The following is a 288,358-nucleotide window of genomic DNA, read 5'->3' on the forward strand; positions in this document are numbered from 1 at the left end:
AACCACACACCATCAGGCTCAGAGTTAGGGTTGAGAGAGGAGAAGAGCCTCCAGCTCCAGGAACACTGGGATGGAAAACACATGCCAAGAGGATCATGGCAGAGCCACATTTCTGCCTCAACACCTTTTAGCTTAGGGCCATGCACGGGGATGGGCACCTCAGCTGCAGCCCCAAGCTTGTTAAAAGGTTTGTGTGAAAAAAAAAAGAAAAAAGAAAAAAAAGAAAATTCTGAAACAAAGTAATAACAAATAAATAGAATACAATGAAATGAAGTGCAAATGAGCCAGAACATAATTAAATGATATTGCTTGAAATCTTGAGATCTCATTTCCTTTCATGAAATGAAGGATTTTCATCTCATGAAAAGAAATTAAATGAGAAATCAAGGAATGATGGGAAATTAAAAGACAGGAAAGGAAATCTAATGACATGAAATGGAATTGAAAAAACAAAAAATTCTGAAATTAGGTGAGAACAATTAACTGGAATGGAAAGAAAGGAAGTGCAATGAAATAGGCTGAAACTTGTCACAATGATTTTCATTGAAATCTTGAGATTTCATTTCCTTTCATGAAATTAAGAAGTCATGACTGTTTTAAGGTCTTAAAATAAATTCCAAGTCAAAATAAATTTTGTTAGACAAAATCAGGGCTGCCTGTTGTGGCCTTTTGAATGCCAAGTTGAGTATATTCAGGCTTCCATAAAACCCCTCAAGACAGAATGAGTGTAAATTACCATGTGATTATAACTGTTTCTCCCCCACTCTTCTGAAATCACTTCCATGTAGTTCAACTACATTCAAAATATTAATTATAACAATACCAGACTAAGGAAGAGTGGCTGGAATAGCCTAGGATACCTCTTTCAATGATATGAATTTGACTTAGTAAGCCATAAAGATTTCCGTGGATGTTTATAGCTAAAGGAAAACATTGGGATAAGAACATTAAGGGACCCTTTTTTCTCCTTTCAAAATATTTTTTGGTTAACTGGTGTCCGTGGCAAGGTGTAGAAGTCACCAAGCCACCAAGACTCTGGGCACTTGGGGAGATAAACTGTCTGGGGCTTTTCTAATGAGTAAGTAAATTATTGTGAAGTGATGTGTAAATGAAGGTGAGGAAGTGACTGAACAGAGCAGATATAAGGTTCTTTTTGCATGTTACCTTTAAATGTTTGACTGTAAGGCATGTGCAAATAGCTCCTTCTCAAAAAAGCAAAACCAAGTGCAAGCATTATGGTTATACTGTGAATCTGACTAATTAAGATAACATATGGATTCACAAGCACATTAAGTACATATATTTTTTCAGATATATTTCGTTGTTTCTGGAAGGTGGAATTTTATTGCTCTATTTTAGTGAACTATAATTTTTTTAATTGAGGTATTGCTATAGTTAAGGAAAAGTAAGAATAGTATGGAATTTGTAAACACTCCTTTCTCTTCCTATTGACATTTGTATAGTACACAGGTGTTGGGAACTCTCCATGTGTAGAGACACAAGGCTTGACTCCATGTTTCTCAGAAGGCTGGTCTATTATATTATGATATATATTATATTAAAATACTACATTAAAACTATACTAAAAGAACAGAGAGAAAAGATCAGAAGGCTTGAAAGAACAAGAATAGAATGCATAACAAAATCTTGTGGCTGCTCACAGCCTTAACACAGGTGGCTGTGATTGGTCATCAATGGAAAACAATCCACATGGACCAATGGAAGATGCGCCTGTTGCATTCCACAGCAGCAGATAGTTATTGTTTACATTTCTCTCCTGAGGCTCCTCAGGAGAAAAATCCTAGCAAAAAGATTTTTCAGAAAATATCATAACTACACACAGGAAATTGTGGCTGCAGTTTAAATGGTTGCAGCTTTTACTACTAACCTGATTTGGAAATCTCTATTTGAAAACCATGACAATTTTATTATACCACATTGGTAAAAACAGCCAGACTACCTTGTGTCTCCTTTTTTCCATCTACTGATGAGTACACATCTATAGTGTATAGTCACATAATTTCTAACATATATTTCACTCCCTTTTCATGCTTTATTTATAAAGTTATTGGTTTGGTGTAAGTTGGTTCCTTTTTTAAACACTTGTGTCTTAACACTTGCTCTTGAATCCTAAATATACTTCAAAGAATTGTTCTTTGGACAGTCAAGATGATTAGGCTTTAAGAATTCCACACTGCTACTCTAATGCCTTCATCATGTTCCTGCACTGCCTGACTTCCTGCTTTTTCTAGAAGTAGATGTCCTTCCCCTATCATCTGTATTTTCTGAATTTCAGAGGTTAAAATCTGCATTTAGCTCAATGCCCTACACCCACAAGTCTGCTTCAGATAGAGGTGGACTGAGAAAGCTGGGAACTTGTGTCTTCTCAAGGTCCTTGAACAAGCTCAGAGACAGGAAGAAAGGGACAGATCTTTGTTTTACTTCAAGTGGTACAACAAGACAGAGGAACTTAAAATATTCTGCAATAGACAAAGTAACCCCCAAGCAACACATTCATGCCTGTTGTAGAATTATTTTGTTCTTGAATATCACGCTTGATATTGCTTTTTCCAAACAACAGTTATGCCACACACTAGCTGAAGTAACTACTGACCTTATAAGATGGTCTGGACTTTTTCAGTGCTAGAGTTCTATTCATGAAACAAATAATTCTGAGAAACCATGCACTAGTTGTACTACTGGTCGAAGCACACGAACCAAGCCAAGCAGCTAAAAATCTGGTGGGAGAGCAAACCACAGTCTGGTGCTGCAGATGAGGGACATCCACAGTCTTTGCTAGAAGAAGGCATGCCTGAGGAAGGAAACATTTGACTTCACACCTCTCAGAAGAAAGTTGCCCCCTTTATAATGAAAGCTGTTGCTCTGTAAGAAGTTGTCCTGGAAGGAGTGTAACAAGGCCTCTCTTCACTCAGATTTGTCTCCCATATGTGCCTCGGTGAATGCTTTTTGTGCCCTGTCTGTCCGCAGGTACTCCACTGCTGCACCGCAGTGCCCGGACAGCCCTTCCTGGCCTGGATCAGCCCTGGTGTGGCAGCAGGAGCAGGGCGGTGACCGTCCCCCTGTACTCAGCACTGCTGAGGCCACGTCTCGAGTGCTGTGTCAAGTTTTGGGCCTCTCAGTTCAGGAATTACACTGAGAAGCTGAAACTAGTCCAGAGAAGAGCAACGGAGCTGGAGAAAGGTCTGGAGAACAAGTCTTGTGAGGTGTGGCTGAGGGAGCTGGGGTTGTTTATCCTGGAGGAAAGGAGTCTTGGGAGAAACCTCATCACTCCCTGCAAGTGCCTGAAAGGAGGGTGCAGCCAGGTTGGGGTTGGCCTGGGGCCAGGTTGGGGTTGGCCTCTTCTCCCAGGCAACAGGTCATAGGACAAGAGGACATGGCCTTGAGCTGCATCAGGGCAGGTTTAGGTTGGACATCAGGAAAAATCTCTTCACAGAAAGGGTAATTAGACATTGGAATGGGCTGCCCAGCATGGTGATGGTATTTTTTTCCCTGGAGGTATTTGAGGAAAGACTGGACGTGGCACTCAGTGCCGTGGTCTGGGTGACATGGCGGCGTTCAGCCACAGGTTGGACTCGATGACCACAAGAGGTGTTTTCCAACCTGATGGATTATGTGGTTCTGTGGCTCCCTCAGCTGTCCCCGCTGCCACCGCCTCAGCGTCTCTTATGTCACGCCTGCCTCCCTTTCCCTCCCGCAGCGACCAGACATCCCCAGGGCATCCCGCCCGGCCGCCTTTCCCTCGGGAGAGACCCCAGCGAGGGGCTCCTTTGCCTGGGGACGGGCTGAGGAGACCACTGCTCTAACAAAACACAGGGCAGCCGCGAACACACATCTGTCTCTAGTGGGGGAAAGACGGCTCTCCGTGGGCCCGGGGCAGGTCCGACCGTGCACCGGAGCTGAGGGGGAGCGACGGCGGAGGCGCGGCCGTGAGGGGGAGCGCGGGGCCGGGGCGGGGCTTCCCGCGGGGACGGCTCAACTCGCCGGGGTTGGCGGCGGCGCCATTTTGAATTGGCTGAGGGTCGGAGGCGGCGGCTGCCGAGCAGGGTTCCGCGTCCCCCGAGGGAGAACCCGCGAGGAAGGAGCGGATATGGCCGCGAATAGGAACTTGAAGCAAGTGCGGATCGAAAACAGCTCCCCAGCGGTGCCGATGGGCATGGTGGGGGGCGGCGGCGGCGGCAACCTGAAAGGTTTGCGCGGCCTGGAAGCGGAGAGTGAGGCGGCGGCGGCCATGGCTCTGGTGCCGAGCAAAGAAGGTGGCGGAGATGAGGAACGGGAGGTTGGGTTCACCATCGATATCAAGAGCTTTCTCAAACCTGGCGAGAAGAGCTACACGCAGCGTTGTCGGCTGTTCGTGGGGAATCTGCCTACTGATATCACCGAGGAGGATTTCAAGCGCCTTTTCGAGCGCTACGGGGAGCCCAGCGAGGTCTTCATCAATCGGGACCGTGGCTTCGGCTTCATCCGCCTGGTGAGGATCCGGGCGGGCCCCTGGGGCTGCCCCGTCACCCTGGGGATGGCTCTGAAAGCGAGAGGCTTCGGTCCCTTGCCCCCCACCCCCTTCACCTCCATTTCGGCGGGTGTAAAAATAAGCAGCATCTGCCTCTTCCTCCTCGCTGGTAGCGCAGGTCCCCCCGCCTCTTCTTCCTTCTCTCCCCTCCCCGTTCGCCTGTACACATCAAAGCCAGACCCCTGCATTCAGAGTAGTCCTCCCAGCCCCTGGCGTTTCGGTCCCCGCCTCACCCCATGGCACTTATTACGGTTCATTTTAAAGAATGGGCAGGATTGTTTCGAAATACAGCTGCTCGCACGTCGTGAACGCGGAACGTAAAATCACGGAGTTGAAAAGGTTGCGGACCGCGGGTTGTTTAAATTACTTTTGCCCAGATAAGGCTAGATTTTTAGGGGTAATGCAGTATTTGATTAAACATACTCGAGTTAAGCATGCAAAAACCGAATAATTCGAAAAGTTTATGGTACTGTATTTAAATGGTAATTTAGTATGCGAGATTAGTTTTCACGATTGCTGTGCTTAAAAATGCACAGATTTGTATCATTCTGGGAATAGCTTTAGAGTGCTTTAGGTGTCTAATCTTATTTTTTCCATATATTTTACTGCTTAGGGTTTTGGTTTTGGGGTTTTTTTTCTTTTTCTTTTTTTTTTTTTTTTTTTTTTTTTTTTTTTTTTTTTTTTTTTTTTGGTTGTCATCTTAAAATACTTGTGGCATTCTGCCATGCATCTTTTACCCTGAGAATTTCCCGGCCTGAAATAGCAATTTTATGGAGGAAGTGAGATATTCTTACATCTCGTTACTCATTTTTGTGTGTAATAGAAATTAGATAGAGCTTTCTATGTGAACTTCCCTTTCCCATTACGTTTAGGGAATATATATATATATATTTTAAGAGCTTTCCTAGCCAGTTGAACTGTGTAGAAATATATAAAGAATTTCTTTAAATGTCAGGGATTGCAGGTATCTAACCTGGTGAAGATTTTTGCAGTGAGAAAAAAGGTAGTTGTTGATTTACACTCTCTCACGAATGTGGGTGCAGAAAGCCCAATAATGTGAGACGAATGAATAGAAGAGCAAAGAAGGTAATTTCACCATTTGTTGATGAAACTTGAATTGGACGTCCATTGAGAGCAAATGCGATATTTTTACTTATTTAAAAGCAAAACAAAAACCCAACCCAAAATACCTTAGATCCACCGTTTCCTGCTGCGGGGTGCCAGAGATGCAGAATATAAACATTTGAGTAGGTAAACGTGAAAAGTATCAACTTTCCAACTCTACTCAAAACCTTTATAGAGCAGTGGCATCATAATGGAAATCTGTTAAATCCTCTAATGTGCAAGAAAAAATTTGCATCTGTGTTGTTTTTAGAATAAACAGTAAGGGGTAATGAATGCCTTTTTTTCAGTCAGAGGACAGAGACTTTGTTGGTTTGTTTGCTGGGTTTTTTGTTGTTGGTTTGGTTTTTTGATTGGAGGAAACAAGTTGAATGATCCTGGTGCCAATATGCTCAAGTGAAGGAAAACAACTTGGCTACTTTTCGGCGGGGGGTGGGGGGGGCACACAAAAGTGGTACTTGCTGTCTTTGAAAATAAAAGCTATAAAATATTTAATATCTTTGTAAAGGAATCTAGGACCTTGGCTGAAATAGCAAAGGCAGAACTTGATGGTACTATTTTGAAGAGCAGACCACTTCGAATTCGATTTGCTACCCATGGAGCTGCCTTAACTGTGAAGAATCTGTCGCCTGTGGTTTCCAATGAGCTGCTGGAACAAGCGTTCTCGCAATTCGGGCCAGTGGAAAGAGCGGTTGTTGTAGTAGATGATCGCGGCAGAGCCACAGGGAAAGGTTTTGTAGAGTTTGCAGCAAAACCTCCAGCACGGAAAGCTCTGGAAAGATGCAATGATGGGGCATTCTTGCTTACAACGTAAGTTCACAGGTTTTTGTTTGAAGTTGTCAGTATATCTTCCCAATGTGAGCAAAAATTGCATTCATGGTATTCCCTAGTTCTTATTTAGTTTGAAATTCTGAAAGCCACAAGGTTAGAAATTTAAGTGTTTTGCATGAATACCACAAATGCTCTTGGTTTTTTTTAAAGAAAACCATATTTCTCTGCTTACTGTTTATAAGACTTCTTATTACCATATGAGAGTCTAAGAGCAAAATTCTAGTTTTTTCCTTGTTCATATGTAATACTAGTTTTCCTTCTCTATATAAGGCATTTTCTGTTGAGACTTTATTCATTGGTTGCACTCTTGCTGATCCCAGTTAACAAAGTGACAAAATAATATTCCTTTGTTTCTTAACAAATCAGTGCACGACATTGCTGATGTTTCTGTAGACTAAAGAAAGTGTTTATACCCCAAAAATTATCTGTGGCTTGTAAGGCCAGGATATTCTCACTGTTTTAAAATGAAGACAGATTCTGAAGAGATTTATACTAGTGATGTTTGGAAAACAATCTATTTCAAGGACAAGCAAGCTTGCAAATAGCAGCACTTCTCTTGCATCTCCTATTTCTGTACTTGCCAAAGAGAGTTGTTAATTGCTGCACTTTACACAGTCGCAAGTGACATTTTTAAATGCTTTCTTAAAAACGGTGTGAAATGATACATATTTATGATTTCTTTTTATTTCTGTGATTCTCATTGGGAAAATAAGGCTGTGATTTCACAGCGTGAAAACTTGCTGCTGTTGAATTGGGCTTGGAGTTCTTTTCCTGCCCTGGCTGTGCTATTCTTGAACTTCATGACACTTCCATAAGCCACTTGTGCTTGCTAAAACAACAGAAAAGCATTCATTTGTATCAGGGTCCATTGCAGTTTGTTCAAGCACGGGAAGGTGCTTGCTGATGTCAAGTCCAGCAGAGAATAAGGCAGGACAAAATGTTGCCAGGAGGAGCTGGCAGGTGAGTAAGGGGTCTGGAACTCCCAAATCTTGTGTGCTACTGAACTGATTTGATGGTTACATAGTAAATTTAATCTGAATACATCTTTACTGTTAGCGGGAGGTGCCAGCAATTTGTTCTTATTCCCTGGGTTTTCTTGGCATTAGTAACTGAATGGAAGCGTGGTGAGCCAAACAAGGGAAGTAATGTAGTTCAGTGTTACATTAGTGCTATTCTTGGCATGAGAGATGAGCAGGGAAAAAGAAGGTGAGATATGAGGGGAGGGTATTCTTGTTTTGCCAGCTGGATAGATCAGTTGAATTGAAATGACCATTTAACCATATCCTGAGTGAATAAAAAGCACTTGATCGTTTTCTTGTTTACGTGACATGTTCCCTTATGCACAGTTGCAAAGACAATTAGCATGAATCTGCTGCCATCTACTTTGATGTTTTGCTTCAAAGTCTAAAGTTTTACTTTTTCTTAACTGAAAACTCTTTGCCTAATCAGAACATGTTTCAGTTCCTGTGTAAATGTATCAAAACTAGTCATTCAAAACATTAGTGTTTTAACATTGTTGTTTTACATCATAACTTGTTAGCACCACAGTTTAGTTGCGTTTGAGTAGCAGAACTGTCAGCAATTTTTCTGATGCAGATGGCATCAGAAAAAACAGTTGCTGAGTTGTGGCCTTTGATTCCAGACTTCATCTTTTTAATGCGAACTTGATGCACAGAGTAAAATATATTGGGGTTCATTGGTTTTGGTTGGTGGGGTTTTTTTTTTCCTGGTGAGGGACTGGGGCAGTAGGGGAAGATCTGCAAAGTGAAATAAAGGCATGGAATACAATAAACGAGTGCTGCTGTTTTGAAAATCATGTCTTTAGTGCTATGTGTTTGGTAAGCTCTGCTCCCAACACTGATGCAAAGAGCTTTTTATGCAATTCAGAGTTTTTACACTGCTCTCTTTGGCTCATGCTTGCCTCTCGTTACTACATATCAAGGAAGCTGTTTTCAGCTTTTCAGTTAGGATTCTAATTTGTGAATGTGTAGTTGTTCAAAGAATGGATTTTAAATAACTTAAACAGAAATGTTTTTCTAATTATTGCTGTAATATTAATACCAAATTATCGAGCTGTTTTCAGTTCTAGAGTCACTTGTAGAATTAAGTTGTAAATGTCAGTAGAAATATGAATAGGTTGTGCTGCTCTGTTTTGGGTTTGTTGCTTTCCCAGTGCCGTCACGGCCTCTGTGGTGCCTCACTGATAAGAACAGAAAGGTAGTTCCTTCCTAAATATGTTGTAATTAGTGGTAGATGGTTATAGTATTTTAAAAAAGCAAACACAACTGTGTCAAGTACATTGTTTCTAGGCAGAATAGCTGGATTTGGGCATAAAACCAATTATTTTCTGAAGGTGATTCTTGAGATTGGGATTCATTGGAATTCTGTGATTTAAGACAAGACACGGGAATTACATGTTAGCTTTCTGGAGTGTTTTTTCAAAATGCTGAAATAAGTTGTAACTGCTTCTTTAATGATTCACTTATTAAATTGAAAATGTTTTCCAGAACACCTCGACCTGTTGTTGTAGAACCAATGGAGCAATTTGATGATGAGGATGGACTCCCTGAGAAGCTAATGCAAAAAACACAACAGTACCACAAGTAAGTTGTGGTTAGCCTTTCTTTATAAAACATTATTGCATACTTAGTTACCTTTGTAAATATGCACTAATTTTTACTTTCGAGTTTGTGTGGCAGGAAGTAGTGCTTTTGTATGTTGTGCAGTTTTGTGTCAAAGGATTAAACAGGACCTTCCCAAATTTCCTAATCATGGTAAAATTGAGACTTGGCTTGTTTAGTTTAACATTCTATGCATTTAGTGTAGTAGAGAGATTCTTGGCCCGCACTGCAGTCAGTAGGAGCTTGTTGCCAGCAAACTATAGTCTTTTATGGATTAGGGATGTGGTCTAAACCTATAGAGATTTTGAATACCCACAGATCTTTGTGCTCTCTGAATAGCCCCTTAACTGTTTGCAGTCTCCCTGGCATGTAAATCTGTGTAGTTTCCACAGCTGAGGTAAAACTTTGAGCATGGCATGAGAAAGTGAATAATGAAATAAAAGTCCCCTAATCTGAAAATACTACTTTTTAATATTGTAATTTGCCATTCATGTTGCTTGAATCGGAAATGTTTATTTTTATAAGACTGTAGAATACCACTTCTTAGAAATTTGTCACTGTTAGGTACAATATTAGTGTTAGAATGGGAAATGTGGGCTCATTTTAATGGTTACAGATTCTGGCTAATATTCTGGGCTGTCTAGTAAGCATTGATACTTATTTAAATAACTGGTTTAGTGAATTGACTGCTTGATGTAGAAGGCTGAATACTGTTAATCTAGTGTTGCACCTTAGTATTTTGTACTGATGTCAATACAAATTTTTATCTTAAATACATTGAATCTTTATTTGGGCAATTTTTGGAAAATTGTCTTTTTACTTATCTTAATTTCTGATTTAAGCTTTGCCTGGTTTATAATGCAACTATCTCACAGGTTGATAGAAAGTGAGATCTACATTTGAAGTGATTGTGTATACGTTCTGTGGCTGTTACAGCTGTTGATCTAAATGTGTCTTTCTGTACATTTTTACTGCAAAATTTTCATTAGGGAAAGAGAACAGCCTCCCCGCTTTGCTCAGCCTGGAACATTTGAGTTTGAATATGCTTCACGGTGGAAAGCTCTTGATGAGATGGAAAAGCAGCAGCGTGAGCAGGTTGACAGGAACATTAGAGAAGCCAAAGAGAAACTTGAGGCAGAAATGGAAGCAGCTAGACATGAGCATCAGCTAATGCTGATGAGGCAAGGTAAAAGCAGATCATCTACCAGTATTAAATTTGTTTTGTCACAGATTTGGGGTTTTTTTTGTGTAGCATATTGAGCTATATACTTGGACATTTTTCTGGTCGCCATTTAATTAAATGCATTTAACTGAGAAAAAGGAAGGAATACTTCTCTGTGCACATATTCCTTGATGATTTGTAGAAATTCATTAGTAATCTGATAAAGAGGTGATTATCTAAGTCTGTTTTCTTTGCTTCCTAAATTTATCTTTAGAAAAAAGTTTACTTAGCCTGTTTTTCCTGAATAGGCACATGTGCTCCCAGTGTGGAGCCATGCTGTTTTTATAAGGTCTTGTACAGAGCAGAAGGTTTTATGCAGAAGATAATAACATAAAAGCATACCTATATAATAAGATGAAAAGCATAAGGTCTTATACAGAGTGTAATAATGTAGAAGATGTTTTGAAATGCCAGATAGTTGCTGCAGCACCTGAAATGGCAACTGTTTCTTGGTTACTTTTCCAAGAATGACTGTTGAAGCAAGTTTCCTTGTAAGCACAGGTGTATATTAGAGGTGAGGAATGCACATGTTAATATGATCCAAGAATGCTGCTGACAATACACAGTACAGCCCTCCCTCGGACACACATTGTAATTTTGTGGGTATGCGTGACTGAGATTTGTAAAGATGGTTCAGTGCTTAAGATACAGGCTGGATAAATCTACTGTTGACTTATCTAATTGTTAATATTTAACAGTACTAATAGTCCAGTTCCAGGACTCATGCTCTTTAATTTCCTTTGAATTTATTCACCTGTTGCCTGGACTTGAGGGCAAGATTAGAGATTACTTTGTCTTAAATTCATGTCTTAATTATGTGTTAAACTGAGACAAGATTACGGTGGCCTCTTCATTAAGATAGAAAAAATGGTAAAACATGGTAAAACATATTTGGTGTGTTTTTGGCTATTAGGGTTTCTTTTAAGGACAACATGAAGGAAAAGATATTTTGCTTTTTGAATATTTGTTAAATACCTGTTTTATATTAAAAAAGAGAGAATTATTCCTTCCGTTAGAGAGCCACTAAAACATGAAAGCATGTGGTGCTACTATTCCAGTGAGAAAATATGTTTGTTTTATTGTAGGAGGCGGGCTTTTCCCCCTCACAGGTTGGTTAGCAGAGTACCTCTTTGGTACCAGGTAACTCAGAATTTTGTTAAGATAGTTAGGTTTCTTCTTAGTTACCTGCCAACACTTAATTTTCAGAGCTCTAGAGATTAGTATGTATTCCTTCTGTTTAATCTTCTCGATTCTTCAGCTTCAGTATGCATGAAAATAAGGTGTTTTTTCACTTGTATTTATTTTCAAAGATATCTTCTTCTTGTTGCTCTGAACAGTGTGGGTCTAAGTCCATGTTCTGCCAAGAATATTGATTATATTAATTGCATCACAGGATTGCAATCCTGTAATTGCATCACAGAAAGATGTAATGACGTTTCTGAGGCACCAGAACCTAGAATTAGTAGTTTTGTATCCCTGGTGCATGAAGTCAAATTTAAAGATGTGTTGAAGTCGTTATGAAATATTAAATAAAATAGAAAATGTCATGTTTTAGTTGTGTAGGAGTTAAAAAGATGACAGGAAGGATGAGCTTACTGGTCCATATACTCTAGCAGGTGAAGGTTGTGTTGAAACTGCTCCACAAGAGCTAGCAGGACTGGAACTCTAGAACATGTTGGTTTGTGTACTCAGGTTTTGGTGGTGTGGTGTTAATTCTGAAGGTAGATTTAATTCTTTTGATATGTGTAATTTTTCACTTTGAAGTGTCATATTTTGACAGACTGAGTCAGAAGTAATTTGTAAAGCAGAATACGTGTTTCCATGTGTAAGTAAATTGCATGGTATTTCTAATCTATATACTGGTGGTGCATCAAACATTTGTAAATATTCTCTCGTAATGATGGTTATTTAACCATCATTATGAAAATACTGGAAAACGTGACTGAATTTAACCAGAAGCTGAATTTTTATATGAATTATATGGAAGCTTGGCATTTATTTTCCATCTTGAGTATTTTCCATCTATAGAAATATCAGCAGCTAAAATCGCTTAAAGTCTTTGTGGAGTTGATATTCCAGCTTGTAGGATTAACTTCTGATGTGAGAGAACCTTCATCTTCTGCTTTTTGCTGTGTAGAAGGTTGAAGGTAAAATGAAGCCCTTGCTCTTTCATAAGCACAAGAAAGTGCAGAGGCTAATAATAATGCTCTCTGTTTGTTTTCTTTTTTACCCACAGCTGCTTTAGTGCAGATTTTTTTCTGCTCAGAGAAAGGGCCTGTCAATCAAGAATTACCATCATTACAGGTCTTTTAATATCAATGGCTCTTGTGCAGAGTTTGAACCTCCAGATCTGTGTTTTCATCCGGCTTAGTAAGGCTTTCTGCCAAGATTTGGCAGTTGTCAAATGATACTGAATCATAATTTGCTATGTTAAACTAAGAATTTCAGGAAAGGCAATAAACTATGCTATGGAGAAAAATTAGGAGAACAATGAGAAAAGTAGAGTGCACAAAGGACGCTAAATGATAGTGGTAGAGAGAAAGTAGGAAATCCTGGTCCTGTGTGCACAAGAAATAGGGAACACTGTATAAATTTGGAAGACCAAAGAACTGAAAAGGAAGCATATTTTCCCATAGTGGACAGTGTTGTGTACAAGTTTGAGGAAACTGATTTGCATAACTAAAAAGATATTTTAATTAGTATAGTGAAGAAATGCATAGAGAAAATGTGCAGAACAGTTGAACTAAAGCATGAAAGGCATGTAATGGATAGGATGGGAAAATGTAACTTGTGGTTTCTGTAAATAGTATCATGTGGCCAATATCCTATGTTAAAAAATAAAAAAAACCCTGCTTTCTAACAAATGGTAAAATTATTATTCATTGAAGACAGCATAGATTTCCTGGCAGAAATCAATAATGTGACTGGTCAGCAAAAGTAATTACTGTGAGTTATGCTGTACTTCTTAAGGGCATTTTAAGTGCTTCATAGGAGGCTATGGCTGTGCCTTTTTTGTGGGGTTAAAAGACTAGTAATTTGTAAGCTGCGGTAAGCAGAGTCATGATAGGTCTTCATGGAGGTTCAGACTTCCTTCATGCACCTAAAGTTCTTATGACTTCTCTTGTTCTGATGTGTGCCATGCAGGGGCCTGCAGTAGGTAGTGGAGAGCATAAAAGTCCATACATTTTGTGATGGTTTTCTTAGTGGTGTGACTTCAGCAGTATGCAGCATTGTGAGAAAATTGATGCCTTGTCCTAGATGTAAAACCAGGATGTGATTTAAGGGATTGAGAGAGTTTTTTTTCCTTTGAGAACTCAAAGCTTCTGTTTCCACAGCCCGCTCTGGGGGCTTTGCCCATTTTGTATCTTTCTATGTCCGTATGCCACGGATCCAGTGTTTTTTTCAAGTACTAGACTTAGCTTTATGGAAAGAGATGAGTTAAATGCATTGAAAATTTGTTTTAAAAACTTGGATGTTAGCACTATAATCTGATGGTAATAACAATTTTTGTGTTGTCACATGGTTGATTGACAGCTTTTCTATTTAAATGCACTTTTAATCCTGCTAGATCTCATGCGTCGTCAGGAAGAATTGAGGCGTTTGGAAGAGCTTCGAAACCAAGAACTTCAAAAACGCAAGCAGATACAATTGAGGTATTTTGTCTTCTACTGTGCAGAGGTGTGGCGTGCAGCCTTGTAGGCTTGCATGAATTTAGATATGTTAGCTAAACTTGCTTCTCACAAGCATCACGTGTGATGTTTCTGATAATATCATGCAATATAAAATATTGTTTTTGAGTGTTGCTTGATTTTTTTTCACTTATTTCAACTCTGCTAATTTTGTTGTAAATTTCTGAGATTCCTAATTAGCATAAAAATGTCTTGGCCTATTTTTTTGTTTCGTATTTATTTTAACATGACCAAAGCATTGCTGTAATAGATAGGAACTTGCTTCTGAATTTTATGGGCAGGTAATCTGCATGTAGAATCATAGCATTGCAATCTTATAGTCTGACATGGGATTTTGGAAGTTTTTCACTTGATATTCTAGTATGCTGAAAACAATTTTTCTTTTAGGATTTGATTAATGCAAATAATTGTTTTAATGCCTCTTCCAAAGCTTAAGAAAATAGACATGGTCTCATCATATTGATTTATACTTTTTGTTAAATATCACAATAAATGTCAATAAGATAAAAAGAACAGAACAAACACATCTCAGAATTAAAAGTTGTGTCTTTTGGCACTGTTGAAATGTTTTAATCCATAGTGGCTTCTTAAAAACTGGTATATTTTAACCTGCTTACTGATCTATAGCTGGAAGAGCAGGTATAGAATGTATTGGTATTGAAATTACTTGTATTCCAGTAAAAAAAATAAAACTTCAAAAGTACTCAAACTCATCAAGCTGAGTAGATTAGTGCCTTGCACTGTGTAAAAAATAAATAATGGCCAGTTTTGTTTATGTGCTTGATCTTATCTCTGAGGCTGAGTGCAAGCCTGAACAGGTCAAGAGACTAAGCTGACATAATTTTGAAAAATATCCTAGGCATGAAGAAGAGCACAGACGTCGGGAAGAAGAGATGCTACGCCAGAGGGAACAGGAGGAGTTGCGACGACAGCAGGAGGGAGGATTTAAGCCAAATTTCATGGACAATGTAAGTACAATTCTATGATGAAAGTCCAAATCACAAAAGAATTTTTTCATTACATTATTTTTATACTAGTTATTGAATTGCCATCTTCTTTTTGGCTGTTTTTGCTTCAGTATTTCACTGTTCCCCTGAGTGAATTGCTACATATTCAGTAGTGTAGTTACTCTTTTGTAGGATGACATCACTCTTATTTTTCCAACAAGCTAGTGATGTAACACCTCCATCAAATGAAGGTGTTCAGATACTTGGGAATTGAAATGTTTCAGTGAAATAGTTTTTCTAAGTGGAAGGTGATAGGAATCACCCATCCTGATGTGCCTTACTCTGCCTGAAGGTATAAATTTTAAACCAGTTCATGCTGCTAAGCTTGTTTGAATTACTGGTTTTGATTTATGCTTAACTTACTAAGCAAGTTTTCAGAAACAAAAAGGGCAATATTAATTTCATATGGAGCTTAAAATCACTCCCCCTATTGACCCTGTGTAAAACTAGATGAGAACATCCAAGTCATTACTAAAGGAGACTGAAAGATTTTAATGGTGAGGGAACATTTGTCCTTGCTGTAATCTGTACATTATTTATATTAGTAATTTAGGTGTGCTCTGCCTCTGAAGACTCATCCTGCAGGACTAACAAAATGGTGCTATCAGAGGAGTCAGATTCTAAATTTTTTTGGTCAAAGGGTATGACTTTTTTTCTACCAACCAGATCAGTTCAGTGAATGCAAACTGTGTTGCAAATGCTTCAGTTTCTCTTGAATCGGATGCGTTTTACTATTACAGCTATTCCTAGTGAGGAAATAATGAATAAGCAATTCACACAATTGCTCTTTTACATTATTAAAACAACTGTAGTCTGCAGAAGGGGATTTTGCTCCCCTTGATAGGTGCAACTTCATACATCAATCAGAAATGAACTGCTGGTTTCTCAGCTACTTTCTGTGAAAGAAAAACCTGGTTTACATTCTATACCATGAAATTTTCTGTAGGGTTGCAAAGAATTTATTATGTATGTTCTGAGACATCCTGAGAGATGTTAGAAAATAAATTATTTCCTGTTCTCAGCAGGACATTTTCCCCCTCGTCTGCTCCTTAGTGTTTTTAGTAAAGATGGGGAGGAAGCAAAATAGTTCCTTTTGATTTTATTAAGAGGTGTAATTTGTTTTTGCTCACTGTGTTTTGAGGGACTCACATCCAAAAGCAGATGCTAATTTATTTCCATATGTTCTCACTGTAAAAGAAAACTGCTTTCAGTACCTCTTTTCTTCAGAGAAATGAAGACCAAGGATTCAGAACTCATACTGTCCTTTAGCGTGTTCCAAATATTATAAAACATAATTGGGGAAATAGCATGTAATAGTCGTCTCATGTAATTTAGAAATAGCACTTACTGATGACTTGTGTAGTGCCAAATGTAAAATGTCATATCACTGTAATATCCTAATGTAGCATCTTTTGGGGTTGCCTGACTTTCTGACCCTGTAAGCTACTTGTCAAAACCTCCTGGCTCCTCTGTGAGACCCATGCTTCTTGCTGCAGAGAGCTGCAGTAACAGCAAGCTGGGGAGCCAACCCACAGCCATGGGATGGCAGTAGCTCCCTCAGATTCCATTGCTGTTTGGAAGTTGTGGCCTGTATTCTGCAGCTTGGCGTGGGGAAAACTAGATAATGTTGGCCACCACAGCATTTACTGGTTTATTCTTACATCTGTCTTGAGATAAGAGTATTTAGTCTCTGTGCTTAAATTGCTTACCACAGTTTGTCCATCCTTGTTGCCTATCTACATTTTTAGATTCAAAACACTATATGAATAGAAACTGTTAAAGTTCTTGTGCTGGACTTGGCAAAAATGTAGGATAAAAAGGGAAGAAGAGTGGTTCAAATGGAAACCACTTCAATCACTATGCATAATTTTTATGGCTTTTATACATCAGATTTTTTGGAGGTGAAGGGTGGAAGACTGCTTTGGAAGACTGTAGCTTTCCCACTCTCATGCATTACTGAAATTGTTTGTTCATCTGGACCTAATTAATACACTGCAAGAATATATAGATGTAGTTTTGCAGTAACAGCCATACCAAAAGATTTTTAACTTGTATATAACTCATATGAAATCAAAGTGTTGTACAATGATACATGAAAAAATGTGTTCTCAAGAATAGTCTTTCGTATTCTGGTTATGTCTTGACTTAGGTCTTACTTCTAATGCTCTTTAAACTTTGAAAGAGGAAAAATTGAAACAAAATAGCAAGTGATGTGTTTGCTTTCTTTAGCAACAGTTTCTCATCAGGGCAGCTGTGTGACTAAGCATGCCTATCATTTTATAGATGCTTGTTTTAAGATGTTTTTAGATAACTAGTTGTATAGTGTGAATGGGAATTGAAAAAGCCTTGCATTTTCAAGCAGAGGAAAACTGTAAGCCTTTTCTGGAGATTGCAAAATAACACATGAAATCCGATTTCAACTTAGAATTTCTTATACAACTAATTAGTTTTTATTTGTTCTTACTAATGCTCATTTACTGTGAACAGATTCCATCTTGCACTTACTTCTACTCTCAGATTACTACTGTACATGTACTGAGAAAGTTATTATCTATTTTCAGAGGTTAAAGTTGACTCTTGATGAGAATTGCATTTTTTGATACTGTTGGATAGTTTTTTACCATATCAGCTCTTGATAAACTCTTCTGGCATTATACTTACAACATACTAAAGTCTTCTGCCAACAAGGTATTTAGCAGGACAATAATAATTGTTTCTAATCATTGTTTTTGTTTCTTAAAAGCTTTGAAAAGTAAGCTTCCTTGACTTATATCCTATCACTTTTTACTGGTCAGTCTAAAACAGGAAGATAAACGGTAAGTGCAATGGCATCCAGAATTGGACCCTCTCATGTACGGCTGCAGTATTAGATTTTCCTGTTGAAAATTTCTATCTGTGTCTTTTCCCTAACTCATTAAACTAGGATTTTTAAAAAATAGAACTATTTCTGAAAAATATCTTGTTATCAAGTTTAATGCAGCTAGCAGTTACTTGATTTTGTTACAGATGATAAAAATATTTTCTGTAAGAGGATTTCTTTTCCTGAAGCATTCTTGTTGCTGGTGATGATGAACATGAGAAATTTGATTGCATGATTGTTAGTCTAATGGCAGCCTGATGATGCCTAGACAATCTGTTAATCTAGTTGTGTGATCTCTACTCGATAAATTATGAATAAACACTTTCATATTGGTTAGGGTTTTCCCCTTCCTTTCTAAAAGTCAGTTAGTTGAAATGTGTTGTTATAGCTCAATAATTTATATACATTCTGGTTTCACAGTAGCTTAATTGGGAAACTAATTTTCCAGTAGTATTCTGCTAATTTTTATTTTGCATACATTCTTCTGGCTGAAAGAAGAACTTGATGATGGTGATTTATTTTGCAACAGCACAAATAATTTTTTAAATAGAAAATACTTCTGAGTGCCAGTAATACATTAATTACTCAAACATGCAGTAGTTATTATCCAGTTATGGATGGCTCGCTTCAATTTACATTGTTGAATCTCAGTCAGAGGCATTCTACAAAATAATTCCTGTTCCGAGACCTGCTTTTATTTGTGTCACCAACTCAGTGTTTACGATTTACTGTATTAAAATAGTTTCTATGTGTCTAAAACAGAGACCAAAAATATGTAGGAGTTGTAGTCCAAGTTTTGTGTGGACAGATTTACTTCTGTAGTAACACTGTGAAGTAGTGTTGGGTGGGTATTGTACTTAGTGAAACAATAGCTGCAATACCAGCCTTAAACTTACCTCTCTTCTTACTGGTAGTTTAAAGAGGAATTGAGATTTTTGAACATCTTGCCCACTTCCCTTCAAGGAAAACCCCTTTTTGAATGTGTATGGGACTGTTTCCTGAGAATTCATCAGTTTCAATTTCTGAATGCTTGCTGTTTTTTTCATGTAAGACTTCGTATATAAATAGTTTCATTTTGTATCTCATAGTATTTTCAGGAATTATTTCTAGATGTTGTTTTGCTTTCCTTTAATTTTTTTGCAGAAGCGCTGTTGTCAAGAATGTTGAGTAATTATCAGCATAAAGTGTCAGCTGCTAAAGCAATGGAGATGCTTCAACAGCAGGGATTGTAGTGGACTTGGATCAAAAGCTGTAAGACAGATGAGAACAAGAAAGTAAAAAGGCACATTGCAAAACAGCGATGACATTCATAGCTTCAGGAATGCCATCGCAACATAGTTTTTGTTCTAAGAGTTTGGTCCTTCAGAGCAGTTTATAAATATAGTTTTCCATTTCTTACTGTATGGAGGCGTGTCTTATCCCTCACTTCTAAGTTTACTTGCAAATTAAGCATTAGGCGTGTTTTAAACAAGACTGTCAGTTAGATTTCCTTGAACTTCAGTAATTCAGGACTAGATTTTTGCAATTCATGCCTGTTTAAGTGAATAGAACTGTATTTTGATCCTGTCTTCTCATTGCATTGTGCTCAAAAGCTCCAGTAATGTTAGCAGTTAGAATTTTCACTGAATGGTGAATTGTTTCTTACCTCATGCAAAACTAAACTAAGGCAGATGCCCAATAATAAAATAATGAAACACTTCTAAGAATCTTTTCAAATTTGATAAGTTTTTTAACAATTAATGTTGTTTATTTTATCGTGACAGCCTTGTATACTTAATGAAGCTAATGGTAATGAAGTAGTGTGAGTTCATATGAATAAAATCTCAGTTTCTTGCTGCTTCATAAAAATTTTCATGTAGAGCAGGATTGGGCGAGATGAATTGCATCCTTACTGCAGTCCAGCATACACAGTTCATGTGTGACACCTTAAAGGCTTTTTAAGGGAAAACTAGCTTGGAAAAAGACAAATCATTTAAATGTAGAACTAAAACACACCAACCCGACAAAACACTGCTTTTCTTTTGGTGGTTTTACTTTAGTGATCAAGTTTCTTCCTATGCATAAGTCAACATAGGATAGGCCTTTAAGCAAGCATTTTATAAATACACAGTTTGAGATTTTGTGGGCAGTCCTAGTTTTGGCAGTAGCACTAAATGATATTTATTTTTTCATGAGTGCTATACATCAGTAGACAGATTCTTAAATCATGCATTTCTTCCATTCCTTGGTGTTTCAGATACTAAATTTATTGCTTTAGGCAAAAATAATACTTCCTTAACAAGCCTTAAAATATTCAATTTGTATTGTTTTCAGCAACTAAATCAATTAATTTCAGCCTTTAATTGCATTGTCAGGTAGAAAAAACTATTTAGCTATCGTATCTGCTTTTAGTATGAAAAGACATTACATGAAAATCAATGCAGGTCTTCAGGTATCTTTTTGTAACGTATTGTGTGCTTATATGCATTAAATGAAGGTGTTTGTGGAATAAGTTCTATTGGTTGTAAGTATTTCATGACCATTTTAGGGTGGTTCATAATTGATTTTCTAGGTCGTGTTTTTATGTATGTCAAGGATGCTACTTAAAGTAATTTTTCAGTAACAGAGCAAATAATTGTTACAATCATATATTTCATTTATATCTATATTTCTGTATGTGTGAACTGTGAGTGTTTAGGCAATGTGATATTTTTGTATTGTATTTAGGAGACTAATCTTTTGCTCTGTTGCAGTTGTCTTCTAATATTTGCACAAAGTGCTTTGGAAAATACTAATGTACTTTATGTGTACTCTCAAATAGAACAAGTGACTATTCACAAGTAATTTTTATAGTTTATTGTGCTGTCAAATGTGCAGTAATCTCCAATATGAATTTAGGTGTTGTGGTACTGCTTTTAAGCCTTCCCAAATTTGTTCTTTTCTACAGTAATTGATAGAGAATTTTCTGTCCATATTCTTTAGATTATCTGCTTTTGTTTATAACCTTACATTCTCTTAGTAAGGCTGATGATTAGGATGCTAAAATAACACTGTCCAGATGCTGCTTATGTAATGGCAAAATGACATTAGTTGTCATCAGTCTCGGTGTTTCATGAGGCCTCAGCTGTAGCAGATGCCATTTTTATTCAATTATTGTTAGAAAGACCTCAAATGCATCTGTACTTGTTTACAGAATACTCCATTTGCGTACTTAACTTTTGCTGTTTGATGGATAAAAATGAAAAAATCTAATCAAGAGCAGATTTTATACATCTATAATCTATATTTTACTATTATTTCTGAAAGTTGTTGCTGCTCACAATTTGAAATAAATGATAAATGAAATCATCTTATTCAACTTATGTTACTTCAACAGAGTTCTTCAGTTTTTCATATTCTGACAAGAGTCCTTAGAAATTATATATATATCTTAAAAAAATTATTTATTGATGTGTTTGATAAATGCCGTATATATTTGAAGAAGCTAAAATTTATGTTTGACTTAATAATTTTCATTTTTTCTTCCTCAGCTACTGGAGTTAAGTTTGACTTGGAGTTTGTACACGTATTTACCCAGACTAAGAAGAAACTAACTTTCAGTTTCAGTTGTCTGCTTGGTACCTATTTCAGACTCATCCACCTCTCTAAATCCTGAGATCTTGCTTGGTGGCACTGAGACTTGCAACTAAAATAACTTCCTCTGCTTAGAACAGTTTGTCTTTGCTCAAGGATCCATGTTAAAAGAAAGAATAAAACGCCCAAGAAGCAATAAACGAGATTTCTGTAGAAATAGTATTTTTGCATGTGAGGAAGCCTGTTAATAGGTCTTTTGCATAGTGTGAAGGAAGACTGTTTAGTGACCTGGTTTCTGTCTCTCAAGCCAGTGCCTTCCACATAGTTTTTTTTTTATTTAAATGTGACCTTTTGATTAGCCTCCAGCATTTTGCTTCAGTAGCTCTCACAGAGCAGAAAATGTTAATACTGGTAATGCAGTAAACTGATAGAAATAAATGTAAATTAACTTAATGCTGTTACCTGTCTATTGAAACCAGGATGTTATTTTTAAAATTAAAATATTCATTATTTTTCTCATTAATATTTCACAAGCATCCTTGTCAAAGTATTTTTTTCTTATTACTGGAGGTAGTGCTTGTTTTGGGTTATTAGATCATCATGAGGAAAATGGAGTTTAAATCTGATACTTCTGTCTTCCATCAAGTACACTTTAATTGTGCAAAGATTGGGTATTACTTTTCCAATTAATTAGCACTTTTAATAAATAGTGGGTTTTTGTAAGAAGATGAGTTTCAGTAGAGCTGTTTTGTTCAGATGAGGAGTTCAGTAGAAACTGAAGCCTAAAGAGTCAATTAAATGTATTTGAGGTTTGCTATTCAAAGATGTTTTTACCTGAACATAGTGTTAAAATCATAGCATGGTTTGGTTTGGAAGGAGCCATTAAAGGCCATCTAGTTCATTGTCTCCTGCAACGAGCAGGGGCACCTTAAACTACTTAGGTTGCTCAGAGCCTCACACCATCCTTCATGTTTCCAGGGATGGGGCATCCACCATCTGTCTGGGCAACTTGTTCCAGCATTTGTTTGCTCTCTTTGTAAATTTTTTTTTTTTTAAATTCCTTTCACCTAGTTGGCATACCCACTCTTAGTTTAAGGCTATCACCCCATGTCATGTCACAACAGGCCCTACTAAAACATTTGTCACTGTTATGATTTCCTACAGTGGCTAATGGCTCGTTAGTTAAGGCCTAGAATTGTGTAGGATGTAAGAGTGCATTACTTTTGTTCTGTACGTGACACGAAGCCCTTGCTACAGGTCTCAAATGCAGTTTGGGTTATCTGCTTGTGACAGGATAGCTAGTAGTTGTCTGTTCTAAGAAAAAGACAATATGATGTTGAAATTAGGCTTTGTTTATCTTCAGGTTTTGTTTATCTTCCTACATGCTTCTGGGTTTTATAATACTTTAAAAATGTTATTTACTTATGGAGTCTTCCTGTTTGTTTCCCCCACCATTTCTGAATTATTAAACATTTGTTTTAACTATAGGGGAACTTCTGAGTTTAGGTAAGATCCAGCTATTTGTGTTTGTCTCTATTGATTGGGTGGTCCCCATTGAGTCCCTGTCATAATTCTGACCTTTGGGTGTATTGTACATAAATAAAATTCTAGTTTTTGTTGGATGTTTTTGATGAAACCAGCCAGTGTAGCTTAAGAGTGTGTGAGCTTGGGTTAGGGTGTTTAGCTAGAAAACAATGTCTCTCAGTCTGTTTGGATTTATTCAGATGATCATTTTTTTACACTTTTGATGGAAATACTAGAATTGCCTGATAGAATGTATTATTTTCATCAGTCAGAACTTTGTGCAAATGACAAGCATCTTCCTCATTCATGTCAGCCTCATTGCTCCAGTTTTACAGAAAATGGGCTACAAGTTGTGTAAAGTAACTGTGAAGCTTGGCTGAAACTGCAGAAAGTTTCACTGATGCTTCTCTGTTTATATTTTCTTATGTTTTAGTGTGCTGTGTGTGTGGGCAGGCCATAAGTTAATTCAAGAAATCTTAAACATTGAACTATTCTGGTTATAAGCAACATCCCTACTATCTGTAAAAGACACTATATGGGAGCTAAAAGTTTATCCTACAGGACCTCTTTGTAGGATTGAAAGACTTCAGCTTTCAGCTTCCTTTTAACAAATACTTGCATATTCTATTTACTTGGTAACTCAAATTAATTATGAATTAACAACTACAATTGGACTGGTTTTTATGTTATAGTTTATTTGGCATATATACTATCTACTTGGTGAGGAAAAGTTGATAATAGAGAAGTCTGGCAGAGTCATATTTAGTGTACTGTAGCTATAACTAGTGGTGTTCTTAAGTTGATTTTGCAGTCTTATAGTTGGTACTTCTACTAAGAAGTAGATTTTCACATAAACATTCCATGATAATGGGTATTCTTGGCTGATTAATTTCTAAGTAAACATTGATGACTTTCACTACATCTTATCATTGAATCTTGCATTTGGGGAAAAGTCTTTTTTTTTGACTCTTTTAAATATTTGTATAGATTTGGGATCTGTGCAGAGAAAACATAACAATTTGGGAAATCTAAAATGCAGCATTGTTCTATAACACCTGATTTTCAGTTTAGTATTTTAGTGCATTTCTGTATGAAGGTAGAGTTAGCCCAGTCTTTCTTACCAGTTAAGCAGTCCTTCAAGTCCACCCCCACCATGGTAAATAGTGGAGTGCATCTTAAATAATTTGCGGCCTGCCAGGTTGTCTGTTTTGATACTTATCCACTCTTTTGACATTTCTTCAACTCATATAAAACCAGAATAATTCTAATACTAAATTCTCTAATATGCCTCTGAAGATGTGAATATATTGTGAATGTAGTGTAATTGTTACATGTCTCAGTCATGAACTTGGTGATATGCTGTATATTTCTTCTAGAAAGTACTTTTGTGGGTAAGTAAACAGTAAAGTGCCTTTGAAAAAATATTTGTACTATGTTCAGCTGTTGATCTGTATTTAATTTATATTTTTAATTTTTCTACTGTTACTGAAAAAAGCTAATAGAAATGGGAGAATTTTTTTATATTTTGGCTCCATTAATCTAAGGCTCTGCTAAGGTTCTGCTCCTGATTCCAGCAGAACCAGGTTAATTGATAGAATTGAAAAAGTTGGTGTTAAGGGAATTGATATAATGGGATCTCATTTTTCAAAGGATTTCCAAATCTGTTGAAGGTGGTTATCTTCTCTAAGCACCTTTGTCTTGTGAAAATTATTTCTGAATTTTAGCTTAGAATATTTGACAAGCAGATTTTTACCTCTCTTGTGAGTCTTAGTTGTTAAATCAAGGGGAAAATTTGCCAGAATACCTCTGTGCTTGTTTTCTCTCAAATCATCAACAACAAAGGCATTTTGGAAAAAGTATGCTTCTTTGCAGTTACATCCTCAGAGAGTGCTTCATATACAATAGTGAAGGGATATGGTAGGATTTCTCTTTACCTGAACAGATGATGTAATGATGATTGGATGCATGGAATTAAAATATTTTGATTTTGGTCCTAGCTACTATATATATATACAGTTTGTTTAGGGCCTGATTTTGCCCTCTGTGTACCTTTTTTTCTTTTTGATTATGAATAACTTTTATCTCAGGTTATGAGAAAACGGAACAAATTTTTTGTCAGTTTTGTAGATCTTGTATATACGTTTTACTGTATTTTAACAAATGGAAATAAGAGAGATGGGAGAAAAGCTCACAAATTATGTTAAAGCAGTGGTTTAAATGCAATATTAAAATTCAGTGAAGGAGCAAGTAACTACAAGACAAAACAATGAAGCAGAAAAGGTATAAATTGCAATATGGAACCAAGTTCTGCTATCAACAGAATAGGTTCCATGGTATATCTTGGCTTCTTTTAGACCATTTTTTCTTTCTTGTTAACAAGTTAGGTTGTAATTTGAATTTTGAACTGTAATACATTCTGAAAGTATGAGTTCTTGTGTAAAATAAAGCTGTTACTTTGGTGTGTATTAAATAGTATTGTCTTTACCCTTTAGAATTAACCTTTTCTTTAATCTTTAGGACTATTAAATGTTGCTGGTTAATGATGTATCCCCTAAAGATCTTTGTATTGAGAGTCATGTTAGTGCAATTAAACTGCTTTCTTTTCCAAAACTGTCAGTTTAGACCTGGTTTAAACATCCTGTGAGGATTGATATATTGAAAGGAAGCTAACTTTAGTTCAGACTGCGTTTTGCATCCAGCTGTAAGAGAATGACAAAACCAAAACATTCTGGGAGGTTCACAGCTGTTTAACAGTTTACTGTAAAAGTATTTTAAATAATAGCTTTTATTTACAATGCTAAATAGTTTTGAGGAGTTTTAATTGCATTTGTTCAGTTGGGTTTTTTTTCTCTGTGGGCTTTAGCTGTCAAGGACTGTCCTTAGCAGCTGATGAAGAAGGAAAATGAGATCCCATAGGAGTTGAAGACTTTTTGTTCTCAGAACTAAAAGAAGAGAACAAATATGTAGTGCATAGAGGTTTTTCACAAATACATCCCTACACTTTTGCTGTTATTTTTGAAAGAAATTCCCTTCTTCAAATAAAATTGATACTTCCTTTGTAATCTTATTGAAATGACAGGAATACTTAAAAAATATGCAGGACTAGTGATAATTTTTTTTTTCTGTAATTGTAGTTTTTACTACCATTAGGAGTGTTTTTCCAGTTCGTAGCATTTACTGGTATATGTCTATCTGATTGTATTTCATGCAGTATGTATTCCTGATTTTACCTGTGTGATACTTTTTTAATGTTGAGGGTTTTTAGTGTTGGAACTTAATGAGTCATCTCCATCAGCTTTATTCATGACTCCAGTAAGAAAACAGTAAATTGCCTTTATCTCCTCCAGCCTTCTTAGTATGTTTTTTTGAAGATTGAGTCCTGGTGACAGCTATTAAACCTAATGAAAATTATTTTCCTTAGAATTCCTGTTTGAAAACAGGACTCTATAGTTTACTGCATGCTATATGTTTTATAGCTACAGTTACTATAGTATTTGTGCACTACAGTACTACTACTACAGTACTACAGTTACTATAGTATTTGTGTAGATTTGTGTGAAGTAAGAGAGATTATATTTTTTTAGACTCTTAGGTGAGCACTGTCACTCAGTTCCTAGAGTTTTGAATAGTTTAGGCTGGAAGATATTTTTGGACTCATCTAGTATGATGCCCAGCTTGGAGTAGGGATCAGCTCTGAATTTAGACTTCAGTGCTCAACACATACAAATCTTGGATTTTGAAATATCAATACTTTTCATGTAAAATTACTTACTACTATTGTATATGAACTGTGTGGAGATATTGTAACTTTTGGATCTTACATAGAGATCTTAATTGAGGAACAAACCAAAGAGGGAAGGGTGACAAGAAGGTGTGGATGGAAGAGAAATCTTTTATTACTTTAACTTCTTACTGCCACTTCCAGTGCACTTGTCAGTGGAGTGAAATAGTGGACTATTCTGAGGAAAAGACAAATCACGCATAATCAAAAGTATCCCCCAGATTCTAGTTTTGATTGCTAACTAGCAGCTTTAATAACTTGCATGATTTATGCCATTAAAATATAGGTGTCTTTCAGTAAGTTACAATTTAAATAAGGTTTAAGGGCCTTATGCCTCATTAAGAGGTCTTTGGAAATAATTTTTCTTTTCCGGAAGGAACTTAATGAAATAAACCACACTAGAAGGGAGTAATGAATTCTAGTAAGAGGTACAGAAATGTCATACCTGTTTTGACAAATATATAGTCTGTTAGAGAATAAAATTCAGTTTTCATGTTAATGAAAAAAAAATGAGAACCAGCAGCACTGTTAATTACATTTTGCTCTGCATACACAACTTAGATAAAGTGCTAACTATTAGTTTTCACATTTATGGGGAAAGTGTTCTTTTCTTGTTAAGGCATTTTTTGGATGCCATGTCTTAACACTATTGTGGTTACTGTACTATGAAAGGTAAGTAAATAGTTGCATGTTCTTCTGGCCACAAACCATTGAAATCTGTATGTTCTGCCATCATAACGTTTCTGAGATGTCTTGCTTTTTTGCTGTTCTGAAATTTCCCCAGCCATATTTTGTTCATACCATAATTTCTGACAGTTTTGTTACCATGAATATTGCATCACTTGGAGACAAGATTAATTTTTGCTGGGTTGCTGCAATTGCAAGGTCTATTTTTAAGGAAAAAAAGTAGCACTGGTTTGTCAGTTAAAAAAGTCATGTTTATGACTTTATGACTTTGTATTTTTACTTGCAGTTTGACCTGTATCAATTCTTAGATGTTTTTCCAAAGTTTCATGGTTTTGTAGAACACTTAAAAATAGTGTAATACATTTAACAAATTCAGAAGAATTATCTTGGCTGTTCTCTGTATGTTTAGACTGCTGTATCAGTGGTGATAAGAGGTGTAAGAACCTAGCACATGATATACCTCAGATACTTTGGAAAACTGGTTTCAAGTACTTGGTAAAAAGGAGAGATTCCATACTATATTAAATGTTAAATACATATTCTGAAAACTGAGTATATCAATACTTTGGTGTAGATCTACTTTTTACATTTGATGTTAAAATTAGTTGGCATTGTGAGAAATACAGTTTTTAATGCTTCTGTCTAAAGTAATTAGTAAGTATAATCCTATAGTTGCCATCATAGCAGTTTTTCTAAAAGATTAATCAGATGAATTGGACTTTATTGAAGGTTGTCTGCATTAGTGAGTTCTGAAGTATTTTACAAAAATTCTGGCAACAAATAATTTGAAAAGGTTTGAGTTGTGTAAACAGTGCTTTTAGAATAGGACATTTTTTGTTTGCTGACGTAATCTTTTTGATAATGTTTTTTTCTGATTTTCACAAAGTTTAACTTTTGCTTTCCTGCACATTTTTTGTCTTATGGCTTTCTTTTCTCCCTGTAACAGCATATCATCCATTTTTCTTATTCTTTTCCTGTTAAGATCGATTTCCCAGGTACGGGTGAGTTCAGAGGTTCTTAATCACCCCAAGTATTTCTCTCTTGAGAGTTTAGTCCTGTTCTCGTGCTGCTCAGCTTTAACTCCCTGTTGTGGGTGACTTTGGGGAAGGGGCTGAAGCAGGCTGCTACTGAACAGAAGAATGGGAAGTCACATAGTGAGGAAAAGAAGCTTTGAGAAGGTAACACTATCATTGTTAAGCTCTGCATATTGAGTATCTGAAAATGAACCTCTCAGGTGGGCTGGAATTACCAACTAGCAGTGGTTCAGCTATTGTGTCAAACTGCCTGTTGGTATTGCTTTCTGTTACATTTTGGGCAAAACCCATGGACTAGTTGACTTAACTTACCTGTAGTAACATGTTTGTGCTCACATAGTGAAGAGCTGTCTGGGACCTGATTTGTATGTGACAGGACTGAATTTTTGTTCCATCCAGGACTCCTCCAGACAGAATTTTTGAATACATCAAACATCTAATGACATAAATTATATATACTGCTTGTTAATGTTTGAAATTGAGTATTTTTTTCTGACAGTAGTTGTAAAGTTGCTAATTCTATGTTACAAGTATGGAAGAATTTTTCCTGTGCTGAAAAGTCAAGGGAACATGATATGTTTTGTACATGCAACAGTAGGAATAATTATAAGCAGCAGCAGCATCTTGTGTTCATAAAGTAATAGGCAGCAGAGACCTTAAGGCACATTTATTTATTATCGGGGGTCTTGATTCTATACCTGAAATGTTGTTTATGCTGTAATAATTCAACACTGAAGTTAAAGCTTAAAAAATGGCAAATAATTACTTCATGGTTTTTCTTACAAATGTTAAACTAGACGAAACAAAAGTAGGTTCTACCCATCTTTGCTGTACTTCAGTTAGCCAAAGACTGGTAGCTTTTTAAGACAGGGAAAAAATGGTTGATTGCTAGGAGGAAGACTAATGTGTTTTTTAAAGAAAGTGTACATCAGAGCTTGCATATGCTTCTGTCCTTTATAAAGAAAGCAAGTTCTAGTAACTAGTGCAGCTTTACAACTCTGTACTGAACATCCTTATCTAGCCAGTATTGTACTTAGCCGTGCCTCATGGCACTTGTCACATTAAAAAAAAACAAATACCAGCCAGCTTGCAGTATAACCTGAGATGAATTAAGGTTTGTGCCTACTGTAAAGTCTGGTGCTTTGGCTTGCAGTGAAAGTTTGTCACAACTGTTCATGGTGTGTCTGGTTTTCACACAAGCGTATAGGCATGCACGGGTGCACACAATCTGACTAGTGTGAACTGATAGCCACGGTGTTTCCCTATCCTTTTGGGCTAGGGGTGATACACCACTTTCCCTTCTGCTTCCTGATGTCAAGACTGAGGTGTACAAGCAGACTAATAATCGACATGGTTGTATGCTAACAACATATTTGTGACTAACTGATGTCAGTTTATTGATATGGTTGATCCCCATGGGGCTGCTGATTTTACTTAAAATGTCAATTGATGTTACTGTGGAAGGTCTGTCAGAGTAGCTGCATGTTCTCTGATAGATTTTTAACATGAGTTCTTAGGGTCAGAAGAAGAGATCCTCCTTAGTGTTCCATCAATGGCCTTTTGTAGGTGGACTTGAAAACCTGCCTGTCTTTTACTTAACAGACCTTATTTTTCCACTCCACATTAAGCCATAATCTTTTGAAAACAATGTGTACTCTTCTTATGTTAAGTACTTTTTCTAGGTTAATATGAGTTACTACAAACAAAGTTGTTGACTTGAGAGCTCTTTATCATATATCTCATGGCAGTTTCCTATAGCAGGATATTTTATAAAACTGTTCGTTCTGTTCTGTCACATAGTGGTATCTGCTGCTTCAAGTGGCTGAAGATAGAAGACTCATGTTTGGCATCCCAAATACAATTGACCAAACCAGACTTTGTGAACCTGTACAAATACGATGAATGTATTTTGATTTATTAATATTTCCATGTAAAAGTCCCTTACAGACTGATTTAGTCGCCCAGTATGTGGATTTCTTTTCAAAGTATATCTGAACTTAGGCTCTTAAATCATAAATGGAATGTTTTTTCAGAATGAGGTAATTTTAAAAAAAAAATTCTTATTCTCAGCATGTGTGTGTTTGTTTACTCAGGAGCAGAATACTTGTTAATATTCCTGTAGAAAATTAAGGAGAATTTTTTTAGAAATTTCATTTGGTTTTGTTTTGAACTGTGAATTAGTTCTTTTTGATGTAAACAGTAATCCTAAAATGCCTTGGAATTGTCTCTGATAGAGTATTTTGTTTTCCCATAAGTGATGATTTTTTTTGCCACTCTGGGTACTACCTTTTGAGTATTGTTTCACAGCAGGCGGGGTTCATGTTTAGTAATGTTGGAAATCTTTTGCTGTCGCGTGACTGACCATCAATTGAATCTGGATCAATTTGATATGTTACTTGACTGTTTAGTGTAAATGTATGTTACAGTTTCTGGTGACACTACAGTTTTATGCTGGTTTTGAAAGGATGGTCAGTATCTGAACTAGCATCAATAGCAAAGTATAATGAATTAAAAAAAATACCACCACCAAGTTAAGTCAAAACTATTTGAACAATGATGAATTGGTACGTTGAATTTATATACCATAATATAATACATCAGAACTTGGTTTTCAATCAACACAAGTATTTTTGAGTCGTGAAATCAGTTTGAGTATTATTGAACCATGGCCTTTAGGCGAGTATTTTAATAAGACCTGTTTGTTTACAGGTAAAATAGAAATATTTATTAATTAAAAGCACTCTGTAAAGATGGATTCATTTGTGGGTGATCACATAACTGTTGGGAGCTTTAGATTGCTGCGTCTGATAAATGAAACTCTTGGGATATTTAATCTTTATTATGCAAAAATGTACAGCATTGTTACATTGAACTTACTAATTCTTTGATGTTATAAAAAACAGGAGTGTAATTAATGTCTTGCCTTGCACTGTTTTTGATCAATGGAAACTTTTGAAACTTTAACATTTTTATTTTCATGGAGTAAATGGGAATGTTTTAAGTTCTGAGAATGATAGGTTGACCGTGAAAACTATGTTTACTTTCAGAGAGAACAGGAAATGAGAATGGGTGATATGGGTCCTCGTGGAGCAATAAACATGGGAGGTAGGGATCTGAAGGAAAAAGGCTTCTGTTTATAATTTTTTTTTTTTCTTTGGGACTGTACATATTACTCAAGCACTATTAATTAGTGACAACTGGTAAAAAAGGAGTAAGCAATATTAGGAAATAAAAAAGCCCCAACATATATATTGCTTTCGAGCAGCTTTTCCCACCTATTCCAGGTGTATCTTTATTTTACTGCTTTGACATGGCAAAAAAATGATGTGCAAGTTAAGAGAAACAAAAATTAGGGACAAGTGATGCTCTGGGAGTTATCTGATACAAAAGAGGAATTTTATGTTAAAAAATATTTGGCATTGTTTTGGAGGGACTACCTATTCAAAGAAATTATGACTGTAATTGCATGCAGTGAAATGATGTAGAGGTTAAAATTGGCAAGTTCTTCTTGATGTACTTGGTGTGGTAAATGAATAATGTGCTTGGTGTTCTACCAATTTCCTCCGAGTCTCTTATTTTCAAATATTTTCTGTTAGGTCCTGCAACTTAAAATACTGTCACTGCTAAAATCTATTACTGTGTAATCTACTACTAAAAACTAGTACTGTGTAATAGAAAAGTATAATAATTAGTGCTTGCTCCATGTATGCAGACTGATACAGTTTGGAATCTTACCCAGAATATCTGCTTTTAAACAAGAATGAAACTTAAATTATTTGTTCTAAACCACCAAATCTAACTAAACTGTGTGAACTGTTAATCTACTGGAAGCTTCCTAGTAGTAGTTCAAAATAAATTAAGGTGGTAATTAAAGGAAAAGTAATAAACCTATTTTCCCATGTATTTTGAAATTGGAAGTGCATACAAAACTCAGTAATTTCATTTGACCTTTTGAGTAATGTGAATTTATAGAGTAAGAAATCTGCTTCAGATTTTGAAACACATTATTCATGATTTCCTTGCATTTATTGAGACATATTTATAGCTGAAAAATAGAAATAGGCTTGGGCTTTCAGGGATGATGAAAATTGTTAACAGATAAATCTGAAGAAGGACATTGTAAAGTTATCTACAAATAATAAACTAAAGCATAAACTGAGGCTTAATTTCTTTATTTTATAGTTGTACTTTTGCATATGATTGCATCATACTTGAAAATTTCATTTAATTAGAAGACTTTGTAAATATTGATACTCTGCCAGTTGTCCAGATCCACAAAATACACTTTCTACATGCAGACATAAAATGTGTATTTACTGCCGTTCTTAACAGTGATTATTGGTCTTCCTTTCTATGTTTTATGTTACAACTTGATTTGAAACTTAATACTTTTAGAAAAAAAGTTATAGTAACACTGAACTGCTACTTTAAATATCCATAGCAAATAAGTGTAGCATTTATTTCTGCAGAGGCTGGATTTTAAGTTCACTCTATAGAGATTTTGGGATTTTTTCCCCAGCATATTAACTCTGTTAGTACAACCAAAATAATTGATCCCACAACCTTACAGTAGACCTTTAAATAGTAGAACTTTAGTTGTTGACTGTAGAATCCTTTCTTAATATTTCTGTTGGAATTGTAATTTTATTTTTAACTTATCTTTACCTGTGCCATTTGCGACTTTTTATAATGTGGGACAGAGGGAGCTGGAATATCTACAATAACTGAAATACCTGAATGATAATTTTCTTAGAAAGCAAAGTAACTCTATGACAGTTTTCATAAGTGCTGACTTGTGCAGAACTGCTCATTTTTACAGCTTTCTGTGACAAACAGTTTCTGAGAGAATATGTATACCTCATCAAAGCATTTAATTGGATGTGTAGTGCTAAGTGCAGATTATAAACTTAAATGTGGAAAAAGGGGTTTTTTTGGGGAGCCATCTCTGCATTGATGAAGATTATGGACTTTGTTGCTGGGTGCATTTCAGACATTTAGAGTGGACTTTTTCAGCCCTTCAGTTTGCAGAAAAGGACTTTTTGTTTAGTGTCTGCATTGTAGCATGAACATTAATGACTGCTTTCCATCTGTTGCTGAACACGGTCCTGTAAATGAACTCCTCACATCAGTGTCCCACCAAAAAGAGTGGACAATTAAGTGGTTAGCTCTTAGGGTCTGCTTTGGAGATAGGAAGATTTTGGAGAACCTCTGGGTTACAGCTAATTTTTTGTAGTGGCCTCTTGCTGAAAGTAGGCAGGGCCCACTCTCTCCTTGCATTATACTTCGCAGTTTTGCTCCTTTCAGATCTGACTCTGCCTGAAACAGCATCAGAATTGTAGAGGTTGGATAGTAGGAGTTGCTGTCTGCCACCCTGGGTATGTTTATGTGATGCAGAGCATGAGAACTTTGTGGCAGTTGACAGATAAGTGACAGTACCTGTGAGTGGCCACCTGGCTCAGTTTAATTAGGCTGATAAGCAAACCAATAGCAAGTAATTAAGCATTTAGTTAATGGCACTACTGCATGCGCTAAGTGCTGTTACCATCATGATGGTCCTGCAGAGTGCCTCTACCCTCTGAGAATAAAGGTTTCTCCATATATTGGCTGTCTAGACTTCTTTTCCTTCTGTATCTAACTGAATGGGTGGCAGTAAAAAAACATTCTAGAGCATATGCTACTGTAATTTTCTTGAATTGTAGCCCAGTCTTCTACCTGCTGCATGAACTGACCATATGTATGGGTAGGTAAGAAGCAGCCAACATGAGGGTACCTTTGCTTTGACTTAAATGTTATAGGGAGAGGTCTAGGAGTTATTTTATTACTAAGCTCAAAGACTTCTGCTTTTCAAAATTACAGGATTCTCTCACTTGTAGTCAAATTGTTTAGCACTTCTTACGTGCCACTGTGTAGCATGCATTGTGTTTGCTAAGGAGTTTGTGATTGGCCTAATGATCAAACCCAGGTCTTCGATTTTAGCAGCAATATCTTGAATGCCATGGTTTCACTGGCTGCTGTGACATGATGTTCTCAAGGCAAATAGACATGCAATTGTGCCCACCTGCAGATGGTCACAGTACTGTATCTGTGTGAAGTGGCCTCCTTTGAATGATGTGTATTTATAGATTTGTTACTAAAAAAGTGCAGTTGTGGTGAGAAGTGAGAGAGTTTATTTTTAAGATATGAACAACAGGCTTATTAGTTTAGCAACATATCAGATTTCTTTATATTATGAAAATGTATACTTAAAGTATACACTAAATGCCAAAGGTATAGTTCCTTCCATTATCAAATTTTGGATGCATACTTTGGGCTGAAGAGGATGGATTTTTGTGGGGAATGGGAGGAATGCATCACCACCAGCCTTGAAGTTGATATTTCATAAAGTGGGAGGTTGATAATCAGACTGTTTTCTTATAGCAACACATGAAAATACAATGCAGGCATTTTTACCTATGTGTTCAGTATATTAGTGAGTACTGGCGGAGTGATACTTCTTAGTGTAATATTACAGCTAAGTGATCTCCTCAGAATATGTTTTCAAGATTTTCATCTACCTTTTTTATTCAGACTTTTGAAGGAGATTGTTCTGTCCTTTCAAGTTCTAACAAAACTACTTATTTTTCTGGTACTTATACTGTAAAAAATTACAACTAAACGTAAGATTTTATTTATTCCATGTTGCAAATAATTTATTGTGAAGTTGAGTACCATCTCTGTTATTGCTGTTAGACCATAGACTAATCTATTGTGCACTATATTAATTAACATACTACTGGTAGAAGACTTCTTGCAAATGTACATTTCATCTGTTAAGATCCCTAAAGAGCCAAGTTGCCTTATAGCTGCCAATATTTGTAAAATCACTTGAGATTTTTACAAATTTGTGATATGCATACTCCATATAGATGCAATATGAACGTTTTGGTTCCCGTACAGAAACTGTACAGCTATATTTAGCTGTAAAGGTTGAGATTTTCAATACATGAGGCAAATTATGTAATGCGGAATAATAGAGATTATATAAAATCTGTTTAAAAGCAGATGATTGAGATAAATGTACAGTCTCAAAGAATATATTTTTTTCCAAGTATTTGAAGTCTTGTACATTTGGCTTTTTAAATATTGTAAATTGTTTGTTTGTTTTTGTAAAATTAAGATAGGACAGCTCTAAGTATAGATTGTTTTGCATAGATGCGTTTAGCCCAGCACCTGCTGGTAACCAAGGCCCTCCTCCAATGATGGGTATGAATATGAACAACAGAGGAACTTTACCTGGCCCTGCAATGGGTCCTGGTCCTTCCATGGGACCAGAAGGAGCTGCAAATATGGGAACACCAATGATGCCAGATAATGGAACAGTGGTAATGTATCACAAATTTAATTCCTTTGAATAGCTGTCATGTCTCATGGCCCATTTTTCTTACCAAAGGTATTTTCACGCTGATTAAGAATTTGTTACATTTTGGATCTGTTAAAAGTAATTGGTAAAACCTTTTCATGCAAATAATTTACAACCGGAAAGATAAATATTTTTTTTAATATTGCTGTGAAAATCCTACTTCCCTTAGGAACAAAAATCTGTAAGTTTAGACTTTTGCTGTTCTTTTCTTTAGTAAAACTAAATTCTGTGAATTAGCTTGTTGGGGTTTTTGATGAATAGTTAAATGTTGGAGAGTGCAAAGTGTGAAGATATCTTTGTGTAAACTATTTAATTTTTTAAAGAGACTTTAGTGTTCTTTGTATTTCTGCTCTAACACTGTTAAACGCACAAGATTGACAGTAATTGTGCCGCTTAGAAAATCGGTAGCCAACAGCTGTTGATAACTGTTATATCAATACAGGAGAAATAATATTGCCCAATCACCTTGGGTAATAGGAATGTCTTTTATATGCCTGGGATTTTTAATCAAGAGCAGATAGGCCATTGTGATGCAGTTAAAGCACTAGCCATTCTTGCTTTGTGCTCATAGCCAGTCACTTTTCCTAGCTGTAATGTCTTATGTAGAGAAACAACTATATAATTTGAAATCTGACTTTTACATATTTTTCTGTGCTGTTCTGTTACTAGGTTAGTGATGGTGTGATATAAAGGAATACATAGTATTAACAGTTATTCTGTTACAGGTATATTGGAACACAGAAGCATTTTGTAGCTGTGTTTTTTTAGATATACCTTCTCAACAGTATCTCCCTGTGATTGAGCAATCTGTATAATGAAGTTAGAACAAAATCCTTTGTTCTACAGAAGAAAATGAGATTTTGATTTTGCACAAAATACATTGTAGGTCTGGTCTTTACCAAATAAAAAGGAGAGGGTCTTATTTCACATCATAGGAGCCAGCTCATTTTATCAGTTCTGTCGTTTCTAACAAAATGAAGAGGATGCTATTCACAAAATACTGGATTTGGAAATGCTTTTGCTGGAGGCCGCTGTGTTACTGGTCACCTTGAGAACTATCTCTTGTGATTATGTAGACACTGAAAAAGAGGTGTGTGGAAAAGAATGTAGTATCATAAATCACAGTGTCTAACTTAAACTGTTGTTTTTCTACAAAAAGTCATTCCAGGCATGGAAATGTAGGAAATATACTGACACTTCAAAATGCATGTTTAAAACAAATCTTTTTCCTTTCATTTTCTTATGCATGCTTCTGAAGGACAAATTACTTTTTTTTTTTCTTCGTTTTGGTGTTTGAAAGTTTTTAACTTGGGGTGTCAGGCCCCTACAGAAAGGTGTAGCCTTATTGTATTATTGCCGTTGTTAGAAAGACACTTAAAGATCCTTTGAGGGCTATCTACTAAAACACTGTAACAGTTATATTCCACTGAGGGAAACAAAGAATATGCTTTATAAATTACAAATTTAATGTTTTTAATTGGATGTTTGTCTGAAGCCTTGAAGGGAAAGTTGTAGCAATATCCCTTTTGTTTCACTGCAGTCTTTTGAAACCTGGATTGTCTTTAAATGTAACATTTTAAAAGTAGCTTCCCCCACTTACTAATGTAGGTAGTTAATTACAGCAGTTTTCTTGTTAGCTGGGAAGAGGGGGTCCTTATTGGAAAGAGGACTTTTTGTCCAAAAGTCAGGTGGTAAAAGGGATCAGGAGTATGTGATAACTTACTTCTTGAAATTCATATCCATTGCTAACAAGCTTGCATGCATTAAGACAATTTTAAAACAGTTTTTACCTAGTGCTACAGATTTAAAGGTGCTTTAGCTCAGTAGTAGATCTTTATGCAGGTGTTGTGTATCTCATACACAATGTTACACTTGAAATAATGCACATACATACAACCATGATCTAGGCTGCATGTACTTTTATCTATCTAGATAAAATGCTGGGGTTTTAGTTATGTATGCATATATATATATATGAATTAGCAGACTTCAGAGCTGCTGAGCTCTACTACTGTTACTGGAGTTAGGCTTTCAGAAGAATTCTATTCTGATTCAGGCATACAAATAAAGTGCTGGTCTTAAATGTCCTTATTGAACTCTGAATACCTGGGGAGTTGATGTAGGTCTCTGTACAGAAGGAATTTCTTCTGAAAGCATAACTGTCCTTAGCTGGTGAATGATGAGTTATTTCCACATCTGATTGTACCATGTATCTATGCTTTTAATAGTTTGAATTTAAATTTCTCCATGTGGGGTTCTATTTTTAAAGACTTAAATACTGAACTGTAAGTGCTCCAATGGATGTTTTTTTACTTAGAAATTAAGCAAATAATCCATATAAGGATATATAGCCTTAGTAATATTAAGCATAAAGCCAAGTAAAGTAAATATGGAATATTAATTGGATTTTTATCTCACACTGATATTTCAGAATTAGCCTTAGTTACATACAGAGTTTTTAATAAACTAAGAATAATCCAAAATTACACATTTTGTCACTAATGTAGTTTTGTTTGGACAGAATTTCAGAATTTTAAAAGCCTTAACCAAAGATATCCTAAGTGCCATACAAAAGGCTAACTCCAGCTAGCATGGACTTGAAATATCCATATGTATGTGGGTATAGAAGTCTTAAGGCTATTAAAAGAATAAGTGCAGTGTCTAGAAGTACAAAAGCTGATGTTCTCCCCTCCTAGTTTAATAATGTTTTTCTGTCTTATTTATTTAAGGGAGAAGCTTTGTAGTTGGTATGTAAGGCACAGTAGGGCTCAGATATAAAACTGTTTGCTTTCTCCTCTGTTACACAGAGAATGTGTATTGCTTCAGATGTGCCTGTAAGGATGAAGTTACATTCAGCACCACAGTCGATCTTAAGGATTGTTTTTAATTTTTAATTTACTTTACAAAGTTGGAGCATAACATTAGCACTCTTTAATTTCCAGCTCTTTTTCCATAATAACTAATTGAATTGCTCCTTTCTTCCTTCTATGTGTGATCCTGATTCTGCTGGACTATCTGCTGAACTCCATGACAACATCACTTGTGGTTTTTGTTGTAACTCACATTTGGCATGTTCCAAATGGACTTGTGCTAGCATAATGAGAGATTCCCTCAAGGAGGCCCCTCCCAGATGGGTTCACCTCTGGTTAGTAGAACGGGCTCTGAAACTCCTCAGCCTCCAATGAGTGGTGTAGGTGCCGTGAGTGGTGGACCTGGTGGCTTTGGTAGAGGAAACCCAGGGGGCAACTTTGAAGGACCTAACAAGCGTCGCAGATACTAAACCTCAATTCATTCCTTACTGTTTTAGAAATTCCAGTAAAATTATACAGTGATATGCCTTTATAATTTTAGCTGTTATCTGGAAACTGTTCTATTGTTATTGTAGTCTTTGAAACGGTTTCTTTTGTAAAACTTTTTTTGTATTCAGTCATAGGCTTTGTAGTATAGAGCAGAAACGATGCGGATCATTATGTAAGGCAATGTGTTTGTGATTCTAGCAAAATGCAATGTGTGACTATGCTGTAAAACGTGCAGTTATCTGATTACAATAAAACAAAAAATCACTGGAAAGGATTTTGGGAATGTTATTACTAATACTGAGTAAGAATAATTTTATGCTTAATTTTAAGTGGTTTCATTTTCATTTTTACATAGTCTCTACTGTGTGTCAAGAGAGTTCCATTCTTAATAGTGTTTAGCTGAACTGCATGGTGCAGTACATACTGTGAAAAACTTAAAACACAACTGCTTTTGTTTTGACTTTCAAGGAGCATAAAATTTTATACAAAGTGTTCTCAAAGATGCTGTGTCCTTGCATCTCAATCCACCATTGCAAACTTAGTCACGGTAGGCTTATCAACAGAGGTTATCTTTCAGACAAATTATTAGAAAATTTAATTTGGGGAGGGGAAAAAAACAACTTTGGAAAGGAATCTCTGTGTATGCTTTATTCATAACAGTATGAGTGAATTTACCTAAACATATTTATAGAGGAGAAAATTGGTTGTGACATCTGTATGTTCTGCTGATGGTTAAAGTATCTCCCATTGCAAGGAAGGAGACATTTCTGCACACCGGTCGAAAGCTTTCCTCTGTGTTATTAGGAAGCTTATTATGGTTTTGTTTTGTCAGTCTTGGAAGATGATGGAAAAGACCTATTGGTTCTATTCCTGTAATGACAAGTAAGTAGGGATATTGGTTGGTTACTATTACTCTTTCCTGTGCAAAATATTTGTAAAATAGTAGTGTTCTTTTTTATTAGTTCATGTACATTTTCAGAGGTAAACATAACTAAATTTTATCTGCATGAATTGTGATGCTATATTGGTTAAAAACTGAAATAACCTGGTGCCCTAATAGAACCCAGATGATATATGCATAGCTCAGCATGGGATGCAAACAGCAGAGAGGGCTTGTGTGTTACTTGTTAATGTGGCAGTGATTGGCTTGGTGGATTCAATTTTGAGCTTAATAACAAAAGCAATATTGCTGGCAGTGTGGAAATACACTGTTACTTAAATTGCTCATGTTATATGGCTTAAGATACTGTTTTCATACAATTCAGGAGTTACCTTAGTGTAACTAAGTATGTAGGTCCTCACTTGTGACATCTGTACCTGCTAAGCATTTTCCTTTAGATTGTCTTTAATGTTGCCATTTTTTTGCTTGACTTAATACATGCCACACTTTGTAATACAATACTGAGTTACCTTTAGTCTGGAATACTCTTTCCCCTTGGTATATGTATCACATTATAGCACTCATTTTTAAAGTAAACCTCAACCAAACTGCAAATGGTTTTCCTGGTCCTAAACCTAAAGATCTAGGAAAATTACTGTTTTTTCACTGCTATAAACTAGTGCTTGCATGTGGCAACTAGTTAAGCTCTCTGCTCTAGTGTCCTTTATGCAGTTGAAAATGCAGTTTACATTGGTATCTAGGAAGGTGTCTAAATATGAGATTACTTTTTTTCTAATATTTTCTGCCCTTGTATGTAACTTTTTTTAGGGGATTGAGGAAGTATTGGTGTGTGTTGGTAGTTCTCAACTGTACACGGAACATGTTTAAGTACTAATTAAACTGGATTCAAAAGGTTGGTTAATTTTCTTTAAAGGAAAAGTCTGTGTTGTTCAGGCCTTTTAGCTAGCTCCTGTGTATTTGTTTAGCTATGTAAACCCTCCTCCTTATAATATCTGGATATGTTTCTGAAGAACTTTAAATATACTGAATCTACAGAAGTCGTTCATAATTTCTGTGCCAGCTTCATGCTATTTTAAGTGCATGTTTGTTGCACTGTGGTTTTTGGTAGCAAGTGGAGGTATGCATGTATTTGAAAGTTATTGTAGATTTTATTTAACATTAGTGATTGTCATTCTACAGTTGTGACCTGCCCTTCCTGTAAACCTCTGACTTAGATGGCTCTGCTGCATGGTAGCAGTGGATTTGTTAGCTGTCCTTACTGCAGAAAATAATTTAATCTATTTTTTAATGTCTGTGAACCAAGTCCTAACAAAAAAATACTGAAAAGTATTTTTGGGCAGATTGTAAGGAGTTAACGAAGAATGCCTTTTATGATGCTGATGACATGCTGCCATGTTCAGCTCTTTAAAGTTTTCTTTGGGCTGATTAGCTTGACTCTAAAGGCAGTGCTTCTCATTTTGCCAAATGTGGTAGTAACTGATCCTAGCTATACAATAAACACCTAATTTTATTGAAAAAGGAATGGTCCCAAATTGTTTCTTAAAAATGTGTAGATGTGGCCAACCAGTGTTTTTGCATGAAGGTTCTGCCCTTCTGCTAAAGTGGTTAATTTTTTTTGATCCTCATCTGGTGGAGCAGTTTATCATTTTTTCTGTATACACAGGTACTCAAGTTTTTAACTACATTTGTGCTGTTTGACTGGAAAGTACAGTGAATTCCTGACACTCTGCTATATGCTATGCTAAAACAAGTAGCTTGGAATATATGTGAATCTGCCCACTACAGTGCACTTACTTTTATAATGTACTTACTGAGCTTTTACACTATTCCTGAAGTTTCATATTCCTAAACTACCTAATTTTCCAGTGAGACACAATTTTGGTACTTAAAGATAACAAAGCTTTACTATTCCTTTTAAGTTATACACTGTTCTGACCAATGTGTTCATTAGATAAAGCACATTGATATCTTGGGAAACTTCGTGGCAATCCTAATGTACTTTACTGTATTAATTTCCTAAGAGAATCACGAACTACTGTGGATTACCTAGAAAGAAAATTCCTGACATGCAGTTGTTTTATTTGTTGGTCACATTTTTTTAATGCAATTGTACATAAAGATATAATAAGCTGGAGATTTTTACCAGAATAAAATTTAAAATAGATGGCAAGAAGACAGTATGAACTAAATAAATAATTTAATTTTAAGCATAAGCCAGTAGGATTTTGTAGTATAGCTCCATTCTTTGAGGAGCATTCTGATATAAAGTATGCTGCCACATTCACCAAATTAATTTCCCTCTTTTCCACTCTTGATTTCAGATACAGAGTAACTTGTAATTGCAAATACTTTGAAAGGTAGTAAACACAAACACAGTGACATTTATGAACTGTGTCTTGCTAAACAGTTGCAATCTACCTTGAGATAACTTGGCTCAAAAATGCTAAAATAACCAATCTAAAGGTAGATTCTCAAATTAAAACCAAAACCCCGTAGGCCTTTTTGAAGGGAGAAAATATGATCGGAGGTGAGATGTTCAGCAATTGTCTGGTGTGCTCTGGTGGCATGAAGTTCATTTTACTTAAGTATGTTGCAGAAACAAATTTTTTGTGTACTTCCTAATTTATCTATTTTTTATAAGAAGTTGGATCATGATTTTTCCCTTCCTAAGTCAAACTAAAGCATAATTGAACAACTAAATTAGTACAGAATGCAGGGTAGCAACTAGAGTCAGTTTGTGTTGGACTATAGATGCGAAGGGGTTCTAAATCCCACTCCTGAGACTTGAAGTGTTGCATATCCACGGGTAGTTTGAGTCTGCACGCAGCATCTTTTCTTAGCTTGTGCTTGTGGCCAGGAGTGGGGGACTTCAGAGAGTGCATACTTCCAATGCAATCTTAATTGTCTTCTCAGGAGCCCTCAAATTATTAATATGGGCACCGTGCTGTTATTAAGATGGAGTTTGGTGCTTTCCATGGGCTGTTAGTTCACTCCTGCCATGAGGGAATATCAGCTCAAACTTTCCTGACTCATCAGGGGTAAGGAGGGAGTGAGTATGTCCTATGAGAAATGCAGAGGCTAGACATTACTACTTTAGATTATTGGCATTCAGTGCTAATTTGGTGGCAAATGTTGAACTGTAGTAACCTGAAAGCATTTGCTTTCTTAAAAATTCACTTACTGAAATGTAAGAACTTAGTAACAATAAAAGGATTGACTAAAAATTTGGAATAACTAGTGTCAGATATCATTTTTCCCATTCCGTTGGTTTTATGTTACCTTTTGTTACCTTTCCAAATATACTGTAAAGTAGTTTTAGCAATCTCACCCGTTTAGTGTTTTGTTGATAGTTTTGGGTGCTTCCCCATGAAGTATTTTAAAAATCTTAGCTGTAGGCATTTCAGGTGTGTTTTCACAGTAATCCATGAAATACTGAAGCTAGTTATAAAATTGTCTAAAATATTACTTGTAGAATAAATAAACTGAACATGAAATTTTCATGAAAACAGTACTTTTGATGTTTTTAAATGCATGGAAACAAACCCTCAATGTGTTCATATTCAGTGGGATAGATTTTAATAGGTCTTTTCCATCTTGAACTTCCTTAAGATATTCTGAAAGTTAATGTAAGTGAAATTTGGAGGCATCCTTATTAATGACCTCAGCCTGACTTTTAAAAGCAGTGTGAGAAGTTTCTTCTGGTTGGAATGGCAGCGCTTTTTTACTAATTGAAGGAGCTATTCGGACAACTATTCAGAGATAAGCACAGCATACTTACAGGTAAAACTATTAAAAAAACCTTCTGCTCTAATGTAAAGATTATTATACACCCAAATCACATTGAAAGAAAAAAAGCAACTTTGTAAACGTGGGTAAAAATTCAAGTGATTTGTATGTGATCCCTTGGGTGGAGAATAAAATGCTCATAACAAGAGGTATGGGATTCAAAAGGAACTGGACTGTGTTACTACATACACATTTGGATAAAGTTTTTCCATTTGTTTGGGTGAATGATTTGTCTAGAGCTTCCATTGTTCCTAGATTTACTAGTGTGCTTTTATGTCTCAATTTCTGTAGAGTACAGCATAGCTGTATAATTTGATTGAATTACATGCTAATTGTATGCGGGACGTTAAGTGCTTGACTTGAAAGAATGGCAGTGAGAATAAAGATACTGTTCTTGACTTTAAGTAAAAACTGCGTAGATCCTTGAACAGGAATAAGTGTGGAGGGTCCTGTATGTAAATTGAAAAATAAAATGGGAGAGAGGGAATAAAGTAACGTAATAAAATAAAACGTAAAGAAAAGTGTGGTTTAATTTTATATCTACAGCAGATTCACAGAAATAACTTTTAAGTCTTGTTCTACATGAAAACCACAAACCAACTAATTTTTAATAGAAGAGGTGGAAATATCAGTTACATTCATGTCTTGGATTTTTTGAACTGAATTTAGTTTTGTGCAGATGGCCAAAGAATAGCAGAAAAACCAAAATGAATTAATGTTTTAAAAATATTTTTAAATTCTTGGGTTGTAGGGTGGGATCACTGCAGTTGGATATATCTCTTCTGTGTTGTTTTTATGAAGTTGATGTGTAGGACTTCATTTTGTGGCTGAATACAGCAACTGTATACAGTGTACACACACCATGTAAGTATGTAACAGCTGATTTCAAGGTTGTTAGCCTCTCATCAAGCCAGTGAGAATCCAGTCTTAAACCTGAGTGCATCATAGACAGAGAAGCACCAAACAGAAGACCATGGTAAAGGAAAATGAAATACTGCATATCTATTAGTAGTGATGGGATGGGATTTAGGTATTTTCATTAATATTTTTGCCTTAATTCACTGTAATGAACTTTTTTCTGTGACAGGGAAACAAATTTTATTATCAGCTAAAGAAAGAAAGAAAAAAATACAAATATCCTACAAAACAAAACACCTCTCCCAAAGAAATCCCCAAACCCTAAATACCTCGGTGTACAGCCCAACCCCAAGCACAATGTGTTTTCCCACTTTAAATAACCACATATACTTAATCAAGGTGGAAAAGAAAATAAATACAAAAAGATGTAAAAACCAAAACAGTTTTCTGTAATTTTTTTGCCTGTTGGCACTTGATGTTCTGGTCATTTTAAAGTGTTGCTCTTTTTAAAGAAAAAGTTCCATTACTATTCGTTATTTGTTATAAAAGGATTTATTCTACTAAATTTATTTATTGTTACTGAGTTGTCAATATTTTTATATAGTGTAAAATTACATGAAAAAAACAGCTATTGCAGTAGTGTAGAACGCAGTCTTTGACCTGCCAGCTGAATTGATCTTCCAGGCTGCTTACAAATGTTTAAAATATTTGTATGCTAGTGGGAATTTGAGATATTTGTGTGCATATTTAAAATAATCCAGTAGATGCCTTTTGCCCTCCTTACTGCTTGGTCCTGCTCCCTCTGTGTCCCCAGGCTGTGAGCAGGAGACCCAGGTAAAGGAGACTCAGTGAGAATTATCGGTTCTGCTCATTTCAGTGTGGAAGGAAAGAAAAGCAAGAAGGAGCAGTAGAGCAAGACTCTTCATACCTGTGCATACATAGGGTAATTTGTGCTGCAGACACAGAAAGTAGTTCAATAAATACTCTCATTAAGTGAGTTTGGAAGAAATACATAGCCTAGAACAAACGGGTAAGAAGTGTGTTGAGGGCTTTAGATGTCTGAATAACATGGTTATGGTTACATTCTTTATGATAGTTGGGCCAAGAGGGTGAGTGTTTCAAGCTGTGAAGAAAAAAAATGTCCACTAAAATGCTAAAACAAATTTTATGTGAGCTTGATCTGTCTGTTCACTTTCTGCAGTTACCAAGAAGGTTACATGCAAGCCAGTAAAAAAATGGAAAATAGTGTTCTCCATGATTTCTCCAGGAGAGATGATATACACAGTTGCTTTAAAAAGAAGGAAGACTATTCATATGTACTTTCTCTTGGAAGAAAATATAAAAACTGCCATTACAAAGATGGGAGAAATGGTCTTTTAAAATGCTAACATTCTTCATCCTTTGACATGATAGCCCTGTGTTGTTCCCTATATTATGTTCTGCTTTTAAGGGAGAGAGCATGTGAAAGGTAAGCCACAGCTGCAGTTTTAATCAACTTCAAATAAAAAGCTTTTCCCAGAAGACACACCTGTAATAATGAAACAATAGTTCATCTTCAGTTTTGTTTCAGTGTGGAACATTGTGCTTCTAGAACTTAGCATTGCACCAGTACCAGTTCCACATCTGACATTTTCAGAACCAGAGCTGTGCCAAATCATACAAATAAAGTTTTTGCCTTGGTGTGTGAAGAGTGCAATTACTGCAATTCAAAAACTGAATGTTCAAGAGTTTTGAAAGAAAATGTATGGAAGAATTGTCATCTATTGAATTGCTGGTTTGAAAGTGAAAATTGTCAACTTGGCAGCAGGGATGGCTGTACGTCTGAAATTATTTTAGGCTGTGTGTCAGTTTATTATTGCCATGTTTTTGTTTAGTTTTTGTAATACCACTTAATCCATGTTTGACATTTTTCGTGCATCACACTTGTGTAGTTTTATATATTATTCACACTGATGAATAGAACTGTCTATAGATGGGGAGTACCAGAGCATTTGTTTAGTATTATGTAATTTGTTTAGGAAGGTTTTTCATTGATAAGCTTGTTTTCTGACTTGTATTTACTCTGGATGTTCTGGAAGTTTTCCCACTTTTTTCTGCTTTTTGTGGGGGAAAAGTAGCAAGTTATGAAAAAGTGGTTATTAAGAAAGTAAATTGAAGTCCTGGATGCTTCTTACTGTTTCTAAAATGACAGCTGACGCAGGAGAATAAAATCACTTGGTATACTTTCTGCATGATTATTCTAGACTTTTCCCTGCTTACAGCACACTTAAGGATCATTATTCAAGGTTAAAAACAAAACCTTGAATAATGTTTAATTTAGTTTAATTTCTGTCTGGTTTTAATCCTAAGTGTGTTTACAAGACAGTAAGTTAAACACAAATGTCTCGATGTTTGCTCTGAACAGTACTCTTAACTCCCCAAGTTGTATTACACATAAGGAAAAATAATTTGTTTGAGTTTCCTACTTTTTAAGTACTGAGTTAGCCAGTCCCCTGGGGGTGCGGTGGGGATGGAGGAAACACAGATTTGTGAAGCAATCATACTCTTGTTTTCAGTTCCATTATGTTCCTGGACATGCATTTTTTACTCTTTACATTGGGCCCATTTGTTACAAAGATTTAAAAAGAAATATAATTTATCATATTTCATCCAGTTTTAAGTTCAATGCTAAATTGTAAAAATAGAATTGGTTTGTTTCGGCACATTTTCTTTGCTGAAGATCATGGCATGTAGTATAAATAGCAGAAATAGGGTGCTTCAAGTGTTGGTGTTTACTGGTGATATGTTGCTGTGCCTTTAAGACTGGTTGGATAAAAGCTGATACATATTGAGCATAACAATGTCTTAAAACTCGGTGCCAAGAACCTTGATGCTGAACTTGCATTTCTGCTTTATTGCTGTGGTAATCACAGAAATACTGGTTTGAAAGTTTTAATCTAGATATATATGGAGGAGGGTAAAGGATTGATTATTTGTATGTTGCTTGGTTTTGAGGTCATGTGTGGGAAAACTGGTATTGTAGAATCTACTTTATATGATTGCTTAAAAATCTACTGTTTTTTTTAAACTGTCATGTATATTTAAAACTGTCCAGTGTGAAGGAAGCCAAATGATGTACCTTTAAAGCATGTGGGAAAACGATTTCACTAGAGGTCTTACTTGAGCTCTAAATCATTTACTGGTTAGACACTGAGGACATGGTGTCTTAACTCTAACCTTAAACTACAATATATTGAAAATTGTGCAAGCTTCTGTCAAGCTTTAGAAGTGATGTGAGGATGTAAGGTGACATACTGACTGTAGGATCGGGCCAAATTTTTGATATTTGATACTTGTCACCGGCCCGCTCTGATTATCCTAATACATTCCTTTTAGAATTTTGTTTCCTTTTCTTTACTTTAGGTTTTCTTTTGTTGTAAAAGGCTTTATGTTTTCCTGATGATGTGGAAGATATGAGCTGTATGAAACTTTATTTGGGGGTTCTAACACTAAACTTGATGGAAATGGTTTAAAGCAAGGGAAAGATGTCAGATGCACAGTAAAAACCAGTTCTTTCTGTGATTTGACAAGTTGTTACATACCTCTTCATATGTGTTTTCTAAGTGTATATCATGTATGTATTCTTAAACTGTTGTGCTTTTAAAAAGGATTTATGTCTCTTTCTAACGGGGGCAAAAATTTTTGTTCTGGATTAATTTCATTTCATAATTTCTCTTTTGTGTAATTACACAATAATGAAGTGGCAGAGAGTACATGAGAACTTAATAGATAGTTACTCTTTCTGAACTCACAGATGTGTGCAAATACTAATACAGAAAATTAAAAGTAGATAAGTGCTCTGCTCTTCATGGTTTTACAGATGGGGGAGATACTATTGTGGAAGAGCAGGAAAATGTGGCTTTTCTCATCTTTCACTTTGCAGCTTTTAATAATTTGGGAACTACCATAGAATTAAAAACCCAAAATACGACTCTTATAAACTTAATCTAAAATTCTTAAATGTTGTTTCAGAGTTCTGCTATAAAGAAAACTAATTCAGTGTAAACATTCAAATAAAATACATGCTTTAATTTAAAAAAGTAATTCTGTAAGCCTGTGTTTTATTAAGTTGAGAAGAGTAAGGTTATTGGGGAGTTAGGTGTATTTTCTTGTATCTTTACTTCTTGACTACATAACCTTCAAGGAATAGAGGTGAAATTAATGGCATGCAGGGAAATGCTAAATATACAGGACAAAATTTCCTGGGAAAGGACTGAAGTTCAAATATGTATAACTTAAGTACCAGTGCTCCCAGTAGAGGACTTCTGTCACAAGTTTAGAGAGCTCCTGCTTGGAAACAGGTACTGCCAAATCTGGTCCTGCTCTTATGGCAGGAAAATGTCATCCTTAATTGTGACAAACCAAGAACAGGATTATCAGGATTTAAGTTTTTGAAGAACTAGTTATCTTGCCACAGTGATAAATCTGAATGGCTGAAGAGTCAGCATCTTAGGCAAGTTTGTCTTCTGAGTTGGTATATGTACATCTGTATGATTGTCACAGCCTTCCCAGGACTTGGAATATGGTAGTGCCTTTGGTTGTTTCAGCAGTTGCTTCATGTGCCTCAGTTAATGAAGTTCATTTATGGCTGCCCAGATGCTTTTCAAAGTCATCTTTTCTGCTTAGCAAATTCTCTCAGGTAGTGACAGCCATCGCAGTTGTGGGGCTGCCCAGATGCTTTTCAAAGTCATCTTTTCTGCTTAGCAAATTCTGCTTAGCCATCGCAGTTGTGTGTTGAGAGTGGTGCCATCATGAGGTGCTTAAATCACCATTTGCTCCTGTCAGCTGCAGTCAGCTTAGTTTATACCTGTTCAGTCATTACAGTGCACTTCCACGTATTACTTTTCATTAATGAAAGTTGTGTTCTCAATAAGGTATTGATCTGAGCAAGTTTGAGTAGACACTTAAGAAAATACAGAAAATACAAACTAGTTACATTTGTACTGTCAATGAGACAAATTCCTTTAGTAATTGCAGGTGTGTTTCAGAAAATTAATCTTTTGGATTTTGTTCTAATTCCCTAAGTTGGTAATAAAGATACTTGGATTTTGTTCTACCTCCATTTTCTGAGGTTCATCTTTAAACTGTTTGGACATATGCATTTATTTTAGCTTTCACAGCTGATGTAAACTAGAGTCCTTCAAACTTTAGGCATAAATATACGCTGTCAGGGCATACTCATCAGTCAGGTGCTGATCAGATACAAGATTTTGCAGAGTCCAGAATGAAAGAAAGTGTAAAAGTTTTTAAATAAGATGGAAGTAAAGTTATGAGAAGACCAGAACAATATTGAGCAGAATAGGAAAGCAAACTGCTTTGAAGGTGGTCTGTAAAAAGTAGTGTGAATGAATCTGATAACAAGTACATGTTCTGTTAATCTTTCGAAGAAATGGATGCATCAGGATGCAGAACTTCAGTTTGAAATGCAGACTTCTTTGGAGAAGCTGCTGCTTGCTTAAGTGGAGTTTCTTTTTCAAGACATTGCAAGTAATGTTTGTAGTGTATTAGAATGGATGTTTTTTACTTGAGTACATCAAAAGTCACAAACAGGTAACTGAAGTAACAGCTTTTGCGTTTTAGTCTCTGTGTATAACCATTTTCTCATTAATGTGTTGATATTTACAAACTTGGCACCCAAGATAATTCTGATAGCTTGTTTGTAAATTAGTATTTTTAATGTGAGAATTATAGTGCAAGCTTGCATCTTGAAGTCTGAATGAGTTATGATGAAAAACAGTACCAGCAATCAGTCTCTTTGATTAAAAATATTTAGTTTTGAATATGATGCCAATTTACTGCCTTTGTATATAAGATGATATCAAAAGGGAGTTCCTCACTTCTCACACTGTGGTCTTGGCCTAGTCCTGTGCAAAGGAATGTCATCACTGAGGCCTTTACTTTGCTCTCAGTTGGAGGAAATGGTAACCAACTGGAGTGACTTTATGGGGGATATATGGTGGAATGGTTAATAGTATTCCTAACACTCACGAAGATGCCTAATCTGTTATTCAGACTTGAAATTATTTTAATATAGTGCTTTTCAGTCCTCTTTGTCACAAGTTAGTAGGTGTTCACTTTGCTCTACATATGACAGCTGAGCTTAAAGCTTTTTAAAAGTGTTTGATATTAACTTAGAAAGCTATTTCATTTTGGGTAGGAAGAATAGCTTTTTTCTTGCAAGTAGTAGTGACTTCTCCTAAAATAAGGAATGCTGTACATAGAATTTACAGCATTCTATGGTACTATAAAGCTGAAATAAATCCTGACAGTGCAGCATCAGCAATATGTCCAGTTGTGCAAGGAAAGGACAAAGAGCCAAGTTTGAGTCCCAGCTTGCCAGGCAGAGAGTAGCAAATAGAGAAATGGTTCCTTTATTCAACATTGCTTTGTGGGTGTTATCAGAAACAGGTAAGTCTATGTCAGTATAACCAATACGGGGTGGAACATTTGCAGGATACCCTGCAGTTTATTAATGCTGTTTGTTGTCTTTGTCTTGAAATACAGATTCCATTTCCTGTGTATTTAAAATCTAATGTAAGATTTTCTGTTTCCTACCAAATATGATTTTATTATGGTGGGAACCAGAAGTTGATATTCTGCATTTGTTATAGAGTAATCTGTGACGGAAGTTGTCACCAGTAGAGTTAGTGCAGGAAGGAAATTACTCAATTGCACAAAGAATCACAGATCTTGTGACAGGACCAGAGGTAATGGGTACACACAGAAACACAGGGGGTTATTTCTGATCATCAGGAAACATTTTTACTGTGAGGGGTGACCAAACACTGGCACAAGCTGCCCAGAGAGGTTGTGGAGTCTCCAATCTTGGAGATGCCACAAGTCATCTGGATGTAGTCCTAGGCACTGGCTCTAGGTGGCCCTGCCTAAGCTGAGGAGTTGGACCAGATGATCTCTAGAGATCCCTTCTGATATTAACATGTCCATGATTCTGTCATCTCAGCAAAACTTGAAATTATTAGACTTTATATGAATAAATTAACAGTGAAACCCTACTACATGCTTAGATATTTGAATCTTTCCTTACTAGGATTCATTTCAGTTTAGATGTATGTACTGGGTAGTGTTGTTAAATTTTATGTTTTCAAATGAAGCGTGTCAAAGATGAAAGCTGTTGGAGTGAATGAGTTGTTGTTAATAAAGACTGTGTGACCACGTCTTGCCCTGCCCTTCCCCCAGCACAGTCTTACGGCTTCAGAGATTTTAGCCCCACAAAGATAATCAGTTCTGCTGTCATTATTTTGGAAGAGGAGGTTAGGAGACTGGCCTAACTTGGCACCTGCTGCAAAAATGACAGGTAAGGAACCTTACAGGAGGGAATGGGGAGCATTGTGCGAAGTTCTGTAAAGCAGAATTGCAAACACTTCAGAAGCTGTGTATTAGTGAGTTTGACAATTCCTTAGGAATACTTTTGGTTTTTATTTTTTAGTTAAAGAAAATTGGACTATGCACAGTATAGGAAGTTTTGTGTGAAACTAGATTCCCCCTTAGGTTTTGCAAGATAGAAAACATCCTCAAATTAGTGAGGTTATTACTATTATATATAAGAATTTTTATGTAATACAAAGCTTATGCTGATTTTCTGTAATCTTAAAACTAAGATATGAGAACTTAAGAGTAGATATGAGAAAGTCTCTTAGGCTTTGCATATGAACATTTTTGCGACTTTAAAACAATTTTAAGTATTTTTGAAATAAAAAATGAGTCTTAAGAGAAGTATGCCTATTTAAACATCTCTAAAATCTTAGTGGTTCTCTTAACTCCTTGCATAAGTTTATATTTGCATTGTATGTAGCACAATGGTATCCTGACTTATGTTAAAGTAGTAGAGCTGTACTGATCCTACTTAACTCTGTGCTAGCTGTGCTGGTTTAATGATATCTTGTTTACAGCAGACTTTTCTAAATCTGTTTCTCTGATAGGTGACCTCAGAGTTTCCAGAACCTGGCAGAACTATCTAGTGGAATTTTAACTCTAGCTTCCAGTGCCAAGTGCAGCATTTTCAGATGCTTTTCATCTGTCAGGTTTCTTAAGTTTTCTTTGTGAAGTCACAACTATACATCATTATTTCTAGGTGAAAGAGATAATGAGGGTTAAAGGTTATTCTCTTGTTCCTTCAACAATTTTGTACTTTTTAGCTGTTCATGACAAAATGCTCAGGACTTCACATCTGTGTAACCTGTCATGTGAGTTCTGAATGGAGAAAACAACACCATTACTTGGACATTTTTTCAAGTTGCTCAGCATGAACACAGTCATTGAAAGTAAAAATCTAAACATTGAAAGATATTTCTGTTGCTTCAATGACAACATTTGTAAAATGGGTAATTATGAAAATCAGTGATGAGCCAGCTATTCTGGTGCTGCAGGTTTCTCAACTTGAAATGGGAGTGTCATAGAGAGGAAGGGGCTGTATTAAAAAATACAGGACTTAATTGCTATTTCATACAGGATTATCGTAATGACTTGGACTACTGTCTCACAATGCACGAAATTTTGGAAAAAATATAATGTGTGTGTATATACATACATACATATATATATATATATATAAACCCCACTTGATGCTATTGTGTCTTGTATCTAGGAATGTAATAGCTTGCAAATGAACAATTTTATTAGTTTTACAAAGTGTTTACAAATTTTAGTATCTTTGAATTCAGACCTTGCTGAAGCTGTACAGATGAAAACTTTTGTGTCTTCTGTTTAAATGCTTTCAGACATGCTCATCATTCCCTAAATATTGAAGAAATCATCTAATTTCTATATGGTGAAGATCTGCAATCCAAGCAAAACAGAAACAAATGTCCCTTGATCGCAGATTGTCACTGGCATGTGTTCATTGCCTGGCCACTAGTAACTGCCACCATTTGTTCTTTTTTGAAATCTGATCCCAGAAGAGGAATATTACTGCATTCACATTCCTCATTCTGTGTAAGATGCTAACTTCAGGTACCCTACACCTTGTAACTTGAAAGTTGTGAAATGGATGTAAAATATTTTTCATGAACTTGCAAAGGAAATTGAATGCCTTGTTGGCTTAGCTCAAGTAGTATTTTCCTTTTTGTTTCTAGGAACTTAATTTTTCCTTTTAGCTCCAATTTGGTAAATTTTTCCCCTTAAATGCTTGCTTGCTTGCTTCTACTCCTCTGCCAGTATATGCACTTATTAAGAGAATTTGACAAATACAAGATTTGGAAAAATTGTGTTGCAGTGTGTCTCCTATAATCCCTGGCAGCTATGCAGTGATGCCAGGTAACAATTACTTTAGTCTCTAATGGTTTTATTGTCCTCAGCAGGGACTACTCATAATTAAGATGAGCAGGTTTGGCCAGACTAGTTAGAATTAAGAGAATAGGGAGGATAAGATTGCCTGACCATTTAAGAATGTCTAGCACTGTATCTTCTGTTAGTATGTCAGCAGCCAACATTGTTATCTGTTACCTTTTGATAGGTAAGCGTGAACAAATGCAAACATGAACACAGCTCTGCGGATCATCTCGGGTTCCCTTTGGAAACCCCAAATAAGTGGCCACACGGGGTTGTGTGTTTTCCTGAGAACAGCTCGGCATTGGAATTCTTCTTTCTGTGTGCTGGATAGTGGTTCTGCTACTCTCAAAATGATACCTGTGCCTGCTGGTGCAAAATACCATATGGTCACTTCAGTGGAAGTCAAAATTTACCTGTGCTGCTGTTGTGTGTTGCTAGGTAATTTTTCAAGTAGACCTAAAATAAAGGGGGAAACTTAGGGGGGTTTTGTTACTCTTTGTTACAGCAGCCACCAAAAATCCTATTAATTAAAAAAAATTGAAAACCAAAAAAAACCCTGAACCAAACCACAAAACCTGTTCTGTCAGTCAAGCCAGCAAAGCTGCCACGCATCTGTGTGTGTGCAAGGTAAATGTGCAGTGTCCTTTGGTGTTGTAGTGTCACAGCTGTTCCTGCTCTGAATTGGCGTCGGCAGCCTGGAGCTCCTCCCGCACAGCCGGCCTCTGCTGGAGGTATCCTGCTGAGCTGACTATGAGATAGGTGCGCTTAGGAGTTGGGTTTCAGTTTTCCTTCATAATGGCACAATTTATGCGCAGTATCACTCTGTGTGATGCCTCTCTTCTCTCCAGAACAGGCATGTTTATCATGCTCTTAGCCTTTTAGACTAGTTCAGATTCATTTTCCTTACCATACTGCTTTGAGCTTTAATTTAAAGAAGAGCTTTATCATATGAATGAAAATTCAGTCTCTTACTTGGAAAACAACTTTCTCTTGTGTTCCAGCTCACTCTTAGAAATCACTTTTTTCATCACTGGCTGCTTGGATGCATTCAGCCCTATTAATTACAAAGTAATTACTGCTAATCATAAACAGTAGAGTTTATATAGGGTAGAGAGGTTGGAATGATCTTAGAAGAGGGAGAATTGTGAATAAATCGTGCAGAGGCACATTCCTAGTAAAAACTATAGACATTTTAACACTCCCAGCAATCTTACTAGGTGGTTTTAGAGCCTGTAATCAAAAACAGGCAATATTTATTTGGCTACAGCTTTGTCACTAATATCACTACTGGTTGCCAAGAATATGGCTCACTGCTTTCTCTTAAGTAAATCTGGGTGGCCAAGGAAGAGAAAGTAATATTCAATGTCAGTTACAGAAACTGGAGAGACTCTGTTAGGCCTTGATGCTTTAGCTTTCTTGATGGGGGGGAAAGGGAGAAAGTAATTATTGGAGTTTTTAATAATAAAATACAGACTGAAAACTGTGCAATCCGTAATGTTAGCCTTCCTGTTAGATGGGTACATACCTATCAATAGCTACATTAATTGCACCATGTTGAGGTAATGTCTCAGGACACTAACACTTGTCCAGAGATGGTTCCAGCCAGCTCCCTATGACTGACTGTTCATCACTACAGCTATTACTGCATTTGACTTGCTAAATGATTGTAGTATCAACACAGAAAGGGTTAGTGGGCTGTGCTCTGTCATTTGCTCTTTAGAAAGAAAGTATCTATCTTGCTGAATGTCTGGTACAGAATAGATAACTGAACTTCTGAAATCTGATAGACAGCAAGTTTCACCATGGCATGGGAGGGGACATAAAAAGGAACCAAATGGGAGAATTGATTTAATAGGACTCAGACATTAAATCATGCCAACTTTAAAATTGTATTTATTCTGAGCTGCAAGTCTCAGCCTGTTTTCACCTGTGTCTGATAAGGTAAATGTTACCTTTATTGTAAATATATGTGGTTGTGTGTTGTAATTTACACGTATGTCACTTCTTGAGTTGCTTTTTGGGACTGCTCCTAAAGTGAAGCTAGCCTGAAAGGTGTAACCTGTGTGTGGCTTTCCAAAGGAATTCTTTCCATGATAAATACTTTGCAGGGTGTGCTAAGTTTTATGGTCATCAAAACAGGACCTCAAGATGTTGGAAAATAATTTTAACAAGTCTTTACGTGAGAGTATGGGGAGTTCTGCACCCCTTTGTGCTGTTGTAATGAGACCTTTCCAGGCAGTCTTCTCCCTAGATATTTCATTAGAGCTGTCAGGTTCTGCAACACATTTCTGTGCCTGAGTAAGGGATTATGCTAAGCCTGTCAAACATTGCAGTGCTCAGGTCTTACTTTAAGTCTGAGGCATTTACGGAGGAGAGGCGATTTTAATTCTGGGAGGAGGGAATGTGTCTACAGGTGAGAGCTCTTTTTAAGCCTGAATGGCTGGGGCATGGAGCTGTTGAATTTTAAACACTTTGGATAGTTGTTCTGCATGTGTACTCTATGAGAAGACGCTGTGCAAGGTGGATACCACTTACTGCAAATACAAGCAAATCGATTGCAGAAGTTGTAAAGTAAAATTACAGTCCTAAACTTTTGCATCAATTTCTAATGCTTGCAGTATTACACTGTATTTTAATGATACATTATGCAGTTCTGTTGTGAGATGGTTTTTTACTCCAGCTCAGTTCAGGTATATTATTTTGATAGATAACTTTGCCCCTAATTAATAATGTCTGTACAACTACACGCTGCAGAAAGAGGAGGAGAATGCAGTGAGAGCTGTTAGTTCTCAAGTGTCACTAATGACTCAGTGTTGTGTGCAGGGATCCTGATCATTTTAGTGGCACTAATATTAGAAGGATGAAATGCCACTTTCGCCATGTGCCTTGGCAGGCCTAGAATGTCTTCTGTCACGTGAAATACGTATGTTTTAGAAAACCTCCAAAGGGAAATGTCTTGGGGCTCTTTGGAGAAGAACTGCAGTTAATCTACTCCAAGCAGAAATATGAAAATCTAGGAACTTGTTAATGTTCTTGGAACAGCTGTTGTTTAACTGCTGAGGTAGTAAAAATTTAAATATAATCTGTGGAGAAACAACTAAGTGGTAAGAATGGGTGGAGAATAAATGAATTTTTTTCTGGTAATCGGAAGTTTTATTATGATTTATTACTCCATATATAATGGGTTTTTGAAAAGAGAAGCTACTGTGTTTTCCCTTTTGCTTGAAATGTCAGTTATTTACTGTCTCTTTATTTTTTTAGGTTACTATTAAAATCTTAAAAATGCAGATGAAGACTGGCTTGTGCAGAATCCTTCTGCTATCTTATGCAGACAAAAGGGAATCCTAAACCAGGTTTTAGTACAAGGTACGTATTAAGGTATATGGCTATATCCAGCAGTTACTGAAATCAGTACCCCACTTTTTGTTCAGATTTGTGATTTGATGTAGTTGTGCTTCTACACTTCAACTAATACTTGATTTCAGATAATGTAATTCCTGGCATAATTCCTGCCATGTGTTATGTTTTTAAAGGACTTCAAGCATATGCACGCAGCCTCTGGCAGTCAGCTCAAGCTCTGGTCAGCCATCCATAGTGCCATCATAGTGCCACATTAATATGATGCCATGTCTGAGCTGCTGGATGTTACTGATACATTGCATTCAGACTCCTGATTGTTTGTACAACCAACACAGTAGTTACTGATTCTGAACAGTCTTTGGCATTAATCAGAGGGCTGTGGTCTGGAAGGAGATGTCCATGCACTCTGGGAAGCCTGGGCCACACAGCTGTGTAGTGCCATCTGCCCTGACTGTGGACAGCATCTCAATGGGGCTGACAGATAACAAGGTTTTAAAGGGAGTTCTATGCAGCGAAGTTCGATAGTTCTGGTAGTTCCAAAATACCAGTTATGTTTAAAAAGTAAAAGTAAATTTAAACACTGGTGGATTTGACCAAGATGTGCAAGTTCTACTGGTAAAGCAAGAAAAACTTGTGTTAATTCTTCTGCGTTTGTTTGGCTTACCAAAAGGACTCAGAGCTGTCTCTGTAGTTGTGTTAAAAGTAAGAGAACTGGAAATATAAAGGACCAGAACAATTTATCTGTTTTGTAATCACATGTAAAAGGTGTCCCTGTCTATAGCAGGGGTTCAGACCAGATGATCATCTCTCTCCATGTGTTGGCATCTTTCCAGGATGCCATTTGGATGCCTTTGTGGTCAGGTTGCACTCTTTGCTCCAGGTTCTTGGACTTGGTGTTCACTAGGGCCACCATGTCCTTACCTGCAAAGGGGCACTCCAGCCAGCTGGCCTCCAGCCTGTCCTGGTGTCTGGGATTATTTCTCCCCAGGTGCAGGATTTGGCATTTCCTTCTGTTGAATTTCATGAGATCCTGGAAGCCCATTTCTCCAGCCTGTCGAGGGATCACAGGATGGTGGCATGACACTATGGCCTTAGCAGCCACTCCTCTCAGCTTTGTGTCACCTGGAGACTTGCTGAGGACATGCTGTCCTATCAATCAGGGTAGAAATTAACATCCTACAAAGGACTGGCCTCAGTACAGGGGTACTCTGCTATTCACTCAAGTCCAAGAGGACTTCATGTCACTGACAACCTTCTAAGCCCGTGTCTTCAGCTGGTTTTTAGTCCACCTCAAGGTCCACTGAGTAGTCTGTCAGTATCATGACTTGGAGATACTATGGCAGTGTCAAAAGATTTCCTAAGCCAAGGCAGACAATATCCACTGAACTGGTCACCTCACCAGAGAGGCTCTCCAATTGGGATCCTTAAGAATTTGCAAATGACCTCATTGTAAATCCATGCTGACTGCTGCCACTTACCTTCTTGGTCTGGAAATTGTTTTTTTGGAGTAGTTGTTCCATCACCTTCTGTGGGCTTGTAGTTCCCCGGGTCCTCTTTCCTGCCATTCTTGAAGATTGAGTGACTTTTGCTTTCCCCTGTTCCTTGCACAGCTCTCCCTAGTTGCCACACTGTCAGCAATGCAGAGTGGTTTTGCAAGGCCAGCAGCCAGTTCCTTCAGCGCTCATGGGAGCATCCCATCAAGCTCAGCACGTGTGACTTGTCCAGTTTGTGTTCCCCAGCCTGGACCCTGTCATGTTCTTTGCACTGGAAGGGGCACTGACGAGGTGGGAAAGTTGTTGCACACCTCTTTTTGTGGTTCTGCTTTTGACCTTAACCAAGGAGTCCCATTATTTTGTAAATAGTTTAAAAGTTTTAGTAAAAAACTTTTAAAAATATACTATATAAAAATTATCACACAACAATTTGCAATATAAACCAGACTACTGAAATAAGCAAGCTACAAGCACTTGCTCACAAAATCTAAAAAAGACAAGCAGCTACTAAAGCTCTTTGTCAGAAAAGTAGTAGTAAAACAGAAAATGCCTAATTTTTTCAGAGTTTGATTCAGATTTTTTTTTAAATCCAGAGGACATTTTGTATTGACCATGTAGCCATTGGAATTCAGTCTTGCTTGTCATTACATACGAGAGTACTGCTGTGCACGAGAGCCATTTGGGAACCTCAGTGTTTGGCAGGTTTCCCAGGCATCTCCAAATTTTTCTGTCAGTGTAGAATTTCCTTCCTGTGAAGGGAAAAAGGGGTGGTCAAGGTTCCTTGGAGATACAAGTGTTCCTTCCTTTTACTGGCTAAATAACAACTCCTTGTCTCAGTGAAGTGATAAGAACCTTTCTTCCTCTTCCCCATTCATGTGTGTGGACCTCAGATTGTGAATCTGGCTGACCAAGTATAATGGCCTAAGGAATTTCTGTTAAGTATTGTGCCAGGCTGCCTGCTCCTGGGCTTCCTGAACAGAGGGAGATCCAGCTGCCTCAGCCGGAGCATGGCATTTCTCAGCTCTTTATCCGACTATATTTGCTGATGTGTTGCTCTGTTATTTGCCATTTGAGTCTTAAGTGCTCTAGTTTGATGACAAATGCACACTTGCAAGGAAGATATCACTCAAGTGTCTCTTGTAACTCCTCAGCCTGAATCATACTAACTTCTCTGAAATGTTCCTCTCCATTGAATGCATTAGGTTTCAAGGGAAGCTGCTGGTGGCCGCCCACCCTCAGAACTGAGGCTGTTACATTGTCATGACATGCAAAATGCTGCTCTACACCTTGGAGTTACAAGGATCATCAGGGTGAGAATATAATCGTGTTGTCACTTGTTAAAACTCCTGTAATGGTACACTTTGTACTCAGTTTTCAGTTTGTTAGTATTGTATTTGTGCTTGATGCATGATTTTTTTTTTTCCCTCCTCGTAGCTCTCAGTGCTCTTGGGCAAACAAATAATGCTGTTATCTAATAAAATAGTAACTAAATCTATCACACATGGCTGAAGGTAGGAGGACAAACTGATCATTCTCAGTTAAGCTGTTTTCTCTCTGCTTGCAGACAAGCTGGATGGACCTGTGAGACCTGAGGGAAAAGGGCTGTTTGAAATGACAAAAAAGAACCCAGCCTGGAGGTGGCGTGTCCCCCATCAATACCTCAACTCGGAAAAGACATAAGAAGGTGAATACATCTGCTTGTGAGCTCCAAGTCCTCTTCCTGTATGAGGAGACAAGTTACAGCTTTTGTGATGTTACTGTGTTCAGCCTTTGGCACAGAAGGTGGTACCCGCCCAGCATTTCATAGTAAAGATGGTGTTGGCCTACTTTGACGTGCAACTGAGGTACTGATGCCCTTTTCAGAGAGACTGCACTCTAGCAGATTTTCTTTCTAGAAACAGCAGTGTTAAGGGAAATGGGTGTAACTAAAAGGATTAAAGTTTGTATGTTCTACAAGAATAATAAGAGTAAATGATATATTAAATGACTGCTCCTTGGTTTAACTGATTGGTGTTGGATTTTAAAAAAGCCTTTTAAAAAGTAAGAAAAAATTTTCAAGCCCTATAATATATGACAAAAAATAGGAAAGTGGTAGGGTTTAAAGAAAAAGCAGTAATGTGGATTGTTTATGCTGTGGTAGTTTAGAAGAATATGAAAGTATTAATTACCAAGAGAAAAATGGTATGAGCCAGTGACAGCTGAAAAGAACTGGAAGGAAATGCTTGCTAATCATAGGGGAGTAAGTCATCTGTGATGTTGAGTAGGGAGTTGTACTACAAATGCCTGCTGTCTTAAAGTAGCTCAATAATAAGATGAAAAAACATGAAGAAAGAAATATTAATTTTATGTGATGTGATTTGAACACTGGCCTGTAACATACCACGAGGGTTTTCTTCAAATTTCTATAGCTATTCTAAAACTGTTTCAAATTAAATGAGTAACAGGATGTTTATTTTTTATTTCCTGAAATCAGCAATTCAGTGGACATGAATTGAAGACTTGACAGGAACCTCACGCAGTTAAATCCTGCAGTGGGAACTGAACTAAGCTGATGCAGTTGTAGATCCTGGTGGCGAAGCAGCTTTGCAGAGGCTGATCTGGGGTCCTGAGGGACAAGAGAAGATGAAGGTGTCCACCCCCACGCTGGGCTCCATTAGAAGATCATGGCTGAGCAGGGGCCAGAAGAGCAATCTCTCCGTTCAGCACTTCTGAGAACGCAGCTGAAATACTGTACCCAGTTCTGGGCTCTTGAAGACAAGAAGATGTGGGAGCAAACCCCATGGAAGCCATTGGGCAGTCAGAAGGCTGTGGAGCACAGGAGCCATGGGGCCAGGCAGCAGGGGTTTTTCCAGCTGGAGAACAGGAGGTGAGGGTGGTTAAGAGATCCTGTTAATCTGGCTGTGTAAGACAAGTGCGTAGAGAAGATGGAGCCAGGCTCATGGCAGTGGTGCACAGTACGGTGGCAGTTTTGTACCATTGTTTCAGTGCATGGAAGTATTGCACCATACCACTAATAAAAACAGTGCAAAGCAGTACTGTGTGGCTGTACTTACCTGCACTCTCCCCAATGTGGAACCATTGGGGGCTTCCTGCTAATCATTTGGTTTCAGGAAGGGTGGATGCAGGGGACCTGGTTTGGAGGTTCACCTGTGGTTTTAGGGATCTTAATCCTGCTATTCACTGAAAGAACTACTCTGATACTGACACAGCAGAGCTGGCAGATGTAGAAAGGTGAGGGAACATCCAAAGCCTTTAAATCTCCTGTGCAAGCTTTTCCATCTGGGTTGTCTCACGTGACCTCATAAAGCCTTTTTGAGAAAAATTCTGTCAGCACAACCTTTACAGGTGGGAGGGGCCAGGACAGCACCTTCCCCCCTCCCCCTGGAGTGCTGTATTCAGTGTAAGGCATGCAGCTGCTGTAACAGGCCTAACAGGGCTTTCTTCCCAAATTCATCAAACTGTTCTTGGCTAGGAAAGGTCCATACAAGTAACAGCTTCACGGTGCAAGACTTCTCATCAGGAAGTAGGAGTCTGTGCTACAAATTGAGATGTCACCAGATGGGTAATCCTGTCCCCTCAAGCTCTGCTGGCCCATGCCCACACAGCTGCAGTGAGTCCAGTTTTGGAACAGGCCCTCGTCTCCCTGGGTGTGTCACAATGTCTTCAGTTCCCATACACATGGTTTGGGTGTCTCAGCAGCACAGCAGTGCCTTCCCTTAAGAGCAAGAGACACAGCAGCAGAGGAAGACAATGGGAAGGTCTGACTCCTCTACTATAACTCCACCAGTGCCACCAGTAACTGATCAGAGGAGTTCCTTACACTTTGGATCATGTAGGAAGTATTACAGACAGACATTCTGGAAAAAAGATTCATTTGTAGCTACCACACATGATTGGTTTGCTGTGGAAAAACAGGTGACCTAAAATCAGAAAGAACCATTTTCTGCCTGGTCCCTTACTGCTGGCTGCTATACTTGAGGTATCTGAAATTTGAGAAACCCTTTTAAAGCTTAATTTTTCCTGCTGCCTCAGTTCCGCTCAGATTTGTAGTGTGTGGTGTCTTTTTCAGGTAGTTTTTTTTCCAAACTTGTCTTTGTCCCTCCCTCAAACATTTTAAGACATGTTCAGAAGGTGAAAAGTACACAGCTTTCTTAAATTCAGACTGATCAAAACCCATCTTGTTTTTGCACATGGGTGCAGAAAGCACAGAAGACCTGTGACATGGTCAGCTCCATCACCCACCAACCTTCAGCACCGGTGAAAGAAGCCAGGAAGAGCAGTTCTGGTGCTGGAGCACTGAAGGTAAGAACCCTGAGCCTTCAGAACCATCTGCTACCACTGCACATCATGGGAACTGCAGCTGCAGCCCTTGCTGGTGGCAGCAAGAAGAAACTGAGCAAGTACTTCACAGGTATTTCTCCACAGTGCCTAAATAATTGTTTTTTATTGTAGCTACTTTCTCTTCATCCTTTGTCAACCAAAACCTTTTTCAGCAATCGGACAAAACCCATACAATAAAAACGGACAAAACCCAGCTTCAAACAGCTTTTCATACACTTCTTATGCATCTTCAACAGGGATTCTGAATTTATACTGCCAACTAAAAGAGAAAGATGGCTGCAAAATATCCATCCCTAATAAAAGCATTATGAAACCCAGATTTCATTCCCATATTCTATAGAACTCCTCCCTCTCTTCCAAGTGCCTCAAGATAAAAAAACAACTCCCCAAATCAACAGCCTTTGACAAACTACTTGCTCTATCAACTCTTGGAGCATTACTAGACATTTTTAGGTTAGACTGTACAACAGTTTCTAAATAGCATCTCTATCATTTGGACATTTGTTCAAAACACCTTTTATCCCCGCCTGGAGCAGCTCCAGCATTTCCCACTGGCAGGTGCTGTACAGAGCTTGTCGCACACACACTGTGCTGCCACACGTCCTGCGCCGCAGTGACTGCGAGGGGCAGCCATGTAGATGAAACCTGGCACTCCAGCATAAGGAAACACGAGCATCCCTTTCCTTATGCATCATCCAGGGTTATGCACAGTGACTAAAATTTCAGCTACACAAAGTCCCAAGTGTTGGCAGTGACGTACCTGATTCTCAGCCAGTGCTTTTCATGCATCTCAGGTGTTCACACTTAGCAAAGTGAGGTATCTAACATATTTCAGAGAGGTGGAGGTATAAAGTCTGTTCAAAACCCAAATTTGTTAAGATTTCATCAATACTGTGCAAAAACATAAGCAACTATTCTAAATCAAAACAGAAATGAGTATTCCTATGTCATGCTGCTGTTCTAGTTTTATATAGCTTAATGTGACATTCCGCAAAAATTGTGTCCTTTGTTACTCATTTGGCATCTCTTAAATATGAAAGATTTAAAACTTTAAGAACCAAAAATTAAAAACTGGTTAACTGAACTTTATATTAAAAAAATCACAGTTCTTAAAAGGATACTTCATACAGCTGCACCATTTTGATGGCGAGCAGTCAAAATCATCAAGAATTTATGCACAATAGTTTTGCTAATAATATAGGCACATAGTGGCATGTAAACTACACATGACAACTAGAACAGCAAAGGCACGATCTGGTTTGGTTCTTCCTACCTTTCAAGATGTTGGTTAATTTACAAAGAAAAATATTCTATACTCCATGCAGAAGTATTACATTTATATTTTACAGCACAGGACCATTACAAAACTGCTGTCATCTGATAAAATGGGTCATTTAAATAAAACAATAATATAATAATAATAAAATAAAAAGATAGCAGCTTTTTGCACTGAGGAACTGAATTTCTGAAGTAAAAGACAACATGTGTTCTGTCATCTGTCAGGCTGAGCACATCTGAAATTCTCTATGTATCTTCTTGTCTACAAAAAGCAGTGCCTGGACAGTGAAGGTAGCCACAAGTTTTCTGGTTTGCTATTTTCAGCTTGTGGTTGTTGTTCCCGATGTCAACTAAGACCTGAAAAGTTAAGATGTCTGTAAAACTACCAGTTGCTTCTCTAACACCAAAGCAGGTTTAAGCAGAGATTTAACTGGGAACCTGACTGTGACCCTTCTGTGAATGGAGCCTGTTCAGGTGTCTGTTCATGCCTGCAGACTGAACTCTGTTAGTTCAAAGGGAATCACTCTAAGCATAACTGATGTCTCATTGAGAGACAGGAACAGGAGCAGTTTTAACACAGAACACAGCCCTCAGCAACTTAAAAGTTAAACCTAATGCAGTCATTTTAAAGTGTAATTTCTGCCCATGGCTCCAATAATATGACAGTTCTGCATTTCACATAGAAACGTTAGAGTAAGTAGAAAACTTTAGTTTACAAATGAAGATCTTTAAAAAAGACATTTCATGTAATTACCTTAAATAGTTCTTATATGCACCATTCCACATTGTGGAAAAGCGGAAATATGCAGTCTGGACTCCACAAGTTAAAGAAAAACAGAGTTATATGTATTGGCACAAATACTTACATCTACATCTGTACAAAGTAAAAAAAGCTGACAACCCTGTCCCACCAGTGCAGCGTATTCAACTGCTCTCCAACACACACTTGCTGTGACTGCCAACAAGCGGGCGAGCTGGGAACTGAGTCTTCAGAGTGTGGTGCCAAAAAGTTCCAAACTGCTTTGTCAGTCTCTGAAGAGAGGAATCAGAAGTATATCCAAAAAAGTGTCAGTCCACTCGGCATGCTCAGAGGTCACTGCACTGCACTCTGTAAGCTCCTATGAGCAGCTTTACCTGTAAAAGAAAACAAAGGTTTCCATATCAGTGCTGGCCACAGGTGATTACTGTGTTAAGCACTCCCAACGTGGCACAAGAAAAGGCACACAATTGCTACGGACTAAGAAAGGAAAAAAGAGCAATTACAAAGTCCTTAATAAAATCAGTTTATAGTAGCCCTACTGAGATATGGATGGCTTGTTAAAGGACTCCAGTAGAATACTGCAGCGTCAGGTGGTGTTTGAACAAGTTAGCCCCAAATCTGAACCAGACAAACATATACTTCCATCTGAATACGCTTTTTTCCACTTAAAAAAGAAATTAAAAGAAAGTACAATAAAACATTTAAGAGTATAACTTCAGTGCAACTTTTAAATCTAAAGATCTGGAAAATATACTACTATGTCTTTCTAGGATAAAATAAATGCTACCAGAACAGGATTCATCTTGCAACATGTAGTGGGGAATATTGCCCCAAACCACCCGTAAAATGCAACAGACTATTTAAAAGCAGAGTGCATACCCCAGTAAATATTTCCAACACACAAGCAAAAACATCTGTATGCAAAAAAAAAAAAAAAGGTGGCCACTCCATGTATCTTTCAGTCATCAAATACACAATATAGATGGAGAAGATGTTTAGCTGGAACACTAGTTTATCCTAGTGTATGAATTATTCTGACAGCAACATAAAAATGTTTAATTATAACAGAACTAACACATGGCAATGTTCCCAAGTTCTGACTATGTCACAGGATGTAACTGTAACTGATAGAAACTGGGATGAGGAGACAGAGGACAATCTTTAAGTTTTGCATTTGCAATATACAGCTAGAAGCATTCAGGCTATGGAAGAGTACAACAAATGAACACACACATTTAATTTTGAGAACATTTTGTACCTTGGCAGTAGGAGATTCTGCCAACCGTATGAAAAGCTTGTTAAGGCCTGCAGTAGGGCTGAAGGAATAAATAAAGTGACTATCCTATAAGGAAAAAGAAAATGGACAAAGTTAATGGTAGGTTATGGCTGAAAGAGCTGTGTGAGAGGACTAACAATATAACATTTTCACTATGCTTTTTTTGAAAGAACATTGTGTATGAACCTTTGATGCAACAACTGAGAAAGCAAGAGGACTTCAACATTGTGCAGAGTGATGCATTTAATGGATTAAAGAAAACAAACTAGAAATTAATTATAAGAACTTTGAGGTAGGTTGTTAAGAAAATATTTAAGAATTTACTTGGGTCAAAAATATGAGACGCTTCTCAAAAATTAGAGATGAAGCCTCAGTTGCAGAATCACAGAAGGTTGGAGGCTGGAGAAGTTCTCTCCAGGGCATCTAATCCAACTCCCTGCTCAAGCAGGGCCACCTAGAATCAGGTTCTCCAGCACTATGTCCCTAACTTTTAAGTCATAAATTTTTATGGAACTTAGTACAATCAAACTTTATAGTTCTCTCCATATCCAAAGAAAATTAAGGTTCATTTTAGAAAAACATCATCATTATAAAAAGTATGTTTCATCACAAATACAAATTACGGCACTGAGATATCCCAGGCTGCTCTATAACGACTTTATGAAGTAGTTTTACAGTCAATTGGCTATATGAAAAGATTTACCAAAAATACAGGGAGCTGGAATTTGTCATTTAAAACCACAGCTTGTACACTGCATGGTCCACAGAGCCGAGCAACAACATCTTTACCGATGAAATTTGAATGGAAAATAAAGAGAAGAATTCCAGATCCTGAAAGGGAAGACAATTCAGTTACATGAATTTGAAATTAGATCCATTATCTAGAACTGTGTACACTGGACCTTTGAAGACAGGTGCAAATACATATAAATAAAAACCATTATATGGTGTGTGTATATACATACATACATATATATATATATATACATTTATATATATATAAACAAACCAACATGCAAAAATCCCATTTCCCAAACCAGTGGATCCAGAAAACAACTGGCTTGGTCACCAAGTTAAGGACTTTTCACAGCAGAAAAAAATTTTATGTGGCTAATAGAAAGGAATGTAAAATGGAAACAGCAATCCTCAGCACAGTTCACTTCTGTGGTTTCAGGTTTACCCAAAGAGTGTTATGGAATTTAGTGTGGTTTGGGTCTAGTCAAGAGAACAGACAACTGAGCCCAGACATTATGGATCTTTATGAACCACACTGGAATTCAATAAGCAGCAACTTGAACTACCCACAGATGTTTCATTTTAATACACAAACTTACATTAAGTTTCTTAATTCTAAAAGATGGGATATCTATAATAAGAACTGGAAGACTTATCCAACAACTCTGAAAACTGAGCAGACATACCCACTTTCAACCTCAGTTTAAATGGATTCTAATAGTCACACTGATTTATCACTTTAAGAAAAGTCAGTATCAGTAGCTATTTCCCTGATATACTCATAAAAAATTACATAGATAAGCCAAGCAGCAGAGAATAGCATCTGAATTCCTGGAAGAATAACGAAACATTCCCAAATACCTTGGGAATTTGATTCCCATATTTTTCAAAGGGTTTGTGGGCAAAACAAAGTTGACTGCAGCTGCTTCCTTTTCCTAGTATTTCTAGACTGCAATTGTCTCAGGGCACTGCTGGGAATACATTCCAAGCCTTCAGCACATGACCTACTGTCCATGAAACAAAAGGATCCACTACAAGATCTTCTCTGGTAATCTAGTAAGCCTAGATCTTCCTGAATCATTAATTCTAAGGTAAAGGTAAACCACTCCTTTCCTATAATGCCCGTCACTGAGCTAATGTAACCCGTGAACAGAAAGAAGATGACACTCTGCACGTGGCAATTAAAAAGTCTCAAAAAAATAATACACACAAACCCTACCCATAATACATCAAAATATAATTGCTCTCCCTATGTTCCACAATCAGAGCATTCTTAATGTGATGTACTGCAAAATCATACAAAAATAATTTTGCATAAAGATAATTTAAGACATGCTTTAAACATTTTTTTTTTACCTTTTTTAAACAAACAAAACCCCCACCACAACAACAAACCCCTCCCTACCTTCTGGCACATTTTGTGGAGGTTTATAGTTAAAATCCAATGAAAAGTCTGGCCCTTCGCAGAGACAATGACACGCAATTGGGAACACTGGCTCCAGCAAAGCAAGGCGAGTTTCAAAATAATTCCTGATGGTATCTTCTGCTACTTTTGAAAGCCTGAAAGACCAAACAAGTGAGGCCTGTGCTTCACACAGTGAATTATTTTACCAGACATAAGCTTGGTGAGAGCCTTCCTCACTAGCATTTATGCATAGATGAACCAATACTTTGTTAATAAAATATTTTATCAGCAATCTGTTTGTGCAATTCAACTACTGGGTCCACAAAAAAAAAAAAAAGTTAATAAAAATGCACTGCAGTAGATGAAAAAAAAAGGATCTTACTAGCCACATATTTTGAAGGTTTTATATACAGTAAGATATCCCACAGACATGAATGTATACCTGGTGGCTAAACAGACATCCCCACTTTCCCAGCCTGACTGAATTATCAATCTGCCTGCAAGTAAAAATAAAGAAGTACATCCCTGTGTAATTTTACTGACAATACTACTAGAAAAATGCAGTTCCAAGTTAAACTCTGTGAATAAAACATTGCAAAGGTAGCCATTCCACCACTAAAAGGCAGGCAAAGTGGGGGTTTTGTTTGTTTTTTTGGGAGGTTAGGGAAGCAGGTGGAGTGGCAGCCCAGCCTTCCAAGAGAGACCACATAACTGAGTGGTGCCTAGCACCTTTGCAGGCAGATTGCTCAGTAATCCCCTTCAGAAAGCTGCTTGGTCAGAAATGGGTTTTAAGTGCTTTAGCACAGCAGAGGTCCCGCCTCTGGCAGCTCTGTGGCTTTTCAGTTATTATTCAGAACACATTTCCCCATCCTGCTAACTGAGACTATCATCTGCAGAATCTAAAACTTCAGTGTTTCACTGGAAAGAAACCACAAGAACTACCATGCCTAAGCAAGCCCCAAAGCCCATGTAGCCTATTTTCCAGATGCTTGACAAAGCCATATTAAATATGAGAAATTAAACAGTAGTTCTTTTTTGATACACTGTCCTATTTTCTAGCAATCTGATTAAGAGCCATCCAAAACTAGAAACTGCAGCCAAATCCCATCTCCTTAGATCTACTTAATCCCTTCTAAAATCCCATGTATTTGTGACCACAGAATTCTGCAACAATGAGATCCGTGGTTCAGTTTTGCTGTGCAAAAATATTCTCCCAATTCAAACCTATCACTAGATCATTTAGTAGGATGGCCTGCAGAACCTGTCTCATGGCTTTGGGTTATTTTCTGTTGTTGTTTCATAATTTCACATTTTGACCTTTTAATAATTTTATTTTCAGCTTCACTACTACTATACTGTTCTCCTTTCTGACTGACAAAAATCACTGAACTGGTATTTTCAGGTAGTGAGTCTAAAGGCTTCCCAAATTATCAAGAACTGTGTTACTCCCTGTACAGTTCACATCGGCACAGTGATACCCCCAGACATCACTTTGCAATCATCAATATTTACTTTCAACTGCTACTTCACTGGCAAAACTTCATGGTCAAGATCTTCCAAAACTCATTATTTAGATTAGCCAAAACTGAAGGTGGCAGATGTCAAAGAGGAAACAAACTGGAAAGGCATCAAATAGTGAGACTGCTGGTTATAATTTTCTGCCCATATACATTTTCCTTGACTTAAACCAGAACTATGACATGCCTAGCACTGCAAACTTCAGCAGAACAAACTTCCAAGTACATTTTACTCACGTTTCCAAGTGGCTCCTGAGCTGCTCATACACCAGTACATTATTGCACTGTTTAGCAAAATGCATGGCGCTGTTCTGATGCTTGGACAAAATGTTGCAGTCTGCTCCACTTTCAATCATGAGCCGCACTATATCAGAGTTCCCTCTTTTACAAGCCTGGGTGGGAAGGGAGAAGATGGAAGGACAGAAAACAATGACAAACCCATCAGAACAGAGCATGACAGTAAGCAGAACTGCACAAGTGAATTAAAATCCAAAATTAGTTACAACTCAGAACTTTCATTATTTGCTCTGTGAATGGTAACACAGCTTGAAACTCAGGAACACACTCCATAAATATTTTATCTTTATCCGGGGAATACTACAGACCCAATCCTACAGAAGCAGCAACAGTCAGGATTACCAAGCAGACATCATTAGAAAAGAAAAAACAGAGAAAGCAAATCCCAGAAGTTCTGTGAAAACATCTGATCTGCTGGAGTTCAGTAACTGCAAATTTTCTTGCAATTGTTTACCTGAGTAAATACGTTTCTGTAGAACTATTTAGAAATTATTGAAGTAAAATTTTCAAGTGCCTGTTTTTCTATGCGTCTCAGTTTAAAATGGTACTTTGGGTATGCAGTAAATTTACAAAATTTGTCTCAGACTGGTATGTAGCTATGTTAGAAAGCCACTGTTGTCCTCAGCACAAATGTTCAAGGCTTGTTCACTCTTACTTATAGCAAGAATTTCAGGGCATATCAACCATAAACTTAACAAAAGCACAGGAAAATCTAAAAAAAGTTTTACTTTGAAAAAAGCAAACACATGCTCTTGGTCACTTGTTTTCAAACACTTCACTCAGATAAATTAGGAAAAGACACAAGAGATACAACATTTTTATCACTGTAAAACCTTTCAGAAGACAGCTTCTGAAACTTTGCTCTGCTCTGAACTTGGATCTGTGCATCCAATTCATCATCTTCCATAAAGAGAACAACCCACCTGCCTTCCTCAAACCAAAAAACCCAGAAAAATCTCACACAACCTGACAGAAAGGAATTGAGTGCTAAGATCTTTCTTCTCTCCTAGAAAAAGTATGATCAAACTCCTAAGGTTAAATAAGAGTGACTTATCAAGTCAGTAACTGCTAATTGCTAACTGGTTTGTACAGCTGTGCATCAAAGACTAATAAAAACTTTAAAAAAGGTCAAGACTGAGGTTCATGGAAGTAGCCAAATTTTGAAGAGATTTTGGACTGAAGTGGCTGAGCAAACCACAAGTGAGTTGTTGTCTTCAGAGAAAATGCAAAATCCCCACTTGTTAAGCCTCACAGAGTGCAGAACAGAAACAATACCACATTGTCTGGGCAGGAAAGCTTCTGTAACCTCTTTGGCAAACAAACTACACAAACAGCCCACACATAAATACAGCAACTTCATCCAAAGGGGAACTTTGGTGAAATTCATCCACATTAAAAAAAAAAACATATAAAAAGCACAGACTTCTTTAAGAGTATTAGAATTTTCCCATTACAAAAAAAAATGTTTAAAAAAATCAAGATTTCCTTTGTGACTGAGGGAATAATGGTGCAGAAGAGGCACTGGGAATGAGACTGTAAATTGGATATTTTATTTCTGGCCTTCAATAAAGCAGCAAGTGCCAATCACAGCAGCACCCAAGTGAAAGATTTTCCTTTCTGGATTTTTTCTCTTCCTGCTGACAATCTGATTATCTCAGCTGGAAGACCACATCTGCATTTCTTTGAACCAAACAACAGAAGAGGATGAGCCTCATTTAGTGCTGCATGCTGAAGGCATCTGTTTTCTTGTTTGGATATTACAGTACATTAAAGAAATGGATTAGAACTCTGCTTAGACTAACTATGAATGCTATTTTTATTTCAAATATGGGATGTGTTCCTGAAATGAATTCTACAAATAGGTTTTTATGTTTTACTAGTTTGACAAAACTATTCCTATTATATCATCTAAGACAAACACAGAATTTACCTTCATTAAGGCAGTCTCACCACTGCTCTGCTGCATGTTCACATATGCTCCAGCTTCCAGAAGAATAGCTACTGTTGTCAGAAAATTCTAGGGGAAAAAACCAAATCAAACCCACAACACAAGTAAGTAAAAAATATTCTGGTTTTGTTCCAGAATATAAAATGACATTTACTTAAAATTCATCCACAGAATTCAAAACATGAGTCATTGCACAATAATTAACACTGTTCTCTCCCATGGCTAATAAAGAGCATTTCAGACTTAGGCAAGTGGATAGTCTTAATTATTTACAGTTCCTACTTTTTTTTTTTTTTTTTTTTTTTTTTTTTTTTTTTTTTTTTTTTTTTTTTTTTCTAAATCCTGCAATAATAAACATCGCAGGAAGGAAGCAGTGTATTTGCATCTGCCACCAAACTGGAATGAGGCTCCCTGCTGGCTTTCTATCTACTGTACATGGGAAAGCACACGGACCCACCTGAACAGAAGAGTGCACCCATAAAACCCTGACTTGCTCTAACTTGCTGCTTTAGCTGGTCTTAGTTTGGGAAGAGCTTGCCACTGTGTCCATTGCCCAATTGCTTTAAAATACCAAATCCTGTTTAATCAAGGATTTTTTTTAAGTGTCTCCAGTTTAGATCCTGTGTAGCCAGCTATCATAACAAGCAATTCTACCACAAGAACGTCAGCTCTCAGACAAAAAAATTCAGAGATACCCTCTGCCTCCACTTTTCCTCCTATGATATTCTCTGCTCAGGGCAGGGTTTGTGATCAGAACTTATTTATACAATAACCACAGCTGCTGAAATTATTATTAGTCACCCTGCTGTATCTCGCTAAATACTTTTGAGGCATCATTCAAAGATAAAAAATTGTGTACCACCTTTAAACATTAGTTAAAGAGCTCAGAACCACAAACAGAATAATAACCAAGCCAACCTTTTCAGCTGCATGTATCAATGCAGTTGTTCCATTTTTCTGTCTACCATTAACTTTAGCTCCTTTCCTGATCAGCACCCGCAGGAGGTCGTCGTGCCCTCCAGCAGCAGCAAGCATTACCAAGGTCATTCCACTTGGGTCCTGGAAAAAAAATCATTGCCATTACAGAAAAATAACAATTAAAAAAAAAAAAAAAACAAAAAAAAAAACCAACCCAAAAACCTTCAAGATAAATCAAAGCTGCAAGACAAAAATTTCAAGTGCATCAACATGTTTCACAAAGATTTCCCTCCCTGGCAGAAGAATTCACACATACATGGTTGCCAGATACCAGCAAACTATCACCTCCCACTTCTCTGGTCTGCAGGTCTCACACTGTGAGCTCCACAATCTGCAAAATCCACAACATTCTGAGGATCAGAACAAGAAGCAGAAAAACCAGAATGAACCAGGAAGAAAGGCTGTAAGGTATTTGAGGGTGGGGAAGACAGCAAAACTGTCAGCACCCATGGAGAAAAACCACGATGGCTCAAGTCAGCTGCTCCTACAACACTGCTTTTTGATTTTATCAGAGTGTAAGTACAAGGACACTACAACCAGCCAGTCTCCTCATTCATTCCTGCATTTTTCACCAAAACTCACAACTCACAGAACACATGCTGGCCTCAGTAGTTCAGTTCTCATCTTCCCTATGACACCTCAGAAGTCTTAGCATAATGTGGAGATCTCAAAATGCTACATAACACAACTATACAAGATCACCAGTAAAAATATCAATACTGGAGATTTTAAAACTCAAAAACGGAACAACAATCCTATTCAACAAGAAGATAGATCCTTGAAAGTAAACCCAGTAAGAACACAGCTGATGACAAACTGGCAGGAAACTAATTATGAAGTGAAGTGGTTCCAGTGTGTCAAACAACTTGCAGGTTTTTGGGGCTTTTCAGAGTTTTGTTTCCCATGTACAATGTTTTACACAGTTCAGTCACTTGTACTGATGGTTATTGTTCCTAGTAGCATGCAAAGTTCCACATGCAGTCAGTTAAATATACTGGGCAAGTTGGCTTGAAAGCTACCGGGATGGTTCTATCAAACTTCATTTTTTCTTGGAAGAAATGGATAACAAATACTGAAACTTCCAAGCCTGTACTCCTTTTTGACACCCTGTGCTTTTTTACTTAGGTGAGATGGAAATCTGCTACAACATAGGAGGGGGAAGCTTCTCAAACAAATCAAAATTTGTATTCTTCCCTGCTACTGTCTTCCAATACTTCTACTGCACAAAAATTACCTCTTGATCCAAATTATATTCCTCATTTGAAGAAAGCGCCATTTTCACTGTCATATAGTCTCCACTTTTAACAGCATCTCTCAGGAGAGCTAGAAAATAAATTCAGTGTTGTTATAGGATATTTCCCTTTGAAATGTCAGCTAAGAAATACCCCTTCTTGCCAGAAAATACTCACCACTGGATATTGGTTCTGTTGACACATGATTCTCATCTTCTCCATCAAGATGCTTCTGGAATTCTTCTAGTGTCAGCCATTCTAACTGCATGTCCATACCCAAACTCAGGACTTGCTGCTTGCCATCTATCACGTGTTTAATTTTGTGGAATGAAAAAAAAAAAGTAAAATAAGTAACAAATTGTAAATTTTCAAGCTAATGAATGTTTGGCCTTGCTTCAGTGATCATCAGCTTAACAAACGACTACTGCTACTTTTCATTCAAATAAACCTTGGCAGTCAGCATGGAATGGCTCTCAGCAGCAAAGGCTACATTACAAACAAACATAAAAAGCTTTTACTTGAAATAAACTAATTTGTTGTAATAAATAAGACTGAAGTGATTACAGGAAGGTGAACACTCCATCACCGTAGCAGCAGAAGCACTGGAAACACACTGAAAAGGTATCAGTGAGTTTCAAAAGAAAACTTCATTTCAGCCCCCTGCAGAGACACGAACTGGAGCACTAGAGATGCAAGCAGGAATGCAGAAAATCTCAGCTACCAGTGGTCTCCATTGGACACACATCCACTACTTCTCAATCACCTTCTGCAGCAATGCAAGTCCATCTCTTTGCTTCATCTCTTATATTTCTCCTTTCCTTGTACACCTTGCTCTTTTAATTCTCATATACATTTCTATCCTAGCAAAGATTCTTCTCTTTTGCAGTTATTCTCAAAATATTCACTTTTTTTCCTTCTGAAGCTACATTAAACAACTAAAATGCACTTTTGATGACCTTAAAGCCTAGAATATTAAGACAATTACCAGGAGTGACTACTTGAGCCAGTAAAGACTATTACATAACAAAATTTAAGTACATGACCAGCACCAATTTAGAAAAGATCTGCTCTCTTTCTGAGCACAGGAGCAAGCTTAACATCAGACAGGGAAGCCAGTCCACCTCCACCTACCCTGCCAGCTCTGAGTTCTGACTGCTTTCAACATGGTACCATCTTCCTTTTAAGAAATGCAGTTTAGAATTGTGCATAAATTACTACTTCTGAAGTACGGTTCAGTATCTGTGATGACGAGACAAAGGACAAGTGCTGCACAGAAACAATCATTAATCATTCTGCTTCTTACTGCTTTTCTTAAGCACTGTGAGCATCTGTGCTACTTTCAGAAAAAAGTGCTTCTCCAGTGAAGGAATTTATCCTGAAAAAAGTAATCCAGAGCTGTTCTGAGATGAAGAGCAATAATACTAATAATCCATTATACTATTAGGAACAGGAACTGAACCTAGACATTTTTTGTTGTGTATCTAATCATCCAGGGTTGTATAACACAACTTGTCTCTGTGGCTAAAGCAGGAGGCAAGATATTTGTCTGATGGGACCCCCTACTAATTTTTCTAACTATAAAAAGTATATGTGCATAATATCATCAGAACACTTCTGAAAACAGCCAATAGTTGGATGAATTCCTCTAAAAAAAAGTTACTATTACATGCCAGAGAAGCACAGTTGTCAATCTTATATTAAAAATAGCAAAATCTTGACTTGTCTAAAAACTGTCAGACTTCCATATAGTTCTATGCTTCATACATGAAGCATACATTAACATTCTCATGAAGCATGGATTAGCAAAGCCATAAACCACAAGACTTTTGCTTCCTAAAATAAACACAGAATTCCTTACTTCTTCTTGTGTGTGTGTGTGTGTGTGTTACAAAACTACACAATATCTGCCCTTGTAGAAATACAAAGAGAATGTCCTGAAGGGTCAGTCATTCCCTTTCTCCGTTTCAAGAAGTTAGCACTTACTTTTTATGACCTTCTGTTCTTTTCTGGTTTTTTCTTCTTTTTCAGGCTCCTTTTTTTGAGATTTTTCTTTAATTTCAGTTTTCTTTATTTCTTTTTCCTAAAATTCAAAACAAAGATCAAATTTTAGTGGTGGAGAAAAAAATAGAAAATAACCTCCTTTCACCACTCCAACAATAATGTATATTTACAATTAATACTACTGAAACCTATATGCAACAGATTTTTAGACTTTCCTAAGAATTAAAGGGGTGAGTCAGGAGTTAAGTCTGTGGAGGCTTCTTCCCTAACAGTGGAGGTATTATTTCCTGAACATAGTAACTTCAATTCATGATTTTACTGCATCCCAGCCATCCAAGCTGCCTTATGGAAGAGCTGCAGATAGGACAAAACCAGCCTTCTGAAGGAAATTCAAAATTAGGAACTTTTTATTTGTTCCAAATCCATTAAGCCTGAATAGAATGTAATTATTTCAGAGTATTTAACAATTTTGTAGCACCGTATTTGAAGCATTATGATATCACTGAGTTGAACTTCAACTGAGAAAACTTGACAGCTGGACACAAAAGGTTCCAAGCTTTGCAATTTACACAGACAGTGTTATGGCAACAGTTATTTGTGAAAAACAGACACTCAGCAAAATCCACCCAAATTCATGATATCCCTGCAGAAGTCCGAGCTTAGCAGTATCTATATCACAGAAAAAACTTACTGTAGATGTAGATATATAATCATATTTGCCAAAATGGAATTAAGCTTTCTTTACCAAAGTTTGCCTTTCTTCTCTGGTAATCCTCTCTCTCCACTCACCAAATTAACTGCAGAGAGTTGGACAAGGATCCTTGGCATGGCCTTGTATCAGTCTCTGACACTTACCTGGCACAGGCAGTAGCACTGTCTTTCTGAAAAACTGCCCCAAAATAAGTCCTCACAAAAATTTATAGATATGCTACCATGTGACAGAGCAAAAACCTTAATTAAACCAGATTAATTTGGTGTATCATTATGTATTAGCAGAGCTGAGAGATTTAATTGCTTTCCTCACCACCCCCCTTCCCTCCACAAACCTTGGCTTTTGATCACTGATGTGATTAATGCCAGCACAGGCAGCTGTTCATCCTGCCAGATGTTTGGTATTTAAGAGGAAATCCTTAACTTACTAAAGGGACTACCAGATACGTGCTACAGTGGGGCTGTTAAACTCAGTAACCCTGAATTCTGTGCCGGATTTCTAATGCTGATCGGATGCAGAAAATACCCTTTTTGTTTTGGAGGCAAATGAAATGGAAGGAATGGGTCAGCATGCAAACTGACCCCAATCAGAAAATACTGTATTGTCAATAAATTGACATGGCTGGTGCTCCATAAGCAGAGTTACTTAAGGAAAGGCAGGTACCTCAAATACACATGATGACTTTCTTTGAAAAGTATCATCTGTTTGGGCCAACAATTCAGTGAACAGAAGAACCTCTGCAGAACTCTCCACCAAAACCACCCATGCAAGTCCACAGCTGCTCCAGAGAATAACTAACCAGTTACAGGAAACACTGTTTGAGGCTTCTACACTCAAAAGAAGCAAAGAGCAGAACGCCTTCCATACTTTGCTGGTACCTCACAGCACGACAAAAGCATAGAGACAACTCACTGAGGATGCTGACTGAAGAGCCACAAGCAAACCCACTGTCCTCTACTGCTCATTTATTCATGGTCAAGGTGACAGGATTTTTATACTACTGGTAAATAGAACAGAATTCCAAAGATTTTTTCTCTTCTTGTCTCTCTCACACAAACACTATAGCCTTGAACTCCACGTAAAATATTTGGGTAATAAAGGACCGTATCACTTCAACTAATTAAACAGCCTTCTGAAACTGGCCTATGCCTCACAGTAATTCCTTCTTTTCCAGAACTTCCAGCACTAAGATTCTGCAAACATACTCTGCTGCGTAGCTTTACTCTGAGATTATGCCACATAATTCTCTATCCCCAGAATATGGGGGATAGAGAGTAGGTCACCCTTATTTAAGGTGACCTACTCCATACACAGAACAATCACAATCTTCTGCTTAACCTGCAGAAGAAACTTTCCACCATGGAATTATGGTCACAGAAGTGGGATATAGTCCAGTAAGTATCAATGTGTTTTGGCTGAAATTCTGTAAAATCAGAACGTGGCTGCTCTGAGCAGACAATGTTTTATGAACTGCAAACTGTATCAGAACAGGCTGAAGCAGATGAAAGAAATTATATTCCCAGAAACATTACAAAAAATATTTTTGTCATAATTTTCTTCTTTTGCCTTTACAATACTGCTTTTCTTAAAGCACTGCTGTATTAAATAAGGAAAAATAAATATCCTGGTATTTGCTTAGCTCATTTCTCACAACAGGTACAGCATTTCTATTTAATATGAAACCATGTCAGGAAACTATGCATTTGCTGTAAGCACTGCAGGAATTCTAACAAGACAAGCCTGCTACACAATTATCTGGAAGACCTGGGATTCAGAAGTGATTTCAGCATTCCAGTTCCCAGGTAGGTGCCACCACATGTAAGCCCTGATGGAATGGCCAGTGTTTGAGAGAGCAAGTGTTGCTCAACCCTGTTCTGCCTTACTACACAAGCAGAAAAAAGTCAGATGAGGAAACTCTTGAAGGTGGGCACAAACAAAGCTAAAAACAATAGCATGCCTTGCAAGAACAGGAAATGTCATTCTAAGAAGACATAGTAAAAGGGATAAATTTATCTTTTCACATTTGTGCTCTCCCCTCCTAAAGCATTCCCCCCTTTAGAGTGTTCAGAATCCAGAAATTTCCCAGTCTGTTATACATTGTGCAGTGCGTGTTTCTTTAACTTCATGCAGCTCAGTACCTTTCCAATTTGTACTTTTCTCTTTGCCATCATGAACAGTCATGGTGTGAGGTATCTGTACGTTGAAGATGAGTGATTTTACCCCCAGCCCCCACCCCAACCCTGCTTACCTCCCCAGGGGAATCCATGGGCTTGCACACCCTTTCATCAGCGCTCAATTTCAAACCCTTCTGCACTGGTGAAGGAGCAGGTGACACTTTCTCCAACTCTCCTGGTACTTTTTCTTGACCTGTTTGCTTTTTGTGTATGCTCTTCTTCTCTACATGAGTATCCTCAATTTCTACTCTTCCAACTTCTTCTCTTCCAACTTCTTCTCTACAGTCTTCTGCTTTCTGAATTTTCTTCTTCTTTCTTTTAGCCCTAGTATCAATACCATCATCTTCATTACTTGTTGATCCATCAAGACATTTATCAGTAATGGCATCTTTTTCATCAATTTCTTGTTCCAATCTCTCTTCTTCACTTATTATCTTTTGTTTCTCATCTTTATTTTCAGAATTTATGTCTGAATTTTCATAATCAGTTCCTTGAGAAATTGAATCATCCACAGTGCTTGAGTCCAACTGAACATCTCCATGCTTCTCCTTCTGTGATTTTTTATTTTCTTTAGAATCTTCTTTAGATTTTACTTTTAAATCTTCTCCCTTCTTTTTCTTGATTTCTTTAGAATCTTCTTTCCTTTGCTTCTTTGGGTCCTTTGAATCCTCCTTAGTTTCTAAAGTCCTTTTTTTTGGCTTTGAATCTAAAACCAAAGTATCTGAGGAATTTTCACATTCTGTTCTGGGTTTTTCCTTGAGTTTTGCAGACTTAGATTTCTTCTTCTTCAGGTCATCAGAACTTTTATCCTCTCCCTCTTTTGATTTCTTCTTTTTCTTCTTTGGTGAAACATCATCTTTTGTTTCACTTTGCCAGTCGCTGTCAGACTCTGCTTCAAATATATCATCATTTAGAGGTGGTTTCTAAAAGGTAAAGAAAAAAAAAATTTAAGTTTTTCCTTCTCCAATAAACTATCACTTTGGTACCAAGTATACAAAAATGGTAGTGATTGTGCTTGGGATAAAAAAATTTAAGCACTTTAATCTTTTGATCCCTGCCAAGATCATTCCTCATTGCCAAACTGCAAAATGTGATAATACAATTCTAGCTTACTTACCTAAATTACATTACTAACTGCTTGGATGAGAATCAATACACAAACAATTCAAGTAAACCAATTACACACCCGACAACCACATTCTAGAACACAACTAAATCTGAGCTATTTTACATCAAAAACAATTGATTTGATGTTGTAAGATTTACCTACAGGTTTCAAAGAAGCAGGGTACCAGATTTCAAAAAGGATCCTTACACTGCTTTTTCAGGCTAACTGAGCTGTTAAAAAGAAGAAAATAAAAAGCTATATTCTGCCCTCTGGCATCTAATCTTTCTGTATTCCTCTCTTACCAAACTTATTGATTCCATAAAACTCACTGATCTCCTACAGAAAGCAGAAGGATGACTGGAACACTGTGCCTCGCTTCAGTGACAAGACAATATGCATGTGGACAGGGAAATAGGGCTATTTATGTCACCAAAACAAACCTAAAATGACCATACATTACCTACACAGTCCCATTAGAAATGAAATTGAAGTTTAGATGGATTCAGTCTACAAGCAAACTTGTCAACAAAAAAAAATCCCTACCAGAGAACAACAATGATATTAAGTTTCACAAGGAACAAAAGTTTTGGATGAGATTTTTTAATTCCACATTCCAAATGCCTTCCCTTCTTCCCTCCTCTCATTAGCAGAGTCTAAATAGGGATTATGTCTCCAGTGTAACATACTGGAAGTTTAAACACACCTGTATGTCTTTTTTAACAGGTTTAGGCTTATTATCCACAATCTTTTTTCTGAATTCAAGAAGCACTTCTTTGCAATCTTCCAAGTGAGCCTCTGGTTCCCAGGTATCATCATCAGAGGTGTATCCTTTCCACCGGACTTTATAGAGAGTTTTACCCTGTAAGAAAAACCCACAACATTTAATACAATATAGCACAGTATTGCATCAGCTAGTTCTTGAGGATGTCAGTGGATATACAACTCCGTGTATATAAAAATCAGCATTTCTGTAGTTGGAATAGCTTTATCCAAAATACTTCCAGTATCTAACATTTTTTCAGAACCACAACTACAATGTACATATCATAAATTCCCAGTCAGTTTATCAAAATGGGTTTTCTGACACTTATGAAACGATTTTTTAAAAACTTTTAGTTTTTTTTCCATAAAAATTTCAAGCTTGACAGTCTTCTCTTTGCTGAATAACTTGATATAAACCCTTAAGACTTCTAATGAATTAACACCATTCACCAAATTTCATATTGGAATTTATAATTTATGCTATATTTATAATAAATTTTATTTTTTATAAACTGAAATGTCAACAATTAAGAAAAAAACTTCAGCAATGAAATCAAGTTAAACTTAGACAAAAATCTGAGTGTGTGCATCTCAGTGGAGTTAGTTACAAAGATTTTGGTAGATTACATACAAGAATCTGAGACCAATTGTTTCAACAGTATTGAACTTCACTGAGGGATAAAATTGCACCTTGGAGTCTCTAGCTGGTTTTTTCTACTAAATTACAAAGTTCTTTACCATTAAAAAAATGATTTTTTGGCAAATGTACTTAGGAAAGCATCTATGGAGAGGCAAAACAGTACCTCTCACTTTCAAACATGGACTGATAATGCTCTGAAACACCTTAGAGTGCTAACCAAGCCTGGAGAAAGAAATCTTCAAAAGTAATTGCCAATTGGTACTTACTGTTAAATGTCTATGATAAATTTTTGCCTGAGCATAATTAACCTGTGACCAAGTGCCTAAACATGCCACTAAACTTCAGCAACCAACTAACCAACTCTACTTACAATCTTCCGTATTTTACTTCACAGAAGCAAAATGTCTGCTTCACAGACAACTAAATAAATAAATACCCTATATTCAAAAATCTTAGTTTAACATTTCTCTTAGAATTTGGCTTAACCCATCTCTCTTGATTTAGGAGTTAAGTTTCCAAAATCATATTCCCCTCTCCTCTTTCTTCTCTTGGGGTTACTTACAAAACAAGCAACCAGTGACTTCCTCGTTACAGAGCGTGTTAGGTTATAAAAGACCTCCAGAGCTAACAAGTAAAATGTCCTCTCAGAGCAGGACTGCCTACATCAGGCTGCTCAGGTACCTGCCCAGTCAGTGTATCCATGCAGGTTTCCCTGTCTTCCAGCTTGTGTCCTCTGTCTGTCTCATCCCTTCCCTGTGCACCCCCAAGAAACATCTGATTCTGTCTTCTCTACATCCCCCTGTCAGACACAGATATTACTTTGATCTCCCCTGATTCTTCTTTTCTTATGGCAAAGCAAATCCAGCTCTCAGCTTCCTGCTTTCATTGCCCTTCTCTCTGGTATGTACACGTCCTTCTGTCCTGGGGAGCTCAGAACCTAACCTAACACCGCACTCGGGATGCTTCTCAGCAGTCTGAGAAGAGAGCACGAGTATCTCTTGATCTTCTGGCTACACTCTTGGATGCTGCTGGCCTTCTCTGCTGCAAGAACTGCTGACTCATGTTCACCTTACTTGCCTGTGGGGACTCCAAGCTCCTTTCCTGCAAATCTGTGTCCTAGCCAGCTGGACTCTCACCTGCCTGGTGGCACAAGGTTTTACCCTTTCAGATGCAGGACTTCCGCTAGCTCCAGAGTTAGGAACATCCTTGTAACTCAGGTACTAAATAAACTATATGTCTTTTTTCCATTAATTGAGAAAGTTACATGAAGTCTAATGCAAACACAAAACCATCTGGCTGCTGAACGACTCCATCCTGTACATGGAGAGTGACAGAAAAATGCAGCTTGGGATAGTTTTACAAAATTCAGCTTAAGTGAAGGCAGAAGATTGATTCTCACAGAGACACAGTCTCACACTTACCTATCAACACTCTCTCACTCAATATTGGTTTTTCCCCCCCTCTGTTCTCACTTAGAGAAAACAGAATGCTTCCAAGCATTTTTATACTGCTCTTGCTTCTGTGAGAACTAGTGATGAGCTAGAACCAACTTATATGGAAAAGGGTACCACCATGTCATTAAACAGCAGTTAAAATTTCCCACTTCCACTGGGGAGCACCAGAATTTGCACCAGAGCCTGTTTTAGTATAACTGAGGTGCAGTATAAAAAGCTTTATTGATACACTGAGAGACTACATTTCCAAACTTTCACTGCTTGTCCTCTTAAGTAGGTCACGTTAATGTTTTATTTATCCAACTCCCCAGCCCAATCCCAAGCTAGGAGTGCTGTCTTTCATCCCATCACTACTGCCAGGCCCAGCAACAGCAGTACTGCGTGTGGGAAGAGCATCTCGGCGCAGGGCTCTCCAGCTGTGACACTTCCGTGGCACACAGCACGCGAGCCGCCTCACGCCACGCTGCCCAGTGGCCGGCTCCCTCTGCGGTGACACATGGCCCTCCCCAGCCCTGCTGGAAGTCACAGCTGAGTGTGAGCTCCTGCCTCGCCCCGCACTTGTGGAGCCCAGGCACCGCAGCAGAGCAACTGAGAGGGCACCTGGGGCTCAGGGCACAAAGCCGCAACCAGCGAGCGCTGGCTACACGCACCGCTGGAGCTCAGAGCTGCAGAACTCAGGCACACGCAGCTCAGAGCTGCGGAACGGTGGCAGAGAGACACCCTGGACCAGCAGGGCCAAGCACATTTTTAAGAGATGTTACCTGATGTATCCCAGTACTCTTTAATGTCTCACCACCACGACCACCGATTTCAGGTTCCATCACTGGGGATGGGTGGGAAGAATTAAAAAAAAAAATAAAGAAAATAAATCCTCTTGTTTTCCAGCCTGACTTATGTTGACCAACACTTCATACGGGCAAAGCCATAAATACTGCATTACCCTGAAAGTGTAAGATAATCTTAAGACGTCGACATGTTTCAGCTAAGGTGCAATTTAATAACATAACAAATACTGAAGAAAATGCTGATCTTTCCAGCCTAAGGGTTTCAAGACTCTGATCTTTTACATGGAATTGACAGAATTTTATAATGTCATGTAGCTGACTGAAGCCTAAAATAAAAAACATCAATTAGTTAAAGTAAAAATCTTTCCGGTACAAAATAATTTTTAAAACCTCTGTGTTAATTATTTTTTCTATTTGAGGTTTAGGAAAATTTTTAAAGAACTTCAATACACATCAAGGTCTGCTATTTCAGTTTAAACAATGCAAGACGACTATTATGTTTATTATTTTAATTAGAAGAAGACTCTTTTATTTCAGGAGGTCTTCCCCCGTTTTGTCTGAACGTGGTCCCTGGCAACACACCTTGAAAACACCTCTAAGTGTTCAACCCTGCCCATCCCTGCACTAAAACATTTCCCACCAAAACAGTACCGCAGTTCAACGCCAAGAGCAGTTTAACAATGCAGACAAAAACCAACAACTTACTGAAGACTTATCTTTGGCTGCGGAGACTGAATGCGGAACAAGGCACAAAAAGCCTCCTTGCACAGCGCGGTTCACACTGCAATTTAACGGGATTCCTCTTTTCCCGTGCCCCTCGCCCGCTGTAAGAGACCCGCGCACTCACCCCCTCGTTCTTCACGTCAAGGATCTTCTCCACCTCGAACACGTCCTCCCCGTCCTCCCCCTCCTCCTCGTCCTCCTCGCTCTCGCCGCCGCCAGCCTTCCCGCCGGCTGCTGCCGCAGCGCCCGTCGCTTTGCCCGCCCTGCAGCCGTCTTCCTCCCCGTCCTCCTCATCCTCCGCCGCCGCGGCCGCCGCCGTCTCCTCCTCTCCCTGCGCCCCCTCCAGCCTGGCCGCCGCCGCCGCCGCCGCCTCGGCCCCGCTCCCGGCCGCCGCCGCCATCTTGGGCCGAGTTTCGAACGACAAGGGCGCAGAGCCGCTGCGACATCCGCGGCAGGGCGCGGGGGGCGGGGCAGCGGCCGCCCCAGCCAATGGCCGCGTGCGCAGCCCGTGACGCACGGGGCCGCGTGCCCTCCGCGCGGCCGCTGCTGGGCGGGGCTTGGGAGGCGCCTCAGGGACCGTCCCGGCGCAGCCTCGCCCGTGGACGGGGACAGCTCCGCCCGGGAATGGGGACAGCTCCCGCCGGAACGGCGGGCTCGGAGCCACGGCCGACCTGACCCTGGGCACCTCCAGGCATGGGGCAGCCACGGCTTCTCTGTGGCCTTGGACGCTTCCAGTCGTGGGGCATCCACAGCTTCTCTGAGCAACCTGTGCTAGCGCCTCACCGCCCTCACAGGGAAGAATTCCTTCCTAGCATCTAATCTAAATTTCTTCTCTGTAGTTTAAAAGCATCCCCCCTCTTGCCCTATCGCTATCTGCCCGTCACTCTTCCTCTTTTTTGTAATCCCTCTCTAGGTATGGAAGGTGCTGTGAGCTCTCCCGGGAGCCTTCTCCAGGCTGAACAATCCCAACCCCCTCAGCCTGTCGTCCTCCATCCCTCTGACCGTCCCGGCGTCCCTCCTCTGTCCCAACTCCAGCAGGTCCCTGTCCTCCCTGTGCTGGGACCCCAGAGCTGAAGCAGCCCTGCAGGTGGGGTCTGAGCAGAGCAGAGGGGCAGAATCCCCTCCCTGGCCCTGCTGCCCACCGCTGGGTGCAGCCCAGGACACGTTTGGCTCTCTGGCTGTGAGAGCACACTGACAGCTCACGGCCAGCCTCGCATCCATCAGCATCACCCAATCCTTCTCAGCAGGGCTGCTCTCAGTGTGTTCTTCTCCCATGCTTGGGATCCCAATCCCATGCTGCCCCAATCCAAATGCAGCATCTTTCACATGGACTTGTTGGATCAAAGGTATTCTTTGCCCTCAGCTGGATGAGGTTTTGGAGAAATGCACAAGAAAGACGTGCATGGATATCTCAGGACAAGGTCCTGTTGTGGCATTGATAGGGTTTCTTACTAAGGAAAAATATTTTCATTTCATAGTATTTTGCATGTTAAAGTACTTGGCAAGTGCAGCTTTTTTATGTAACATGTAGAAGGAAGAAAAAAGTGTTGTAAAATAAAGCAAATAAATCACACCCTATATGCCCATTCCACTGCCTTTTGCTAGAGCCAGTGTTAGTATGTTGGATCTCAGAAAGAGATCCTTAGGGAACACACATCACTGAACCAGAACTCGGGTTTTAGCGTGAATGTGTATCTTCCAAACACACATACCCATGTGGGATGTATGGCTGCAAGAGTGACAGATGTACTGAAGAAAAAAACAATTGTTCCTATTTTTGCCAGCACTTGCTTTCTAAGGTAACTCTAGTAATGGAGCAATTCACCACGCAAAGACTGAAGAGCAGATTTGGAAGCTAGTTTATCATTGTCTCTTTTAAGGAGTCCTTCTAGTTTTTAAGAAACCCATACCCTAGCTCTTCTCATAGTGTAGTAAAACTATTTCCTTTGTATTTTTAATAAAAAGAGCCAGTGTCTTCCACCTTGAGAACTAGGATTCAGAGCACCTTAGAAACGGAAGGACATTGGGATATCCCTCCTGGCAAGGTCCTCTACATAGTCAAGAGTATCTACTCCACCCTTAGCCTCTCTGCTTAAATTCTCAGGAAAACCTCTATGGAAAAGATTCTGCAGTTTTCCTTAGTAACCTCTTAGTTCTGTATAACTGCTGGGGAGCATCCTTCATTTGCAAGGGCAGTATCAGGCATTACCTATGGTACTGTTGAATCCCCTGCTTCTGAATATTTTCAAAGGATGGACAAAAAAGTATGGCATATGCTCCATGCCCACTTGATCCCTCAGTGCAAGCTATTGTGCTGTCTTCGACCACATTTCATCAGATCACAAAGTACCAAAGCATTGTTCTGTGCAGCTCCTTAATTTGGAAGATGTAGTGTGTTCATTACACACCTGTGAAAGGCCCATTAAATTAAAATAAATGTTAGTCTGGTTTTGTTATTAGGCTACAGTGTTTGGTCTGGAATAACATAAAATTAATTAATCAGCATAAAATCAGAATACAGATAACAACAGGAAAGAAAGAGAGAACTCTTTCCTCCTAACAAAACTGACCTATGCATTCACAAATAAACCTATGATCAGTAAGAAAAGCAGTGCAGTAGAAAAATATCTATTCTGCTGTTTGCATTTCGAGGCACACTGTAGGAATTACAAACCCACCCCGTTAGGAACACTGATATATTATAGAGCTATTTATTAGTTCCTTGTTAATCACACTCTTGTATCTGCCAAAACATCTCCTGCCATACTTCACTGAATTGCTAAATTATGCTTTCTTTACTGTGCCATCTAAGTACATGAGATTTTAGCAGAAATCAATACAAAGATATTATAAAAGTACTTTACAATGTGCAGTAAACCAGAAATTAACATGAAAAATTAAATATTAAGGTATTTTAAACAGTTACAGGTAAGCAAAATATGACATATATGTAAAAACAACATTTAATAACTGTAAGACCCTTTGTTTCCATACCTTAAAGTGTGTGACTTTGAAAGTTAATATTTAGTAACAATATAAGATCAAATGTCCTCAACTTAAACATTGTATGTAAAACTGCAAGGAAAGCTAACTCTGTTATTATCTTAAAGAATGATGGCATTAAATATTTTATGCAGAAGGATAATTCATATTAGATAAAGTTGATATCCATTATCTCCTTCAATCCCAGTCTTTCCCAAGTTCAGCTTGATAGTAAATAGATGGAAATTGCCTTCTTACCAACTCTATTGCTTTCTTCATCAACACAAAAGCCCAGTGAACATCACTGTGAGTAGAAATGAGGTTTCATTATAATAAAATCTTATAAGTTCACCAAAGGAGCAAGAAAAAATCATTTCTTCTAAGGATAACTATTTTAAAGACAAAATTTTCTATAGTATGATGATCCAGCGTGTATAAAATATCATCTGGTGCAGAATGAGTAATATAATTCCTCAAAAGAGGAAGGAAGGTTTCCAGTGCTCTCCTGACTGTTTCTGTATCCTTTTCCTACATGCCCAGTAAAGTATGAAGTGTATACATCTTCCTCTTTTGGCACATGGAATCTATTATATATTGGTTATAAAATTCTTTAATACAGCCATTGAATCTCCATGAGGATATTAGTCTTTGTCTGTTGAGAGGATTTATAGACAAGATGTTTTTTAAATGCACACCTTCAATTAGATGAATCTTCCAATTTCATTAGTGTTTTGAAAACGATCCCTTTCAATTCCTTTGTGCATCCTATGAACTGTGGCACAAGAACAGTAGCAATCAATGGCAGTAGCTTTTCTTTTCCATTTGGAACCAAGGAAGAAGAAAAGGGAAGCAACATTACTGTTTAAATGATTACTTGACAACAATAAAGGCACTTTCTGCCAAGGCCTTTAAACAGCATTTGCCTAATGCCAGTAAATTGTTTCACCATGCAATCACTACTAGGGAGAGAATTCACATTAGGGGTTTGTTAAGCACGCTCCTGGGTTTCACACTAACCTTGATAATGGGTGGTTGGGAATTCTGCCGTTTGTGTTTGCTTAGGTTCTAATCTACTTCTGGCACAGACAAAATACAGCACTAACCAAAACCTCGTGCCCTAAGTAGTCCACGTCTGATCCTTTGGTGGCAAAAGCATTTTCCTTTTCACCAAATGTTCTTTGGTCTAACTGCAGCCTTCATTTACAAATTACAGATTTCAGGAAAAAAGCAAGGAATTTCTGCTATGAGCAAGCAATGAGAGGTATAAGACTCCAAAATATATATTTAGGTGGAAATAATAATCAGATGTGACTGTACTTGTTATTAGGGCAAATTTACTTCAAATAGACTAAATTGCAGAAAAATCTTAAAATCTGGCCTAAAGAAAAAAAGAAAAGTTGTGTGTTAGAGTCTTGCAATGGAAAAGCATTCCATACAAAAAGCATTCTTTAGAATATAACAAAAATGATTTACTTACTTTGGGGTAGTAAACCCCTTCAGTAATGCCAAATCATGTATGATGTCCACGGAAAATGAAGAAAATTCTGTGAAATCTGTGAGTAAAGATTGATTTTAAGACCATTAAAATATTAAGCATGGAGCAACAATATGGAAACACAAGATTAGGATTTATGACTGGAATATCAGAATAGAAGTATTACAAACTGCCACACATTCCTGGTCATGGTTCAGTGTGTTTTGCTGGTTTGATAATGACAATGTGCATAAAATTAAGCCATGACAAGAAAGTAACAGCTGGCTCTTGGGTAAAAAGGAAATAGAGGAACTCTGTTTCAAGAGGAACTTCTATTTCAAGCCAAATTTGACTGTATTCATTCTTTCTCTGGAAAAAAAAAATTCCAAAACATGTAAAGCAATTGGCTTTGCTTGGTGTAGAGCTGAACCTGCCATAGAATTTGAGCAATATATTAAAATAATAATTGGACAGCTTTTCAAATGCTTTTTCAAACTCTGGTTGAAACAGAAGCATGCAAGCTTACAGAAGGAGAAGAAAAATCATCAGGGCAGTGGACAAACATTATTTCATTACAAGTGTACCTAAACATCTTCATTATTATTTTGGAATAAGAGCAGAATACAGCTATATTTTAGAGTTTTAACAAATATATGTATCATTTACTTCTAATGCCTGAAAAGTGAATATTCCCTGTCCTTTACCTATATGTCAGGTATCACATGAAAAACTGAAAAAGGGATTTTGTGGTTTCATATTCTTATCCAATTTACTCTTCTGCAAAGAGCACTGATTCTAAATCTTAAAAAAAATCACAGATATAATCTTTTAGTCATCACTGCCACCATCAGTTTTTGAGAAGTACTAGAATTAAAAAGAATGTGTAAACCAGAAGTGCATACTGTCCTTGCTAAGAACTGAGATGCTATAAAAAACAAAGGTTTTCAAAAATGGAACAATGAAACACCTGAAGAATGAAAGTGTTTCCACTAGGTAAGGAAAGATTTGCATAAATAGGAATCACTTTCTTTCTCCTTTCCTTGAGGGAATCGCTGTATTATTGCAGCCATCACAAAGAAATCCCAAAACTGATATGTTTAAACTAAGCAACACTGATGAAAAGGAAGAATAAGAAAAGATATCATGGTTGGAAAGAAAATATCTTACTTATTTTAATCAATTTCAACAGTGGATCGATAGATTAGTCATGTGAAAACTTTGCCTTTTACCTCTGCAGCATTTTATCTTATGTAAGGAAAAAAATATATAAAAATGAGCTGAAAATAACTAAAAGTGTCAGGGACTTCATAAATGTGTGGGACAATAATAACCTGGAATCACATATTTTAAGATATTCTCTTGAGTTTTAAGTGTATTTCTCAGGCAAGGAATTTTTGTGAGTGAAAGTAAGAGGGGTTGAATTGATTTCTCCTTTCCTACCTAACCTTTTATTAATGTTTTCCGGTGGTGATAATGAGCTTTTCTGTGACACAGCCATACCAGGATTCTGTTTGTGGGTGCTTCAGAGTGCTAGCAGTGCCACTTATGTCCTTTTCACTTTTTAGTGAAAAAAATTCAAATACCTTTGAGAAAAATCACTGCAGCAGCAAAAACTAGAGCAGAATGCAAAATCTAGGAAGGCCAGATGCCCTAGAATAAAATACTGGCAGATTCTATAAATATTTGCATGTAAATTGTAAACACAGTCCTAAAAATGTAATGGCTTAATAATTTGTTTATATTTAATTAGTACAGCAATTACATGACTCATAGATGCCACTTAGTTCCAGGCTCAGCAGTGACTTGTTTGTTCACATCCACTGCTCCAAATGCAACATCTGTATCAAACACTGTAGTCACATTTCTAGGAAATACAAACAGCAGCACAACAGTTGGGAAAAGACTGTGATTTAACAGAAATGATTGGACACTGTGTTGAAACATTTTACTTGTATGAGGCAAAAGATAAAAAAACTGCAAAAGATTCTGTGAGACTGAAAAGAAAATTAATTTCTGGAGAATGCTCAGCTTAGGAAAATGAATGAAAACGCATTCTCTTCCATGGTGTGAAATAGTCATCAAAACAAAGCTGTTCGTGTTTATGATGTTTTGGCATATTTATTATTACATCATGAACAGTAAAAGTTATGCATTATGTCTCATTTGTTGGGATGCTTCTCTACCCGCTTTTGAGGCAGGTACACCTGAGAAATCTAGATATTTAGAACAAAACCTTATTAACAAATTTAATTACAGCCTAGCAGTTTGTCTTCTAGAAGAGGAAAAAAACCCCACTTAAATATTTATTTAACAACAAGACAGCGAATATTAATTATTTTGTAAGGACAGAGAATGACAACAATAGATTTAACAGAGGTAGCTCCCAAGGCCTGTTCCCAAAGAGGTTATAGAAACTCTACAAGGTACAGTTTCCATTTACATGTTATGTTCTTTAAATATCATTCACTTTCCCTAATGTGTTTTTAGATAAGAAGATAAACCAGAAAGGCTTCAAGCACAACAGAAATTTTCAGCTGAGAAGAACAGAGAACCAAGCTGCTTGCAGAATGAACAGTAAAGCCAAAGAGATGAGACACAAGTGTTTTCTAGGATAAAACTTCCATTTTAAATATACTACAGGACTTCCAAGGCAGAAGCCTGGCTACAGTGAAATTAATTTACCTTTATCTGTACAGCTATGTATGTTTTTAATATTGGATAGTGTGTCAATATCCATATCCATGGAAAATCCACTCGATAAAGAGAAAAGGAAAAAAAAAAAAAACATAAATGGCACTCCAGGGAAGTTGATGTTTAATGTGCATGCCATGACATATCCATGAGAATGAGCTATGTTTTCTGTCCTTTTTAACTCTTTAAACGAAAGTGGGGAATACCAAACTTGTTAGACAAATTTTTCTCCCTAGGCTACCCAAAGAATAACCACATCAATTCATTATGGATACTTATAGCTTAAAAGGCTAGAAAGGATCAAGAGGTCATTTGATCTCCTCTACAACACATCACATTTATTTTCTAAAGCAAAGCTTTAGAACAGCCAGCCAGACTGGATTTCAGAGAAGGCGAGTTCCTAATTTTCCCTGGCCAACTGTTCCAAACCTCACCGGTAAAACTGCATGTATTTTTTTTCTTTTTTAGCTTTAATTTGCAGACCTTGCTTCTTAGTTTACTTCTGCAACAGCATAAAAAAAGCAATTTGCTATGTTCAATAATACAATCACAATAAAAAAAGACTCAAGATACCACATGATGTAGAATCAACTCCCATTTTGCAGACAGAGGTCAATATGTGCAGGCCAAAGGAAAAGCAGCAGCACAGACATAGCAGATATCTCAAAAAGGAGATGTGCCAACAGAAGTCAACTTTCCAAGTCCTACAGGAGCAAATACATCCTCAGAGATAGCTACAAGGCCTTCTACCAATCACAGCAAGCCTAAGTTTATGGTTTAGGTGCTTTATGACAAGAATGACTCCAATTATCCTCTAACAAAAGAGGAGAAATTGAAAGGAAAACAATCATAAGCTTATTTAAGTCTCTTGTGTAACTACATCCCTCCAGGCATGGAACTTTTGCTTCTTAACAAGAGGTTATTTTAAGACTGTGTTTTTTTGATCTCCTCTACAACACATCACATTTATTTTCTAAAGCAAAGCTTTAGAACAGCCAGCCAGACTGGATTTCAGAGAAGGCAAGTTCCTAATTTTCCCTGGCCAACTGTTCCAAACCTCACCGGTAAAACTGCATGTATTTTTTTTCTTTTTTAGCTTTAATTTGCAGACCTTGCTTCTTAGTTTACTTCTGCAACAGCATAAAAAAAGCAATTTGCTATGTTCAATAATACAATCACAATAAAAAAAGACTCAAGATACCACATGATGTAGAATCAACTCCCATTTTGCAGACAGAGGTCAATATGTGCAGGCCAAAGGAAAAGCAGCAGCACAGACATAGCAGATATCTCAAAAAGGAGATGTGCCAACAGAAGTCAACTTTCCAAGTCCTACAGGAGCAAATACATCCTCAGAGATAGCTACGAGGCCTTCTACCAATCACAGCAAGCCTAAGTTTATGGTTTAGGTGCTTTATGACAAGAATGATTCCAAACAATTGTCCTCTAACAAAAGAGGAGAAATTGAAAGGAAAACAATCATAAGCTTATTTAAGTCTCTTGTGTAACTACATCCCTCCAGGCATGGAACTTTTGCTTCTTAACAAGAGGTTATTTTAAGACTGTGTTTTAATAAACCTGTGTGCTTTCTTTCAATGCTTTGTCCTGTTGCCATAGTGACACAGAAGCTGGCACATGGAAGGAGCTACAGCCATTCTGAAAATTCAGTGCAGTGACATAGGTGATTAGATCACAACTGTAGAACATGAAGATTAACTTCCAACACTTATTACAAAAATATCATAAGAAAACCCCAAAACAAAAACCAGAAACAAGATTTAATGATCTCATTAAAGCTCATGTTTTCCAAAACAATAATCTAATTAGTGTTTAGAGGCACTGAAACTAAAAGCTAAACCAGAAATTACTATTTGTTTTTGATGAAGTATTGAATTGATAATGAATTGATAATAATAATATGAAATGTCAAACTTTTCATAATTCCTTCATTTCTGGCAAAACCCGATGAATGGTATCAAATGTGTGGTCTAAATAAGTCCTCTTCCCATGAAGACATGACTCAGCAAGAAATCTGTAACTGGACAATTGCAAATTTTTTGGAAGGCACTAAGCTACAATATTGAACATACTGGTGCATCTTGGTCCATTTGCTAAGCTCCATCTAATAGATTTTTGATATTTTGATACCTATTCTTTTGATTCACCACTCTTCTTTAACCTATGAGAGATTTTTCCAAAATAAAAAGTTTAATCTCTATAGACAGAAAACTTAGCCAATATTCTCTTAAATGACATGACTACATTGAAATACTGCTAAGTGGCAACAACAAAAGATATGAGAGAATCTAAGATTAGCATTGTACATCTTCATTACTATTTAAATGGTTTCAGATCTTGAGATTGAAGGAACTACATCGAAGGCAAAGTACAATAATATTTTATCTCTCCAGCCATGAGTTTTCCATTGATAAAAGCGTCAAATCCACAAACAGCAGCTTTATCATCCAAAGGAAAGATATATTTATCTTCAATTGATTTACGGTTTTAATTGGTGTAAGGCTGTAACATCACTACCTGAAATGAATATTTTTTTGTGCAATATTTGAATTGTGTTTAAAACATCAACACTTTCAGTGTAATGCTGCTTTTCTCTACAAAATGTCAATCAGCATGCCACAATTAGAACTTTTATTTATACTTTAGAAATGAAGATATAATATTCATCAGTGCTTGAAAAATAGACATCTCCAGAAATATATAAGGAGCTGTAGAATTTTAATCTCTAAATCATCAGTCAAATCTCTTCCAGAAGAAGAGGAAAACATGGCCTTCTAAAGGTCATTTGATACACTGGCGGAGCTGGAGGTGTCAAGCTATTGCCTGCAAAAGAAATCACTACTGCACTATGTCTGCCATAGTACAAAAACCATTATGTGCTTTTATGAGGCTGCTTTGGCACTGAAACCCCTTGAACAGAGATCCTATGCAGAGACACATGTGACAGATTTGGTGAAGCCACAGCTCCAGCATGATGAGACTGCTTGGGGCAGGATGTAGCTGAAAGAGGAGGAGATTGTGGAATTATGTCACAGGACTGGAAAAGACTTGTGACTTGACAGAATGTGTTCTTAGGGAATATGTACTAAAAACCAAGTTAGCCTGCTTGGCTAACTTTTATTTGCTTATTTTCAGGTTAGAATAGCAACTTCTTCTGGAGTGATTGATATTTTACTTGTAACAGCTAACTTAGGTTGTCTAACCAAAGCCAAAACCAAAACACAAATACATTTCCAGAAACCTTTTATCATCCTAGGTATTCCTCATGGTTTACAGTTCAGCCAAGGAGGTCTTTTAAAGAGGACAGAATGTGTATGCTACAATACAGAAAGCTTCTCAACAACAGTCACTTGATTACACACAGGCAGAAGACAGACTTAAAAATAGAGCCAAGCCTTTCACAGACCAAAGAGTTATTTGTTTGACTATACATCTCTAAAAATAAAAACTAGTTCTACTCAGATTGTCTTCATTTAGAGACTGACTTGCATCCCCCTTTTTAAAAAAAAAAAATATTTAACTGAATACTAAATAGCATTTTTACTAAAAAATAGCTTAACAAATAGATTATTTTTTCAGGGTTGGGTTATGGAAAAGGACAATAAATAGCATACTCTACCTGGGCTACAAAGCCTATTATCCTTGCCATAAAATAAACACTTTCCAGAGGGAATGCATTTCCCAATCTGTCCTGAATACCAGTTTTTACAGGATTTGAAAGATTTGCATTTGGTAATGCATAGGCTAGATAAAGAGTTTATGAAAGATTAAAAAGCTATTTTTTGAAATATACACTTGGGAAGAATGATTGAAATGAATCCTTTATCAATGGCCTACATTCATTTAGGAGGTTCAGAACACAAAGGTAACACTGTTCCTGCAATGAAAACCTGTGTTGTGCCCTGCTGAGCTGTAGGCTGTCTATCTGTGTGATCATGAGCTCAGGATAGCTCTTTAAGCTTTGCAAGGTCTTTGTTTAGAACCTCATATTTGAATTATTTAAAGACCATTTGATGATTTATGTAGAAGTACTTCCTTTGCTTCTCTTGAAACGTACTGTGGCAGGATTGCAACTGCTGTTGGTAATTGTGCCTGCAGGAAATCTGTTCATCAGATGCTACACAGATGTCACATGGTAACCACTAATTTGGTAACATCTGCAAACAAATGACAAATTACTTTTTATTATGTCAGCTTCAAACAAATACTTAAAAAGGGTTCTGATAAGCATTTATGAAACTCAAGGGGCAAGTCAATATGCAAACAGGAAAAAAATGTCTTACTTGCATACTATAAATTACATTGTAAATGTAAAATGACAGTGACTCTGTGTCATTGCTCTCTTGCACTCTTGCACCAGTTTCATTCCAATTGTAGGCTGAAATGGTTTTATTTGATTGTCAGCAAGGCAAGACTTCTGGATATCCTTTACCAAAAATAAATCCTCTGGCAGGATCTATGGAATTTATATTATAATTGCATTAAAAGAGGGAAACTTCTGTTTGCTCTGTACTTACAAGAACGATGTAGCTGTCACCTCTCCAGAGGGCCTGGTGGCTTGGGCTCAGTGCCAGCTTTGTCAGCACAGCTGTGGAGCCTTGAAAGATTGCTGTGAGAAGACTGAAAATCCCTGCCTCTCCTTTGCTCACATGCCTTTGAGCTTAGGTTCTCACCCATGGTCTTTCAGCTGAACTATGCTGCCAGTTTATCTGCATCCAGCCTTGCACCTCTCTGGTTCCATCCCATATCCTCATGGACTCAAGCTCCTGGTTTGATCTGGACCTGCAGACGAGCCACCATGAGGAGGCCAAAGAGACTGACCGTGGCTACTATCAGCAGCAGTGACAGCCTCCTGCTCTGACCTTCCTGTCTGGGTCCTGCCCGACCAGAGCTGCTGCCAGGCCCCCCCAGCAGGCTGAGCACTTCCCTGCTGGTTTCTGCAAAGAGGAGGCAATGACTGACTTGCAGCACAGCAACTGATCTGACTGACTGAACTCCTACCCAGCTTCAAAATGAAGGAACTGACACAGGAGCTTAGGGGGAGTTCCTTGGAGACTGCCCTAGGCAGACCAGGTGTGCTTCAGCTAGGTGTTACCTGTCTAGCTGCGCTGGCTGACTTCTTGCCCTGACAATCCAGGCAGTCCAAGGAACTCCCCTGAGCAGTTTATGCTGTAGGTGAAGGAGGAGACCAAGCTGTACATAGATTGGTAATTTTAAATAATCTCTGGAAATGTTCTGGCGTATGCAGGAAAGGAAAAAGTACACAGGACAGTCTATGCTTGTAGTTACAACAGCTCAGATATATTTTTCTATATGGGTGAAGATAATAAAGAGAAATTTATTATGTATATGCTGGAGTATTTGTTAGGGTCGGCTGGAGGATGATTATAACAGTTCCCTGATTCTCCTTTGATCCAGCTGAAGATGTCCTCACAATGATTACAATGTCACCATTTAGAGAGCAACTGGTCTTCCTGATGAAAGCACTGAATTCCCCCCATGAGTGTTACTCGAATAATAAGATTCCAATAAATTAATTTGTTTTAAACATGCAGCCTGTGACTTTGCCAGTTACAGAAAGTATCCTATCAATTTATCTACTAAGTATGTTCAGAACTGGTGTGTAGCACAGTGTTTACAAGCAATACGGAGAAGTTATCTGCCACAGGTCCTATTTTCTAGACAACAACTTTTTGGAAACTATGTACTCTATTTCAGTTTGGTGATGTCTAACTTGATAGAACTCCATCAGCATTTTTATAGTGCCTCATCACCAGTTCATTCATCCAGGTGCATTTTTAACTTGGAGTAAAATACCTTCTGCTTTGCTCCCCTTTAAAAGAAGATACTGTTAAACTGAAAGCTATTACAAAATTGCAGAAAGAGCAGCCAATATGAAAACTGGATCATTTAATTCCACACTGAAATAAAACTTTAACTCTTGTTAGTGCAATATCCATGAAATGTATTATTGCAGCTAGAATAGGAAAACAGTATTTAACAGCTGGATATGATTCTGCCCTCATCCTGGGCTGCTTGCGAAGTACCTCAAGCAGAGTTAAGAGACAGTAAAATAACCTCCCTGAAATAAAATGGAATATAAATCAGATTGAAAGAGACCAACATTGTGTTGATGCATATTGCCAGCTTTAATATATTGATGAAATAACATAAAGTAGATAATAAATTTCTTATTAAATATTTAAGTGCATCACATTGTCCTAAAGCACACAGTAGAAATCTTATAAAGTGCAACCTACAGATGAAATTACAGTGATGAATGTTCTATTATTTTGTCCTCTCAAGGCAAGAGGAAAAAGGCAAAATGCTCTTTAATTTACATGAACTAGGGGCAATAGGTAGTAAAATGTTGACATAAGAGGCTGCATAGCAATGTCTTACTGCAGTTCAATATTGATCCAAGAACTAGTCCCTGTCTCTCAAATGCCTTTGGGACAAAATGAAAGGTTAATCTAACTGATCAACGTCCCACTTCTTGATTATTGTGTGAATTTTTTTTACTGAGATTTTTTCCCTTCAATACAAATGCTATTTCTCTTGTAAATTAATCACAAGTCGGAGGAGTTAATGAAAACTGTTTTATTGTATTCTTACAGATAGATGCATTGAGATTCAGAATCTGTTATGTCTCTGTGGTTCAGTTCCTATAAAAGCTACCAATGACTGAACATTATTTACCAAATACTTATAAATTTCACCTACCTGAAATATGTCAGGAATCCTAATATCCAAACAATTGCATATCATAAAAAGCATTCACCACAAATAGCATTTCCTCATGTCTTTGTTGATTTATGCAATATAGTCATTATGGTTTCTTAGTGCATTTATACAATATTGCTAATGTACTCCTTACTCACCAGAACCAATATAAATATGCATTATTTCCACATCTAAAAGTGAGAGGAATACTCTTCTGCCATATAAAAATTGAGGAAGAGCATCAAAAGTGAGTTTCATGTAACAAGATTTAAGCAAAGTCATTCCAGAATTGGAGAACTGGCAAAGCTCTTAAAATGTAACATAATTTTGCCTTCAGTTATAACAGAGATTAACAAAATTCTTGCCTTAAACAGTGATTTCTTTCTTGTTCTTAAGTCATAGTTTTTTGCTAGGTCATAGGAACTCAAATTACATGAATGAAGATTATCCTCTTCAACATTTAGACAACAAAGTAAAAGAATTGAGGTATGTGGGAAAGTGAGATTAAATGAGCCATAGGCTTAACAAAAGGGTGGATAGGCACTTACTCTTAATAAGAGCTGTAATATCCAAAGGCCTTCAGCAGTAGCTGTGCATTAATTACATGTCACCTGATAATGCAACAAGGACTATAATTACAACTCTTTTTCCATTACAAGAGAATGGCTGACTGAAGGATGGTTGAAAACTGCTACATGCTCTGCCTTCTGTGACTATTTTCTTACATGACTTATCTCATGAAATGGATCCTAAGAATTGTGTAAATTGCTATAAAATAGAAAAGTCATCTGTCCTGGGGAAGTACAGCAGGGTTTTAGTGTTCTGACTCTAAAGCAGAATTTGAGATAAAAGTCTCTGAAGCAAGGATTGGAACAGACTGCATAGGAACTGGTTGAGTCACCATTCCTGGAAGTATTTAGATATGCAGATGTGACACTTAGGGACATGGTTTAGTGGCAGACTTGTCAGAGTTAGGATGGTGGGACTTGATGAGCTTAAAGGTCTCCTCCAAACAATTTTATAAATCTATGGATTTGCTGAAGTACAGAAGTGCCAAAAGTGTAATTACCAATCCCAATCTGAAACAGAAGATACATGTTTGCTGGCAAAAAACTACTTCTAACAGCCTTTACATATTGACCCTCACAGAGTAACAAGAATTAACTTACATCATTTAGGCTTATGTTGTTTACTGATTCAATTAGTAAATCATCCAGGCCTTTTATAGAATTATCAGCTACATGGACATAACAGTCTGCAGTCCCAAATTCTTACATTAACAATAACATAACAAAAACCCAATTCAGTGATGTGTTTTTTATTCAGTTTCCCCTCTCCAACAATGAGAGAAGAACAATAGCGTGGCAATTTTAGCCAGGGGAAAAAACCCTCCCTGGTTCTTTTGTGGAGAAAGAATATTGCTCTTCATTTCTCTATATAACATTTCACTACTACAGCGTCACATGCATTAAAAATATAAGTGGAATATTTTAATTTAAATATTGAATCAAGATACAATCTCTACAGTTTTTGTTTCTGTACATGAAGGCAAAACTCTACAACACTTGCACCACTTGGTATTTTCCTTCTGAAATCTCAGAAATAAGTATGGCACTTGTTATTCAGCACAAAATTAACGACACTACTGTTTTCCTTTATGGATGCTTTCAACTTGCTCTTCTGCTGAATAGGCAAGAATTTCAGTTTAATAAAGAGCACACAGTTTGCAAAGATTGCCATTGCTGTTCTGTTAAAAGAGAAAAGATTTTTTTTTTTTGGCTGAGAAAACTTCTGTTCCCAATATCCATCTAAATAATCTCTCATATTCTTGCAATTCCAGGGAGTTCCAAAACAAATCCCATTTTATCAGCATGCTATTCAAAGCTACTTGGAACATATCTTAATCAGTTTTATTCATTTTGTTTAATTATGTGGAAAATTTAGTGTGACCTACATTTTCAGTAAAAGCATGGCTTTAACTAAGTGCAAACACTTTTCTTAATCCCTTGCTGCTAATACATGCTATTAGTAATGTGGAATTACCTTAATTTGGACTGGAACAACCTCGCCTTCAGTTCTCCTTTCACACAGAACCATTATAAAATAACTTTTTTTCAAGAATGTAAATTGCATTTCATGTTTCCACTCACTGATTTATAATCTGAAAATATTAAAAAAAAAAAAAAACCAAACCAGAAAAAAACAAAACCAAAACAAAAACTCCACTGCACAACACCTAAAAAAAATAAAAAACTTTGGAAAACTGATCCAGACTAAACCCAGTGCAGAAGACACACACCTCAACTACAACAAAACCCCCAGACCAAGAGGACAGTATTAATCCAGACCTGTTTTCAGATAGAATTCACCTATGGCAGTGGAAGTGAGGCTGAGGCAGGGGAGAGATGGAAGTAGGAGTGCTGCCCTTCCCAGCAGTCTCAATCTAAATAATCTGTAAAACAACTTGAGTGAAAATCGGCTGCATGTTATTTGTGACAAACTATGTTAAGATATGAGAGACTGGGAAAGTTTCATTTAAACAGTAGAGTTTATGACAACAAAATATTAGTATTTGGCTGAAGTGATTAAAATATATCATCAGTGTATATTTGTTTTCCTGGACACCTATGAGTGTAAAGTTATTTTAAAAGCTGATTTTAAAAGAATGATAAACGCTGTGTAAATGAGCACACTGCACAGAGCACTGACCTCTTTATATAGCATATGAGCTCCTCAGCATGTCATGGGGCTTTCTAGGGTTTCAGAGCCCATCAGTGGTAAATAAGTCTTAAGTGCAAGCTAGCTGGTCTCATGACTGGGTGGGTTCAGACAGAACAAAGCCAAAAACAATGCCCCCATTAAGCTTATTTGAAGCACAGGGCACAGTTTAATTTTCTCTGAAAGGCATTCAGAGGGTATGCTTCAAAACTACTCTGAGAACTTAATCAACCTTAGGCAGCTCTTGATTTGGCTGAAAACTGCATTAGTGCTCCAAGCCAAGCTAATGCAGACACCCTGCTAATGCTTCAGTAACTAGTATGAAGAGAACACATGCTTGTAAAACAAAACATTCAAGTCCCAAAATTTTTCACCAAGGAATGTTTGGATCCCAGTGCACCGTGTCCATGCCTCATCCAGAGGATTTGTATCAGTGTCACTGAGAAAGACTTTTACTCTATTTATATTTCTGAAAAGGCTACTTGATGATGCAAATTTTCCACAGTGACCTAAGGCCAAGTAATTTTATTTGTGAGATAATTGGACAGAGCTGACACTCTAGAATACTTGGCCCCTCTAAATTCATCCTACATTTGCAGGAAGAGGCAGAAGAAATCACAAACTTCTTGTTCAAAGGTAAAGTGAAAGGAACACAGTTCTTGTGCTTTGCAAAGACATCTAATGTTAAACTTCCCTCTTTCTTGGAGAGGCCCTTTAGAACAAAAATGCCTTTTCTCTATCTTAAATGAGAGATCCACATAGACTGCAAATTCTGATTAAGCTTCTATCCTTCTATAAATAAACCTACGCTAAGGACTGAAAAAAAAAAGGAAAGCAGATGCTATTTGAAGTACTTGTGTTCATTTCTTAATTCACATTTTTCTGCGCTATGTATACACAAATGGGGAAACATTTATTAGAAAATTTTCTTTAGACTAAACCCAAATAACTTAATTACCCAATAAGTCCTTTTGGCGTTAAAATTATTGGTCAAATTGTGCCAAAGCCTTTCCAAGGTCAATAAAACCTTTGCACCATCCCTCAGAAAGATTCTGCTTTAGTGCAGAGAAAGAACAAATCAAGAGACAGTGACAATGCAGAGGAAATGTTTAAATGGCACTGACATCAGCACTTGACAATCTGATATAAGATTAAGGTTTGATTAATTTATCAAGGGCCAAGTTGAGAGGAGATGATTAGGATAAAGTTTCAGATTAGAAAAACTCCAACAAAACACATTGCCCTGAGATAATTTTAGGCTGAGACTGAGAGCATGTTACCTACACTACATTTAAGGAATACATTTATTTTCTTACTCTCTGACCTACTTGATTTTCAATGTATGCATTGTTTCTGCAGCACAGTAAAAAGGAAATCAGATGGACATCTACTGTGGAATACTATGAATTATTAGCTAAAAAATAAGTAGTTAGTCAAGGAGAGAGAGCATCATAATCCATTTGAATTTGGGTTTTTTATTAAAACATGGAAAATCAACACTATGAGATGCAATTTTACCCACGTCTGTATACACTATACACCTGATGGAACTGGCTACTCTATAATGCTAGTGGGTGCATTTAGGCCAGGTAGATAACAGATCAAAGGGCACATGAGGCCAATATATACCTAAATATTGTGGTTCTTGTTTTTGGCTTGTTGTTTTTGCATTAGCAGTGGTTTTGGCATAAAAGTACTCTCTGCTCACACACACACCCACCCCCACAAAATGGGACAAGGCAGTCATCAATCACAGCCAGCTCAGGCACATGAGGAAAAAGTCCTGCTTGGCAAACTTAATTTCTTTTTATGACAAGGTAACTCACCTAGCTGATCAAGGGAAGCCAGCTGATGTAATTTTTTTGGATTTCAGTAAAGCTTTCAAAACTGTCTCTCTCAGTGTTGTCTGGCTGAGGGGGGATTGTGCTGCTCTGCTTTGAGCTGGTGTGGCCTCACCCTGAGTCCCATGTGCGGTTCTGGGTGCCACCATACAAGAAAGACAATAAACTGTTAGAGAGCATCCAAGGAGGGCCACAGGGATGGGGAAGGAACCTGAGGGGAAGCATGATGAGGAGCAGCTGAGGTTACTTGGTGTGCTCAGCCTGGAGAGGAGGAGACTGAGGAGAGACCTCACTGCAGTCTGCAGCTCCCTTGTGAGGGGATGAGGAGGGGCAGGCACTGATCTCTGCTCTGGTGAGCAGTGACAGACCTGAGGGAATGGCCTGAAGCTGTGTCGGGGGAGGTTCAGGTTGGCTATCAGGGACAGGTTCTTCACCCAGAGGGTGTTTGGGCGCTGGAACAGGTTCCCCAGGGAAGCGGTCACAGCACCAGCCTGGCAGAGCTCAAGGAGCATTTGGACAATGCTGCCAGGCACATGGTGTGACTCTTGGTCCTGTTGAAACACAGGCCTCAATTGACACAAGTGACATAAGCACTTTAGCACAGGTATGAATTAGCAAAAGATTTAAGTGTAACTGCTGTGTCTGACTGTAACCACTTTTGCGAGCAGAGGCCTAGCCCTAGCAGGCTGAGGTGGTAAGAAGGGAGAGGCATGTTGGCTGTCACAGAAGCCTGGAAAAATGCCAAGTCATAGGGTTTGTTTTCATAGACAGAAGAATGTAATCAATAAAGCACAGTTATAGGAAAGCGTAACAGCAGTAAGGTGAATGTGATGAATATGTTAGATAGGAACTATGTACTGTGTTTGTAGTCCTAGGATAAAGAAACCACACGTTATGTAAGACCCCAACCCTTAAAACTGCAGCTCTTAGATAAACAAACAAACAAGGCTGGATGCCAGAACTGTGAAGTATAAAAGCCTGTGCAAAACGAACCCCAGTCAGACGTGCACATGGAGTGCTAACCCCTGCATGATCTCTTGGCTCCAATAAAAATGTGCTTTACTTTAGAGTACCTGCTGTGGAGTAGATTCCTTTGAATCACTGTGCAGGGCCAGGAGCTGGACTTCACAGTCCTTGTAGGTCCCTTCCAAGTCAGGATATTCTATGAGTCTATGAACTTTGGAATACCTGACAGAGATCAAAAATTTGAATTAAAACCTGTTCAAAGCATGTACTCAGCATCTTTTCTCTCCCTTGAGTGAGGGAGATTCTCCCTGATCTCTCTCATTATTGATTAATGCTATCACTGGATTGTTGGCCCTTTTCTCCTATTCCCTAGAGAATGAAACTTCTTAAAAATTTTAGCAGTGTTTGGCTGTACTAGTTTTGAATGGCAAAATTTACAAAATTCAAAATCAGAATTTGTATTTATATTTATTGTATTGCATTTAATCTGTGTGTTCAGGATTGATTAGCTGATAATAAAAACTTCTATAACTGGAATACTGTGTCGTTGCAGCATCTAATAAGGAAGTCATGCAAAGTCTAACTGCTGACAATTTTCCCTGTTTTAATTTTTACAGTTTTATATTGGTGGAGATCCTTAAGGTCCTCACAGCCTCAAAAGTATTTCACACAAGCACTCAAGCTTGTAGCTCATGATCAAACCACAAACTCAACACCGCTGTCAGTAATGGATTATATTTTTAGCGCACAGAAGGAGCCAAAAATAAATTTCCATCATCCAACAATAGACCACCATAAATCTGTAGTCCTGTAAGACCATAAATGTACAGGTAAACTGGAAAAAAACCCCAAACCCCTCTAATGGTATTTTCCTACTAAAGATGTCAAAGGGGCTGAATGTGATGCTGTGGTTTAGAAAGGCACAAGTACAGATCCTTCTATATTCTAGCACATTAGCTTGTCAGTGTTAATGAAGACTCGAGCTTGAGGGAGCTCTACCGCTTTCTGCAGTTTAGAGGAAAACGCTAATTTCGCTCAGTAAGACAGAACATGCCTAAAGCACGAAATGGCAGAAAGCCTGGGCGTGCGTCTCGCCCATTTATCTTCGCGTTCCTCCCGTCCCGCTGCTGTTTAAAGTTTAAAAGGCTGTGAGTAGCCGCAGCTAAAGCACGCTGAAGCCCACAGCCTCGCCCCAGCAGCAGAGCGACGCTGCCCCAAGAGGCCTCCGCAACGGGAGCACCCGGGAGCCACCCCGAGCTGCGGGGCGCCTTCGGGAGCCGGGACAGCGCCGGCTCCGAGCGGGCCCCGCCGCCGCTTCCCGCCCGCACAGCCCCGGCACGAACCGGGGCACGGCCGCCTCTGTGGACGCCCATCAACCGCCTGCCCGCCGCGGAGGCTCTTGGGAGCTGTAGTCCCAGTCCACCGCGTTCCCGGCCAGCTGCGAGGAGGCTCTGCTGCTGTCGAACTACAGCTCCCAGCATGCGGGGCGGTGGGGCGGTGCCCGCCTGTGGCGCCGGGAGGCTGTGCGATGGCGGCAGGTTTGTAATAGAAGGAGAAGGCTGTGGCAGTCGGAGCTGGGCGCGGTTGCGGTGACGGCCTGAGAAGCGGAGCCGGGGCAGCTGCCTCAATATATGCGAGGTGCCGCGGTCGGAGCTGTCGTGAAGCGGGTACTTGGGGGCCGGGGGTGCGCTTGGGGCGTGCTCTGTGCGGGCGGTGTCGGCGGGGGAAGGAGGGCGCTGGGCCCGACGCCTCGGCTCGGCTGAGGAGCGGGGCTGTGCTCATCTCCCCACTGCCGACCGATGTGGCGATCCCTTTGTCCCTCCTCCTCTTCGCGGGACGAATCAGCCTGATCCCTGCCGCTTGGCTGCTCCGCTTGGCACGGAGGTGTTGCTGCCGTAAATTTCATGGGGAGGTTTAGACTGGCAGGCGGCGTCCAGAGGGTCTCCCCAAGGGGACGGGGAAAACAGACCGTGAGCCTTGCAGGCTTCAATTTGCCACTGCGGGAATCTGCCCCTCGCTGGGAAACAGAAGGCAGTGGTTTCTGTAGGAAACATTTGTATGTTTCTCCCAGTCACGGTTTCAAACTCTTGTTGGAAACATAAGTATTTTGTCTGCGGGAAAATGAAGGGAGAGCTGGCATGGGCTGATCTCTTGGGAATGAGGAAGATTTATGAAGTTATTTCCTGATTAGCAGAACTCTTGAACCAGGGCTGCTGTGGTTGTCTGTCCTTGGTGCTCTGGCCCCTTTTCTCCTCTGTATTCCCCCTGACACGCCCCATGCACTGGCAGAGAATCGTTTGCCCTGGGATTACTTTGAGGAAGCAGGATTGAGCAGCCTGGCTCCTTTTGCCACACTGTCACCGGCAGCAGTTTTGTCTTTTTCTTCCTAAGTGAGGAAATCACTTTGGGTCTCCTTCCTACATGAATTTATTCATGTTTTATGGCACTTGTTGGATTTGTTGCTGTATCTAAAATTTCCTCTGGATGGATTTTAAAGAAGTTTTTTGGGAGAAGAGAACAGGCAGCATAGTTGCCGCCTTTCCTTAAGAAACTAAAGAAGATGTGAAAATGATAAGTGTTGCATTGAAATATGTGCAGTAAAGTGTTTGTATTTAGATGGACATATCTGAAACTTTGCATTAATACGAAGTTCACGTGGTGGAGATCTCTCAGCTCATCAAATCACTTCTTTTGTTGCAGGTGTTTAAAAAATATTCGGAATCCCTCTCAGTACTACTGAAGAAAATATTATGTACATCTTTATGGCATTTGAGATTATATTGTCTGCACTCAAATAATGCAATTAAGAGTTGGATTATGTTGATTTTCTGCACCAGAAGTGTTTGTTACTTATTATCCAAATTGTTTCTATTGACTATGACTTATTTTTATAAATACATTAGGTTGGTTGTAAGAGAGTAATTTTCTTTTACTGAGAATGTTATTGTAAATTTCTTATTTTATTTATCTGCTTAATTTCTAGGTGCTAGAATTAGATAGATAACTGTCCATACCAACCACCTGGAACTTTGAAAGTTATATTGTCTTAATTGTACAGAACGTAATATTATTGTGTTAATGCTGATCAGCAAAGAAATTGCAATACAATTTGCAAGATGCCAACTGTTGAAAATCTGAGTGGTGAGCAAAACTTCAGTGCTCATTGGATGTTCAATAGTGCCCGTGCTGGAGTCTTATTAGGTCCTAGTTTTACTGGTTTGAACTTCAAGAAAGAAAATTTGTTACCTGGACCTGAAAACATCACAGCTGTACCTGAAGAAGTGCTGCATCTTTCAGACAGCTGCTCTGTAAGTGATGACTCCCTGTGTGAAGAGTCTGCCAGCTCTCAGACTCTTCAGCAATGTACCACTGGAACACCTTTTCCAGCAGCAGCTGGAAACATGGAAAGCTCTAAACCAGATTTAGTCCATGGTGAAGTGGATGGTCAGAAGAAATCCAGTCACAGTGATCCACTCTTACAAAAGCTTGAACAGGTAATAAATATACCTAGAATTCCTTGACATACTTACAGTAAGATTTATTCTGTTCCTGCATACGATTTGTCATGCCTGCAAGTAGGAAAACACCTTGCAACGAATTTATAGGCCACAGCAAGCTTAAAGAGCAAATCCTAAATTCCAGTTATGCTCACAGGGAAGTTGATGTCCTCCTCATGATGTGCATTTACTGAGAGTGTAACTACTATTGTTTCCAGGTGGCACAAGTACCAGTTTAAAATGAAATCGTTCTTAAAATCATTTTACTTGGAAAGGTGCACACAGTTCTACATTGTTTCTTCACTTGAGGCTGTGGAAAGGGGGCGCTGGTCATTGCAGTGGTAGTGCTTGATCACAGGTACTCACAACACAGCGCAGTTGAATGTTCTTGTATCTATAGCAACGTCATTTGTTAGTTCTCAAAGTAGGTGTGACATTGTGACATATCTGGCTCTGTTTAGATGAGGAGATATGTTAGTGTTGAATGTGATAAAGTATCCGAGACATCAGGGTAAAAAAAGGCCTGGAATTGTAATGCTGTTACGTTACCTACTTTTTTTTTTCTTTTCCTAATGCGAGTGTGTCAGTCAATCCACTGTAAGTGGCTGTTCACTTAATGCTCTTCCCAAGTACTGGATACAAATTGTGTTGGCTGGAAGTCTTCAGCAGCACTTTAGTAGATCTTGCAGTTAAGGACTAAGAAGTCCTTGTCCACTCTGCCAGCAGCTACATCAGCATAAATCCCTATGTCTGTTCACTGGACTGGAGAGAGGGAGATGATGTGTGTGTCTCCAGAGTAGAATTCCATAAGTTACCAGGTGCTATAAAAGTTTTCTCCTGTATTTTACATGATAGGAGAATACTTGCTCACTTTTTAAATATTGTCAGTAGTATCGATCAGTGGCTAAATAAATATTGGCTGATTTATTGGTATCTTAACAGGAATGATTAAGTGTCCTTAGAAAGTTATTGACAATCTATAACAAAATAATTCTTTGGTACATTCTAAATAAACCTAGCCTCTAATACATTTATTTGTTTGAAAAGCTGAAGGAATTGCAACAGCAGAAACAGGAACAGCTAAAGAAACAACAGATGGAACAACTTCAGAGGTTAATGGAAGAGCAGCAGAAACTACTTAGCATGGTGTCTGGCCAGCCAGCAGCTTTTGGTAAGTTGAGAAAGAAAGCACATGATGTACTTTGTATAATCTGAAAAATCTAGTCTCATTTTCCAGTTAAAATCTGAAAGTGTCTTCTGGGTTCTTCATTTTAAGATTACTTGATTAGTCAAAGATAAATGCTGCATTGCTTCAGTGCCTGAAAGTTGAGTGCTACTGAAGAAGGAGTATTGTCCTATTTTTATGAAATGCCAGCTGTAATTGTGGCTTGATCAATATGTGCTATGATGGGAGCCCTTGCTTCAAAGTACATGTTTTGAAGTGTAAAACAAGTACTTTCATTTCTGATTAGCTGCTTCTCACAGTACTTTTGATTGCTTTAAGCTTTCAGTGTAGCCAAATGAAGTGGTCCCTCCTTGTTTGTGCTCACACATATCACATTCAGGTGATGAGCTGAACCAGGATAGTGAGCTGATCTGTATTTAAAAACAGACTTGTAACCTGTATCAGTTTTCCAGTCTTGTTTGCTGGGTGCAAGGAGAGGGGACAGCTCATGGCTGGGAAAAGCTTTTAGAGCTGAGAAGGGGTACTTTCTGCTCTTGGCAGTGTCAGTCCAACCTGACTTAGTCTTTCACTCTGCCTACCTGAGAAGATTAAATTAGGGCTTATTTTAGGAGAAGAAAATCAAGATTGCCCAATCACTTATTGTTGGTCAGTGACATACAGGTGGAGGCTGGGTGATCAATCCTGCCCTTCAGTGCTATTTCTTTTCTCCTGTGGAGCAGTAGTTCTGTGATACAAATAGAATGACACAGCCGTTTTGTTCCTTCTCCTTTCAAGGTTATACTGTAATGGCTGAAAGTCAAAAGCTGAGACCTGGGCATTCCACAGGCTTAGCACCTTCACCTCAGTTGCCATTGTCTGGATATCAGAATATCTTTGAAGACAGAGCTCGTGCTCTGGTTGTTCCTTCCCATACACAAGAAAACGATTCTTTACAAAAGCTGAACAACAGAGAATGCACCTTATCTTTGAAGAGCAATCTTTCAGAAGTGTCTGCCTGTGAAAAGCAAGGTCTGTATGTGCCTCTGAAAAGGCCAAATTGTTTGAAAAACAAGGAAGACAAATACATTACTGCTTAGTCATTTATAGTAAGATAACTTGATGTGTGGTGCTTTTTTTCACCTTGTCACTGAGAGTAATTTTCTGCTACTTATTTTGAAGGTTTTATAATTTCAGTTGGTTTACTTGGTGTGTTGGTTTGTTTACTGACAGCTTACAGACCTCAGAATGTTCCTATTGTTGTCTGTTTGAGTTTGCCTAAAAGCAGCATGAGCCAAAATCCAAATTATTCTCAATTTATGTATGTATATGTGGGAAATGAGAAGCTTGATGAGAGAGCTCATCAGTACAGCAGACATCAACATTTGTTCAGTTATGTTTTTAAGCCATACGTTAACAATAACAAAGCAGATGAACAATCAGAATGGATTATTTGAGTTCTGTGGAAAATTTTTAATGCATAATTGCTTGTTCCATTAAAAAGAAAGAAAGTGCAAATTCAAATAAGAATTAATTTGGGGAAATCTTAGAACTGTTTTGTGTAGGAATTCAGATCACATGGCCATGAAGCTCCCTTCTGGTTTGCACCTGACCTGAATGCTGTTTAAAGTATGTGCTGAAAACTGATTTGTTGTTGGGATGAAAAAAAAAAAAGCCCACTCTATTGCTTTCACAGGAAAGAACATGTGGTGTCCAGACAAAAAGATGGAATTATTAATGGAGAGCGAAGATAATCACATTGATCACATATTAGGTGTGGGAAGCACAGATGTCTCTGAAAATTCCCGTGGAGGTGAACAGGTGTTGACTAATGCAGAGGAAAGGTAATTCAGACTATGATTATGCATTTTTTTATCAAATTACACAAGTTTGGTTGAATTCTGAGTCCTGAGTGAAAGAGTCTGATGCTCTGAATTTGTGCAATTTCTTAACAAAGGATTTGATTTTTCTAGGTACTGTGGAGAACTGTGGTAAGAGATGCTCTTGCTTGGAATTGGTTGTGCTGTAAAAGATGAAGTGTTGTGTGTTGGATGAGGAGGTGTGTGAGCAGCCTGGGGTAGTGACAGCATAGAAGTGCCTTTCAGTGTAGCTGGGTATATAAGCAGTTATGGTTGCTGTTCCCAGTTGGATTTATTACAACCTCCTATCCACTGTTATGCTCTGAAAGTAGTAATGTGAGGGAGGAGGGCAAGGCTGTGACTTTTTAGTTTATATGGGGAGTTATGGTTGTTTGAAATGTCCAATGGACGGGGCTCTGAGCAACCTGGTCTAGTGGAAGTTGTCCCTGCCCACTGCGGCGGGGTTGGGAGGTGCAACCTGGTCTAGTGGAAGTTGTCCCTGCCCACTGCGGCAGGGTTGGGAGGTGGGAACGAGATGATCTTTAAAGTCCTTTCCAGCCCAAACCACACAGTGATTATGTCATTCTATGAAACATGGCTGTGTCTCCCCTGGGGTAGGTCTTGACCACCCCCAGCCTGCTTCCTGGGGTGGGCAGCAGCATGAAAAAGCAAAGAAAGCCCTGATGCTGTACAAGCAGGGTTCAGTAATAGCTAAAATATTATGTTATCAGTGCTGTTAGCTATAGAAAAAGCTCACTCCCTGCCAGCCAGACCCAGCACTCCTGTGAAGGAGGAGGAATATCAAAGAGGGAGACAGGGAACGTTATCTCAGTAGCATTCCTGAGCGGAAAGGTTATACTGTAGGAATTGGCAGTGTGACTAAATTATGAGTGGAAGTTGGGTGATTTGTCCGAAGGAAAGGGTCCTTAAGAAAAGCAGTGAAAGAAAAAGCAACAAACCCTGCACACAGTGCCTTTTAGATATGTATATTAACTATTGCAGGGATTGGATAAACATGTAGTGTTAAAATGTATTTCTCAGATTAACTTAATGCCTAAAGCACCTCAGAATTTGTCATCTTTTATACAATTACACCATAGGTCTTTGATTACCAGTGATGTTAAACATAGTTATTTTATACAGAATTATAAGTTGTTTTTATAATTACTCTAGACCCATTAAAGCTGCAATACATGAGAAGAAACAGACTTTTGAAGAATTCTTGGAAGAACAGATACAGCTAGAAGAACAGCGTCTGGAGCAAACCCAGAAATTACAGGTTATTGATTATTACTCTAAAAACCTTCATTCTTCTTTATATATTGTGCTGAGATGTGATAGGTGCTTTAAAAGTGTACAAGGAAGATGCTAGCAGGGAAAGCTAACGCTGAATGCAACATTCGCATTCTAAAAAATAATAAGCCCCAAATACTTCACTTGCTTAAGTCTTCAGAAATCCAGTAGAAATATACCATGTAAATTTCTACTGATGTCTGGGGTTTATTTGAAGAAATCTTCAAACTGTGTAAGGAGCTTTTTAACATTTTATCATTTGCTTTTCTTTACTCATTTTCAGGAGACAAATGGATCAGCTGTCCAAAAACCAGTGATCAAGAGACCCTTCCTGAAAAGAGGGGAAGGTTTAACAAGATTCACTAATGCCAAGTCTAAAATGACAAAACTTGGAGAAAACACCTCAAAACTTCAACAAAGGGCTTTAGATGATAGAAATGTTATTAAAGTGGACAGATTACAAATACAGAAGAAAACTGTGCTTCCTGGGAAAGAACTGGTTTCTGAAAATCCTTTTGCACCATGTAAAAAATACAGCCACCCCCATAAAGTAAAACGCTGTCCTATTCAGAAGACAGTGGTACTCAGGAATCACAATGGAGAAAATATCTTGCCATTAGAAACAAGAATGCAATCAGGAAAAAATCATGATGGACAGATGAGGGATTCTTACTCATCAGAAATTAACAACAAAATAGAAAATACAGAGAACAGAGTAGAATTTGCTAAGTCTAACACTGGCAAAATCAAAACCAAATTACCTGGTGCTGAAACGTCTCAGTTGTCTCAAGAACTGACCAGTGCCTTTTCTGATTCTAAATGTCCCATAGGTCAGCCTGTAAAAGATTCAGAACTGTCTTTTGAGCTTTCATTTCAGAATAAACTGGAGAACTGGGAAAAAGAAAAAGAAAAAGAGAATCTAGAATTAGATGAATTTTTGTTTCTAGAACAAGTTGCAGATGAAATATCTTTCTCGAGTAATTCCTCATTTGTGCAAAGGATTTTGGAACGAGACCAGCAAACTTCAAAAGGCCGTAGGATGTCTTCTACTCCTATCAAGGCAAAGCAGCAGCAAGTCAAGGCGCTGGCCATTGAACTTAAAAATGAGAGAAATAAAAGGGCAGACTGCGTGGCACAGGAAAATATAAATGATAGCCCAGTTATGCATACAGCCTCAAATTCAGGAACAGATTTTAGAATGAAGGATCCATTGAGTAAAACAGATGGTGTAATATTCTCAGCTTCTTCCGTGAAAGCAGCTCCTACTTTAAAAAGTAATCACTGGATTGTAAGTGAAGATAAGAGTGAGGGCAACAGTGATACTGCTACAGATTCTGAGAGTGAATTTGGGGCCACATTGAAGCATGACAACAAAGATGCTAAGACAGCCCTTGTGAACCACAGAGAAAGTGAACCAGAATTTTTAGATTGTGGTAGTTCTGTTACGGACATCAGCAAAGAGAGCAGAAATGGAGATGCTGACCTTGGGCTGTCAGACAAAGATTGTGGTGCACTGTCAAAGCAAAAGGTTAGAAAAGCTACAGACGATCACAGAAGCATGTCATGTATGAGCAGGAATAAGTTTGAGTTTGATGATGAAAGAACATGGAGTGATCTTGATGAAAATTATGTTAGCATTGATTTACCTGAAAAATATACTAACACGCCTTTGCAGATGGACTTTTGCTTTAAGAATGATACGACTGTCCCAGACAAAGCAATAAAGAGAAAAGTTGCCTCAAAGAAAGGAGATGAAATGTCCAAAGAGTCTGCAGTGGACAGTGATTCAAATGGACCTCCTGTATCAAACCTGATGATGAAACTGTTTCCTTCACTGAAGCCAAAGCAGAAGGCAGGCTGCCATCCAGAGCATGAAACCAAATCAAATGCGGAACCAGAGCTGGGAGGTGAGAGAACAGCAACTGGTAGGGGGTGGTGAGGAAGGTGTGTTGTACAAGTCTTCCCTACTAGTGCTTAAGCTGCAAACTGAAATTACACCAGAGGGTTTAAGTACAGACTTCTGCTGTGAGAAATGGCCCTATTCTCCCCCTGCATCTCTCGTTGCATGTCTGATGCAAGATCTAACAATTACTCAGCTTGCAGAATGACTCTGATTGGTGAAAACTTCTTTTCAAAAAATTAATTGGTGGGGTTTTTTTTCCCCTTCCCTCTGGAGGCTTCAGCCCATTAAAGTAACTTGATCTGAAGCTGCTTGATCACTGTTTCTGAATGAAGGAAAATAGCAAGGGCAAGCTGAAAATGAAGTGGTACCTTCCTTTCCACCACAGTGGATTTTTACCACAGTAGGGTAATGCTATTCACTGCTAGGTTAACTTTTTCCTCTTATGAAATATAAGGGAGTGGCAGACTTGTCTGTGTTTTCTGAAAGCAGTATAGTATTTACAGAGTTCATGTGGAGTATGGGAAATGTGGATTCATTTTTCTGCTTTGCCCAAGTTTGGTTTTATCCATATGGTTACAGTCTGTGCAGAACTACCTCTAAAACCCCCTGTTGCAGCTGTTGCATTTCTGCTATCATTAAATGGAGTTGTTCAGTGAAAGCATGATGGCACAGCCTCATATTTAAATCTTTTGTCACTGAAGTTGTGATCTTTGTTTCAGACTCTGCTCCAGTGAATATTTAGGATTTTGTTTAAATTTTTATGGTAAGCCAGTTATGTAACCTTTTTGGATTTCAGTAAAGGCTTTGATTTCATCTCAGTATCCTTCTGAACAAAATGTCCAGCATTCAGCTGGATAAACACATCATGTGATGGGTGAGCAACTGGCTCATGGGTTGGGCACAAAGGGATCCAGTGAATGGGGTGACAACAGACTGGTGACCTGTCACTACTGGGGTTCCACAGGGCTCCATCCTCTGCCCTCTGCTCTTCAACATCTTCATAAATGACTTGGACACAGAACTGGAAGTATACTAAGTAAGTTTTCCAACCATACTAAAGGTTGGGAGGAGCTGTTGACTCCCTTGAAGGCAGGGAGGCCGTGCAGAGTGACCTGAGAGGGCTGGGCAATCACCAAGCAGGTGAAGTTCAAGAAGGGAAAGTGCTGGATTCTGCACCTGGGATGGGGCAACCCTGGATGTACAGAGACTGGGAAATGAAATACTGGAGAGCAGTGCCACACAAAGGGACCTGGGGGTCCTGGTCTGTGACAAGTTGAAAGCGAGCCAGCAGTGCCCTGGCAGCCAGGAGGGCCAACCCTGTCCTGGGGGCATCAGGCACAGCATGGCCAGCCGGGCAAGGGAGGGGATTGTCCTGCTCTGCTCTGCTCTGGGGCAGCCTCACCTCCAGTGCTGGGGCAGTTCTGGGTGCCACCATATAAAAAAGACAATAATTAGAGAACATCCAAAGGAGGGCCATAGGGATGGTGAAGGGTCTGGAGCGGAAGCTGTATGAGGAATGGCTGATGCCACCTGCTGTGTTCAGCCTGGAGAAGAGGAGACTGAGGGGAGACATTACTGCAGTCTGCATCTTCCTTGTGAGGGAAAGAGGAGGGGTAGGCTGATCTCGCTGTGGTGTGCAGTGACAGACCTGAACGTGAAAGAATGGCCTCACTTGACATCAGCACCTTAGCATAAATATCAATTAAGAAAAACTTAAGTGTAACTGCTGTGTCTGACTGTAACCACTTTTGCGAGCAGAGGCCTAGCCCTAGCAGGCTGAGGTGGTAAGAAGGGAGAGGCATGTTGGCTGTCACAGAAGCCTGGAAAAATGCAAAGTCATAGGGTTTGTTTTCATAGACAGAAGAATGTAATCAATAAAGCACAGTTATAGGAAAGCGTAACAGCAGTAAGGTGAATGTGATGAATATGTTAGATAGGAACTATGTACTGTGTTTGTAGTCCTAGGATAAAGAAACCACACGTTATGTAAGACCCCAACCCTTAAAATGGCAGTTTTAGATAAACAAACAAACAAACAAACAAGGGTGGATGCCAGAACTGTGAAGTATAAAAGCCTGTGCAAAACGAACCCCAGTCAGACGTGCACATGGAGTGCTAACCCCTGCATGATCTCTTGGCTCCAATAAAAATGTGCTTTACTTTAGAGTACCTGCTGTGGAGTAGATTCCTTTGAATCAAGGGAATGGCCTGAAATTGCGTTAGGGGAGGTTCAGGTTGGATATTATCTGGATATTACCTTACCACCCCAGAGGGTGGCTGGGCAATGGAACAGGCTCCCCAGGGAAGAGGTCACAGCACCAGCCTGACAGTTCAAAAAGTGTTTGGACAATGCACTCAAGTACATGGTGTGGCTCTTGGGGATGTCCTGTGCAAGGCCAGGAGTTGGGCTTGATGATCCTTTTGTGTCCCTTCCAAGTCAGGATATTCTGTGATTCATATGAAAGCTGCTATTTTGCTTATTGTTTTCTGGAGAATTGTTTGTGTAGGCTTGTCTAAAGATGGCTGCTAAAAGTTTGCAGGAACAGGGGTGGGGTTGGGGTTTTTTTTTACAACATTTCAGAGGAGGGTGAGCAAGGAAACCACCTACACAGCAACATCAATATTTCATCTATTCTGTTGTAAAGTCAGACTCTGAAGCCCCGTGGATTCTTAAATAGTGACTGAACAGCAAACTGGGATGGGAAAAAAGCCCACAAAACCCCCTCCCTATTATCAGCCTCTGCAACAGATTTTCCATCAGGAATGGATGTGAACAGACTTTGTAGTGACTAAAACTTGATAAAACTTAGAACCATAAACTTTCCTGTTTGATATACCCTATACCATCATACTGAATACATGTACCCAGCACATAGATGTGGTATGTACGTACACGTGTGCCATATACACTCATAACACCCTTATACCTTCATTTTATTTCCCTGGTTTGACGTGAAGCTGTTGAAATTTCAGTTCCAAATTCAGCTTTAGTTCTACTAAAATGCAAGATGCATTCAGTAGGTAAAAGTACTACAAAAGTAATTCATCTACTCCATATTTGAGGTACTTGAGTAAATAGTGCAGTGTTTTAAAACATAACTTCTGTATTATTTGGATAGTAGAAATTTTTTTGCAAAATTACTGCTGTCTCTAAATGATATTTACTATGTCTCTAAAAATAGTATTTACTTGGTTTTTCTTTTTAACAAATTTTAAGCTGGTGTGTGATAATTGTTCGCTTCAGTCTTACGAATGCCATTTGGATAATGTGCCTGTGCTTTGATAGGAAACACTGTTCCATCCCAGCTACTGAGAGAGAGACTCGCTGAGTTGGAAAATGAAATTGAGAGATTCCGAGCTGAAAACACAACTCTGAGTAAACTCCGTGAGGAAAGAGAGCACGCCCTGGCAAATATCAGGTAATTTTTACTCAAAACATTTTGGTGCATTCACTTTCCTAGCGTGTTGCAGACTCTCCTAATGTCCACTTACCAGCAGCACAGGTTCACATGCTTCAGTTACACATGTCTAGCCCTGGAGATAGGGCTAGACACAAGTTGTTGCTCTATGGGTATGTTAAACTGTAATTATTACACACAATTTAATAGTATTAAGAACCCCTGTTCAGTTAACATGATGTCCCTAAAGGCTCTATTTTGGAGAATGTGTACTTTTATTCTAAAGGATAATACAATCCTGAATTAGCCTTGCAGAACTGGTCTTAGTGCTTTTGCTTTGGATTTGATATTTGTGTGTACACACTGAGAATCTTTTAATTTGAACAGGGACATTTAAAGTGGCATATAGAACAGAACAATTACCTCTGATGACATAAATGGGGCACATCTGTTCCTACCACAGCCACTTTTGTTTTGTTTGGAAACAGCATTGTGTCTTTGGCTAACATTTAATTTTTGACCTCCTATTAGCAGATTCTTTTCTCTGGTGCTTTTGGGGGATAGTGTTGTAATGTTTTGAAGAATGTGGCAAGATTTTGGCCAAAGCTTTTCTGAATTCAGGATAATGTTTGTGGTTGGACTTCAAACACCTGCTGTGTGACAATTCTTGCTCCATGAATAAGTAATACCGTTTATAAGTAAGTCTTCCTGGGGGTAATGGATGCTGAATTGCAGTCTGTGACCGACCACAGGACATTGAGTCTTCACTTTCTTTCTTAAAATCCAGATTTAAAGGAGATTTGGGCTAAAGCAACAACTTTGTTTCATAATTATAGGAAAGAAATTGCAGACTTTGAACAGAAGAAAGCCCAAGAACTGGCTGAAATAGAAGAATATAAAAAAAAGGAAATTAAAAAACTGCAAAAGGAGCGTAAAGTTTTTGAGAAATATACCACAGAAGCTAGAGCAATTCCAGATAAAAAAGAACGGGATGAAATTCAGGTATAAAAATATATTATTATTCTAGTCCACATAGGAACATGTAAGTTCACTTAAAGGCAGTCAAGAACTAAATTCTAACTTAATTCAAAGATTACAAGTGATTTCAAAATGGGAACTGCTAGCAGATGTGGGTTAGTGGTGAACTTGGCAGTATTGGATTAACAGTTGCACTCAATGATCTTAAAGTTTTGGGTTTTTTTCCAATCTAAATTACTCTTAATTGAGGGAGGGAACTACAGTCTTTACAATGCTGTTTGATGGTTTTAAGGCAAAAAATCCTCATGAGCAAATCTTTTTGTCACATTTCCATACTAAAAACTGCTGGTGACTGATAGAATGATCTTCAACTTTGAAACACAATTCCTGAAGTTAAAATATTAAGTTGTAAGTTTTTATTCATGGTAGTGGATCAAAGTGCAAACTAGAAGTCCACAAGGGTTTTATTCTGTCTATAACTCTTGTTCAGTCTATGTAGTAATCTTCTACAATTTTCCAAGTTACATTTTGTTATCACTTATAGGTCTTTAGGTATCAGTGATGTAAAGAACAAGATCTGTTTCTTCCTTCATTGTCAGGATGTATGGTTTTCCTATGCATAAACAAGCCATATTAAACATCACACAGAGACTTCCCTCTTCCTTCCCTACAGATTTCCCTTCAGAAAACTGAATTGACATTTGCTAAACTAGGCAGATCTGCATGTGTTTTCATGTGTTTGTGTCCTCCCTGTTTTCCTGTGCCAAGATTTTTGAAGGGCCTTTCAAAGATAGCATTAAGGATTTTGTGTTTCTGTCTCAAGTGTATTTGTACTGGCCAATCTAGGAAGTGTAAAGGGTGCCAAGAAAGCAAGAAAAACAATTCCTGTGGTTGGAGTAGAGCTTATAAATTTGGTAGTTTAAAGTAAATAATCACTCTTTCAGAAAAGAAAACTCTTCCTTACTTTTCACCCCTGCACTATTAAGCTGATTTGACTTTTTTGCCACTTAACGCCTTTTTTGCTTGTGTTTGTATTTCTATTAGAAACTAGAATATATTTTATTATATTCAAAATGAAAACATGCATTTTTCTAAGGCTTTAAAACAGCAGATTGCAGAGTTACAGGAAGATCTAAAACGAAAAGAGGTAAAATGGTCGACCACCCATCGACGCCTGAAAGATCAAATAGAAGCTTTAGTAAATGAGAATTTTGAGCTAAAAGAGGAAATCAGAATTATGGAGAAGTTCCGTCTAGAAGCCTGGAAGAAAGTAGAAGCTGCTGGAAACAAGAAAAAAATAGAAAATCCTGGGATGAGTCTAAATAGAGCAGAATCTGTAAGTTATTAATCTTGGTGCTTTAAATATATTTGTGTGAATATTGGTGGGTTTTCTCTTATATACTTGGACTCCAATAGCTACAACTTAGCTGTTTACTTTTCATTTCTGCTGTGGGGGCTAGACTAGTGGTGACAGACACAGAATTTTGTTAATGTCATATTCTCTGCAAATGTCAGTGCTCACAATGTGCAGCATCCCTTTTGTTGAGGAACTCAACTTGGAAATTAAAAATGATGCAAGTGTGAAAGAAAAGTAATTGATGGAGTCTAAGCTGCGAACTTCTGCCCCTTCAGGATCAACCAGGCAAACCAAGCAGTTCACAATTGTCTGAAGCAGTTATATTAAGTTTTGAAACTATAACTATTATTCTGGATTGCTTGCATCAAATTAACATTCTGGAGTTGTTGATAGTGAGGGAGCTGAAGGAGGAAGAGTTCCAGAGTGCAGCTTGGGCTACATCACACAAGCCCTTCTGCTGATCAAGTCTCAAAACTGTATAGTTTGTGAAGAAAGCTTCCAGTAAATCTAATGTCATATGGTCTATAAATTTTATTGACTCAGTATGAATAGTTATGATTACATGTCACATAAACCACAAATACTTCCTTTCTTTTAGTGTCTACCAAGCAGAGGCCTAAAAAGTCGAAGTGCATCTCCGCTTCTTCCAGTACAGAAGTGCAGCAGGATAAATGGCAAAAGTTATTCACAAGCAAAAGGTAAAAATATTTGTCTATGCAGAGAATTCTGTTAAATCTTTAAAATAAGATGAATGTGAAGTTTTGCTTTGTGGAGTGCATTAGCACTTCAAAAGGAGACAGAGTGGGAACTGTCATGGGCTTGAGCATATGTGTAAATACCTCCTAGGGTGGGATTCTGGAGAAAGCTGTGATTTTGCTCCAGTTTTGGAGTGAAAAATGCTTCTGGTGATACTTGATGGTCTGGAGCACTGCAGAAGCTGCTTTCTGTAATCAGAAATGACATTCATCACTGGTGTTCTCCAAGCTGCAGATGTTGGTTAGATGAGTCACTGAATAGTTTGTTTGGAAGGGACCTCAAAGATGATCCAGTTCCAACCCCTTGCCATAGGCAGAGACACCTTTTACTAGACCAGGGTTCTCAGGGCCCCATCCAGCCTGGCCTTGGACCATTCCAGGAAAGGAGCAACCTCAGCTTCTCTGGGCAACCTGCTCCAGTGCCTCACTGCCCTGACAGTGAAGAACTTCGTTCTAATGTCTAGTTGAGTGTGTTGATAACATCAGAATTGCTGTGTCTCTTCAGAACCTTCTGTTAGCAGATCTGTAATCATATGGGAATGCTGTGGCAGGTGTTCCTTGTTCACAGTTAGTGTCTGCCTTCCTAAGGGATAAGCACATATGGAAAGTAACTGCAGGGTACTTTTTTGACACCTCTGACAGCTCATCCAGCCATCATGTTATCTGTTACAGGAGTGTGTTCCAGAATTGAAGGTAGTTTTATTTTGGTAATTTGATAGGGGAGACATGGAAAAAATATGCTGATCAGTTCCTGTTAAAAACTGATATTCATCTTCCTTTGTTCATTATAAAGCATCACTAATAATGCTGTCTAAATTTCTAGGAGGGGCAAATCCTTTGTAAATCTACAGAGATTAAATAGAAGAGGAAGTGCATTAAATGTCCATTGTAACCATTCTTCAGTTCTAGCTTCTTGCTGACACACAAAACAATGTCAGTGGTTGATTCTTTTCTGGGCATGTGCCTATCCTTTTAATAAATATCTTGCTTTCAGTTTCTACTGCAGTTAAGAAATGTGGGTGTCCTGTACAGCTTGACCTCCTATATAATTGTAACTCTTAAACCACACTTTAATTTCTCTGTCCAATTTAACTATTTCATGTATCTCAGTAGGAAAACTTTCTAGAACACCTGCATCAGGACCTGCTAATGAGAGAAACAACTCTGAGGCAATGACAGCACTAGAAGATTATTCTCAGACTTTAATGGTGGTAAGTCCTGTGTCTTGATTTGATTTTCAAAGCAGGGAAGAAAAAGCCTAAAATAGAAAAGTTAATGAGTATCTGGAGGGTGACTGATGAGGCTGCTGACTCATCTTTTTGTGTTCTTCAGCTTTTATTGTCATAACAGAAAATGGCTATGTACTAGTCAATGAGGAGTGTTTTACCTTGGTCTAGTAGTTGTATTATTCTTTGGCTCAGGAAAAATAAAAAGTAATAATCTCCTGCTCTTTTGAATTTTTTACTTTTTGAGAGGGCTAAAGGATGGATGTTCATATGCACCATGTAGGGCAACTGTGCAAGGATCTTTTAAATAGTTTAATTATTTCTTACATTATTTGCTGTAGGTTACATTTAGGCTTTAGAGAACTTGATAGTTTCATACCATGATGTGGATTTCTTAAGGAAATTGAGCACCATGTTATAGCACATCACTGAATTCCACTTTAGTCCAGACTACAACTGACCACAGATATCCAATGATTGCTCAGTCTCCATCTCTCGTACCACGTAAATTATACTTGAAGTTGCTTAAACCCCAGATTCATCTTCCTTCTGTGCTGCTCCTTGTTTCCTAAAATACCTGTCAGCCTAGGAAAAAAGTATATTAAGACAAAGCTTGATTTGAGTTTTTGCTTGTCATCTCAGGACACCTCTCCTAATGAAGCTTATGTGTCACCACCATCTGCTTCTGCATTTATTGGCAGTGAAGAGATACAGAGAGAAACTGCTTATTCTGATGGAAAGGTAAAATGAGAGCTTGGCACTTTGAAATTCTGGAAGACAGCTGTTGGGGAAGACGAGTGAGAATGTGAGTGTGAGGGCTCAATACTGACCTCACTCGTGTTTTCATTAGGTTGAGAAGGTTTTGAAAAATGGCTGTCACCTTATATTTTTCCCAAATGGAACATGGAAAAAAGTGGGCTCTGATGGGAAGACTGTAACTATAACCTTCTTCAATGGGGATGTGAAACAGATTATGCCTGATCAAACAGTGGTAGGTATCCTGTATCTACATTTTTCAATAAACGCTTATGTAGCTGCACGTGTACCCTCATTTAAAACTTTAGTTACACTGAATCTCAACTGTTGTCTGCAGATTTATTATTATGCTGATGCTAAGACTACTCACACTACATACTCTGACGGCCTAGAGGTCTTGCAGTTTTCCAATGGACAAATAGGTAAAGAAATCATTCAATTCCACTGCCACAATTATTGCCCAGATATAGATACGAATTTATGTAATAAGCATATTCTCTCAAAATACATTTCAGAGAAGCATTATCCTGATGGCAAGAAGGAAATAACCTTCCCTGATCAGACAATTAAGAGTCTATTTACAGATGGCCAAGAAGAAAGTATCTTTCCTGATGGCACCGTTGTTCGTGTGCAGCGGTGAGCTTTTCCTTCTGGGGCCCTGGGCTGGCAGGGGATGGCAGCACGTGGGGCTCAGTGACAGGGACACTACGTGGTGACAGGTGTGCTTCTACATCTGCAGCTGGTTTGCATTTCAATGGACTACACTGTGAACACACACTTACTGCTTGAGTTTTGGGTTTGGGTTTTTTGATTTGGTGGGTTTTTTTTTTGTTTTTTTTTTTTGGTAGCATGGAAGAGGCATAAAGACAGTGTATTGTCTCACACCCTAAGAGACTTCTCTATTTGTACATAATTCTAGAAAAAATACCTAGGAACCTGGCTGGTGTGGGAAGCAGGTGTGACTGACAGCAGGTAACTGATAGTGCTCAAAATACTGAGTTTTAAACTTGCCTTGGATTTTAGCAGTGATGGATTTGATGCAGATAAAGTGCAATGGAGGCTCTCAAGTATAAAGAAGTCATATCAGTTTTGCAGAAGCAGGTTTTTGAGTTTGAACCAGCTGAGATAGTTAACAGGTTTTTCCACAAATACTGTTTTTAAAAGTCTTCCTTCATTTAGGCTTACGTATCTTGATGCTTGTTCTGAGACTAATCTTACACCAATGCATAATCCTTGGGGCTTTCTTTCCCCTTTAATGCAGAGATGGAACCAAAACCATAGAGTTCAATAATGGCCAGCGAGAACTGCACACACCACAGTTTAAGAGACGGGAGTATCCAGATGGGACTGTCAAGACTGTGTACGTGAATGGACAGCAGGAAACCAAGTATGTCTCTGGCAGAGTCAGAATAAAGGACAAGGATGGTAATATTATCATGGACACTAAGTTGTAGACCATGTCAAAATTGTTGAAGTGTTAGCACATCAGCAAAGATAATGTACATTTCTGTAAACAAGTGAAAAAGCTTAAAGCTTGTTGTGTATATATTATTTATACTTTTCTCTAAATAAATTTATTTTTCAGTGGGTGCTACTACATCAGCTCTTTTGCTAATTCTTTTTTCCCCATGTCTATGTTTAAGAAACAGTTTACTGATTTGGTATTCAGCCACGTGGCATTAAAGGGTGTTTTTTAAATCAGCTGTCACTGAACACTCAAACAACTGCAGACCCCACCATATTTTAGACATCAGTTTACTTACTGCATAAAAGCCCAAAGGGAATGGCAGTCTTGGACTATTCTTTTTCTTTCATCTTATTTTCTTCATCTCAGAGTTAGGAGGCAACAGCATTAGCAGACTGCAGTGTCTGCTCTAAACTGCTCTTGTATACTCACAGAGCTAACACAGGTGAAACTGGGGGACAGGTTCATTCTCCAAGCTACTCAGAAACACCAGAAAATTTAAAAAAAGTCACCTCATCCAGTTTTCCCACCTAACAGCTATTTTTAAGCTGACTTGTCTTTCAAAATTCTGCCGTACCTACTATCAAAAGGTTGCTGCTGGGCTGGCTGCTCTGAGTCCATTCTTGTGCATGTTGAAAAATTTGTTTCCTTCTCTCACACAGTAGAAGATACTTTCTTCTCCTTGTCTCCTCTGCCCCCTCCCCTTTCTCCCCAGTGAAGGCCAGCTCTGTCCTTACTCTGTCCATGCCCTTTATTACTCACAGGGTGGCAATGAGAACTGTGCTCACTCACCCCAGAAGTTCCCTGGCTGGGTGCAGACAGGTCCTGGGCTTTCGGGTCCAACTGCTCCAACAGCAACTGTTACATAATTCAGGGCTGAGTCGCATTCAAGATGGGTGACAAACAGTGGGGTTTTGGTCTTTAAATGAAAACATGTTGAAAATGAGCATGAGCTTCTCTGGGGTATTTGCAACCTAGGACATGTGTGGTTAGTACCAGAACAGGTTCTGGAAGTGCGACAGGATCCTTCCACTGCTTGTCCCCTTGTGCCTGGTCACAGAGATCAGCTTTGGACCCTTGCTTTTGTGGGAGCTTGGAGGAAGAGATGTTTGCAAGGCTCTGTGTGTATGAGCACAGACTAAAGCATAACAGGTTCCCTCTGAACAGCAAGAGGGTGATTTACTGGGAGGGTGACCGAGCCCTGGAACTGGCTGCCTGGAGAAGCTGTGGAGTCATCACACAAATGCTTTCCTTCATAATCTAGACAAAGCTCTCCTTGGAGAGACTGGGAGGGGCTGAGCTTTACAGGTAAAGGATTTAGTACAATGAAGAGACACCCAAAGAAACCTCACATACTACAGCAGTAAAGGAAAACAAGCTTTCAGGTGCATGCTGACCAAACTGTTTATTCCCAAACTCTGAAGTGAAAGAGGTGTAACAACACCTGAAAGTGAAAACAGAAACCAGCAACAATGCAAACGTGTTCCAGAACAAAGACAGTAAAGCAGCCCCAGCTGTTTGCTCCCTATCTGGTGCTGGGTGGAGATGTCTACCACCAAATAAAGCTGAAACACAAACAAGAGTTATGTCACAATAATGAAAGTTCATCTTCCCTCCAAGTCTTTTAACAGATCAGATACTAGAAAAAGTGTAAGTTCATCTTCCCTCCAATAATGAAAGTTCATCTTCCCTCCAATAATGAAAGTTCATCTTCCCTCCAAGTCTTTCAACAAGATACTAGAAAAAGTGTCCCAGCATCAGCTTTTGATCTAATTCTTCACCACTATTATGCATTAGTTCCATTGGCTCCTATAAGATGGGTATCACAGAACAAAACTTAAGGCTCCAAGGCCAGAAAAGATTGAGATGTGGATATAAAGTTTCACTATTCCAACATTAGAAAGTGTTAGGAACATCATCTGTTCACATCTGCTAGAAGAGTGCTTATAAAATGGGAAGGGAATAGGAATAAATAAATGGGAAAGAAAAATGACATAAGGTTGGCCAAGAAATCTGAAAATCCAAGTCTCTGGTATTCCCCATGGATAACACATAACCTTAATGAAGACCTTTATACACATAGTAAAAAGCTCTTCATTAAAAATTTTCCATGTTTGTCTAGACATGTGGACACCAGCATGTTATCATGGATGTTTGCCTGAGCAACCACTGAGAACCACCAGCACCTGACACAGATCAAAAGCAGAAAATAAAGATTAGTTTTGATTGTTTGGGCAGAGTACACTGCCACATCTGCAAAGTGCCTTTTTCAGTTACTGGCAGCAGCAGCTCTTTATGTTCTACCACCCCAGGGTTCTTTATTTCAGTGCCTGTAAATTCTTAAAACTGAGGGTTTCAGTAATGGTATGTAAAAAAGTTAATTTTTAACAACTTTTTGTTTTATGTTAAATACTTTACTAATAGAATGGATGTGTGGACAGAAGGGATTTTTTCTCAAATAAACTTTAGTTGTCCACATTACTGGCAGTTTATACTTCACTTACAGCTTCTGCAATCATCCCTCCCTAGTGGTATGAATTATGGTTCATGGTCACTGCACTTACGTGTCACTGATCCAACTCTGCAAGACCCATTTCTATCAACTTCAGATGAACCAGATTTTTGTCATCTCCATACAGAGAAATGGTGACCTCTGGTGAAACAGTCTGAAAGTTTACAGTGTTACAGTTACAGATTTAAATCTCAAACTGATACTGAAAGATTTCATTGGCTACACTCACTGTCTAAATGGAACTGTGAATATAAAAAGAATACCTGTTTTTATGTAAACTGGTTTTAAAATAATAGGAATGCTCAGAAAGATCAGAATTATTCATGATTGCAGAATTAAGAACACCACACCATTTTCTCTTAGCTTTCCTTCATGGTAAATGGTTTTCAATTTTAAACTATGAGGATTCACAGTAAAACAAAGACTTAGAAATTAGAGTACTAGTAAGAATTTTAGGCTCAGCAAGAACAAGGGGAAAAAAAAGGCATTTCTTACAAGTATGGAAGCAGAGAGACGCTTTCCTTCAACACAGTCCACCATGGTCCACAATGCCTTCAGGCTCCATTCTGGGGAATAAGGAATTCTTTCCACGTTTTTGTCATCTGAAGCAGGTCTAAATCCAGCCAACAGAACTCGTACTGCTTGAACTGGGTACTTCAGCAGATGACAAGGTATGTGACGCAATCTGAAAGCAAAAGGAGAAGCGTTTGCCCACGGCAATCCACCAGGAGTAAGGACATCAGGATGGCTGCGTGGCTCACACAGCACTTACATGCTGTGGGAACCAGGACTGGAGTCCCTGCTCTACAGAAACATGCCAACATCAGACCCAACAATTCCTCAGGCAGGGCTAGGCCCGCTGAAGGACTTAGCAGAGGAGCTATCAGAAAGCAGCCCAGCTTCAGAGACCGCTCCCCAGTACCCCGTGCAGGGAGAAGTCCCAGGAGACTGCAGCACAGGGATCCAAGTGTGAATCACCACAATGCAGCTCCACAAACCCTTGTGGTCCAAATGCTTCACACCTGAATGTGCTCTAGACACACCACTGGTAAAAGGTGCTGGGGGTTTACATTGTCATCTCCCCATTCTTTATCTCCCTATCCCAGAAGCAAGGGAATGGGGAAGGAGAGAAATGCAACTCTGAAACAGAAGAGACAGTCTCCCAAGACCCTAACAGACTGTAAAGCACAAAATCTGTTCAAATCCCCATTTCTGCATCATCTTCAGCAAGGAAGTGTACATTCCACAATAAGCTTGAGAGCAAGTCATTGTGATTAAGCAGTACATATGTATGTGTGAGTGTGTATATATATAATATTATATATATATATACTTATATATAATATATATACATATATTATATATATATATACACAGGTTCTATATATGCACTGTAGTACTATGTACTAGCCACACATATGTAAATGTATACGTATGAGAAATTCAGACAGGCTTACAGAACCCTAAAAGCCTGGGATGTTTGAGACGCTCAGCTGACATCTGTGTCAGCACAGGAGCAGTCCAGAGCATCTCAGAACTGCACAGAACAGGGACCTGAACTTCCATTTTCCAGACAGGCAGAGCAGGGTATGTCCCACTCGATACTCCTTACCCCTCAGTTTATTCCCCAGCTGTCTTCTGTGTAGAAGACAGTCACACAAGATTGGGATTTGTTTCTACACCTGGAGGGTTCAGCCCTTGTTTTGAGTAAAGGTTCTCATGTGCAGCAGCAGATTAACCTGAGCCCACTCACAGGTTAAGTAAGTGGAGATAATGGAGAAATCTGATATAATAATAATGGGCTTCTCAGAACAACCTGGAACAGAGAAGCAGGTGCACAAACTCCACACCCTGCAGACAGAAATTTAACCAGCCAAAACACTTTCTCTCTAACTGAAATACAATAGTAAATGATGGTAAAAAATATATACATAGTTTTAGGAGAATTAATAATTAATGTAACAAATATATTTATTTTTAAGTACATATTTTATGATTTAAGTACATACATACACATACATAGACATTTTACATGCAGTTATTTCTTATTTACCTGCTGGTTGGGGCAACTAAGTAAGTACCATAGTCAACAAACTGAACCAGAATCTGAACAGGGACAAGCTGTGTAATAGAGAGGAGCTTGGCTCTATACCATAAACCATCCACATACTCTGCAAGGCAAGGCAGTTCTGTAAAAGAAAGAAAAAACCAAAACCATCACAGAACACCCCACAGTACTCAGTGCAGTACAGACTGACCCTGAAAATCCACTTTACTTTGTGACCAAGATTAAGTCTCTTCTTCCTCATCAAAACTGTTCTACGATTTTGTTCCATGCATCCTCGAATTCTCTCTGAATTCCACTCCAATCAGTACTATGCAATTTAAGTCAAGTTTCTCTACCTCACGTGGCAATGGTGAGAAATAACAGCGAATTGCTGGATTAAAAGGTAAGTGATCCAAACAGTTTAATGTTCCAGCTTTTCAACTTGGACTCATCTGCACAATCCAGTTAGCAAACAGATTGATCTCCAAGTGAAAAGACCTGTCTGGAAGACAGGAGGCAGATAATGCCTAAAAGCTCACCCAGAGTTTTATGAGTTGGCAGAATCAAGTATGAGTGAGAACTGCTTTCTTCACCAGGTTTTAGACAGCCATACTTGTGTTAGCTTAGGCCCAACAGCTGTGGACATTAAAGTGGTGCTCCTTAGGGCTCACACAACTTCTGAACATTTATAACATGACTTTCTGTACGTAACTTTTGTCTTTTGAATATTCAATAAAACTGTCACAGTTCAGTGACAGGTGCCTTTAGGGTAAAGTTGTATTACTGCCAAATGGGATCTAAAGTCAGTTCATAACTCTAACAGGCATCACGAGTCTGAGTTATGTCCATCATTTTCCAGTGGAGGAGAATGACAAAAAATCCTCAATTTAATGAAGAGTAAAAACGTATTACAGTGTAACATGTAATTATAGTGTGATCTTTTTCCTTACTCTCCAAAACTTTTATTTAAAGATACATAGAAATACAAAAGGAAACTCAGGCTTTCTGAATATTCACATGAAACAACAGGGAAAATAAACACACAATGTACCTTTTTTGAAGTTTGTTAGATGAGGAAGTGTCTTTACAATTTTATTGCACCACTTCAGGGCTTTACTAAGGCTCTCTGAGTCACAGCTGCCAGATCTCTCTGTGGCAGAGCGTTTTGTAAGGTTCTCAGAAGAATCAAGACAAATATAAACCTATTTAAAGAAAAGGCTCTGATGTTACTATTTTCTGCAGTTAATTTAGAAACCAGGAACTCCAACCATTATTAAAAGATTACTTTTAATCCAGATCCCATCTTTGAAAGGTTCAGCATTTCCTTACTCCTCTTTCTTCTCTATTTCATCATTCAATATTCAAATACCACATAGGAATCTTTCATTCGATCAATGCACATGACATTCTGCCTTTTGCCGGGGAGACTGAGCACAACTCCAGGAAGTTGTGTGGGCTTACACAAAATTCACTATTGTTCTGCCACATTAAATCCCAACAACCTATTTTCTTATAAAAAAAAAAGCTAACTACCAGACTTCAGTAGTGTAATTCTTTCAATTCATTTTTCTAGAGAAATGCTTAGTGTTTCACTGCCCCACCTATGAGGTTATTTCAACTCAGTGTTCATCCAGAGAGCTGCCTTGCACCAATAGCTCAGGACCATTTTGCAGCCTCTAATACTCTAAGATGGCCAGCTGTGATGTCTGTTTCCCAGCTCAGTGGGACTGCAGCATGTGAGATGCTGACCAGACACACTTACCTCCTTGGGGGACACCAAGTGGGTAACTGTGACAGGAAAGGTTTCTCCTGGAACAGGCAGTGGCTGCACCAGGTACGAAGGCGAAAGGTCTCCTTCAAACATCCCCTAGACCGAGACAGACTTCAGCTGAGTATCATACTGAATAACAAAATAGAAACTAACTTAGGTATGACTTCTGGTTCAAAGGAGTTACCTAAGAAGGTGTATAATCACAATAAGCAGGGTGTCCTTGATGAAAACACCCGACATTGCAATGTACACATAAAGATTTTTCTCAGCAGCATGGCATTGTCCAGTGTACCTTTTAGAACCATGTATTTGAATTCTACATGTCACTTCTGCATTTGTTTCACCACAAAATAAACCCTGGTGCATTAAATTATACTTCTAGAAGGATATATGGCACACAGCTCAGCTAGATCATAGGTCATGAAAAGAGTTCATATTATCTCTTGTACTTGAAACATGATACATAACAAAATGTACAATTTCTCCAGAGGAACACTTTTCATTATGCCTCAAGAAAAGAGAAAAGTAAAAGCAACATATGTAACTGGGAGATGAAACAATAAGTTATGACCCTTTGCTTCCCCTGCAGGATCTGCCAGAGGATGCAGTACAAAAAGTCATTATGTTCCTCAAACTTTACTATGAAAAAAGATTTTTTTCCATTCAAAGTACATTACAAGTAAACAAAGGATATCTAACTAAATCATAGATACACATAAACTGAATGCCAGGCTTCTGCAAAACTATCAGGAGCACTGTGATTCAGGAGCCACCTGTCTACACCTGGAATAAGAGTCACTGCTGTAAAGCTCAGCACACTTGGAGGTTCTGATGCATTCTCCAACATCCTACTGCCCTACCAGGAATCTTTCAGGCTAGTGCCTAAGCTAGGATTGTCATATGGTAACAAAGAGCAGCTCCTAAGCTCAGCAGTGCAGTGCAATGAAAGCACATCTCTAAGACAGAGACACACTGCAGCAGCAGGTCCAGTGAGCTCTGCATAAGCCACTGTCAGCAGTTGCAAGGCTCACAAAACAGAATGAAGTCCTTATCAGCTTAACTTACCCCAAATCACAGATTTGAAGCTGTGAAATAAAGTTACAAAACTACAGAATAAAATAATAGATAATGGTTACACGTTATGTAAAAACAATGCACTTCAGCTGTCTTGTGAGCATGGCTGCTGAGTCTCTACAGCCAAAACCAGAGCTGATTATGTCTGAACGTGTTCAGAGCTGCTTGCTTCCCACTTCTGCTGTTCCTGAGTCAGCTCGAGTTCTGGATACCTTGCTTCTTTTCTGGTCTACAACTGAACACTTTTGATGTCTGTTTTCTTACAAATTGCTCTGAGTCACTTATTCCTGGAATGGATCTGCTTAATGCTATTATTCCTTGAGGAAAGCACTTCAGGTTTTCTGAATGCTTCTTGCTTGCAAGCTTCTTAAACAGCTTTATTTTTGTTTTCCAAATTTAATTTTTGTGTTAAAGATACAAATCTCATTTCCAGATCCATATTTAGTTTGCTGAAAGCTGTGTGTCGTGCTGACTTAATGAAAATGCAACAAGAGATTGATTTACAATGAGGTTTTCCACAGTTACTCAGTTCTAATATACACTGAGGGATTTTTCTAACTGCATCATCAGCCCAGTGGCAGACAACTTGAGCCTTGCACCAGCAGTGACAGCAGCAGACTCTGTACTGGAAAATTATTTTCTGAAGCAAAGATGTTTGTTGGAAAGAAAAGTACATTGGCAGACTTAAACAGAATAAACAGAAAAATGCAATAACAAAGTCTTAGCAATTTAAATAAATCTCATCCTCAGATTTCAAGGAACAAAAAAATGAAAACAAATACAGAGAAATTACTTATGCATGGGTTTTTTTGTGTTAAGACAACGAAGTTAGGTGGAAACATCAATCCTCCCCTAAAGACCACCAGAGAAGCGTCCCAGACTATTGGAATAAAGAACCTAGGTAACTCCCCTATAAATCACTGGCTTTATGCTGAAATACTTGATTTAATTTACTCCATCCTTAGATATATTTCTATGAATAACTAATCCCTTCAAGTGACAGAAGTACTACCCTATTCCTAGTGTTCTAGAGGAACACAAAAACTAGCTGGACTTCAAACACAAGTGCAAAAATCTCTTTACATTACAGAGCCCATGAACAAACTCTTGGCAATTTGCTGTTCAGAATCTTATCAGCACATTTTAGCTCCCCATGTTGTGCTGCAGACCTGTGTGCTCAGTCCTACTGCTGCTTACAAAAATATTAAAAAAGTAACAAATCTTCCTAGGTCACAACAAGGAACTGAATAATTTTTCCCATGTTAGAACAGCCAACAGCAAAAGGAGGACACACACAAACACACAAGTCTCACCAGCTTTTGTATGTCCTGGCAATCTTCAGCAACACAGTACCTCTGGTATGCCATGAAGGACGAAAGTGACATCCCCCCAAAATACAGGCTGATGGACAACTTGCCCCACGGGTTATCTGGTAACTCCTATTTACACAGGACAAAACAGGACTGTAATAGTAACACTGGCTGAAGTTTTAGAAACAGTGACCAAGAAATTCAAACCTCTCTTGTTGGTATGTATAACACTCAAAGACACAAGACCAAGATGTCTATTACCATCAGTTATAGCACAAATGGGAATATCTCTCTCTGATATAGAAGTACCAACTGCTCATCCTAACACTTAAGTATCATCCCATATTTGCTCACTCAAACCCTTCCCCTTCACAATTTATCATTAAGCTGTCTATAATGGCTTTTCAGACAATACAGATGATGTGTTTCCTTATAATTTTAATAAATAAATTTAAGCACATCCATAGTTAATTATGTCATAAATTTTGAACAATTTATGCTGCCAATAGGTAGGTTACTCATCAAAATGACAACTCAACATGAACAGGGTGAAAAACCAGCACTAACTGTAATGAACATATTTAAGGCCTGAAAACTATAGTGAGGGGAAAGTCACAGAAGTAAATGTAGTTGTGGTTTTTCTTTTGTCTAAGAAATACATTTAGTGCTATACTCCCCCATGTACCATTCTTAATGCCAGCTAGAAGAAAAAAGACAACAAAAACTTTGCTTCATTCCACATCTATGAATAAATTGGGCTACCTTAACATGAATTTCAACCTCTTCATTTTTGAGAAGTTCTTGAAGATATTCTACTGCCTCCTGCTGCCAAATATTTCCAATCTAATTAGAGAAAACCAAAAAACCAACACATTAAGATGCTAACAAGTAGTAGTAGTCTTCCTATTCTTAGGGTAGATGGAAATACACAACTACCATTAAAAAAGAAATCTGACTAGATAAAACACATAATTAGTTTGTCTACAATAATTTAATTATTATCTGCTATTTGGTGCACTAGAATTTAAGTGATAATGCAACCCACAATTTTCAGATCCTGAAATGGCTTAGAAAGAGATGCTGATTGCCAAATCTAACTGATACTATGTACACAATGATGTACATGCACAAAATTGTCTGAAGCATAATCCTAAGAATTACAGAAACTAAGATAACAATCAACAAAACACATACCTTAAATACTTTTATTCTCTGCTGTATCTGTTTCCTTTCCAGCCTGTACACTTACAAGCCTGTCTTTCACAGAATCATAGACTGGTTTGGGTTGGAAAAGATGTTAAAGATTGAATTTGAACCCTCTGCTGAGGGCAGGGGCACTAAATCAGGTTGATCCGTGATCCAAGCCCCCTCCAACCTGGCCTTGAGCACATCAGGGATGGGGCATCAACAACATCCCTAAGCAGCCTGTTCCCATGTCTTGCTATCCTTGTAGTTAAGATTTTATTCCTAGTACCAAATCTAAACCTGCTCTCTGTCAGTTTGAAGATATTCCCCCTTGCCCTATCACTCCCTGACCTTGTAAGGAGTCCCTCCCCAGCTCTCTTGTAGCCCCCTTTAGTAACTGGAAGGTGCTGAAGATCTCTGTGGAGCCTTCTATTCTCCAGGACAAACAGCCCCAACTCTCTCAGCCCATCAAGGAGAGATGCTCCAGCCCTCTGATCTTCACTGCCCTTCCCTGCACTTGCTCCACAGGCGCTGCTCTTCAGGTGCTCTCCTGACCTGCGATCCCTCTCCAGGCTTGGCACACCTACAGACCAAAGAGGTTCTTCCCCTTCTCTGAGACACGGGCCCCACAGGGCCCCCACCAGAGCAGCCTCCTCAAAGTGAGTGCCATCATCCAAGCAGCCCAGCCTCTGGCTGGGGCAACAGTCCTGTAAAGATTTCTTAACTCACCAGAATGGAGCGAACCTTTCAAATCCCCTCCCTCAGCCAGACAGGACTGATGCTACTGGCAGGCCACAGATCCTTACAAACACTCTTGGGACCTGCAACCCCTGCAGTTGCAGGAGCAGTCTGAGGATACAGCCAGGAGCAGTCTGAGGAGTACCACTGGTGTCAACAGGAGGAGATAACTAACTCATGGTACTGGGTAACAGTGAGAGGAATGGCAACCTCTCAGTGACGTTCCTGATACAAACAGGCAGGAGCACCATCCCTCTCTAGAGAGTGCCAGGTCAGCACATGGGCTCCTCTGAACCCCTCTGCAGGGAGCACCCACCCCTGTCTCCTATCACCCACTGCCTTTTGCCAGCTGCACTGGGGACTACACGGGGAGCAGAGGGTGCTGCCCTCCTCAGCCCTGGCCTCTCTCCTGATGTGACAGCTCTGTCCTCGTCAGCCCCCAGAGTGATGAAGCAGTGATGCAAGTGCACCTCACACTCTGGAGAAAATCTCTTCTTCTTCCACGTCCTTGCCATTGCAAGCTTCCACTCTTCTGCATTATTGCCCCTTCTCTCTTCTACACGTGCTGCTGGGAGGGTTTCTGGCCGTTTGGCTGCAGGTCCACTGCAGACTGCACTTGGAATCAGCTATCCAAGCTCTCCTCAGCCTCCCTGATGCTACACAGCCCTCTCACCACCTGCTGCAGGAGCTTTCCTACCTGGGCATGCTACCTTTCACTGGCAGGTCTGCTGCCTGTCCCTGCCCCACCAGCCCTACAGCCTTTATCAATTTAACTACTTCCAGCAATAAAAGTAAGCTGGTAATTTCAGTGTTTCACTTTTACTAAGTGCACCATTCAGAGTAAGCAAGGTGTGATGGTATGTGAAGATGTTATTTACACACTTACTTACTGACAAAAACCTCTAAAACAATTCAGCTGTATTAGTTTAGATTGTTTCCTACACAGCCAAGATCAGAATGTTAGAAACACTGTTTTGCAGGACTTCATCATCAGATTGTCTTGCCATTCTGCGTTAAGAAATCCAGGACTTACTTTTTGCTGCTGCTATTGCAAAATGAATTAGCATTTCAGAGTATCCCCCTTGTGAACCCTGGCAGTGTCCTGTCTCACAAAGGTTTAACTCCACTGACAGCTGCCTTTCAAGCATGCTCCCCTGATAAAGCAAACCTGTTGGGCCTGACAAGGACCTGCTGAAACAATCCTCATCATCTCTTCTCTGAATCCTGGCAGGCAAGAGAAGATACCAGTACTACTCTTTCTGACTAAGCAGGTATTATTGGAGTAGCCACCTACCAACACACGGATGAGCCGCTACTCACCGGCAGCGTCTTGTAGAGCTGACACGGGATGCAAAATGGAGGAATGCCAGTGTAGAATGTGGTTGGATACAGGTGACACTGAGGAATGCTCTCTATGTAACCACGATCGATGTACTGTACCTACAGGAAATACAAAGCTTTCCTGAAATAATTCCCGAAATACTTAAGTTTAGTAAGGAATGTGTTCGTTTACAGCATTACTTTTATGGAGGAAAAAAAATAATGGTTTGTTGGTAAGCAGGTGATGGGACAAAGTGAAAAAGCAAGAAAGGATTTTAAAAAGTGGTGTGGCAGATTAGAAATTCAGTTTATAAACTTCTCTTGCAAGAATTCCTACCTTTTGTGGAATAACCAACATTGGTTTAAAATTGAAAGGAAAAAAATTTATGATCTAGGATAGACTTTTCAAATCTGCATTCAAAAGTCATGAGCAGGCTCAAGAGCTTAGGTAAGATGAACTACTAATGAGAAGAAGGCTCTATACCTGTGCAGCAGAAAGAATTTGTAACAGACAGCCAATACTTTTTGGGTGGGGATTAGGGCAAGGGTGGGATTATAAACCTAATTGTTTTCAAAGCATTCTACATACTGTAAGAACAGTAAAATAAAAAACCTAAAAGGGATTACTTACAGGAGATCAAGAGCAGCTTTTTACTTAAGAAAATGAAGCATTACTAGGGAAACTACAGGAAAAATTGTGACAACTGAAATAGGTAGACAGATCTGATCTTTAAAATAAAAGCAAAAATGAGGACAGTAATCCACACCTTTAAGCAGAATGAACAACTGCACAGGTCAGCTGAACGAAAAAAAGCTAAATCCATTATTTGTTTTAGAGGATTGGATTATATGCCTTTTTTAAACACACATATGCAGATATGCATATACCCTCCCCCCTTACAATCAAACTTACCTGGAGGGTACTACCACTGACTTCTACAATTTTAGCTCGATACCACACAGTATCTGATCCTCTTACAACACAGGCTTCTCCCTTCTTCCAGCAGTAGGGTATCAGGAGACCAAGGCCTTTAAAGGTATTCTGTATTTCAGCCATCAATTTGTTTAGTGCAGTTTCTTGGGAGAGGAGGTGAAATAAAAAAAAAATAATTAAGAATAGTCTCTAACATTAATGCAAAATATTTCCATCACTAAACCCCATCAGATGCAGATGACATGTACAAATAAACACACATGCAGCTCTAAAATACATTTACCAGCACTGATACAATATATATGTTCCATATCTAGTATATGCAGAAGAGTTACTAACAGTAAACTGCATTTCCAATTCTGAAGCCATCAGTAATTCTGAATTCCAATCTCAGAAGAACTTATAGAAGAGTCTATACATTTTGTAAGTGACACCTAGGCAGCACCATATCAGAGCAAAACAAAGCATGAACAAGTCAACAACTCCCAAACCAATGTTTCAGTGGTAGGACACCATGAAGCAAGAAAGAAGAGTGTCCAGAAGAACCTCTCCTGCTATGGTACAGCCTACAGCAAGAACTGCAGGAAGAACACACAGTCCTGTGCAAGTGGGGTTACTGTACTTTTAATTTCAAAGTTTCAGGAATAAAAATAGTTACATAATTTAGTAGTTAAATGCACTTGTGGAGAAAAAAAAATAGAATTAATGTTCTCATATGTAAATATTTCTCTAAAGCACAATATACTAACACAGAACTGAGGAGTGACACTGCATCAGTCAGAAGAAAATTAACCTCTTTCAAACAATACAAGCAGGAAACATTGTGAGATATAGAGTGTATCACAAGGCACATAAAGAGTCTGAAGAAACTGTCTACTGAGCTTAAAATTAAGAAAAAAATACAGCAGTATCTGAGAACCAAGCTAACTTCCAATAATCTTTAGGCTTCACCCATCACAGCCTAGAGAAAAAAGGCAAGCAACCTGCCTATCCAAGCGCTTTGGGTTTTTGGATTTCTTGGGAGGCTGGGAGGACAGGAAAGCTAATTTAAGGACAGAGAGAATCCCTGCCCCTGACACCAAAGGACATGACCTCCCAAGAGGAATGTTCCAGAACAGTAAACATGTACCAGATAGCTGTTCTAGTATACACTCTGATACCCAAGAGCACTCACATTCATAAATGCATTTTCTTCTATGTAAACTCACCAAATGATTTTGGTATTATATAAATAGTTCCATCACATCCAATACAACTCACTACAGCCTGGAAAACTTTTGCTTCAGGAACAATGGGAGATTTATATACTTCATCCATTTCTGAATGAGGCAGTGGCTCATTTATTTTGAGTGATTTTTGTTCACTCTCTGAAATAATGGTATTTTCCTCTGGAACAGGCCTGTTTATTGCAAATCCAATTTTGGAATTACAACCATCCAGCTGTGTGTTCTCCTGCTCGAAATGTACTTCAAGATGTTCCTTGGAGACTAAACAAGTCCCATCGGCTTTACCAGTTCTAGAAGATTCAATCAAATATCAATATATTAACTGACAAAGAACTTCAAAAGTGCAAAACTACAAAATAATACAAGTAACACAGAGAAGTGGCAAAGCAATCTCAAAATACTGTCAAGTATCTCATCTACAAACTTAGAGAACTGAAATGTACCATGGATACAAAAAATAACATTATACTCAAGTAAGTCCATTGAAGATGGAGGTCTGTTGCTAGAACTGTAGAACACAATCCAGATTTTTTTATTTACTTATTAGTTTGGTCAAAAATGAACATAAGAGTCTGAAAGAATATAAAAGAAAAGTATCCAAACCTTCTGTTTCTAAGAGCCAAACCCTGTTCAATAAGGTATTCAGAAGTATCAGTCATTTTTCCTGTTTCATCTTTGCAAAGAATTTTCACAGGCAATGCACAACCCACAACGTTTTCCTGGAAAAAATGGGAGAGCTGGACAACACACTACAAATATGCATTTCCTCTAAACTACAGGCACATTTTTCATTTTATTGGTACTGAATGTCAATCAGACATCCTTGAACAACTGGTGCCCACATGAGCAGACACAGATTTATTTAATCCATATGACAGTTCCAATCATTTTACCAACTGTTCTACACTACACATGACATTAAAAAAAGAGTTGTAGAGTAAAATCTCGCTTTTCCCTTCAGCTTTTTTAATAGAATCAAGTGCCAAACACTTGTTTTCCCGCAGGAGATTTAAACCCATGCATAAATAACTCCACTCATCACTGCTTTTATTTCCACACACACTGTAAAATATCACTGGCAGCTGATAACAGATGCTGAACAAATCAAACCCTTCTAATAATATTTTTTTTAAACTGTGGAAGAGATAAATTACTAATGATATTCATACAGCACTGGAGTCTCTGAAGCTTGAAAACTAATAAAGTAGCTGCTGAAATAATTCTCATAAAAAACCTGAGCAACAGCACTGGAGTCTCTGAAGCTTGAAAACTAATAAAGTAGCTGCTGAAAAAGTTCTCATAAAAAACCTGAGCAGCTTGCTTATCTGTCGATAAAGGCTGTCAGCATCCAGTCACCCCCCAAAGATACATCTACTATTCTTCAGTAACCAAATATATCAAATATGAAGTTCTCTCCACACTGGGTAGCCAGCTGCTGTAGTGCTCCAGTGAGTAACAAAAGTAAAGCAGAAAGAAGAAAAAGCACCTTTTTACCTAGAGCAAACAGCTATACAATCAAGTTCTAATCATGATTTTTTGAAAGGTAAAATATTCAGAAAAAAATCCCAAATTAGCAGACAGCCTGACAGGAATTTTATAGATACCACTGGTTTTGATTACAAACCTGTATGATTACTTTCACTTGTGCTCCAGTTAGGTAATAGGACAAGCATTCACACACTGTTGCTGTCCACTGTGTGCTTCCACCTGTGGGCCTAACATAGAACAAATGATAATCTCTAGGTACACAAAAGAAGTTGGCATCTCCTGAGTATAACCACCACCTCTTCCCTCTACTAAAAACTTGGCTTTTTTTCTATACTACCTAAACTGTTAAAGAAAAAAAAGTATCTCTACTACAGTCAAGAGTAACATGAAGTCATTATAAGTTTCTGGACCTCTACAATCAGAAAAATTAAAAAATACAAGCCCAGAATTTCAAAATGAGGAGGATCATGAGTTCTAGAAGTTATGACACCTGTGATAACAGTCCAGAAAAGAGACTGTACAGTTTCAGGAGATCCAATTCATCTCAAATTCTGAGCCAAGTGAAAAAAAAGTATTCAATGAAATACATCTGTTCACAACTCAACCTATAAACATTATTTATTTCTATGGCACAGTTTCTGCTTTACTACTATAGAGTATAACCCTTAGAAAAAACTCCAAACATTTATTAAATAAATCACAACCACCACCCCATTTCCTTATTCCAAAAGCAAACCATATCCAAATCTTACATAATCAGTGCTAACAAAGGTATGTCATTATTAATGACATATAATGCTGCCACTCAGGAAAGGCTACCTTATTTCTGTCAGTGAACATTCCATTGCTAACATCCTAATGGTCTTCATGTTTTCTTCAAGTTTTCTTAGACAGCTGACCTCCACTGTTTTTTCAGCTCCAGAATCATAAAGTAGTACCTGTAACACAGAGGAAACCACAAAACAAAAAACCCCCTCTCTTGCTGTTATCTGTAAGAAATGATAATTCAAAGCATCCCTGAGGAGGTTAAAAAAATTTCAAACATTACTGGGATTTAACAAATGCTTTTTGCACTGAAATATTTAATGACAACTGAAGCAACTACCACAGCATGGCAGCAAAGACATGAAGTCCCATTTCTGCTTCCTACTAAAAAGACCCCTGGGCACAACCTGATGATGGTGGAAAAAACCCAACAGCAATGCAGTCCTGCATTACCTGCATGATCAAAAATGATCATTCTTACTTTGGAGACATGTAAGTATCTAGTCACAAAATGCTTTTTCTGGTGCTCATAATTTTCAAATTGGTACAACAAAACACATGTTTCAAGCAGCGCTGTGTGAGGTTGCCATGGAAAATGTTATAGCTACATGGCACAGTGATTCACCATCAGCTTAGGGTTCATGCAGCTGCCTGACTACTATGTGATCTTGTGGTGTTGCGGTGTTGCACTTGGTTCAATTGGCTCCCTCTTTTAACGAGGACCATTAAGTTTGAATTACTGTAATCCTCAGTTTCACACACCTGCTGGAATCTAAAATGCATTGTTAGACTGTAGCTTGGGCATCTCTGGGCAGTGTAAATAAAGAGAAAGTCAACCTCACGAGCCTTCCTCAACTACCAGATTCCCTGCTAAAGGCACCTGAGCTTTGACAAGACAGTCAATTGATTTGCAGCAATGTACAGCATTACTTGGACTCTCAACAAAAGCAGAAGTCTGTGAGAAAATATTAACACAGAAGAAAGAAACAAAGATTTGACCTTATTTTAATCAGTGAATGCTTCCAAGTTTAGAAATAAAAGTCTGAACCCTGTTATGGTAAGAGCTTTACCTCTGCACTTGTTTCAGAGACAATCCTGCGGATCTGACCTCTCTGCCACTGTCCCACATCGTGTACGTAAACAGCACAGTGCATTTCCCTCTCCCACTTCACACAGTGTGGCTGGGAGTCTTTGTACATGGAAGCCATCTCCTCCTGTAAACTGACATTCAAAAAACCACTTTGCTAGAGATAAAATGTAATGCAGTAAATAAAAGGCTTATTCAGTCACTGTTTAACTAGCATACAATGAAATTGTACTGTTTCAACAGATGCAGTGCTGCAGTTTTTCTTCATGACATGTTAGAAATAGATGAAATGGGAGTTACAAAACCTGCATCCTCATTAAAAGTCTGTAAACCTATCATGTTAACTTAGACACTAGAATTAATCTGCGCAAACCTGAGTGCTTTGTATGGCACTATTTGAAAACTACACTGTTTTCTCTTGACAGCTTGGGAGTGTGGTCCTCAGTGTCATGACTACATAAATGGAGCTCCAGGCAGTTACAGCCAAGAAGATTAAAAGATAAATGAATACATAAGCAACTTGCACTAAACCACAACACACTCAAATATTTTCAAAGAGTAGGCATGACTACCTAAACGTTACCTAAATATCAAAGGCAGGCTAAATATCAAAGGCATGCTGATATACACTGTGTCTAGAAACTATGTTCAATGTTCCTAACAGGGTACTGGAAACATTTTGAAAAAAAAAAAACAACCCTGCTACTACCACTAATAATAAGTTCTAAGACTTGGGATACAGGTTTTATTTAACCAGATTTCTAATGAGGGAATGCAAAGGAGAGAAGAAAGAGCAGGAAGATTGAATCTTTTTGGACAGTGTTGCATTCATCTGGCTCCAATACTTACTACAATAAAACTGATTTGAAATACGAGTGAGATCATATACTTAACTTGGAATCAGAACTATTTAATAAGCCACAATGTAGTGCCAGCCTCTCTTTTGCTCCTATACTTTCCTCAACCAAGGCAAGTAAGTCAGCAGCCTTCAAGAAGTACACAGTATCAAATTCCACTATCATCAGAGGTTGCTCTAACTATATTTCACCACTCTGTAATAAAGACACTTTAGTTAAAGGAAAGTTCTCTGAATTTCAGTACCTTTTCAGTATACTTTCTGATGCCAGCAATTGTACAAAAATTTTACTAGGAGACACAACATGACTAATTGTCCCATATAACTCCTTGTTACAAAGTGATCTGAAATCTTCATCCACAGATTCCATGTCTGTAGGAATAAAAGCTTCTGAGGTTTTAGAAATTTCTTCTAGAGGATCATCCCATATTTCATTAGGCTTTACTTCAGTTTTTTCAGTGTACCTGTAAAGAGCACAAAATAGTTAGAATGGAACGTTTAAACCAATTTTAAATGAAGTGAAAAAGGCTCAATAACAAAATAACAGGAATTACTCAACATGAAAAAAGTGAGTTGCAGCTTGGACAAAAACAGTCTTAAGTTCTACTTCTAAACACTAATGACAGTAACATTTTTATTCCCCTTCCGAAGGTGTCCTTGCACATTCAGGGAATAGAAGAGATACCACAGGGAACACCAAGATCATAAGAAGAGAAGATCTGGAGTGGGCCTCTTGCCCCACAAAATGAAGAACAAAGGCCTGCGGGGGGTCCATTCTTAAGCACAGGAAGAAAAGAAGGAAGGAGCAGCACAGATAAACTGCTGTGTCCTGACCCCAACTCCTGCACCACTCACTGCCTCCCTGAATGGGATGAGTGTAACTCAAGTGCAGGAGAGGAATGAGAGCTGCTTGGAATAAACTTGACCCTGGGAAAGGGGGAGGGTAGGTGCTATAAATCTTTGTCTTCTGTGTACCAATGCCTGAATTAGTAATTCAGTGCTTATGCTAATTAGTAATAACTACGTAAAATTAAGTCTGTTTTGCCTACTTGGTAAGTGATTTCTCCGTCTTTATTTTGACCCATGAGTTTTCTTGCTCAAATTTCTTTTATTTTCTCCCCAGTCCAACTAAAGAAGGTGGAGTGAGCAAGGGATCATTAATTCTACCTTATTCAAGGCATCATAAAATCCACCCTGTTCAAGGGATCAGTGTTACACAACAACTGAGGGTAAAGGAATATACCCCCTTGACTGAAGGCTGGAAGCAGGCATCTAAGTACACATGGGACACAACAAAATACCTTTGTGACAGGAAAAAACCAACTCAGCTGTTCAGGTTGCATTACTTACAAAAATCTTACTAAAAATTGTGACTATGACAGTATTAGAGTATTACTAAGATTTAGTAACATTTCTGAGCTAGGAGAGAAAATTCACTTAACATGCTTCCTTCTAGAAAAAGCAAATTCAGGAATTTCCTTTTGGAATGAAAACGTCCCATTTAATGACATATTTCCATTAGTATTCAAAAAATTATTAATGAAAGATTAACTACAGATTTTCATGAATACAGCCCACGGATTATCTTGGTAAAAAGCCAGCAAATTAAATGCAGCAGTGTAATATCCTCATCAGCCTCATCTCCCCCACCACACTTCCCAACTCTGCTGTCTTCCCAACCCTTCTGTTGCTGTCATAGCTGGTTACCCAAATTTCTTCTAGACCTTCCAAAGAGATGACTCACTGTACGAGCAGGTTTAAGACACAAATTCTTTTTCTTACTACATGGGAATGGGAACCTTAACAGTGAACACTTTGGGAAGATTTGGCACTTAGGGACACTACAAGTACAACGCCAACATTTGATTTCCATTTTTTCACAGACACAACTTCAATGCATTAGTTAAGATTTAGTTTCAGAATTCAACTATTGAACTGCAGTTACACTCTAAATTACACCAGCTGATGGATGTGATCTTAAAATCAATTTATTGCAGATGTGGTAAATTCCAGCCACTGGAGGTAACACACCAACACCAGCAGCTTCAATTGACAAATTCTGTATTTCCAAATACTTTAAAAGTAATGCACAATGTATTTACCCAGGTATGTAGGATGCCAAGTCTTCCTCAACTAGCTGGCAGTTAATACTAAATTTTTTCCCATTATCAGCAGAGGCATTGAAGAGTTCAATAGATAAGATGTTATTATCTAAAATTTCTGTGAATGAATAATAACAGCATAGTTAGTGCCAACCAATGAAGACTGGTTTTAGAGCAATGACAAATAGTGCTAAAAGACAGAATTCTCCAAAATTACATTTGATGTACAAAATAATTGATTCTGAACACCAACAATATGCAGACACTTAGCTTTGCACATATCCATAAAATTAACTTAAAATACACCAATTATCACCAAATACTTCTGTACAAAAACTCCCAACTGCTACGCATGATTCCATTTATCAAATGGGCTCCAAACCATCATTCCACAAGGGCTGAAAACTAAGTGGCTACATATGAACAATATATGGTATTGAGAAAAATCCTACTAAGGATTTTTAGTCATGTATGTCTTATCTGAAATTATTTTCTTTTTTGGCAATATTTTAGAGCAGCAGCAATCACACTCCCAGCTATCAATGAAGTCAGGAAGCATTACAGGTAGTACTTTTGGAAACAAGCCCACCTGAATAACCAGAATACTTATATCATGTAACACTGGTGTGGTCTGTAAGACAAGACAAGAACAGAACTTTTGTTGCAAGTTTTATCTGTTATGCCTCCTCCAATCAGAGGAGAGAATTTAGATATTCTCACTCCAGGATATCTCTAGCAGGTATGAACACAAGCATTTCAAATAAATACTATTTTAAATATCAAAGTGATGGTTTCTACATTTGAGACAACATAATATATAAATCGAAATTAATACATTCCGGATAACTTACCAATAACTGAACACAACATAAGCTTATCTTCAGTCATTTCTTCAAATCTTTCCTTGGCTTCTCTGTTCCACTCATTTGCCCCTTTGAATGGCTCAATGCAAGCCAGCCTACACCTGATTGCCTGAAGAATAACCCAAGATTATGCAGCTAACATCACATACAGATCAAGATCATCTCATTATGACTGAATCACAGGCTTTGCTTTGCACTCAAGCAAGACAGCATGACCTTGCCTTCTGGTTCCACATTACCACAATCTAATTTAGTTCAAAATGACCCCTCCCTTCCCAGTAGCTGAGCATGAACCTCACATTCAGAGACCTTGCTGAAATATAAAGAGCCTAAAACTATTTTTCTCCTTTTTTGGTAAGGCATAGAACTGGTGCAGAGATCGGTAAAGATTATTGCACAGAAGTGATAAAAAAAGCCTACTGGTGCCTTCAAGGAGTAAAGAAAAACCCCTACCAACATATGAAGTTTCCAAGTTCAGCATAATTGGGATTGGTAACCAAAATGATCAAATGAATAGCAAAGAAAAAATAATTTCCATTTTTGGGGATTTTTTTATTTGACAAAAATACTTTGCCATTTTCTTTCCCAGTCAGTTTTCCTCCTTGTCAAAACAGGGACACTCCAACCATTCCTCATGTTAGAAAACCACCAAATTTTAAATGCAAATAAAAACCAAAACCAACAAACAAACAAAAAAAACCAAACAAAAAGAAAAGAAACAAACAACAACAACAAAAAAAAACAAAACAAAAACCAACCCTTCTTATGAGATTATCATTTAAAAAGGAAAAAATGTAAAAATTCATTTGGCTTATTAAAGAAATAAATTTAAGTGAATTAAATACACATGTATATACACATTGTATATATACCTCTTCTGCAGTATGTATACTGCAGAGCAACATTAGTTTTAATTTATACCTGAAAGATACAAAAAAAAAAATTAAGTTTTTAATATGCACCCAAAACTTTAAGTGAGACACTTTATAATGGTGGGCAAAAACAAAGTTCCTCAACATTTTATTTATTTAATATATTTCAGAAGGTGAACAATTCAAAATTAGCAGCATCTCGGGGAATGAGAGAGTGTTTAATCCAGGCATTTACCTTTTCTGGAAAGCTCAGGAACTCCTGTTTGACTCTGCGTATGTCTTTATGAGTTAAGTTAGCAATGTTGCCATAGTCAACGTATTTTACCAGAACTTCCCGACAACTTGGCAGCCCTCCAAGGAAAACAACCCAAGATATTTTAAGAAAAAATTAGTATCTGATACAGGTTAAAGCACCAGAATTTCAGAGCAGACCCCACATTCATGCCGTATGATCACCTAGTATGAATTTTTTGGAATTTTTATACCCCAACCAAAATGACTACTCTTTAGGAGCCAGCTCTTTCAGGTCCCTGAAATGACAGCCCTGGCATTTTGGCCCCCTTTGTGAGACACTGGCACACTGAACACATGCCAAGTAGACATGCAAGCAGACATGCTACACTGCCCACACACAGACAACACAGACTCAGCACAAGCACAACCTCCCCACTCTCTTTGGAATTACTAGGGAGAATTATGAACCAGCACCAGATACACTCACAGGTTGGCTGGAATAGCCAAAGCTGGGGTTCACACTGTAATAGCAAGAGAAATACTACTTAAAATAATTACATAATAGAATTTCAATAATCTCTAGAGAATGGAATATGTTGCACCTCTGTTTAGAAAGAAAAGGTGTATAAACCAGTCTATTAATAGCAAAAGAATATCAATTAGTACTACTGACTTTATGAAGCTACCTGGTAGCACCATAATTCCCAGTAAAAATACTGGCTGGATGTTACTGTTCATATCCAGCATGTGACTCTGACCTGCCAGCACATCTGATTTTGCAACCAAGCATTAGAGCAAAAGAATCAATACTTCACCTATAATCTGTGCTCTATACCAATTCCCATCCTCCTGCTTTGCAATGCAAGCTTGGCCTTCAACTGGGCAGAAAATTTCGAAGTTTTTACCATTCTCTTGTTTATATATCTCCTGAATTTTCTGTGGAAGAGCTAAAGATTCAACACTCTCTCTCTGAAATAAAAACAACAAACCACACATACAAAGCAGATGCTCATTTTAATGGCATTTTTACACTCTTAAGGGGTAATTTTTTTCCTAGTACTGTACTTTCCAGTCTTCTCTCCAAAATTAAAGTGTCATGAATACATAAAGTGAATTAAAGAGCCTAACAATTACTGGATAGTGGCCTACTCAATCAAATCTAAACAGTAAAATACTGCACGCCCAAAAAGGAATTAATAACGTTACAGAACTGACAAAAACTTTCTGGGATTTTAGGAATTCCTGAATTTTAACTAGGCTGAATCAACAACTGTTAGAATTAATCTCACCTACTAATTCTAGGAATCCAACCACCGGTAACAAGCGACACAACTTAATAGAAATTGTAGCTTATTTAGTGCGGACTACAAATAGGTCAACATTAAAATGTTTATTCATAATTTCATCTGAACGGGCTTTATTTCTAAACTTACCAAGCGAAGATAGAAATCACTCGGACTATTAATGTGACAAACCACAACAAAGACCTCTTCTCCTTCCTGTGGAATGTTTGGTGGACTGTACTGCAATACGGTGCAGTTTTCCAACTGGCTGGGAAGCTGTAATTTAAACCTAAGGTAAACAAAGTGAAATTTTGAATAAATTCAGTCAAAATGAACTGCAAACGAACCCTTTTATATTCAAATGTCAAATTTCCCATTAAAAAAACCACAAAATTATCTTATAAAAATCACTTATTGATTCATACTTATATGTATAGCTTCAACTTTCCTTCTTGCAGGTGGTGCAGCCAATTCTCTGTAATGCTTCTCCCACTGCCTACCAGCCAAATCAAACAGATCCCAGGCTCATTCTGGTGTGGTTTTCCGTCTGTGATAGACATCAAGGGCTTCTCATTTAGAGAGACTCCACTGCTATTTAAGATTTGTACAGAAACATATATTTTGCCATTTTCTAAAATAAAGTTCCCTATCTAAATGAAGTCTGACTAGTGCAAATGAGTATAGCAAGGTGCTCATTGGTGAAGGTGAAAAAAGGAAATCAGCAGACACTGCTGAAGGTTAATACATCACACATTAATATACGGAACACTGCAGAAGCAACCAGCTTAGTAAACTTCACTTGGTAACCATTATTCTGTTATCAGTTATGGCACAGAGGAGCAGGATCCAAAGGAAGACACATACCTTGCCAAATCCAAGAAAACCAATGCATCCTTGAGAGACAGCGGTGTATTACTGCTTACTTCATTAAACGGAGGTTTTCTCAGATCCACAATGAGAACACCATCCTCTTCTCTAAATACCACCATTGAAACAACTTTATTATTTACCATTTCTAAAAATTTTGTCTTTGCCTCCTCTCCCCAACCTTCATCCTGTATTAGAAAGAAAAAGTTACTGAGGATGTCAGAGAATGTTAAACAACAAATACAAACCTTAATTAAAAGATAAAGTAAATGCAAGGAAGAAAGCACAGCTGTATCTGAACAGATGAAATACTGAACATGGTCAGACTTGTCTAGTCCATAGCCAGGACAGCACTGAATGGAATTCTTTCATTATGGATTATTTGTGTATTAAACAGTGTAAAACTGAGTCAGGTTAAAGGACTGCAGTTTCCACCATGTTTCTTCTGAAGATCCCCTCAGACTGCTTTGATACATTAACCAGAATCATCTTACCTTACTTTCATTTCATGACTTTCCCATGAATTGAGAGAGCAGAAATGTAAGTTTGTCTTCTTATGTCTTTACACAAATGCACAACCTGATCTGATCAATTTACACACTGCTGATCTCCACAGCATCCTGTGTAACACTTTATCTACCTAAAAAAAGCCCGTCTGAATTTATTTCTCTGGGATCAAGTTAATGCATTTCTCATTTGATACTGCAAATCCGTGCTTTTTAGGCACAGAAAAAACTGAAAGTACATATAAGGAAGGTGTTTTATCTACACTTGTGAAAATTGTTCCAGAACTTTCCCATTTAAAGTTACTTCAGTCAACATCAGACTGGTAAAAACCCCTCGAAACTGACCAACAGTTAATACTGTCAGAAATGCACAGGTGTACTGGACTTAGTTCATTTCCATGTGAATGTGGCAAGAATAAAGCAAGCCTAATAAAAAGTGAATACTGAAGAAAATAATACTGCAACATATATGCCTTTTTTTGGTAATGGAATAAAGGTTGACAGTACTTTGTGGTTATACTGAAATAGAATAAATAACACTTTACAAGAGTGGCAAAAATTTTTAAGTAACAAGTACAATCCCTGAAGGTATTATCTTAATTATTTTGAAGAAGCCATTTATTCTTTGTTTGGATGACTTCTGAAAGTTACTACTTGTATAGTTATCAGACAGACACAAAAGAAGAGGATCAATTTTCCAATTACTTTTTAAACTTCACAAAAGAACATGTCTAAAGTACGAGCAGTGAGATTTAAGCCTGAAATATGCATTTGTAGTCTCACAGGCTTTTAAAGACAAACTGCTGTAAGCTTTTGTTTCTTTTCCAATGAAAGCAATGCAACACATCCTTTTACAAGGGAATCTAACTTAAAAAAAATACACTCTGTACTCTTGAGTTTCCTTCTGTTTATACTGGAATAAGATAACTTAAAATTTCATATTTAAATTCTTTAATAGAAATCTTATAAAGAAGGTCTTGAAATACTTAAAGCAGTTTGTACTTACTTCATTTTTGGGAACAACATCCTTCAGTGAACACCGTACTGCTAAAGGAGGAATGGCTGCAAGCTCTGCCTCAATGTGCTGGTCAGGCTTCCTCACAAACAGACAAATGTCATGGGTTTCAATAGTTTGCAGAGCAGCAGGATCAGGCCTTTCAGTGGAATCACATCTAATGTCAATGGGAATAAATGCAGCACTAGCTTAAAAGCAAAAAACCTCAAATCCAATGCCTAAAACCTTCCAAACCAAACCCCAGACTTTTAAGTTATTATTGCAGTAATTGGCATAATGTCATGTCAATAAAACAGAATTTTAAAGTCTCAGTGAAATGCATTTTTTTAAAGCATTTAGTACTTACATGCTCTCTTTTGCAACTTAAGTCTCAGTTAAATATTTTAATGTATACAGGCTTGTACACTTAAATACAGTGCCACTTTTTCTGAGGGGAATATGTATGAAGAGAATACCAGAGCCATTTGGGTATCTGGCTATCCGCCTGCGTGAAGGTGAGGAAGGACTTGTTTCTCAGAAGAGACCTTGAATAACAGCAGTAAAGACAACAACTGCAGACAAACATACCTCTCTCCATAAACATACCCTGAGAAAATCAGAACTACAGAGCTTCCAAAGTCAATCAGGAATACTTCTAGCAATGCAACATCACACACTTTGTATCTTATTGGATCACAATGCTGCTTCTTCTGATTTTTACTTTCTACAGGAATTAGTTCAGTGATAGTTCCACGACACCACATTCCAGTTTCCTTACTCTTAATGAAAGTTCTAGCACCTATATGGAAACAAATACAAAAGGACTAAATTCAGTATTTTAAAGTACTTCACACTGAAACTGTTATTACAGTTCTGCATAATGCTCCCCTGTTCCCATCCTCCACACAGGTAATGAAAGTGCTTCTGCTACAATGAAAACACAAAGACCATAAATTTTGTCTCTGTAGCCACCAGAAGTTCCCCTCACATTCATTTACACAGTGCCTTTAAGGCTGGCAGGTGCTTGGCTGGTATCAAGAAGTCATTTCTATGAAACTTTCTATAGCTGAGTAAAGTGGGAAAAACCCCACTGACATAATAAAGTTATTACATACCTTTCATCAGTTTTCTGAACACATTATGGAAGTAGGTAAGACTATTAATGTGTGGGCTAGGAAATAATTTTAATGATTTAAGAATTAAATCATTGAAGATTTAAGTATTATTGTCCTTCATTTTTCTTTCTAGAATGGTTCCTATTCAGTCAGTAAACTTTATAAGGAATGTTTACCACATAAAGTGGAGTGGGGGGAAGAGAGAAAAAAGAAAGAACACGATACTAAGGAAGATATATTGCAAGGTAGTATTTTAAGCTGTGTAGACCTTTAGAATTTAACCATTTACCTAGTTCCAAAATGTCTGAAGGCAAGAGATAGGAGGTCTTACTACAGCAGAAGTTTTCTAATTTCGTCTGCAAAGCAAATGCTTCTTTCTTCTGTGAGTATCTCCGAATATAGAAATGGCATGGATTTATAACATGGCTTACCAACACCAATTCAGTCAAACCTGAGTAAGACATAACACAAATTATCAAACACCCTCCAAGTGAACCCAACAGATATTATCAGGCATAGGATTGAGTTTATGTTGCATTAATCATGGTAATATTACCTCAAACAGATTTTAATCTGACAAGTCTTGTAATACTTGTTTCAAACTATTACCATGTTTGCTTCCTGATGAAGTTGCTCTTTTGAACTACCTCCCTTATGCTACCCTCCAAAGCAAAACTCTGTCTCACAAAGTGGCAGCCTGAATTTAAGTGGGTAATTCAGAGTTTTCATTCCCTCTAACAAAGACACAGAAAGCAAATTAGAGATTAAGACTTCCACCTTAAAGAACAAGTATGCTAAGCACTTTCCAATAGTTACTCAGTGTTAGTGCACGAAGACCAAGGAACTAGCCAAGAGATGACCCTATGTAAGACAGGACTTGTGACTAAGCATCCAAATCCTCTGTACTGCAGGTACCTCCCTCCATTAGGGATACAAAAGACAGGCTTCTCCTTCTGAAGCTATTCAACAAAGGTTGCTAATGGGTCAGAGGGTTTTAGAAGCCCCACAATCCAATTCTTACAAGAGTATTTTATACCACAGAGCTTCCTGCAAAGAGTGGACAACATCATCTAGACTGAATGTCACCTGCATGACTGATCAGGGCAGACCAACCAGATGGATTTCCAACATCCTGGAGCACTGCCACCTCTGAACTGCAACACATCATGGATGAAAGACTACACAGAACCTGGCATCTGAAACAATCTGAGCAGGTATCCAGGACTGTGCTTCCATGTTTAGGAAATGCCATATCCAGAAGAGATGCAAGATTTCTCTTGGCCATTTCCAGTGTAATAGATGGCATCTGAACAAAAAGTCTGAATGACTTGAGATTTCCCCTACAGGGACACAGCGTCTTTTGGATCACCCTGGTCATAGATTTCTCTTGGCCATTTCCAGTGTAATAGATGGCATCTGAACGACTTGAAAGATTTCCCCAACAGGGACACAGCCTCTTTTGGATCACCCTGGTCACCATCTCCAAAGAGTGATGAGTCAGCTATCTTGTCTTACATACCGAAGCATGGAATTATTAAGGCTGGAAAACATCTGTAAGACCCTGAGCACCTCCTGCACACCAGCCTGGCACTGCTGGACTCCCTCCTGTGTGACAGTGACTTTCAGTATCACAGGGTCCAGTACTGGACACAGTACTCCAGATTCGGTCTGCTAACAGGGGAAGGATTCCTTCATGGACTAGTACAATCCAGGGAAAAACTGACAAGCTGAGGAACCTAATTGTCCTGCCAAATATCATAGGATAATGGCCAGGGAGAAGATACAAGAAGCTGAGGTAACAGACAGAAAAGAATTCTCCAGGAGCCAATGACAGAAACTCTGAGGGGACTGCAATAACCACAAGTCAAAGTAAATCACTGCACAGCAGACAGTGCTTTTAACCCTCTTTGGAGAGCTTGTGATACATTTTTCAGTAAGCTAAACAGGAGAACAAAAAACAAAAACCCCAAAAGAATTGAAACAGACATCATTAAAGAACCTGCATGAGCCAAACACACGGCATAATATAAGACTCAAAAACAGGATCACGCTCAACAATGGAACACAGCAAGCATGAGGTACTAAGACACTTGCCCTCCAAGTCATCTTCCAGTATTTCTTCTATTATGACATCAGGCGTTTCTTCCTGGTCATCAAGGATAAGGGTGTCTTGTCCATTATCTTCACTGTATTTGGGAAAAAATTTATTTGGAAACAAATTAACATAATTCAGTCTCATTCTAGAAAAGCACGAGTCAGAGCAGAGCTTTCATTAAGAATGCATCACTATGTAAAAAAAACCGCCTCATAAGACCCGCTAGAAATAAACTGAATTACATTTTTTAATACCAAGACCTCAAAAAACCAGTACTATAACTCAATCCTAGGAAGAATTGCCACAGACACAGTACATATGCCTGGGCACAGCTTACTGCAAGAGCTACACCCCCACCTAGATAATCAGAGACCACAAGTACAAATACTAACTATTTGAAAAAAATGTTCATAATTTGATAAGACACCTCATTTTGAAAACAAAAGGCATATCAGATGCTTTTGTACTAACAGACACTATTCACTCTCATATGTAGGATTTTCAAATATGACAGTATGCAATAAACCTTTTTTAGCATATTCAGTGTTAACTGCAACAGCCCTAACAACAACTTCATTCCAATTTTTCAAGTATTAGTCAAAGACCACAGAAACAAACAAACAAAACAACAACAAAAAACCCCAAATAATATAAAAGCAATTGTAATTTTAAAAATAAAAGGGTTTTCTTTGTTAATTTTAGAAATTTCTTTTAGCATTTGACACAATCTGTATTTAGACTGTGAACTGGAAATACTACCAATTTCAGTACTTGCTGTTCATTAGAGATTCATTTACATGCAATTTCATGTGCTGAAATGATTAACATCTCTATTACATGTAGTACAAACATAGCAGACACAGCAGCCAGGGACATGGTTTAGTGGTTGCCTTGGCAGTGTTCGGTTTACAGTTGGACTCAATGACCTTTTCCAGCCTAAATGGTTCCATGGTCGAATCATTAAGTGCCAATGGAAGTTGAAAAGTACACAGTGTAAATGAAAACTGGATAACTCAAGTGATTCAGGAAAATGTACTAGGGCAAAACACAAGTAAAACTAAAATGTCAGAACTGAAACACAAACTGGACTGACTGGAATTCTGATTGTAATACCAGCATATAAAGATTTGCTTTGCTTCAATAAACTCTTAGAATTCCATAAGCACCTACAGTTTTTTTGATTTGATCTCCAATAAATACTTAACCACTAGAGCAGGTAAATTACTATACCTATTCTCTTTCATTAAAAAATACTTACTTCCTTGTCATTCCCCGTTTAATCTCTCCCAAATTTTCTAATGAAGATGTAATCTCCAAAGTGTTCAGGAACAACCTCAAGAGAAGAGAACAAATATTATAAAAGGTGACAAGAACACCTAAATCACTTTGACAGTTTGAGACCTACGGTGTTTTTCAGCACAATATTCATGGGGGGCAAAGTAAGATTAATTACCTACTCCAGTTTATTTCTTCCTACAGAAACCAGATTTGGCTGCTCATTTATCTTCATATTCATATTTAAAAACTCTTGTCTTATGCTTTCTCCCTTATGCACTGAGTACTGCAACATTCACTCAGTTTTCTCATCTATACTTAGTTTAGTTCAATATATTATTCTGTACAGAGACAAAGAATTTTCTTTCCTTTGTAAAGAACAAAACTGTCTCAAGTCCAAAATATATGCTTCTGTTTATTGCTACACTATTAACTGTTTTCTTTACCAATGAATGGTTTTCATCAGTAAAAAAAAAATCTTTTAAGCACTTTTACACTTAGTCTAATGCAACTGTGTATGTAAGTTAAATAAGTGCCTTAGCTTTTCTATCCAGTTTTAATGAATGAAAACCAAAATGTAAATAGTATTGAAGATCTGTCTGGGCTTCTCTCCCACTGCCCCTTCAGGAACATATCCACTGTTTCTTCTACAACATTTTATGTCTACAGCAAGTGTCTCAATTTCTATGCACCTCCTACTTGTTTTTTTTTTAACCTTTGGTGTAATTTTGGAGTGGCACAAGGTATGTAACGCCTTTATATTTTTCCTTCATCAGGTCTCCTTCGTCCTCTGCTCAGCTGAATTTCTCAATTCTTTTCTCAAAAAAGTTTTCATTTCCTTCATCAGGTCTCCTTCGTCCTCTGCTCAGCTGAATTTCTCAAAAAGTTTTCCAATGCAAAAAAATTTAAGTTTTGTTATGTCTCAGCTTTCTTTTAAGTTGAGAGAGTTTACCATTATGCATTTAAACAGGCTTCTCTGAAATTGCCATTCATCACCAACAGTATCTTCAAAGCAGTGACTTGGTAAAGTCACTAAAAGAGGATTTTATAGATTGTTTTATCCATATTCTAACTCAAGAACTCAACTGACATGATTGGAGGGGTCCTAATTTTTGTCTCATGTTGGAACAACCCACCGAGGGATTGGCTGAGTCACCACCCCTGGAGACATGTGGCTAACAGAGCTGGGGCTGTTCTGCCTGGAGAAGACCAGACACCAGGGAGACCTCACAGCACCTTCCAGAAAGACATGCACAATTTTCTGCTAGAGCCTCCTGCAACAGTTTAAAGCCAGTAACCTTTGACCTACAGGAATGTTGGTTCAGAGTAGATAAAAGGAATTTCTTACACTAAGAGCGGTGAAACAGCAGAACAAGTAGCTTGGGGAGGTGTTAAATGCCCCTGGAAAGGTTTAAGGTCAGACTGGATGGGGCTCTGAGCAACCTGATCTAGCTGAGGATGCCTTTGCTCACTGGAGGACACTTGGACTACACAACCTTTGAAGGTCCCACTCAAACCAAACCATTTTATGACTCTGTGATTTAAGACAGGCAGACACTACACTTAAACACATGGTAAAGGTGGAGCTGGTAGTGTTAGGTTAATGGTTGGACTCAGTGATCCTAATAGCCTTTTGCAACCTAATTGAATCTGTCATCGTACAAAAATTGTTTGCATTTAGCATGTAAATAATCAACTTGCTAAGCTTCATTTCTCTGCGCCAGTCGGAATCGCAACCCACCCCCCCCCCCCCCCCAGTACCAGAGTGCTTCCACATCCTGAAATGTAACAGGGGCCCCCAAGATGTTCCAAAGTAGCACCATCTTTGTTCTGTCCCTCCATTTTCCAGTGTGGCCTTTATGTACTAGGTACTGCAGCACTCTTGACCAGCCTTATGATCAAGTTGCACAGGGTCAGGTGTACCTCAGCTGAGACCTACTTTCTTGCTCACTTCTGCTACAGAAATCAACAGTCACTTCCAGTGAGGACAGCATGGCAACTGGGATTTTCCACAACCTTCTTTAGACATCAGCAGCTCAAAAAGCATTTAATGTTTCCCGAAGGTCAGAAACTGATTCACTAAAACAGTAATTAAGCCCTCATTCTCCCAATTTATTTCTATTTGTAAGGAAAGGAGGATTTCAGAAGTGGCAGAAGTCTGTCACGGATTTTTAAAATCCATATGCATTTGCCTACATTTCAGCAAATGTTATGTGCTTTCTCCCCCCATGCCTCACATGAAGGTTATTGCCTACTTTTAGTGAAGAGTTTATACTTATACCTGAAGTAGTAGTTTTTCAGTCATTGAAAGTGAAGAAGATCAACTTCTGCCGTTTAACTGTCTCATGAACAGTTTTTGTAATTAAGATAACCCATGCCTCTTTTTACCCTCCCTGTACATCTCCCACTCCAGTAATTTACCTTGAAAGTATTTTGTCCTTTAAATTCTTCACTCGTGAGAGCTCAGCCTCCACTGGCAACTTCAAGTCATAAATAATCTGAAATTAAGAAGTACAATCTTAGCTTCCATTAAACAGGAAGTTATGCATGCACCTATTATCTATAGCATGACACCTTAAATTTTATGGTAAAAACCCCTAGAGTTCAGCCAACAGCCCATTCTCAAATGTCTTCTTGCCTTATTAAGACTTAATGGTTGGGATTCTGTAATCTAAGCATATAAACAGAAGCAAAGGTCAGATACTCCTTTTGTTTCAACATCTAATGAGAAAGTGACCTCTACGTAAAAAGACAGGCTTATGAGAGGAGAGTGGTAGCTGCCAGTTCCCAAAAAAATCACAGTGGTGAGATTGAAGTAAATGACAGAAAAAAAGGAAAGACTAGAGGTCTTTTCTGGGTCAGAAGATGCAGTTTCTTCAGCTGGAAAGTGACAAATGGATGCATGGTAGATGATTCTGAAAAGCACATTTCTTCCAAGAATGACAAGACCAATTATTTGTTCCTTTTCTCAACACAAGGACTACAAAGGCTCCAAATGAAATAACTGAGTGGCACATTTTGAAATAACAGAGGAAGCTATTTTACATAAACCTAATTTTAAACAGTAAAAAGCGGAACTCACTGACACAACCTATGCCTATGTATATATAATGCACACATGTATACACCCATGCACATTGCCACAAACTTTACCAGGACATTAAAGAAAATGTTCCACAATCTTATGACAGAATAAGGTAATGTTTATTCAGTGTAATGAGCCCGATGTATCCTATTGATACTAAAATCCTTAACCTTCAACTTCCCCAGTTTCTTGGATGCTTCCTCCAAGCATCTTTCCTCTGTTGCCAGAGACAGGAAACTTCACAGGATGGACCTCTGCTCTGCTACAGCATGGCAGGTGGCATGGGTTTCTATGAACAGCAGATATGATGGGGAGAAAGAACAAAAGTAAAGGTCTGGCACCAAGAGGATCAAGTGAGTGTGGCTATGAATTCTGGAGTAGTTCAGTGAGAAGGCTGGAGAGCTCTGGAATGGAAAAGGTTTGAGAAACTGAACTGATCCAAACACCACCTTTTCACCGATCAGCACTGTGCCACTTTTCCTATCCTCCCCCTCCATTTCCTGTTTCAGATGCCAAACTCATCAAGGTAAGAATCACCTTTTTTGCTTCCTATCAGCCACCAGACTGTAACTTGAGACTAAGACCAAATAAAAATTCTGTGTCTGTGAAGAAGCAGGGGAAGAATATAATAGCCCAAAAATGTCAGCATTGAAGTCAGCAAACTGGGAATACAAACTTGCAATCCAAATTTGAATATATTTCTTAAAAATAAATTATTTCACAGTGCAAGAATGTTACTACCTGAGTGAGATCACAACAGTTTCTTAGAGAACGTGAAAATTTTAATTCCTTTGCTGTCCTAATGGCACCAATCAAATGCTGCTTCTTCTCTTCAATGATTTCCTTAGTTTTTGCAATACTAGAACTGTAGTTGTTGATGTTCTCCTTCAATTCTGCGAATGATTTCCTTTTCCTGTGTTAAAAACATTACTTTTCAAAGAATTTAACACGCACTCAGCAGCACAGACTCAAATGTGAACTGTAACACAGCTGCCAGCCACACAATACAAAGTGGATACATCCCACACACAAGGATCATCTTCCCCAAACAGTGTGAAGTACAGGCATGGGAAATGCACTCTGTAATTGGAGGAACCACAAAAGTCATAGAGTTCACACTGAGAAGACATTTATTAATTAAATATTAGGAGCACTCTTCTATTTCAACCTCCTGATATTTCCAAACACATCCAACTGAAAAATAAACAGCTAATTCTTACAATTAATTCTACTAAGGTAAGACTGAAGACCATCCCCTTCAGAGGCTCTTCCAGAAACCTGAGCTTTAACACCTCTCTCCCCTCACCCTGAAGACATAAATATTTGTGAAAATCCAGAAATGAAGTGTCCCTACACTTCTATCAGCTTGAAAACGTGCAGGAAGAAAAAAAAAAAAACCCTGCTATCCCTGCTGTTAAAATTTATCATCCACTAATAACAGTATTACAAAACCTCAAAATTGAGCTTTTTCAGAAAATGAACATTATGAGCAATTTTTCTTATCTTTTTAAGAGCAGAGGCAGCATAAGCTTGTGTTTTCCGACCACACAAACCAGCTCCAAGATGCCACAATGAAAGGGTAAAAACAAAAGACAAGTACTATGAAATATTGCTATGAGAAAACTCTTAAGCAAAAGTCTTTCACCTGAATTAGGAAGAGATTTGTGGTAAAAGCAACTCACCCGTGCCATACTACAAAACTAGATTACTACCTTGACAGAAGATTAATAAGTTCATCAAGTGTTCTATCTGCAGCTTCTGTAACTTTGTCTTTTTTATGCTTTACTTTCAACTCCAAGTATTCCAGCACCTATTTTGTTCAGTATGAATAAACATGCATTATTTCATTATTATTTTATTATTCTCACAATACTACTACTACTTTTAAAATTCAGAACAGAAGCAATGAACAGTAAGACAGTGATGGACACCCCAGCAGACAGTTACATTAAACCACTTATAGCTCATTACAAAACTCTGTTTTCTCTAAGCTAGAGTCAGCTGACACTGTTTTAATCTTCCACTGAAGCTTTTAGGTCTATGAAGAAACACACAGATCTTGGCACATGTCTCACTTTCCTCATCTGACATTCGAACACTGCACCATACACAGATAACAGCATGCTGAGATTTCTACTGCTTTTTAAAACCTCATTGTGAGCATAAAGGGAAAATTAAAAAAAAAATCTTCCACTGGCTAAACATCAGTTTTGTCACTACAGTTACATTTCATGAAGAGACTATGGGAAAAAATCTCAATAGTGCAATACTGCTTTGGCAATTTCCCAGTCTTTGTTGAAAACCTGTTGCAGAACCAGTCTTGGTATTATAATACTCATGGGTTAATATATTATAGCTGCTGAAATGGGAAGTTTTTACAATATGCTATCAGTGTATGAATTAGGAATTCAACATAGTTTTGCTTAACAGAAAGACTGGCCACTACAAAGGGAATGGAGAACACGCCTCACTGACACTTCCCACCACATTTCCCAGAACTAAGTTTTTGAAACATTAAATACTTCTATACTGTGTATCTTACAAGTAAAAGTGCAAATAGATGGCACAGACAGAACTGCAAGCTTTTCTACAGCACGTTTAAGAAGACCTAAAGTTTAAATGAATTAATTATCATTGATAAAGTTAAAAAGTTAATAAAACTTATTAACACCTAAAACTTATTAGCTTATTATTTTAGGATTGTTCCTATGTTTTATACTGTGCATATTAATTACTTGATTTACATTTTTCTGTACATTCTGTGCATTTTTTACTTCTGCTGCCCTCATAACATCTTTTCCACCTTTAAATGCAGAAAGAGGCACGCCAGAATTAAAAAGTTAAGAGTAGCTGCTAGAGTAAAAACAAAAGCTGAATTTTACACTGATCCAAGGAAACACAAACTTAGTACTTAAAGACTGGCTTGCATATAGTTCTGCTAAATATATATACTGACCTATTAATTGTAAATTATGCACAGGCTTGTGTACTCCTCTGCAGACTACATCTCAGGCAGCAGCCTGGACTTTAAGGCTATGTACTCACAGAAATAACATCAACAGTTGAAAGACAAAACAGGTAACAAAAAGGCAGGAAAAGCAAATTTAAATAGTATGTTAATGTGTGACTACTCAGAACAAAAACCTTCAGTCTAAGAGAAGACTGATTATTTCATTATTTATTTACCTAATTACACCCACCTTGCTTGCGTCATGGAAGTGACCAAGATTACTAACAGCTATGCCCAAAGCTTCATCAATATCTTGCCCAGTGTTGTTCTCCTGAGGAAAAGTTTGCAGTAAACATAAAAATTGCTTGCACAACTAAAAGATGGCCTACAACTATTTGCCATTTTGACAGAGGCATTTGATGTGGCTGACTGATGAGTTATGTGAAGACTCGAGCAGCTCCATAATGGCCATCAGGCACAAAATACTTGGCTCACCTGAATTTCACTGAGAATATTTCCACTGTAGTATTTCTGAAACAGAGTCTAAAGTTCTTTTTTAAAACAATTTAATTGCATACTCACATACAAAAGCCAAATTAAAACAGTACATGAAAAAAAAGCAAAATGAAGTTAATACAGAGAAAAGAAAACATGGAAGATTGAAGAATGGGAATATTGCAGCCTAGAACAAAAGTAAAATATTTACAAGTATCACTTTGGAACCCCCCCCCCCCCAAAAAAAATGTAGGTAGCTCCCAGTAGTTTGCCAATACAAGGAAACAATTTTCAAATTTTAACAGGCACTACAACAAAACTACCTAAGAAATCGCATCAGACATTTGCAAGGTCAGTTTACAGGACAACATCCACAAAAGAAAACAGACTGGCACTGGATATACAGCTCCTTTACGGTCACTTTAAAATATCCACAACTTATGGTTTCTGGTCTAAAACCTCACAAACCTATTCAGAAAGATGAGGTTAGGAAATTTAACAGAACGTTTAAAGAGGTCCATTTGTCCACCAACCTTGTTGCCCTGAATTACTGTTTTAAGGATGCAAACATGAGCCTTGCAAATGCCCCAGATTTAAAAACAAATAAAGAAGTCCCCAAATCAAATGTTGTGAAGCCTGGGGTATCTTTTAAGAAAAGCTAAATTCAAAATACATCATTTCACCACAGCTGGATAAAGCTAACAGTTTTCAGCTATGATCTCACTGGGGGGTCTGATCTGCACTCATTTTGTCAAGTTATCTTACGACCGCTGTAACTGCACATCCCTATGATAAGACAGAACAGTAGCAAGTAACTGTTAAGGCTGCAGACGTTTTTTGTTTTATAAAGTGCACTATTAATTATGCATATACCAAACCAAGTGAAAATATAAGGAAATTCCATGTTAACATACCATGTCAGATGATGGAACTAGAGATGATCCATCACTCAGCCCACCATTGGAAGAAAATGGGTCCTGAAAGTTCTTCTCTTTGATATTGTGACTGAAGGGCCTGCAAACAAAAAAAAATTAAAGAAAAGACCTATGCATTTTAAATAAAGCACCAAACTTCCTGCAAATACTTTACACGAGTATTTCAAAATCTATCACTAAATACATATACACACACCTATTCATGCAACAGATGAATTCACACATACAGCAGATACCCCATTAAAAAAAAAAACAAACCACCCCCTTTTTACTATAATCCCCTTAAATGTAGCTATTTTTCATTTGACAATTTTGGCAAGGCTGAACAAAACCTTAGCAGCTGGTAGTGATTCTTTTTCTCAGTGAGAGTAAATGCATGACTATGAATATTCCAGGATTCATTTTTCTTTTGTTACTGTCTAGAATACATGACCAATGACACCAAAACAATTTACTAGCAACCTGTTATGAAGGCTCTTAAATGTTATTGTATGATGACCCCCAGCTGCTCTTCTGCAACAGCAGAGAAGAGTCCCACAAAAGCAGTCTGCATAAATGAACCTTTTTCCAGGAAGGAAGCCTTGTGCTGTTCTTCCTGGGCTCAGTTTGTTGTGTCTGACCAACAGTGAAAGCATCTGGAGAACACTGCTGCAGAGACTGACAGCTACACACGAAATCTTTCACTTTGGGCAAAGTTAGCATGTTCTGACTTTGGTGCATGTTACATGCACCAAAACTCAGAAGATAAATTTCCTGCATCTTCCTTTCAGAACAGGTTCCTTATGCAACAGACCTGAAAGAATTTTCTGGGACTGTCCTTATTTGCATGAACATCAATCTCCACAGCAGTAACACTGCAGGCTGAAGACAGCCACTTCAAGACTTCCTTCAGGTTCACACGGACTGGGCAAATAAACAAGTGAATGTACTTTAGATTTGACAAGACCACAGAATATTGCTGGCATCTGATCTTCATATAGCTGTGACTAGTTATCAAAACAGAAGGAGCAATGGGATCAGCAGGTGTTGGGGGGAAGGAGGCAGAGTCCTTCCTACCACAGCCTAGCATTTCAGCAGATCTCTCTCCCTCTGAACCCTTATCAGCCATCTACCACAGTGCTTAAAACTTTCAGTTTCACATATTTTCAAGCCAAACCAATTTGTTTTTCGCTGCCTCTCAAGGCAATGATACTTGTACTCAAGGTGTTCTCACGGTATCAGAAACTCATACCAACAACACAGTAGTGAAGTTTAAAGAACACACTAAAAAAGAACAGCCCGAGGAAAATGTCTGGAATCACTTGCTTGGTCAAGTCTTCCCCCAGGCTGGCATTTAAAGTCATGAAAAGATTTAATAAAGGTTTACCTTGCTTGTCTTTCTGAGCTGCTGCCACACAGCCCAAATTTAAAGTCCATTCTGCTCTAAATTCAGAGGGAAAAAGGAAAACAAGTTACACCACAGGCTTCTAGCCAAATCCCAGGAAACTGTGTTCTATAAACCTGTTTTCACCTTCAGTATCCACCCCTGCCCAGCATTTCAATTAGACCAAGCTTTAAAGTAAGTGCTGTTGAATTGTACAAGGGGAGGTATAAGGAAAGAGCTCCAAAGTAGAGCATAGGTAGGCATCAGTACATATTTGTGATAAAAAAAAAGTGTTTCAAGTAAAAGCCTGACTTCCTGTTTGCACTTAGTATTTTCCCCATTATTATGCAAAACTCATAACATACTGGATTCCTGAACCAGATTCTACAACGTACCTTTTCAATAAGGCTTAATCTCACGGCTTAAATGCCAAAGACCTGACTAATTTGTATTTTGCAATAAATGCTAAACTGAATTTCATAAGAGGAAAAAAAGGCATTTCATGTTTGTCCAAAATATAAATTTTGATGAAACAATGGCATTAACATAACACACAGAAGTCATGCTCAAGGCATTTTTTTTAAGATGTAGAAACAGAAAACCTCAAAACTTACACACTACCAGGCAAAATTAAGTGTTTGTTTTAGTGTATTTTAAACCTTTATGTACAGAAAATGTACATATTAATGAGTTGCTTTCTTGCACACTGTGTGCACCCAAGAGGGTGGAACAGATCTGGCAACAAGGGGCACGAATGAGAATTGTAAAAACACACCTTCCTAAACGCAGGCTCTGCACATCTGACGTGCACTACACAGCAACACTGTGCAATGAGAAATGCTAGCAAGCACCTGCTGGGGATGTAGGTGGTCATAAGGCACAGACCCTGAGCTCAGAGAGGACCTGAGCCTGCTTTAATCACTCTCAATGAAAACTCACAAGATCCTATAATATTGCTACTTTACACCACCACAGCAACTGAACGGAAAAGCTTGCTGAACGGAAAGCTTTAGATTGACTTACTTGTGGAGAAGAGAAACAAAACAAATCAGTGCCTTCATCCTTCCCATCACCATGCAACACTGCAAAAGCAAGCACAGAAAAACCCACTCCTGTAGGGCATCCTAATCCATGAGACAATAGGAACACACCATCACCAGTGTAGTCGTCTAAATAGTATTCAGCAAGTCAACAGGAATTAGAAGGCTGGCTTTTTTTAATAAGAGAATTTAAGAGCTAGGAATAGAAATCCAAATGGATAGATACAAAATATAGATATTAGCTGAGAATTACAAAGACTGACTCGTGTGTACTGATAAGGGTATTATCTGTTAACATTAACAATATATACTGTTACTACATTCAGTACAGGATAACCACACAAAAAGAAAAAAGGCAAAATACCCCAAACCTTCAAAAAGCATAGTTAAGTAAAGGCAAAAAATTGCTTCATAAATACTACGCATCCCATACAATTTTTCAACTCTTGGAAAGAAATTACTCATGCAGAAAAACCCAGAAAAATGAAGTTTCTTTTACAACAAACTTGACAATCACTTCATCAAGAAAAGGAGCTGGAGAGGAATCAAAAGGAATTTATTTTTCTTGCTTGCTACTGGTAAGTAGCAAATACACAATGTGTTAATCAAATGCAGCAGCCCATCTACTGTCCTTAACAGATCATATAAAATGAAAATTAACAGTGAGTAGTGCACACTACTCAAATAATAAAACTGCTGGAAATAAAAAGATCCCAAAGCCTTACCTTCCGCACTGAGAGCTTTCGACATATGACACAAATCACCGTTTCTCTGACGTGGCTGTGTAAAATGCTCTTCCAGTAGCTTAGGATATTGCCTTCAGAGGTAAAAGTAAAGATTTAGGATCACCAAGAATATTAGTAAGAAACTAATTCTGACTTTTAGCTCTTTCAGAGCTATACTCATCCACTTTTACCAAGTGACTTTATGAAGAAGCTGCAGTTAACAAAACACACCACAAAAAATTTGTTACCCTCTCTTAACTGGGGAAGTACTTTAGCTCTGCGACACTGAATTCATCATACATAAAGGTGATACTACAGCTGCTAGGCATGCGGTATTTCAAGTAACTAGAACCAGCACAAATAAATTTATGTAATCAGTTTTAATCACATTCATTATAGTTATTTAAAATGTACTGAATAAATCAACAGAGCTAATTTGTAAAAAATACATACAGACCAGTAGGATACAGTATCTGATAGCACACCAAATTGCATTTAAAATGTCTCTTTCCATGAACCTACTCCAAATACTGAAACTTTACACAAACTGAGTATTTTACTCACATACGTAACACAGAAAAACGGTCTCACAACACTACAGCACACAAACATTACTTCCTACATTTTCTCAATTCTATTTCCTGGTAATTGCGCTGTCAGAGCTTAAAAATATTAACGCCACCATCTCAAAGTTCACATACCTCACACCTTTCATTCTACTTCTGGGAACCTCTTTGTTACTACCATCCAATAAGGAGAACTCTCCCCTTCCATTCATGGTGCCTGATATTAAAAAAAAAAAAAAAAAATCGACAAATTACTTTCAACCTTTCAACACAGCCCAGCTCATCACTTGAGCCAACACTACAGGTTCACATCACTTTGTGTAGCGCAAAATGGAAGCGACAGATGCAGAAATCATATCGAGCATACACTTATTTCTTCCTTCAAAAGAAAATCTGAACGGACAGACCAGCCTGCCCTGCACTGCTCTGACCCACCCACCACTGCTGGGCACCGCAGGGAGCCCACAGCACCGCCGGGCACCGCAGGGAGCCCACAGCACCGCCGGGCACCGCACCTCCCTCCTGAGCGCGTATCCTCAAAGGAGGGTTTCTCCCTACTGCAATTATCTCCATACTCACTCCCAGTCCGCAATCTACCCCGACTCCCTTCCCTGGGGCCTGCTACCGCCCCCCGCGGCTCCGGTGGTTTCTCTGGTTGTTGTTTTCGCTCGCTGCCCGAGAGCAGCCCTGTCCCCGCGGCGCTGCGGGCGGGCTCAGGGAAGCGCGGCTCCCGCTCGCGCACCGCGCCGCTCCTCGCGCCGCCGCACCCAGCTCCTCGCGCGCCAAGATGGCGGCCGGCCCGGGGCGCCTCTCACGCGTGGCCGCAGCCAATCGCGGGCAGGCGCGAGGGGCGGGGCGGCGCGGGGCGGCATGGCGGAGTGCCTGCGCTGCTGCGAGCGTGTGTGCCGCGGCCGGGCTGGGACACCGCCGGCTGCTCGCTCGCTACCCCAGCAGCGAAATCGGGGACAAAATCGGGAGAGGGAAAGGTAGAAAACCCGTGGGTTGAGGTTAAGGCGGTTTAATAGAGAAAGCAAAAGCTATGCGTGTAAGCAAAGCAAAACAAGGGATTAATTCCCTGCTTCCCGTTGGCAGGCAGGTGTTCAGCCATCCTCGGGAGAGCAGGGACCCACCACTTACAATGGAAACTTGGGAAGGCAAAAGCCATCACTCCAAACATCCCACCTGCCTTTCTTTCCCCGCTTCGACCGTGATGCCAGATGGTCTGGAATGTTCTTTTGGTCAGTCGGGGTCTCACCTGCCCTGGCTGTGTCCTCTCCCAGCCTCTCATGCACCTACAGCTTCCTCACCAGTATGTCAGCTCAAAAACTGACAATACAAAGGCAGAAAAGGCCCTGGTTCTGTGTGAACCCTGCTCAGCAATAACGAAACCATCTCTATATTGTCAGTGCTCTGCTCAGCCCAAATCCAAACCACAGCCACTGTCACTACCCCAGCCAAAACCAGAACACTGGATAGAAATCATTAAGTCCATGCTTTGGGGTTACTTTATTCTACATGCATTCTCTCTACTTGCAGAAGAAGCAAACGATATTTTTGCAGAGTTTTGCCACTCATGTTTTGGCTGTCACAAATGTAGCATGAAATTCTCCAGCTATGTTTAATCACCTCTAGTGAAATACAGTTAAGTTTTAAAATAAAGATACATTGATTTTCCTCTGCTGATGGCCAGGTGTTAAAAATAGAAGTTTCTTGTTGGTAGGATTGCCCTGTTAAGGTTTTAAGCTTGACACGCTTGGGGGAAGGTTACCAAAAGCTAATCAAGGTTACCAAAATTTACCAAGAAGGACATACCACTGATAGTGGGCACAGGGAAGACTGAAACACAAACCTTACTCAAGGTTTTCTTAATAGCAGGGTGTACTGTACTTGGTGTGGGCGAGGCAAACAGTATTTGTGCAGAAAAGAGCCAAAAGTGGAGAGACTGCAGTCCTGTGTGCTCAAAGGATGGGAGAAGAATTTCAGGAGGAATCCAGAAGAAAGCACGAAGAAAGGAGCAGTGAAGTTCAAAAATTATGCAATTCTATGGAGTAGGGCCTCACCCACTTTTTGGTAAAACACCCAAATCAAACAAGTTTGCATGGGGTTTTTTAAATCTACACTTGAATGAGCCTGATCTGTGTGTGAGGGGTGGATCTTTCCAGAAGTTACCCTCAAACTGATTTCCCTTGTAAATAATTTCCCTCAGATGGGAAGAAATTAATCCTCTCTCTCTATGTGACCCATAATAACCAAACCCCCTTCTCCTGCTCTGTGAATACCAGTCTTTCTGACTCTCCCTGCATTCTCACTTTTTGCAACGAAGCTAAAATTTCAGGTGTTTTCTCAACATGTATTTAGATTTGGAAATTGCTTCCTCTGCTTTCAAGGTGAGGGCAGGCTTGCACACCCAAAATTTTGTTTTCATTTTCCTTGTTATGTGTTAATTCCCATTTAAAATCTAACTGACAAACAGTTTCTTAAGATCATAATGAGTAACAGCTGAGGAATAAAATGTAGGATTGGTGATGGCAGACCTGCTTTGGATGTAGGAGAGAAAGGGAAATGATAGGAAGGTTTGCCCTGATTAGAGGTCTGAATGCAATTTTAAACCAGCAGAGCATGATTATCTGAAAAGCAGTGTAACTAGCTATAAGGAGCCTAATTAGGCCTAATTAGCTCTTTGGTGGGAAGACAGCTCATTCTTGCTTATATTTTAGTTAAGTGAACAATAGCAACACATTCCGAAGTCATAATTTTCTTATTATTAATTGTGTAAAAATTTAAAAATTCACATTCTGCTCTCCATGTCTTTACAGAGAATTATAAAGACGTGCATACAGGTTATATTATTATCATGTATATATTATGGGATTTTATAGCTCTGTCAGCCTGTATCTGAAAGAATAAATGAGCATACACATCATCCCTTCAGTTTTGCGCTCACAGCACTCTGAAAACCTGAAGACAAAACGGGCGGTTCGGTTAATCATTCCTAAAAAGCGGTAATTATCCTGGAAGGAAGGAAGGAAGGAGCACCTTGTGCCTGTGCACAGAGGGCACTGCCGATGTTCCGTACTTTAGCGGCGGCCGAAGCGGGAGGCCGCTGTGTCCCCACGAGGTGGCGGCATGGCCTAACGCGGGCCGCGCCCGCCCGCCTCGGCTGCCGTGGCAGGGCGCTGCTGAACGCGCTGCCGGCTCGGGGCGAGCTCTGCGCTTGTGTCCTAAAGTCATAGTCAAATGCAGTTTGAAAACATATACTACTAGGTCACGACGACCCCGTGTAGCACTACAGGCTCGGGGAAGGCAGCCAGGTGGGGTCAGGCTCTTCTCACAGGTAACAAGTGACAGGCACAAGAGAACACAGCTTTAAGTTGCACTGGGGAGGCTGAGGTTGGACATCAGGAAGCATTTCTGCACTGAAAGGGTGGTCAAACATAAGAACAAACTGCTCAGGGAAGTGGTGGAGTCACCATCCCTAGAAGTGGAGATGGGATGTGGCATATAATGCTGTGGTCTAGTTGACAAAGTGGTGATTAGTCTCAGGTTGAAGTCAATGATGGAAGTCCTTTCCAACCTAAAGGATTCTAAAATTCTATTCTGATTCTATGTTTTCTTGAAAATCTTTCCAGCCATCTGTTATTTTTTCAAACGCGTAATTGCATCTTCCTTTCTCATTGTCTGTATCTTACCTTTTCTCAGCAAGAATTTCTGCTTTCAAAATTTAATTATTAAATGCCCTAAAACCGCCCTTTATTTTTTTTTTTAAAGTTGTGATTTAGATGATAAATTCTGCAAATGTGTGTCTTGGTTATTTGGTATGTAATCACTGTTAGATTTTTTTTCCTGTACTGTGCCTGTGTAATTAAGTGCTTAGCAGAAACAAAGTCTTCCCCTAGATGCTGTATGGCAGGTTCCATGTGTGTTTGCAACAGGAAGGATACCTGTTACATTACTGCAGGCAAGGCCAAATGACACAATTCAGTAAAGTTTGTAGGTGGGGTTTGTGCAAGTGTATTGGAAGGATGGTTTCTTTAATTGTGTAGCATTAACAATTGAAGGTTTATACATTAGACAAGTAACTTTAAAATGTTGTGGTGGCCTAACACAGAGATGGATACCTGAGGGAAATGTACTTAATGTTAACTCCTGGCTCATAGTACTTATAATTGCCTTTCTGAAGTATCACAGATTTAAGTAATTTATACCATGAAAGAGATCTGACTTTTCATGATCATCAGAGTTTTTGTTAGCCAGTATGTACATTTCTAGATCTACTAAATGTGCAAAATTTCTGCTCTAACAGTACAGCTGGTATTTTCTTCCATGATGTTTATATGATGATAAACAGTTAATTTTTACAGCTCTAGCTGTATCTGGCAGCAGTTCAAATAAAATTTAAGAGTTATGACTTACTTATGTTCATTTACTACATTGCTATTATCACTGTGCCTAAAATTGCTTTTTATGACCAGCTAAGTGTTGATCTAAACCTGTGCTGTTGCTGAATGGGTTGGTCTTGAATTTTTCTCATCCCAGGTGTGTGTTCACCTTTTTCCTAGTGTTACCACTAGTGTTTCTGGCACCATACTGGATGGATTACTGAGCTGGTTGTATAGGTTGTTTTTGAGTAACCATTTAGTTCCCTCATAATTCATACCAAGAGCCTTGGAGCCTTGCACTTAACAGTGCAATGGCTGTTTTTACTTGGGCTTAGTAGTACCACTACCCAATAACCACTTAGTAGTGGTGGTTATATTCAGTGGCTATTTTTTATCTAATTTTTTGTGAATGAAATTAATTGCAGGGTATGCCAGATACGTTTTTCTCATCCACCCTATTGGTTAAAACTAACAAACTATCTGTAAGTGTAATGGTGGACACTTTGGTCCCAGCACTTTGGTGCTTCCATGGCATTGGTGCTGCAATCACACTGCTCCTTTTCTCTAGAGAATCTTACTGTGTCTGAAACACAGTGTAGGAAATCTGCTCAATCTGTCTTCAGATATATTGATAGTAAAAATATGACAAAATTCAGAGGGATAAGAGTGTTTAATTTAAAATGTTACTGTGATTTTTACTGTACTATTAGTGCTTGAATCAAGCAGCCAGACATGGAATGGTGAGTTAGCCTGATTCATTCTACTCATCTGCTGGGTCTTGTAGCCTGACAGAGCTGATGTTGAAGCTCCATCTCTGTAGGTCCAGCCAATAGCAAGGTTTGATTGTGTATTCCCAATTTTGGTTTATTATTGAAAAGACTACAATGCACCTTGACCACACAGTATAAGTAGGGATATCTGGAAATAAAGACTTGTTAAACGAGCAAAGTCTTTTTCTGACCTCAGCATTGCACCTCTGAAACTCTGTAGCAAGGCACAGTTATGGGTCCCATTACACAAATGGATATCAAGTACAGAGATTGCTGTATCCTGTGTGATCTGACTGACACCTCTGTGTGGGCACTGAAGTTGGTTTGGGGGTCTTTCATTTGTTTGTATGGAGAGGTATGGATAAAAGATGTTCAAATTTTTCTGCAGATCAGCCATTGTTAGGCTCATTGAAGATGAAATTCTGTCTCTAGACAAATCAAGCTTTCTCTTTTGTTTGGAAATTTTTAAGAAACTTGGTTTCACAGCAAAAATGCCATCTGGTTCTATGATAAAGTGTACTCCTAACAAATTATGTTCTCTTGTTAAGAAATACATTCATTAGAAGATCTTTTGGAATCACCTATGCAAATGAAAGTGAAAAGATCAGCAGTATTTTTTCAGTGCCTGTACACAAGGTTTCAGCAGTTCAAGGTGTAAATATGCAATGATATTTCCTTCACAGCAGATTGTTGCAAATATTTACCACGTGCATCTGTATAAATTTCTCAGCATCCCCCTGAGCAGCTCATGTGTGGTGTCCCTTACTGGACCTCCCCATAAGACAAAACCATTAGTTTTTTTGTCTTGTATAATCAACACATAGAAAATTGTTGATATCTTAAGAAGGCCTTTAGAGGATTTACTAGTTAGACTTCTTCATAATGCACTGAAAATGGGTAGTGATGAGGGAAGAGTATGGATTATTCCTATGGTTAAGGCTTTATTGGTCTAAGAGCTTGATTAGTGAAACCATTGAAATGATGGTTTAATACCATATTCCTCCACTAACTCTTTGCTGGACCTTGAGCTAGTTAGTTAGTTGATCATCATTTCCCCTTGTTTATTTTGGTTTCTTTGTGATGTTCCTCCAAAAATATAGACAAAGGAGTTGCATGGCTGTTAGGATGGCACATACCACATACCATTGGTTCTAAATTCTGTTGCTTTATTGAAGAAAATGATGTAGTTTAGAAAGAACAGGATTACCCCCTGTGGCACATCCATTCCAATCCCTGTCATTGTAATTACTATCAAATTAATTCTGGCTATTCTATGAAAGATAAAATATTTTACTAGAAGGTACTCTGTGTCTTAAGGTTTTTATGTTATTTATGCATAAAAAAAGGGAATGAAATCAATGACAAATGGAGAATCTGAATTTAAAATGACTGCTAAGCAAGTGGAGCACATCCTCAGGACTCTGAGTGTTTTATGTTCAATCTACACAAGGCATAATATTAAAAATCCAAGAAACAATATGTTTGTGGTCCCAGAGAAAAAGGATTATATGCCTCTTGTACCTTGTGCTCCTAGAAATTATCTTTGTATTGTTCATTTTTTTGGGGTGCACATCTGCCGTTTGACAGAGTGTAAAGCATTGCTGTTATTTATGGAGCACATGAGCATTAATGTGTCCAGAGCTTTTGTGGAATTAAAAAAAAAAAGAAAAGAAGAGATGTATTTTAAATTTCACTTCCTTTAAAAATACAAGAAAATATCAGGAACAGAAAGTCTTTTTTGTTTATTTTGGCTGGTGTAGCTGTTTGCTTCATCTTTCATTATTTTTTTCTGGAATAATAATTGAAATGTGTGGTTAATAACTTCAATTGGTGTAAAAGCTGTCTTTTAGTACATTCATATGATGCTGAGCATAAAATTGAAGTTGATAATTATACATGAGGAAAAATTACTCCAAATCACAGGAGTATTCACTTTTATCCTTTGTATTTGAAGGTAAGAATTACTGTGAATGATTAGAATTACACAAAGATTTCTGTAGAAAAAAGCTTCCATGGGCTATAACTCTTAGGATGGCTGTTGCTGAAGAATGGAGTATAGGATAGAGTATTTTGTAAGAAATTGGGCAGGCATGGTTGTTAATTTCTTCTAAGTAATGTAAGAACTAGAAGGCATCTGATGAAATGATCTTAAGCAAAAATCACTTTTGAAAACAATCAGTAATTAAACATTAAAAATTACTTCATACAGAATTATAAATGTGTTAAGATATGATCAGTCAAGTTTATGGTCTATGAAGTAGAACTGTTGGAAAGAATGGTGCACACATGATAGATTGTAATTCTGTTAGTCTCTCAGTGCTCACAGCAAAAGAGTTTACTGAGGGAAGCACTATTCCATAATGGTCTATTTTTATGTGTTTGCTCTAAACACCCACTTATGGCCACAGTCAGGGATAAGGCCACATTTCTTTAATTTTCTCTTTGTATGCACCAATTTGCTTGTATTTCCATGCTAATAAGTTATGATTCCAAGAATCTAATGAAAGTCTAACACAAAAAAGTATTACTGAGTGGTACTGTGATTTAGGAGAACTAAATTCAGCCATAGCACAAGATTATTAATTATAGATACAATAAAATTTTAAAACAAATATACTTCAGGTGTGTGATTAGTTTTTTATACATGGTCTAAATGCACTTTTAACAAGTGCATTTGTACATTTGTATCAGCAGTAATAAAGTAGTTACATCATCTCTTTGTTATAATCACTGAAATACATTTGGAGCTTTAGTGTATTCCATGGTTGGGTAAACATTCCAATTAACATATTGGCCAATACATTGACTTTAGCAAAAATGACACTATGAGTTCAGAATGGGAAAATGTTTCTTCACATGAAGATATAATCCTTTCAATATAGACTGACCATTTGAAATGCAGTGGGGAATCATTAAGAGCAGTTAAAGCCCAGATTACATTTCTTATGGTAGTTGTTCTAGCACCTTATTTCATTTAGACGAGAGCTTTTTTTGTGAATACTTATAATATGCCTCAGGTTTATAGTATTTTAGGGAATATACAGAGAAAATTTATGACATATCCTTAATCAAAACCTTGAGTATTTTCCAGTGCCTATTTTCTGTGAAGAAAATGCTTTTCTGGATTTTCTTTCTGTGTTATTTTCTCAATTTTTTCAGTCACACTTGTCAGGCTGAAACAATGTGTGGAAGCTCTTCACCGTAACTCGCCTATGTTCCAGGAATCACTGGAGTTCTAAATGGAAAATGTGAAACCTGTTCTTTTAAACCCAGCAACATACACAGCCAGATTGGAGTGGTAGAGCAGTGGCTGGAACAAGAAGAAAAATAAATCCAAAGTTTTCAAGCAGACTTCAATTAAAAGAATGGAAAATACTAGAATATAAGCAGAAATGCTAGAAATTCTTCAGAGTATATTTCCATGTATTTACAAAGCAGCGCTCAGTTACATTCCAGGCAAAGTTGATCAGTTCATCCCTGGTCAGTTGTTTTCAGTCCTTCCAAGCAGGTCATAGGTCTAAGAGTTTAGAAATTCAAATCAAGTTGTTTTCCTGGAGTTGCTGATGAGTCCAGGACAGGGCCTACACATTGGTTTGAAAGTGCAGTTTTTTGTGTGGGTTTGTTGATTTTTTTTCCAGGTGCTTTTAAAAACCATCCATCTCAGATGTGGTTCTGCATGGAGTTTGCAGCTGAGGAATGCCATTAGGTAAGACAGGTTGTTTCAGCAGCTTCTGGATGTAGGCTTGAGAGAGATTATTTGAGAATGTAGAAAAGAGATACGGTGTTTGTGAAAGTGTAGGTGGGAAGAAGGGACTTAAACAGAGAAAGCTTGATAAAAAGTGTATTAGTGTCTGCCCAAAATAGTCTTCTGAAAATATTACATGGTTTTACTTACCTTGGTTTTTGTGTTTTGCTGATGTAGCCATAGAAGCTCTTCCTAGGACTGATAAGACCCCCTAAGCTGTAAGAGTTCTTGAGGCTAATTACAGCATGGTGTTTTTCAGGCTTCCTGTGGTATTATTTAAAGGCACAGCTTCAAAAGGAGTTCCAAAGCATATACAGAATACTGTTAAGCTAAGGTTGCTCTCCATTACAACAGTTATTTTGGTAAGGCTGGCAAGAAATGAAGTTGACAAAATGTCAGTATGACTTCACAGAGGTAACTTAGAGAGACCAGCTGAGATTGGGACATCTGCCTTACAACCTGTCACTGACATGAATTCTGCCCAGATGATTTAGCTGTTTAATAATGTGTCTGGAAGAGTTTTCTCTTCTCTCCAACCTGTACAAGTTCTTTTGCATTCTGTCTGTGCACGTTAGCCATGTCTTGGGTTTGGGATTATTAATGCTTTCAAGCATGACTGAGAAAAGACCAAAGTGCAATTTGTTACTACAAATGAAATTTTGAAGAGTATGCAGAAGGTGCTGAACATACTTGAAATCTTAGGAAAAAAACCCAAAGATTTCATTTTATGCCTATCCACAACTGACTTTTCAAAGTTAAATTAATTCAACCCAAATGGTAAAATAATCTGACCACAGGGAGCACACTTCTAGGGTGTCTTTCTTTTGGCAGACTAGATAAAAGTGCATTTTTCATGCTGCGGTATTAAAGAGACCATCTTTATGCTCCACAAGTCATGTGATTTTATCCACCTTGATGGCAGATTTCAAAATTATCCTTCTGGTATTTAAATTTACAGAACATTATTTTTCATATATTCACATTATAGCTTTATAAAAAAAAGGGATTGTGATGCTATTACTGATTTCTATCCTTTGAGTCTAAAATCCTGTACTTTAAATTTATTTGCAATTTGCTGTAAATTGGATTAATATAACCACCATTCTAGAATCATACCATTAAATTAATAACATTATCTGAAATTACATGTTAACTTTTTGCCAGGTTTTTCAAAGATAGTAAAAATTAATTCAGTCAGCTTGGCTTTTCCTTATTTTCTTTGTTTCTTTGTGTAATTGTGTTTTCTGTTTGCAATTATTATTCTAATTAGTTGATAAAGATTTATGGCAAAGAATTAATTAAAAGCCATGCACAAGAAAAGCTTGTTTGTGTTTTTCTAATAAGATATAGCATTTGCTTTCTCATGATTCAAGTGGCAGGTTATGCAAACATTTCTATTTCTGATCCTTCTAAGGCTATTGTCTCTTGTGTGTTAAGTATTTTGTGGGGGAAAACATGATCATCAAGTCGGCAATCTGCCTAGGATTTCAAAATGGCATGAAAATAAATAATTACACATGATGAAAACATTTAGGATATTACATTGTGATCATTTCATGTCACTGGCAGACCCATTTCAGGAAGAAAAACAACATTACATAAAGTCTAGTGGTACAGTAAACAAGGGGATTTAAAGACTGATGGATATCACTCTCTGTTCTCTCCCTAGGGTAAAGTATTGACTTTAAAATCCCTTTCCCTTTCCCTTTCCTCCATGACAGAGAAATTTGCAGGTGTCTGATAAATACTACTTCGGCAATCTGTAATAGCTGTTGTTGGAACAGAGGACCTAATTACATGGAAGGCTTTCCCTTCAAGATAACCTGAATTTGTAAACATCTTACCTTGCTCACCTACCTAATCATCAGGAGGAACAGAGCTGCTGAATTCCAGACTTGAGGCCTGAATGTCTTTGTAATAGTCGTCATTCTCTTCAGAATCCAAATATATCTGTTATTCCCCTTTATTTATGTCTTTTATGCTTGCTCTGACTATAATTGTAATACTCATCTGAGCTGCTGCTCAGAAGGCAAGTTTTACTTATGTGCTGCATCAAAGGAGAAAGTGAAAATGGTAATTAAAATACAAGGTGACCTAAATGAATGTAATTAATCTACTGTGTTTAAAATAGCTTAGATGTGTCTGGCTTTCAGAAGTGTTATACTTCCCGAAGACTGGTAGAAGACAGTGGCATTAGCATGCTCATGAAGCAATTCCTATGCCCATATACCTATGGAAACAGAAGTTTTTAGCAACTCCTATTGAGCTATATATTTATCTATAATTTTAAATATTTGCTTGACCTCTGATCTTACAAATTAATAAAAAACTTGAAAACCTTTTTAAACAATGTTCAAGAAATGTTGTTACATCCTTGGCTGTTATCAGCCTTTGTGCTTGGAAAGTCTTGGAGTCAGGAGAGCAACTTCCATCTATCTTCTAGTGTGAATCTGCTTTAATATAACCAGAGTCACCTTGGCTTCTCCCATTTGGGATCTACCTGCTACTGAATGAGTGATACAGGATCTCTGCTTCACATTGCTCTTACCCTGAATTAGTGGGAGTTCAGGCCAGTGAAAGTAGACTGACTGAACACATTTTCTCTTTGAAAGAAACAGAGGAACTGTAAGTTCTGCCAGTAAGGAGTTATGGAAAAATCACAGGTTATTCGTAATGAAAAATTGCTTGCTCTAATTTGTGACATACGGATTTTATTTACAGGGTGGATCTTGTGGGCTTTATCTTCAACAAGAGCATACAAGATAAACAGGTGTTGTACACTATGTTCATGCAAGATGATACAGTTAGATTCACTTCAGAGAAAAGCAGGAATTCTTTGGGGTGGAGTTCTTCGTGGTGCAATAGATTTTTGGGAAAGAGAAATGTTTTGCTGTGTCGAAGGAACATGTCCTCTCCTGCCTGTGCCATATCGACTCTGTGATCCACCTGTTTTCTGAGTGACACCCGTTTTCAGATGTTTTTCTGTTCCAAGACCATTAGTACTGCTTTCTTCCATCAGACATTGCATTGTGGATGTCTTCAAGTAAGACGTAAACTGGGCCTGTAAATATTCTATGAAAGATTTTACAATCTTGTAGTTGAGAATTACAGAGTAAATGGGAGTACATCATGGTATGTTACTGTGAACAGGGCAAGTGACTTCTGAAAGATCCTTAATGTACTTTCTCTGGCAGGCCTCACTGCTCTATTATGTCAGTTTTTGGGGAAGCACATGAAGAAAAAGATGGCCTGGTTGGATAGAGTGCCAGGGAAAGCAGCCAGGCTTGTCAGGGGACAGGAAAGCACAGCTAATGAAAAGAAATTTAAAGGAATGACAGTGAGAATTTGTACTTTAGCTGAAGCAAAGACTAATTATGTTAAATACTATGGAGATGTTCAAATGTTAAGGAGAGATACACTCTTAGTATATCTCTTAGTATTGCATACCTTAAGAATATATTTTAAAAAGTCTCTTGGGAGCAATATTTGACCCTAGTTGAGAGAAGGTATTGGACCATGACCTTTTAACATTTGTTCTCTACCTATTGGCAATGATTTTTGGTAACTACTTGCAACATTTACCTGGAAAAGGCAAAAACTCAAGAGTGCTGGTTTATAAGAGTACCTGTGCTGATCTTGGCTGGTATAGAGTTAAATTTCTTCACAGTATCTGGTATGGGGCTGTGTTTTGGATTTATGCTGGACACAGTGTTGATAACACAGGGATGTGTTTGTTATTGCTGAGCAGGGCTTACACAGAGCCAAAGCCTTTTCTGTTCCTTGCCCCACCCTACCAGCGAGTGGGCTGGGGGTGTGCAAGGAGCTGAGACAGGGCACAGCCAGGACAAGTGACTCCAAGTGACCAAAAGGGTGTCCCAGACCGTGTGGTGTCATGCTCAGCAGTAAAGTTAGGGGGCAAGGTTGGCCAGGGGGCAGCTGCTTCTCGGGGACTGGCAGGGCAATGGTGAGTTGGTGGTGAGAATCTCTTTTCATTTGCAACAGTTTTCTTTCTTGGGATTCACTTTTTTCTTTTGTATATTTCCCTCACAATAATAATAATAATAGTAATAATAATAATAATATTTCTTGACTATTAAACTGTCTTTATCTCAACTCACACATTTTCTCACTTTTACCCTTCTGATTCTCTCCCCTATTCCACCTGCAGGGCAGAATGAGAGAGCATCTGGGTTAATCCACATCAGCATCCTTACAGGACCAGACCACAGATTGAACTAAGCCACTAAATCAGCATGACCAAATACCTCTCTGGAGTGCCTCTATGCAGCTGTATGCTCCACGGGGAGCAAAAAAGGAGGATTTACAGCACTGCAACTAACTGCAGGGTTAAATGTCATGGTGATCATGGTGGGATAGCTGTGTTGGAAGATAGCAACATGGTGGGATAGCTGTGTTGGAAGAGCAAGCTAGGAAGACAAGGAGGAGGAGTGTAAGAACGTGATGCACAAACCAGAACAAGTCCAACAAAGGGGCATGTAGTTGATTAAGCACTTGAAGCATCTTCCTTATGAGGAAAGGCTTAGAGAGTTAAAACTCTTTATCCTGGAGAAGACTCAGCAGTCCTAATCAGTGTTTGTACTTCATGGGAGGGAATAAAGAAGATGGAGCCAGAGTCTTCTCAGTGATATCCAGTGAGAGGACAAGAGGCAGTGGCACAAGTGGAAAAGTGGGAAATTCTGTTTAAACATAAGAAAAAGCTTTCTAGCTGTAAAAGGTGGTCAAACATTGGAAAAGGTTGCCCAGAGACTTTAGATTCACCTTTCTTGAAGGTTTTCAAAACCCACCTGAGAACAGCCTGTTCACTCTGCTTGGAGCAGATATGTTGGAGTAAATTATCTCCACAAGTTCCTTCTAACCTCTCTGAATCTGGGACTCTATCAACTAGTGATAAATAGTGGTGCATGGAGAAACGTTAGAGATACACATTGCTCCTTTTCCTGGTTTGTCCTTTTAGCTTCTGCAATCAGTAGGTCAAGTAGTAGTCATATTTAATAGTCATTGATAGATCCTCTTTGCATAGATTTGTTTAATTATTTTAAATCCATTTATGCATATGATGTTTCTGGCATGTTCTGATAATGAATGCCATAATTTGATTATGCAAAACATAATTAATGCAGCCAGAACTATAAAATCAGGCCAGTGAATCCCCCAAAGCACAAAGTTCTTAGCCATTGATATCGGTTGGAAGTCTGCATGGGAGTCAGAGGGAGAGTGTGACTCTGTACAAACTAAACACATCCCTATAATATTTGGTGCCTTTTATTTACAGTTGCAGATCATTGAGAAAATCTAGCCTGCTGTTGTGTTTTCTTCACTTTGATCTCTCTGCTCCTTCTTTCCCTTCACTGTCTTTGAAAGGCTTCTTTCTCATTTGTGGAACTTGCAGCTGCTAATGGAGCCATTTTCACTCAGTGCCCACCCTGTCTGAACCACTAACATGACTGCTTCTTGATGAAGGAGTTTTGACTCCAGATGACTTTCATGTACTTTAAAGAAGATAGTCCAACAAAGGAGGAGATAGGATTGTGGGAAAATAATGTTAGATGAACTTGCCTCTCTGCAACCATGATAAAGGCTTACATCTAAAATAAGTTAATAGGTGAATTTCTAAAGATCTTTATATACACTTATCTATGACTATTTAAATGTGTATGCCATCTCACACATTTGAAAGGCTTTCTGTAAAGCCATGTGAATTTAAAAGAATACAGTGCAAAGCCTAGTATTGGAGTATGTTTATACTTGGACAGCACCATCTAATTCATGTGTTGAGTTAAAGTCTTAGAAAACTACTCTTTCCTCAAGCAATACAAGATGAATAACTGATGAATTTTCAATAATGTAAAAAATAAGCTCTGCTTTTAAAAATGCTTGAAATGCCATTTAAATTACTAAAGCTGTTTTTTTTCTGCTACAGTTACTACAGTCACTACCAAAAATAACAAAAACTTTGTAACTGGTCCTGATCCAGTGGAAGTAAAGATTGTTTTCGTGTGAAAGAACCTGGTTAAGGATTAACTGGACTTATATTGGATGAAATCCATATTGTTTTTTAAAACTAACTATTATTATGGACTTTAATTTCTTGCACTTCTCTAGTTTGGAACATTATTGTTTTGTTTATACTTAAGGTACTAGGAAGTGCTCCAGCTCTTTTCAAGCAATTTTTAAAATTACTTGAATTTTAGGAAAAAATTTAAAAAATAAGAAACAAAAGTGTGAAATAGATCACGACAGAGAAATTGTGTTAGAGAGGCTGGATTATTAGTAAGTTCCATGCATTATGTGGGAGGAGCTATGGAAGGTAAATTTACTCATTTGGCCTTTAGCTTGGGCATGGCTTTATAGCCACAGCTCTTGTGGACCTGTGTAGTTCAAGCAATTTTGCTCTGCATCAAATGGGAGGTTTCCCTGCCTGTCCCCACATGACTGTCATAGCTGGCTGTCTATGGTGCCACAAGCTGGGCTGCCGGTGTGCTGCCCAATCTGGTTCAATTCCATCCTTGTTGCAGCCAGCTCTGCTTGTTCTGCTCACACTGAGGCCAATGGAGAGAAAGGCAGAAGGGCCCATGTGTGAGAATTCACATGTGAGGACCTGTGATGGAGCCTGTGTTTCAAAGACTGCACTTCAGCATTGATATAGTCCATTCAAAGAAACAAAAATGTTTGAGGCAGCTTTGGAGAAAAAAGCTTAACTAGGATAAACTACACAACAAGAGAGACTGGGATTAGGAATATTTCCTGTGAAAATTTTCCCCTGTTGCACTGACAAGGGGGTGAGGTACACTCACAGCAGCCAAAAACAGACACAGAGGTGGTATAACCCAGCATCCTGCAGAGCCACAGAGCTTTAAAAGCATTACCTTCACATGCCTTTCTGCTTCCCCTGGCCCTCTGTGACTCTGCTGATCTGTAAATTACAGGATGACAAGCATGTAGGGAGCACAGCTTTCCCATGTGTGACAGAGTCCAAGCAGATGGATATTTTCTGCCTAAGAGATACGGGAGGTTGGAGTCTGCTGTGTCTATATGGAGAAGGTCAAAAAGCATCTTTGAGCATCTCCACCAGGACAGCCTTCCCAGCTGAGCAGGGGGGCTGGCCTGCTGTGCTGGAGGGGTGGGGGAGAATGCACAGGTCCAACAACACCTTAGCACTGGCTGTCAGAGCTGCTAGGGCTTGCTTAGGAGCTACAGGGAGTGCTCTTATAGTTCAGACCAGGGTTCTGCATATCCCAAGAATATTACTGTGCACAAGGCCCTGGAGAAGACCTTTGTGAAGAAACGGGGAGGTAGAATAGGTTAGTAAGGACAAACATTGATGATTAACCTACATTTTATTTAATAGCTTTATTTTTAAAAACTAAAAAAAAGGTATTTCACTACATCTCTGTGGAGAAACAAAAGTCAGAATCTTTTTAAATGTTTGCCCCTTTGACAGCTTTTCCTCTCAGTTTAAACTCTGTTTTGCTGTACACTGTGGCAGAGGGCTTCCAGCACTCAGCTCATTGCAGGAGAGGGAACCAATGCAGAAAGGGGTGGATTTTCATAAATGCATTCTCCCACTTACAAAGACACATAAAAATTTAGCAGCTAGCAAAATCAAATAACATCTAATATAATGTTTAGCATGGATTTTTCATTTAAAAAATAGGAAGAAGAAAATTACCTTTAATTTGTCAATATCAAGCATGCAGATTTTAACTGGATAAGGAGAATATCACAGTTACTGCCCAAAAGTTTTGGATTACTTTATCTTGTTCTACTAAGAGATTTCCTATATTTTTATATCTCTGATATCTTTTCTTCATCTTACATAACTCTTCTGAAACTGTTTTGCTCATGGTGAAAAATGAATACAAGGATGAGAAAGAAGGTTCTGGAAGAAAAGTAAATAAATAAAAGGTTCAGTATAAATCCTTGTAATATCAGGCTGGCCACATTAAGTAGTAACTATAGAGGCATAAAGAAATTAATTCCAAATGGAGTAGCACACTTCTTATTGCATGAAGGTGAAAAAGGTCTCAAAATATTGAGTCTGCCAGAGGCTACCAGCCAGTCAGGAACCAACAACTGCCATTTAGAAATGTGAGCAATGTGGAAAGATACCAAAATGTTGTCAAATCAAGCCTCTAGCACAGACAATCCGTTGGGAGCAGATTCTTGTCCTATTGATGTAGAATTGCCAGTGTGTAAGCCAGCAGGGGATTTGCCTCCAGCAGCTTAGCTATAGCTGTCCCCAGCAGACTTGTGAAGAGCACTGGATTCGTGTGCATGGTTGGGTATCTCATAGCAGCCTTCTCAGCCAGCTACTGCCTGTGGTCTCACTACTCCTGCAGTCTTAATATGTAGCATCTTGAAAGTGTTCCCCATACACTTGAGAATTTAAAACAAAACCTTTGACCAAAGTGGTAAGTTTGATAATCAGCAGGTTGAGTGTCAGCATCAACAACAAAGACAGACTAACAAGTGAGTTTTACTGAGTACATACACAATTATACATAGTCAAGAGTTTATTGTTAGCTGTGTGATGGTCAGACACTAAACTGGATCTGCAGTTTTACCAGTCAGTGTGAATGATGGTTCCTCCCAGGCTGCTGGAATAGACATCTTAAAAATCATGAGAGAAATGAAAAGTGTGGGGGATAGAAAGTGCATGGGAAAAAAAAAAAAAATCTTCATGCAGAGCTGTTCGCTTTATAATTTAAAATGTTTTAAAAGCTCTGCTTGGAAGGCATTTTATGTTCCTGTCTCCTTTTTACTAACAAGAGATGAAGGAGAGGTTTCTGAAGAGAATGCTAGAACTGTATGAGGATACTTACTTGCAGTGACCCAAACACTTCAAAATAATGCCGTTAAGATGTAATGGCTATGTAAGAAAATACATATTAAAGCATTTTAATAAATATTGTACTTATCAGGTCTTTGTATTTTTATTCCTGTGTCCATCCCTGTTGAATTGCAGATATGCGTAACTTTATATTTGTAAGCAAAAGGACTTGAAGATCAGAGATTATGATATTTTACAAGATAAAGAACAGGTAATGCTTGATCCTATGCTAACATAAGGCATTATCTATCAGAACTACAATTTTTTTGAAGCAGAACTAAATCGAGCGGGTAAAACTTGCTGTACAAGAAAAATGCACATTATTCAAGGAAGCAAGGAGATGTTACTGCTTACAGGTTTTACTGTGCTGGTAGTGAGATCTCAGTGTGCCTGAACCCTGATATCCTTGCATCCTGCTGAGCTGTGTCCAGCTGTTGGATGGGTGAAGTTTTGTACTGGACCAGGATTAACTTGGTTAGAGTGTCTTCCTCTTCTGCTTTGCTCCATTTGTCTCATCTGAAAATGGACATTTTCTTGTTTCTGGTTCCCTGTACATAATGTGACTACTTATATTCTACTGCTAGTGATTCACATCAACACAAAAAACACGTTTGAGCAATGGCATGTGGGAAATACACTTGTAATGTGTGATTTTCTTTAAGTGGTGAGAAGCCACTGGCTTTGGGAGAGTAGTCAGCTGGAAGTCAAGCTGTCCCAAATAGTTCTAGGTCAACACATTTAGCCCTAATGCTGTAGTTTTGAAAGTCCTTGCAATAATTTTTACATCTTGTAACTTTTGTTATCAGTTATGGTAGGCATGATTTAAGTGTGCTGAATTAAATAGAATTTATTTTTAAAAAAATAGCTCTTACTAGTTCTCACTGTCTTTTGTGCTAGTTGCTAATGGCTATGAGTGTTAATAACCTTTAGAACTACATTTAGGTTTGCTTTTAATACTGTAAATTTAAAAGAAAATAAATCACATTTATAAGAAAGGTTTTTAATTCCTTGTTAACAGTTTTCACCTATTTTTAGGCCAAAGTGTCCAGTTTCCATTTCTAGATATTGAATCTCGTAATGTCTTTGCTAGCTTAAAGATTAATCTACTTTCAGAAATATCTCTTACTGTTTAGATATGTAGAGACTGACCATGCTCTGTTTGCCTTCCACTAGAGAAACTGCTTTTAATTCTTTAACTGCCTTAATACAGCTTTACTATGTCTGGATGTGTCAGTGTAATTTGAACAGCTTTCTGAATGTTTGTCTGACATGAGTACCAGAAAAATGCTATGTACTGAATTACTACCACTTCTCCACTTCAACTGTGTAGTGTCTGTTAATGCACTGTGAGGTTGTCTTCTTGCTCTCAGCTAAAATTAAGTTGCTCTCAACTAAAATGAAATCACTCTCAGCTCATACTCAGTTGGTTACTCGGTCACATCCATGCCATTTTCTCTGCTTTATAAAGCTTTCATCTGCCAAATTAAACAAATTTGTTTTCCCACTCAAGTTTGCAGACACAGGTTTGTCCAAGTTAGGTGTTTGTTTAGTTAGTTATACCTTTTAAAAGGTACTTAAAAATATCATTATGAGCATATGAAGATTTTCATGACAGTATGTGGGGGAAACAAGCAGAGATCTAAAATTCAAGTGCTCCCTTCTTATTCCTTGTTCTTGTACTACAGGTTCTGAATCTAAAAGTGTGATGTGCTAAAGATAAATAGCAATAAGGAGCCAGAGATTGTGTTAGCTTCACAAAGAGATTTTGCATGTGTACCAAAAAAGTGTAATGACAAGTGGTCTTAGCAATATAGTTCCTCTAACTGTCCATGTACCCACAGCTGCCTGATATTTTCAACCAAGCATTCTGAGCAAAAAGCTGGAGTTTCTGAATTGATTGTGCTGAAGGGAGCTGAATCAATATTTGAGGGTTGATTCCTTTTTTTGGTTTGTTCTTTTCCTTTTCTGCTTACTAGTTTGTAACTGTCCTTCTGCAAATCTAGTTCAGATTTTCAGGGTCACTTACGAAGGCACCAGGTACTAGGGAAAGTATCAGTTTTGGTTTATATTCTGAGAACAGTTCCAGATATTGTACTGTCTGAAATATTAGGGAATGGCTGAATTGATTTCTTCCTCAAGTATAATTGACTTTACAACTGTTACAAAGTCTAAGATATCTTACTTAGGGAGATGTTCCCTGCAGAATTTCAGAAATCATTATTGGCTCCATCCTTGTGCTGTATTCCTCTTTTAAACATTTTTAAAAATTTACAATTCTGTGAATGTAAATTAAGTCAAACTTGTACAAAACTGATGTGAAGGAATGGAAGACCAGATCCTCTCTGAGTGCACTGATGTATTGTGACTGGAGTACTGTGTTCTGACATTTAGGGAAGATAATGTAACTGCGAAAATGTCATGTTCATTATCAAGATCTGAATGTCATCATCCTTTGACCTCAGAGTTCTGTAAAGTTTGTTAACTATAAAAAAAAGCTGTTGTGTTTTCCTTCCCTATTTGTCTTCTGAGTAGAGTTTCTGCTGCTTTGGGAACAGCACTGACATTTGCTTGAGAACTTGGTGGCAGGCACAAAATCACATCCTGAAAACAAACATAGAAATTTGTTGAAACATGCTGACAGCTAGATACTTTCAGCTGTGCTACTTTTAACATCTCTGTAGACAGATGTTGTGTAGAAAATGGATGTTACAGAAGAGATGTGAACAATATGGATAATACTGCCTTCTCGATGCTCATGAATTTCTTGACTTCTCATAGATTCTGCTCTGAGTCTGGGCAGGAGTGAATGTGAGAAAGATGATGGGTTCTGTACATGGTAGCTTGTCTGGCAAGTGAGTGACTTGTACAGCCTCTAGAAAAAACCTGGTGTATTTCAAATGCTAATGCAGTCTGTGACCTTTGCATAATAAGAACATTGATAACAGATTTTCCAATGGTGCACTCATTAATAAAGTGTAGGAAATGGGACTGGTGTGATGGGTGTGAGGCAGATAGAATTAGCCAGGATCTTTAATCATCTCTTCTTGATGGCTGAACTCTTTTACGCGTGTTAATCTTGGAGGCACGGGCTGGAATTATATATCAGATCTCTACAACGTTACTGGTATCTCAGAAGGCTATTACATTTTCTACATGGCCTGATGTCTGAGACCAAAGGTAGTGAATTCTAACACACATGAAGACTGACACAGGTAGGATATATGTAGTGAGAGATCCAGTTTCCAGTGAGGATGAAGGATTATCATTGCAGAGTATTTTCTAGAATTGTCCAGATTTAGAAGTCACATTGGCAACAATGTCCACTTAGAGCAGGACATTAATTAATTAATTTTTGTTGAAATGTTCTGGCAATGAGCTCTAATGATCTGCTACCTTGTGTTGAATCTTCCTAACAAGAAGCAGAATATTGACTCTGTTCACCTGGTGAGGAAGTTGCTGCTGCTGGGGAGAGTGCTTTCTAGGAAAAAGGTAACACTTGAATGTGGTAGATGGCATGTGTTTAGGCAGTACTTAGAGGCATTAGGGGTGTATTAGTATTGTAGGTACTGTGCACAGTAAAATCCTTCTGTGGCAGAGTTAACCTGGAGGAGAGCATTAGGCCATTCAAGGATTCAGCAGAATAAAAAAAAATAAGGCAGTAAATGAAGGAAACACAATATATGATCAGCATATGGAATTTATCCTTCATTTGGATGAGAATGAGGCCATTGCTAGAGGAATTGCAAATCCAACTGGTACAGAAATAGCCCAAGAAGGTAAATATTAACCTGTAAAGCACTGAAGAGGACCTTATTGCAATTTTATAAATACGAGAAGGCTGAATGTAGGCCCACTGCTTTTCTTAAAGGTAATTTGGTGTAAATTTGAAATGTGGATCTGAGATCTTTGGTAGAGTCCTCTGGTCTCATAGTGACTTCATCCTTTACTTCACAACAGACTTATTTTGGTGCTTCTTTAGTGGTACAAGGCTTTACATTCACTCAAATGTTTCCTGGAAGAGGTTAGTTTTAGACCAAACTTAAGTTCAGGAGTAGACTGAGTAATCAGCTGAGGCTGAAGATGTTGATAGTGATCTCTTTGTTGACAATGTGGAAAGGTGTAATTATTGTAATTATTATTTCTGGAATTAGTTTAGATACCATCAATTTGTTGCCAAATGTGTGTGGTATATACAGTATTTTAACAAAATAAATGTTTCCATGGACACATATTAAAAATATGTATTACCTGTCAACCCTCTAAAGACTGAAATGCAATCTATAATGAGAAATAAAGGTCCAAAGTAAAGAACAAAGAACTGCACAAGAGATTTCAGATGGTGTGGAGTCTGCTCTGAATTTCTCCAAGTGACACCTATTACTTCAGCTTCGTGTTTCAATTACCTATAAGAGAGATTGAGAATTAAGATTACTGTAAATGTGTATTTTTTCGAAATTAAGCTGTAAAAAAGTAAAAAGAGCAAAGTGATGAACAAGAGGCCTGTTTTCAACAAACCATGTTACTTATGTGCTCACAGTCCCACTCCTCGAGAGCCCATGGTGTCTGGCTCTCCTCTCTGAGTGTACTTGACACCTTTGTCAAGTGTGGGTAACCAAGCAGTGGAACAGATTGCCCGGAGAAGTTGTGGAGATATTCAAGAACTGTCTGGACACAATCCTGTGCCATGTGCTTTGAGAAGACCCTTCTTGAGCAGGGAGGTTGGACCAGATGACCCAACCAGTGCCCCTTCCCACCTGACCCATTCTGTGATCATGAGCTGTTTACTTTAAACAACAGATCCAAAACACCCCGAGTTGCCCTCCAGCCTGTGTACACAACCTTCATCCAGTGTATATGTATGTATGTATGTATGTATGTATGTAGGACTGTTGTATTTGCAGGGTGCCCTGACGAAGGAAGGAATGATGAATTTGACTCCATGTTCTCAGAAGGCTAATTTATTATTTTATAATACTATATTATATGAAAGAATACTATACTATATTAAAGAATACAGAAAGGATACATACTGAATGCTAAAAAGATAATAATGAAAACTCGTGACTCTTTCCAGAGTCTCGACACAGGTTAGCACTGATTGGCCAATGACTCAAAACAACTCACACCAAAGTCCAATGAAACAATCTCCAAACACATTCCACATGAGGAAAACACAGGAGAAGCAAATGAAATAAGAATTGTTTTTCTTTTTCTCTGAGGCCTCTTAGCTTCCCAGGAGAAAAATTCTGGGTGAAGGGATTTTTTCAGAGAATGTGAATGCGGCGTAGGACATATTCCCCTGCTCTGAGATCACAGGGGGATATCTGAGCCATGCTGGAGCCCAGAGTGGTACCAGGATGTTTGGATAGCCTTTGCCAGTACTGTGCATATTTAGATGAAGTAGTTTCATCTTTCAGTTTCTACTGTGTGTACTTGCAGCCAACGTGTGTGCTTAGGTCTTTTTGTCCCTTTCTCATCAGACAGTAGAAGTGTCCACAGCTACTGAGTTGCAAAGAGACACCAGCACCATCCTTTGCTCCATGGCCATGTACAAACACACAGACACCATGCCAGGAAGAGGAGCCAGAGGAGCTGTTTTCCTCTGGACACAGGGTGTTCTCATTCTTCTTCATTGCTGCAGCCCTGCCTCTTCTGCTACCTGAGCCGCATTTCCAGATGCTGTTGAAGGCAAGGACGGTGCACAGCCCCGTGCCACCCTCCCAGGCCAATGGGAGGTCCTAGACTTTAGCCTGGCAGCAGCTGTTGTGGGGTCTAAGTACAGTGTGCCCTCGATGACCAGGAGTTATTTTTGGGGATGGACACCATGGGACTCAGAACTCCCAGGGTCGGTCCAGCTCCTCTCATCATCAGTAACAATATGGAACCCTAAATGCCCTATCCTGGGCCCATTTACATTCACACTTGGGTTTCTGTGTTGTAGTGAGAAAAAAAGCCCAGTGTGGGCATTCTTCAGGTCAAAACCTCAAAGGGATGGGAAATTACATTACTCCTGCCATTGTGTTCTTGGGGAGAAGGAACCAATAAGGTTTTTGGGGCACCTAGTCAGATTGAAGGGAAAAAGTACCAATTTCCTCTCAAACAAAGACTGTATCTACAAAGCCATCTTCCCACTAGTGCAGTTTTGAGAGGGCCTTGGGACTGACTCTAGCAAGCAGCTTCTTGGTCATATCTGTTCTTTTTGAAGTCTATCAAAGGATTCTGGAGGGTCTGAGATGCAGGGGGCAGTCTTCCCTCCATGAGGCAGTCTTTTCAAGGAGACAGATGTGTCTAAAAGCTGGAATAGATCATGAAGTCAAGAATAAAAGCCCTCCATTTAATTATTTTATATGCTTACTGCTGGCCTTCACACTTTCCTTCTGTTTTTGACCTTATTTAAATTCTCACTAGCATGACTGTCAGGGGATAAACCACTTCCCCCCTCCAGTGCAAATTACATGAAACATGTCTCACAGATATCTTGTAATGAGTATGTAGCATCCCCTGCTTCTTCAGCACATATCATGTGAAGACTTTCCTGAGGTGTCCAGGGAAATAAAAGCTGGAAGGCTCTCTTCACTTATCAGCAGACTCCCTTCTCCCTTGGGAGAGTCAATTGCTGTTGCATCACCTGAAAGCACTGGCCTCTGCAGCAGCTCTGTGGTGCTCTAGTGGTCCTTTCTGTCCTTCATCAAGATCTGGTGTTAGGAGGATCTTCTCCAGTCAGGGTTCTGGCAGCCGGTACAATACATCTATGTAGAATCAGATTTTTGTGTGCCTATTTGGTAGCAAAGGGAAAATGTATTCAGTTTCCATTAGAGAGACACCAAAGAAAATCATGATGAATCATGATGAATCATGATGAAATAGTCTAAGAGTATTTAGGAGAATTCACATGGTTAGAATGACACGACCTGATTATTTGTGAAATCATAGAATATACTGTGTTCCAGGGGTCTGAGTGGATATAATGATCAGATTGCAGCTCTGGTACATAGTATGCTGGAAAACACTTGTTCTTACTTCATTATTTTCTAAAGTAATTCAGGTTCATCCTCTATTTGCATTTACAGGCCTCTGGCTTATTTTCAAAAGTGTAATTCCCATTTGTCCAAAAGGTAATTTTGCTTGACTTCAGATTGCCATTTCAGGGTTGGTGTTTATAATCATAACAGATGTTTTCACCACACACAGGGTTGGAAATTACTCCACACAACCTCTGGGAAATGACATGAGATACATTAACCATAGAAAAATATTTTAAGAATTAGACAGTTATGATTTCCCTCCTTTCTGTAATTTTAGGTTTGCCTGTACCAAACTTGATCTTTCATTTGCTCCCTTGATCACTTAGTGATAAAACCCTTCTGCATTTCTGCAGTCAGCTGGCATCTGTATTACCTTGCACACCTCGGTATTCTTAACAAACATTGACAACGCTTATGCATATTATCTATCTCTTTAAAGATATGGTGAAGCCCCAGGCAGGGCTTCAGAGCAAAGTCCCAGTCATAAAAATTAAGTGAATATTCTTACCCTTTGTTTTCTAGTCATATAGCCATGCAAAGACCTTTTCTCTTGTCCATTTTAGCTTGTTTCTATAAAAGTGTCTCATAGTAAACCCTGCCAAATTTGTTTTGGAAATGAAAGTAGATTATATTAAATGCATCTTCTTTGTCCACATGTTTATTAAAGTATAATCAGAGAATTCTGGCAGATTTCTGATGCTTGATCTCTGTAAAGACTATGTTGATCTTCCCCACTTTGTACCTGCTAATTCTACTCCTGGGAAGAATTGCTACCAATTTCCTCAGTGAAATGTTGAGGTTACTTACTTAGAGTTCCTCAAATCTCTTTTGAAAACCTTTGTAAAAAACCATTGCCAATTTTCTGCGCATGAGGCAGCTTTAAAGGGTTTAGTGGTTTGGTTTTTTTATCCTTGAGAGTACCTTTAGCAATTGCAAGTTCCCATTGTCTTGTCCCATCCGGTTGTTGCTGCTCTTTCTTTTTCTTCACTTTGTGACTACTGCTCCTGACACTTTGGGTTGAGACACATCTTCCACATGCTTACCATAAAAAAGTTTTCTGATGTGTGCCAGTGTATCCTCTCACCCCCACCCTTTCACCAGCATGTGCAGTTACAAAATGCACTTGGTTTTTGGCTGGTTTCATTATGTTCCTGGGTCTTTCTGTTGTAGCTTCATCATCTATTGTCTCTGCAGAGTGTCTGATATATTTTTGCTCTTATTATTCTGCTTGAAATTATATTACTTTTTTGTTTCTTGCCACGTTTCAGTTCTAGTTATTTGACTTCTTCTCTCTATGTACCTGAACTCTACAAAATATTGCAGCTATCATCACAAGAAGTGTTGCTTGTGTAAATGCCTGCTTTTCATTCTTTTCTTGTTTACAACAGGGCAAGCTAAGAACAACACTAAAATTGGTAGAGTTGTTCAGTGACCTCTTCAAAGGAAAAGAAGATTTAGAAACCTTGAATTTGCCAAAGAATTTCTGTGACCTCTAGATACAAGCGTCTCACATCTGTTGGCCTAGCAACCCCAGGTTGTGGTCATACCTGAATCTCTGATATAGAAATAATGATACATAACATTTCAGCTTCATGCTCTTTTTTGTCCCCTTTTTGATTCAGAACATAACAAATGTCTGACACGTGTTCAAAGACACACTACGAGACTTGGCATCTCTAAGACTTTGTATCTAAATGCTTACTTGCCCCTCCCCACCAATCCCTGAAGCCACGTGAAGGGACCATGAATCCTTTGGCAGAGAAACTCCCATCCAAGTAGTTCCTTGTACCAACTACAGTCCGATCAGTTCTGCTGTTTTAGACCTGCAATTTTATGCAAAAACCTGCTCTTCAGTTTTTGAGTGTGTTGGTTTTTGCTAAGGTCATCCAGATGACTTCCAAAATATGGGGTCCAAAATCAGCAGGAGCATTTGAAATTTTGGGCTTGTCATTCTTGCTTTCAGCTAGAGGAATACTGCAAAGAATAATATTACTGAAAGTAAAAGAAACATATCCCAATACATCATGTGTACATAGTGAAATGTCTTCAGGCAAAACTGGCATTTCAGGCTTTCCCTTTCTAAGGCTCATTCACGAACATGATATTGGGCTGGCTAATCAAGTTTGAAAGGCTGAAACACCCATTCTTTGCTTATGAGTGGAAGCCCAGCAGCTGAACAGAGTATGTTAAACTTAAAATATCAAAATGGAAAGATTTGAGGAGTCTTCTTGTTCCCTGCCTCACCTTTCAAACCTCTGGCACTATTCCATCTATTCTGGATTACAGATGAAATCATTTAAGGAGGAAAATGTGAGAATGTAAGATGTGTGGATAAATGGTTCAGAAATTAAATTTATGAAACTTTTCAGGCCCTATCACTGGAAAATTTTACAATTAGTGAGGCAAAGCAAGCAAAATCTTACCTCTTTTGCAAAGAGTAAAAGCAGGTCAGTTTTCAGCAGACTGGTTTCACAGATTGTCTCAAATGAGTGACAGGGAGTTCTGATGTCTGAACTACAGTGAAAACAAACAGAAATAAAAAAAAGGTGTTCCTCTCTCTCCTCCAGTTAAAATTAATTTGGGAAAACTTACTGCCTTTGCACCATAAAAGAAAGTCAATTAAGTAAGAGGTAAGAAGAAGATATCTGATATATGGCTTTATTAAAATGTAATATGATAATATCAATTTGTAGGAACAGGAATTACCATACAGTGTACTAATGCAGCATCTGCTTATAGGACATATTGCCTTTGATTAAATTCTTCTGTATTACAAACCTGTAAAAGAGGCAGAAGGTGATGTATTCAATTTTGGCCTTGAGAAGAGGCATCTTTGCTGGTTTGCATGGGTGTTTGGAGATACATGATCTTATCTATATATCCAGGAATCTGGCTTTGTTCCCACTTTCCCTTCTGACTCTTCTTCAACAGAACACAATGGAGACCTTTCCTATTTCATTTATTTAGCTGAGAAGTACAGGAATATCTCCTTCCTTGAAGGAAACTCATTGTGGCCTTGGGTTGTATGTCTTGCTGGAATCACCTCCTTATGCAGCAGAAGTCCCATGGCTTTTCCTCACTAACCAGAAGAACCATTCAACCAACACTGCTCAGAACAGTTGGGATGCTGTCCATGATGGCTGAGATGTTCCCACTATGAGAAAGATCCCCGTTTTCAGTGTAGCTCCACAGTGGAACCTTGTTTAGAAATGCTGCAGAGGCAACTGCAGGACCCAGCATCTTAAAAACTTTGGCAACGAGGGAGTGGTACAGCTTTCCTTCCTCTGAGAGTCAGCTAGATGATACACAATAGTCAAAACTTCCCTGAAGTAAGCAACAGCTGAGACATGTATTCAAGGGTCATCCTAAATTCTCACATGACATGAAGAAATGCTTTGTGGGAATAAGAACTGTTAAGTTACAGAATCACTTCTGAATGGAAGCAGGAGGAACACTGAGACTTGCAACACTGACAACTGGCAGGCTATAAAATGTACTTTAAGTAAGAAAATGTGTATGCAATGTAGTTATAAGGAGACAGATTTTGTTGTCCACTTGGTGTTCTTCCTTCCTGACTTCATAGAATCATTTAGTCCAACCATTTACCTAGCTCTGCCAAATCCAAATATTCTTGCCTGATAGTCATGACCTCAGGATTTGTTCAGAAGCTGAAAACAATTTGCATCAAGACAAAGGTTGAATTGATAGCAATATGAAGACAAGAATTTTTTAAAAGTGGGTCTCTTTTGACTGTTAGCAGATGGCAATGCACTGCACTTCTCAGCAAATTCTTTTAGCAGGCTCTCTGAGCAAATGCACGAGGGGGTGGAAGTTATGATGCATTTCTAAAATAGGAAAATAACTTATAACTCAAGCTTTATATATTTTAAGCTGTTATGAGCAGCTGTGAAAACACTTGTTTATTTTGACTATTTTCCTTAGCTTCAAAATTTGTAATTGGAATGAGAAATCACAGGGTGTTCCCTTTCTATTTCCTTTCCTAAGGATTTGTGTTCAAGGCTTCTTTACCCCTGTAGATTCCAAAGCTATAAGTAATGCAGTAAAAACTTGATCTAAATCTCACTGAAATTGGCAAGTGGCTTTATGGGGCTTTCTCATGGACTTTCTCTAGCTTTGGACCAAGGCGGATGCTTTCCTGTTTTCACATCCACATGAAAAGCTTTGCCTATTTTGAAGTCTTGTTAGGAAGCTGGGGTAAGACTTGCCTGCAAAAGTTGGACATCTGTGACCTTCCAGTTACAGCTCTGTCTACCAGGGTTTAAACTGAAGTAGAAATGGCAGCATGAGGGGCCTAATGGCTGATCTGAAATAGGTTTTAGGAAGATACTGAACTCTTGGACTGTGCTACTCTGGGTATGCACCAAAGCACAGGGTAAAGCAAAGAGGACTTGTGGTTCCACCATCCAACTGAGAAATTTTGGCAGTGGTAGGGTAGAGCCTTCTGACTTGGTTGTTGGATTTCGAGAGATACATTTCTTCCACAATCCCAGTGTGAACACTTCTGCATCCTGCTATTTTAGTATTTTCCTGATATAGTCTGCCATCTGCTTCACTCTCTTCATTTAGCAATGGAATGAAAAAGTTGTTTTAAAATCCAAATTGGGACTGTAGAGTGATTCATGACCAGGTATAACAGGAATAGTTCAAACAAAACTAATTTGAGAGTTTGTTTAAATTTTGGGAGTAGCTTTCCAGAAGGTACAGGAACCTGTAAATTCAGATCACCAGAAGCAATTAGTTCAATAAATATGAAGGAACCACAGATTGAAATGTAGTGATGAGCAGTTCCATGAAACTGACTTCATTACCTATACATGAAAAAGAAAGACGTTCTACTTGTGTGGACCTACGTAATCCTGTACCTGAGTGGGGCTGCTTTGGGAGTTACAGGTGTCACACTATTACTCTCTAAGATACTTACTTGTGTTAAATGAGAGCAGCTCCTCAGAGAAATACATTGATTCAAAGAATGTCATGTTGCTAGTGGTAAAAACTTCTAAGAATTTCTGGGCTCTTAAGATTTAATTTTTAATATTGCCTCTTGGTGTTGTTTCACAATGAAGAGTTTTTCATTGTTCTCCCATATTAATCCTGTAAAATTGTTGCAAAACAAACTCAACTAATAATTCATCTCCTCTACCTGTAGATATTTTTATAGACAAATGGACAAAATTCTGTATTTGTAATACTTTAAATGTAGTTATTTTAGGATTCATGAACTAGATAATTCTAATATTTTTTCTCATTTTGTGTTTGTTTGGTTTGGGCTTTTTTCCAAATAAAAATACAGTTAAGCTTCTCATTGAATAATTAAATTGAAAAAAATTGCTTAGTACCTACGTGTTCCAGAATTACTGTCAGCACTGTTGGGAAAATTCTCTCTTCTAATAAAAGCATCTTCAGCAGCAGGGAACATTTTAACTTTTCAAATGTAATCCTTGAAAACAGTTTCTCTTGAAGCGCGAGCATACTTTGCACATTCTTTTGCATGATCTTGAAATAGTTTAATATTTTGAGATCAAGATTAAAAATAACAGAACACATGAAGCCCACTGGTTACTGTTGATAACAGTTATGGATAATTCTAGCCAGTGAAGGCTTGCCATCCTGTTACCTTTTACAAAATCTGAATAAACATGTGCATACGACTAAGTTGTCTCATACTTTCATTTGCCAACAACACTGAATACTATGAACTCCCTTTTCCAGAAGTGTATTAAACCAGTGATTTTTGATGCTTATAAAACAATTCCCCTTTACATTTTCTTTACAATTTTCAGTCATTTGTTATTTTGTATAATTTGTGCTTTTAAGTGTTTTGTTTACTCTGAACTGTTTCATGTGTGGCAGTGAAATGCCATTTGAATGCCCAGTTCCTTTTCCACAGGCATAAGAGTCCACAAAAATCTCAGACTTGGTTCACCATTTTAAAGAAAATATGATCTAATCTGATGTAATAAAATAATTTTCAGGCATTGAGTTGACAAACATACTTGATTTTGTTGTTTGTGGAGCTTAGGTACTCTTTTCATAATGTGATAGGGATATTATTTATAATTGTCAATTATCTCAGAACTCTGTCATCTACAAAAAAAGTAAAAAGCATTTTTCTTTGCCCAAATTATCTTTCAGTAGATTTTAATATCATATCTAAATGGGCTCATTCATCTTTAGCTGTATCCTGCACCATATTTTAATGCATTAATACTCTTACACCTGTATTTTCAAGAATGACATAGCAGAAAGCAATATAGTTTCTATTATGCAGTCCTTGTCAGATAGGAGCTTTCCATACTGAACAATGGAACATGGGATCTGGTAATTTATTAAATTTATTAAATCCTTATTGTACATCACATTAAAATGAATTAGAATATTTTGAAAGAATTATGAATTTTGAGTTCACTACAAGAATGAACTTGTCCTTCTTCTCAAAATACTGTAATATCACATTACTTCAGTCAAACAAGTAATTTCCTAAGCATGCTGCTCAAGTAATAAAAGTTATTCTTTTTTCCACTTTGAAAATAATTTTTTTCCTGACACCTTTCAAAATGGCATTTAACAATAAGCACTCAACATTTTTTTAAATAATGGTTTGTTCTTTCATTCCATCACTATGTGCTTGAGTATTTATCATCTTTGAAAACTTCTTCCAGCATGGGGTTTTCCTTTTTTACCTCTAGGCTTCACCCTTATGAAGCCAAACTACTTAAGGATCATGGTGTATGTACATGTTATGCCATTCTAGCAGATTCTTCATTCCTTCTTTTCAAAAGTTTGTGGTTAGGAAAGTTTGTATGGATGTGTCATGAAATAAAGCTTTTATAATCAGACTACTGTAAGCATTGTTACTGGTGCCCACCCAAACCTCTCACAGGCCAGTGGTGCTCATGTGTAATTACTTCTGGCTTCAGTGGCATCTGCAGGGGAGAACTCCTCGGGCTTTTGTGCCTCTGGAGTGAGGTGTCTGAAGGAGACGAATAGAAGCTCCCCTGTCCTCTCCAGTTTATTTCACTTCCATATGCCTGATTTTCTTTATAGCCTTTTTGGTTCTTGTTTTCCATTTAATTTCTGGTGATGTTTATTCCATCTTTTGAACAGTTCTCACCTCTATGCCGCCTTAGACCTCCTCCTAGGTCTACAGTCCTCTTGCCCAACCATCTGCACTTCTCTCAAAATAAACTCTGAAGGTCATTTCATTAATGCATTGATATTTGTTCATCTTTACAAAACTAAAATCTTTAGGTAAGTATAAAGAGGTAAATCAGAATGCAAATAAATGCAGATTGAGCAAAGTTCCTGGAATTAAATGTATGGTACTGAGCATGAAAATAATTACCCTGTAAGTTTTTAGGTTGTTATACTGGTGTAATGCTAGCTAAATTCTCCTACTTTAAATAGTGAATGATGTAAATCTAACTAACAAGCATGAGGAATTCCTCAGAGCTGATGTCAGCAAGAGACTTTCAGTAATTTCAGAGGGGAAATATTTGTAAGCTGAAAAAATGTTTTTATTGTGTTTATTATTAGGATTGAGAGAAATAGACCTATTATTCCAAAGCCTTTTTAAAAATGTAGTTGCACAGTATTAAGACAGAATTGAAGGGAACTTCTGTGAGGTAACAGAAACTCCAAAATTATTCTTATCCAAAGACATATTTTACTGTAATACCAAAAGCACAACTCCCTTGGACTGTTTTCTACACTGGCAGCAGAACATTTTTCATTCTTACACCTTGCAGTATACAGATGGCCTGTGTCAATGCAATCACCTTTCTCACTCAGCAGAGAACAGATGATAGAATTTAAATTAGAAATGTGAAAGTGCCAAGTAAGAAAGTGCGAGAGAAAGATCTGCTCGTTTCTCTCACCTCCAAGTCTGCAGCAGCCTCTGTGCACAAAACCTGGAGGTCTGTGGTCTGCAGGACCCTGTCAGAGCGGCTGGAAGCCACGAGAAGGCAAGCTGGTAGGCACTGGCTTCAAACAGACCTTGATATGTCACACAGCAAAAAGAGGACAGTCTTCAAAAGCGCAGTAATGGAAATGGGGAAAAAACCCAAAGGGAAACAATACAAAGCAGAAGTAATGGCAAAGTATCTTTTGCAGTAATGTAGGAATTCAACACTAAGAAAGACCTAACCAGAGAGAAAGAGATGTGTTGTTAAGGGCTGGATGAAATTAGTAGTCACCATGGGACCAGTGTGAGGAACAACTGTATTACAGCTGTGAAACAGACAATTTTGTTCAAACAATGAGCAAGGCAAGATATTTCCACTGGATATAATCTCATCAACAAGTGTGCCTGTGGAGTGTAACTCTCTGCTTTAGCTGGGAATGCTCAAGGAGGAGTTAATTGTAGAGGAGTAGACACTGCTTAAAAAGGGCTGTTTGCATGATGGAGGAAATAGAGGGGAATCTTCTTTGAGAGAAGTAAAAAAGAACTTAGTTTCTTCTGCTGAACTGATTTTAGAAAGTGGACATTATTGCTTTCCATAATTTAACTGGAGGTGGCAGAAAAGAGAGGAGGACATGAAACAGAAACATAACACTGGAGAAGAAATAGGATTATTTAAACAGTATAGACAATTTGGGCACAAAACCTAGTCTTGTCTTGAAAATTCCTAGTCACACAGATGAAATAATTTTTCTGGAAATAGGGCCCTTCAGGGCCAATTCAGTGTTGCAGTAAGGGCAGAGTGGATGCCATAAAAGAGCAGGAAAGGATGGGCACAAGGAGTCTTCCTAGGTGGCTCTGGGGTTTTGTGGGTGCATCAGGGAGAGGCTGGGAAGAGCTGGCCAGTTCTTGTGGGGCTGTGGGAGGTAGGGCTAAAAAAAGTTTAAGGGAAAGCTTTCAGTCAGACATTAGACCAGTATCTTTCTAGGAATTTAAGTTGGTCAGCTGGGAGGGTTCGTCATAGTTTGGTGGGAAACTTTGGATGTGGGTAAGGTGATGGGAGACACCAATTTCTGTGTGCTGGGGAAGGCTCTCTTTGTGGGTGGAGAGTTTTTCATTGTTTTCCTCCTGTGCTCTTCAGGAGAATGGAAAGCCTTAGCCCACCTCCTTACCAAGATTCAACAGACCCTTCCCTATCTCTTCAGTTGCCAGCCTACTCCTTATCCTGCTGAAAGAATACATTTGCTTGGGAAATGAGAACAATATTTTTTGCCATTATGGAAAGGAGGCTCTGAAAAAAGAACAGTGGAACCAAAATAAATAGCAAATTTTGAGGTGAAACTAATTCACTTCATAAAGGTCTTTATGGAACATTACTGCAGAGCAAGGTGAGACCCAGTGACCCTGGACATCCTTTTCAGTGATGTACTTCTATGGAAAAAATACTCTTAAGTTTTGTCTTCTGTTGCCTTGAAGAAATGTTTTATGCTCAAAGAGACAAGACAATGAAAGCACTATTAATGTCCACACACATCAGTGATTTCTGCAGAAAAGTCACAAGGCTTGGACAGCCGAAGGGGTGCCCTAGAAATTAAAGCACTTTTATGAGAATATCTGACCCATTCAGTGACCCTCTCTTCTATCTTGCTTTACTACAGATCTGACTTGTACCATACTGGACCCTCTCTCTCTAAGTTTAAGCAGGAATAGAGGGGCAAAACAATGAAGTGAGGCTTCCTCAAGCTAGGTTTTCTGTTCACACTGTAGCCTTCACCAAATCACTTCAAAATATCACTACATTTTATTCCCTTTAAGATGAGGAGATATTGAAAAGAAAAAAAACACTGTAATTTTCCAAAACTATGAAGTGCTGCAAATGCAGGATTATTTTGTAAAACACAGGTAAATATTAACAGCATGAAACTGAACAATGATCCATCAAGCCTGTCATCTTTATTTGCATCAATAAAGAAAATCTTTTCTGTCAGAAAGAAAGCTTTGGCTGAGTGGTCGTGCCCAAAGCTTTTGACATCTATTCTGATGAATAGCTACCCTGAATTTTCAAGATACAGCTCTTCTGTCAGACATAATTCTTCCAGAAACAACAAATATGCTTTGAGTATGTATTGTGGAGAGAGGTCAGCTGTGATGTGAACTAGAAAAGTCTGCTAATGCTGGGCTTGACTTTTCTCTGTCATGCCAAAATTAGTGGTTTATTGTCTGCAGCCTTCAGGAAAGGCTGTTAGAGACTTTAAGGTTATTTTTCTCAAGGAGGTTTTCTCCCATTTCCCAGCAAGACTTCCCATTCCATTTAAAGTATCTGCCCAAATGGAGAATAAACATCCTTTAAGAAAGAAGAGGAAAAGCTGTGATGGGTGTTGAAGCATTCAGTGCTTCCTAAGCCAGAAAGCTTTCCACAAGGCAATTGGTGTTGGCAAGGAATGCAGCCTCCACCCCAAAGCTATTCCTTGGACAGTTAAACAAAATGTTGGACTGTTTTTGAGGCAAAATATAAGGTTTCACTTGGAAAGAGAAATCAAGCTCAATCCATCAATACCATTAGCAATCAATAGTAGATTTTGCAGAAGGAAGGTGGGCTGGGATGGTTACAGTCTTTACCCAAACCCACAAATGTTGCACTGATGAGGTCAACAGAATTGCTAAAATATATATATATATATATATATATATATATATATATATGGGTTTTTTAGTATGAAGAGGGAGGACAAAGGTTATGCAGAAATTGCTGCTCTTCTTTCTTCTTTATAAATGCAATCAGTAGAGCTGTTTTAAATTAAGGAACCAGTCCTTCCTTTCTGCTGTCAAGCATTAACATCAATGTTAATGAGGCCAGCTTCTCCTTGGAAGAGAAAGTTTCTCCCAAATCAACAACTGAGGTGCGAATCAAATCAATGATACTTTGAACTCCAGTGACATTCTTTACCTTTCTTTTTTTGAACACTGGAAAAAAATATTTTATTACATGCTACACATCGAGGCCCACACTCAAATGCAAATAGAAATGTTGTATGGCCAGTATGGGACTGGTTTTCAGAAAAGTGAGGCATCCATAGCAGACACCCAGGTCGGTGTGAAACAGTAATGTTCAGCACCTCTAAAGAAACCAAGGCCAAGTTATTTTAAACTGAGTGTCTCTTTGCATGAATGAAGTTCATGAAAAGTAGTGTTTAGTCTGAAAATGTGCATGCCAGTGATTTCCCCATATACACATTGAACCTCACAATGTATTTGAAATGGCAGTAGCAATTGTAGTGGTTCTTTCTCCCTTTCTCTCTTCTTTATTTTCTCTCTGTTTCTCATGGGCACGAATTGTAATCATTACTCATGAGAGAAATTTAAACACAAAGGCAGTGCCAGAAAGGTGTTTTTGCTCTCAAGGCATCTTTGTACATATTAGCAGAGGACGTACTGAGTAGCTGTTTAAGCACACAGGACAGTATAGCACGTGTATACCCTCACATGACCATTGCCAGCCATGCACAGGATTTTTTCTGCTAAACAGTCCCAGTCTAGATTAAATTGATATTGCTAAGGGGAAAATTACAGTGTGCAACACAAGGGACATCCAGCATCAAGGAATGACACATCAAGATTGGCCTCTAAAAGAAAAAGACAGCCACCTTCTGTTTTCATACATTACAAGGAGCACAGCAAGAGGATGGATGTAGGTGCTGTCCTGTCTTGCAAAAAGTGTTCAGGTTATGTGGGAAAAAGTAAGCTAAACTGGGAGAACAGCTTGTGCTCCTATATGACAAGGCTCACTGTTGTCTGTGGGTGGAACAAAAAGATGACTGTTTGTTTGCATAGCTGCAGAAATGCTGAAATAGAGCCATGAAAAAAATCCTTACCTTTCTGGACAGGAAAAACTGTTGCAAAGGTCTTCCTATTACATGGCACCAGATCTTCTCATAAACCTTGCTCTCAGTCTGCTCCCCATTGTGGTCTGTACTACAGCAGCCACAGCAGCAGGTCAGGGATGTGTGCTGATTTTTCATACTCTAGCAACTGAACTGCACCTGGGGCTCAGGCTTTCCTGGTGCAAAGTCTTGGTGCAGACCCAGCTTGCTGTTCTGCTGCATGTGAACCATGCTCACCTGACAGAACTGCACCAGCACCTGCGGCAAATGTGCCTCCAGACAAGAGGTGGATTACAGGTTATGACACAAATGACCTCAACTGGAGGGGCTGCCAGCTTCCAAAACGTGGTTTTTGTGCTGGCTGGAACATCTGCAGCATGTGCTTCCTGCACATTGAACATTAATACCCCATCAGACAGCATTAGCTTCTTTCATCTTAACAAATGTAGGTATCTGTGGTTATGATTAAGCGATCACATGGCAGAGCCTGTGTTAAGTGTGTTGTCTTCTTCTCCCTGCTGATTTTTCAACCCCCACTCAACCGTGCCCCCATCTCTGCAGTCAGCCTTCCAGGATGCTCTGCTGCTCGGGGCCAGGCTGCTCTGATGTAATTCTGTGTAGGCATCTTTATCTGGCACAGGGAGCTGTGAAGCTCATTTTGCATTAACTTGCACCACGCTCCCTCAATCAGCAGCGTGTGAGACAAAGAAACATATGGGCCTTTATTGTTGTCATTACTGGGATGATGATTACCCAGGGAAAAAGGGGAGATAAGAGCAAAATCTGAACGGCAAGATTCTTATATTAACATGCCATTCTAATCAAGTAATCTGGTTTAAGTAATTGCATTATGAATACTCATAAGGTATTAATTTTAAGATCCAGAAATCTAAATGTATGTAAGGCCAAAGCCCTGTAGCATCTGTGTTATTGCTGCAGTGCGTAGTCATTTTATGGAGTAGATATGGGAAGAGTTTCTTCTAGAACACTTGCTTTGCAGTGGAAGCAGGTATCTTTACAATGTATAAATAAATTAATCCCTTTTCTAAAATAAGAATTTTCCTTTCTTCTTTTGAGATTTTAAACACAGATACATTTAAACATCTATGGTAAATTCCTCTAATGTCTTTATGTTAAAAGGAAGATAGGAACAACTTTTATATAAATGTGCAGCAGTTAATATTAACCAATATTTTGCATAATGTACCAAAATCTATAAATAATAAAGATTAGCTAATTGGCTAATTATCCTTTTATGCTGAAAATATACATAACATTGCACAATAGCTGAATATAGCTATTTAGTGTTGCTCTGTTGTTTTTGAAATACCTGTTTATTAGCAGTTTGTCAGGCATTTCTAATGGCAATCATAGTAAATTTAAACTGTTTTTTTTTCTTAGTATCTCATCTAATTAGTTTAAGCATATGGCAGAGAACAGAACCCACAGTTAGTATTAGACTCAAAATGCAGTTCTGGCTTCACAGCTGCATAATTAATTTCTTTGTTGCTGAAAATAATGCGTGTATGGTTCATCTGCCTCTATTAGTTTATGTTGGATTGATTGCTTTATTTCCCTTTAATTTTGCTCTGCTTCATATGAAACCTTGTCCTCAAGGATGTCCTGCTACTTTGAACTGCTGAGAGCTTCAGGGCAGCCCTCATTCCCGGTGAAATGCCTTCAAGAAGGGATTGGTATGATATAAGGCCAGATTTAGGGTTCCTTTTCCTTCACTTCTCTGCAGGGGCTCTTCCCTAGCTTTGTCTTTCTGACTGTCATCCTCTGCAGTGACTGCCTCCAAGGATACCTGTATCTATTTGCCTCTTCGGTCTCCAGTTCTGTGCTCTTCTTTTTCACTTCTCCCAGGTCTTCTATTTTCCCCTGTAGCTGTGTTTTTACTTCTGTAAAGGCTTTTGGACACAATTTACATATAAAATGTTAGACAAAAGAGACCATATTGCATGAAGCTTGGGTTTGCTCTGCATCCACAGCTGTTAGTAATAGAAAAACTGAAACATTATCAAGTTGATTGGGATACTGCTTGAATAAAGAGCTGTGATTTCATCTAAAGTCTCCTTTTTTTTTTTTTATTAGAAAGATCTAACATGTCTTTCTATGCAATTTCATTAAAAAGGCACATACTTCAGTTTTGTTTGGCAGGAAACAATGGGCACTAACAGCCCAGTGACCAGCATTTGGCGAGTACGCTGTCCAGAACACGTATTTGCTGGGTCAACAAGTTATATGGAGTTAGGAAACTGCTGATTTGATGGTGCAAAGACTGTGAATATCTTCTCATGTAGAAAGCATGCAGTCCCTTTCTCATAAACCCTACAGGTAGAGTATGTGTCATTCTTTAACGCTGCTATGGGGAAAATTGCAAAATGGAAAAAATACTAACAAGCTTTTCCAGACGGCAGTATAAAAACATTATTGCTTCTGCTACCATGTCTGTTATTTATTATATCTCCTGTTACCCAAGCATGGCTTAACTCTATCATAAGTTCTCCTCAGTTCAGTTCTGTTGGAAATGCCTAGGACAGAAATATGAAGACTGTTGTTTTGTTTGGTTTTTTTTTGGTGTTTTTTTTTTTTTTGTTTTTGTTGTTTTTTTTGAGACAATTTATTTGGTTCTGAGATTTGCAATATTATTTTTTTTTCTTAGTTTGATTCTAATTTCTGTATTAGCTATTCCATCAGTTTTGCCATCAGTTAGGGAAGGACACAAAATGTCAGTACATGGAGATACTTTTAATGTTATGGTTTAGCTAAACTGTTAGGCTCAAGTATTTTGTTGGTGTGACAAGAGGTGGGGCTGTGAGCCAACAGTGTAAATGCTCTGCAGGACATGTTCTCAGTGATCAGGGTTAAGTCAGGGACTGTAGGGGAAAGACACTTTCCCTGGGAAGTCACACTGAACACCATTGCAGAAGAGAAACTGATGGCCAGGAGGTGCCCAGGGAAGGAGGGGTTCAAGCAGAGGTCCCCAGGAAGTTACAGGCTGGATCCAGCCTACAGGAGGCTTCATCCCTATCAACAGAAGCCTGCAACCTCCTGCCAGCTTTCCCAGTAGCCAAGGTTATAGTCAGAGCTGCCATTTTTGCCAAGCAACAGATTTATAAGGTGAGCAGCCTAAAAGACTAAGATAGAATTTTCCATTGTGGACTCTTCCTCCAGGAGAAGGTCTTGGGAAGGTTCTGAGCAGTCAAAGGCTGGTGCCATGTAGCTCCCCAGGATGGGTGAGGTTGTTGCTCATATTGCAAAGAATAAACCCGAGCATGCCATCTGAAATTAATAGGATCAGTAAGGATGGATTTCTGGACATCAAAAAGACATTTTTCTGTAGGTATTTAAGTCGTGTAATCTGTCAGAATCAATGCTTGATCCACTTATTTTAGAAGACCTCTGTTACAGACTAGTAGAAACAATATCTTGAGCAAGGTTTGTAAATTTTTCTCTCTGGTATTAGCAAACTTATGTCATTAAAAAGTCCTGCTTGGAATCCTTTTCCCCAGATTAATGGGGATTTGATTTTCCCGAGGACGTGTTGATTTTATTTGTATTTGGCATAAATAATTTTGAATTGAGTTGTTACTGACTCTGAGAGATGGCCCAGCTGCATGTTGCTGGCTTGCTTGCTCTTTAGCTTAATTGATTGCTGGGTCAGATTCTGAGAGTGTTCCTGGGAGAACAGCTTCTAGGAAATCTACTCCTTGATTTGTTCCAGGGCAGATGAATGTCTGTAATTTCTAACAACCCTCTTCCCTTAGTGCTTGAAGTATGTGTGCTCCTAAACCAGTCAATTGCTTCCCTTTGTCTCCTGCTTGCAGCAGTGCCTTAATCCCCTGAGACAGCAACCAGCTGATCTAGTAATGGCATGTCTGGTACAGAGGAGTTAGATACTGATATCTAGAGATCTATTAATTAATTTGATTTTTTTAGAAATCTATTAATTAAAGAGTTAAGAGTTAAAAGAAAGATAGCTTTTATTTGATGAGGAAGATGGAAATCATTCTGTGAACAGTGTGTGGCATTTGTGGCCACATGCACAAAGGAAGCTGGAAGAAACTGAAGATCCACCACTGAGCTGTCTGAATTAGTCCTACTTTAGCTGAAATGGTAAAAAAAGCTTTAAAGAGACATTGTTAAGATTGAAGATGAAGATGACCGCCTTCATCCTACTTCTCAACAGAAATACTTGGGATAGAGAAGGAGCTAAGTGAGGCTGGCTGTGGAGACTATTTTCTTACACACACCTTAAAGATGCCAGTTACAAACCACTTTGGATTAGGACCTGGCAATGTTGGATCTGCCATTTTCTTAGTTTCTTTGCACAGAAAAGCAAGATGATTTAAATAGCTTTTCCTTCCTACATTATGCAACCTGTCTGAGTAAAGTGCTGCAGGACTGTGTCTTAACCTGAATGTGGATTGTCATAAAAACAAAGCATTTAGGGAAACAAACAAGAAAAAAACCTTGAGAGTCTATTTAGCTTGTCTTTCCTCACTCAGCCAGGATTAATTTGTGTCTATATAATTAATGATTCCTAATCATTCAACATTTTCTTAAAAGCTCTGATTGTAGACTGCACAGTCTTGTCAGCTGTCCTCTTCCAGTGCCTCACTGTGCCCACAAGTATGGAGTTTATTCCAGCCTGCTCTTGTCTAGATCCCAGTGATGACTATTTCTTCATGTACAATGCCCAAACCTGGACCTGGTGCTCCAATCAAAGTTTCACCAAACCTTTTGGTATATCATAAGTTTCATTTAACAGAATCACAGAATCATTTAGGTTGAAAAAGACCTCCAGGATCATCGAGTTTAACCTCTGACCGATCACCACCTTGACAGCTGAACACCTTCAGGGATAGTTCACCACCTCCCTGGGCAGGCAGTGTCCACTGTTTGAAAAAACTACATGTTTATATGTTTTCTTTGCACTTCAGATTGAAAAGAATATTTCATCCTTCTGTAGGTTAGTGACTTGCTAATACTCAGTCAAACACTGGATTTATATTTAGCAGACTCTGAGAAGTGTTCAGCGCATGATGCCTCCAACTGGCTAACCCCAAGGGATATTTTCAAAGCTGGGAAGTTTTGATAGTAGCATCAAAAAATAGTGGCAGGCAGGTTGAAAAATCTTTCCTGAGTTGAAGATTAAGAAATCCTTGTGAGGGGAAGGATTTGACTCCAAATAACTCTCTTAGTTTGGCCTGGGTTCTAAAAGCTGGATCTTCCTCTGTGGAAGCAATCTAAGAACATAATAGAAATAAGTTCTCCATTCATTTGATTGCAAACTCAATGAAAAACACTAAAGGGAATATGGAAGAAACACACTGAGATATCTGTCGAAACTGCTGTGTGTGTATTTCCATGTGATGCTTCTCTAGATGTGATGATCCTAAATTTCTCCTGTTACAAAAGTTTCCTTCCTTCTCTGTGAGAATCAGAACTCATGTGGTCCCCAGGCAGATTCATGACTTTGCAATAATGTAGATACCAAGAGTCTCATTTGTGTTCCTGATAGTATGGCAGAGCAGTGGGAGTTGGGACAGGATTTGCAAAGAAGACATGAAGGATGTATACCTTTTTAGGGCCTTCTCTGAGCTGCATTACATGAGATTTTATGGGAAATTTACTGATTTTTACTCTCCAAAAAATGTTATAGGTGGGGAGAAACTTTTATATGGGGACAGACTACAGACAAATGATGAGTTTCTGCATCATTTTGCCATGTATAACTTCATTTTATATCAAATAAGTGTCATTCCCTGCAAAATAGAATTTGTTTTGGCCCAATATTTGAAGTGTTAGGAAAATATTAAGAGAAGATATGGGAATGACAGACTAAAGGGCAGCAGTGGTTGAACACCTGTGCACTACCAAACTGCAGGCTGATGGAAGAGATTTGGTACACCCTGCCATGCGATGTGCAGAGGTACAAGGCTGCCCTACACACTGTCCCTGGCACTGAGGTGGGAAGCTAAAAAGTCTTGTTACCCCTTGCCCCACACTGAGAATGTGGGGTGCTCAGTGGATGATTTGATGTTCTTTGGCCTTGCCAGCAGTGTTTCATCACCGTGGCAGGCAGAGGCTGGAGATGATCTTCAGGTGGATTGGGCTGTTCTAACTTCTGCATTTCTAAAACTGGAGACTGTGTCTTGCCCAGCAGGTTGGTTTTCTGACTGATCTGCTTCAGTGCTGTGACTCCTCGTGACACACCACTGTGGTAGGAATAGCAGGAAAAGGTAGGTGAGGTCAAAGATGAGGAGGAAGAAATACAAGGGTCCTCTTCTGTAACTGTCTGGTTCCTTGCAATGGGTCTGGATGAACACTGCTGCTGTGAACGTGACTGGGTTTGCCCTCTGTGCCTTCAAAAATATTGGGAAGTTGCTTAGGCTGCTTCTGTCAGCGAGCTGATGTGTTCTGGTAAAAGCTTTTATAAAAAACTTATACTTGGAATACATAAAACATTGATAGGTGTTGTTTCCAAAGGCATGAGTTGAAAGACTGTTACTGTGTTAGAGTCAAAACCTTTAGTTGAAGCTGTATACTCGGTTCTTCAAAGAGAGTCACTCTGAGTACAGCTTTGTTCGCAGGAAGGTTGGTGTTCTGCCATGGTCTTGGGTACAGGGAGGCTCAGTCATGAGCATAAAAAGATTTACCTCTTCCTATAATCCTTCTTCTTTTTTAAGCTGTTGAGGTCATTGCAGATACATAACTCTGCTATGTCCCTCCATTGCAAGAAGTAATTCTGAGACAGGGCATCCAAAAATAAACAAAAGGTGAAAATAATAGGAAATAAAAGTATTTATAGGGAATAACACAACACAATACAACTTTTGATCCAGGTTTAATTTCCCACCAACATTAAATCAGCTATTTCTTTTGATTTATACCATATTTATGGCTTAAAGCAGGCAAAATGTTTAAAATAATCAAAACAATGAATGTTGGGAAGCTCAAAACTGGAAAACAATCTGCTTTTGACTTGCTTTTCTCCCATGGACTTCAGAGTCACAAACGCAAGTGTGTTTGTTTCTTTTGATGGGATTAATGGCCCATTCTTACAATGTGCTCCATCAACTGGTCAAGAATTGGCAAGTGATAAAATGTTATTTGGTGCCTTATCAGAGCCACTGCCAAAACATATGACTGGCAGCCCTTGAGGTAAAAAACTAAGTGGTTGTTCCTGCAGCTTGGGGAGGGCTGGGCATTCCATCCTCATCAGCTCTGACTTTTCACAATAAGCTGTCGGCGTGGTTCTCATTGAGTCCTCACTCAGACTAGGACTCTGCAGGATGATCTCTGCCTCTTTCCAGACACTTTATTGGAATTATCTGAGAAAAGGAAACCACCTGAGCACTGGCTGTCACTGCTACTGCCCTGCTGGCTTTGCTAGATGCTGATCTGTACCATGGCAACAGTACTGTTGTCTCTATTGCTTTTAACCTTTTCATATTCTTGCTGTGCTTTCTTTTGATTTTCTGACACATGCTGTCACTTAGTAATAATAAAGCTGTCAATGGTATCAACAGCTGATCTTTTAAGGTGGGATCAAGAAGACTGACGAGAGCAAAGGAAATGCCAGATTTCTCGTAGCAGGTTAATTTATTCAAAGTACTCTGAAAATTATTTCCATTCCTGTTATACACAAGTGATGCCCAGCAAGACCAAGGCCTGCAAGATGAGATGCAGGCTGCAGAAGGATTCAGTGTCTAGGAATTCTGTCAAGTAAATGATTTAGCTATAAGCCAAGATAATAACAAAAAGCTGTTTGCTAAATATCCTGAGGCAGAGCCTGTAGGAATAAGTTGGAATTGCTATTTATTTGAATAGGCTATGAGTCAAATTTTCAATTCCCCATCCATATACCTAGGTGGTCTCAGCAAATAGATAAGCTGTTTCAGAAGAGCCCAGCACAGCAGCAGGCTTTCCTGGGAAGAATCATTTCCAGAGGATGCTGGGTGATGCTTTGTGCTGAAGCACATGACAGTGCTTGTTTTAAGGAGTATTTTTCAGATCTCCTACAAGCAGATCTGTTAGTAAGTGACACCAGGAAACACTGGAGAGAAATAATTTACTTCAGTACATTAGAATTATAGTGGTAAATTTTGTTGTGTTTGTTTTTTTTTAATTTAATTTTTTTTTTTATTTTAAAGTTCTCAGTGATTTTAAGTCTGTCTTTTATATGCAGACAGCACCTAGTTTATAGAGGGGAGAGGAGAGGTCATTGCTTTCTGAAACGGAGGCAACTTCACATATCTCCAAAAAGAGGCATTAATTGTGTCCATTTAAACCAACTCTTAAAATATCTGGAAAAGCCTGCTTATGGGATGCCACACAATCTGGAAACATTTTATATATCATTTGAAGATTAACAGGGGATTTTTTCTGATACTGGATTGCAGTCATCAGAAAGATAAAGTAGTTATCTGTAATTTGCAGAGAAAGACTTGAGTAGCTCTCACTGATATTTCAGCATCCCTTTGCTGAGTTTTCTTTGTCACCAAGGAGTGCAAATGATAGCAATAGTTTTGAACTGAAGTGAAAGGCAAAACGTGGATTAGATTTTGAATACAGTGAATTTTGTTTATTTCTTTAAATTTTTTAGAGCCAAGAGGGAACAAGAGATCAAGAATAATATGAAAATTAGGCCATCCACAAGCAAACTGAATGAGTAAAAAAAAAAGCTAGCAATCTTTATGCTTCAATGCATAGGCCAGTGACAGGGCATAAGAAGAATATTTCATCATTCTGTTTTCTGTGAAGCATCAAGTAATTAATTAAATTGGACTGATTTGTTCCACTGTGTCAATCTCCATGTTCATGTGACAGATAAAGACTACGCACAGCAAATCATGCATTTCAAAATCAACTTCCCAATTTAAAATAAATTATTTTCACCTTTTAGTCTCTTCTACTCCCTCACAATTCTCTTAATACAGGCTCCTTAACAATGTCAAGCAGTGCCCAGGATTTTGCCCATGACCTAGTCCCTCCAGGATGTGTTTCAGTGTTTTTGCTCAGGGATGTGCCGTGTCTCAGGAGCGCAGCTGGAGATCAGGTGCTGCGGATGCCCTGGTGAGCCCAGCTCCAGCTCCACTCATCCTGACCTTTCGTTGTGCTCTGCCTTGCCAGGCGGAATGACTGCTTCTTTCTGGTCCCTCCTGGTGCCCTGTGGCATTCAGAGGGCATGGGCAGGGTGTACAGCAGCAGAGCTCAGGCTGTACTGTCTGACCCTGTACATTTCTCAGTTCTCCTTTCCCATCTCCCCACCAGACTGTTCCACATGTCCCAGCTCTTATCCTACCAAATCCCAGCTGACACTGGTTTGCATACCTGCTGGCACAGACATGGTTATTTTTGCTCTGTTTACAACAGTGAACAATTCTGCCTTTGATTACATTATTTTTGAGGATATTCACTGTTAACTCTGTTAACTTCTCTTTTCACTTGGGTCTGAAAGCTGAGTTAAAACATTAATAGCTGGCAATCAATCATGAGGAGAGTGGACTTTTGTACTGGATAGATCCTGCTGGGTACATCTCTGCTACCACCTAGCCATCTAAAAGGGGTGATATGGTTTAAGCAAGTCATCAAGGCTTCCTCGTTCCTTGTTTTGGAGAGAAGTAGGGTCCTCCAAGGCACGAATCATCCCTTTTTAAGGCAGGTCTGTGATTTTAGCTGCTCTCATTTTTCCTTTAGCTTTCCTCAGAAGGTAATGACTTCAGAAGATGTATCAGGTCAGTCATCTCAGAAGAGCTCCTACCTCAAAATGCAGGAGGCTGTGTTAGGGTCATGGGCCCCAGTTTCGTGGGACCCTAAATCAGAGTCTGCTTTTGGACCAAGACAGATGAACTATGGCAAATTTAAATAGGTATCTAGCTTGGAACAAAGCAGAAATCCAGCAATCCTTGGGGATGTTTCTAGTTCAACATGCTGAAAAAATCTAAAGGAAATTTTTCCACCAAGTTTTTTGTAATGTCTAGCTTCAAAGACATGGATAGATTGGATTTTGGGAGATTTGGATTGAGCTTCCAGTTTTGTGGCTGTGTGACTGGATGAGTAACATTGCCTCTGTGTTTTGTTGATCCTTCAGTTCCTTATCTGTTTTCCTTCTCTCTGGTGACCTCCTTCACTGTAAAACCAGTAATAATATGCATTTAATAAGCCAGTCTGCTTCTAAGTTGTAACATTTGTTATGCAGGCTGATAAATACATCTCCATTTCACACTTAATGAAGTATTCATTTAAAATAAACTTCAGTGTAATTCAACACATTATTTCTTCATTAAAGAAAATCTGTCCTTTTGGTCTGATCAGCATTGATGATGTCTAAATATTTAATCCAGTCTTGCTTTTCCTGCAGTAGATGTGCATTTGCATGAGCAACATTTACAATACCGAGAGATGATTATGCATCCTCTCTAAATTAAAAATGCAGCCAAACTCTAAAGCACTGTAGGTGCCAGTCAGGTGAGTGGAACTGTGTTTATCTGTTGACAGCAGACAAAGAATTAACTCTGTGGCCAGCTGGCTGGAAAGCAACTTGGCAGGGAACTCAGACTGGCCATGGACCTGAGCAACCTGCAGTAGGTGACCCTGCTCTGAGCAGGAGCTTGAGCTTGAACTAGGTGATCTCCACGTGTCCCTTCTCCCTCAGCTGTTCTGTGATTCTTAGCAACCCATCCACTATAAATGCAGCAGAAAAATGGAGTGCAAGCATTATTCTGTGGTTACTATGTTCACCTTGGGATATTTTACCTAAACCTAGGCATAAGAATCTGAAAGTATCTGCCCACATTGTTTTTAGCTCAGTAACAGAATACTTTCCAGAAGAAGATTTTATTTTGAGGTTTTTCTCCAGGCTAAGGCTCAGTAACAACCAAAAATGGACAGGCAGAAGAGATGAAATCTGATTATTTATTTGTAGTTAATATTGCCTGCTCCTGTTAAGTCTGTGAAGCAAATAAAAACCCAATTAGTGATGGAATTCCCTTACTACAGGAGAAGCCATGAAACATAACCTCTAGCTGTAAGAACAGACGTCAGTGTTAGCTTAATGCCTTGGAGATAATAATTATTATTACTTCTTTTTCTCATCTTTCACTTGTCTTGTACATGATTGCTTCACTAAAGCAGGCTAATTCTGTCTTCTCACACGTGGGTCTCACTGCTTTCCACTGCTACTTCACACTTGGAATAATTCCACTGTTAATATGGATTCATAAAGACAAAAGGAAGGATAGGCCCCCCTTCTGAACATCAGACAATACTCATGAAACTGTTCTTCCCTTCAGCTTTAAGAGATATTTAATTTCTCTTCAGGAGTCAAAAACCTGTGCTTTGTCTCATTGCAGCTCTTACTGCAATGACAGGGCTTTCAGTCACATATAATTCAGCTCAAGGAGTGTTCTGCCACCAGGAGATTACGTGTCTTTTCTTTTTCACAGTAACATGCCACCTGCTGCAAGAGGAAATACTTCTGAGAATGTTTTTAAATGAAGCAAGGATTTATTTTGAACTCATTTTAGCAATGGTCTTAGCATTTCTTATATTCCATTTGGGGTTCAAATAAACTTAAAGAAAGATTTTGCATAACTTTGGACACGAGGGTAAATTCAATGTGGTCTGTATTTCAAATCAGCTTTGTTCCTGTAAAATTCCTTTATTCAAATAGAAGTAATTACTCTTCATGCCTTTCTGAGAATTCTCTCAGTTAATATCAAGACCTGCCTCATAAGTGAGGATGTGTCCTTTTGACACTGACTTTGTTCATGCTCCCTTAATGCTCTGTTTGTGTAAAAATGCATGTATTTATCTGCATATACATTTTATACCTTCAAAATTGCAAGCCAGTCCCATGGTTGTGTTGCAAATGAAAGAAAGATAAAATGAACATTCCTAGAATCATAGGATGGTTTGGGTTGGAAGGGACCTTAAAGATCACCCGGTTCCAACCCCCCTGCCCTGGCAGAGACAGCTCTCACTAGATCAGGTTGCTGAGAGCCCCATCCAACCTGGCCTTGAGCACTTCCAGGGATGGGGCATCCACAGCTTCCCTGGGCAGCCTGTTCTAGTAATTGCTAGTAATTTCTGCTGTCTGATCCACCCTGTTTCTCTGTGAAAGTGTCTCTGCCCTCTCAGAGACGCAGTGAACAGCAGGGACTCTGTGCCAATGCACAAAGCTGATGGATCCACCGCACCTTTGCTCGCTGGAATTAATGCCAGTGCAGCAAACCTGGCAGCCAGAGCAGATGGATTCTCAATTGCTTAATCTTGCCTTTGAAGCCAGAACCAAAATTCATATAGATACAAATGATTTTTCCCTTGTCTGTGTTTCTGCCTGGGAATCCACACAGACTGTTCAGGTTTTCCCAGGCACATGTTCTGACATCAACAATGTGTAAATTAAGGCCAGATGGGGCCATCCTTCTGTTCAACCTTTTCATAGGATTTTGCTGACTTCATGTATGTCTGATCTAGAGCAACATTTTTGAATTTTCAAATATACAAAGAGAAGGACTCGGGTGTGACCCCCAGGAAGCCTTTCCTATGGGTAATTGCTCACTCATTTAACTTCAGCTTCCACCCAGTGGATCCGTATTACTTGTGGTTTTCCAGCATAATGAAAAAATAATAGAAGTAACTGTCAAAAGAATCCCATTTTGACATTATCTGAGATATTAAAAAGTGATGATCAAATCTCTCTAAAACATCCTTCTTGGAAAATTGAGAGATTTTATCAGTTTGGCAGCTTTTAGTCCACGTTATACATGCCATGTTGATATTGCGTGGTTATATTTTGTTTAAAATGTCATGCAGTCTTAAGCAAACTTGCTTACTTAGGTCTGCTGTTATTATATCAACACTAGTCATTTTATCATCCAAATATATAAAGCCATGAAAAAAATTCATTCAGCTGCTTCACCAAATCTGTTTTCTATAAATCCACATTGATATTCAAAGATTGCACTAGCTTCTGTCTTTCTGTGTTCACTGAGTGTATGTCACGTGCATTCTTACTTTCCTGGGGATCAGTGCCAAGCTAACAAGCAAGTGCACAGGTCACAGTAGCCAAACACTATTCCTCTCAATGCCAAGACATTTTAAAAGGTCCTAGGTGTTTTAAGATCCACATTCCTCACGGACTAAACAAATGAGCTCAGCATGAATGAGCCAGAATAGTCCTGGGCTGGCTCCTTCAAACTCTCACGTGCCGTTTAGACGGACATGCTTAAATAAAAGTTTCTCTTTATTATTACATAATTAATTAACTAATTAAAATTAATTAAAATGAACTAATTAAAAGAAATTAACAATTATTTTATTCACTTGTTAAATAAATAAACAACATATTATTTAGTTATTAACTTTATTTATTTACTATAACTACTGATGGACATTGTCATTTGTTGCTCTATTGATATAAAATATTTTGACATAAATTTGATAGCAATATATTTTTTTAACCAAAGAAGAATCATAACATTTCTTGAACATTTCTGCTTACTTTTCATAATTGCCCAAGACTAAAGTTTATCTACAGCACAGGAATTTAATTGTTATTAAAGTTGGTGTTATACCTGAGATGTTTAAAATCCAGCATGTTATTCATAAGTCTGAAGGTCATGGAAGTGTATTAGTGGCTTTGTGTTCCTTTTTGTTCTTCTTAAATTTCTGAGGGTTAATGGGAGTATGCTTCTTTGCATAACCATTATCTCTGTGTTACTTTCTCTTTTCTTTCTTTTTCTTTCTCCAGCTGATTTGTTAATTAGCCCTATTTTTCATTAGGCCATTTGGGCACCTTGGGAAGTGTTCTAAACTTCTCTCAATGATCATTTATGTCTTTTTACTTCATTGTCATAACTGATTTAGTGAATAACAATCTTTGGCTTTGTGCCACCTTTAGTGGTCAAGACATTTGCCACAAGACCTGTAATCAATGAGCAAGCACTTCTTCTGGAGCAGCCACAACAATTGAAGCAACCCCTTCTGTAATCAGCTATATTTTCTGTGTCAAGACGAAGCCTAATATAGATTTTTTTCCACAAGTTAGGAAAGTGAGAGACATACTTAAAAATTTTAGGCATCATTTAGTACTGACAGCATAAAAAATTGAGTGCGTGTCACTTAAATCAAAGGGTGTATCAGAGCACTTTTCTTCCTGCTATATGAATGGTAATATTTTATTAGGAGCTGCTATGTGGCAAGATATCAGCTGGTGTTCTTGACAGTAATAGTTGAATCCTCAGCCCCTACCCTGATTTCTGGGAAATGTTTTTAACTAGAATTAATTTACTAGCTCTATCTGAAATTCTTGTGCAGAGAAATCAATTTGCAGTTTTTCTTTGTTAAACAAATTGAGACAAAGAGTTTGCCTCTTCCAATTGTGCTCTGTGGTAATTATTTCGTTAGGAAGGGTCTGTGTGTGCAGCTAGCTGGTTTGCAGAGCAGAGAGCTGGGTAGGAGATGTCTGCTTTCTCCACCAAAAATAGTGTCAAGGAGATGTCACTATCATCAGGAAAAAAAGCCCTGCTCTGGATATAAGGTGTCAGTATGATGCCTTGGAGTGGCTACCTAAAAGAGAGGTCAGACAACAGTAAGAGAATAAAAGTGGGTATTTTTTGCAGGCCTTCAATAGGCACACCTTGGGCAGTCAAAAGCCTCTCAGGCGCTACACCCAAGACAGATGAAGGTCACACAGTTACAAAGTTTGGTCCATTTACATATCAGGGGTTAATCCTCCAATTACAGCTTCAGGTAATGAAGCATTTACTCCAAGTTTTTCCCTCCCCAATTCACTGTTGTTTACTTCTCTCAGGGAGACAGTGACGTGTCCTTGAATTTCAGGCCTAGAGAGGAATTGGTTTGTCTGAATAAAATAGGAGAACAGTAGCTAACACTCTATATGGAGTTTATGCACTAAAGAATTGCAGGATTACAAATATATGAAAAATATAAAAGCTAAAATCTTAAGGCAGTAAAATTGTAAAACTGACAGAGGACCCTTTCATTTGATGAGCATTGTAGGGCTTGAAAGGCCCCCAAAATCTGTATCTTGATTTCCTATTATTGAGAGGTTTTGAGTGATTTTCTGTTTTCTGTATCTGAGTAAATCTACTAAATCTACTATCCAGAGACACACAGTACCTTTTACACAATGCTGCATTTGGAGGGGTTAAAATCTGTACTTGTTTTCATGCCCATGACTTTCCTTCTGCTCAATAGGCTACCCAATAGTACAAGGCTGTGATTTTGCTTCCTGAGTAACTACTGAGCCTTTGCTTTGCTCAAAGGGCATTTTCTTTCCCAAATTCTTTTGCATGTTGTTCTTTTCAGTGCATTGTGTTGTTATCTGTAGTGCTCTTGCTTCAAAGCACAGAAGCCATACAAGTGAAAAAGCCCTGCTGTTAATTGTTAAAACCAAAGTTAATCTTAATATTTCAGCTTCCCATATTGGTTTTTCCCAGACAATAAAATCCCTCTTGTTCCTTTCACCTCCACTGACAAAGCAGGCTTTCATGTAACACCCAGAGCAGTAAGTGGGTTACACTTGCCCTCCAAAATCCACAGCCCTGTAGGTGGATTCTTTCTAAAGAGTTTGATCTTTGTGAAGCACCACTAGGAGATGGTACAGTCTGTTCCTTACAGACTATTAGAGAAAATAAATAACCCAAGGAGAGCTCAGGGCCTACAGCTACACCAACTTGATATATCTCACTGAAATTAGTGGGGCTGCTACTGGAGGAAAGTTTGCTTCCTTTGGTCAACTATGGTGACTTTAAATTGAAGAAGTGTCGCTTTCTCTAGAATAAATGTCTGCTCTGACATGTTCCTAGTCTCCATTTCCAGCTGGCTTCTTCTGGTCCAGATCCTTGTAGTATGTTCCTCATGCCCTGTGCTCTAATTACTTCCTTATTTATTTTTCCTTCCTTTCCTCTGTGGCTCATAATTTGAATTTTCCTGCTGGAGCCCTTGCTGTGATGGTCAGAGAGATACCTGCCTCTCCTTGCCTTGTGCAGGGAGCCTGACCTCTAATGGAGCTGGGAGAGCCACATTACGTGACTGGGATGCAGAGACAGGGCCAAAGGGGACAAGAAGAACTGAAGGAAAAGGACACATCTAAGATGTGAGCATGTAACTCTTAAAATTGGACCTGGCAGGTAAATGTTTCACTCAGCAGCTGTGCATGCTCTGAAGGAAGGTGTGACACTGCACTGCAGGAAGAGCTGAAGAGCACAAAACCCACATCTCTCATCTGCTAAGTGGTGCTGGTGGGAATAAGAGAGCTTGATGTGCAGGAATCAGTCATTGGGATGTTTCTGGGAATAGTTTTGTATGGCCAATTCAGCCTTTTTTTTTTTTTTTTCTTTGATAAAGAAGAATGATTTTTTTGCTTGCTTTCATGGTCAGCTTGGCAGCAACTGCCAGCATTGTCTCAAGAAACACAGGGAGATTGAATCACAAAATTTGCTGTGGATGAGTTATAACTTACTAATGTGTAGTTCTTACATCATTTTGTTTTGTATTGGGTTGAAAGTGTTTTACAGAAATGTTCACTTAAATCCATTTATAGAGAAGAGGTTCATGACACAGGGGAGTGAAGTGACTTTTTGGGTCCACAATTTGTACAAGAGGAAAGCTACATCTTTAGGCTCTCAGCCCAGCATCCTGCTCATGTTTCCCTCTCCCCTGCAACTCATCTTTATTTCTGTGGCAATCTTAGCAGACATTTCTGTGTTTTCTTTTACATTACCATAAATACTGGGTTGTTTTGTTTTTTTTCCATGCTTTTTCTTTATTGCTGCCCATGGAGTCCAATTAAATCAGAGCTGAAAGCAACTTCTTGTGGCTTTCTGGATCATTGTTATCACTTCCCTGCATTCCTAAGTGGGGAACTGGAGGAAATGGCTTTAGATGTCCTATTCTTAGCAGCTATTGAAAAATGTCAGGAGCACCACTGAGCTGTCTGTGGTAACAGGCTTCTTACACCAGCCCACACAGAGGGAAATGTTCAGTGCTGTGATTTCTCTAAGAGTATAGCTGGTTAAAGCAAATATCTCAGCTGGCATGAAACTAACCTGGCCAGTGCAAAATGACATTTTACAAATGTAGTAGCTGCAGTGATAACTGGTTTCAGATTTCATCTCAAAGCCTTAATTTTCCTAGAACTTAAGACTGATGCAGTTGGACAGATAAAATAAAAACCTTCCCTTGTATAAACAAGGAATGTGCTCTTAATGTAGGTGTATTTGTATTTTACCAGCACTTGGATTTTTAAAAAATGGTCAGTACTTCATTAATAGAGCATTAAAACTCATGCCATTGCCCCTGACATAGGCAAGGCATAGTAAGAAATGCATGTTCTTTCCTTAATGAAGTCACTTTTCTGGTAGAACTCTCCTGTTGTAACAAGTGAATCACAGTTTAAGATAAGAGGTGAAAATAAGGAAATTGCAGGTATATGTAGGGAGGGTCAGAGCTGGATAATTTCTCGGATTTGAGTGGAAATTGGCCAAACTGACGTGCCTTGCCTTCTTTGCTATGCTATGCAATGCTTTGCTGTGCTTATTTCTCAACACCACAGAACTTTTTTAATGTGACAAATATGTAGTGTGCTTTTTCTGTTGCTTTCTTTTGAAGATTTTCCAGGTGCTTGTTTGATTTTGAAGGCCCAAAGAAGATGTATCAATATGCACAGGTGTGGCTCTTTTTGGAGGAGACAGGGTCAAAGGAATGTGCTCTGCCCTGGGAGCAGCAGCAGGGAGGCTGGGGACTGCCTCTGGTTTCAATGCAAGCACACCTCAATCTTCAGTGCTGCCTTCCCAGAAAGTCTGGGGGCTTTTACTGTACAGAGAAGTTTTTTATTTTTGCCTTATTGGGCTTTATTGTGGCGAAGACATGAATTGTCAGCTGAGGACTTGATGCAGCAGTAGGTGCAGGCTGCAGTGTGCCCTTGTGACCTGTGTGGGATCTCGATTTGTGATTTATTGCTGGGGAACGCTGGGAGAGGTACTGTGTGAGAATGAAAATAATTTGGATTTGTTTCTTAGAGCTAGCATGGCTGAGAATATCTTGGATGTGTACGTTGGGTGCTAACTGGAATCTTCCAGGTCCTGAAAGGGTCACATCAAGTGCATTATTTATTTAATATGCTTATTAGCAATATTGATAACCTTGTTTGTATTACCTCAGAATACAGCAAGGAGATAACAAAGCTGAGGGAGGCAATGACCAGACCACAGATTTCAGGGAATGGAATCTTCTAACCAACCACAGGATTTGGGGCCTCGGACACTTTCTTGTTTTCAGAATGTCAGTTTTTCATTTCTTGAAGTACAATGTGATCATATTAAGTTCCTGGAAAATTGAGAGTGGAATATATTTTAACTTTAGCAAGGAATTTACTATGGATATCACATGTTTCTTACCATAGAAACTGGAAAAAATGAACTGGATGGAACAAAACAATGAATGATTATCCTTAAAATTTCATCGTGAAAGTACTTTATGTGTATCAAATAACTTTGCTACTTGGATGGAGGTAAACAATTGCTTAAAGAAATGTTAGAAACCAAAAATCCAGAGAAGCAGTCATGCCATTCTTGCTGGTACAAGTGCTACATTTCTAGTGCATGGGAGGACTGGACAATTTGGAACACGCTGTGTCTGTGAAAGAGCATATATGGAAACGTGCCTCAGAGAGTAAAGTTTCAAGGAGACAACTTAGCTTACTTAAAAAATTTCACATTTCCAATTACTACAGTGAGTTCAAATCTTAGAGGTGAAAATATTCCTCATTCAATGCTCAGAATCATTTCCTCTGAAAGATGAAAAAAACCGTTCAGGTTTGAGAAATTTCTTGAATTAACTTAAGTATTTTTGAAAGCTGAAATGATGAAACTCCAAAAGGCTCAGCAGCAGTTAGATCAAACTCAGTCTTCTTGATAAAACTCAGCATCTGCTGTTCACTGACAGGGACAGAGAGTAGAGATGGAAATGTTTTGCTGGGATGGATTAATCTATCAGGTTCTTTTCTTGTCTACAGCAGAGCTTTCTAAGTGTTTTTGTCCATCTGTGTATTCAGTGCTACAAGAGAAAGATCTTCCATGAATTCCTCTGACATGCTTTTCCAGTATAATGAGCTTTCTAATTAGTTAATAGTTGCTAATTTTCAGGCTCCATTTTTCTTTCAAATTCCATATGAAGATAATCCTAACTTTATGGCCTGCAGCCCAAACTTAATCAGAATTTCAGGGCTATTAATAGAGCTGGTCAAAATGTAGAATTACCTCCCATGGGGCTTTTTCTCACTGTAGTGCTTGTTTTTGTTCTCAGCTGGGAACTGCAGAAATGTTGAACATCCCTTATTATACAGAACATAACATATTAAAATAATTCTGCATGACTTTGAAACATCTCTTTTCTTTCTGTAAATCTCATGATTTTCCCTTCATGTTTTAATGAAATGGTATTATATTCTGAATTAAAAAAAAAAAGAGACAAGGACTGTGTAATATCAAGAGGTGCAACTGTTTACAGTAACAATTTCTTCCAGCATTTTCCTTTATGTTGAAGGCATTTGATCCTAGCAGAATATGGTGCTAAATGAATGTGATTGCCAACAAATTTTGTTGCTTCAAAACATTTTTTTTTTCCTGGGAGAAGTTTGTCCCATGAGGTTTTGATCAGAACTTATCATGGTCAGAATTAGGATTCAGATCTCTCCACTAAGCAAAGTGAGTGTAACCTGGGAGGCCAAAGAACCATTTTCTGTGTCTCTTCACCAGAAATTGTGAATTTGAAGACATTTCAGAAGCACTGATTCTGCACATATTTTTCTGTCTGTTGCTCTGAATCTGTCAGCAGTCATAGCAGAAAACTGAAACTAGCTCTGATCCCTCTCAGACTTGTGGTGCTGGTAATGAGTAATAACTTAAATTGATAGAGTTATAAACAGAAGTGATCGGTGAAGGGAGCTCTGGGTTCTGAAAGCCAGAAGCCAAGTTAAGGACACACAGGTCTGATATCGGCATCTGTGAAAGACTGCTGGGGTTGATGGAAGTGTAAGAGTCAATTTCAGCTGAAAGCAAAACACTTACATTGAAATTCTGTATTTATATATTCAAGTGTGTATATAAATAAATACTATCTTTTTTTTTTTTTCCTCAGGTATCTTCTGATATGTTGAAAACACATTGTTCATACCTTTTGACTAAATTCCAGTAAGTTAAACTATCTGCTAACATTGTCTCTAGAGTGTCTGATTACTGTAAAAGCCTGATTGGTCCAGATGGGTGACCAAAGGGAGAATAATTTCCAGTTCAGTACCTAGCACATTAGTTAGCATTTTAAAATCCAGGAAGAAATATGGATGAGCAGAATGAATACCACCTATTTCACAGCTTTGCTTTTCTCCTGGCTGAGAGCTACCCGCTGATGGCTGGTGTAGCAGCTCAGAAGCTGTATAATCTGTCTACGAAGTGAGAGAAATAGCATCAGTGTTCAAGTACTGATACACTGTCCTTGAAGGTTTTAAAAATCTCAAAAAATTATCAGTATCTAGTGATTACTTCACTGGTCTAATAATATTTCTGTAGTTATGCTCATATTGAAGGGAAAAGGGAATACTCACAGTCATTCCTCTGAGAAGAGAGTCAAGTCTGTCCCCCACTGCATTCAGTGACATTTTCACAATGGATGTTAGTAAGACCAGGATTGACACCCCTAGTCATTTGTATGGAAAACATCTACCTGCGAGGCCAGGCTGACATAGTGTGCTATAAATTCTCCAAGTCCCCTTTTAATTAATGAGTCCAACATTCATATGGAGGTAATTGCATGTAACACATTACTTGTGTTCCATCAAATTAGACAGAGCCACTTCCATCGGAGAACAGGTTCCAAACATCTGCTTCCAGAGAACATTATTATTGTTTGTTTGTGCAGGACTAACCCTGTGCCAGCTGCTTTACCAGCAGAGAGGAGCCAGGTCCTGGCTTCAAAAATTTTGCAAACTGAATAGACTGCTTGAGCACTAAGGGGGAGGAAAGGGAATGAAAGAGAGCAGTGCTGTTGGGACAAAGAGTTTCCCTTGATCCCATCAGAGCTCTGACTTTTGCAGTGCTAGTAAAAGACCTCATTCATTGAGTATATACTACCCCTACACAGGCTGAAAAATTCTCATCCTCATCTGAATTGAGTCATTTGAAGTAGAACCTAAGGATGTTTGGTCTCCTCTAATTACTGGAGAGGGACAGGCACTTGCAAGGGATGATCCCTCCTATCCTGAAGAAGGGCAGGAAGGGTAAGTTCAGGCTCCTTCTGTGGGTCTTCTCTCCCCATTAGCATAGCAGGATCTTAATGGCTTAAATTAAACTCCCAACTTTCATACGGCTGACACTGGAAGAAACAAGCCCTACCCTGAAACCTCATCCTGTGAGCAGTCCTCTTGCTCAGTCCAGTTGCTGCTGTGTGTGTTTAAATGACTCCGAAGCAGAGGCTAGAAGTGATCCTGTTGGGAATGGCCAGCAGATCACATCCCAGCACACGCCCCTTGTATTGTTGATGTTCTATTCACTGCCTGCACACGTGCTCTACATGGTGCTCCTATGCTCAGCCTGGCCAGAGAGGGTGGTCCTGGAGAGGGGCTCCATTTGCATTTGCTTCCAGCAGTATGGATCTCTGGCATCTCCTATGTCGCTGTGGGCAGCTGCTTCTGACACTTGTGGTGTGTGAGCTTCTCCTGGGACATGAAAGTGGAAGTGTGGAAGTGTGCTCTGGCACCCACTGGCATCCACAGAGGAGGCACGGCTCACACTGCACATATGGCAGAAAACACCACCTGGAGAGACTAAGCACATTTGGGACAAAACAGGTGTGAAATCAGTGTGTTGGATTGGAGTGCAGCCATACTCCAGTGGGAAAGAGGATTTTGGATGAATGGCCTCCTAAATAAAAAACATTTATAAAGTAATATGTGTCTCTTGGAAAAGCAGGTAGCCATGCCTGCAGGGGCTGCTTGGATGTGTGTTTTTGTCAAATTTGCAGATGACAACAAATTGGGGGACCTGTTGGTTCACTGGCAAATTAGCATGTAACTCAGATGGACCTAGCCAGGCTGGAGGAATGGACTGACAGATACTTCATGTAATTCAGCAAGAAATAGTGCCAAGTCCTGCCCCATGGATGGATGAGCCCTGCACAACAACAACCCTAATATCTTTGGCTCCTTGCTTAGTTCTGTTTTCTATGGAGCCCAGCCAAAAGCACATTTTGCTGCAATGTCCTAAACTATTTACTATTACTATTTATGCTGCTGTAACTCAGAATATAATCTCATATCTGTACACATTTTAGGACAAGAGGAAATAGCCTCAAGTTTCATCTGGGTGGGTTTAGATTGGATATTAGGAAAAATTTCTTCACTGAGAGGCTGGTCAAACATTGGAACAGGCTGCTCAGGGAAGTGGTGGAATTATTGTCCTTGGAAATATTCAAAAGATGTGTGGATGTGGTTCTTAGGGACATGGTTTAGTGGTGGAAGTGTTAGGTTAAAGGTTGAACTTGATGGTCTTATACAACATTAATGATCCTATAGTTTGACCTTTTTACTGCTTTTCAGTATTAAACACAGTGCAGCTTATTTAGCATTAAACAGCATATCCTGTAGAACCCACTGTTAGCTCACTGATATATTACAAAAAATAATCAAACTCAAATACTGAAATATATCAAAACTCATGTGGAAGAAAAATCCTGCAGCCTTTGTCTCAAAAAAACCTGCAGCCATTTTTCTGTGGAAAGATCTCATGGGAATGGACATATTTTACTGGAATGCCTCACTTCCAGGTGCTGCTTGAAGAACACAATCTAAAACCAATCAAAAATGTTTTGAGCAGGTTCTCATGGAATAATTGAGGACCTTGCTGACATGTACAGTGGAATCTGGGTTAAAAACCCAGGTGCTAGCCACCATTGAAAAGGTCTGGCCTTATGCAGAACTGAAATAAGAGACCACATACACTGTCCTAACAGAGATAGGTTTGTCTAATTCCATGATGGGAAATGGCCTGCCAAGTCAGGCAGTGAAATGTGCACAGTGACAAACAATGGCTTTGTTCGTCCTGCTGTGTCCCAGAGGCAAGCGGAAACCCTCCATGGACTGACTGAAATTAAGTGAGAAGAGATTTCAGATTTTAAGAGATTCCAGTCTATACTTAAATGAAATGTAAGACAACAAGTGAAATAAGGAGTGCTGGTGAAATCAAACTGGACTCCTACTTGAAGGCAAAATGCATTTGCCAGCTCAGGCTGGCTCTGAGATTTTCTGCCTGCGACACAGCTTGGCACAGAAGTCCAGGTGCATTGTGAGGTGTGTTTTTATGCCTCCTGATGCTAGAGGAAGGCAGCTGAATCAGATGAGCCCCTGGTCCTTTTTGGTACAGCAATTTGGGTGTAAGTGTGTGATTTGAAAAACAATGTGTTGTGTGTTTAAGTCTGCCTAGTAAATGAAATAATTTGCTGTTCATGATGTATTTCTGTGTTTTGTTGGAAGAGTGTTTTTTTGCCAAATTATAGGTGTACAAATGTTAACAATTCTGTAAGTGTCCCTGCTATAATAGATCTATGATTAAGAAGTTGCTTAATTATTTTAATTATTTATACTTTCTATCAATCATATCTGGTCTGTATTTCCAGTCCATTCTTATGTTCAAACTAATCCTAGATGACATAATTTGCACACACAACTTCAATTATTGCCTCTTTTTTGGTGACTCACAATATCCTTTCAATGGCCACATAAATTGAATTCTGTATACTTGTAAATAATTGTTCCCAGTGGAAGTTGTTTGTTGAAATTCTGAATCAGTAGGGACTATAAATTTATTTCTGACCTTAAAATCAATGAAGCAGCTCACATGTAGCTGCCATTTCGTCAGCTATTGCTGACCTTCTGTCCTCTCTGCAGGGTCTTGTAGCTCAAACTCTGCTTGAGCTATTCTGGATTTCTGCTGCCACTCAAATGTAGGCTTAAAATACAAAGACAGTGGCTCTCTCTCAGTACACTTCACCACCTCTGATGAGATACCAAATCTGCCGAAGCTTTGAAGTGAATTTGTGAAGGCATTTCCATAAGGTGAACCCTGCAAGAAAACCAGCCAGGACTTACCAACTACAGTGAGTGACCAATACCCTTATGCAGGTTTCCTTTCATTTTGTTTCACTTAGGCATTCCTTTTTCAGTGTTTCTTCCTCAAAGGATAGTGCTAATAACATCAAGGTTGTGTGTTTTATCCCAGGATGGGCCATTCACTTAAGAGTTGGACTGGATGATCCCTGTGGGTCCCTTCCAACTCAGAGTATTGTCTGATTCTGTAACTCTGTAATGTGACCAGATGCTGAAAGCCTAGCCCTCTATTTCCCCTCCCCTTCCACCTGCCTAGCCCTGCAGCTGAGCCACATCCAAGCTATCCACAGCTGCTCTCTTACTTACCTGGGGAAAATGCACGGGGACCCTGGTTACCTACCCACTGGCATGAAGGTTTTCAGGGCAGCACTGTGTCAAGCACAATAAAATGCTATGATGTTGCAATAAGAAATTGCAATGATTTCATCATAGTGAATTTAAATTCAGCAGCCATATCCTATTAGTTTTAGTTCATTTGTATTCTTGGGTCCAGTTCCAGAGATCTTTCAAAATAGCTGGAGCTTTTGATGGAATATAGGTTACAGTTTAAGTGCTGGCAGTCCAAATGACATTAACAAGGTGCTAATTGTCAATCTTTTTCTTGTCTGAGTAGAACAGAAGAAACATGTCACTATCTTTGTCAGATCTGCTATTTTTTACAGGTCCTTGAAAACGTTTCTATACCACCACTATGAACCCTAAAGGCACTTACTAAAAGCTTGCATGATGAGAGGTATTTTGTATTTTTTTTTTCCTTAGAAGTTTTGGAACAAAACTCTTTCAGCTTATCTTCTGCCCAACTTCTAGATGTTGTAAAATTTATTATAAAGCCAACTGATGCTGACACTTTTTTCATTCAGCTTTTACAAGTAGAAAGGTTACATTTGCATGAAAGTACATTTACATTTTCTTATTTACAGAACAAATGTAACTATATATGAAGCAGAAATAAAAATGCCTTGTTGGTTATTAACCTCTTCTATAGGAGATATGTGAGGCTTTACTAAAGATTGTGTTGTTTTTAGTATGGCTCTTAGAATTAAAGCTGTGTGGAATTCTTGAAAAACACGAAGGTGGAATGCAGAAACAGGAGTGGAAGCATACCTAATAGCAGAGTAAGAGTAGGAAAACATTTGTTTTTCATGTTTTGTAAAGCATTATTTCCCTTTCTGCCTGCAGGATTCTGGATCTGACCCTTAAATCTCAGCAGCGGAGCTCTGCCATGGAATTCAGTTGATTGTATTTGTGTGCCTATTGCTGATTTAGGTGCTGCGAGGTATCCAAGAGAGTTTCATGGGCCTGGCAGATAAAAGAGAGGACATGTGAAAGACACTTCTCTGCTGGAATTGCTGTTGGAAATGGGATAATTAGAAGCAGCTCAAGATGCTTTTCTGTGGAGTCACGCCCTGACAATATGGTGAGTGCGGTCCAGATAGCCACACGTGTCCCTGTCTGTTTTTTGGTGAGTTGAATATCTCTCTGGGTTCTGAGAGAGACTTGATTGTATCTCCACTGACAACAAAGGGAGCAGAGACACCGACTGCGCATGTACACTGCTAAATTTAGCCATGCTAGTCTTTGAGCTGAATCCTACCTAAGAGTTCAAAACATAGCTGTGCCAGAGCTGGTACACCGAAATTTCTGTTGTCAGTTTTCATCAGCCAGCACTGGAATGTCTTTCCTTGATGTATGATTTTATCCAGAGCAGCAGCTGAAAAACATACCACGGGTGTCTGCTAACTGTTGTCAATTCCTCATTTGTTTTCAGCAGGGTTATGGCTGCTGCTCTTTGCTCTTTGTTCTGGGCATCCACAGATAATAGTTTTTCTTCTTTCTCTCTCTCTTTCCCCTGCCCCATCTCCAAACACAGAATCACAGAATCATAAAAACACATTGACAGAAAAGACCTTTATGATCATCGAGCCCAGCATTATGCCAGCACTGCCAAGTCCACCACTGAACCATGTCCTGAGTGCCACACCTAAATGTCTTTTAAATATCCTTTCCAGGCACTGCTCCCAGCCTGCAGCAGTGCCTGGGGTTGTTGTCACCCCAGTGCAGAACTTGGCACCTGGCCTTGCTGAACCTCATACAACGGGCCTCTTCCCTTTGATCCGTCCTGTCCAGATCGCTCTGCAGAGCCTTCCTGCCCTCCAGCAGATCAACACTCCCACCCAACCTGGTGTCACCTGCAAACTGGCTGAGGGGCTCTCAATCCCCTTGTCCGTAGTGGACAAACCCAGAAACTCTTCTATTCAGCAGCTTGTTTCATGGAGATTTTGTTTGCAAGGTCTGAAGGTGGTCTTGACATCCTGGGAAGCTTTTCAAGATATTAAACAGAACTGGCTCCAGGATTGAGCCTGGAGGATGTATCTTCCTGGGGAAGAGCACTTGTGATACATCCTTCTCTTTGACTCTGTTATACCCTCTTTATCATATACATATATGGATAGTATTTTTTTAAGATTACAATATATGTTGATCAGGTGGACTATATTGATGTGGACTATTGTTTGCCACCCCAAGCAGAGTGGAATACAATGTCTTAAAATACCGTTGGGCTGCCAGGGAAAGATACTTGCTGAAAAAGACCGGGTTTGCTAAAGAAAAGTGCATTGCAACATTTGACAGAGATCTGTGGGAACCATTACTCCATTTTGCTGTAAGACTCCTATTTCAAAAGATGCACTGTTCAGAGAAACACTCGGAGAGATGGAGAAGAAAGGTTAGAAAAGCCTTGGGTATTTATTTTTGTGCTGTAGACACAGTCTTCTGCCTGGTAATATTGCTCTTGCTCTATATGTATATTTCAGCTTGGTGGCTCTTTTATTTAGCAGCTTGTTCCATGGAGCTTTTTGTCCTGAAGGTCTAAGGATGCTGCTGATATCCTGGGCAGCATTTTCTGTGCTCCAGAGGCTCTAATGTAAAAGGTGTGGTACAGGCCATTCCAGAGATTGTAACAGCTGTTGTGCTGGCTCACACAGGCACAGCACTGTCTCTTCAATATTCCTGAAAACTGCTTAAGTGGAAAAGACAACCAAACTCAAATAGGTTAGATCTCCCTGCATTATCATTACAGAATATAAAAAAATTGGCATATAAAAATTGATTGCAACAAGTGCGAATAGAATCAAATACTACATTTTATGCATCTATTTTCTGACAGATTTTTGTTGCCTGTGTGCAAAATAGTTTCCCTTGAATGTCATCTAGGCACATAAATATTGTGTGTTTCATGCAGATTAATGAAGGTTTGATTAATTTCTATATAATTCAGCTTCTTCCCAGCTGCTAATGGGAGGAGGGAACTGTGTTTGTGTGCATAGACTCTGCTCAGCATATGCTCCATAGCTAGCAGCAGAACACATCACCCAGCTGTTGTATCCTCCAGGACTGCTCCACCAGATTCTTCAGACTCTTCAGAGTCAATTTTCCATAAAGCTCACACACACAGGGCGAAAAACCTGTCCATTTGCAAGAGACCAAGCAGTAGGTAACAAGATTAAAATAAATTAAATCTTTGTAGTAGAACATACAAGTAGTTGCATGTCGGGACCATCTGTTTACCCTGGTGTGAATATGGAGGCACTCTGTTGATTGTGTAGATTTATTTTTACCTTTCTCCTGATTATGGATGACAGGAAGAATTGTGTGTTTATTGCTGGATTTGGGAAAAACAGGCTCCTTAGTGCACTGTGAGCAGCAGGAATAGATTATTTTATTTCTCCTCTCCTTGTCCAGTGTAGTCCATATTTGACCTTGGTGAGAGGTGAGAGCACAGATCAGTTTTCCAGTGTCATCCTCTTTTCCCAGTCCACAAGAACAGCTATCACTAACCAGGATGGCTGGTTCTCTTCTGCATGCCTGTAGCAGCAGAAAAACAAAGGGAAGACAGTTACTCCTGTGTTACTGCCTGGGCACTGCATCATGACCAGGCAGTAACACAAGTTGCAGTCGCTACAGATCAAATTCAAAGTGGTGATGTGAATTCATATTTTCCTCCCCAGAATCTTCCTTCCATGTTCCAGCATATGATATGATATGTCATTTATAAGTTCAGCAAAACAAGTTTGCCCTTCTTATTTACAACACTTTTAATGGTCACTTGGGGTTGGGTAAATCTTCTGGCATCCCATGTTCTGCAGCTGCCTATTATGACTAACACAAGTTTGGTATGGCTCTTGCTGGATTTCTTTGTGCATTACTTTGTTTAAATTGGAGAGTTATGTTACTTCTTATTGGCATATGTTTACATCTTCAGAACACCATACGCTGTCTGAGACGAATCCAATTTATTCCTTGTTGACAGGAATATAGGAGGCACTGTCACTTGCTAGGCTCAGTATAAAATGTGATTTCATGCTGACTCTCCCCCGAAAATGAAAAGCCAACCAAGTGTTACAGAATGGAGATATTTTAAAGATCGTGACAGCTGGGAAAGTTTTGCATTTTGCTCTGCCTTTTCCAGATTTTGATAGTTTTGTTGTCTTTACAATCTTAGTACAGCCTTGTTGGCCTATGGATCTTGTTGGATTTAATTTCTAGGATCTAATGTTTGCAAGCTTGGAGAGCCCATATGCTTCAGTAATTGCTATTAAAGGAGATTCAGCATGTTGTGACACTGAAGTAGACTTTTTGTGGATCAAAAGTTAAGTCAGTATGTAAGTGGAAATTTAACTTGAAATCTTCCCCCTTATTACCAGAATATGTTTGTCTACCTGCTAGACACTGACACCCTTCCTAAGGGGAATTTCTAGATGAACATCTCTTGTATGGTGCTGGCTTCCTTCTGGAGTTCAAAGCTGTTCTGTGGCACAGACCTGCACGAAGGCTGAAAGCTGTGTTGGGAGCTGTCTAGGCAGGAACTTACTTGAGGAGTGAGGTCTCAGGTTATTGTCAGTGCTGGTGAAGCTCTTCTGTGCAGACACCTCCAGTGTGGGCACCTCTGTCAGAGCTGGTCATTCTCTGCTCTCAGGATGGTCAGTGTAGACACACAGACTTTTCTGAGGACTTCCTGAGGGGGTGAACTGCCCTGGAGATCTGATTGGAATAAGGTGCCTTGCATCTGATTTGTAGAGGAGCTCTGGTGGAAGATAGATGCTCTCCTAGTACATGCCAGGAAATTGCACTTGAGCATAGAGGGTGTGCTGCTCTCCAAAACAGAAAATTAAATGCCTCCAGGACCCTTATAAATTTATTTACTCCTAATTTATTTGCAGTCTAAGGTGCAGAGATCAATGTGCTGGGCTTTGTTGGACTGTGACCTATGTTTTATATCAATTTAAATTACGGTACATGTACACTGTCAGTAGACTCACTTTGTGGTTTTGTCCAGAGCTGTGCTTTTTTGTTTGTCCAAAAACATGTTGAGTTGTGCCTGAGAATATTGCCTGGAGTAATGGATTTGTGCTCCCTGGCAGGAAATCAACATACAGGTGAATCAGAGGGTGGCTGAGCCTGGAAGGCACCTTGGGAGATTGCCTAGTCCAGTCTGCTGCTGAAAGCAAGTTCCCCAGGACTGTGTCTAGTCCAGAGATTAAATAAACTTCTTGGGCAACCTATGTCATCTTTCTTCCCCATTTTCATGGTAAAAAAATGATTTTTTGAGTGCAGTGTCCAATATTTTAGTTTGGGCCTATTGCCTCCTAGACTCTCACTGGGCACTACTGAGAAAAAACTGTCTCCATCTTCATTACATCCTCTCATTTCTTTTCATTTTCTGGGTGTTGTTGGAATAGATACAAGAAAGCTCAAACATTTTCTCCTGTGGCATATTACCAAGACAGCTGAAGTTCTGTATAAGGAGTTTTAGTGGAGAATTAGAACAGATTTTTTTCCCCCCCCCCTCTATTTTCAGTCCAAGAGCAGAAATTACAAGAAAGCTCATAAAAAAAGCAGTTTGGTGGGGTTTCTGTGAAACACTGAGAATTATTGAAACCAAAGATGTTTAGGAGAGAATTTGTAGCTTTTGAAGATTCTTTTTCTCATATCTGAACTCAGCCTGTTTTTTCCTAATACCTAAGTGTAGGCAAGAGATTATTTTCGACCAGGAGTTCCATGTTAGGATAGAAAAGGATGTATGATTCCTTTTATTTTCTAGTATCTTACAGGACTGTAAAATCACATCTAAATTGAGAAAATAGCTCTCAAAGAGGAAACTGGTGCTACTGCCAATTTTTAATGCACCAGTGCGACAAGCCAACAAAAGCTTTGCATAAAAATTCTTTTCATATTTACATTTATTGAATTGAGTATATCCAACCACTGACATACCAGATCCTTTCCTAGAAGCCTTTATAAAAGGAAATCAATTTAATTGTATTAGAATGAGGCTGGATTTATTTGCAATCTGAAGAGTTTGGGTAACTGGAGACTAATTTTTCTTGAAACAGTTAATTTCACAATAATTTCTGATGTTCCATTTTGCACATGGTTGGAGGGAGTGCGTTAGAGTGCTTTGGACCTTAGAGAGCAACAACTTTCGACATACAACAGAATGAAAAGTGTACCCATTGGAATATAAAATCATTCTCTGTGTGGAAGCATACTTGGTCCATAATTTGTGGAGATACCAGTATGTGTTATGTGAGGTTATATTACCCCTACCATTTAAGGAATATTTCTTGCTTTCAAAGTACAAATATGAATTACAGAGCTTTGAAACAATGATTGTACTCGTCTTGACAGTGGCCTAACAAAGGCACACAGACAAAAAGTCAGAGTCCCTTGACCTTCATAAACATTTCAGATTGTGACACAGCCAGTGTAGTTTGTTTTGTTTCACAGGACCATAGTTCACCAGCTTCCCTCTGACTGTGGTTACATTATGTGTACAAAGAAAATGTGGCTTTCCAGAGTTTTCAGGCTAAAGCCAGTCCTGCATATTGCTGTAGAATGATCAAAACTGTTTTGTACATCAAAAATCTCAGAATTACAACTCTATGAAGTGCATAATCTACTTTCATTTACTGATAATTGTTTCCTGAATTATTGCCAAAGGTCACTTAAAAAGGGACCAAATCCCAATATGTACCCTCAATCTGAAGTCCCCCAATTACAGATTCTATTTCAATGAATTTAGACATTTTGTTTCCTGTAACAGGGTTTGAAAATCAGGTGGGAATTTGACCAACATCATGAAATACAGTGCATCCTATCATACAGAGGGTTTATGGGTGCAATCAGACCTATATTTTGAAGAAATTATGAAGTTAGGATTTAAATAGTTTGATCCACCAAAAAGGGAAGCATTTATAATAAAATACTTGGGAAAACCAATGGAAGAGGACTGAGCTGAATGTACTGTTTGTATAAGCCCTGGACTTTTCCTGGTGTGTGCTTGGAATTGACGGAGTTAAAGAGTGAAGCAAAAAAATCTAAGTAGCTCAAGATCTGACAAGTGGATTTGCAAAAACATGAGGCCGGAAAAATTCACATTATAAAGAAATTTACAGCATTGGGTACAGTAGGGACAGTCTCAGATAATGACATGTAGTGTCCAAAACTTGTCACTTCTGAAGTCCTCTAATCAAGTTTGTCTGGGAATTGTCCCAGTTTGTGCTGCCAGAGGACCTTGTCCCTGTGGTAATCATTGCTGGAAGCCAGGAGGATTTTTTAACAATGTTTTTGGTAAGAAGACATCAAATATCATTCAGCAGATATTTACAGATTGTACATAGGACACTGAGAATTTAATCTGCTGCTCAGACTGTGACACAAAGCTGGCAGCCCTGGCCTCATCCTGTGGACAGTGATGGTACGAGATCACTGCAAGGCACGCCAGAGCATTGCAAGGCAGATTACCTTAGCTGGGAGGAGCTCAGAGAGGGAAGGTGGCTCTCACTGCTCTGCTTCAGGCTGCAGAGCCATGCTGTGAAAGGGAATGAATTAATGAACAAGTGGTCTGAAAGTGTGTCCCTCAGTCATTCACCTTCCCTGGAGACTTCAGGGGTCGGATTTGAGAAAGCATTGCTTAATTAGCTCATCAAACTCTTTGAACCTGGAAGCAATTGGGTTCTAATTCACTTTTCATAATATGGTTTGTTTTTATGAACCTTGTGTGGAGCATTCACTGTGTAAATAAATTATATTTTCACTTTTCCCTCTTCTCTCTGCACTGGGCTCATTTAATACTCACTTGGCTTGGATCTTAGAAGAAAACAATCACAAACCGGAAAGACCAGAGTTCTTTAATTTAAACAAATCCATTATCCTGGAGCTGAAAATTTAGTTTAGTCTCAGCAAAATAACAAGCATATGCAGTCTTTGGAGTAACTTTTATTTATATATTTAAAGGCTTATTTAACTGTTACTGCCTGGCTGCCTTAGTGTCTGAAGGCTGCCTAAAGATTTAAGGTGAACTCAGTAATAAAGCAGTCAGGAATCTACAGTTGGACTTAAATGGAATTCAAGGTACATCTCCAGGGATCAGCAAAATACTGTGCAGAGCTGCCTCAGCTAATGATGATTGAGAGGGTTTGGTTGTTGAAGGAAGGCAGAAACAAAGGCAGGGCCATTTCATTATATGATGGAGCTCTCCAGTAGCAGTAGTATTTGACAGGTCCTGGTGAACGACTGTGCCCAACAGGGAACCTTGTGATGCTGAAATGCCTTGACCAAACCATCTGTCACTGCCAGCATAACTCTCCCATAGCTTAAGTCACTGGCCCTCTGAGATTTACCTTTGCATCTAAAGTTAGATGCTTCATACTCTCTACTCTGCTGTTTTGCTGGTGTTTGCAGCCCCTCTTGTGGAAATGGCACTTGCTCCCTGCGTCTGTGCCTCTGGCATGACATGGTAGCCCAAGCCCTTCAGGACCAGCATGCTGAGCTGAGGACAGCAGTGTCACAGCTAAGAACACGAGCTGTGTGTTCCCTCCTTACTGTGAGCAGCAGTGTCCTGGTGCCTACAGAGGGTGTCGTACCTTCAGCCAGTAAAGACCCACGTCCAGAGGTCAAAAGGCTTCCTTGCAGCATCTAGAATCTTTGGAGGCCTCGAGGGCCTGCCTCGTGGGACAGGTATCCAATACTCTCCTTGGTTTGACTCTGCACGTAGCCCTTGTCTCTCACTCACCCTGGTGTTATTTCAGATTTATGGGATACAAGTCCATCCAGAACGTTACTGGCAGGAAGAGGGATTTAGAGCCTTTAGACTGCCTTACCCTGCTCTGTAGGGGATGCCCAGACAAGTGCTGCTAAATTCTCTCCAGGAGAAGGTTCAGCTAATGCAGGTCTTGTAAGAACATCCAGCCCCCGTGTGCAAACCACTCAGGAGGTTCTGCTCAATGGCCTTTAGCTACACTTTGGCCTTTTACACACCTCAACATCCTTTGCTGCCCCTTCTGGAACTAGAGCTGCAACCAACGATTCCAGCATTTCAAAAAGTATTTTAGTGCCTCAGCTACTGTAGAAAGGTATGCTCTCCTGAGAGTTTAGTCAATATTGTACTAGACTATTGAATATCCACTGTGAGAGAGGCACATGTTCAGAGTACCCACTTGGCTAATCCAACAAATTGACTATTTTGTACACAAAAAAACTTGCAAGAGTAGAAGGAGAAAATACCCTTGCGGAATTTCTCAAGGTCCCCAGGGAAAGTGGTAGGCAGGAAGTCAGACTCAGCTCGGAGCACAGCACTAGGGATGAGGTTTGATTTGAGGTTAGTGTTACACCCTGGCCCCCTCCATCTCCTCACTGCCCTACAGGGTCTGTACCTCTACATTCATTAAAAATTACCCAAACTAAACCAAAGAAACATATTTCAGGTTGAACACAATACATCATTCAAATCAAATGGATTTATACTTTTTTTTTTTTTTTTCTAATGGCATCTGAGTGGTGCAGAGTCTGGTACAGTTTACCAGTGAGTTTACCTCTAAGGTGAGGTTGCAAGGAGGAATCTGCTGTTGGCCATCCTGCAGGAGGAGCCTGGCCCTGGAAGGAGAGGAGCCCCAGGTGTCACCCCAGGTTTGACACCAGGACCCAGTGTGGGGAGCTGGGTACCCGAGCTGTACTCCAGCTGTGGTAGAAAGGGTGCATTTCATTCCCTGGTTTTGAGTGGTTTTGAGTGTCAGATTGGCCTGTGGTGGGTGCTGGGGTGACCAGAGGTCCAGCTCTGGCAACACCACTTACAGTTACACAAATCTGGAGCTTTGGGGAATTTAGCTGTTAAATTCTGCCAGAGTGGATGGTGTTTTTCAGAGGCCTCTGACTCCATCAGCTGTGGGAGTTTTTTTTAGTCACAGCACAGGGTAACCACCTTTCCAAACATCAGGGGTATGCTGCAGCATGGGAGACTGCTAAAGCTGAAATGTGAACCATACTAATATTTAGCCTCGTAGCCTCTTTTTGAACATCATGTTTTGGCTGGAAGTCTCCAATGAAAATCAACCAAGGATAGAAAGATTCAAGGGCAAAAAAATAGTTGTACAGTTGGACAAAATCATCAGCAACTGAAAATAAAACCTTGAAGCAGCAAATCTCAGGGTATTTTTAACTGCATCTGTTGCTATCTGTGCTGCCTGTCAAAACAAGAGCCTGTTTCATACTCTCTGTGTTTCTGACAAGCTCTGTGTGAGGTGTTCTTGGACCAGCTTTGCAGTCCGAGGGAAATGCAGCTGCCTCCAAGATGGTTGTAGCATGGGGGAACAAGAGATCAGGAAAGGAAGATGGATATATTCATCAAGTCTGTCTTTAGTGTAAATTTTTAGTAGACAGAAGTTAAATGTTTAACTGGAGTGTAGTCAGGATTCCAGCCCACTGTGTAAAACAAATACAATCAACTTTAAAAGGTAAAAGAGACTTGTATTTCTCTTTGCATATTTTGTTCAAAATTATTAAAACATATTAGAGAAAATAATTCAAACTTGTAAAAATCTTTATAGTAAGAAAGGGAAATCTCATAGCAGCTGTTGCTAAGAAAATACTTTTGACTTACCACTTTTCTGAGATAATTAAGCTAAATAATCAGACTGTATATATGTCTCCAGGCAAATACTTAATAATCTACTTCGGTTGTTGTTGCTGTAAGGGTAGTTCTTTATGGTCATTTGCCAGTGATGAGTGGAAAGCAATACTTCTAATGTTCATCTTCCTTCAGTGCTCTGCTGAGCGTGCTGAACTGCAGATAGCACACTGTGGTGTATTAATCGCGTGAAGGGATTTATGGTCACTGCTCCCATTGGAGCTCGTGGAGATAATGTGCATCTATAAATCCTGCAAGCTTGCAGATGCCAGCATGCTTACTAACTGGCAGACCTGGCTAGAAAATATTGAGAGATACACATTTTTTTCCCCTAGTTTGCTTCCGGATTGAGGCTCCCTGGACAAACTTTGTCTGAGCTGAAAATGCTTCGGTGAGTACAACCAAATTATAAAGTATGGATGGCAGGTGGTTTCTGTGCATGGTTGAAGCTCCAGATTCCTAGCCTTCTCCAAAGAAAAGCTAAAATCCCAACCTGACACCTCATCCCAAGTGTATTCTTTGTGAGACAGTCATAGGAAGAGCAATGGGGACAGTCAGATCTCCGTGGCAGCCAAGACAGGAACTGCCAGAACATTGCAGCAGATCCTTACCCATATGTAAAGTCATGCAGACCTTTCCTACACTGCCAAGGACACTCACAGGAGGTAAGGATTGAGTGCCAGTCTCAGGAGTGATTGGAGTGGTGGCCCTTGCAAGCCAAAGAGGCTTAAACCAGGGCTGAAGACAGCCCCAGGCATGAGCAGAGCACGGATCTCCTGCAGCCTTGACCCTGAGCCCCAGGCTGAAAGATCTACCAGTACCACCCAGGCTGTGCAGTTTCTTTCACAGACATACTGGTGGGAAGGGACGCCAGGAGCTTTCCACTCCAAGCCTCCCACTCAAAGTGGTGCTGTCAACAACACTGGATCAGCTTGCCTGTGCCTTTGTCTAGCAAAGTCTCTACAGCTCCAAAGATGGGGCTCCCCTGTCTCCCGTTATCTGGTTCCAGTTTTGCACCACTCTCAAGGTGGATGAATTTTTCTTAATGTTCAGCCTGACCTTGCTAGCCTACAATCTGGGCCTTCATCTCTTTTAGACCTTTGCCACTACCAAAAATTGTTTGCTCTTTGCACCTGCCTTTTCAAAGGGGGTTCTTAGACCCCTCTTAGCCTCCCCTTTACCTGACAAAGCCAGCCCAAAGTCCTCAACTTTTTCTGTCTCTCATAAGCTCTGGCTCCTTGATCATCTTGGCGGCAGTTTTGCAATATCCTTCTTTAACTGGGGCTCCAAAATTAGTCCAAAAGTGCAACAAGTCTAATCTTGTTTACTGCAGAGGATTTATTGATGCCCTGGATTCTGGCATGAGTTCTCAGACATCACAAACACCACAAAATTTTGAGGTGTTTGCGATGTAGAAGCGTTCTGTGCATGTGCACATTGATTGTGCATCAGGCAGATACTGCTTAGGGCCTTGTAAGTTAGGATGGTGCTGAAGCACAGCCTCAGCAGATGCCTCCAGAACATCCTGGAGAATGGGAATTAGAGAAATGCATTGGTTGTAGAGCACAGCTGACATACATGAGCTGGCTGCATTACTGTGAACTTTGCTGATGAGCAAAAGTTTTAAGATTGTCTTTTCTGAAAAAAGGTCAGCAGACCAACAGATTTCTTTCTTTCAAGCACTAAATAATATTTTATAGCAATCCTTTTTAAAGTCTGTAAGTTTTGTGCAACTAAGTCTGATTAGTTTCTTAAATGTATAGTTTCTTTATGCTGTATGTTAGAACAAAAAACAATTGTGATTCAGAGCTGTCTTTGGAAAGAATATAATCCCGCTGCCATTTTGAAGAGGACTGAAAAGAATTGTTTAAAATGTGTGTGTTAATTAGCTTTTCTGTATCACTCATCCTTGAACATTGAAACCTTTGGAGCCCTGAAATGATTTGCTAGAACTTGGACAGATGTGGTAAGAATAAGAAGAAGGTATTTCCATCATTTGCTCCCAAGGCCAAGTTCTTCAGTGCTGCTGAAAATGCAGTTTTCTTGGCACAAATAAAGTCAGTTTCTTTTAACAAAATTAGGATTTTCTGGCACACTCTAGCTGGCAGTTCTGAGAAACTTTACAACATCTGAGGAAAAAAACTGAAATGGGAAAGGAAAACTGAGGGACCTGACACCATGTCTGGCCTTTGCTTATGGGTTTTATTTGGAGGATGCTGCCTTCTCCCTCAGCTCTGTTGCACACTCCATGTGCTATTCATACCAATTCCTGTGCCTGTGGCCAGATGTGACCAAGGGTAGCTCTGTCCTTTTCCAGCAGCCCACCTGGATATATCCGTCTCTCCACCTGCCAGGACACTACTGTGGGATACAAAACCCCAGTCCTGTGCGACACCACGTGATTTGTGGGGTCTGGGTAGTTTTGTCATCTCTGTGGCATCAGATTCTTTCCTCATGATGTAAACTGTGCCAGGGTGTATATGTGCACTGCAGATAACTTCTGGGGGAAATCCATTTCAAGCAAAGCTGGAAGTCTGAGAGCTGTCTGGATCTGAAGTTCATTATGTGAGCTCCCTTTCATAGTCCTGGGGCAGAAATGGGCACCTTTGGAGGGTGAATCACCTGCCCTGTTGTGCCTGTTGCTCCTGACTGACTCTCCAGGAGCTCTCTAGCTCTCTGAGGCTGACAGGTGAATGACATGGCTCAAGTTCTGTAATCACAGAAACATCAAGGTTGGAAGAAACCTTCAGGATCATTTACTCCAACCATTAACCCAACACCACCATGATCATGCCCAAGCCACATCCAGACAATCCTTGGATACTTCACCCCACCATCTCCCTGAGCAACTTATTCCAGTGCCTAATCAACCTTACAGTGAAAATATTTTTCTAATGTTTAATCTAAACCTGAACCTGCTTGTTGGGTTTTTTGAGGTTTTTTTTAAAAAAAATCTTTTAATATCTAATCTGAAGTTAGGTCCACTAGACCTCACTTCTTGGGTTTGAATTGAAATAGCATTCTCTTAAAATTCTGTCCAGGTAAAAAGTCATGGCTGTTTCTTTGTACAACTTTTCACTAAGTGATCTGGCTTATTCCTTTATTCTTCCCACATCCAGGCACAGGCTTAGTTTTGACAGGTTAGAGACTGGAGCCAAACAATTGTGGGTAACAATCAATAGAGATCCTTGTTGAGGTCACAATCATAAAACTGTATCACTAGGAAATAAAAACAGAGGATGTAGACATTAAAATTAATGTTTGTGAAATATGTGCCAAAAATTAATTTATTAGGCAAGTAACCCTGGTTCAGTTTTACTGATAATTTGTTTATATTACACAGCATTCCTTCACTTACAGTTGTGACATATCACTTATTTCTTTAGGACTATTCCAGCAAGTAGAAGACCATATTAACTTCTAACAGGACCTCTGGGACACAAAACACTCTCTAAATACTTTGAATTCATTTGCCTTTAAAAGCATAAAATAAATCATGAACTAATCAGACTCTTCATTGAATTTTGCCTGTAAACCATACAGTTTCCTTAACATACCAACCTTTTCCAGCAATTCTTTTCCAATTGTACAGATGCAGCAGCAAATCAAGCACCATAACTGTGTTGCTAAAATGCAGTAAAAAAAAATCCTTAGAATGTTAAAACTATAAGCATAGATTGCCACACCTCTTTTAATACCTGCATATATTTGCAATAGGAAAAGTCACACAGCCAGAGAATATTAATAAGAGAAGAAAAAAGTCCTCACTATCATTCACACATATGGAGAATCAATTTTTCTTTCGACCGATGATGTCACCTTCTTAGAACAAAGTGCTGAGGAGGGCCAAGGAATGATGGAATACCTCATCTTGTAGTCTTCCTAATTTTTCAGTGGTCTGGTTTGTAAGATTTGTAATTGTTTTTATTCCACAGGTACCTGAAACAGACACAAAAGCTCATTTTAGGAAAGAAAACCATCAGAAATGGTCAAAATTTCACAGGTTTCAGATTGAGGTATTCAAGCAAACGTGCCTGTCTCCCTTTTCTGTGCAGCAGCACTGCCAGGTGAGTGTGTTCCTCTGCACAAGCCCCAGTAAGTCAAAGAGTAGGGCTGAGGATGTGGAGTTGTAACACACTGTTCAGTGAGGATACAGCACAACAATATAAAAGGTGTGGGGCCTCAAGAAAGGAACATGATTATTAAAAAACAAATGGCCAGCCCATCCTGCATGTGGTCTGTACTCCTAAATCTACTAGCAAAAACATAAGGAAGTCATGCAATGAAAACTGTGTGTGGCCCAACAGAATCAGAAAGGGGAAAGACTAGAAAAGATTACCCAAAAGAGGGAGCAGAGCAGCCATAAAACATGGCAGTTGAAATGCAAACAGAAAAATAAGAGAGCTACAGAAGAAATAATTGTATCTGGAAAAGGGGGATAACAAAAAGCTGAAAAGCAAGAATACAGTCAGGAAACTAGTAGGAGCACTCGATGACCAACATGTCAAAAGGTCATTTACAGATGATGAAGCCAGAGTGACAAAGATCAGGGAATTTTTTTACATCAGTCTTAAAACAGAAGACCATGAGCAGATTCTTTGCGAATAGATAAGCAGAGCTAGATCAGGTTGAGATGAAGAGATGGGGTATAGCAATCTAAACAAGAAAACCACATCCTATCCCGTAGTGAGATTGGGATAACACTGACTTGAGCGTGCTGAAGGGCTCCTATGCACAGTTAGGGGGCTCTGGGCCAAGGTGTATGAGTTGTCATTACAAACAGCTGCTTGCTAAAGACCTTGTGGATTTTCAGTGGAACTTCTATCCACTAAAGGCCTCCAAAAAGGCACTATCAGTCAGTGCCTCTGACTTCCAACCCTGGTAAGGTGGCAAACCCTGATGCAGAACAGGAGTGTTTCACCACATGGGTTAGCATTATTTTTTGGGGAAACTCAATGGAGCCTCTGGCTCTGTTCCTGTTGGAGAGGAACACCCAGTGGTGCTCTGGGAGGGTGGTAAAGGGAGCATGCTGATAATGGGTGCATTCTTATTTGTATATAGCAAGCGTAGGTTTGCAAAAAAGTTTGTGATAAAGTTCCACACTGAAGGTTGTGAAAGAAGTTATGTTGCTATGGGACTGGAAATAGGTCCTTTTTGGACTGAGAGCTTGTTGAAGGATTGGAAAGAAACCATATTTCCTAATGGTAACTTTCCAAATTCTAAATATCAAGATTCTTCAAAACAGAAAGTATTTCCTTACAAAGTAGGAAAAATTTCTTCATGGAAAGGGTTGTCAAGCCCTGGAAAGGGCTGCCCAGGGTAGTGGTGGAGTCACCATCCCTGGAGGTATTTAAAAGACATGTAGGTGTGGCATTTGGGGACATGGTTTAGTGGCAGTGCTGGGTTAATGGCCAGATGCAATGATCTTGAATGTCTTATCCAACTTATATGATTTTATGATTTTAAGTGAGTAGTAATTTTTCTTTTTATTACTTAGTTTTCCCAGGAGGTTGCAGAGCTGCTTAACTAGAGGAGATTCAAATAGAAATGAAGCAGATTTATAGGCAACGGGTTCAAAATAAGTACTAAAGGGGAAAGACAGGTATTTACCCTTTGACATACCTCATCTAGATTAGGAATTGATAGCAGATGATGGGGAAGTAGGATAGGAAAGGACCATAGAAAGTGGTCAGGTGTCAGTGCTCTTGAAATAGCTTCTCCTATTGCTGTTGTTGTGGTCTTTTTCCCTAGAAAAAGTCAGAATTCTGAAAAATAAATATAGCTTGTTAAAAATACCTGTGTTTCTAATCTCACCCAAGAACTGAGGGCTGTGAGGAGGGGAGTTTATCTTTTTAATGGAAGTAGGCATGCCAATCACATGTAAGTGAACACAAGCAAAAATGGGAGAAATCTGGAGTAAATCTAAGTACTCCTCAGGTACAAGTCTGACACCTGGAGCCCTCAATGAAAACGTCAGTGTAGCCCCCATGCTGGCATCATAAAACATCAGCTGGGATTACAGATGGCACACAGCCAACAGAGTGAAATATCCTTCGGTTTTTGTGCAGAACAAAATTTTTCTTTACCAGGAGTTTGTCTTGACAATTAAAGGAAATCCAACAGAAAAGGATGTTTGGCTTTATCCCACTTTGCCCCTTCCTTCCTTGTCTTGGCTTCATCTCTGCTGTGTCCTGTGAAGCCTGTGCTCTAATCCATCCTGGTACTCTTCTATCCCAGGACCCCCCTGGGGCAGATTGCTTCCAGGCAGCGTGTGGGAGTACCTGTGGAGATCAGACTTGTGTGTGGAAACCATATTGTCCAAGTGTAACACAGAGAAGTTGCTTTCACCACCTGGAACTCCTGCCTTAGCAGCCTGTTTGACTCCCTCTCCCTCCTTCCATCCTATCCACCTCAATGGGTACTCTTCAAGGCATCATTTGTCTCCATCTGTACAAATCCCAGAGCTGACCTGGCACTCACCTCCCACAAACTTACCTGCTGAGTGTTTTAAATTTCATGGTTGGTACTTGCTTCTGACATTAGGTACATTTGAAAATCTTGCCTTAAAACACATTTTGAAGTTAAAGCTGTTTTTCCGATTTGTTGTTCCCAAAGGATTTCCCCCATTCCAGGTGTTCTCTGATTTCTACTGGAAGAAGGATTAACACCTGGACTAATGGCTGGGGGATGCCCCTTGATGTAACAGTGTTGAGAACCAGATGTTATTTGCATTTTCACTGCTGTGTGTGCAGCACTGATGTGAGAAAGTTGTTCACAGAGACACTTCCCAGTCTTCCCAACTCAGCATGGATTGTGTAATTCAGCTCTGCTGGAAACCTCTAGCTGGAGGCTTTAAATGATTTTCCTCTACAGAAAAATGCAGGCACTAGTGGCTTGATCTAAGTTCTTCCACTGTGACTTCTATGTCTGTTTCTGAGTGTGAATTGTTGCACATAGATATTTGCTGGGCAATGTGGGGTCAGATGGGTTTACAGCAGATAAACCTGTGGCTTTCAATCTGCTAAATTTGTTTATATGTTATACATATTTTTCTTTTCATATCTTGATCTGAGGATCATTGAATTGATTTAAGAAAACACCTCTTTGCAAATGTTATCTTTATGGCTCTTTGTCCAGGATGCCTTAATGACTGAGAAGAGGAAAGAAAATGGAATGAAGGCATTCTGTCAAAATCTGGTGTTTAGTTGCTATAAGCCTCCATATACTGTTGGGAGACCTGGTAAAAGTTCTTAGAAAACCAGTAGGAACTTAGAAAATGTTGAAATGTGTTTAGGAGACACTCTTCTTGTCCAGAAGACTCCTAAAATCTTGACAGAACAGAAAACTGTTTGACAGCTCCTATTTTGGAAGCTGAGAGAGCTGGAGGTGGTTTGCTGGATTAGAATGTGCAGCAACAGCATTAATGCAGAGCCTGGCTTATCTTCACAGCAGCAGAGGCCGTTTGTAAAATCACACTATCAGCACTAGCATAAAGACAACTTAGAAGGACTTCAAATATTCTGTGAAAAAAATCCCACCATTAATTCATATTCAAGAGGAGTTGCTCCACTGCTGATATAAAGGATGGAATCTGTCTTTGGGATGGGAACTGTGAGGAAGCACCTTCTGGGACCAGGTCTTCATCTTCACAAGGGTTTTATGAGAGCCTGCTGATTCTTATAGATGCTCCAGAAATACTAACTGAAGAAGGTCTCTGCATCCTGTTTTGTTCTGAATCATTTCGGAGCAACTCAGGGGACCATGACAAGTCCCTGATGGTTCAAACTCTCTTCTTAGATGTCTGGAGGCAGGCTCTGACTTTGGGTTGCTGAGATACTTGTGACGAGTGTGTAGAGCTGATCTTGCCAGGCACTGAACATCCTGGAGGGAGCCAGAAATGAGTGGCTGTGGTTACTCCAGCAGTGTGGAGTAAGCACAGAACTAGTTCCTTTAGCAAAATTACTCAACTGTTTAAACCCACAATCAGACCTCTTTCTGGACTAAAACAGTGTACTCTACTTTGGGCATCTCCCACCTCAAAGATCTTACAAGAAGGATCTTATACTTGCCCCTAAAATAATTGTGGTTTTGCTGCTGCAGCATACATGGGGGGAGATTTTGTAAGAGATGGGGGGCAGGACCTGGGGAATCAGGACTGTGAGGTGAAAGGGATGTGAATTCTAGGTCCTCTGAAGCTTATGGGGGAAGGGAATTGAGGATTCTTCTCAAGAGAGATGAGATTTCTGGCAGTAATAACCTTAGCAGGTTATCCTCCACAGCCAGGGGCCCATGAGAAATAAGATTGTCATTAGGGCACCTGGCAGAGGGGCAGGTCCTAGGGACATAGGCCAGGTTTTTCTGATCACTTATTACAGCCTTTCTTGAGGAGAAGGTTCTAAAGCACTTTCCTGAGTCTCATCCTTTATCCTCCTGCATGTCCAGGATGAGCAAGATGAATATTCTGAACAGGTTTCACCTGGTCCTTTTCTGAGACCAGCAGTAGTAACAATTCTCATGGTACATTCTTCATCATCAAAGTGATAATTAACCCTGGCTGGGAGAATCACCTCTCTGAGGGCAGCATGTCCAGGTACATGCCAAGCCACGGGAGGATCAGCATCCACCAGCTTCCATCTCCCAGTGGTAGAAGTGCTGTCCAAGCGACCTTTCCCAGCCCTTCCTCCCCTCCTCTGCCAAGAGAGGAATGCCACATCCCCTCCCAGTGTTGTGTCAACCCCCCTCAAACCACCACACACCTCACTTGAACTCCTTTCAATCTGCTGCCCTGGGGGTTTAATAAAGGTAATGACACTTGTCTGCCCCAGGCCATCCCTCTAAGTCAGCAAAGAGTGCTCTGATCTTGTAAATCACACTGTAAATTGCCTACATATTTCTCAGATTTTGTTAGTTTATTTGTTTCAGTTTTACTCTGCAGCTCTCAGCTGGTGCTGGACAAGGGAGACTGGATTAGACCAGCCCAACCATGGATTTCAGCCAGCATGGCAAATCTGGAATAATTTATCTTTTTTCTTTTTTCTTTTTTTTCCCCAAGTAGAGCAGCAGCAAGTTTGTTTTTGAGCCAGCACCTCACAGTCCCTTGTGACAATCACAGATACAAAAATCATGTGAGGTTGCTTGGTAACACTCAAATGTAAGTACTGTACATGTCCCAAGGACTGTACTGTATTTAATCAAAAGTTACAAATACTATATAAACATACCAAATTCAGGGGAATCTGCTAATAATTCAACAGAGCAGGGATAATGTGCTGCTCATAAATTTAAAACTCTCTACATATTAAACAGGAACTGCTGACAACATAGCACTTACCATAAAATCTGTAAAAATGGGGAAAAATATGATTCTCTGGCCATTGATAAATCAAAGACATGAAACCTATGGAGTAAACCCAAGAAAGAGTGAAGGAAGTCTGCCAGAATCAAAGAAAACAGCATCCAAATTAACCCAAGCAAGATCCAGATTCAAGCTATAGCCACAGATCAAAACATTCCTGTGTATATAAACATCCTGCCATGGGGGCTGATCAACATCTCACATTAGTAATACTATATTCCCCGAGAAGGGCTTTCAAGGCACACATCAGCACAAAAGATGTGAAGTTCAAAGCCAACAATAAGAAAACAATTAGAAACAGAAATCTCCTGCTCAAGGACACCACCAAGAATGGCAGTCTCTTTTATTAGCTCAATAATCGCTGCAGTGGCAAAGAACACTTAGAGAAGTCAGAGAAGAGACAAAATAGTCTGCAAAAATTAGAATAATAATATACTAGTGTACAATATTTTATATATTCATACTGGGAAACAAACTTCAACTTCAGGAGCTCCTTTTCTCTGCCCATGTTTCCTTTGTTTCCTAAATTTCTGCTGCAGCTGTTAGAGAAAATATCCCGTTGTACCTGTGATGGTGCTAATCACAAATTGTTAAAATAAACATTGTCTTTAAAATAAAACAATGTGGCAGCTGTGCTGCTGGATCAAGTTCATCCCTCTTTCTGTTTTCTGACAACTTCCCCAAGAAAAGGGCTTTACCTGCCCCATCCAAGATTTGCCAGCATTACTGCTGTTGCTCCAGTTACTTCAGGCAATGCTGGAATTATCTTGACTTTTCCAATATTTATTCTTTCTGTGGCTGTTTTTGTTTCCTTGGCAAATGTAATTTTAACAAATTGACACTGAAGACCCACCAAAGACAGATGTTTGTTCAGAGGTTTCTCGTGCAGTAATACAGTCCAGGGAGATCAGTGAAACCACTGAGAATAGTTTAACCTCAGGTGAGACTTCCCTCCCAGGGAGGTACCCAGAGACTGCCTGGAGTGGGACAGGTTTACCTCATCTAAGCAGTGGCCTTGAGAGCCCTCCTCCTTGTGCTTTTGATGAAATGCTGCATCCACAGTGCTTCGTTTAGTTAGGGAAGGCAATTAAATGGGAGGGCTTATTTGGGGATATCAATCATCCCCAAATATTCCATGTCTTTCCTATCAGCACTTTGATGTGCTGGGTCATACGAACGTTGGAGAACTTTGGCTAAGATACAAGAGCAAATCTTTACTGTTCAAAAGTGTTTCTCCAAAAATATTGAGCAAGAGGAAAGCAAGTAGTGGAGGAGGTATCTATACCAGAGCAGAGAATCCCCATGGTGATTTCTGTGGATGAATGCTGTCCCATTGCTGATGGCCACTGTACCTGTCACTCCTGTTCTGTGCTCAACAGCCTGAGAGGGAAAGAATGGGTCTGGGAGGACCCTGCTGCCCTTCATTTCACACCATAAGCTTTTACCTAATTTAATTTGAGAAAATATAAATGTCTTAGGAGTGGGCTGTCAGTGAGCTTGCTTGGGGAGGGGGTTATAGAGAGATTGCCTTGGGCTAAAATCAGCTTCCCTCTCCTTATTTGCTCAAATCTTTGGCAGCCCCTAGGAACATAAACCAAGCAGCATTGTAGCTGTGCCTTATTAAAAACAAGTCATACAGAACGAAAAGAACAAGTTTAAAATGGGATAGGAGTGGTGATGTGTTCCAGACCTGGTCCTGATTGGCAGGTGGTTAACGGGAATCTTCCAAAGAGCCGTGCTAGGAAAGGTGCCCCAGGTATGTTTCTGCAGCCATATAGGTTAGCAATAATTTCTCCAGCAATTCTCTGAGGTTGTGAAATAAATATAGGCTCCAATAAAATAGATGGTGCTTGTATTTAATTATTACACTGCTCAGAAAGACCTTGCACAGTGTCCAGAGGGCCATAAGGTGAACAAAGAAAGTGAAATGTAACTTGAAGAATATGATGCAGCTATGAATTTTGATCAATTAAATGGATGAGGAGAGGAAAAAAAATCAATGCAGGTCTTCCACTTTGGGATATGACTGTGAATACTTTACTCTTACACATCCTCCAAAGACACATGCCAAACAAATTCTCATGTGGGCATTTTCATTTTTCACTGACTGCCCTCAAAACAAAGCCCATTCAATGAACTCCGTCACAATGCAAGATTTTTCCAGGGAACCTAGATCCCAAAAAAATCAGCCTGCTATAATTTCCAAGTACAAAGCACAGATATCAGCTCTGGTTGCAGATTCTGGGTTTGCTTCCAGGGTTATGAGAGTTGAGGTGGTGGTTTCTGCATTCAAATTGGATGCTTCACCCAGTCTTCTGTGAAATAATGACTTATGAAAGGAACAGTGAATTTGGGCAGTTGTGAATGAAGTGTGCTTAGATAATAGTGCTGACCACCATGTCACAAATGTTTAGACAAACTCTGGTCTCTTAAAGGTTATTTCTGCTAAGAGGACAAAATTATCCCACCAAGAGGTTTTCCTGTTGAATCATTCTGTTTACTTACTGAGACTGATGAAGCTCTGTTTCTCAAACAGAGAGAAATCAAATAGCAATTAGCCATTAGTTTAATTTGCTCTTAGTTTCAAGTGTCTGTCAATCATCTCTCTGCCCCTCATCTCTAAAAGTCTCCCTTTTAGCTTGTTCTGGTTCTATAACCTTCCACCTTTTTTTGACATTGGCACAAATTTTTGGGGATTTTTCATTAGACATTTTGGTTTAGAGAGTTGTGCCACAGAAGCCACTGTAATTTCAGCTATTTGAGAGCGCTATGGAGTGCAGCTGTTGCTTCACAGTTTTGTGTGTGGATCTCAGCAGTTTGTAGCCCATCCATAACACTAATTTACTAGAAATGACTGAATAACTATAATGAATTTGTCATCAGCCAAGGTGGCTGTGCAAGGACATTAACCCAGAGGAAGAATGGTAGCGGTCACTAAAGTCAAAAACTGCATTGCAAATGACTGCACTGCTTGAGTAACTAAAACAGTGAAAATTTGGAAAGTCTCCTCAAGATGAGTCCAATTCCAAGCCCCACTACCCACAGGCTTCTCAATCATAGGTTTCAAGTGGGATGAAGAGTTGAGTATTATAGATGGTATTAAATTTTTTTTATACCATTGTATAAACTAAATTTTAAAAAATTGGACAGTGATGATTTTGTTGGTTTTTACCTTAGAACTTAGTCCAAATACAGTAATTTTAAAAGTTATTTTCATTATTCTGTAATCATTTTGCCACTGACATTTACTTCTCTTACAGTCTCTGTTGGGATTATGGTAGACAATAAAATTAAAATGTCAGCCTTCTATTTCACTGTACCCAGTCTTTTTTATTAAAGAGAAATTAAACTCAGTAAGGAAACACATATTCTTCTAACAACCCTCTTTAGACACTATTTTTGGTTGGAAAAACAAATCATTTAGAAAAGGCCCAATCTGTTTGGGTGTTGTGGGGTTTTAATTGCACACCTTGAATAAACTGCTGCGAATCAAATGCCACTGCAAGGGGAAGCAGCAGGTCTTGCAGCCAGGAGAGCACCATGTGAGACACTGCCTGGGCCTGCTGACATGGGCTCATGGGGAGCCACTGCAGACTGCCTGGGGCTCTAGCACTTTATTTCGTCTGCAGCAGATGAAATGTAAAATTCCCTTTTGCAAGGAAGCCCTTAAAACTCAGGTCTGGTTTATGCATTTGATGCTAAGCTGCTCTGAAGGGCAGTGCCTCACTGCTATGTGGAGCAGAGGAGGTCAGTGTGAAGGTCGTGCCTGGTTTGCAAGGCTGTGTGATGGGTTCACTGGGACCCACTAGTGACAGAGGCTCACAGCTGTGTCACTGCAGCATTGGTGTGATGAGTACCAAGGGCACAGCCATCTCTGTGGGAGCGCTGACTGCTGGCCCAGCCATGTTCACATACAGCTGGAAATTTAAAAGCAGAACATGCCCAAGGGCAGGGTTCATTCCTGCAACAGAAGAGCATCAGAAAGAGCTTTGAATTTTCAATAAACAAAGATGAAGCTGTTGGCCAGAAAAGCTTGTAGTGTGCAGGTCTTCTCCAAATCTTCAGAGCTTGCACCTTTTCCACATTCCCACCGAGTTTCTCACAAATGCTGGCACCTGTGCCCATGTGTATGCCTGTGCAGTAGGCAGGAGAACATGCTAGAGACTATGCTTGGAGTAAAGGCAATACATATTTGTGAAGAAATGCTAAATTAGAGGATAGTAGAGGCCAGGTCAATGGAGACAGGAGAATACCACTTGGGAGAAGATGTACAATGGAGAACAGGGTCATTCATGTGAAGGTAAAATGCGTTGGAGACAAAAGCATGAAGATGAGAGAGAGTTGGAAGACGTGAGAATGCAGGTCTGCTATGGGAAATAATGGGGAGCTAGGGAAGGGCATGCCTGGCTGCACGTCTCCTAGGAAATGAAATGGGCCAGGGAACATCCCTGAGCACAGCAATTTGCCTGTCTGTATTAGCCCCAGCTATTATCAAGAGTAGTTTTCAAATGGCTACATCTTTAGAGGCTAAGAGATCTAACTTTAGGTCACTCTGGGTCAGCTGGCCTTTGGTTCATTGTCTAGTACAGGGACAATAATTTTGTGAATGTTTTGAAATCATGTGCCATCTCAAGAGGCCCTGGGTGTGACTGAAGTTCCTGCAGAGTCATAAAGGGTTGCCTGCTTCATTAGACAGGCAATTTGGAGTCTAGTTACACTGCTCACATGATATGGGTTGGGCTATCTTTGGAACATGAAGCCAGGTCTCAGGAAGCAGGGAGCAAAGCCCCAGTCAGAGCACACACGGTGATTCTGGTCCTTAGTGTCTTTGCAGAATGTTGCTTCGTATGTGTGTGTGTGTGCGTGCAATAGATGTTTCATCAAAATGATGCCACAGTGGCTCAGGATATGTCCAAATAAGGACAAATTTTTCTGTTTAAATAATGTTGAAGAAGTCAAGTTGGAAAACAGAGGGACAAAGGCTGGAGGAGGATGAATGAGATAATTGAAGTCCAACATAAAGGTTTGTTCAGAGACATGAGAGGAGGCACAGAAGAGCCCAGAGCCATCAAAGCATACACAGAGGAAACATCAAATAAGCTGAAGGCTCACCAAGGTGAGAAGAAAAATGTGAAGCTCACTGGAGATCCTGGAGGTGGGCAGCCTCAACCATGCCATGTTGGCAGATACAGTAGTTTAGGGTATCAGGAAAGACCTGGAAGAGGTATGGGAGGACAGGTCTGTAGAATTTTAAAGATACAAGGAAGGAAGAGAGAAGAGTGTTCTCTGCATGTGCTATGTGAAAGGTCATCAGAGGGAATGTGAGGAAGAATAGAAAGATGCAATAGAACATTTGTTTGATGATGTTGATGAGGGAAGGCTTTCTCTGTAACAGCACTTACCCGAAATTCCTTCCTTCCTTCCTTCCTTCCAAGCAGATGGTCTGCAGGCAGAAAGAGATGCTTAAGCTGCCTGGCCCAGAGGCATCACCACACATTTATTCAGACCAGGGCCTATTTTGGGCTTGGCCCCCTTCTTGGCACAGTCCTGAGCTTCTCCTGTGACTCTGCCAAACTGTGAGCTGAGTCTCTCTTTTTTCGACAGAACTGGCACATGTTGTTCTTCATTCACAATCTGTTTTTAGAGTAATTTTTACAGCAAATAGCCAAAGGAAACAACATTTTATTGCATAATGAGACAGCTCAGAAATAGTGAAATGGAGGTGAGAAATACATTATCAGGAATTAAATTAATCATTTAAAAAGGAGGTTTGAGAGCAGATTAGTTCATGCCTTTGTACTATTTTTATGACTCCTACTATTGCATTGTCAGGTCCTGGCATAGCACTATGTCTGGAGCTTCAGCCTGTGGTGCTGACTGCAAAACAAGCACTCACTTTGGAATGCTTTTCTCATTTTGTAAAACATCTTTCCCTAAAGAAAATCAATGAACAAGTGACCCAGACGGTCAGGTTCACTCACTCCAACGGTGCTGCAAAGCCTGGGATGCCAAGGGCCGGCTGTGCCTGGTGCTTGCTGTTCCCACCATGCATTTGAACACTGACTGAATGGAGCCGGAACAAACCCAGCTCCCCCAGGCTCCAAGCAAGGTGTGCTGGTGCAGGCTGCTCTCAGGGGAAGGCACCTGCCGTGCTGAACAAGCCACAGCCACTCAGCTGCTGAGGCCTGCACTTCCAGCTTTGAATTCTCCAGCAGCCCAGCCTGAAACACAAGTGTTGCTCCAATGTTCCTCTTCTTTAACATGTTCCATCAGCATTCCCCAAAGTAGTTCCATATCTCCTGCCACTGCATTGCTCCCAAACCTCCAGATGCTCCTCTGGTGCCTCCTCGCAATGGCAGCTTCTCCTACAGGAGTAGCCATGGAGCAGACAGGTTGTCCTGTGAGCCCAGGGGCTGTGTCTGTCCTGGCACATGGGGCATGCCCAGTGCTGGCTCTGAGCTGTGTCCAGCAGCTGGTTGGGGTGGGTTAGCTGTTCTGCTCCAAAATGATGCTGGGATTGTGCTAATAGCTTAATGGGGTGGACGTGTTCCCAGGCACTCAGACACAAACCGGGCTGTCTAACCAAGTGAAAGTGACCACTGTGCAATGTCCTCCCTGGATAGTGGGGTAACTGGCTCCTCTGAATTTCTGTAGGGCTCAGACTCTATGTGACTTAGAGCAGATCAGTCCCAGCTTTCCCAGTCTTGGCCATCCTGAAGCTTCGTCCATCAAAAAACTGAAGGTTTACTCAATGAAAGTAGGAACAGGAAGAAGGAGTGAGAGCTTTGATACCCTCCAGGTTATTCCTACCTACAGACTGTTTTGCAGAGGGAAAAGTGCTGGCATGATGAAGGGAATCCATCTTTGGGAGATTGTGTGAATGGATGGGTAAGTAGATGGATGGATGGATGGATCAATGAATAGATGATGAGCAGGATAAAGACAAACTGAAAAAGAACAGTTACAAAATATCTAAAGCCTGTGAATACAAACACAAAAGAAAGGCACGGATAAGAAAAATACTGTCTTTCTAGACCATCTTTTCATTTAGCTACACCTTCTGATTGTAGGGATCCTATTTGACAACCCTCTTTTAACCACAGACCCAAGTTAATTTCCATCTATGAACGTGTAAACCAGGATTAGACACATGGAACTGTCCTTAAAGTCATGGCAGACATTTCACATATAACATCATTTCACAGCAATTATTTTTAGCTTAAAACTCATGCTACCTACACTTATATGCTCTAAAATCTTGTTCTCCATGCAGATGCAGACAAGTTCTGTTGTAAACAGACCCCTATAAACATACATCAAGAGAACCAAAATTAAGGGCACAGTTTCACCTTCACGTGTTTTGTTGCAAAGACTAATATAAAATGTAGTGAGTACTTTGCAATGTGTACCGCACAGGTCAAACATAACATGCTTTGTTACCAACTGACCTTGGCTAGGCTGTAACATTTTTAGAAGGTTTCAAACCTCAATGATCTGAGGAACTGCAAAGACAGCTGGAAAAATTTTAGCTTCTAATTTCTCTTAGAAGCTTCTGTGGTAGAAATTCAAAGTTCACATTTTTGCCCATGGACAGGATGATGTATGTGAGAATTCGTGTAACATACGCTCTAGTTCATTAGGAGAGTAATAAAACTTAAACCTTTCTGCAGTCGTAAAACTATTTCTCACCTGAATCACCACTATAGAAATTTGTGAATGTTTCCATCTGAATTGTACTTGAAGGATAAAATGTTATTGAATCAAAATAATTTTCAACCACATTTGACATGTGCACACCAAAACATCAGCCTTACTATGTCACAAATTTTATCCATTTATTTCCTTTACTTCTCTTTCTTCTCTTTTTATTGCTATTACTAATTAATAAAACTCACAAAATCTATGAAGGTAGAAACAAATGTTTCAATTTCTTAGGACATTGCTTGCTTACCTCCAGCTTTCCCACAGCAGAAGGAGTACACACATTCCTTGTCTTCTCTCTCGTGGCTCTCAGCCTTGAACGACCAGCTTGGGTTTACTTCATTGGTGCAAGGAACCATGTCCCAGCCTTCTCTCTTTTCTAGTGCTTATGTAAATAATTTAAGAGGGGATACCAGGACTATTCCAACAGAAAACTCCCCCATTTGATAGAGAAGGGATCATCTTCCATGCTGGAATGGGGCTGGATGCAGTAGCGGGCAGTCAGCTGCTACTCCTGTGCCAGACGAAGTTCTTTGCACAGCAGGAGCACATGGGGCACAATTATGACCAGATGCCCCCAGGTCAAGGCCACAGCATATGCTTTTTTTTTTTTAAATGTCAAGCTCTGGATGTTTTTACTCCTTGCTTTAGCATACAGGACCACATCCACATCTTTCAGTGAGCACAGGCACGCTGCACTCCCACCCTGTATCTCTGCTGTACAGAGATATCAGGACTCCTGTCTCTGCCTTGGTCCTGAAGTAGTAAAGGCTTAGCTAATGCTTTCAGGATCAGGCAGGTCCTCTTTTAAACCCCGGGATGAGGTTGCTATTTTCATGCCTCTGCATTCTCTAATGAGTTTCTTTGTTCTTTTGAACAAGTGTCACCAGTGCCATCATGCTGGGTCTTAGGCTGTGTCTGCTTGTGCAGTGTAGCAGCCACAGCGAGGCTGAACAAGCAGCTTGGCAGTGGGACAGGATTCTTAGGACTGTGTGCAACACACATCCCTGAAAGAATGGGAATGATCCTCACACTGGGGGAGTGGGAAAGTATTCAGCTGCTGGGAAACCAGCTGAATTTAACAAATGAAAATTGTTTCTTCATTTGGATAATGCAGGTTGCCAGCTTTTCTCAGTAGCTGCCTGACAATCAAGTCCTGCACCTGATATCTGGTAGGCCTAGTGTTTTCCAGTTTCTTGACTTTCACCCCAGCCTTCAGCTGTGCTTGTTAGAGACATCACTGTTTTCTCTGACCTCTGCCTGGTGTTTGCCTTTGACTTGAGAGGTGGATGTCATTTCCAAACTACTGCCAGAGACAGCTGATGAAAGCTGAGCCTCTCTCAGACAAGCATCACTAATAGCTTCCATTTTTTACAGGTGCTGTAGTAGGAGGTCTTTACCTCTTGCATCAACTGCAGAATCTTCTCTCAAGTTGTCTTAAATGTCTCAGCACTCCTGAACTGAGCTCAAGCTAAAAAATTGTGCTAAAGAAGTTTGTGCAGATTGAACTTTTGGACAATATGTCAAAAGCATAAACCCATGGTTTTTCCTGTATCTTTTCCATGCATTTCCCTTCAGTGTAGTGCTTCAACTATCTCATACAATCTGCTGTAGATTAACATTGGAATGGAAACTTGTGTAACATCTTTTCTAACACAGAAAAAAGCAACTTGCTTACATTGGTACTTGACATTTCAATGTGCATATCATCCATAGAAAATGTCAATAGTTGGGATGAGCAATTTCATCAGAGGGAATGAAATTAAAGTGAACAAATGTAATTGTAGCTAACTACTATTCTCTGAAAGAAGATGCTATTGAAAGTTGTTATAGATGAAAAAATATCTTAAACTACAAACACGAACAGGCAGCAGATCTTTGGGTATGTGTGTGAGCGAGTGGCTGCCCAAAAATGAACTTTTGAGAGCTGAAGAAGAAATGACCTGTCTGTGGGAGGTGCATGTAGGCCTCGGGGGAAGAAGGGAAATGACTGAAGGGATGTAATGACAGAGAGCAAGAGCTTGAAAATAGACTCTTAAATAAACCCCAGTACCCAGATCCAGCATGTGTTGTTATTTACTATGTCTCACTCTGACAAAGTTGTAATTAAACCTTGAGCACAGCAGAGAGGACTCCATCGATGAGTAATGCAAGGAGGTTTTATTTAAACAGGCATCTGTGGAACAGAAAGGGAAGAATGTCTGACTGGACATTTTCTTTCATAAATAAATTTTGGGTTTTGGTTTTTTTTTTGAAATGGGAAACAGTTGGCTCAACAGCTGCCAGTTATTTGACTGCACAAAATTTGCAATGATGATATGATGAGCATATTTGGAATAAGTTTTTGCTACACTATTAAAATACGCTGGCAGGGGAAGAGACACTTAAAACTACTTTTTAAAAGTGTACAGATTTTGTTTTCTATGTATGAGAGCATTCTTATCCCAAAAGATTTCTGTCAGATTTAGAAGCAAATGGTATAGCAGGGAAAATGAACGCAAGGTAAAACCCAATAATCCTGTGTCAAACAAAATGTAGGTGTGTAAAATGCAGTTTCCTTCTGACAGGTGAGAGGAAGCAAGCTGCTCCCACGAAAAGAGCACTCCTCTTTTTTCCTGACCAGCTTTACAGTCAAAGTGTATCTATAGTTTGAAAGAGATGGAGGGTTGTGCACACAAGTACAAGACCATCAACCCACCCAGCTCACACTGGCTATTCCAGCTGGAGCTGCCAGGAGCCACTGGGAAAGGTTTCAATATAGTTTGTGATAAATAAACATGAAGTTCTCCAAGCTTCTGCCAATGTTTGCATTGTGCTGGATTATAGAATCTGTTTGCACAAACTCCTGTCACTTCAGCAGCAGTGAGCTCAGCATCATGAATTTTGGGATGTGTCTGCAGAGGGATGCTGTCATGCCCTGCTGTGCCACGCCACTGATGCCTTTGGTCTCTGAGGTGTACTGGGGGGTCTCAGAGACTTAGTGGGGCAAGTGTGCAGTGAGGCTTGTACAGCCTGGATCAAATCTGGGTAATGCACAACTATTTACAGCTTCTGGTCCAAGCCCTCCCTTTTCTGCAGCTGACAAGACAGATAGTGAAATAGTTCCTTTCAAGTTATTATCACCCTGTTAAACTATCTACTTGATGGCTTTTTTTCCATTCTTCTCTTTTGTCCAGTGGGTTTGTGCTTAGAAGCATTTTGCTGTTGATCACAGGGTTTAAAAAGAAGGGTTACCCAAAATAAAGATCTTGCTGGCTTTATGTGTGACTTGCTCTTATCATTCTGGATTTTCAGTTGGTGAAGCTCATCCATTTTTCACATGCTGGAAGCCCTGAGATACTCCTGGAAAACTCCAGTGTGATGAGCTTAGGAATTTTTCCATTTCAGTTGATAATATCTCTTCTCTCCTCCTCCATCATTTCTCACGGCAAGGCTTATGTCAGACACAAACAGCACTGCTTCTCAAATAACTCAACCTCATAGAAGGAGGTGAGCTGTCATTTATTTTTCAGTCTTGCCCAAATAACTCATAGAATCTGAATGACTAATTTACCCTGTGCTTGGAGAAGGACAGGAAATGTCAGGAGAGTGCAAATAAGCAGACAGATTTTGCAAAGTCAACCTTCATGTAGGCTAGATTTCTCCACTTAAATTAATGCCCTAGACCCCCTTCTCTCACTCCCTACACCCGGTGTTCCCAGCCTCAAACTGCTTTGGCACAGCTGTGTGCCAGAACAAGCCCTGTGTGTTGTGCTTCACCTTAAAGCACTGTTTATGTGCTACCAAGATGGTGCTCAGGCTCCGTACCAGCTCTCTGGTTTCCCCTGTGCAGGGGAGCCCTGGTGCAGCTGCCAGACACTTGGGGACTTGGGAAATGCACACTGCTCACATGGGGGACATCCAGCAAATCTGCTGCTACTCATAGATTCTTTAATAAGCTGGATAAATGGCTGATTAAAGCCTTGCCTAGCCCTGCTGGAGGCTGAGCTTGTTACTCTGCTTAGATGGTGCCTTGGCTGAAACAAAGCACCTCCCGCAGTTCCGCGGGAAACGCCAGCGTGATCCTGTGAAGGTGTCACGTCCCGAAATGTCAGCAGGGAAACGAGCAATGATTTTTCTGGCACTACAAAGATGGTTCTGCATGTACTGCCTCATATCACAGCGGGAATGGGCAGATGATAGACAGGGCTGGTGGGAAAAGCTATTTTCTCCTGAAGCTCACAAGGCCAGAGAATGCTCGTGTCGCTCCAGCCAGCTTGGTTGTGCCAGCTCTTCAGATAAAAATCAGCTTCTTGACTGTGGGCTTTGAAGAGCCCTTAAAAGGCATCACAAGATGTAAGAAGATTAAGGTGCTTCATAGCTTCCACTTGTTTGGAAAGCTTCTGGAGCAGGGAACTTCCCCTTTCCCATAAGTTGTCCAGAATCTACTGTGGTATAAATCTTCCCATCAAGCAAATACACGGAGTATCCTTCTTGGCAGGGCTGCTCAACCCCTTCATCTCCCATCCATCCTGTATTGGTACCAGGGGCTGCCCTGACCCAGGTGCAGCACTTTGAACTTGGCCTTGTTAATCTTGTGAGGTTCTTATGAACCCACTTCTTGAGCTTGTCCACACCCCTCTGGATGCCATCCCATCCTTCAGGTGTGTCAGTCCTGCCACTCAGCTGGGTGTTGTCTGAAAACTTGCTTGATCCCACTGTCTGTGCCACTGATGAAGGCAATAAACAGTGTGGTTCCAATACAGAGCCCTGAGGCATTGCTTGTCTCCAATTTTCATCTGGAAACTGAGCTGTTGACCACTGCTCTCTGGATGTGACCACACAACCAATTTGTAATGTGGTAACAAAGTGAGGGTTTTCTGGAGGCTGTCTCCATGCCTCATGGCAAATGACTTGGGACCAGCCCAGAAGACAGTGGACATGCTCCCCACTGTCTCTGAGGGATGCTGTGAGTAAGAGGTGATCGACAGGATACCTTTTACAGCTACAGAGGTTCATCCTTACAGAGAGACTCTGGCTGTGGGAGATACTTGCCCTTGTATGTTTTAATTACAGCTGGTAATGCCTCTGGCTGACAAGTCACGATGTTTGTGGCCAGCATACTGGGGGCAATCCCAGTTCTAACACTTCAGATCTGCTTTAATACCCACAATTTGGTTTTTTTAATAGTGAAACAAAATATGTCTCGTATTTACACAGGCAGGTGCAGTTCTGTCAAGGTTTAAAACCATTCTAAACTGGGAGAGAAAGTTGGTGCCTGAAGTGACAGCTGTGTCATTGTGAAAACTGTGACTACAAACATTGCTGGAGGTGGACTGAGAGCCTGAACATAGTCTAGCTGCTCCTTAAGAAAAGCAGTGAATGCTCCTTCCCAGAAAGAGAGCAAGTAAATTCATGACAGCTGATTTTCCCCCTATGACAGTTCTTCCCTTGGCAAAGCAAAATGAATTAGAAACAAAATCCCAACACAACATCCACCCTGCCCCTGTGGTGTGCAGCTGAATGTATTGTAGCAGATGTCTCTGATGCCCTCTAAGAGCACAAGGACATGATTATTTTCAGCAGAGCTGAGTCCTTAGCCAGAAAAAGAGAGCACAACACAGTGGCAATGGGCTTCATGAGATGGACAGAGCCAGAAACAGACTGGAAAAAGGCATATATCACTCCTGCCTTCAGGAAGGGCAGGGAGGAGGCTGCAGGCTGGTCAACCTTGTTACAGCCCCTGAGAAGATAATGGAACAAATCCTCCTGGAAGCCATAATTATCATCTGAAGGAAAAGAAGGTGATGGGGATCCAGCTCCACTGGACTTTCCAAGAGCAAATTGTGTCTGGCTAAACAAACTTGTTCCTTTCTGTGGTGAAAACTCTGTGTTAAGAGGGAGTTTCTGGAGATTTCAGAGAGATCTCAACAGCCTGGAGACATGGAGTGGTAGAGCCGTCATAAAATTCCGTAAAGACAAAGGGAAAATAGCTGGAAGGGAATAACCCTCTAGCACAGTGTAGCCTGGGGGCCCACTGGCTGGAAAGCAGCTTTGCAGAGGAGGACCTGAGGATCCTGGGATCAAAAAATTGAACATGTGCCAGCACTGTGTCTATGCAGTAAATAAGTTGAACAGAATTCTGGGTTGAATTAGGCAAAGTGTTGCCATCAGGTCAAGATAGGTGATCCTTTCCCTCTGTTCAGCACTGGTGGGACTCATCTGGAGTGCTGGATTCATTTCTGGACTCCTCAGTATAAGTGAGACATGGACACATGTGAGTGACTGCAGAAGGGGTTACCAAGCTGGTGGGGGACTTCAGCACATGGCTGTGAGGAGGGGCTGAGGGAGCTGGGCTTGTTCAGCCCCCGAAGGGAAGCTTGAGGGGGCCTAGGTGCATTGTTAGTTACCTAGTGGGAGTGGCAGCAAAGATGGAGCTGGACTTTTCTTGAAGGTGAACAGAGAAAGACAAGAGCCAATGGAACAAGTAGCAAAACAGGTAATTTCTCCTGCATGAGGAAAAACTCCTGAATTAGTATAAATATCAGAACAGAGGCTGAGAGGCAGATCTCCATCCTTTAGAACGTTCAAAATTCATCTGGGTAACCTACTGCAACCTTGATTTTAGTGGGTGGTGGTGAGGCAAGAGTTCTTCCAGCCAAGAGGAAATGAGAGTTTCAAGATTTTAACAGGAAGACTCAATACAAAATTGTTCCTATAGTTCATCAGTTGGAGTGCTGATGGTTTCACTGGTAATGTTGCCTGTCTCCATCTTCTCAGCAGTGCAGAAATTGTTAAGGTTTTGTTGGGCTTCCCTTGGCAAATGCTGCCACCAGAAAGCAGAGTATAAATACTGTGACTGTGTTACATGGAGCTGTCAATCCTGTATTGTTTTTAAGGCAATTCCCATTTATTGAAAAACACCCTTTTTTGCTTTTCTCTCCCCACCTGAGTGGGGTGACACAGGCTCCCATGGAGTTTTGCATGGTGTTTCCTGTCACTCAAAAAAGAAGTAACACAATAGGAAGGACTATTTCTGCTTTGTATTTGGCTCAGTCTCTTTTTTCCTCAGCAGCTGGAATAACTAACTTGTGATGGAAAGATGCATGCACTCAGTCCATTGGCTTCACACGTGTCTGACACAACCAGATCACCAGATTTGCCCTTGAATTCAGAGAGTGACTTTGAAAACAGACTTTGGAAATACGGGTCTAGCTCTGGTACAGCTTGAAAAATCCACATGTCGCAGGGACATTTTGTACTGATGTCAAGTGTGCTTGACATCAGCACGAGAGTGTGAATGCAGCCACAAAGGCTGCTCTCACACCGGGGGTGCATACTGGGAACGTGCAGCCCTCCTTCTCTGCAACCTCCCTCTCTGCTGCTGCAGCAACTCTGCTGCACTGCTGGGGCCCGTGCCAGCGTGCTCTCAGCTGTCACCGCCCTGCCTCCTGCCCTCCGCTCCAAAATTAAATTGACAAATCACCAAAACTAAACATATGCGGCCCGGCTTGCAGAATGGAAATAATTAAGTGTCTGGATGAAGGATTGCGTTAACTCTGTGATGTTCAGGGGTGTCTAAGAGTCTGTCTGCTGCAGATGTGAATTTCCTGGGGACATTCATGCTGAGTGCCGTGGTGCAAGGCTCTAATCCATCAGGCTGAACAGCAGCTGGAGCACGGCTGGACTTGGACCACCAGGTAACCCAATGCAGCCTTTCATTTGAGCCACGGCTGAGCACAGTCTTGGTTTCTTATTGCACCCTGGCCAAAGCAGAAGGGACAATCAACTTTCAGAAAAGGCCGGATTTCCCAAAGCTGAAAATATTTATGAGAAAAATTGACTGTAAGGAAAAGTGACACAGATAAATGTGAGCAATATTTGGAAGTAAAAACCACTTTACCATGTGGTAAAAAAACTCCCACATTACCATGTGATCCTAAAACCATTCTACCACAAACACATTAGTAACCTATAAATGTAGGTTAAAAAAAGCCATGTGGTGTAGAAAAGAGGTGAAAGAGAATAAACACAGAAGGATAGAAGTTGATCTACCTAATTTAGACACCTGACTGTTGGCAAATAACAGTAAAGCATCCCTTGAATCAACCTATTTTTCACATAGACATCTTCTTCAGGGGGGTTTATCTATTCACTGCGAATTAGGAGACTCAGCTGGGCATCCAGCTGGCTCTCACAACTGGAAAAACATTTTATGGTTAAGTAGGGAAGTTATAGAAGTGGAGATATAAGCAGTGAGAAAAACAACAAGAGAAGCAGAAGGGAACAGTGAGAAATTGATGTCCAGTGAGGGTAACAAGAAGGATGCTCTCCCTTCCCATCTGAGAAGGAATCCATCCCTTCTTAGGGATACATCTTAAACTTAAAAATGCCTCAGTGCTGTGCTGGACATGTGGAACACAAGATCAGTAACAACTCAGACAGGATGCACATGGTTAATAAACTCTGCTGGGCTGCATTTAGATGATGTTTAGCACCATGTAGTGATAAGGAATTATTTTCTGTCCAGCATAAACTGAAAGGAACATTAAACAGTAACTGCTAGCAGATTAAAAATCTGGTCAGTATAGCTTATATCCAAAAGAATTGAGGTGCACTGGCACAGGCAGAGCAGTGTTGCTCTTGAGTAAATCTTTGACACTAAGGCAGGTTCCAGCATACAGCCCCAAGGATGAGGCTGGAGTGCTTTTCAGAAGGAGGAGATAAATAGCCAGCCAGCTTTGCTAACACCACATGCCTCTTGTACAAAATGATGGAATAGCCACCTCCTCCCTGCAGCCTCCAAGCACACAGTAAGGAACACAGAAATACCAGGGAATGTCACACAGGCAAAATGGTTTCTGTCCCAAATAATCAGCCCTATTAATCACTCAGGAGCTGTCCCCTTACTTAGCAAAACAAGGGTATAAGAAATTATTACATTTTTCAGGATCTGTAGTGGATCCCAGGGATCCGTAACTATTTCAGTCCTCCTGATTTCACTTGTGTTTGTTAACATGCACTATACTATGCTGGTAGTGCCACATTAGCTAAAGTAGCCTAAGTTCTGTATTGTGGAGGGTATTCTTTCCTGGATGACCCTGATAGTAACTTATTTCCAAACATTTGTTACATCCTCCATTGTTTCTTGACTGCTTTTGTGTGCATTTTCCACATGTTCGTATGTTTGGATTCTGTTTTGTTCTTTGCATCCATTTTTAGAAAGTGAATATCATGATTAATCCAAGCATTTCCATATTCTCAACAGAGACATTTTGATAGTGATTTGAACAATTTTCTCAAGAGAAAGAGCAGAGTTGAGGCTGTTTTATGTTAAAGCTTTCAAACACAATTGTTTACCTTCTTTTAAGTGTCAGAAATTTATTCTTTAAATAAAGGAGAGCTCCGAAACCCTAATGGGAACTAGAAAAGTACTTAAGTGTACTGTTTAAATGTCACCTGTTTCCATTACACATATTGTAAGGAATCCATGCAGGCTCTGCAGTAGCTGTGGTTTATGTCCTGTGGTGCCAGGTCCCGCTGTGACATGGGCACAGAGTGCACAGGAGTTACCACGGTGTTCTCTAGAGGCAAGGACAGCGTGTCTCCTAAATGACATGTACCTGAGGACCACAGCTCTGTGTTTCAGATATCCTCAGCAGGCAGCCTGATAGCAGGCTGCTAACAAAATAAGAAGCAGAAAGTGCCTTTAAAGAACATGTGCTCCAGTTTGGAATGGCCCTCAGGTGTTGCTTCATGAACTGGAACAGGCAGGAAACAGCTTATGATGGGGACAGAATTTTCTGGACCTTGCCAGTACTTAGCCTCATGGCTGGGATCAGTTCAGTCCTAAAAGTTGTGAGACACAGGTGTGCTCCAGGGAGGGAGAGATACGGGATAGACCTTCCTGAAAACCTGGAAAAGGTGTTCATGGATCTGCTGGGACACCCCCAGGAACGGTCCCCCCCCCGGCTGCCCACCAATATCAAAGATGGGTAGGGAAGTCTAAAGTGATTAAACACCTAATTTCAGGTGTCCAAATTAAGCGTTTGAATGTAGGTGAGATGACTCTGGGCAAGGGCAACCTTACTGCAAAATGCAGGCAGTTACCTAACATTCCCCAGCAGATATAAGGAATATTTTGATAATAAACCCCATAAGCAACAGAAAGCAGCACTTTCCTGTACCCCTTCAGCTGTGAGCAGAGCACTGAGCTGGGCTGTCTGTAGGTCTTTGCTGGTCAGGGCTCCCATCTCCAGACTGGAAGGCTGTTCCACAGTCTTGATGACTTCCAGCTCATTTTGCATGGCACGTTAACTTAGAAGCAGATACTCATACTTTGATTCTTGATGAGAGATGCTATTCTTCACACACAGCCCCATGGAGTTACCTGAAATAATTTTTGTTGACATCAGCCTGAGTAAACATATTATCTCTGCATGTGGAAACTGCAATGAAATAAGAGGATGTTTATATCTCCTGACTCCGAGACAGGCATCAGCCTTGGAAGCTCCATGTAACATTTGATTTTTGCATTTCCTTGTTATGTGTGACTCTGTCTCAGGGAAAAAGGTGCCAATCGTGATTCCTGCATCCTCTTTGCTTCTGCTTGGGCCTGTAGGCTGGAGGCACACAGGTCCTGGAGAAGGGGCTGCTGGCTGTGTGTTTGCCATATCATCACCTGCCTGATGATACAGATCAAATTCACTGAAGGACTCCACTTGGAAAAATATTTGTCCGGTTGGGACTTCTGTAATCAGAGGGCAAGATGCCACTATACCTCCTGCATCCCAGGGCACATCACGTTCCTCCAAAATATGCAGTGTATATTTAGTGACCCCCTGCAGCCCGAGGGGTTTGAGCCCTGCCCATAGACAGCTGAGTGAGCAGTGTAAGGCAGGGAGCCCTCGGGGTGACCCGGGGTGATGTGCTTGCTCTTGGCATGGGCAGCACTCGAGCAGTGCAAGCACAAACAGTGAGGCTGGAACAACTGCCCTGGTGGCCTTCAACCCCTCAGTGCGGGACAAGTGATGGGCACTGGGAACCTAATTGCTGATCTTCACTTTAAAGAGTTTTTCTCCTACTTACACGAGTGTCAGGGCTGCTTTATTGAATTCCTGATGGCAGCTTGTGGCCAGACAGCAGCTTTGGCTGGGGGTGGGCTCCTGACAGCCTGTTTGTACCTCCTGTGCTTTATTCCTCTCCTTCCTCAGCACTGCCTCGTGCAGATGAGCTGCCTGCAGGAAGCTGCACAGGATGCAGGGCAGCCCCTGAGCAGTGCCACACGAGGGTGGATGGGGCCAGCCGGCAGAGCTGTGCTTTCTTGGCACCCTTCTCAGGGAAAAACTTCTCTCCGTTCACCCCCAGGTTTTAATGGGCAAAGCAATGACACCCATGTGAAAAATAGCTGCTGGGATCACAGCGGGGTAAGCGCAGCTGGCTGCAGTGAGTCACTTCTCACACCTGTGTGACACTGCTGACTTTCATGGAGAGCATTCAGATTTACAGCCCTGGATGGTGGAACAGAGCTAGCATGTCTTTATTTCTTCCCCGGCTGTAATCAGCCCTAGCCACTGAAGTCTGTACAGCAAATCCTCTGGCTGAGATGAACCACAGCTCGATGCTGGTGATGACCAGCAGGATCAGTTGGTGCAACTTTTCCTATGGAAACTGATTGTACCTCCTCAATTCCTCAACCTGTTCTAAAAATAATCAAGAAAATATAAAACCTAAGCTTCCTGAATGGCAGGAAAATCTACAAGCACACTTCCCTCCCTCCACCCCCCCCAACCAAAATAAGAAACCCCCGAGATCTTTGGCCACCACTGAAAGAGCAGGCTTTAAACCAAACACCTTAGGCAAAACTCTCACACAAAACTGACTCAAGCAAGTGGCATAAAACCCTAAGGAACCTGCCCAAAAGAAACAAAGTTCCAGCTCTAATAACTACATGAACTTTACTTAAGCTGTTTTAAAAATCTTCCCTTTCCTTGTTTCATGAACATGGTTGGTTAAAAAACTCACTGATACAATAATTACTGAGGGACAGCCTGTTGTATTGTTGTCTAATACAAACTGACAAACAGAAACACGCTGAAGGAGATGAAGTCACCCACAGCTGGTCACAAACGCGTCCTCCATGTTGAGCAAAGGACAACTTGGGGATCCAGCAAAATCCTCCACCCAGAGTCCACGGGGACAGGTGGTTGCCAAAATGCCAAACAGTAAAAGAGCCAGTTTCTCTGTTCTACAACATGACCAGGAGCACACAGCACTCCAGGAGCAGAGATATTTTCCCAGACCACAGACTTTTTCTGTGCTGGGTAAGCATAAGCTGCTTTGAGTGAAAACAAACACCAAGATAGGTGTGTTCTGACTAGAAAACAGCCAAGGAAAAAGCCAAGGAATGGCCTCATTTTGGTTACAGTTTTTAGGTTTGCTGAATCAAACAGGGTCCTCCTACAGGCTTGCTTTTTTCCCACAGTGCCCTCATCATGTGCATGTCATTTGAACTTACTAAGCAAAGAGAAAGTCTGACGGTAGGGAGCCTTTATAGAATGTGTTATATGTAACCATATCCCTGGAAATGTCTTTCTGCTCAGATCAAAGTCCTGCCTTGACCTGCAGGGGTGAATAATGAGGGACAGGGGAGTATTTTTAACTCAGCAGCTGGAGCTGTGGGCGCATCCCAGAGAGATGCCCAGAGCAACCAGTCTATAAAAGGGATAGCAGAAGCAGCCTGGCCTTGAGCTCACAGGGCTGGGGGCAGTGACCTGGGTCTGCAGGATCCCCTCAGCCCACTCCCCAAACAGTGACACCACTGCAGGAGTGGGAAGGGGATGTTAATCTTTAGACAGGAACTGCATGAAAGACCAAAGTGAGAGGGCACTGGGGAGGTGACGTACATTGTCATACAGGTGACACACATTGTGCATCCTGACAAAGGAAACACACTTTTGTGTGATACACACTTGGAGTGGTGACTTGGGGACCCAGCACCACTGCTGGTTTGGAACCAACCACCCATGCAGCTGGTAGCTAGTAGTGACACATGCCTGACATGGGAAAGACAGGTACCTAACAATTTCATATTTAAACATCTGAGTATGTCACCCAGAAAAGCTCCTTTTGAGCTGCCTGTTACTAAGCATCCCAGAAAACCAATATAAGTAATGTTGGTATGAACTGCGAAATTAGTGTGAATTTAAGGGTCTAATTGTTGGCACACAAGTTATGAAAAGCTAAGTTTCCCTGGTCTAATCCATAAGAGAAAATTATTCTTTTCAGCTTTTGTGAGATTTCTCTCCTGGTGTGGCTATGTCTGACTAGCATCATGTATTTCACTTCAATGAAATAAAAGTGAAGACAATTTGCAACGGGGGCTAAATGTTACTTCCTATTAATACTAAACTGAAATGCTAGGAGCATTTAAAAAAATAAATGTCATGAATAGGAGAGGAGAAAACAAGGAATAGGGGAAAAAGTGGAGGTATTTTTAACAAAGCAAAAATCGAGACAATACACTATGTACTGTACTGTATTTATTATTAATGAGACAAATCAGATGAAATGCAGATCTGCTTTCCAAGGAGCCCACTGTGTGAGTCCAGGAGTGCTTACAAGTGCATGCATTTCTCATCCTCTGACGTCCTGGAGGTTTGGGGATTGGTTGATTTATGGCCACTGACTCAAGCTGCAATTCTCTTTCATGGGTTTTGTTTCAGCAATATGGGCAGCACTAAACTCAGTGTAGTCATAAATCGTGTGCTGGTAATTCAGTGACAAGTGGTGATGTTTTGTCAGCCCTCATCAGGGCTGGCATGGTCCCTACACACCATGTACCAAAGAGGTACTGTACCTGCAGCCCTGCCTGTGCTCTCCACCCTCACCCAGAGGGTAAAGAAAGTGTCCTGGGGAGGGACCCCGTGGCCTTCTGGAGCTGGGCGAGCACAGCCATGCTCACAACAGAGCTGTTTTTTCATGAAGAAATGCCTGACTACAATATTGTTCTCACTTAGCATGAGAAATGAAGATCCTTAGACACGAAAGATATCCTGAGCATGGTTGCCCAGCTGCCCCCAGTAAAGCAGGAGACAGCAATTTCATTCTAAGCGATCTGACTGCAGTATACATTTTAAAAGGGGATGAAGTGAATTAAAAGTCTTTCTGCCCTTAGGAAAAAGCTGCAACACCTTCCTTACCATACAAACATACTCATCTACCCCCGTGCCCAGTGGTTCCAGTGCCCTGTCAGAAAAATCCCTCTCTAGAATAATGACAGAACAAATGACTATGGCCAAAAGAGGGATCCCATCCAGAAAACATATCCTGGAGATATGTCAAGGACTCCATGAGGTCTGCTCACATTTTGTGTTTAATTTCACATGAAAGACACTCGGCCGTGCCAGCACTGGGGGGCAGGGGGAGGCAGTGATGTGTTCAAAAAACATTGCATGAAAGGGTGATGTAAAATGGGCCTAAGCATCAGAGGCTCAGCCTGATGAAGGTGTTCTATCCTTAACAATCCAAAGTACACATCCCATGCCTCTTGCCCTGCTGTAATGGGGCTGGTGCTGCAGGTCCCCCACACAACCCACCCACAGGAAACACAGAGGAGTTTGCTTTTTGGAAATGCCTCATTATCTTGGACATTTATATTTAAATTAATTGTCTTCACATAAATTAATTAATTAATTAATTTTCTTAAAGTTGCCTTTACTAAAGAGGAATCTAACTTTTGTCAGTTCACAATAGATGAGACAAATGTCCCTTGATGTGTTTAGCTCAGATAAAAATACTGCAAGCCCTAAAGAGTTAATATTTACAGTAAGCTGAGAATGAGAGGCTCTGAGACAACAATCACTGCAAACGTTTTAAGCATGGTCACACAAAGGTACTGAGCCATAAACAGAGCATCAGACTTTCCCACTTGAGGCTGATTTGGGTTAGAAAGTTTTTAGGAGATAATATTTCCTTTTGTCATTGAAAAAAAAAAAAAAAAACAAAAAAACCAACAAAACCAAAACCAACACAACAACAAATTTCTCCTCTTTGATGAGATGTGAGATTACATTCCTTTCAACTTCACATTTTATGATATGCTGTCACAGCAAAGGGGTGATGAGTGTCCTGTGTACAAACTCTTTCCAGCTGTTGATAAAACCACGATGACCAGTGGCTTGCCCTGGCCAAATGCTGCAGGCAGCCTCTGCAGGCAGATTTAGAGCAAGGGAGCTGCTGCCCTTGTGCAGCTCAGGAGGCCAGTTTTACTCGCTGGGGCACACGGAGAACTGATGGAATTCAATCTAACCCACCAGTTTTCTGGAGTTGGGGTTCATCTAATTTTTAAGTCTGGATAGTTCACATATTTCTTTAAACCCTCTTCCTTCATATCTTTCTTTGGGAGCATAAGCAAACCCAAAATGATGCCCTGCACCACCGTCTCCTGATGGCTGCTGGTTCCTAAGGTCACAGAGGGGATTGTCTCTCAGAGGTCACAGTGGTTTTGCAGACACTGGTTTGATGCAACTGAAGAAGGAGGAGCAGGATGACTTTTCATTGCACTCCCCTGTTGCACAGGGCTGTGTGAAGGAGCTGTGGTGGGCGAGACAGAGCAGTGACACCACAGTGCACAACAGGCTGTGTTGACTGGCTGGTTTTCCAAGGACTGCAGTGGAGAGAAACAGCATATTGCTGACACCCTACCAAAACTTGCACCTCTGTTCACTCAGTGCTGGGAAATGCCATGGTGGTTTGCTCCAAAGAAGCTTCTCAGGCTGGAAGGGCATCCACACCCAGAGGGACAGGACAAGAAGTCCTGATGCCTTGCAAGGCATTGGGGGCACTCTGGGCCCCCAGATGCAGGGCCAGTGTCTAATGGCAGTGAGCAGAGGAGTAGGCTGCCCGGGGAGGCACTGGCCTGTGCACTGTGGAAGTATTGAACTAAATAGGTCAGAGGAATATACTGGGAGCAGTGGCTGCTCTCCTAGGGCAAGTGGGATGAACTAGCAGGAGACAGAGCCTACAGACACCCAGAAAATATATCTCTGTAAAATACCTCATGAGATCCAGAAAGCAATGTTTCTAAGATCACTAATATATCTTTCTTCTCCACTGGTGCCATTGCAGCTGGGGGTAATAAATATGTCTACTTAAGCAAATAAGTGTGTTTGATTTTATTAAGGATTGCAGAACTGGAAGCATGATATGAGATGTAAAGTGCTGTAGTGTCTTCAGTTTAACTCTTCCTTTTAATTGTATTGGATCCCATTTATGCTCTTAACAGGAAAAAAAAAAAAGCCATATTATTTATTGTTCTTTGAGTCTGTCTGCCAACAGTGACACCACGTTTCTTTTCCACACTTTTGGAATGATGCTCTCCTTACTTCTTGTTCTGAAGTTGTACCAATCACAGCTGTTTTTCCAGGCTGTGCAGGATTCACAGATGTCTACATGCAGGTCACATGCATTTCAATGACTCAAGGCTCCTCTCCAAAGGACTAACTTCTGGCTGGAGACATTTAGTTTAATGTAATAGAAGTCTGAAATTCTGCAAAATATATCAGGAGCTTGAGCAAGACTAACACATAGCACAGCCATAAGACAATTCCTCCCATCACTTGGAAACCAAAGCAGCTGTATGCTGAAATTTCTGTACTAATTCTTTAAGTATTTTTGAACAGCAATCTTATTTGCTTTTTTTTTTTTTTTTTTGGTTGCAGTTCACTAACATGTGTGCATGCATGTTGGTTGTGTCCTGACCACCCTCTGGTGAGCTCGACATCTCCATTGTTGGGTGATGGAGATATCTTTCACTTCTCTGTTTTGATAAATGATTTCTGACAGGGAAAATCTGAAGTCATTGTTTCACAAACGCATTCCCCTGGGCCTCTTCTAAAGAGCAGTGGCAGAGTGGAGAGCCTGAAGTACATCTAAGTGATTGCTGCCTGCTGAAATTTATTCAGAGTTCTCTGGTCTGGAGAAGAGGTTCAATATGTCACAAGAACAAGATGTTCAGTTCTTACTGAGCTTTTGGCCTGGTCAGTAATAATTTAAAAACTCTGTCATCCTGTATATAACCTTATCTAGTCAACCTGCCAAGGCATGTGTGCTGTGCTTATTACACTCTGGTATTAGAGTGCTCTGGCTGAGAAAATAATTACCAGGAGAGCCTCAGGGTGCAGGGCAGGATATATTGGAAGAGACAATATCTTCTATTAGACCTAGAGAGAGAAATTATGAAATGTGGACAGGCCACCTTTCCCTTGGAGCTGAAACGGGGCTGGGGTCTTCCCATCTTTCCTCTGGTGACGCCTTCTGCTCTCCCAGATACTTTTTTCTAACTGCCTGACAGATCAGCATAGCCAGACTGTGCCCAGAACAGTTGCTCTGGACCTGTACTGGATTCTTTTGCTGTGCCAGTCCTAAAGAAAGTGCTGGTTTCTTCCAGGCTTGTCTTCTCCAACTTCGTCCACCCATGTAAAGATTGTATTAGCATTGTCTTAATTTGCCTCAGAAGAGGAAGATCCTTCAGGCCAGAGATCAACCCAGGGCACAGAGAGGAATAAGAAATTAAAGTGACAATATACAGCAATATGCTGTTCACTGGCTAGACCTGTTACACTGTGATTTTGCACCATGCCTCTACTTGCAGAGCTCCTGGCCTTGCAGATAGCAGCAGGCTGCTCTTTACAGCTGGCAGGGCAGCCTCACCAGCAAGGAAAATCAGGGCTTATGGAGCACTTGGTGCAGCTCGTGGAGAGTCTCTCTGGGTCTGTCAGCCCATGATGCAGAGCTGGTTCCAGAGTGTCCCATGAGTCTGGGATCAAAACCTGCCATGAACCCACACGCTCCTGGATGGGGAGCAGCCCAGTGTGGGCTTCAGGATGCCCATCCTACCCTGCCTGTCCCTGAGGAAGCTGTCTCGTGTCTGCAGGCAGCAGTGACAGCTGCATGCCTCCAAGAGCCATCCCACCAAGCACCCACATCCATGGGAGCTTGCACTCTGAGTAATAGATGAGTTTATTTCAGTAACCAGGTTGTGCAAACAATTCCTTTAAGAATTCCTCTTCTTCTTGTCAGCTTTCAGGGTGTTTAATTTTTCTCTCTCAGCTTTTCCTTAGACTTTATCTGCACAGTTTTTCTTACTGATTCAGACATGAATGCTAGGATGAGTTATTGGGAGATCAGCAGGAGCTGTAACCTGGTATAGCTGTATTCACATAAATGTAATAATAAATTACACCATTATAGTGCAGTGTAGTGCAGTGCACTTACACCACCATGCCAAGTAGATGCCACTAAATAGCAGATGCCACCTGCAGCCACAGCTTATCCCTGCCTGCACAGTTGTGTAGGAAAGTCTTGCCCCAGACTGATGCAGCTGAGATAGTAATGAAAATTCATGCACAGCCTGTGCAGGCAGGGTGTGCTTTGACAAGGATGAATTATTTTATCTGGGCAGAACAGGCAGCAAAGACAGGAGAGAGTCTAGACCCACCTGCTGCAGGTCCAGCATGTATACTGCTAGCAGTGCACTAGCAGGGTGCACTTCACACTGTCCTGGCCAGAGAGTGATCCTCCTTTGAATGAATTTGCTTAGAGCACCACAAATTTAGAGTTCTTTCAGAAATTCTGCCTCTGGTACAGTGATGGAGCAATGCCCGTGGGACTGTGCTAGCACCCATCGCCTGGCAAGCAGCATTCATCCACTGTTTGGGAAGCTCCAGCATGGCACAGACTCCTCTGTGAGCAGCAGAAATTACTGGAAGGACTTTGTTTTCTATGTAAATGCCCATGAAACTTCATACATGTGTGTGCATCTGATGGCAACACTTTTATTTACCGCAGTGGGTATTGCATGCCTTGCTGGTTCGTGTTACTATTCCCTTGGAGATGTAAGTTCTGTCCAGCAATGTTTTAGGCCAATAAAAAAGACATGGGTTTCCTATTTCTTTATCCAGCTTATCTCTTTCTTTGAGCATCTGTTTCCCAAATGTATCCCTCTTGTTCTGCACCGGAAACTAGTTCAAAACTAGGTAGAAGGTTTGATAGTTAGATTACACCCAGGGCTCTAATTTCAGGGGAAAAAAATTGAATGGAGGCTTGAAGGTGTGGGCTGCTTCTAACCAGAGTTAGAAGTACTTAGGGGAGATATGCCCAAAATCTGATGATGCCTGTGTCTGGGAGAGGAAGGATGGCTCTAGTGAAGCTGTGGGAATTGTGCCATGGGTTTTGTAGACTTAGCAGGATGCTTTGCCTTTTCCCATCTTTATATCAGACCTTGCTGGGTAAGACTTAACATTAAACATGCATTGCCCAGATACTGCAGGGCTTTGTTCATCACTGTTGGCAAAGCACTTGGAGGAGCAAGTGTTCCAGGCATGCACAGACATATCTTGATGTCAGATGATGTTTTTGGCAGAAAACATGAACTGCACCACTCTTGGTACAACCCCTTGTGCACATTAAGTCCTGCTTCCCCTTCCACGTCCTTGTAGCCAGGCATGCCAAGACTTGGTGCAATTCTTTATGGACTGCCAAAGAAACAAATTATTATGCACTACAAAATGAAACTGGCATTTTAAATCTAAAACACATGACATCATCATTACATGTGGAACTAGTACCATCAAATCACATGCCACCTCATAAATATTCAGGCTGGTGAGGCAAAAGAAATGAGTTGTGGATTGCTGGACAGCAAATGCTCCCCAGGGTGTACTGCTTCATAAAAGGCTTTTAAGCAATATGGGGAGTGTACATACAGCTCATTCTGGATAGCCCATGAGGAGCTGACTCTACAGTGCTTGCAGATTTGCTTGGGAGGCTGCAAGAGGGACCTTTTTGCACCAGAGCACTGGGATGGCTGTGTGCAGGCCCATAGGAGGGGACAAAGACCCAGGAGCCATTGGCAGGAACAGAAGTCATTTGGCTCAAAATCCCACAGGAGTGCATTGCTGCTCAGCATCAGTCTGTTGACCTGAAGGTACATGTGGAAGTGCGTGAAAGCACCTGTTTGCTACCCCTTCCCCACAGCATCCTTCAGAACATGGAGGAATTGTCCCAAAAATTGCCACTTGTGATACTTGCTGGAAGAGAATGGGGCTTCATGTTTGCCTTGTCAAGACCCCAGAAAACTGATGTACAAGCTGGAAACTGTGGTTTGGTTTTGTTGAATCAGCCCCTAGTGCAACCTCCTTCCAAAGCAGCTTCTAGATATTTTAAAACTAACCTGAATAAACTTAGCATTTGATTAAAATACGATTCACCAGTTTTTATGGGATTTTTTTTGGTAGCATTGGAAAAAATTAATTTTCAGAGAAAGAACTCATCCAGAATTCAAAATAGCTTGGTACATTAGAAATGTAATCCTCCCATTATCTCCCTGCACAACCTTTGTGAGAAACTCTATTTAAATCCAATTTACATATTTCTAAGAATAGACTTATTCTGCTCTTAGTATCCATCCATCCTGAATTTATTATGGGTTCAACAAATATTTGCCTCTTTTTTTTTCTGAATGTAAAAATGATTTGAATTCAGACAAGTCTTACAGCATAACTGGAAGCTAAGCTTACAGAAGATTTGGAAAGCATACTTATTATAAGACACTTCAAAATTTCTCCTAAGGGCCATGACAGGGCTCTAACAGCATTTTTGATATAACCTGTAGGCTGGAAGCAATATGCTGCAAGTAATAACTGTTCCCTGATTTTTATACTTTACTTGTGGAGGACTTAGAGCTGACAAATAGAGCGGAGTGCTTGGGGGAAGAGAGGATGAATTAGGGTTTTCTTTGCTCCTGAAAGATCTCCATTGATCTTCTGCTGCAAGCTGTGGAAGGGAAGGGCTCCCCTAGTTGCTCCAAAGAGAGGCATGGAGAAGATGTGTGTGTCCACTGTAAGAGGCAGGGTGCTGCAGCTGGGGACCTCACTGCAGAGACCTGGCAGAGCTGTCACAGCCATGGCACTCTCACGTTGGTTCTGTCTCCAAAAGGGAAGGCAGAAAAAGCTTTCCGAGGAGCAAAGTTGCACAGTGTCTGCAGCCCAACATCCTCACACCAGGTAGGTGGTGTGTTTCCAACAGCTTGGATGTCGGATGGGGGTGGAGATAGGAGAAGTTTGAGCTGAAATTTAATGCCAGAAAAAAAGTTTGATTTCATCATGAATGATCTTGCTGGAATTTTGCAGACACTTTTGCTGTCTCTCTGTGTTGTTATAGGACAAGGAGTGGTGGTACCTGATTCTGCAGTGGTGGGCAGGAGACTCCTGGATGAAGCCCAACTCTGCTTAGACAGGGCCTTTTTGTGGTTCTGAGGGATGTGCTTCTCAGTGGAGTTAAATAAATCAGGCACCCAGCTGTACAGTGGGGCTGCAGGGGAAGCCCTTGTGGGGTCAGTCCTCCCAGCACTGATCCCTAAACAAGTTCCCCCGGGGCTAATTTCCAGAAAGGGCTGTGGCACACAGCAGAAGAACCCTCAGCCAGAAGCACTGGGAGCTGGCTGTGGTGGCCCTGGGTGGGATGTGCCATCTCCTGCACAACCATGGCCAGGAGAATGGCGATTTTCATCTCACTTCTTACAAACAGGAGATTTCCAAGTGCAACGATTATCTGGAAAATGTGACCTGCAGAGGGTCAAACACCAGAAGGCAGGAACAAGAACCTGCTATTCATAAGTTTTATGACATTTAGAGCCAGCCCGTGGCTGGACAGCAGATCCAAGCTGTTTGGACAGCTGGGGCTGGGAGCAGGGCAGAGGGCAGCCTGCACCACCCCAGGCCCTGTGGATACTCCTGCCCTACTCCAACAGGATCTCTGCCTTTCTAGAAATGAACATTCAGCAATTAGGATTAAGGTTCACAGCGACAAAGGACAAGCAATGAACTCACTACTAGAAATTGTAGCAAGACAAAAAATTAAGCTTTTTTCATTTTTTTTTTACCTTTCAATTTACATTCAGTTGGCTTACAAATGCAGGAAGGGTTCCACTTCCTGATACCTTTTCTTTAAAATTAAAATCTTTTCTCCTCTTCTGCAACTGTACAACAAACCTCTGAAAATGGAGAATGATTGTAGAAACAAAGAGGCAGTAGATTGCTGCAAAGAGATAGAGAGGACTGTGTGAATGCAAAAACTGGGGTGGAGGGAGCAAAATAACAAAGACTTTTACCTCTTCTTTGCTTTCATTTATAATGAGTTACAGCTTTATTTGTGGCTAGGGACAGTAAGTACTTTACAGGCAGAGATGCAGTAATTTTTAAATTGACAGTGCCCTTGTGTGTACTCACTTGGGTTTCTAATAAATCTATTTAGGACAAGTCAAGAGAAAGGAGGTGACTTTTTTATAAATATGGCTTTTTGCTGTTCTCCCAGACTTCTGGGTTCTATCCTTTTCCTTGCAAGGCAAAGGGCAGAATGGTTGTCTTTTCCCCTCTCTGCTGGTAGAACAGACAGAAACTGAAACTGAAGTGGCATGTAAAAAAAAAAAATTAAACAGAACAGAATAATACATATTAAATTGCCATCACCTTTAACAAGCACAGGGAGGATTACAGAGGTTAATAAGGATATATTTTAGAGTGTCTCCTTATCCTGAGTTCTACTCACTGTCAGTGCAAATGTTGATTAACTCAAGTGGGAGGAGTACGGCCTTTTTTGATTGCTCTTGATGAGAAGAAGCAACCAGAGAAATATAAGAAACAATAAGATATATCCTATGCCACAGTTCTGTTCACCTACTTTTTGTGTTACTTTTTCTCATGTACACTTCCAGCATTTGTTTCTTAAGCCACATCTTGCTTAGGAATATAAGGCCATACAAGCAAACTTGGTTATCCTGCATTTAGACCTCAGCTTTCTCCTCTTCCCTGCCCATGGGCACCTGGGGGTTGCTCAGTTCAGGCAGGCTGAGTGTATGATTTATGGGGGCTTCCCAAGCTGCCACCTCCTTGTTGAGCTACTGGAGCTGATGAGCCACAGCTGCACCAGGGTTAAACTGCTGGAGCCTAGCGCTGAGAACATCTCAGCCCGTCTCTGCTCAGGGGAAAGGAGCACATTTGGTGAGAGGACTCGTGCCCCAGACATCTTGTTCCTGTGTGACAGCTTTGGGTGAAGCCTCCTGCAGATCTTACTGAGGCATGTGGCTTTTTGGGGAAGGGGAGCACGCACATGACTGCGGGTTGTTGCCACATTTCTTTTCACAGAGAAAAGCAAGGCACAATTCTTCCCAAGGATTTCTGAAATTCACGTTCTCTGAACATCAGAGAAAGAAAACACAATGCTTATCTCACTCGCTGTGCCTGTGTTGAGCCAAAGTAGAATACAATATGGAGATTGTTTACCCAAAGTGATGGTGTTTTGTTTCCTTGGCCTATCAGGGCCAAGAGTGTGTGTCGGGACTGTTGGCTGGGAGTCATGGGACAGTCACGACTGCTGTGCAGTGGTGTGCAGAGTGAATGCTTGGCAAGTTCAGTTTAGATGTAATGTATATAGTATAGTGTAATGAAGTAATTAATTAGCCTTCTGATATCCATGGAGTCAGATGCATCATTCTCTCCCCTTCGTCGGGGGTGCCTTTGATTTTGATAGTGGGTGATATCCACAAGTATCACAATGCTGATCAGCCTCTTGGCAGCTCACACCAGGAGCTGGCTAACCCTGCCCTCAGCTGGGGGGTCACAGACAAGGGGTAGGGATGATGACCTGCAAAAAATCTCCCACTTGCAACAAGGGGAGTGAAGCTCGCCCAGCACTTGGGAAACATCCCTACATTGCTGCTGGAGCAAAGTGAGCACCCACTGAAGGATGGTGTCTGCACACTGTCCCTGGGGAAGCTGGCAATTCCTTATCCTGCGTTCAAACTTTGTTACTACGCAACGGGACTCCATCAGTCTGCCCCTCCATACAGGCACACACACAACAGGCTCTGCTCGTGGGGCTCTTTATTTCCAGGGAAACAGAGGGTGTCTCTGTGAAAATCAAGGTACAGGGTGAGGCTGTGGCTTCGTGCTCTGGATGAGTCAGAGCTACCTGTACCAAGAAGGATAGTCTGGCCTCCTGGCCCCATTGGAGTCTGTTCCTTGCTCTGAGAGAGGAGAACACGGAGGAGCAGAGGAGGAAGCACTGCTGGGCTATTAACAGGTTTTATACTTCAGCATACACACACAGCATGATGGGTATTAGTAGAAATAAAGTCCACTTCTGTCTGTGGCAAAATTTACTGCAATACTTGTAATATTTCCATTTGGCAGTGACGACATCACACATACTTAGCATGGAAAATGTGCTTTTTCCCCTCAGATTATTCCATTACATACTGATCCATGGACTGCCTGACCAATTAATACCAGTGGGAAAAGTCTGCAAGTTTCACTTATAAACTCCTTATTTTTCTAAGCTGCTACTAGGTTCCTAAAAATACACAAATCTCTAGGAGTACGTGTGATGTTGAATTGTCATGGCTTGAAGGCACCCACCTACCACTATCAAAGATTTAAATAATTCATACCTGCTTCAAGATATGTTTTTAATCACATAATAATTTGGGTTGGAAGAAACCCTTTAAGGCCAGCTAGTCCAATCCAACCTCAATGAGCAGGAACATCAACAGGTTGATCAGATTATTCAGAGCCCAATCCGACCTCACCTTCAAAGTTTCCGAGGACTTGGAAAAGTTTTCAAAGGATCTACAACCTCTCTGGTCTGTTTGTCACACAAGCGTTTTTTCACAAAGGATGGCACAAGCATGCAGTTATCGCTTCTTTGGACATCCCTGCCTGAAGCAGAGGGAATTTGCCTTTTTGTTTTCAGATAGAACAATTTAAAACCATGCTAGTTTGAGGTAAGAGATGCCAATGAAATCTTGATCTTGGGGATGGGTTATGTTTGTTAGCCAGCAAGAGAAACTTGCCTCTCCTGTTTCTGGAGATTAATATTCTAACAGGCCCAATTCTTATGAATTACAGAATGTTTATGAGCTTGTTTTGCTTGGTTTTGTTGGTTTTTTTTTTTTTTTTTTTTTTTAATAGAAAGGGGTTTAAAAGTAAAAGATATTGGCCTAGTGGTGCATTGCCACTGATTCCATCGGGTAAAAGAGTGTACCTGGGGTTTAATAGCTTCATCAGGTGTTTTCCAGGTGTAAAGTCTTCTCAAAAGTGATGATGCCAACTTCACAACTTACAAGATTTCCACTCTTTCATCATCAAGGGATATATCTGCTTGTCACCTCCATGCCTCAGGGCACCAGATTAATTTTTCATGGTAGAACTGGATGTTTCACACTGGGATGAGTACAAGACAAACCTCAAAATGAACTCTAGAAATGCATGATTCATCCCAAAACATCTCATCAGTGAAATGAATAATGAGGAACTCCTGGTACACAAGAGTTCTCTTAGTGATGGCAAGTTGCCTAGAAAGAGCAGTTTCCAAAACAGTTGTGAACTTAAAACTCCAGAGTATGAATGTTCCTTAGAGATGCTAAATTAACTACAAATATGATAGTCCTTGCTTTTCCCCTTGATTTAGCTTCAACATTGACCTTCATTCAAGAATAGGGGACCAGGTGTACAAAGGGGTGACTATTTTAATTCAGAATGAACTACTCAAGGAAAAACCATAATTTTGAAATTCTGTCATTTGGTTAATGTTGCAGAGTATTATGAATTGATATCCTGAGTTAAAGATGAATTCATCACCAAGAAAAATTAATCAAAAGCAATTTAAGCTGTTATGCTAATTTTCAAATCTCAGTTGGGTTGTGCTATTCCAAAATCAGTATGTTGCTTAGCTCCAAAGCTGGATGAAGACTCTTGGGGAATGGCATGAGCTTGTTTTGAGCTGGCTGCTTTGAGCACTTTACAACTTTCAGATTCAATTATCTGTATTTTTGGTAGCCAAGAGTCACACTTCAAATTGTGATTATTTGTCTGAATCTGGAAGCTTTTTTTATTATATTGCTTTTTGGTCACTAGGTATCTGGGAGTGCTGCAGAAGGTGTTATGGTACATTTTTATTTGAAGGGGCTTGCAATCCCTTAGCTTAACTTGTCAGCTGGCACACAGCAATGGGCTGACCAGTCAGAGCTCAGTGGTCTCTGCTCAGGACAATGGTTCTTTACCCCCCTGTGGTCAGAGGTCAGCTGGGTAGGATCATTTTTATTATGCTCTATGACACATATGACATTTTCTTATGTCTTGTGACTCTTGCTCCTTTTGTTTCTGCATAGGGCCGCTCAGCAGGCCTCTTGGTCTGCATTGCTCTCTGAATTTTCCTCTGAAAGGTGTACAGGCAAGTAGCCTGCTGTCAGAAAAGACAAATCACCGCAAAGTTGATGAATAAGAAATGTGAGTAAAACCAACTGATTTGATTTATTTTGCTTATCACAGTGGCTGCTACTTTGGGGCTGACTTTAGATGTGACTCATATCATACTTGCAAAATAGCTGCCTTGAAAATATTTTGATTGGGTAACTCAAGAAATTGGCAGCATTTCTGCTAATGCTATATTTTGCGAGTGCCAGCCAACCTTTACAAAGTTCAGGGAAGGTAGAGAGAAAAAAAGAGAATTTGAACTAATTTTGCCAAAGCTGAAATACATGACAGGAGCTGACACAAAGCCACTGATCTGTCTGACCAGCTCCTTGTCGTGCTCCACCTTGAGAGGACATCTTGTGCTAGAGGAACCCAGGCTTGCATGAGGTGGGGGCATTTTGACAGTTAACAAATGGCTGATTAACACAAGCTACCTACCTAATTAATCATGAGCCTCAAATTAAATGACTGAGGGACTGATTCAGGTCAGGAGCTCTGAAACTAAATGAAGGTTATTGGGGTTACAGGCGCTGATTTGCAGTGGAAACTGTTCATCACCGGAGGCTGGAAATCAGCCTGGTGTTTGAGATCCAAGCACATCACTTTGCCAGTTAGAACTGTTTTTCCAGGCAAACAAATAAAATTTAAAAATGTGATGATGAGGATGGTCTGCACAGTTATCACTGGTGTCCAGTGAACTGAGCTACTGTGTCTGTGTCCCTGGAATGATGCTAAGTGGCGTTCCATCAAGATATGATGCCCTGATCTTCAGTAATCTTCATTATTCTATTTTACAATCTCGGCTCCTTGAGCCTAATGAGACAATTGTAAGCCGTGAGGGGCTGACTGCAGACAGCACACCCAAGGGGCACTGTGCCACAGCAGTGCGCAGACATGGCCAGCTAGCCCGCCCCTTGTGCTCTACCAGGCAAGTTCTTTAGCTGGTGTCTGAATTTCATAAGGGAAAAAAGGAAAATAAAATGTCTGGTCTGATATTTGGTAATCTGTTGGCCATGCAGAAAATGATGAGGAGTTGAAAACATGTCAATATGCAGATCTTACCACAGTGTGACTGTATGGCTGGAAAACTGTTTCTGTTTTCCATAATCGTTTCCCTCAAGTGTCCTCAGCCTTCCAACATCTCAGTTGTTTGGGAATCATAACATGTGAGTTGCTTGGGTAACCAAAATGTGCCTGAACCCCTATATCCAGCTGACTGGGAGACTCCACTGGGAGTTCAGAACACGGATCAGTCCTGGAAAGAAACATTCGCTGAATGTGACACGACTTCCCTGTCATGGACTCCAACAAGGCACCCACAGTAAGCTGAGAGCCGTGTACACCAACCACCTCTACGTCAGGAGATGGAACTGAACTATTGCAGTACACACTGGTTGTAGGCTTTGATACTCTTGACACTATTTGGCATCATTCCACTGTTTAAGATGACATGGGTCTCTGCTACGGGCATGAGGAGACTCAGGGACTGAACGAGGTACATCAGCCAGGTGTGCACTGTGGAAGGAATTGTGCTTTGGAAAAGAGCAGGAGACAACCTAGCAGAGTTCCTACCATGAGATCACTGCTCCTGCCCTCTGTTTCATTACAGCTCAGATGAACCTGCAGGAAAGGACCCACTCTGTCGTGCTGCCCAGCCTCTCTGCTTGCAGTGCTTTCAATGCATGTGGGATTTTGTCCATCCTCTTTGAGAGCTCTTCTGGGCTTAGCCTGGACCTAGAGTTCTTTGTCCTGCTGCCACTGTGTGCCTGACCTCCATGCCATCCTCCACACGCCTGTCCGTTCTGTGAGGAAGCATCGGCCTCATTTGAGAAATGGGAACAGAGATCCTGTATCATCACGAGACACTGAAAAATCTCTCAAAGGGTAGGGCACTGAGTGCAGGCAAATACTGGAGACTCAGGTATGACCTAAATCATTGGAACTTTCTTAGATTCTGCTCTGTGCTCAGAAATGAGACTTTAAACACAGTAGGAAAAGGCATTAGCTTCACTGAAGCTTCTAGGAGCTTTATTCAAGATTTCATTGGAACCCAGGACTTATCCAGTGAGATAAGCAATAAGCATCATCTCTGCATAAAATGGATTCTAAAGCATCTAAGATAAGATATGTATATATCTAAGATATAAGATCTAAGATATATACATATCTTATACAGAAATTACATTATTTTCTTAATTTACATTGGATTTTAAAAGCACAGCTGGATTTGTGAAGACAAAATCCTGCAGTGCCTACATAGGATGGTACAATGCCAGGTGGCACTGCTGATCCTGCAGCACATCCATGTTAACACAGTCAACCTTATAATCTGTATCCCCAGATGCATCACACACCCTGCCAGACTCCTGTCTTATTATTCTGTCTCAAAATCATTGCCATTTCATTACCGATAGGTTGAATGATCAAATAAATTTGGCAGATAGTGGATAGCATTTTTTCCTGACAGATTCAAAACTAGTTGCACATGTCCTTTCCCATAAAAAAAGCAAGTAGATGAACTTTTTCCCAGGAACATTTAAAAAAAAATGTTGGTAATATTTTCTACCATGAACTGTTAGACTCTAAGGTACAATGTACAATGAATAGAACACTTAATCTTGGGAACAGAGGGCATGAACAGTTCCCCTAGTGCTGGATGGGACCTTCATGATTTTCAGAGCATCTCTCCTGGTTGTTCTTTTATGCAGGTTTAAAGCTCTAAATCCTGATTTGGTGATTGTACGCTGGAAGGTTTCAGCATGTCCCCCGAAGGTACTTCACCAGAACCCTTCTCCTCTCCTTGATTTTCAGAACTGATGTCATTCTGCTTCTTCTTAATTAATCTGACCTCTTGTGCTGTGCTACTGCTTTTGCAGTTAGGGTTTTAGCCGCTATTAGAAGCGTGATGAATCATTTATCTTTTCCTGGAAATGTACTTGAATCTTCCACAGAATTGTCTTCAGTCCGTCTTGTCCCTTCCTGTCCAAAAACCGGCATATGTTTCTGCTGTGCTCTTCGGCTGGAAAGTGTTGCTGAGTTCAGGACTGACTTGGTTTGAGCAGTTCGAACTGATTATAATGCTCAGAGTTATAACACAATGTTCTTTTGAAAAATAATTGTTTTCCCTGCTTTGTCTAAGAAGACATGCAGCGATACCAGGAAAAGTGTGAGCTCGTTGCTCCGGGTGTTTGTCCTGCCGGAGCGTTTCAGCCAGGCGGGCTGAGGGCCCGTGGCAGCAGGTTTTGCATGAGCATGGCACAGATGGTCCTAATCCAAAGCGCTTACAAGCTAATTGCCATGTCTCTGTTCTCATTAGTGCGTGGGCACTTTTCCCAGCCCGTGGTGCCGGGCTGTACGTGTGCCTGGCCAGCTGATCCACATAATCACAGCGGTACTTCCCTGCTTCCTCAGCACAGCCCCCCGCCATGCTGGACTGGAGCCACTGACCTCCAGAGCCGTGTTCACAGCTCCTCCGTTGTCCCGGGGTCATCTCCTGCACATGAAGCTGCCACACAGAGCTTCTCCATCCCTGACTTCTGCCAGCTTCTCTCCTGGGACCGGTGACTCAGGCAGCCACAAGGATGGACTCTGCTGCAGTTGTTTGACCCTGTTGTCAACAGCAAGAGACACCTGAGGACATACCTGACAGCATGCACATTAACCAGGGAAACATTCTCTGCTGTTACTGCCCCAAAAACATTCATATTTCTTTAAGTGATGATAGCATCACGTAATAACTTACCTAAAAAGGCACTTCTTTGCCCATTTGAAGATAATTGTTTCCCAACACTTCCTTGCCCTCCTTTTGTGGCTTCCTCTTGCTAAGATGGCTGTCCTGTTTCTCTCTTGTTTTTCACACTTCTGATTTGCTTTCTCTGAAAAATATCTGCAAGTAGTTAAATGGTGCTAATATATATTCACCAAGGGATGCTGTAAAATCTTTAAATGGTGATTGGGTGTTTGGCAGGCAGAAGGTGATTGCTCTGTCTTTCCATGATCTCACACGTCGCATAAGGGTGAACAAGGAATTTTCTAAACAGCAAAGTCCCAGTGCTGCTGTCATTCAGCAAATGTTTGAGGCACACACTGAACAGTTCTTATTTTTACTGGAAAAATTTCACTACAGCAAAAGGGAGTTGAAAACCAGAATACCATCCTGTTTCTCAGCCCCAGAGGTGGAACTCTCCAGGTCAGGGTCGAGCAGCTCTGGAGGATGCTATGGCTGGGGAAGTTTGCACTGCTGTGAAGGGTGGATGAAATTCACTCCTAAATACAGGAATTTTTAGGATGTGGTTAGCACCAAGGTCTTATGTCTTCCCTTTTTACTGACCTGCTCCACCCTGCATGAACAGAAGCTATCCCTCTTCAGTGCCTTAATTCTGAAAAATCACGTTAATAGTATGTAGAAATAAATAGCCTCTCTTTCTCCAGAAAGATACTGCCACACAGACTGTGGTGCCCTTGCTGTCACCTGTGCTACTGAGTATCATAAGCTCTCTAGCCTCCCCAGGACCAATAAACAGGAAAAAGTGACACACAGATAACTCTCGCAGTCTTTCCAGTTTTAGCCGCTTCTGTGCAGAGTGATTTATCTTCTGTTTTCACCTGTTCTGAAATACACTAGCAAGCAGTGAGGACAGAATGGCTGTATTTCAGTGCTTGGGGCTGGAACAGCTTTATGTTGATGCTGAGCACATGTTTATGTTAATAATAATGACACATAAATCTCATTCCTACAGAGAACCATGTCCAAATTAATCCCATGCATACAAAACCAAGGGAATAACTCATCATGCATAGGCCACCAAGATGATTAGAGAGATGAAACACCTTTCCTATGAGGAAAGGCTGAGAAAACTGGGGTTGTTCAGCCTGGAATAGAGAAGGCTTTGGGAAAACCTCATTGCAGCCTTTCAGTACCTAAAGGAGGCCTACAGGAAAGAGGGAGAGAGGCTATTTACATGGGCATGAGGTGACAAGAAAGGAGGAAATTTCTTCAAACTGAAAGAGAGTAGGTTTAGATTAGATATGAGGAATATGAGGTTTAGATTAGATATGAGGATATGAGGTTTAGATTAGATATGAAGAAGAAAATCTCTCATTACTGTAAGAATGGCGAGGCACAGGTTGCCCAGAGAAGTGGATGCCCCATCCCTGGAAGCATTCAAGGCTGGGTTGGATGGGGCTCTGAGCAACCTGGTCTAGCTGAAGATGTCCCTGACCATGGCAGGGGCATTGGAACAAGACAATTTTTAAGATCCCTTCCAACCCAAACCATTCTATGATTCTTAGAGGGGATTAAGGATGCAGGTACCTGTGCAGAAGCAGGACTGCGGCTGGCAGACAGCAGGACATGTTGCAGCGCCATGCTGCGTGGTGATGCCAAACCCCTGTGTGCCACCCCGAGCCTGTGCAAGCCTTGTGGAGATCCTCAGGTGTGGATTTGCTGCACAGAGAACAACCTGCCCCAAGAGCCTCCGTGCAGGGTTTGCATCCAGCATCGCAGGAGTGACAGCCCAGCCCAGCTGATCTCCCACTGGAAATGGCTACATCCCTGAGTGCAGCTTCCCCAGCACCAAAGGAGAGCTTTCACCTGCTTCCAAAAAGCTCTGTTCTGGGCCAGTCTGCTACACCTTTATTGTGCCTGTGGAGCTGCACCTGCTTCAGCAGTTTCTGGAGCTGTGCAGGGCAGAAGCTGGGAATGGGGAAGCTTTCTAAGAAACCTTTGCTTGCTGAAGTGGGGAAGGGGTGAGAAGGGGGCACAACAGATCACAGGTTAATTCCTAGGGCTTGCCTGAAAGTGATTCCTCAGAAGGAAGGAGAAAAAAAAACTTGCTTTGTCCCTTTTTTCTTTTTAATGTAGTCTAGTACATAGCAGCCCAAGTTACCAGCATCTCATACTGTGGGTTTTCATCCACTGTAAATATCACCTCTTTTCACAATCTGTCCTGACATATTTCTCTCAGATTATCTCATTTTGCTGTGTGAAAATGTATCTGTGGCTTTACCTAAAATTAAAAAGGAAATATGATAAAAATGGGTTATTCATGCTAAAGCAGCCAGAAAGTAAAGCTTTTCTTTCGTGTCTAAGCACAAAATTCCCCGTAAGCATCTTTGGTACTAGAAAGCCAGTTTATTCAAGTTCAATATTGAATGTGGGTCACGATTCATCAAAAGACATTCTTAGCTTCCAGTCCATGACTGTCTCTATAGATGCCTAGTGAAAAACATCAGGATGTGCTGAAACCCTTCTGAAAACTTGCATAATTTGGGAATAAGTGCCTTTTGTGCCCTTGTTGCCTGAGTCTTAAAAACCCGGAAATGTGGATCACAATTTTTAGCTTTGGAAATCAGTTTCTGCATGGATGCCTTTAGCAGGCAGGGTAGAGAAAGCCTTGGAGGACTGGATGCAGTGGCCAGCAGCTATAGTAGTCCCACACTACACAATCCATAGTATCACCGACACGCTCTGCCAAACCCCCACGCTGCAGCGTTTCCAAGGAGACATTAGACCATGTTAGTGTCTCGTAGGAGTTTGAAACCTGCTCCATCTGATACATTATTTAATATTTCCATTAATAGAGCTTGGAGAAACTACCAATTTCTGGTCGAGCTTCTCTCAGGTCAGAGGCCAATAGCTACTCTTGCACATGAATGGGAGTTTTGGTGTTCACATGTGAAAAAAATGTGGGAGAAAGTAGAAAAGAGAACTTGGAAATACTTTGAGGTTAGAGAGGGAACTTGCAGGGAAATTCCCAAGCCAACTCCTTGGTTTGCAAGGGGCAGAAATGAGAGCAGAGACTGTCAGAAAATTCAGGGAAACAAATGGAAAAAATGGAAATATTTTGTGTTTTGTAACACTTTAGTCACCGTGTGTTTTGGAGGAAAATGCATTGAAAGCACAATTTTTCTACTTAAAATTCACTTTTTTTTCTTTCTCTACAGGGACATCACATAGAACAGTCATGAGCACAGAATATATAAGGGACATGCCCAGGGCAGACTAGAAAAGCACACTCCTCTCCTAAGCCCATGGGGAGAGATGAGTGGAGCAGCACTGCTCACCTTCATGCTCTGAGATGCTCATTTGTTTTCCCATCTATTCTTGTGCTCCAAAAAATGTGATTGTGTCAATAACAGTTTCACTAGTAAGGCAGTAATGAAATACTTACTTTGGCCTGGATTTTGACCCTGAACCCCTATAAAATACCAATGAGATCTCAGAACTGCTCTTATCCACTGTTACATTACCTCCCTGGGGATCAGACTGGCACACAAGTGGTAGCTATATTTTGCAGCCAGAGACATTTAATTTTACAACTTTCCAATTAGAAGGATAATTAAAAATTTTTCAAGACAAGGTCAGAGAAACATCCGTCAGGGACAGTCTGGATGTCTTGCAGCCTGTCTCAGTGTGGGGTTTGGACTGTGTGATGTCCCAATGCTTTCACACCTTCTGCTTTGAACGCTTGGACGGCTGCAGCCGGCCCAGCCCCGCACGCAGCACCCTGCCTCACCAGCTGTGCCGTGTGAGGC

The 288,358-nt window shown here is 39.6% G+C and overlaps 4 protein-coding genes across 16 annotated transcripts; 2 read left to right on the plus strand and 2 right to left on the minus strand.

Moving 5' to 3' along the window:
- The first annotated feature begins 3,659 nt into the window (after positions 1–3,659).
- PSPC1 (paraspeckle component 1) lies at positions 3,660–61,491 on the plus strand. Of its 10 annotated transcripts, none has more exons than XM_041487362.1 (13): positions 3,660–4,489; positions 6,159–6,460; positions 8,989–9,084; positions 10,092–10,288; positions 13,893–13,977; positions 14,873–14,981; positions 31,506–31,563; positions 35,650–35,819; positions 54,213–54,466; positions 57,290–57,394; positions 60,084–60,191; positions 60,446–60,565; positions 61,355–61,491. In XM_041487362.1, exons 1-9 carry the CDS (start codon positions 4,109–4,111, stop codon positions 54,357–54,359), a joined length of 1,545 nt encoding a protein of 514 aa, XP_041343296.1. In that variant the 5' UTR covers positions 3,660–4,108; the 3' UTR covers positions 54,360–54,466; positions 57,290–57,394; positions 60,084–60,191; positions 60,446–60,565; positions 61,355–61,491. The 10 variants fall into 10 exon arrangements, with proteins under 10 accessions (XP_041343296.1, XP_041343300.1, XP_041343297.1 ...); XM_041487366.1 differs by lacking the exon at positions 54,213–54,466 and adding an exon at positions 58,999–59,172; XM_041487363.1 differs by having other exon boundaries at positions 60,446–60,725; positions 61,355–61,489.
- A 110-nt stretch (positions 61,492–61,601) lies between these two features.
- MPHOSPH8 (M-phase phosphoprotein 8) lies at positions 61,602–85,439 on the minus strand. Of its 4 annotated transcripts, none has more exons than XR_005956828.1 (14): positions 85,132–85,439; positions 81,347–81,502; positions 79,610–80,458; positions 76,632–76,728; positions 74,826–74,951; positions 74,651–74,739; positions 73,357–73,497; positions 72,421–72,507; positions 70,431–70,585; positions 68,677–68,831; positions 67,240–67,367; positions 66,519–66,602; positions 65,367–65,634; positions 61,602–61,733 (listed from the first exon to the last, which is right to left on the minus strand). XR_005956828.1 is itself a non-coding variant. In XM_041487359.1 (14 exons), exons 2-14 carry the CDS (start codon positions 84,318–84,320, stop codon positions 65,587–65,589), a joined length of 2,175 nt encoding a protein of 724 aa, XP_041343293.1. In that variant the 5' UTR covers positions 84,321–84,322; positions 85,132–85,179; the 3' UTR covers positions 63,294–65,586. The 4 variants fall into 4 exon arrangements, 2 of the variants coding, with proteins under 2 accessions (XP_041343293.1, XP_041343292.1); XR_005956827.1 differs by lacking the exon at positions 61,602–61,733 and adding an exon at positions 63,294–64,076; XM_041487359.1 differs by lacking the exon at positions 61,602–61,733 and adding an exon at positions 84,261–84,322 and having other exon boundaries at positions 63,294–65,634; positions 85,132–85,179.
- A 20,532-nt stretch (positions 85,440–105,971) lies between these two features.
- CENPJ (centromere protein J) lies at positions 105,972–124,181 on the plus strand. The gene is made up of 17 exons (XM_041487271.1): positions 105,972–106,087; positions 107,404–107,914; positions 108,965–109,088; positions 109,878–110,111; positions 110,776–110,923; positions 112,112–112,217; positions 112,515–114,138; positions 117,421–117,553; positions 118,369–118,534; positions 119,607–119,846; positions 120,466–120,565; positions 121,733–121,833; positions 122,491–122,589; positions 122,699–122,839; positions 122,942–123,026; positions 123,120–123,240; positions 123,866–124,181. The coding sequence occupies exons 2-17, from the start codon at positions 107,537–107,539 to the stop codon at positions 124,056–124,058; spliced, it is 3,993 nt and encodes a 1,330-aa protein (XP_041343205.1). The 5' UTR covers positions 105,972–106,087; positions 107,404–107,536; the 3' UTR covers positions 124,059–124,181.
- A 2,455-nt stretch (positions 124,182–126,636) lies between these two features.
- RNF17 (ring finger protein 17) lies at positions 126,637–165,959 on the minus strand. The gene is made up of 35 exons (XM_041487357.1): positions 165,883–165,959; positions 165,182–165,273; positions 164,440–164,498; positions 163,420–163,475; positions 162,033–162,132; positions 160,874–160,951; positions 159,386–159,483; positions 158,415–158,586; positions 157,010–157,086; positions 154,572–154,646; positions 153,313–153,404; positions 151,508–151,669; positions 150,710–150,902; positions 150,116–150,281; positions 148,601–148,791; positions 147,887–148,025; positions 147,269–147,422; positions 146,455–146,570; positions 145,336–145,456; positions 144,485–144,602; positions 142,628–142,846; positions 141,510–141,660; positions 140,494–140,612; positions 139,811–139,901; positions 138,790–138,905; positions 138,169–138,476; positions 136,940–137,103; positions 136,027–136,146; positions 133,546–133,626; positions 132,787–132,912; positions 130,391–130,495; positions 129,680–129,830; positions 128,635–128,770; positions 127,077–127,266; positions 126,637–126,735 (listed from the first exon to the last, which is right to left on the minus strand). Exons 1-35 carry the CDS (start codon positions 165,957–165,959, stop codon positions 126,637–126,639), a joined length of 4,512 nt encoding a protein of 1,503 aa, XP_041343291.1.
- Between the last annotated feature and the right edge of the window lie 122,399 nt (positions 165,960–288,358).

Source organism: Pyrgilauda ruficollis, unplaced genomic scaffold (assembly GCF_017590135.1).
Source record: "Pyrgilauda ruficollis isolate IOZ18807 unplaced genomic scaffold, ASM1759013v1 scaffold8, whole genome shotgun sequence".
NCBI lineage: Eukaryota > Metazoa > Chordata > Aves > Passeriformes > Passeridae > Pyrgilauda > Pyrgilauda ruficollis.

What these genes read in the sequence shown, in the direction of transcription:
- PSPC1 (XM_041487361.1), top strand. Translation starts at nt 4,109, where the DNA reads ATGGCCGCGAATAGGAACTTGAAGCAAGTGCGGATCGAAAACAGCTCC. An exon ending in AGCCAAATTTCATGGACAAT is followed by an intron (nt 14,982 to 31,505) that starts GTAAGTACAATT and finishes GTTTACTTTCAG; the next exon opens with AGAGAACAGGAAATGAGAAT. An exon ending in TGGAGCAATAAACATGGGAG is followed by an intron (nt 31,564 to 35,649) that starts GTAGGGATCTGA and finishes TGTTTTGCATAG; the next exon opens with ATGCGTTTAGCCCAGCACCT.
- MPHOSPH8 (XM_041487358.1), bottom strand. Translation starts at nt 85,407, where the DNA reads ATGGCGGCGGCGGCCGGGAGCGGGGCCGAGGCGGCGGCGGCGGCGGCG. An exon ending in TTGACGTGAAGAACGAGGGG is followed by an intron (nt 81,503 to 85,131) that starts GTGAGTGCGCGG and finishes TTTTTCTTACAG; the next exon opens with GGTAAAACTCTCTATAAAGT. An exon ending in TCCAGCTCCCTGTATTTTTG is followed by an intron (nt 66,603 to 67,239) that starts GTAAATCTTTTC and finishes TTTTCCTTATAG; the next exon opens with GATAGTCACTTTATTTATTC.
- CENPJ (XM_041487271.1), top strand. Translation starts at nt 107,537, where the DNA reads ATGCCAACTGTTGAAAATCTGAGTGGTGAGCAAAACTTCAGTGCTCAT. An exon ending in TCTTACAAAAGCTTGAACAG is followed by an intron (nt 107,915 to 108,964) that starts GTAATAAATATA and finishes TTGTTTGAAAAG; the next exon opens with CTGAAGGAATTGCAACAGCA. An exon ending in GTCTGCCTGTGAAAAGCAAG is followed by an intron (nt 110,112 to 110,775) that starts GTCTGTATGTGC and finishes TTGCTTTCACAG; the next exon opens with GAAAGAACATGTGGTGTCCA.
- RNF17 (XM_041487357.1), bottom strand. Translation starts at nt 165,959, where the DNA reads ATGAATGGAAGGGGAGAGTTCTCCTTATTGGATGGTAGTAACAAAGAG. An exon ending in GTATAGAGCACAGATTATAG is followed by an intron (nt 146,571 to 147,268) that starts GTGAAGTATTGA and finishes TTTTCCTTGGAG; the next exon opens with GGCTGCCAAGTTGTCGGGAA. An exon ending in TCAGAAAGTATACTGAAAAG is followed by an intron (nt 141,661 to 142,627) that starts GTACTGAAATTC and finishes TTTGAATGTCAG; the next exon opens with TTTACAGGAGGAGATGGCTT.